The sequence below is a fragment of the Eublepharis macularius genome, chromosome 3 (assembly GCF_028583425.1).
Source record: "Eublepharis macularius isolate TG4126 chromosome 3, MPM_Emac_v1.0, whole genome shotgun sequence".
NCBI classification, from domain to species: Eukaryota; Metazoa; Chordata; class Lepidosauria; order Squamata; family Eublepharidae; genus Eublepharis; species Eublepharis macularius.
The window spans coordinates 160,158,213-160,414,295 of NC_072792.1; the positions used below are offsets into that span (position 1 = coordinate 160,158,213).

The following is a 256,083-nucleotide window of genomic DNA, read 5'->3' on the forward strand; positions in this document are numbered from 1 at the left end:
CACCTTAAAAAAGATATCATAGCACTGGAAAAAGTACAGAGAAGGGCAACTAAAATGATTAAAGGGTTGGAACACTTTCCCTATGAGGAAAGATTGAGGCGCTTGGGGCTCTTTAGCCTGGAGAAAAGACGACTGAGGGGAGACATGATAGAGGTTTACAAGATAATGCACGGGTTAGAGAAGGTAGAGAAAGATGTGTTTTTCTCCCTTTCTCACAATACAAGAACTCGTGGGCACTCTATGAAATTATTGAGCAGTCGGGTTAGAACAGATAGAAGAAAATACTACTTTACACAAAGGGTGATAAACACATGGAATTCGTTGCCACAGGAGGTGGTGGCAGCTACAAGCATTGCCAGCTTCAAGAGGGGACTGGACAAATATATGGAGCAGAGGTCCATCAGTGGCTATTAGCCACAGGAGATAGATGGTATTCTCTTTGTGGGGAGGTGGTGCTCTGTTGTCTTGGTGCTGGAAGGAAGGCAGTGGGAGGGCTTCTGGTGTCCTGGCCTCACTGACAGTCCTTTAGATGGCACTGGATTTCTAGCCACTGTGTGTGACAGAATGTTGGACTGGATGGGCCACTGGCCTGATCCAACATGGCTTTGCTTATGTTCTTATGTTCTTATGTTCTTATGTTAGGTTTTAAGACAAAGCTCAGAAGGGGGAAAAGTTCTCTCCTACTCTAACAGACCAAATACAATAATCAATCCTTGGTAAGACCAGGATTTTGCCAGTAAGTCTTATTGGGAAGAAGTGAGTGGTAAAACTTGGGCACATAAATTTTGGAATCCCTGTTCCAATATGGTGAAAAAGGTATATATCAGAGGGAAAATTCTTGCAATTTGACCAATAGCTTAGGTTTGTTCTTTGCTATATTGCAAGGGAATCAACTGAAAAATATGGTTGGGAGATAAACTACAGATTAGCCCACGTCTCTGGTCAGGATATAGATGTTGTTGTTCCCATTTATACTGTATCAATGATCAATCAGCACAGAATTCAAATTGAAGGACATGCGAAAATTTATTCTTCCCATGAAGATAACCATATTTAGCTCTTCCAGAAAGTATTACAATATGAAAAAACTTATCTGTGATTTTACTTATTTTAGCTTACTAGTAAGTTTGTATTAATGTTCCTTTAAACTGTAATAATAATGATGAGGCCACTATTCCCATGATACAAAATAGACAGTCATTGTACAAGGGTAGGATTTCATTAGATGACGCTACGATTTTCGTTTATGTTCTTTGGCAAGGAGCATTCCCTCAAGCCTTAGGAGCCTCTCTCCAGTTTAAGGGACTCTTCTTCCACTTCAGTTGGAGGAAGGCTCTTTAGTCAGGAAAAAGGAACACTTTCCTGAGTGGAATGCTTGGATACATGCCTTTAGCTCCTAAAACAAGTACTTCACACAGCATTTTAGAAAAAGCAAAAGAATATCCAGCAGTTCATAACAGGGGGATTTATTGTGCTTAAAAATACAAATAATTGTAGTCATAAACAATTGCTGAAGAAAAACTCTGTTTGCAAATATAAATGTTTACATTATACATTAATTTTATCATTTCCAAGTCCATTTCTTTTCTAGTACTGAAATGCAGTCTTTCTGGGCTGTATAACCTACATCAGTTTTAAGTACGGTATTTTTGGCCCTGAATTAGACATAAGGGATACCCTTACAGGCCTGGTCTATAAGGACACCATCCACATACCATTAATGAAGGCTCCAAGCTATTTCCACAGCAGACATGCATAGTAAAATTGCCTGGTGTCTCTCCTTAACAGCACCACTGTGTATTTGTAATATGGGAGCTCACATCAGTCTAGATGTCACCTCTGCATAGGGTACAATGTATGGCAGCCAGACAAGGTGACCATTATGCATTTCCCCACTCCAGATTTAAAAAGATACCGAAACCACAAAGAGCAGCACTATACTGCAGTACCGTTCCTAGGCTGTAAACTAAGTAGAGGATATGGAAATATATAAACCATTTCTATTATTTTTAACTGAAGCAAATGATAGCAGCATTCACTTTTTGAAATAAAGTGGTCGCCTTTCCTTTCTGGGTTCATAACACATGCCATGTATCCTTATTCAAGTGAAAGGCAAACCCCACCACTGTCTTGCTCTCAGGCTGACTGCAAGCAAGAGATTGCAATATGTTCAAAAATTGAGACACAGTTTTCAAGAGTTTTTTTTTTTTACATAATTTGAAATGGTGACCACCACTCCTCCCGCCCCTCTCAACTCATTTAAACCCACCATACACATTCAGACCCAGGCTTTCCACCCCGGAAAGAGGCGGCTGAGGTTTTTTGGATCCATGGCTTGCTGGATGAGAAGGTTCACCTGACCACCCACACTGAGCACTGTTCCCTCCTCCACTCCTTTCAGCTTCTCCTGAAGTCGCATCAGGACACGCTCTGCCACTTTATTAAAGGTCTGGGTATCGCTACTGAAAAAAAGAAAATGGAAAGTTATGAACCCTACAGACGAAAAGCAAACAAAAACACCACAAGGTTGACAGAGATTCCTTACCTAGCTTTTGTGTTACATTCTTGATTGGCAGGGTCGAGGCTGCCACTGACGTCTGTCTCATCTTCCGGCCTTTGCTGCAGATACAGAGCTTTTAAAGGGTTCATGGTCCAGTCAAAAAGGGGGTCATACAGAAGTACCTAGATGGGGTGAGACACAAAGTGGTTTATACATAAAGCTGGCAGTACCATTTTTAAGCTGTAAACTCTGGGTTTTCAAGGGGTGTATGAAATTCTTATACTGGAGACCAGGATTAGAACAAATCAAAGGGGAATTCTGGTGTGCTGACAATTCTAGTGAGAAATGTGCCACACAAAAACACACGCATTAATGCCAATGGCGATTCTAGCAGAAGCCAGTAATGATGTCATTTTGGCAATATTAAAGAATGCAAGGAATTAAAGCTCTCTTTTCAGTTTGCAGCTAGAGACATGAAGGAACATTTACCTCTACAATGGTTAGCAGAGCTTCTTGGGAATTTCTCATAACAGCCAGAGTTTTTTCACAGCACCTAGAAAATATTTTCAGATTTTCAATTTCTAAACTAGCTTGCACTTTTAACTGTAAGATTACTTTTCATTTTTTACAACTGTTTATTGGCTATACCTGACTCCTGTACTACATGGTAATTACATTGGTTAGCCTAAATTCTAGACAGTTTTTCAAAGAACTGAACGGCTAGAATTCTGCTGAGCATTTAATGCAGAAACATGAACTTGGACTCTGCACTTGCGTTAAGTGTATCTTACCTCCTGAAGACACCCTCAACCCCCGTGATGCCCATTCCATCCACTACATCTCTAGTTAACCTAAACGGTACAGTTTCTGGGGTGGGAAGGATTTTGCCTTGCTCAAAAGCAACACCTGAAAGAGAATGGAAGAGACACAAATTTTTTTAAAATAAAACTTCAACAAACACAAATGAAGCCAAATTTGAAAACTCAATTCTTTGCTTTTGCATGTACCTAGATCTATGTGTATCAGTTCTGCAGTTTCCTCGTCTAACAGAATATTCTGAACATGTCTGTCTCCAAGGCCAAGTATGTAGCCAACTGAAAAGGGAAAGTCTCAAAATGAAGCCACAAGCACATTAAGTATAGCATCCGTTTCATTTATATATGTCTCTTCATAAAACTATGAAACTTCTAAAGCAGAGCACACGTACAGGCAAATTTGCCTAAACCATGATCCAAAGGAGCCTTCTGTGAACACTCGAGATGGGCGTCTATTTTCCCTTCCCACCACAGTCCATCTTGCTGCATCGAATAACACTCTGAAAGGTCCCCTTATCTTCAGAATGGGTTTTCAAGGGGTGCAAGTGTGTTGGTCCATGGTCCACTTTGGATCCATGTTGAGTAATGCTATGAAATACATATTAATGTGCAGTTCTATACAGAAAACTAATCAGTCCCCAACTACTTCTCAAGTCCTATGTCATATTGACAATATATACTATATTAACTTAAAAACAAGATTTTTTTTTACTATTAAAGCGATTAACCAGCCAAACTAACAGATTACAACTTTTACTCCTAGTCAAAACCATTTGGGTAAAAATGCCATTCTTCGCAGGTCCCATTCAGTGCTTTGGATGAAGGCTGTATTTTTAATTTTATGGCGAACAATACAACTGCACTAGATCTGAAAATGTATAACTGCAAAACTATGACAAAAAAACAACAACACTTTTTTACTGTACCTATTGAGGATGTAGCCACACTGCGTGTGTATGCCAAACGTTTCTCAAACCATACTGCTGGATCGAGAAATTTTTCCATGCAAAAGTAGCGAAACACAGGCTGAAAATTCTGGCATACGTCCATGAAGGTAGCATATTTCTCCTCAGAACCTTTTTTCTGGGCCTCCTATGAAGTGAAATATGGATAATTTAGAGAGAGTAATTGCTTCCTCACTTAGCCTTTATGCTGGTGGAACAAATGTATGAAGATGCTCTTGGCCACTTTTGAGGATGCCTTAATTAGGTAGGAAGACAGAGTATGGACCCCTTCTCAGCATCATGTGTTTAAGTACGGCACCTTTTCTTAAGGGAATCTTCCCTTGTGCTAGTCTACGTAGCCCCATGTGTGAAATTACAAAAAGCGTTACGAAGTCTCCCTTTGGTTTTAGTTACACTTGGCGTCGCTCTACTGGTCTGCAACATGACCAATAAGAACTTGCAATGCCTGCTAAGAGAAAATGGTTCAGGATCTCCATGAATCCTGATCCACAATGAGGTCATTCTAGCATACCATCGAGCTGTTCATGCAGCTTGGTAGAGAAAGCACAGAATTCATTACCCATCTGGGCCCTGCCCCTGACTGCATGAACCGGTTAGTTGACATGGGTTCTGTTTTGCCAGTGGAGCAGTCAGCAATTCTCTCATTCACTAAATGGAATGAGATACTCATTTGAGGTTTAGATCGGGTGCTTCCTTTCTGCTGGAGCAAGAAGCCTCCTGCTGACAGTAGAGACAGTGCAGACAGGAGGGGCAATTTTGACCACTTCCTCCTCCTCAGGGCAGCCGCCCATTCTGCATGGCTTTCGCATCACATGGTTTCCCCAACCAGCAACGTCACCTTCCAGAGCTGACAGGCAGCTGCTGGGGGAAGGAGAAGACAGGAAAGATACTGTTTTCTTCTGGGCTGACTCACCAACATTATCCTTTGACAATAGAGACTACTGTAATCCTTTGGCCTGTATCTTTTATGAGCACTGTTGTCAGTATTGATGAGAAATTCACCCAGAGGAATTGTTCCTGTGCACCACTCTAGGACGCCACTTCTCTGAGAGAGGGGAACCACCTAGGAGATAACCAGACACATATTAATTGGCATTTTGAGCCAGGTTTAAAAGCTTATAGTTTGTGATACAGCCTGTATAACATGGCCCCAGGACATTAAGAAACGGAAGGAAGGGGAAATCACTTAAAAGGAGGGAGATGCAAGAGCACATTCTGGACATTCTTGCATTAATAACAAATAAAGCTTTCAATAAAGCTTGCAAGGAGCTATCATTGTGTCTGTTCAGGACCACTCTTTGGCAACAGCAGTGGGCCCTTGCCTTGTATCTGCGGATAGTCAACTTTCTTTTTCTGGTCTCAGTATTTTGCTGGAGCAGAGCATTGCACATCTGGAAAACCTGTTGCATGACAGCATCCTGTCTCAGGTCATCACGGCCCTTTAACAGACACAGGAAAAGCAAGAACTTAGGAACATTCCAGGCACAGCAAGCTAAACACTAATACAAAAGAATGCATGCAGCAGCAGCCTGACCCTATGCTCATTTACTCAGAAGCCCCACTGAATTACACCCAAATAATTATTCTTAGGATTACAACCTTAAGCAGCAGGAAATATTTTCATACAACACTGAAGCCAAAACAAAGCAACAACATTATATGAAGTGTGATGAATGACACGTTCTTTATGCCTTGCTCAAAAGCTTGAAAGTATCATTCTATTCTTGTTTCAAGCGCTGAATTAAATTTTGCCCTGGTTTTGTACAGAACATATTCCTACTAACTTTGAAATGCTTGAAGTTGACTTTTCATCTCCCTTCATATCAACTGCTTATCATTTTTCGTATATTTTCCTTCACAACACTCGATACCCATTCTAGTTCAAGGAAGATTCAAGTTCACCTCACTGTATATCTCAGAATGCTAAGGGGTGTGCGGCAGGTGCACTTTTTTTGAATTCACCTCCATGTCAAGATCTGCTACGTGGAAGATGTACAAATTCAGAAGGCTTCAAGACTGTGTGTGATCAAACGCATGTTCTGGTGTGGCATGGTTGAATAAGATGACTTGAATGGTCTGTAAGTCATATTTCAGGGTTATGCTATCCAACTGCATACCACACTTTGGCAATTAGGAGTGCTTAAACTATGGATGGTGATCAGACAGACATCTGAACCTGACTTACCAAACTGCATAAGAATAAAAAACTCATTACTCTACATTTAATAGATAGTTTTCTCAGTGAGTGAAAAGACATCTCTCTAGGAACTGCAGCACACAGAACTCACCTTGACAAGCTGCCTCCTCTCTCTCCCATCTGATCCAACACAATCTATTATTTTTGGTAAATTGAGACCTCCTGCTAAGCGAAACTCAGGTTTGAATGATCTTATTGTAATCAAATTTTCATACTTTCCGCTTGGATCCACCTAAAATTGTAAATATGCTGCTATGTCATGTTTATCTACTAAGTTTGTGTCTTTCAAATAGTACATTTACAAGGCAGTATACAGCATAAAAAGATACAAATTATAAGCCATTAAAACTAACAATAAAACGCAACAAACTATTGCCATGACAGTTGCCTCTTGAAATAGGCAATATGCACAGCAGAACCTGTTAAAATTCCCCTGGCCACCATTCCAGAGACGTTAATGCCACTAATACAACAGTGTAAGAACTACCAGTAACAAAAGTGAAGTTTTATTTACCTTCGTTTCCAAGGTAGGTACAACAACATCTTCCAGATTCTTCAGTTTAGTAATAGGCTGATCAGATGGGATACTTATGGCTCCTGCATTAATAACAAATGCATATATTAAACAGTCATTTACCACATTAACGTATGTTGAAAGGTGAGGCCCTGGGCCCTCTTCTATGAAGAAGCAACTTATAACACCTCCCTCTTGACATTACTGAAATTATTCCAAATACCTCAATACCACCTCCAAGTCTTTTAAAAACAAATCTGTGCACAAATGTTTATTCCGGCATAGTAGCAATTATTTATACACAGTTTGGACCAGTTAACTGGGTAACAAACCAATTAAGAGACAAGTAAAGTACCTTGCGTGATAAAGAAAAATATTTAACACAAAATCAATGATAAATATACATGAGAATTGTTCTCTTCACATTGCTATCAGTACTGATTCTACCCAATAATCAGTGTCGCCCCCCGCCACACACACTCTTTCCCAGTCACTCACTTCTCTGAGATTTCCAGGGATTTGCATCCAAGTTTGCTAAAATTATATAAGCATCACAAAGGGCGTCGACATTTCTCACCATATCAGCTCTTTGGCTTTTTATCATGTTAATTATATTGCTAGCAGCCTCCATTCGATCCTACAGAACCAAAAAATGAAATACTACTTAAAACACAGTTTGTACCTCTGATTGATTTTGGATTAAAATTGGGAGGGTAACTAGGGAACTCCAGGGGAACGGGGAGGGAGGATAAATAGGAAACGGGACAATTTGATGCTGTGCAGTGTTCAACAGTGTTCAACATGAAACCTGTTCTCAGCCAAAAGAGTTTAATTAAATTACAAAAATACAACAGAATTCAAGTACCATGTCCAATGGGGAAATTTCTTTTGGTGCATTTTTAGTTAGTCTGCTTCGTCTTACTGCTTCCGGTCTTGTCAAAAATTCATCCTTGTTGGCATTTGCTAAAGCCAGGATTATAAATAAAGTGTGGTGTGGATGATCTAGAGAAATCCTTGCTATAAGCTATTAAGAAATATAAAAACATTGGAAACATTGTATAAATAAAATGCTACCTGTGATCTCAGCATTAAAGAAAGCACCAAAGGTTTAATAATTATGTTGAACATAATTTAATTCTGTATCAGTCTTGTTTTATATATCACAATTAGTACTTTATAACATAAATACAACTTAAAAATACAACTTAATAAAATACAAGTTTAAAAGGAATAAAATGAGCTTTTCATGTTTTAGACCTGAAAAATGACAGAAGAGCTTGAAAAACTCAGGTGCATAAATAATTACTTAGCTCAAGTGTATGAATAATTACATTATTATTTAAATTATTTCTGTACTGCATCATATCTATAAGGCACTTGAGGTGAACAAAAATAAAATACTTTAAAGATCTATCAATAAAAACAATAAAATCAGCAGATGTAACCACACTAAAACAATAAAAGCATCAACAGTAAAAGCTTTTTAAAATTCAGTAAAGCAAAGAAAATCACAAAATGAAAAATATACATATTAAGAACAGATAAAAATAAAAAACAACAATCAAAGAAGAAAATAATATCCAGTTATTAAAATAATATAAAATAATATCCAGCCAACTGTCTGGGTAAATAATCATCTGATGCCTAAAACTAGGTAGGTAGTACTGGAGAAAGAGTTCTACAAATGAGAGCTATTGCTGAGAAGGCCTTGTAACTTGTGGCCACCCATCTTGAGGACTTATAATAGGGTCAGCTGAAATAAATCTCAACGAATGGCCCAAAGGTGCACTCTTTAGTTGTGTTCACTCATACTCAGTTTGAGTTTTCTTCCTGTTACACTCCAGCTCTCTATGAACCTATTTAAGTTGCCTGCAGCAACTCTATAAACCATAGCTCCAGAGGAGTTAGGCGTGTTAGTCCGTAGTCGCAAAACAGTAAAAAGTCCAGTAGCACCTTTAAAACTAACCAACTTTATTGTAGCATAAGCTTTTGAGAACCACAATTCTCTTCATCAGATGCAAATAAACCATGGAGCTGAAAGAGTTATTTGCTGGGAGAGAACAATTAAGAGCAACTGGGTCCACTGCCCAAGTCATGATTAGATTTCTGAGGTGGACCAGAGCTTTTGCAGAAATGCCAGTCACGTCAACTAGAAACTCTTCGTTACAGCACAAGACTGACTGCCAAGTTTGCATAAGATTACAGCTTGAAATTGCAATTGTATATACAGTTAAGACAGGTGTACATTCAACTGAATTCCATGGGACTTATTTCCAAGAAATCATGCACACTACCAGGATAGGATTTGGTTTTACTGTTATAGCAGCTAGTACTTCATGGGTTAGATCCAGAGTAAAATTCCTATTTGTGCTAGAGCACTTGTGCAAGTGGAAACACAAGAAAAAAACGGCAAAAGAGCCCCCAAAGTACAATATGGGAGAGGGGGAAGATTCTTGGCCTTTCTTGAGCACATTAAATAAAGCTTAGTAGTAAGATGACTACTTAGTAATCTTAATAGTAAGAGTTCTTCTTCCATTTGCGCAAAGCTGGATCCAACCCAGTGTCTGGATTTCTAACACGGGTTTTATAAAGTAGCCCTGTTTCTGGGAAAACTTTAAATCGTTCCCAACTGCAAATTATACCTATGTTACAGAATGAAGCACTAAAATATAACATAACACCTAAAGATCCTCAATGTCTAATCAAGCAAGTGTACAACACAAGTAAGTTTGTCTGTTTTGAAAATATATATATATATATATGCAGGTCACAGGAAAGAAAGGTTTCACAGCTGATGATCAATTACATTATTCAAAATATGATGAAATCCTAATCCTCCCATCATTTTGGTTCCCATTCTAGCAGCCAGTTGGTACATCAAAGGCAAAAACTTGTAGGATGGTATTTTCTCTGCCTCTTTCTGTAGTACATGTAATATAGACAGGAAACAAAAGCAACAAGAGAAAAAGTTTATATTTAAAAAACACAACACATGTTGTTTAAACAAGTATCACTGCATTTCAAAACCTGTTTTTCTAAACATTATGAATGTCAGAGATGTAAATGGCTACTATTTTGCTACAGAAATACCATACCACACAGTTCTTAAACAATTATCAGATGACTACTTGAACACATTAAAAAGACCAATAAAGATGAGCTCACATAGGCATAACTGTATCATGTTTACAAGTTTAAGCAGAAGACAAAGAAGACAAACTCACATAATGTGGCAGAAGGTGAGCTTTTTATTCTGACAGCGTTTTACAGGTAGGGGAGAGAGAGTGCATGTGTGCAGGGGGCAGCGGGGGGCGGGCGGGTTGGGAATTGAATATAAACATAATCAGGACATTCAGATTTCTGCAATCCATACCCTATTGCACTGTTTATTGGATGTCCCACCCTGCTGCTTGAATTTGACTTACACTCTGTAATCGGCCTTGAGGGTCAGTGAGAAAGGCAGACTGTAAATAACATATATAACTTAAATAAATGAAAATATATTTGTTACATCATGTTAAATAATGACTTAAAATAAATGATTCGGGTTTAATTGTTTTAATGATGTTATTGTTATTGTTTTTGTTGATGTTTTAAAATGCGGTTTTAATATGTATATTTTAACTTGTTAGCTGCCTTAGCGGCCTTTGTGAGGGCAGAAAGGCGGGATATAAATCTGGTTAAATAAATAAATAATAATTAAATGAAGAGATCAACTACTGGTAAAAAAGTGAAGAAAGCAACACACAAGCTGCATATTCCACAAGCCTAAGCAATCAGAAACTCAGTGCAACAGACTTCAAGGGGAGGGAGTTCAAACGTCAAAGGTGTGTTTCAGACTAAGCCTCCCCCAATATGGAGGCCTCCTCCATTCCTGTACCACTCCACTGCTGCACCCCGGCTTCTCCCTCTTCTCTCCCTGTTGTGCCTGTGGAAGATCACAGGCACAATGGTAACCACACTGAGGCACCCCCATGTGCCCACAGCCCTGAATTTCCTTTTCCCTCATGTTATGCAGCTCAGCCAGGAAAGGGGGAAAATCTCCATAAAGGGCTGTGAGGAGTGAACTTAGGTCTTCCTCATGCTGAAGTTGGTCGTTTCCCTGCAACCACTCTGCAGACTACCTTTTAGCACGACTGAAATAGGCCAGACTGAAACAGGCCCTGGGAACACCCACAAATCATGCTCTGAATGACGGCCATTCTCTATTAACATGGGGATGTCCTGTTTTCCACGCAGGGAACTATCTCCTCATGAAAGCAGCCTAACTTCTCCATGAGTACAGGCTATGTAAAGGGTGAAAACGAGGTAACTGCTCTATAACTGAAATAACCCCCCCCCCCCCACACACACACACACCTTTCTTCCACAAATTTCAGGAAGACTCCCATGCAGTCACTGGCCAGACCCAAACCTGTTGCTGTATCTGCTCACCAATTATGCCCTAGGATCATAGAGAATGCACCCTGCACCATTCATATACATCTACAGAAGTAAGAAAGCTACAAAGGAGATAACCTTAATCATAGCATTGATGTCAGAAACGCCAGAGTTCTCAAGCCAGAGAGAACAAAGCCGGAAGATCCACATGTCATACTCTTCTCCGCTCAGTAAACAGCTGATGTAGTTCTCAACAGCTTTGCACAGGAAACGTCTGCGATCTTCTCTCAGTGCATGAATTGCACGTTCATCAAGTTCAAGCTCCCGTTCAACTTTGACTGTGTATCTTATCAACAAAGATTTAGAAATAAAATAATCACATTCATGACATGTATTCAACCATCCAAAGACTTCATGAAATGTGACATCCCCATTTCCCAGCCCACTGAGCCCCCTGAAATTTTGTTCTTGGGGATCTGCAGGTCCACAGAATCACCACAAGAGTCAAAGTGAGGGTTTATAGTGGGAAGCGTTAACAAGAAGAAATTGCTGCCCCCCTCTCCTGAAGGTTTGCGCCATTAAATCAGATGAACGCTCATTAACTTGCTTTCCATTAATGGGCAACATGCCACATTCATTTTTGGCAACAACATCTCAGTTAAGAGACCTACCTGTTTTTCTCAATCTTATGCTCTTTTAGGAGGCCAACTTCCTCCTTGGCTGCCAATAACAAAGCTTGCTTGTTTTCAAACTCAGAGGACTTCATATAGTTTTCAATTCTTTGGTACTGAGTATCTGAAAAACGAGCTAGAGACAGAAAAGCTTTCATTTTCCCACTCTTTAGCTCATCACTGTGGTCATCTTTTTGGCTTCCTGCAACTTCTACTGCCTAGAAAGAATAAGAACAACAATAACCCATGTTGGCTATTTACTGATCAACCAACAAAGAGTATAGATGCAGATAAAATATATTAAAAATTATACAAGAAAAATATAATTTTCTAGATTATTTTCGAAAGTTGTCCTATTCAAAGTTCATTACCTTTTCCAAGTAATTCTGCATAATGACTGTAGGATTTTCCAAACAAGTCTCTGCTAACCAGCTTCCACATAATCTCAAACATTCTGTGTAAATTAATTTCAGGTTTGGATCTTTTTCAACCTTTGAAGAACAATAATATTCAGATATGTTAGCTAACAATTGTCCATAAGATGAAATGATCCTACCCAACATGCTGCGATACACCCTTCTGTTTAAATCTCCCCTTAGGTTAAAGTTTTCTGTAAGGTTTTTGGTCCTTTTAAGTATTACTCACTTGTGTTTCTTCAAATCTAAAACAGGGATTTCAACAACAGAGATACTACGAAGCCAACAGAATGTAGCACATTACCGTGAACCAATCAGCGTCCAATTCCTTGATCATCTTCTTTAGAATACTCAGTGCTAAGCTCTCCTCCTTTTTATCCCAGAACACCTGGGCTTCCTCCAACTGCCACTCAGATACCCCACGTCTCGCTGGGCTGTACTGTTTAATTTGAAACATTGCTCTTTCTGGAAGCTGAAAAAATAACAATTGTTCACTTTTTCCTCCTTTTTTTTGAGATGTGGTCCATTGACTTACATTTCTGAAATCTTTAGTTAGCCAAATCCAATTATACCATGTTACTGTTAAACCCCATGCACCTGAATACACATCTAGAAAAATGACTTCCAGAAATGTGTCCTTTCAACAACTCAGAAGATCCAGCATGTAAGTTGTACTGTTGGCATGCGATTAAAATTCAACCCTTTACACATATTGCTGCCTTGAGCCAAGAGGAACAGTAGGGCATAAATATATCAAGCCCTATCCTAGGCCCCAGTAGTACCACTTTTATGAAGCACAGGATTGTATCAGCAGCTGAAGTCAGTCTTCTGTGGCTGAAATCCAAGTGCTAAGATCTGGATATAGAAGAGATCTAGATCCTATAGTGAACAAAATCTGCAAATAGATAATGGTGGACATGGGTATAACATACAACTCTGTGATGCATTTCAAGTGATTTAAAGCCCTTCACAAATATTATGGCAGTAATGCCCATATCTGCCCAGGATTATCATCCCATATTATGGCTGTAGGGTGAGGTAAGAGATAGCACCTTCCCTAAGCTAACTGTTAGAGTAAGGTAAGATTTGAACTGTGAACGTTTAGGCCAGCAACTATATCTACTCTGCTATACCAGCAACAAGGCAAGCAGGATAGAAACCTACCAGCTTTCTGTTGGCCAAATGCATTGTTCTCTAACCTTCCCTTTCCCCCCCAAAAAGCTACAATAGAAAAAGCCACAGAGATAATGAGTAGGGTGGGAGACCAGTGAGAATGGGAACTGGACCTCTTCTCATTTTTGCTCCATGAGAAACCTATAAGGATCCAAACTATACTCCAGAACACTTATCAAGATGAGTGATCCCCAATATACTTCCATCTGCCTTGCCTGCCCCACAATCAGAAAAGTAAATAAATGACCTCCCCTGCACCTCCACTCCCACATACACCTTTAAGCCAAAAGGTTTCTAAGACTAGTGATAATGAATTAATTCAGAAGAAAAAACTATAGACGTGCCAATGTAGCAAGTGACATTTGGGCCTCTAGCTCTATGCTGTGACAACACACAAAGGGCAAATGACAGGATCACTTGATGATTCTGCCAAAACCAAAACAACATATGGAAATGCAACAGCAGGTAGTATTTGTCAAAAACAAATGAAGTTCACAAGATTTTTCAGAACACCACCATGCCTCATTTCAACATAAGGTGTCATTGCTTATGTTTCTTTTGGGAAATCAAGAAGATAAGTACAGAGCTGATGCTCTGTAATTCTGAATTAGCACTGTTAAAGAATAGTCCAGTGATCATGCAAGCACACTTGCCAAAAACACAATGGCTTGACTTTCAGATCTTGTTGTTGTATTCTGGGCTAACAGTTGTGCCTATAACGTACAGAAAAGTTTTTAACAACAGTAGAGAAGGAGCAGAGCTATATTCTCATCCTGGCGAAGTGCCCAGAGGTGTAATTACAAAACAAAACATCAAGGTGTCAGATCAGATCCCACCAATCATTTCTGCTGATAGAAGGGAGCCGATTCCCACCTCCCACAGCAGACAGAGGTCCATCTCCTGCCCTACTACTCCTAGTGGCCCCCTGTCCCCCAACAGCTCCTCCGGCAGAAACTCTTCCATCCGCAAAGATTTTCAACAGCATCCAAGCCAGTATTTGAAAATTAATTAAGAAAAACTCGTGAGCAGGAACTCTAAAAACATGTCTAAGTGAGACTTTTCAAATTCAGTACCTGGGTGTTTTTGGCCACTCGGGCCAATCTCGACAGTTCCACAAGATGGCTGGTGAGGGTGTCTTTGATGCACTCCCTTTTAGCGTTCTCATTTTCCTTCTCCAGCAGGACCTTCAGAATCACAGTGCGCAGCGCCATGATCGGCTCCTGGAAACTGAAATCACTGTCTTGGAGGAGCTTGGACTGGCTCTGCCACTTCAGATACATACAATTCAGTTGCTTCTTAGTCAGAGATCTGAAAGCACAGACGATATGAAAGAAAGAGATGAGCTTCTTCACTGAGTAGTAGTAAGGTTTTAAAACGAAGGCCCAAGGATAATTTTGAGGCTTGGAACTGGATTCAAATGAGACTTTAGGAATCAAAATCTGTGCAGAATGGGAGAATGATCATGACAGGCACTGTGAGTTCATTCAGGTCTCTAAAAACGTGCCCCAAACTATCTCTATTGTGACCATAATTTAAAAAACAATCTAATCAGCAATGACAGGTCTGACATGTTTCAAGAAACAGTATTTTGCTCACTTCTCTAATATGGAGGTAAATGGAGAAACTGAACTATAACTTCAGCTTAGCCAACAGTAGAATTTGTACTAGGAACCCAGAACTGTTTCTTCATCATTTTATTCTATGAAATCAAGTTCAACAAAATGAAGTTTCAATTAGTCTCATATAAGACTGGAACTGGCAGCCCCAAACTAAAGTGGCTGAATTGGCCCCACTAACTTCCATGCTGGTATAGCTTCAGAAAATATTATGCCAGCACTGCAGCATAATTATGCTGTCATATCAAGTGTACAGGTTAATAACTGAAATACTTTGCCACTGTACGCTAATTTTTATGCTAATAAAGTCCACACTGAAATGTCACAAAAGCATCTCTGTGTTTTCATCTGGCAAAAACATGACCTTTTTGCCACGCTCACCTGCTCCCTCAGCCCCTCCCCTTCCCAGGCAAACTGAAGTTTGTTTCCTCCCCACAAACTCCAATTTGCTCAGTTTGTGCTCAAGGGACGGAGTACGAGGGCATGGTTAACAAACCGTTGGTGCCTATAATGAACACAGGTTTGTCATACGGCCTGAACGTGGGCAAGATGTCAGCTAAACAACAGATATAAAACAGACATTTAAAACATTTCAGTATTGTAAGACGTTTATATGTTTTATTTAGCTTTTTGATTTAGACTGTATTTTATTTAAATGTATAATGAAGGAATGCAAAATCCGATTAACAGCAATGAATGGGCATCTTGATTTGTATCTCTGAATACAACATAACACAACGAAATGAAACATTAAAAGAAACAATATAATACCCAGAGAAAAGTTGTCCTATGTGTTCCAACTCTCCTATGGTTTGCAGTCTGCAAAGTGTTGGCAGCAAAGAATACACAGACTCAAGACTACCTTTAGACAGTTCTTCAACTTCCTTGACTCTATGAATATAAGAAACAGATTCCAGGAACTGTCATTTACTATCAAAACAATTTTAAATAGTACCAGGGAACAAAGAATATTGTATTAAGGCACATTTAATATACACACACATTTTCTGCAAGATGGGTTCCAAGAGGGGAAGGTGCTGTGGTTCTGTGATAAACACACATGCTTTGCATGGAAAAGGTCCCAGATTCAATCACTAGTATCTCCCATTAAAACATCTCAGGTATCCATCAGGAAAAGATCTTTTCTGTCTGGGAGCCTGTTGCCATTCAGAGCACACAACACGGAGCTAGATGAATCAGTGGTCCAACTCACTATCTCAGCATCTGTTCAAAATTTCTCATATGAAAAAGAAATTGAACTGAAACACAAACCTCTAATTTATATGATGCTTAACTTAAGATAATTATAATTCTAAACACGGATTCTTATTATGCTACATGTGAAAGGTCAAATACATTCTCCATAGTAAAATCTGATCTATAAAGTTTAATTTGGCCCTCCCAGACCATGGATTTTAGTTATCCATTCAAGGTTAGGGCTTATCATTGATTATTCAGATGGGAAACTCATTAGAAACCATGCAGTCATCTCACAAAAGTGAAGAAGTGGCTGGTTTGCATTCATTTCTCATTAATATGAATGGCAACATTCAAGAAAACAAAATGTAAGAGTAAAAGCCTAGAATGGATTAGCATCTCATTTTGCTTCCAGCAGCAGCAACCTTTATTGGCATTACATCCATGTTAACAAAAACATTCAACACAACCAGAACTCAGTCTACAAATACACAACTTGCCTCATAGATGCAAGATACAAAAATTTAGCTACAGTTTCGATAACTTTTTGGTTCTGAGTAGCCAATAGGAAGATAACTTTACATTTATCAGATTTTCCAATTTGCTCTCTCACCAGCGGATCAATGAGTGTGGGACGTATATCACAGTAATAAGTACAATACAAAAAAACATGTTCCAGGGTTTCTATGTCTCGCTGAGCACAAGTGCATAACCTGTTAGCATATGGTGCTTTACGGAATCTCCCATAAAGTATCGCAGAAGGTAGCACATTAAACCAAGCTAACGAATTAAGCTCTGCGATAATGTGGGGCCATTAAACAAGTGAGATGTTCTTCCCTATACCCATGGGGTAAAACCCCCAAACCTAGGGGTAAACATCTGCCTTTTGCAAAACTTCTGAGATTCTGAATCTCGGTCAAGGATTCTTTGTCTGATCAGTGCATAAACTGATTTTTCTGTGAGGGAAAACAAATCTTCAATATTAATCCCTATTGAGTTAATTTTTTTTCTATGTCATTAAGCCACATGGATGATGGAGACTCCATCAGCATGTGAAAGATGAGGCTATCCTCATTTCATTTTGAAATAACATATGCAGCAGAATGATAAAAAGAGGCACTTTCAAAGTTTGCTATTTACCTGGCACGCTTTAGTCTTTCATGAAAAGTAGAGAATTCCTTGTCCCTTAAACATTGTAGAGCATCATACAGTGATTCATGGTAGCCTCTTTCTCCCATCTCATCTCTTAAAAACAACCAAAAGAAATACAGCTGTATACAAACGTGTAACTGACTGTAAAGAAGCAGCCTAACTGGCATACTGGCTGCCATTAGGTCTCCTTCACTTGTTTGTAAGGAGCCAAAAACACTTAACATACTCCAAAATGAATATACCTTTAGTACAACTTTTAGTTTTGGTATGAAATAATTGTAGCTAAAATAAAATTCTAAAATACTACAGCTAAAAATGATATTTATATGTATACTAGCTTGATACCTGTGCTTCACTACAGTATTTAACTACTTTAAATTCAGTTATAATATAGGTATGTAACATTTTTTGGCTTGTGGGTTTTTGTTTTCAGTTGGCAACCCTAGTGAACTTTTAGGGGAAGACTGGGAAGTGCATTTTACCTCAGGACACATTCAATGACTGCCAATAACAGCTGCATACTGTATAGAATGTGTGTGTGGTGGGGGGGTGAGGACGAATCAGGCTGCATATACAAATGATCTTGAAAGGCTGGCCCAATCAGGGAAGAGCGGCCGAGCTGGCAGTGGGTGGCGGCGCAAGCAGGCAGCAACCTACCAGCCACACAGGGAAGCTGTATCCATTTTGGGAAAACACATTTTACCCCTTTTTACCCCTTAGGGGAATGTCTTAAAATCCCTTCTTAGTGGGTGTTCTTGAAAGGAATGTTCTCCCCAAATTTCATGTTTCTAGGTCCAGGTATTTGGGCTGGGCATTGACAAGTCAGTCAGGACACTTCTCTTTATATATATATGGTTGTTGTGGATTTTCCAGGCTTTATATATATAGACTACTTACTTGACAGAAGAGATCTGGTCCCACTGCATATTCCTCCAAGCTGCCTGATAACGAAGCTCTTGTAATTCCAGTGAGCATTCAGGGTTCTCCTGTTCTAGTCCTTTTAAGTAAATGGAGAGGGTGTCACACAGCCCAAAATTCTGCAAAGCCTACAATCAGTGAGATAAAAGGTTAACATCTGATTAATTAGATTTGATTTTGAAGCTATTCCCAACATTACCAATTAAACTATATTACATCTTACTGAGACTTGTAGGACATCTGAAGTAAGATTTTTGGGTTCAGAAGAGTTTAAGGCCAAGACCTCTGCTGCACAGACAGAGACATTGTTCAGGATGGCATTTATATAATGGGAAGATGATTTTAATGTCTGTGAAAATTTTAGGCAGTTCTCATTCCAAAGTTTATTGTATGCACTGTACTGTTTTATTTGCATTGCTCTCTAATTTTGTCATCTAGTTTTACTGAATTGTTTTTTCTATGTATTATATTGTATTTTTAAAAAACTTTTTAATCTGAGAAAAGCAGACTAAAAATGAAGCAAATAAATAAAATCAAGCAAGTTCCTTCATACTGCCCAGCCCTAAACACTAGTGTGTTGTCTATTAGACAATGCTGAGAATGAACTTATAATACAATACTAAAAGAACCAATAATATATAACATAGCCAGCAGAAGACAACATAAACCCAGCAGCATAGAATTCAGAAGACCTAGCCGAACAAAACTCCTGGATTCTCCTTCTTAAGAGACAGAGAGAGAGAGTAGCATGGACTTGGCTGGCTTCCCTTAGGAAAGAATTCCATAAGATGGCAGCCACCGCTGAGAAGGTACTATTTCTCGAGGATGGAAACCTTGCACCTTCAAAGTGACCGTACTGAAACCTCCAAATTTAAACTTAGGGGTTTTCGGGGTGGGATTAGGTGGAGGAGGGTTCCCTCAAGCCAAGACCCAGAAATGTGGCCACAGAAGAAATATGGTGTTACGAAAACTCTATCAATGCCAACAAAAATCGGAACGTGATTTAGATTTAGAGCCCTCCATCACTTTAGTGACTTATTAATATCTATACTGCACTCCTTTTGTTCTGACAATTACCTCTATTATTCCTGCTTGTCGAGTTGAGGATGGAAGGCTTGTTTCCAGATCATACGTTACAAGAGCTTTCCCCCATACTGCTTCATGCTCATAAGTTCTTATCCTGTTACATGTAAAGAACAGTAGAAATATTTATAACACTCTGTCTTTGTATGTACATTTGTATGAATGGATTAAAATACATGAAGTTACATATTTTCTAACAAAATGGATACCTAGCTAATGGCTGCAACATTCTTCCTCCACCACAGCCATAGAGACTATCAGGCTCTCCTATGCTTCGGTATATATCCATGAGAAGGTCCTAAATCCAACAGGGAGAAAAAAGTTTTGTCAGTCATCAATTCTAGTATGCTAAAGATGTGCAAGTATACTGCAACCATACTGAATACATTCTATGACAGACACCACAACATGCAACTATGCTCTGCATATTAATGAAATTATTGCTAACATGCAAAGGTACACAATCTAAGCAAACAACAATGCAAGATGTCAAGCTACTTTTGAAACAGATGGAGTTTTAACAGGGACTGCTGGTCAAAGAGACCAGCAGTCCCTGTTATAGTAAGTTTCATGGAGTGTGCCTGAGTACCTCTTTGGGTTCTGGCCAGATGCTGTGGTCACAGTGGGCAAACAAAATAACTTGCAGGCTGAGTCATGCATGAGAAACGGGCTAGCCAAAGCCTTCCTTTAGCTCCTGGAGCCACCAAATGAATTCAAATCATCATCTTTGCTATGAAGTATAATGAGCTCCTAGAGCATGCTTTCTAGTACTTCGAAATCAGGCAAAGCCTGTTATGTTTGGTACAGTTTTGAGAGATCAGTGGGGCCACACTACTGTAAATTGGCCTAGTGGCCATCATTTACCTGTTAGAAGTTTTAGAAGCAAAACTATTGTGAGGAACTCTACTACAAATACCGCGTCCCAAAGCCTTACTATACCTGCAAGCTTATTCCTGTCTCTTCTTTACTCTTCTCACTCAGACCTGTAATTGTTAAATTCTGACTTTCTTCCTCAAATGTTAGATGTTTAGCTGCTTTAGAAGTAGACCTACAAGAAAGGATTTTTTTAAAAAAATAAGCAGATGGCAGTGTTAAAAATTATGAGCAGATGGCAGGGGACCGTCCATGACTCAATCCCTGTCATCTCCAGTTAAAAGGACCAGACGGTAGATGACATGAAAGACCTCCACTTGAGATCCTGGAGAGCTGCTGTGAGTCTCAGCAGACAATACTGACCTTGATGGATGTATGTCTAAGCTATGGACAAGTACTAATAATCTCCAATTACTTGGGGGGCTGCCACTCATTTTCCTAATGCCAACTGAATTAACTGCATCAGTGTTGAATACACACAAGGAGCTGCCTTACACTGAGGCAGACCATTGGTCTGACAAGATTTACTGTATACTCTGATGGCAGCCGCTCTCCTAGGTCTCAGACAGAGGTCTTTTCCATCGCCTGCTACCTGATCCTTTTAAGAGTAAATGCTGGGGATTGATTCTGGGACTTTCTACATGCAAAGCAGATACTCTACCACTGTGTCAATATCCACACACTAGTCTAAATATTTTAGAGGTGTTGAGGATCTCTTCTTAATGTTCTTGTATTTATTTTACCCAACAAATAAAGCAATACTACTACATTTTTTCCACCAATATAAGGCAGAATGCAGAGTCCCTTATGTCAACAAAACATACTGTTGCAGGTTTGGTGGGGGGGTCTGATTTAAACAAATTCCTCCATCAAGCTGCAGCCCCCATCCTTCAGAAGCAGATGGGAGGAAACATGGGAACTGCACCAGAAAAGAAGAGGTAGGAAAGTCTTGTTCTGTGAGTATTGTTCTTCTTACTCTTGGAATCCAACCCATAACTTCACTGAAGTCAGTGCCTTTTACTGAAAATAATGGGGGTAAAACTGCCATTTGCTTGATAAAAGTTAATTTTAAAAAAGGTATCCTATTTTTAGCTTTAGGAATGTATCAGTGAATTACACACACTACTTTTTTCCCAGGCAGGGAACACGATCCGAAGTCAAACTCATCTCACATGCACAAATATTAACCGATTTATCAGAGGAATGGGAATAGGTTGCATTTAAAAATGGTACCTTTTTTGTTGTTTGTCTAAATTTATCTTGTCTGCATAGATTTCAACATACATCAAAGCTGTGAAGTGAGCAGCACAAGACTGGGCTGTCATGGCAACCTGAAGGTAGTTTAACTCCAGCCAGAAACTGTCTTCAAAGACAGTACTAGAAGGACTCCTAGAAGCAGAAAAGAGTACACATATTAGCTTCGCCTTACAAGACTGCTTTTAACAGTAAGTGGTTCATATTATAACTGAACTCCCTTTTCCAGTCATTATTTAGTCAGATGTTTAACAGTTATTGCTTTTAATGATTTTTTTGAAGAAAACATCAAGTTGGCAGACCAAGAGAAACAGTCTAATGTAAATTGAAGCGAGAAAAAACGTTGCTGCTTTGGAATGATTCCATGTTATTAGAAAGATTCAAGTTTCTTGAATTTTCTACAGCACTGTTCCAGGCTAAATACAGAGCAACTTTCATTACACATTTTGAATTGTTTTAAGTTGTTCCTCCCGCCACCATAGCAGTTCTTGTACAAATGTATTAAATTGACCTCATTGTATGATACAGACGCAATAAAATAATGTTAAGTACTACCACAAAAATTAAACCCACCTCTTCTGCCGCCTTAAGTAATCAACCACAGCAAGCATTGCCCATCGAGATATTTTATCCAAGCTTCCACAAACAAGGGTTTCTGAATCTGTTTCAAAAAGTCAACAATTAGACTAATTACTTATGTGTAATAGCAATTCATAAGTTTCATGTATGTGGGTTAGGTTTTCATAGTTTAAGTGCTTTGGTTTCAATTCATCTTCATAAAAATCACCTCATCCCATAGGTCTGGAGAACTGACAGTGTTCAATCAGAATAAGTCTCTAAATTTCCATACCTGGAAAGAACTGGGTTTGGTTTTTGATCCTCATCTCAACTGGCAATCCCAATTCAAATTTGCAAGAAATAAAATCAAACCTGTGTTGGCAATTGAATGCTTCATCAATAAGGGAGGCAAATATATCCCAGGGGGTCTGCATGTGTTCAATACGAAAATCATTCCACAGATCCTTTATGGGGCTTCAATATGAATGAGAACCTAGATCACCCACTTTGCCATTTTTGAGATGTGTTACAGCAACCCTAAAATGTATAGCTGGGATAGCCTTAAGATTAGAATTGGGTCAGGGTTCTATCAAAACCAAAGCATGGTTGTAGGCATTTAAACATAGGCTAAAGGTCCTTTTCTCCACTACGAAGGAAGGTCTGCTCCACTAGCTAAATCAAGACCAATTCTACTCTCACTGGATGCAAGAAATAGACAAGAAACTATCTAGCCTTGGCCTACCAAGGGATGATATACTGAGACTTGAGAAAAGTGAATCTTTACTAATTATCAAGAAACGCATTAAAGATCTTGATTACTCTAGCTCAGTTGTACAAGCTCGGAGAGTATGCTCCACCCAGTTCTTTGGCATCCTTCCACCTCCAACCATCCCAGTCTACACTAAACACCTAACAGTTCCTCATTACTGTAGAGCATTTATGCTCACACATCTGAACACAGACCCCTCAGCAGTCCTATTTGGGAAATACTGTAATTTACCTTACTCGGATAGACACTGCCAATGTGTTTTTAAAAAGGCCGACTCCCTATCCCATATGATATCGGAATGCCTTCATTATAAATTTTATCGCGAATTATGGATCGCCCCTATTTTAACTAATTTTCCACTGTATCAAAAGATAATAATAGTCCCCTATCTGTTGTTAGACAGAGACCCAATGACTACATGTTGCTGTGGCCAAGTATCTCTCCACCATATTTTACTTAAATAAAGACTCCTTATCTGCTGCTCAAGATCATTGGATCAAAGGAGCTTGAAAGAAAAAGAAAAGGAAGTTTCAATTCATCATAAAAATCACAACACATCATGGGTACACGTACTTTAGAACTGCATAGATTTCCCCACAGCCATTAAAAAATAGATTTATGACCAGCAGGAATTTGAACCCAGTTAAAAATTCTCTCTATTGGACTGTGTGGCTTCATGATTCAGTAAAGCTAACTATGAAGAATACATGGATATAATTTCAATTAATATGTTCTCTTTCGACAAAGTTAACATATAAATATCTATAACAATACATGCATACATATATATATATAAATATGTATATTTGGAAATACAATTTATCAGAATTAATATTTGAAAAAAATTACTTGAAAGAAAAATGCATCAGTGACTTTGCTCACACCTAGAAGTCCTCACAGAACACCTATGTATTGCAATCTCTCTTTTTCTATTTCAAAGCTAACTTGCCATGCAGCCTGTGCTGGAATCTCCTTAATTCTCATTCTCAACTAAAACTAAAGTATGTCTAACTGTGCTTGCTCATTTCCACTACTTGTGAACTTTGCCTCTCCATTCTTCCTCCAAAGTCAAAGTTTTAAGTTGCAAAGCCAGAAGGGCAGGAAATTTGCAACGCTCCACATACACTGACAGTAGCGTATGAACAATTTTAATCATTTTATAGAAAAAAATCAACAACAGTTCTGAAATCTGCTAAAACTCATGTTGCTGCTTTGATGTTCAGTGCATTAATTATTTCACACAATTCATATATTCTGGAAAAAGACAATATATGTGACGTTACCTGGATCTGAGTTTGCAGGTGTTGATGACCGGCTGGGAGTCATAGCATGTTTGCAGCAGGTTGTAAAAAACATCTGGATATGTGTGGACAGTAGAGTTCGTCCAGACTCATTTGAATCATGAAGTAGGATATCATGAATCAAGTAGGGAAGGACAGTCTGACAAAAATCTGTTTGAACCTAGAATATATGCAAAATAAACTGCTGAAAACTTATGGGATCACTTTTGCTCATATAATAAACTCTGATATAAATGTCCTACAAACATCTTCTACTTGCAAAGTTCACATACCTACAACTGATCTGTGGATTGATGAAAAATCAAGGTAGTAACATAATTTGAAATAAACATGTAAATTGCAAAGAATGCCTTCTGAACGCAAAATAAATAATAAATAGAAGACAGGGTGTAGAACGTATAGTAGTAGTAGAAGAGAGGTGCAGCAGTTTTAGCTTACCTCACACAAGGGCTTCAGAAATCGAAGGACTTCATTTTTCACCCCTCCACTATCCAATACTGCACAGGTCAAGGTCTTAATCCAATCATCATGGATTCTACTCTGAGGAATCCAAAGGGTGGTGTTATCCAGATCTTCTAAAGGATTCTCTCTTTCATTCTCAGAAACTTCCAATAACTAAACATAATTTTTTAAAGAAAGGAAAAATAGGAGTCATTAAATCCCCTTGATCAGTCATTTATATCCCTTTTTCCACAGCCATTAACAACCCAAACCTCTCCTTGCCCCATTCATAACGGTGGGGGAGAAGTAAAATAGTATTTGTTAAATGGCTTTGAAAATAATTTCAGATTTTGTTCAAATTATTTAGTGTCAACTGAGTAAGCAAACAGGAACAAAGTGCTTAAAACATTTTTTTTTAAAAAAATTAGCTGATCTAGCTGATTCACAGATGGAAGAAAAGAAAGGACAACTTGGTACAACAAAATCTGTAATATCATACTAGCCGACAAAATACTTTTCCAAATAAAAGGAACAGAAAACCCTAATTATCTCTGAGTCGATACAGTACATTTCATGAGAAATGGGTTATTGTCTTGTCATATTTCCAGTTCAATATTATATCTGATAAACAAAAGAAGAAACTAACAGTAAAATCCTAAGAAGAGTTATTCTAATCTGGAGTAACTCTTTTTAGGATTTTACTATTAATCTTGTATTTACAATTTAAGGAATATTTCAAACAACATAAATGATTCAATCTAATTTTAGTCCATCATTGTAATAATGTCTAGATATTAGTTGTTAGCCTAGTATTCAGTACCTATACCAATATTTACAAGTGTTGTTTACTGTATATCTGTGTTAGCTGCGTTGAATTAATATTTAATGTTATTTATCATTCAAATAAATTATTTTTTAACATGTGCTGCCTAAAAACATCGAATTTCTTCTTCATCAGGATGAGTGCACTGTGGCAAATTGTAAACCTTCACCTATGTCCCATATGTGCAGCAGTGAATATTACAGGTTTACAGATTTGAGAATGATAGCTTGATCCCACCTGGCCCTATCTGTGGGCATCACAGTGCTAAAGGTTTGTTTATTTCCTCAATATGACCGCACCCAAACATTCCCAATCACTATTTTCCCATTTCAATCTAGGATGTCTGGTGAAGACCTGCTAAGAGTGAATGTGTGTGCGCGCAGGGGGGAACAGGACAAAGGCTTGGTATCTTGCTATCACCTGATGGAAATCAGCAGGGGCATCTGTAATTTTGGGCAGGCCTTCTTGTACAGATTGCACAGGAAAAGGACTGCTAATATTGTTCAACATCTTGGACCCAAGCTACAAATCGTGCATGCTCTCAGCCTCAGACTGGGTCCCTCCCTACCAGGTTCTTCCTAGGCTCAAGAATCAGCACCTACTACAGAGCAGTGGGGCTGGCTACAATCTTTCATCAGGTGAGTCTTCCTCTATGGGCAAGAGTAGCAGACAGTATTCTCCAATATATCAAAGATTTCCATTTCTTTAAAGTGATGGGGAAGGGTTAAGAGACACTGAGAGGACCTCAGGCGTGGCACTGTCAGCAGATCCTGATTTCTTGGTAGAGTCAGGACCAGAAATGGGTAGCATTCCTCTTACCAAAGGGTTTTCTGTTGAAAATTCTGGGCATGAACAGGAGGAGCTGGCTGATCAGAGGTTTCCTCCTTCACTGAGAGAGAAGTGCAGGGATTCTGCACCTACCTTTATACAACATAAAACACAATACCTTTTTCTTAGATGTTCTGAAAGGATGTAAGTAGATAAGCATGGTATCTGCTTTGTTTTTATACATCTCCCAAAATGTATGACCAGTTTTGGTGGCTAAAATGTTTCTCAAACAAGCTGCAGCAGCTGACCGAACTTCAATGCTGAAAGAATGGCAACTGTTTTAGAATTCAGGTAACATGATTGTGTACACTTATTTTAAACCAATGTGTAATTGTTATATCCAACATTTAACAATATACCTACCAAGGATCTATTAAAGCATTATTTATTAGAGATAGCATTATAAAGACACACTGAAGTTCTTTGTCTTCAAAAAGATCCACTGCACTGTAATAGGATGTGCTTTTACTGTGTTCCAAAGCCGTGGTAGAAAAATTTATGGGACCAATTTCTCCCAAACAACTTCCAACGGCTTCTGCAAATGCAAATATTATTATTAAAAAACCATGAGATGACTAAATATACAAGCTATATATGTAAGGCAGTATTATTTGAAAATAACAGCAGCTAAGAAAAAAACTCATAGTATTCTATTTTTTGACAATGCTGCATTTTTTGTAAGGTTTTTCAATCACCTGTTAACAAATTAGTGTGGCAAATATCTCTAATTGAGTTCACCTATCCTTCCTACTCTGCAGATTTTCAACACTCTAAGATTCATTCATTACATTTGTAACCCGCTCTCCCCGCATGCAGGCTCAGAGCAGGTAACAGAAATCAAAAACACATGAAAAAACGTTAAATATATTAATTACATTAAACAAAAACCCAGAAGATGCCTTCTGTTCACAACTGCAAACAACTGACATGAGTTGCTCCTGGTACCTAGAGTTCTTTTTACAGGAAGAACTCCAGTGAAATCCTTGAATATTGAAGAACACACATGAATACAAAATCCAGGTAGGAGAAAACAGATTACACCGCCACTTACACAGCTCCTAAAGTTGCCTAATTCCTATGGTTCAGTAGGTGCTTTATTTTAAGCTAGCAACGTACCTGCCAAAAGGTGTGAGATAGTTCTTTCCTTTCACTGCCCCCTCCCTTCATTCAAAGATGGATCTTGTATGACAGCAAGCTGTAAGAACTGGCTCTGATCATCATTCCAATTGCTGCCAGAGCAGCAGCTGGCTGAATGGTGGCAGGGCAGGGATGAAGGACAAGACCCCTCACCCCCATTCCATTTCCAGTCCCACACCGTGTTTGCACCCTTGTAGGCTTAGGAGCAATCAGGACAGCAGCTTGGATGAAAGGCAGGAGCGTGGAGAGGAGGACAAGAGTCTTCTGCTCTCATAAAGAAATAATGATCTTTTACAGATGAGTTACATTTCTAAACTGTTGCTGTTAAAGGAGCTATACTCATTCAGAATGGCTCCTTAGTAATTGATTAATTAAAACATTTTATCCTACCTTTCCTCAAGATGGCTTACAATAACAGATTTAGTAGCCGCAAATGAGTAAAGAGTCCAGCAGCACCTTTAAGACTAACCAACTTTATTGTAGCAGAAGCTTTCGAGAGCCACAGTTCTCTTCATCAGATGCGGCTGTGGCTCTCAAAAGTTTATGCTACAATAAAGTTGGTTAGTCCTAAAGGTGCTACTGGACTCTTTACAATAATAGATTTTAAACATTTTCAGTTAAAATAATCCCCAAATCTCTCCCTCCTTCCAAAATAGGATCAGTTGATACTTACCCAAAACAGTATCAGTTGAGTTTACAGCAGTTTTTGAGAGCTGTAACAAACATGCCATCAGCTTTACGATTATGCAGTCCTTTGGATTTTCTATCATTTGAAAAAGAAAGCATTAGGATATTGCAAATCCTACTCAGTGGGGACTTATTCCCAGAAAAGCGTTTACATGATTGCACTGTATGCGTCTCTTAAGCCAAATACTTGAAAAATGTAAAACACTCATCCAATTTATCATTACATTTATCTCTAAGCATTTCAATGACTAAATCATTGGTGTACTCATAGGAGGTCTCCCATCCAGGCACTGACCAGCTTTGTTTCAACATGGCTGCGGCACTATGTGATCTCCCTGCTATAGATTTAGTTCAAAATTTCTTTTTAGAAACACCATTTCTAACAGCAGTCCTGATACTAAGACTACAATGTAAGTATGCACAGGGAGTCTCCAACTCTTACCCTGAAATGTTTTCATAAGGTCCTTCATCTGATCTTTATGGTTTTCAAGTTGTTTGCGTAAATCATTTAAGCCTTCAAGTCTCGTTACTGGTAAGGCATCCGAGATATTTAAGGATAGGAAATGATTAATTTCCTGCAAATATCAGGTAATATTTACATGAAGGATCCAATGTATATAGTTGTAAAATAAAATGTAATTAGTTACAAAGAGATATGCGTTTTCATTACATAGTAAATGTACTGCATTGTTATCTTCTGTTCTGCTCATGACAGGCAGGTTCCATTTGCAAAAGAGGGAGGACAATTTTCACTGACTCTCCCCCACTGCAGCCCCCCTGCAATTTTCACTGACCCCCCCACAATGTTCCCTAGAGCCCACTGGCCTATGGGAACACAAGCAAACATGGAGGCATAAACAACTGCAGGGAGAAGCAGAAATATCACTTATACGGCACACGAAAGAGCAAGAGCCCAGCAGCACCTATAAGACTAACAAAATTTGTGGTTGGGTATGAGCTTTCGTGAGTCGCAGCTCACATGTTCAGACACGTGGCACAGTGCTGCTTGCATGGGACAGGACCCAAGTGCACAAGTAAATGAAACACAAATCTAACGCATATTTAACTACAGTGTAATTATAATCATTTGTCGCCATAACCTACAAGCTTTAACAAAAACATATATACAATAAACAGTAAAAAAAAAGCCCTTCTTGCTAAATGTAGTAAAAAAATATTTCTAAGCCATCTGCACTTTGGACTTTATGATTAAAACCATGTTATGATTTCACAAATGAAAACAGTCACACTACCTCCAAAAGTGAAAACTTCCCTCTGCTGTACTTTATTTTTTGCTGAGTGGTCCGTAATTCTTTAAAAGCGGGATGATCAGGAAAGGGATCTAGATGTTTGATTGCCTGGTACAGGTTTTCATTGTCCTTATTACCTACCACAAGATACTTCAACAAGCCCAAAACCTACATAAAATGAAAAACAGGAGGAAGTGAGTCATGGAAGTTTCCCATCCAGAACATGCTCTTTTGTCGGTTTTCTCCAATTACTGACCAGCAGCACCTCATCCTCATCAGCTTCAATTTATTGCTCCCATTTCAGTCCACTACTACCTCCAGCCACTCATAGAGGATTGTCATCTAACCCAACAGATTCAGTTGTGGTTGCATGTTATGTACAGTCACGTCGCTTGTGACTTATGGCAATCCTATGAATGAACCAAGGCAAAAAGACGAAGGTCTTTTTCTTCTACCCTATGAATGAAAAACCTCCAAAACAACCTATCAATTAACTGCCTTGCTCAGATTTTACAAACTGCTGGCTGTGAATTCTGTCATCTCATTTTGAGTCTTCCCCTTTTTCTGCTGCCTTTCACCTTTCCTAAATGTCAGGCTATGGATGACAGGATATGGTAGACAGGTCCCCGTACCATTACAACAAGAAGTCCAAGCTCTTGGTTAAATGGTTTTATTCAGAAATCCAATCTTTTCCATATATATTTCCATAGAGTTACTCAGAGGCAAAAAAGCATCTCAGCCGTATATGCTTCCTTGATAGGAAATAAAGCTGGACAGCATCGGCATAGAGATTAGACTTCATTCCACATCTCCGGATAACATCTTCTAGCAGCTTCAAGTGGATGTTAACAGTACAGGATATGAGACAGACCCAGCAGGCCTCCACAGCAAAGATATTGCAAGGCTGAGCAAAAGGCCCTGGACTCCTGGAAATTAACAGGGATGCTCTGCTACTGTCACACTCTGACTAAAGACTGGGCAACCAATGCTATTTCAATCCCAAACCAGCCCGGTACAAAGATGAAAATGTATGTTGCTATCCATCTCATCTAAAAGTACACCTTTGTGAGCGGCGAGGGAAAGGAATGAGGACAAAATTTGCAAACCCAAGGCAGGATCCTGATTTCATTGTGCATAAAAACAAAGGAATGAAATAACACCTAAACATCCCCACTATGTATCTAACTTTAATTGTAAAAAAAAAAATCATTTTCAAAAATGTATCCTGAGATTTAAAAGCATGCAGATTGTCCTACAAAGTCCAAAGACAAATGTGCTGCATGAATTCAAATCCCAGACAAGCTTTTTCAGACTGTATTTTCTAGTGCCAATTTTAGTGACAAAGATATGATTTTCTCAAAAAGATCCCTTGGCTGGCACCCAAAAAGCGATTCTTCCACATACCACAGTCTTCTAAGGCATATAGTCATCACAGAATACAGCAATTTGGCTGAAGGATACAGCAAAAGTAGGCGACAGAACTTTAAAATATAACGGTTGCAAATTACATTCAGTTGGTAAGTGTGTAATCCTTATTACAGTCTTCAGTCTAAATGCAAATGCTAACAGCTCTTAGCTAGATTTAATGACAGTCACACAGTAGTCATAATTAAAAAGAAAAAAAAACACTCCATATTTAACTCAATGTTTTCAAAATGCAGATGTGTGCAAATCAGGTTTCCTACCAAGTAAGCAAAAATATTTTTTTTAAAAAATACACCATTGGTAACTAACTAGCTAGGTGAAGTAACAGACAAAAAATGCTAAATAACACAGAGGAGAGGGTACTACAAGCAGGATACAGGGTACTCCAGAGGGAAGTATTAGCTATAAAAGCTGAACTACACTATGACAAAGACTACGTTTTATGGAATATTGCTATCTAGGTCATATTGCACAATATATTATGTTGCAAGCAACTTTACATTTCTATTAAACCCTCTCTCACTCTTCCTCCAGCCTTCCCTACACCACTGCTCCTCACCTTGGCCTCATGCCAAACAGGTGTGTCCTTTTGATGCCCCAAGCTTCCATTCTTCATCAGAGAGCTGAAGCCCTCCCCAACATCGACGGGAATGGCGCCTGTCAAGAAGTAGCCCGTAGGAGTCTCAAGGCGAGTGCAGCTGCTGGGACCGCCTGGGCCTCCCCTCTCTCACAGCTGTCTGTGAGGGCCAAGAGGCAGGGAATAGGCATGGCAACTTAGATGCCGTCACTCAGCTGCTGGGAGGAGCCCCAGCCCAGCACAAGGCCCTCCCATGGCCCCTCCCTTGTATGAGCAGAGGGCTGAATTCCCAGCAGGGATGGGGGAGAAGCCTCAAGTGGAGGACCAATGGGGAAGTGGGGGCAGGAACTGGGGGCAGTGGTCTAGGGTACATATAGCACAGCAGCCCATGGCCGAGGAAGAAACAGTTGGGGTTCCAACTCTTCTGTGGAAGCACTCAAGAGAGAACAGGAGGAGCCCAAACAACCTGAGAGAGGAGGAAGGGTGAGACCGACATCCCTTCCCTTTCCAAAGCTGAGGCTTACACAGGCATGCTGCCTTGTGCTCCTGACTGCTTCCCCCCCCACACACTTTTTTTTTTTTGGCAGAGCCAACAAGAAGGGGCCAAAGGAGCTAGCTGTCAGCCTCCCCACAATGTGTTTAAAACTGAAGGGAACATTGCAACACCCACTCTGGTGTGACCCACTTCTTCAACAGATACTGGTAAGTTCAGATATCATGTCTGATTCTGAGCCAGGACAACTCTGTGCTGGTTGTTCCTGAGGGACACGTTTGACGATGATTGAAGTATTAGTTTAATTCCAGCAATTTATGGTTGTTCTAACCTTTTCATGGCTCTCGACACAGTACTTAACAGGATTGCTTGCATGGGTAATCGCAGCAGATTCAAAGAATCGTGCAATTCGTTCTATGCACCCTAACAAATTCCACGCTTCTATAAATACGAGCATCCCCTAATACTAAACCACTATCTGAAACAGAGGGGGCATTTCACAAGCATTTTGTGATATTGAATGAGCAGTCTGATATTAAAAAAAGAAGCTAAAAATACCATTAGGCATACCCAAGCAGCTACTTGGATTCTCTCCAAAATGGAGGGAAATCTTTACTAATATACAAAGTAAATGCTTATTAACAACCTACCTCTTCTTGGGCTTCAGGCTGTTCTCCAACTATAGGTGTTAGCGTACCCACGATAACATGTAGGTGACTCCCTAGAGCATCCCCACAATATGTGACTGCTGTGTGGCAAACACGACTGAGAAGGTCACAACATAGCAAGAAGCTCCGGAGGGACACCCCTTTCAGAAGCAAAGGCCTTTTTAAAAGGCATATATAAAAATAACAGAAAAATATTGTTATACATATAAATGGAGTGTGTGCATCAAGAACATTTTGAAACCAGAATATATTGGGAATAGCAACAAACTATACAAATAATTGTACAGCCCCACAAATAAAATGAAAGTAATGGAACATAGTCATTAGAGGGTTCAGAGGTAGAATTTAATGGTCCAGATTCAATTCCAACAATTCCATTTAAATGATACTGGACAGCAAGGTTGGAAAAGACCTCTGCTGGAGACCTTGGAAAATGAATGCTAGTCAGAGAACATAGTTCTAGGCTAAATTTAAAGCATGCCGTATATGCTATATACATCACTTAACTGCACTGTGCTTTGCAAATCTGTAAATAACAATTTTATTTACCTGTTGCCAATGTGGTGTATTATTGTATAAATCACATCCCGAAGAACAAAAGCCCATGCGCCTCCTAAGCTATCTTTTATTTCTTTCAGTAATAAATTCACAAAAAAATGATATATCATAAGATTTCTATGTTTTTGGTAAACATTACTTGTTCCAGCTGACTGCTTACATATGGCAAGTAAGATTCTTTGGAATGATTCCTATAAAAAAAATAGAAAAACACACTAAGAGCAATCTCATACATAATTGGATTTTAAAGTGCAGCATACGTTAAGAAAGTATAATACCAAAACAAAGAAAGAGAGATACGCACTCAATAAGACTGTTTGCCTTAGGCTGTGACTTAAGGAAGAAATGACAGCCACATGCCAAGTTCCCTTCCCTTTTACCCTAATGTCGAGTACGGCTTATCAGTACACCAGTGTAGTAGATTCTCCCCCTGCTCTACACAATTACTGGCTGCTGATTAAAGGTGACGGAGAAATGCTTACTAGTTGACATCAGAACACAGATATGCTGTAGTAGACAGTATCAAGGGAAAAGGAAGAACTAGATACATGGCTTCCATTTTTAGCACAGTAGTCTATATAGCATAACGGGTATCTCCAGACTCAATGTTATACATTTCTGTAATTTTTTTTCTAAACTCAATTGCATGTTCTGGTATTATTCCTGAAATGCTATCAGACATGTCTCATCAATAAAAAATCTGTCATTATTAAATAAAAATGACAAATTAAATTGTATACCTCTCCAATATCAAGCTACTTTTTTCTGGCCTTTACACAGATTACTACATACTACTAATGTTATCAATACAAAGTTTCTTCTTGTAAAACAATGCTAAGGCTAAACTCAGCAGCATCTACTGTCATATCACATATCTCAAAACTGAGCATCAGTTACTTACAGGGTTTTTGGAAAGAACTGCAACAAGACTTTTTGACTTTGTTTTATGGCAACTACTAATGTAGTCCAGTGTTGCTTTGATGACATATGATGGGAAATGAGGAGGATTAGGAATGGGATCTAGATCTCTGGGGAAAAAATGAAAAGCTTGCTTGAGCCTTCCAGAACCTTCTGGAATCCACAAATATAAATACGAACTCTTTAAGTGCCACTAAATAGAATCAGACTGGACTGACAGATTGGTTCTCATGACAGGAAATAGATTCACATTAGAATAGATATTTAAGCAACAGTTGCACATTTTAATCCATACAAATTTATATACATGTTTTAATACTGCTAATCTGAGTTGGATTTCAAATACAAGTAGGGGTCATGTCTTGGCTCAGTATTGGATTCAATAGATAAAAAATACCAAAGGCCAAACTTCTCCATACCATTCCCAGTTCTTAAACGATTCCATAAACATTTAAGTAACAATCACAGCCACTTACACTTAAACAAAATCATATAAAATATGTATAACACACTACACACTAACAAAGAAAAGTAAGCTGTACCCTGTAAATCTGGTTAAAGCAGAATCTTCCCCTGCTTTGATACTGAGGGGTTCATGTAAAGTCATCAACACCTCAACCACAATCTCTGGTAAATTACTGTGAGTTAAATTGTCCATCAGCTATAAAAGAGAGAGAGAGAGAGAGAGAGAGAGAGAGAGAGAGAGAGAGAGAGAGAGAGAGAGAGACTGAGTTTTACCATAATAAAAGGCTGATTACTTTATTTATATGACCCAGTAAGTTCTCCTTCATACATTGCTCAGCTCAGAAACTGAGAATTTGCTTCCCTGTCAATTCTACTTTTACTTGATCCTCAGTAGGCCAGACCATTATCCTCTCCGTCCTGGATGCAGACTCTTTGAAGAAATAATTGGCCAGGACCTAGCCGAGAAGTCATCTCCCTTCTTCGGCGTGCGTGTGTGTGTTTGGTTCTTCTAGATTAGACTCCTGATAGTCTGGATGATGGGGGAGGGGAAACAAGGCTGCCATTCCAATATTTTTTAACCTCTACTTTGATTCTCAAGCGAGAATCACTTTACTTTGCTGGTGCAACTGAAGAATGGAAAATTAGAAATTTTACTCAATGGGGGCTACCAATTCAAGTACCTGCAGGCCATGAGGACCAGCATCCACTGAACTCCTCCTTTATCCCCACGACAAAAGCAGGCCACTCCCCCACACATTTGAATTCTGATAAGGCAACACTGTGAGTGAGAACAATGTGGCAAAATAAGTTTTATGTGTGTAAGTGTAAGGTGGCTGCATATTGGAACCAAAAACTCTAATGTTAAATATATGCTGATGGGGTCTGAACTGGCTGAAACTGAGATTGAAAGAGATCTTGGGGTTGCAGTGGAAAGCGTGATGAAAATGTCAACCCAGTGTAGCACTGGGGAAAAAGGTAAATTCCATTCTAGGAATTATTTAGAAAGGGAATGAAAATATCTTAATACTCCTGTACAGATCTATGGTGTGGCCTTATTTGGAATTTTGCAGTTCTGGTCTCCAAATTTCCAAAAGGAAATTGCAGAGCTGGAAAAAGTACAGAGGATGGCATCATGATACAAGACGAATCAGGGATTGGTGCTCCTTTTCTATGAGGAAAGGCAGGAGAGCCTGGGAATTTTCAGTCTTGAAAAAAATACATCTAAGGGAAGACATGATAGAAGTTTATACAATTATGCATGAGGTGAAGGAAAGTGGATAGAGGGAGCTTTTTCTCCCTCATCCGTAATACTCAGCAACCCAATGACGTTGCTGAGAAAAAAGTTCAAGACAGACAGTGATGGCCATGAGCATAGATGATTTTAAAAGGGGGTTAGACAGATTCATGGATGAGCGGTCTGTCAAAGGCTACTAGCCATAGTGACTGAAGACAGGCTCTATCTACAGAGGCAGCAGCCACCTAGGCTAACATATCTATGTATTTTTATGCAGTATGGGTGTCCCTTCTTGACGCCAACCAGAATTTAGAATGCAGGCTCAACATTTCTATCCAAACTAACTCTTGACCAATCACTGCAAAAGTCTGGATTAAAGGTGTTTAGCCCACCAAAAGAGGAACTAGTAAGTAATCCCTCAAGGCACTTCGACAGCTTTGAGGATTTAATTGCCACAATCCAGCGGATAAGCCTGTGTTGTTCTAAAAACATATCTATCCTTTCTCATCTTCCCTTGTGACTGAAAATACACTGTGAGAGTCTTTTCCCCAAGACACATGGCCTGTTATTGTTACCTCCAATTAGTATTGGGTGACTTGCAATAACACAGCATGAAAATCCCTAGAGCATTCCAAAGACACAAAACAATCAGTACACAGCAAAAGATGTGTGACAAACTAGGAAGTACATTTACAGACAGACTCACAGCATAATTGTAAGAGGATATTATAGGGTGACGCGACCTCTAACATTTCTGCGCATTGTACAGAAAAAATAGGTTTTCCTAAGTACCTGTTTTCCTAAGCAATTCCCATCCTTCAGCATGTCATACACTTTGTGAGCTCTCTCTCTCTTGTGTGCCATTTCACTGTCTTCTTGGTTTTGACAGGCAAAATAAGGAAGAATATTGAGAAGGATTTTTGGAAAGCAATGCGCCAGAAGCTGATGCCAGTCTCTCTCAATCTTGTTAGCAATGGATTTTATTTCTTCAAATTGATCTCTAATCACCAATTGTGGAATCAAAACTTTGTAACAGGACCTACAAATTAAAAAACTCCATAAGGTTTGGAAAAAACTTTACATGCTGCTTTACGAAATAAAAACAGAGACTTTATCATTCAGTAATATCATATGTTAGATTTTCCATATTTTCAGTCTACATGGAAAAAACATGCATGTAATTATAATGTAGAAATGTACCTGTAGAACTCTTCCAAACTAGAGTAATTCAACAGAACATATGGAAAAACAGAAAGGCTATAGCCACAGTTCAGCCACTCCAGAACAAGATAGTCCAAGTGGGTATTCATGAAGTCTTCTACACTTTGATAGCCAAAAGTGCCAGAAATCCTTTCTAATACCTGCATTTTGAAAAAAGGCAATACTAGATAACCTTACTCTGAACAGTGGAATCATAGCCGTACAGTATTTAGGGGAAAAGGGTTCTAATTGGTGTTCATGCCAAGGATTCTCCCATTCATTTTACCAAACAAGAATTTCATGGAAACCGTGTATGTAGCAACTGTGTTTTCAGAACTATTTATTCTAACTATGATATAACACATCACAATGGAGTTTTACATGAGTCAGATATTTTGATGAATTAAATGCCTTTTCCCATCAAGAGTAAATTCTTTGAAAATTGCAAAAAACTTGTTTAGCACTGCATTGTCAATTACATTCTTTAGTGACAGTCTCCCAAAGCACTTACTTTTCTTACAAGCAGAGGATCTAATCCATTCTCTTTCACACACTGGAACATGGCAAACAATGCCTGCTTTTCACACACAGGACTGCAGCATAAAATCGTGGCTATTAGCATGAGCAGCACTGATTTTCGGTTATAGTCTTCATCAGGAAGGTTTTCTGGGCTCCCACTGTTATGTCCCTTTATTCACAAAGAAAACAGAATGAAAAGGAACTCCTTTACCTATACCCAATCAAAATGTGTCTTAACAGTTTACATTTCATTAAAATGGTGTATTGATTCAGAGTTGCAACAAGCTGGCAAAGAAGATTAGATCATCATCATAATTTAAAACTTTCCCTATAATAATTTAAAAGTTTTCCTGTTAGAGGATCTCCAAAGGATCAAAAGCACTAAAAGAATCCTACTGCATAAGTCTGACACAGCATAAGGCAGCCTCATATACTTATTATTTGTATTAACCAATTAGTAGACAGATCAAGAGCGAAGGCTTTAAAAAGGAACACAGTTCAATTAAGTTCCAAAGACATCTTTGCAAGACTTTAAAAAAAAAAAGATGCAACATGAATTGGGCTTCTACAGGCTTGGAATAACTACAGTCTTTAGAACAGGAGACGCTATCAAAATGCAAAAATACTTTATTCCTACTTCTTTAAATCTGGAAAAGAACAAGAGTCCAGTAGCACCTGTAAGACTTAACAAAATTAGTGGTAGGGTTTGAGCTTTCGTGAGCCACTGCTCTGAAGAAGTGAGCAGTGGCTCATGAAAGCTCATGCCCCACCACTAATTCTGTTAATCTTACAGGTGCTACTGAAATCTTGCTCTTTTCCACTGCTACAGACAGACTAACACGGCTACCCATCTTGATCTTCTTTAAATCTATATGCATGTTTAATAACAAATTATATTACCAGTTTCTTTGTTCCTTCTTGAACACTGATGTACAATTGTTCAAAAGCCTTTTGTTGGAGCTTCAAAGGAAGAGCTTCCAGTAAGCCAGTCGAATCTCTCAGTTTCACATCTTGAAACAAACTTATAATAACCCAAACAGGCAGTAAATTGGTTAGAATACTGTGCAGGTTCACTTTGTTTTATCAAGGAAACAGTTTTGTAATTTTTCAGTCTGAGTGCTTCTCTGATGTTCCTGCCCCCTCCCCTAAGATATTTTTATGACTGAGCAACCCTTGCCTCTGTCCAAGATGATAAAGATGGAGTCATAAACACAAATGGGTGAAAATCAAGTACTTCCCAATAAAGATCAACTTGCAGAACAAGACAGAGAAAGCAAATATACACATTTGTCTCATTATACCATGCAGGAGGGTTTAATTGTTTCTAGATCCATCTTCATCCCTGCCCTCCTTAGGTTCTCCCTGAATTTTAAACTTGGGACTCCATCCTATGCATAGCAGATGTTAGAGATGGCAAATTTTCCCCACCTTCCTCCTTTCCCCAGCAGATGATCTGTGAACACTGAAAAGGCAATGCAGAGGGGTCTGGACCCACATAGACAAAACACCACAAACATGTGCAGCTGTAGTGATGGCAAGAAGGAAGAAGCAGGCACAATTGCTCTTCTATTAGCACAAGAGGCACAGCTGACATGAAAGACAGATGTGGACAACTCCCTGTCCCTTACTACAGCTGCCCCTACTGCTTGAGGTTTTTTCTACAAGCATCTCCCAACGCCCAAAATCACCTTTCCGGGGCTTGCAGAGAGCTGCTGGGGGAAGGGGAAGGCAAGAAAGAGCAGTCTCTGCCTATGCATTCTGCTAGCTGTATGCAAGATTGAACCCTGGGGATTTTACTAGTGGAACTGGACTCTCCTGCTCACTTAGCAAGGAAGTACAAGAGATGATAGCATTTTTGTACAGAAACTCCTTCATTATGAATCTTCATGTGTTTTCTTCTACTTGTACCTCTTTCAGTTGTAGGGGAAAATGCCAGGCAATTTGTAATGACCAATTAATTATCTTCAGATGATATTCAGATCACTAAAATAAACCTGTAAGATATACCTGGTTATTGACTTAGCTGCAACCATACAAACTTGAAAACTGCTATCAGCAAGGAACTGGGGGAAAGCATCACGCACAGGAAGACTTTCTTCGCCTTTTACATCTAGCAAGGCCCACTTTGAGTGAGGATCAGCCTGAAAAAAAAGGCAGTTTTCTAAGTTCCATAAAAATGTGAGAAACATTTTTTGATCAATGTTGCTGAAACTTGACTTACCTGAAGTATGGCTTTCATGCATTTCACTAATGCTATTCTTAACGGAACTGTGCATTTCCCTTTATCTGACAATTGCCTGGAACAGACAGTATTTAAGTACTAAATTAGGAAAGTGAGGAAAAAACTTCTATTACTAGTTCCAGTTTTATGCTATGTGATTTTTTTGGCATGTTACAAAAGAACTTTTTTGCATCTTTAGGTCATGCAAAGATTCAAGGACAGTGCATTAATAACTGGTATAATAAACATAACAGACTTTCATTTAATTTTCTGGGAATCATTTTTTTAGCAGCAGCTGAATCCTCCCTCAAATTTCCATATGCACAAAGGGGTGTTTGTGAATTCTGCCAATTCTCCCCCCTCTAGCAGTAGACCCGTGACCCTCCCCTGCAGCTATTCCGAGGGATCTCCCATCCCTCAGGGTCAACTTAGGGTAGAGGGGGGCATTTGGGCTGTAATAGGAGGCGCCAGGCAGAGAAGTCACACTTTCACAGATAGAAATCCCTCCATCCAAAGAAATTTTAGGCAGGATCTGGTCACTAAGTGAGGAGTTTTCACCTGGAAGAAAGATCCGGGCACCATCAGAGCAAGGTTCCATCCAACAAAGGAAGACTCCTCACTATGCAGAAGGCAATGGCTGGATCCATGTCAATGAGCTGTCAACACCCCAGTAATGTCTTATTTTATATCCCATCTTTCTCCCCAGTGGGGACCCAAAGGGGCTCACATCGTTCTCCTCTCCTCCATTTTATCCTCACAACAACTTCGTACGGTAGGTTAGGCTAAGAGTATGTGACTGACCCAAGATCACTCCACAAGCTTCCACAGCAGAGTGGGGATTCCGACCTGGGCCTCCCAGATCCTAGTCCGACACTGTAACCACTATGCCATGCTGGCTCTCTACGCCACACTGACTCTCTGTGGTATGAAGTGCCACAAATGAGCTACAAAGTTAATAGTAATGAATAGGAGAATACTGAACCTCAATAGTCTAGTGCTAAAGCACAATTACTCTGTCCTACTGACTGGAGAAATGCAGGGCTAGGTCAGTAGGCAGCTGTTCATATAATCCTAAATCTATATAACCAAAGGAGGAAGGGATATTTTATTTCTCCTTCCCTGTGCTGTGTGGAGTGTTAGGCCTGAGAGGGATTAGGGTTAGAGAATGAGCATCTTGAAACACAGATTTCCCAACCCTAATTTCACCCATCATTCTAAGATATGATAAACTGTGACAGGCTGTGAGCATAAAGCAATTTATTCCCTTTCTCCCTTCTCAAAACACCACCCTGACCTACATTTCAAACCCTGAAATATTAAAACATTTCAGACATTAAAAAGCATTTAAAACAACCACACAAGGTTTAAAACAATAAAATAAAACATAAAATAAACATTTTAAAAAAGCATTAAAATGTGTAAAAATGGAGAAGGGCTAATAAAAATTAGTGGGGAAATGCCTAGTAAAACAAAAAAAGTCTTTACCTGCTGGAAGAATACAGTGATAGAGGGAAACAGATTAATCTCCATGGGAAGGGAGATCCAAAGTTTTGGCACCATCACTAAAAAGGCCCTTCCCCAGGTTGCCAGTCTTCTAATCTCAAACTGCCAGGGCACTCAAATAAGTGCCTCTGAAGATGAATGAAGTGGTTGGGTAGGTTCATATGTAAGTAAGTTCTTCAGCTATGCTGGCCCCAAGCAGTATAGGACTTTAAAGGTCAATACCAGCACTTTGAATCGGACCCAGAAGCTAATTGGGAGCCAGTGTAGACAGAACAAAACTGGAGTGATATGGTCCCTATGACCCACTGCAGTCAACATTCTGGCTGCAGCATTATGTACCAACTGTGGTTCTGTGCAAACAATAACTTCTGGACAGTCTTCAGGGACAGCTCCATGTAGAGCACATTACAGTAATCTAATCTAGAGGTTAAGAGGGCATGCACTACAGTGGCAAGATCTTTCCTGCCCAGGAATGGCTGAACATGGCGAAAGGTGTCCCTGGCCGCCGCCACCACCTGTTTAACCAATGGGAGGCTCAGGACGAGCAGCACCCCCAAGCTATAAACTTGTTATTTTCGGGGGAGTACGACCCCATCCAGAACAGGAGATATCCCATTTTTTAGGTCTAATCTTCCCCCAACCAACATCTCCATTTTGTTGGGATTAAGTTTCAGTTTGTTAGCCCTCATCTGTCTCAAAACGTCCTCTGGGCACCTGTTCACGGTTTCCACAGCTTCCATGGAATCTGCTGGAAACACAGGAGGGAGCAGGGAGTCATCCGCATATTAGTAGCATCTCAGCCCAAATCTCCACATGGCCTCTCCCGGAGGGTTTATGTAGATTTAAAAAAGCATGGAGGACAAGATGAAGACTTCCAAGACCCTACAGACCAGAGGCCAAACGGCTGAGCAGCCCCTCAGCTTCAGACTCTGAGATCCACCTCTGATGTAGAAATTAAACCGTCACAGAACAGTACCTCCCAATCTCAGCTCTAAAAGGTGGTCCAGAAGGATACCATGATCTATGTTATCAAAAGCCACCAAGAGGCCTAGGAGAATTAACAGGGTCACACTCCCTTGTCCATCTCCCAGTGCAGGTCATCCGCCAGGCCGACCAAGGCTGTTTCAGTCCTATTACTAGGCCTGAAAGCAGGCTGGAAGGGATCCAAACAATCAGCTTCATTCAGAAAACCCTGAAGTTGCCCAGCCACCATCGTTCAATCGCCTTGCTCAATAATGGAACATGTGAGACTGGATGGTCATTATTCAAATCTGCTGAACCCGGAGTAGGTTTCTTTGAAGAACGGATGCAACAACTGCCTGCTTCAAAGCAGGGGTGACCAAACTCTCTCTCTCTCTCTCTCTCTCTCTCTCCCCCTGGGAGGCTTTTACTATGTCCAGTCCACCAGCACCTCCCTGGCAGATTTAAGCAGCCAGAAGGAACAAGGGTTGTTAAAGCGGGTGGTGGGTTTCAAGCGTCCAAGAATCCTATTCACATCCTCAGATTGAATAAGCAAAAAGGTATCCCACACATGTGGAGAAATAAGCATCCTCGGACCATCTGATCCTGTCACTGCTAATGCAGAGTACAAGTCAGAATGGATATGAGAGATTTTACCTGCAAAGTGTTGAGCAAAACTAGCAGAGAGGGCTGCAGAGCAGTCCACCTCCTGCCACTGCACAGAACCCAATAGGCCCCTGACAACACGAGTTCTGCAACCCGGGAAAGCCAATCTTTCTGGGATTGGAAGGGATTGCTGTGGAGGGGTGGGGGAGAACATGGTAAAGATTCATACACATTAGCACCTTCTACTCATTGTTGAATCCAGCCCTTAGTGTAGAATAGTAATGACTCCAATTGTCATATTTATAGACATTAAATGCACTGCAACTGGAAATTGGTTTAACATACCAAAATGCTCCAACAACAGTTAAAAATTGTCCTTGAGCTTCACTTAGGTCATCAGTATTTTTTCTGGAAGTATCCAAAGCAGCCACCACAGGAAGGAGATTACTGAGAATTGCTGAACAAACTTCTTGATCTCGACGGTAAAAGGAACACACATCCCTGAAAGAGAAGGGAAGAGAGTATGATTAAATGTATTTGGAAAATATTAATTACTGTTGTTTTATTAAATAAAATTATTTTCTTACGAAAGGGGCTTGAGAAGTAAGATAACATGATCTTCTGGCAATGGATTTTCTTCATTAGGGAGTTCCTTCAACAAGAGTAAGTACTAGTATAAAGAATAATTTAAAAAAATTAATGTGTTTGTTCATTTAGGCATAGAGCTACTCTTATATCATCTACCTTTAAAAATAAAAGGGGGTTGTACACTAGGTTATAAATGTTAGATTTGCAATTATTTTAATGTTAGTGCAGGATGGGGTCCCAACTTTTTCGAGACTATGATGTAGGCACCTTTGGAATTCTGACACAGGATACTGGGTACAATTACAAAATGGCTGCCACAAGAGGCAGAGCCACACACAGCAGAAGCCCAAATGCAGGGGAGAAAAGGAGTAATTTAAAAAATATACTGGGAAACAGAAGAAAGATAAATTAGAACGAACGCTGTGGTGGCAGCTGTTGCCAAAACATTGTTATTTTAATCTGCCCAGCCAATTGGATCTCCAGTGGTCAATCAAGCATCCCCACCTAGTCCCCACCCACTTTCTAAAAACACTTGGTGAGTGCCTTGGGCACCAAATTGGGGGCCCTGGCACAGGATATTAAAAACTATTTGCCAATCAGACATCTGCCAACTATTCCCAATGTACTGAAGACAATTCTTGTTCAGTGATTAGTAATTTTCAATGAAATCCTAAGCAGAGTTACCCCAGGATAAGCCCACTAATTTCAATGGGCTTAGACTGGAGTAACTCTGCTTAGGATTTCACTATTAGTTATTTAGCACAAAGCTGTAGGAACATTTACAAAATGCCTACATCATTTTAAACGTTCATGTTCATCCAGGAAACGGTCTTGCTTAAAACGGTGAACTCAAGATAAAAGTCACTTCATGTGATGTGCTGCAACAATACAGATAAGCTAAACAGAACCCTTTCCCATTACCATACTCACCATCTGCAGGTGCAGTGGTTTAACAAGATCAAATGCACTTCCATCAATTAACATTAAGAGTTTCCTCTGAATTTCAGAAGGTCTAAAGCAAACAGTTTGTACTGGGGCTGCTGTAACAGCTATACACAAGAATTTGACAATATCAAGCAGCAGCAAATCCTGCTTAGTGAGATGTTCTTCTGACAATGGGCTTATAGCACCTGCAAAGGAAGTTTTACCATGGTCAAGAAAAAGAGAGACCCACATCTTCAAGCATGCAGGGGACATGCAGGGGAGTTACAATTTCAGCTGTTATACACGTCATCAGATTGTTCAAGATCTGCGCCTCCTCCATACTGCAGCTGCCACGTATAGAGAAGAGTAACTCTGGAGTGACAATACTGGCCCCAAAGAAACTCGTGCCTAATGCCAGCCATGCTAAAAATTGTGTGCCTTTGGCGGTGAGAAAAACACCTCAATTTCTGTTTTTTAAACAATTTACATTATTATGTTTTCTGCCAGCAATTTAATCTTTTGAAGAATTATTCATTAGCCTGTGCCAAAACTATTCACATGACGATGATCCAAAAATTCAAATTTAAACCAAGGTATCACAGCACTTTTAATCTTGCTGGGTTTCAGGAGGAATCCAATTCAAGGACTCAAATAGTTGGTTGTGATATATAAGACTAAAGTGTTTAGTGCTAGTAGTGAGTATTTGAAGTACCACTTTTCCCCATAAAAAATCTGAACTGTTTACTATCTGTTTCAGATAGTATCCCTTTCTGTGGGTACCTCCACTCTCAAGAATTAGTCCCTAATGACCGGAGAAAGGGCCTTTTCAGTGTTGGCACCCTCCTCAGGCAGATTCATAGGCCACTAAGGATCACCATTTGGGTATGAGGTCAAGACTTCCTCATTCTCCAAGGCCTTAAGAATTAAGTTGTGTTTCTGTAATTTTATTTTACTGATGGCTGTTTTATCATTTCCTTACATTAATGTTGAAAGATGACAAATATATACTTAAAATAGACTCAGAAGTGATTTTATAAAATAATATAAATGTATGTATGGGTCAGATCAAAATACCTGTCAAAATCTGCAATTCCCCAGCCTCATTTACGTCAGCAGCATCAGCAGAACGGTCATCAAATAAGTCCAAGACTGACTTTTCTCCATCCATTCTGCTCCCTTCAGCATCATCTTCCATTAAATCCACGTCTCCAGCTTCACTTGGCTTCCCAGTAAAAACCATCTAACAGAAATATGATTTTCGAATTCTTTCATTCTTCTTTTCTTACAACGGAATCATAGCGTCTTATAAGAAGCTAAAGACCCTTGCAACTCACACTCCTGATTCCAATGGCAAAAAACCAGCAGCAATCTATATACAAACCAGGAAAGCATCATCCCTGGTTGCTGAAAGTGTGCATCTGATGTTGGCAGGATACCACAGAACTAGGACCCCTGCTGGGGAAGGCCTTCTCTCTTGCCTTATAATTCAAGCAAGTCATGTAGCTAAAAAAAGTCCCAATGGGTAATCCCCAGGTGACCTCAACTCTCTTCTTATATTCTGCAAGTGACAATTCATAGCTTTTGAAGTCCACACCAGTATGTGTCTTTATTAATCCCAGAAGCCAACATTATAGTATAATGATATTTTCTTATCTTTCATTGTATGAATGAGAATGGAAACTATTATAGATTACGTTCTATAATATTTTACAGTGCAAACATAAAAACACTTCCGGAAGTAAGGCCCGCTGAATAGACCTGAGCAGGATTCTAAAGCAGACCTGCTTAAGATTGGTCTCAGAATCTCCTGGTAAATGTGCAAACAAACCAGGATTAGCAACAAGACCATCTTGAGCTGTTCATAAAGATTTAAACAAATGCAGTAATCGGTACTTAAGCAACATGACGACACTTATATGGTATTAATTTTGCTGCATTGCAGATGTGGTTAGATCATGCCATGGTCATAGTTTAGAACAGATTTGCAATTTGTGATTCCACTCCTATTCTGCTCCAATGTAACAATCCTGAAGAACACTGACTTGGCAAATACAACTGGTGCTAGATTTAGGTCCAAAAGCACTTTAAAAAGACCATTGTTCATTAAGGTGCTACTGGACCCATGGTCAACTGCTGTTGCTGTGTGTACACACAGTTCCAGAGACTGGGTGTTAACATCCCAATCTGTGCACAGCATTCACCCTTCTGCTTTAAGAGCTCCTGGCCCCTTGGAAACTCATCTTGATGCTATGAGAACAACCCTAAGCAGGTCTACTCAGAAATAAGTCCCATTTTATTCAGTAGGAGTTACTCATAGGAAAATGGTCTTGGGACGGAAGCCTGTGATACCCGATCAGATAACTGAGTGAAGGCTATCAGCAGCTATTCCACTTCATATTTGGAGAAGTGAGAGATGGGTGTGTGGGTACAGGCAGAACATAGTAGTAACAGGAGAAAAAAGAGCAAAGTAGGATGCGGGTGACCACTTTTTGAGATATGGCATGTCATAGTGGTTTTTAAAAACAAATTACAGCCTGCGCATAGAAAATCAGTTTGACTGAATTTTTCATTCTTAACTAACACCGGGAAGACTAAACCCAGCTTAAGTCTTTAAAGTACAATATATTTATCTCATGTGGACAATAAACAAGCACAATCTTTGATGAGAAAGAAATCAATACCTACAGTGATTACTTACCAGATGTTTGCAAATATCTGCAAGATCATTCATCATCTTTGATGTTAACAAATTCAAGAAAAAAGCAGACAGGATCTTTCTTGGGCTGTTCTGTAAAAAGTCCCCAAAGATACTCTGATTAACAAAGCAGTCCCAAAGAACCTGTCTCTCTTACTTTGTGAAGTAGGGCAGCAAATACCAAAGGACAGAGTCTGAAGTCATATTGCAAAAGGCCTCTCTGTTTAATAGATCAGCAGAAATACTGCTACTGAATTGATAATGCTTATGTTCACTCCATGACTCTGCATTCGTAAACAGTTCATTGTTAATTCACTTTCTTCTACGCAGGACACAAAACTACCAAGTAAAAGTAGAAATTGATACAGATTGCAAATATTATCAAATTTAAAACGTCTATTCCAATCATTTGTGCCGTGGTTAGAGTCTGAGTAGGACCTAAGACATCCAGGTTCAAATCCCCAACCTGCCATGGAAGCTTGATGGGTGACCTTGGGTCATCTCTCTTTCTCTCTCTCAGCCTAACCCACCTTACAGAGTTGTTGTGAGGATAAAATGGAGGACATGAGATCTATGCAAGCCATTTTGGGTCCCCATTGGGGAAGAAGGTGAGCTGTGAATGAAGGAAATAAAATAAATATACTAGAAGGAACTGCTGCCTTAAAAGCTGAGGCTAATTTTTTTTTAATCTGTTAGGCTTAATTCAGCACATAGCTAGGCTGCTTCAATCCTATTAATTTCAATGGAATTTCACAAACTGAAGCTCAAAATGTCACCCTCATATTTTTACATATCATTAGCTGTGAAGAAACCATTTGCAAGAAATTACAGAAATGCGCAACATTCATTCTGGCCTCTGCGCTGTTCCTCAAAGTATGGATATTCATGGCCACATATATGATTACAGACAAATTGTGTTTTCAGATGGGACCTTAACAGGCCTCACTACAACAGTTTCAATTTCACTAAGTTGTGGACTGGTCTAGAAATCCATCAAATGTCTTACCTGGGTACAGTTACATAAGCAACTAGTACATTGTACGATTAAACTCTTCAGAGAGAGAATCCTAGAGTCTTCATTTAGCTTGCTTTTGGACTGAGAAATGCTCTCTCCTACATAATGCATAAGAGACTACTCAACGAGAAAGAAAACAAAGTATTAAGAAACTGTCTTTCACTCACATATTTAAACTTTACATAGATTCAATTTTACCCAAGCAAAGCAAACCACATTTAAATTTAGTTAAGATGATTAACCAAGTTAAATTAAAAACAAAAGTTGTGAAATACTATTTATTTAGGTATCACCAAAACAATGAGTAAGTCTTCAAGTTCTCCAGAACTCTTCATCAGGCTGGATGTTCAGTATTGAGAAAGGAGAGGGGTTACTTTCAAGGTGTTTCAAGGGCATGACGGAAAGCAGCCTGTAGAGACTTAGCAAGGGGCCCAGGAGGTACTGAGGAATTAATTGAATGAGACGATATTGGGTACAAAACAAGCCTTCACACTGAAAAAAGACTGGGTTTTGTACTCTATATCCAGCCCAGTGAAGCACATGCATGCTTGAAAGTTTTCTGATATTTTGGCTTAATGAGAATAAACAGGTATTACGCAACTTTTGCTTTCAGAATTTTTTTCTGCAGACGGACACAGCTAACTCTAGCCTTGTCTAATTTGAGATTTAATGGAAACAAGAATGGATAAACCACAAGGACCGTGAATATATCAATGTTTATGTCTCTTTGTATCCAATAAGCGAAGTTTTCTCACAAATAACAAAACCATTTTTCAGTACGTCAGAGATGAAATATGCCGTTACCGGGGTGCTTAAAACAACCAGCAACTCCCGGTGGGAGGTGGCAACGGGTTTGCCGGCTATAAATAATCTCCCATTTCGCTGCAACACGCTTCTTCAAAAGCCTCAAATGTATCTGAAAATAATATACAATGCAATACATATGTAAATCTTGCTTTCCTAAATACAATACCTAAATCTTGCTTTCAAAAAACAATTTTTGTAATTAACACACAAAACAATCATTTTTCTAAGTCATAGAAGATGCCCAGCCATTTTGTTTGCAAACAACATACATGGCAATCATTATCCTAATTAATGATGCCCCAAAACAAACCAACAACTCACCAATACAGACGTATTTTTCTGGAATTCTTGTAATTTCTATTTCTAACTTCAGCAGTATCTCTAGAAGTATTTCTCTGTCGGTGAGGGAGCCGCTGCGTTAATTACCCATTTAAAGTAACAAGCCTGTTTGGTCCATTCCCCCGCATCGTCAAATTTAAGGGGACAGGTTCTTAAATTCAAATAAGGAAGAGGCTGATGTGAAAAAACTTCGCTTATTGGATACAAAGAGACATAAAAACTGATATATTCACGGTCCTTGTGGTTTATCCATTCTTGTTTCCATTGTTTGACTCAGACCGTTCCCCTCCCTTTGCTTTGAATTTGAGATTTACCCAACCAAGGGATATTTCAGATGGAGGAAGAGACAGACTTAGATCCTACCTAAAATTTCTACGGACTTTCCTGACTCCTCCCACATGCTAGCCCCCAGAATGCCACTACTGGGAGATGGGGGATTCCTAGGAATAGCCTGGGAGGAGTCAAAGAGGGGAGAATACGGGGTTTGGGGGGGCAAATTTCACACTTTCATCTGCACACAATGATATTTTGGATCGGATCTAATCCAACAATTTCAAATGGAACATTGCTTATGGGGTTACTTGGCCCCCAACCCCCAGGTATCTACCTAATCAGACTGCCATCAACTCTGTATCTAGGTGGACTCTCTTGTGAGCCCCTTGCTGTGATTTCAATGCTTTTTTGGCAGAAGAATTCTAACTCCTTCTCCCTGGCTCACTTCATAAGGTAAAGGGCCATGTATATACTTGTGAAAATTTATAGAGTTAAGAGGGACATTAATTGACTGGTATAAGAAGAAAAGTGAAGCCACTAAAATGAGAGACTGTAATAGCCTGAGATTGCCTGAGGGTCAACTGTGGGAGAGAACCACCACCACTGCAAGATTTCCCTATCACGTATCATATGCCCTACAGCTGCCTCTTCCATGGTACACAGTTTGTAGCACCAATGTTTAGTCATCATGGATTTAGCACATTTTTCAGCCAAATAACCCAAAATCCTACCTTGGCTTTATAAAAAAGCTCTGACTTGCATGCTTCCTCTTCTGTCTGTGTGCCAGCATAGCAATAACAGCCCAGAACACCAGTCAAGACACTAGCACAACGCACTAGGATTTCTGCAGGCATAGCCTTAGTTAAATAAACAACACAAACACATCATAAGCTTTGTATTACATTATAATTCATAGTTACATACTGTTAGGATCCAAGCTGAATACAATTTTTTTCAGTATCCAAACTAAAGCAGGGATGGGGAAATTATTCCATACAGAAACTGTATTAGTACTACACAATGAGCCTGAGGGCCAGAGTTCCCATTTTTAAAAATAATCCACTAAACTTCAAGACCATTTCATGAATTTTAGATACAGCTAGTAGATACGGTGTGCACATTTGGCAAAACCTTATACCCTGAAAAATTAATTTGGTCTTAAGTTTCTACAACCTCACTCTAGCCGGGAAGATAGCTTCTTATCTTGACATGGCTGACCTGGCCACTTGGATCCATGCTATGGTAACATCAAGGTCTGACTACTGTAATGCTCTATACACTGGCCTCCCATCTAAGTTAACAAGGAGGCTCCAATTAGTACAAAATGCTGCAGCTCGACTGTTATCAGGAGCGAGCAGAAGCATGAACATCACTCCTATCCTAGTCGCTGCACTGACTACCCTTCCGTTACCATGCTCAGTTCAAGGTATTAGTTATTACATACAAAGTTCTTCATGGCTTTGGTCCAGCATACCTACGGGACCGCCTCCTTCCCTATGTTCCTCCACAACAGCTTCACTCAACTTCACTTCACTCAGCTTCACTTCAACAGCACTTTATTTCTTTAACTGCTTTAGGTTACACAGTAGGAGGGCACAACAGGGCATGATAGCAGTGTACTACACAAAATAATACAACCCACTTCACTGTTTTTGACAGCAATTGTGTTTGGGTGATTCTCTGATGTGAAGTGAGTTGTGTTATTTTTGTGTAGTACACTGCTTTCATGCCCTGTTGTGCCTTCCTACTGTGTAACCTAAAGCAGTTAAAGAAATAAAGTGCTTTTGACAGCAATTTTTTTGGGGTGATTCTTTAATGTGAAGTGAGTTGTGTTATTTTTGTGTAAGATACTGCTGCCATGCCCATGCTTTGTGATTCTCTGATGTTAAGTGAGTTGTGTTATTTTTCTGTGTGGGGGACTGCTGGTGTAATGTGTCATAATGCTTTGCCTACTTGTACTTTGGAAGGGAGAAAAAAAATTTAAAACTTTATTTTGTGTTGTTCTTGTTTTATTCTTTGTTGTGCAGTTGGTTCCCATCATAGGGAACAATGGGGCTGGCTGGCCAGCCATCTCTGTAGGTGGTGGGGGAATTTGAGAGAGGGTGTCTGTGGTTCAGGTGCTCTTTCACAGGGACCAGCTGGCACTCAGAAGTGTGCCCACCATTGTGGCACCCCTGGGCTGTGCAGAATTGCCCAGGGAAAGAGAGTTTAGAAGTTCCCAGCATAGGGAACAAAGGGAGAGGGCTGGCCTTTGCCAGCCTGTTCCTGGGGTTATGGGTGTGGGGCTGCTGGGGGTGGATTTGGGTCTGTGAGGGGCTAATGTGGGGATTTGGGTCTGTGTGTGGCAGCTGGGGGGCAACTGGGTTTGTGTGGGGCTGTAGGGGGTGGACTTTGGGGGCTGAGAGCACCTACTTGGGGAGGCCATGAAATGCCCCCCCAAGTGGGAGCTGGCTGAGCCTTGGTGGGGGGTGGGAGTAGAGGTGGGAGAAGGGCCCCTGAGGGTTGGGGGGCATTCTGCATGCAAAATGCCACCCCTGGCAAGACAAGCCTCCCCCAGCTGTAAGTAGTAGAGAAAAGAGCACCTACTTGGGGAGGCCATGAAATGCCCCCCCAAGTGGGAGCAGGCTGAGCCTTGGTGGGGGGTGGGAGGAAAGGTGGGAGAAGGGCCCCTGAGGGTTGGGGGGCATTTTGCATGCAAAATGCCACCCCTGGCAAGACAAGCCTGCCTCTTCATTTTTTCCCCATAGGAAATAATGAAGAAGATTAGCAGCAGCAAGCTAAAAATATGTTCACGTTTCCCTTTTTTAGGCGAGGATAGGGGGACCTGGTTTGGGGGGCCATAACATGGCCCCCCAAAGTCCAATCGGTCTGAAACTTGGGGGTTGTTAGAGAGGAGTTAGTGGAAGGTCCCCACCAATTTTGGCTTGATTCGGTGGGAAAATGCCTCCCCCAGGCGTCCGGGAAGACGGAGGCATTTTCCCATTGAAAAACCCGAAACAACCTGAAACTTTTCGGAAATCGCTGTTTCGGATTACCCAAAATGTTTCGGGTTTTCTGAAACGTTTTGGGAGAACCCGAAACAACCCGAAACAGGTTGTTTCGGGTTTTTTTCAGGTATCATATACCCGAATTGCACACCTCTACTAATGAGTTAAGGACCATAGACTTCATCACTATATTGCCTTACATATTATCTGCTGCTTTAAATACTCCTATGTACCACCAGTGCTCCATGTTGTCTAATGTTAGTCCTTGAATTGATTATGTTCTGCTTCAGTATTTTTTCTACTCTGTATTGGATTCTTGCTAATACTATGTCTTTCAAACCTGTATCTATTTATCCTATGGCATTGTTTATGGAAATGTCCTTGATACTGTATTGAAATGTACTTGTTACTGACTGTACTAATCTCATAATCTCATAATCCACCTTGAGTCTCAGTGAGAAAGGTGGACTATAAATGACATAAGTAAGCAAGTAAGTAAGTTGCTACTGGGCTTGAATATTGTTCTACTATTGCATTCTAACACAGCGACTCACCTGAAACTTCAAGTCAACCTGTAAATAAAAGTGAACAGCAACACAGACTTCAATACTGTAACTTACATCAAGGGAAATGCTATTAAGAAGCTGTTCTGACATCAGTAAAAGATCATGCTCCAAGGCGTCTCTCAGTTTCTGACTGACAATCAATCTGGAACGAGGCAGTTTGTTTGCGGATGTATTATCTGCCGCATTTATGAAAAGATCAATTTCATCAAAAGTTGTTTGTATGAAATATGCTTCTGTTTCTGAAAGACTGTCTTCTTTATTTTGTGAATGTTGCACACTTTAAAAAAGAGAAAGATTAATTGTGATATATTTTAACTGTTATATTTACAATACTTGTTGCCAAAGACAGAACAAATTTTATTTAGACACCCGCACACACATTCTCAAATTACTATGTATTTACGTAAGTGGGAAACCCAGCCTGAATTCCTTGCTTCTCTAACAAAGAATAAAATCATTAAGGCATGACCACATATGAAGCTGCCTTATACCAAATCAGATCTTGGTCCATCAAGGTCAATACTGTCTGCTCAGGCAGGAAGCAGCTCTCCAGGGACTCTCAGGGTGAGGTCTTTCATATCATCTGCTACTTGATATTTTTGGCTGGAGATGCTGGGGATTGAACCTGGCACCTTCTGCATGCAAAGCAGAGGCTTTTCCACTGAGCCACACACACCCTCTCATACTTACAATATGTTATCTACCTGTGCTCAGCTAAGATCCCATATTCAAAAGAGATCCAGATAAACAGTTAGAGGAAAATAATATTCCTCTTAAATAATTTGTTCGTCTTCATGCAGAAATTATAGCTGGAATCCAAAGAGCTACTTTTAAGCTTGCTGAATGGCCATGCCTGTTGGGCTTTCAAAGGTTCTGTTGTTGGTGGTGAATAGCACACATCTAAGCCATAAAAGTAAATTGCTTCATGAAAGAATCTGGGGAGGGGGGGCTGATAAAAGTTTTTGCACTGTGCAGTGAGTCACAGCGCAGTCCTAAACAAAGTTATACCCTTCTAAATACACCGATATCCATGGACTTAGAAGGGTGTAATTCTGTTTAGGATCACATTGTTGTTATCGCAGTTGGTGCTATTTCCCAGATTTTGTTGTGCCATTATTTCATAATGGAGAAAGTTTTAGTTTCCAGCGGGCTTGCTATGGTCATCTTAGATAAGTAGTATCCTGGAAGCAAAGAATGTTGACTTGTATGTATTAGGTTAAAAGTTATCTTTAGTTCCTTTCATTTCAAAAATCGTTTGTCATGAAGCATGAGAAGCGTTTGAGCAAAAAAACTCAAATCAAAAGCCTCCTGGGACACAACATTCATTGAGTGGTTCTTTGGATGCTGGTCTTTTGGATTGCATAAAACTTTTCTGAAGCAGCAGGTCTCCCAAATCAGATGGTCCCCAAATTTCCAGAATCATTTTTTTTAAGTTTTAAAAGTATTTCCTCTGAGTTCCAGAAACACACGTGCTGATTTTTAAAACATACCATTTTGAAGATTTTTGGAAAAATTCTAATGCAGATCTAGAATTCTTCATCGTCAGGCTTACAAGGATTTTTTGCAACACCAAATTGGGAAAATCACTGTAAAGAATTTTGGAAAAGTAAGCTGAAGCAGAGATTCTTCAATGTCTTTTAATCTCTATCTAGAAATTGCAGTTATAAATATATTTAAAGTCCTGAGCAATTTTTAAAGGCTGCAAATACATGTTCAATCTTGCTACCTCACTATGAAGCTAATATTCCCAGTGAGTAACAGCACGTTATCTATGCATAAAACCAAGCAATTAAAATAAAGCCTAACAATGTAAGATGAATTTTTACTTTTTACAGATGAAAAATTCTGTACATGTTGTTTTATTTCTCAAGTTATTTACCTGCACAGAATAGGAGGCAGTTCCATAGTGTCTTCCATATCTTCCTCCAGATGGCAGAATAGAAGCCACTTCACTATTGTTTCTTTTAACGTATAACTTGCATTTCCTTCCCAATAATTTTGTGCCATCCCAATGTTCAAAGTTTCTGGCACTCCCAAAGTTGTCATTGCTAATGCCAAGCACTGAGCTGCAGAACTACAAAAGATCATTCCCATAAGATTATCATTTGAATACAAGAGGTCATGTGCGAAATAATACTTTTGAGAGACCAATCCTAAACAGTCCTACTCAGAATCTTACTTAGCTCTATTTGATGGGTCTTACTCCCAGGACAGCGTTCTTAGAATTACACAGTCAATCTTTTAACCATGATTCAGAGATCAGGATGTCAAAGGATCTGGAATTAATTTCATTCTGCCCTTTCCCCATGTTTAAGGATAGCATCTGTTCTGATATTTAATAATGGCTTTACTAACCAGGACTGCCATTCTAATGAATGTTTGAAATGGGTTTTCAAAACTTGGTTATCATTAACCATTGTTAAAATCCATGCAGATGTACCGTTTAAACATGTTTAAATCCAATGGAGGCAGGGCTGGGGTATTTCTACCTAACAGGGGAGGAATTACAAGAAGTCATACAAGATCCTACAGCCTTCTCTTAAACATAAGTAAGATGATCAGTGTTACTAATGTGGTATTTTTACATGAAAGATATCACAAATTATATCCCTAATCCTACACTTTAAATTTGCAAAATAATTGTTCTTTAAGAAACTGTCTGATCATGCTGTGAATGAAAAGTGCCTGTAAAAGCGGGGGAGGGGGGGGGAAGGCATTACATTACAGGCGATCAACTTGTAAATGCCTTAAAAAAATCTTTTAAAAAAATCTTTAAAATATTAATAGCCTTTTGACCTCAAATGCAGTATAGCTGAATTTAGATAGCAAAATTATGGAACTCCCAGAACTTGAACAATTCATGAACACATGACGCTATCTTATACTGAATCACACCTTTGGTCCACCAAGTTCAGTATTGTCAACTCAGACTGGCAGTGGCTCTCTAGTGTCTCATGTCTTTCATATCACCTCCCACCTAAGCCTTTTAACTGGAGATGCCAGGGATTGAATCTGGGACCTTCTGCATGCCAAGCAGATGCTGTACCCCTGAGCCACAGCCCCTTCCCAAGACTGCAACAAACAAATATGCTCGTATTAATTACAGAAAATAATGATGACAACACTGCGTATGTGCAAAAAACCACAACACTTCAAAATGGTATTAACTAGACAATGAAGACTGGTGTATTTAAAAAAATCCCACTTTACCTAGAAGGCTTGCATGCAGCTCCTGAAAATATCTTCCAAATTTCTCTGTCAATTGTTACTAAGTGTTCTTGAATTATGACTCCAAGTAACCCAAAACTTTCCATTTCAGTTTGCTGAAAATTAAGACTACGAACAACAAGGGACCAAATTTTTGACCACGTTCGCTGCAGCTCTAACGTCTGTACGGTTTTCAGGTCTATTTTTTTGCTCTGACACAAAGCAACTTCTTTAAGACAGCTTAACACATAAGGTGAGCGTTTCCCCCGACGTTGCTGAGGTAGTAACTGATACAGCAGGTTGAGCAAGGAAGGCAGCTCATGAGAAGGAAGACTCATAGGGTACTTCGATACTAGCTGGATGGTAATCTGCAACCTTGAATATATTAAAAAAAATAGTAAAACTTGGATAAAATTAGTACTTTCTTATGTCTCTCTGGAAACCAAGATCAAAATAATCCCAACCATGGTATTCCCCATTACTATGTATGGATGTGAAAGTTGGACAGTGAAGAAAGCTGATAGGAAGAAAATTGATTCATTTGAAACGTGGTACTGGAGGAGAGTTTTGAGGATATCAGGGATGGCCAAAAAGTCAAGTAGGTACTAGGAACAAATCAAGCCTGAATTCTCCCTAGAAGTTAAAATAACAAAACTGAGGCAATCGTACTTTGGTCACATCATGAGAAGACAGGATGCTCTGGAAAAGTCAATAATGCTAAGAAAAGTGGAAAGCAGTAGGAAAAGAAGAAGGCCCAAAATGAGATGGCTTGACTCAATAAAAGAAGCCACATTCTCCAGTTTGCAAGATCTGAGCAAGTCTGTTAATGATAGGATGTTTGGGAGGTCTTTCATTCATAGGGTCCCCATAGGTCGGAGGCGACTTAACGGCACATAACACACAACCCAGTACTTTCTAGTGGAAAACTAGAATAAACAAATCCTTACCAAGGTATAACATCAAAATCATTCTGTGATCTTTGCAGATTGTCACGAATCACTTCCCAACCCAGTTCAATTCTCCTGCGTTTGGCAGCTCCTTCTCCCTCACCACTCTCTCTCTGGGTGGCAGCATATGACTGAGTTATCTCCAAGACTTTGGTATCTTCTGTAAAGACCTGAAACAAACATACACCAAGAAAGATAGTAAGTATACTTAACATACTTTTATGTTGAAATATGAATGTACTGAAGTATTAAGGTCCAATCAATGTAATGGAGGCTCAGGAAACTTCTGCTGATGCCAGAGCAAACTTGGGTCATTAGCAAAATTTCACCTGAAGTAGTAATCGTCTTTAGAATTTAAGTATACAGAAAACAACAAAGAAACCAAAGTTTTAGATAATAATTGCAGAAAAAGATTAATCGGTTATATTTCTCCACTGCACAGACACAGTTTTTGTACACTGAAGGATCTCCATATCTAAAATAATAAAAGGATGTGTCTACCCATCCATAGCATTTGAATATTGGCCACTGCCTTCAAGATGACTGTGGGAGTTGCAGTGCCAAACACTGCAATCTGGCCCAGAGTATCACATCCTGGCCCACATTAGCATGACAAACCCTTATTCCTGTTGCTATTTGCAATGGAAGCTAAGGTTTACTCGCAAGAAGCCAAGGAAGTGCAGGCAGCACAGACAGGAAGGGTCAAAAATACACCCTCTGTAACAAAACAAAGGGGTTTTAACAACTTCTCTATCAAAATCTGTTTGGTTTAATGGTTAGTGTGAGTGACTAGGATAAAGGAGACCCACGTTCAAACTGTCAACTCTGCCCCAGAAGCTTGCTGGATGACCTTGCACCAGTCACACCCTCTCAGCCTAACGTGTCTCACATGGTTGTTGTTGTGAGGATAAAATGGAGGACAGGAGAACAACAAGAGCTACTCTGGGTTCATACTGGGGAGAAAGACATCACAGACGGGGCGGGTGAAAAATATCTCTTCCTTCCTTAAAAAGTGGGTTTAAGAACCCAGAGCAAGTGTGGTGTAGTGGTTAGAATGTTGGACTAGGATCAAAGAGATCCCCAACTTTGTCTCTGCAGGCTGCTGGCTGACCTTGTGCCAGTCACACACTGTCAGCCTGATCTACCTCACAGGGTCGTTGTGAGGATAAAACAGAGCAGAAGAGAATAATGTGAGCTGCTTTGGGTCCCCACTGGGAGATAAAGGCAGTGTATGACATTCATTATCAACCTTGTTTTGGCCACAGTTCGCAAAAAAGGATGATCACCCTTGCTATTGCTTCATCCAGTATTGCGGCAGCTCCTTTGGCAAGAGGCAGAACTGCTCATTCAGTATTCAAACGACTGTTAAATATCTCAAGTGCAGGGGCTGGCCAACAGGCACATCTCTAATAGGATATAAAAAGCCCTGTTCCCCCACTCCTGCATGCAGGTTGTCAATGCACAGGTAAGTATCAAGACAAGAGATCCGAGTGCACATAACATACCAACAACTACCCCTACCCCTGCTGCTTCTTCCAGGAACATGAATTCTGAGCTCCTTTTTTTGACTGAGTAGATAGACTCGGTAGAAACACTGGAAATGAGCACACACTTCTCATTTCTAGAATAACCTTGATGCGGTGCTTGAGCATGTATCGCCTACGGGGATCACTCCACCATGTCCACAAAGAAAAGATCTTGCCCAATACATTCACATTCAAATGAAAGAATATATTAAAGAGGTAACAAGCTTACCTGATGACAAATATCAGCCATTAAGTCAACTAGGTTTTCCTTTAAAGCAATATTGCGAGAGCCTGAAGAATACTTTCCTCTGCTGCCTATGAGATTTATCTCATTAACTAACAGATCATACAGGTTGTACAAAAGGCTTTGCCACTTTGCCGAGACATATACTCCTGTTTGCACAAAAACAGAACAGTTTAGTTTTCATGAAACATGACATACCACCTACACAACAAATGGCTGATTCAGGATTTCAGAGGTTTTCCAGCAATTATCAATGTGGGTATATCCTATATCTAAGTCTGAACTTGTTAAATCTGCACACTGGGGTCAAGTATCGAGTATGGGAGTGTTTGTACAGACCTGAGTCAGCCCCCAGGTTTGCACAAAATTTTTAAAAACTTTAAATTGTGGGCAGAAAAACAGATCTTGCAGTGTTACATTGTGAAGTCTCAACTGCCATTTTAAGGGAACAATAGTGAGGTGAAGCCATTACCTGAGCCTGGTAGGTGGCACTGGAATTGCAAGGGGGGGGGGAGGTAGGAGAAGGAGCTGCCACACACCTGCCAGCTGGGAAAAACTGGCGTTTCCCCTGCCCTCACCTACCACTATATGAGCTACTGAGGCACAGCCAGGGCTGCAGGCAGGCAGGAAGGGGAGGAACAGGTAGTTGGCACCAGCGCTGCAGGGGGAGGAACCACCGTTGCAACCACTGCATGTTCCAGGCAGGAGGATGTGGCAGCACTGCAGGTGAATAAGCTGACCAGCAAGAGGGCTGCCTGGAGGGCGAGTTGGGGGAAGAATGGGAACCCCACCCACACACACTCAAGTCTTGTTTTGCATTAGTACATGAAGCAAACAAGGGGTTAAAAACTCTGACAAGAGAGATGAAAAATTATGCTATAGTGACCGTACAAAAAGAGACCTAGGAAGTCCTGAAAACTTCCAGCACCTTCAACGTAAGCAACCTAGAAGTCAAATCACCGAGGAACCAGATATCTGTATAGAGACCCGCCTCTCACATACAGGCATGAAAGTACTGTATACCTTTTTCCTGAGTTTTAGCTCCATTTGGATGATGAACACGGACTTGCAACTGAACTAGCTGAATGATTTGCTCTTTCAAGGAATCATTTGGTTTGTGTTGGGCCCATATATAAAGCCCTGTTGGAAGAATTTCCTCTCCCAGCTTACAAACTCGCATTCGGTAGTTTACTGCAAATATACCCAAGAATATGTTCATTGCTTCAAAAATGTGTTCCAGACCTGCAGGGTTTCTTTCTTGCCTGCAACATAAAAATGACATTTTGTATCAGATTCTTAACTAGCAAGTTTAATTAAAGCTCTGTGATCAACTAGGACAAGATGTTGGGAGCCAAATAATTTGGAAATTATCACTAAAAGAATACAGGCTCCAAAACACTGTGCAGCGTTACCTGTTACTATACTGGAGAACACTTTATTGAAAGGGTTTAGAAGAAAGGAAGGTCAAAGTTAGTGACAAGTAATCACTGTGGGTATTTTTATGACTAGCCATGCAGTTGATTTTTAATGACATAAAAATGGAAGTAGCCAGTATGCTGAGACTGAGAAACTGACTGAAAGTGTAATAATTTTTGCAAGTATTGTAGAAAGAATTATGCATAAACGGATAACTTTGCCTAGTGGGTGAAGGCTGGCTTAAGGGGGAATCTTTTGTAAACACTTGGTATTTTTTATCAGGAATGCCAGTATAACTAGACAAAACCAAGAGAACATGGAACACACGTTTTAGCAAAAAAAACCCCATCCAACTGCTATTTTGTTGTTGTTATTGTTATTATCCAGAGGCCTAGTAGGACCCCGCAGATGGAAATGCAGGTAGTCCCCGGCAAACACCAGGAGGGCTGCGAGTGCCGATACGGCAGAACTGCAATGCCAACTGTAGTGTCATGTCACTTCCAGTTTAAAAAAAAAAAGGGGGGGGGAGTAACATAAGTACCTCTAGGAATTTTGGAAATCACCTGTCCGCACTAGTAGAATGGGACCCTGCCCGCAAAGCATTCCTTTAACAGTAGCACTTTGCTCATATACAATGAGCCTTTCATTGACAAAAGAACTTCCTGTGTCAAGGGGAAGCACTGCCATTAGTAGGATACAACCCCCGGAAAACACAGGAAGCAAGGAGTCTGAATGTTTGTCAACAATGCAGGGCTATGCCCAGCAAAAACGGACATCAACTCTCTAGTAAATGAGCTACAGAACTGACGGTATAACTGAGAAAAAAACAACAACTGACGACTGTAATGATAGGTGGTAATTCAAATGTTCAGTATGAGAATAAATCAGCCACAAACAACTTTTAATCAAAAGTTACTTATTTTTTATTCTAAAGCTGCTTCCACATACTTTCGAGCAATTCAAACATTTTAACATTACAGAGCAATATTCAGAAAATATTTAAATTATATCGGCTCTTCTAAATAAACACAAAGAGAATTAACAGGGAGATCTGAGAAAAGGCTGGCCGTGTATCTTATGCTCAAATTCAAGAGATAAAGCAAGAGGACACTTACCTCGCAAACTGCATAGCTCTTGAAAAGAAGTTAAAAAGATCAGAATTTAACCCATCAGTTTGGAAGCACAATCCTCTGCTCAGGGTGTAAATTATCCTAGCCACCAAAACTTTGTTAATGTCTCTGGAAGGCTTGAGAAACAATTTGCAGTACAGGTTCTGAAGATCTAGTACAGTAAACCAAATTCAAATTATTTGATGGTGTTTTACCTACTCAGACAACATGATTAAACAGTTCACATTTTTTCTTCTTATTCCTATAAGCTTTTAAAAATTAGCCCCTGTCTGCAAAGTGATAAGCTATCACCGCCTTAGCAATACGAAACTGGATGTCACACATTTAAAGCTGTATCTCTACCTAGCACCCCCCACTATTCTGTCAAGTTTCACTATTTACTGAGCAAACAAGGAAGCAACCAAGCCACGCATACTACCGAAATAAATCTGTTTCTTAGTTGTTTTTGTCAAGCCTACTGTGTAGTTCTTTCAAGCATATAATCTCGTCATACTGGACGAATTAAATGCCAGGTGGCACCTTGAATCCAGGCATTGCCCTCATTGAGAAGATTGAGTAGTCCCAACAGCTTCATTTACAAAAATAAAATAATAGAGGGGGGAAAGGAGTTTGTAGGGTGTGAAGTGTCTTAAATGTCACACTGTGGCTGTCATCACAGCCTCCTCTTCAGAGACCAGCTCAGGTTTCTAGAAATCTATTCTTGCCCTATTCTGATCTATTCTGGATCAGCAGAGAACAAATCTTTGCCTTCTTCCATAGTTCAGCCCTTTGAAAAACGCACCCCCAACCATCTTCCTTGCCCTCCTTTGAACTCATTTTCACTTATCAAGTTACTATCAAATAAATCAAGCAAGGGTGTCAGAAAAGTTGAACAGCTACGATGGCCTATAATAAAAGATCAAGAACAGATCTTGTATTACTGATAAATGAGTGGAACAATACATTATCTCTCCAAGAAAAATAAGTTAGGCATTTATAAACTTACTTTTAGCCTGAACCTATGTTCCTTTATTCTAAAATTTACTCTTGGGCTTAACTCCAAAAAATACATGTACATAGCCTGGCAGCCTTAATGAGAGAGGAAAACACCTACTAACCTGACCACTGTTGCGAAGATATCTCACACCAGTATTTCCTCACTGCAAGAATATCTTTTAGCAATATGCTACTACAATCAGTTCCATAAACAGGACAACTTGATGGATCATTCATTGTGCTCATGACATAAATCAGAAGCTCTTGACATTTTAACCTGGGTGCTCCTGTGCACAAGAAGAATATAAATGTGAGAAATGTGAATGCTAGAATGCATACCATTGTTAGAAAATGGACACTTAAGAAAACAGCAAAACGGTAGAGTTTATGAACTGGATCTCAACATTTCTAATTATGGTTGTTGTGGGTTTTCCGGGCTGTATTGCCGTGGTCTTGGCATTGTAGTTCCTGACGTTTCGCCAGCAGCTGTGGCTGGCATCTTCAGAGGTGTAGCACCAAAAGATGGAGATCTCTCAGTGTCACACTGTCTCAGCCCGGAAAACCCACAACAACCATCGTTCTCCGGCCGTGAAAGCCTTCGACAATTTCTAATTATGTTTATATGAACACCACTAACTTTTGTTGGCACATCTGATGAAATATTTGACCAAACTGCTGAGTTCCTGCATCTTTTTCTGTCTTGCTGCTTGTGTGGAGGCAGAGACATTGGGCTTCGCTAACCTGGCACTCTCTGTTTCTTTCTGAATGAATTTCTGCAGAAACCTTCAAAGACAAAATTTAAATGGGCTCAATAAACACATCAAGTTAATAAAATAATAAAAAGTCACCTTTTAGATCACCAAAGTTTGGCACAAGCACACACAGAACACTGCTACCCTCCTGTTCCTCCATAGGCACATAAAAATAAAAAGAGTCATGCCTTTGCCACTTAGCAGTGCTAAGTAAAAAGTGGCAATTTTTATTTATTTACATTATTTACTGTCCCTAGGAAAGCAGCAGAATGGGCCAAGAAAGCAGCGCACTACACTTTTCAAGCTGGCAATGCACAGGAGACCCCTAGGGGTGCTGTGATCATTATGGTCACTCAGCGAAGAGAAGCAACAGCCAGAGGGGAGAGACAGGAGCAATGGGCAGCAAAATGAAGCAGGTCTCTCCATATGCCTGTTTGCAAGGCTGCAATAATGAGACATTTTTACTTCCTTCTGAAATGCTTCCTTTCTGGTAGCCCAACCCCAAAAGAGCTAGTAGCTTAGAAACTCAGTTGTGAAGCAGGAAGGTCCAGGCCCACATTTCTTCTCTGTCATGAACACACTGTAACTATTACAATGAACTTAGGCAAGGTGCAAGCTCACACCTTCTGCCTGCTAGCTACAATATGGAGGGGACATGCCCCACACAGTTTTTGTTTGGATTACCAATGGATGGCAAACCCTTTGAATATTCCAAAACATAACATAAATGCTAAATATTATTCTAGCTATACCAGAATCACATTTTGAAGCTTTTCTTACAGCTAAAATTTAGGACAGGGGGATCAATTTGTATCTATGCACAGGTTCACAGTAGTGGCTAGAGTGTCAGACTAGGGTCTGAGAGAACCAGGTTTGAATCCTCACACTGCCATGAAAGCTTGCTGAGTGACCTTGGGCCAGACTTACCTCACAGGGTTGTTCTGAGGATAAAACGGAAGAGAGGAGAATGATGTAAGCCAGTTTGGATCCCAATTGAGGAGAAAGGTGGGGGGTATAAATGAAACAAACAAACAAACAAAGAAGGAATGAGGAGACTCTCTCTCTTTTAAACAGACTATATCAGTGATGGGGGAGGGAAAGAGGCATGGTATAGCCCAATCTCATCAGATCTCGGAAGTTAAGCAGGACCAGTACTTGGATGGAAGACCACCTAGGAAGACTCTGCAGAGGAAGGCAATGGCAAACCACCTCTGCTTCTCACTTGTCTTGAAAGCCCCAGCAGGGGTCACGCACGTGAGTTGTGACTTGGCGGCACTTTTTAAACACACACACAGACCACACACACGTGAGGGAAGCTAACTCCTCACCTGCTTTACCTCACAAAGCAGTACTGCTTTTAGTACTCATCTTTCAACTCACTTCCAGAATCAGAACTGGTCTGGAAGGGCTAAAAGGAAAAAAGTGGGTAATGTTTTCCTCATCCATACACATTGTGGCATGTGTGCAAATGCACACACTCATCCATGACCTGTGAACAAATACATATAGATCTCCTAACACATCTAGCCTGCTCCTCAATAACCCTTCAGCCAAATGGCAATTTTAAAAGATAGTTTATTATGGCTGTCAATCACCTACCAGGATAAAGAGCACAAGCCCAAACTTAGACAAATATTTTACCTGAATGTAGCATCCCAGTTCATCTGTTTTGCATCTCTGGAATCAGAATTACTATCTAGCTGCCGAATGGTTTCAGGATCACGGATGAGACGCTTGAACTTTTCAATTTCTTTCTAAAAACAGAAGAAGAAAAAACAAAACAAAAAAAACAGAAGAAGGGGAAGAAAGGGATTAATATATATACATCATTATTGTACTGCTGTGCACTAGAAAGGGGGTAGAGTAATTTACCTTTCGCTCGGTGGCTTTGTCATTGTCAAGCTGACGGCAGCAAAGTAGCAGTTCATGGATTGCAAGGCTCATGGCTCAGTTGTGGGCGCATAAGCAATTTGGACCTAAGCATGGAAATACACACACATTATATACTGTAACGTAAGAACTGTCTGGCTGGATCAGACCAAGGTCAATCTAATCCAGCATTCTGTCTTCAACAGGGGTCAGGCACAAGACAGTCTGACTCTGTTGTTTGCCCCCAGTATGTGGCATTCAGAGGAACACTGGTTTGTATAGTATCCATACACAGAAGGTACACTAAGTTTTCTTGTGTTCTCAGTTTGCACAGCCCTTTCTACACCCCCCCCCCAAAGATGCATTTTGAGGAATGTCATGTGGGTTGGGGGATGGGAATGAGGTATGAAAGGGGATGCAACTGCCCCCTCCTCAGCAGATCTGTGGAAGAGAGGAGGAGCAATTTCATCCCCTTGCCTTGTGGCAGACGTAATATAAACAAGGGAGCTCATAGTGGGTGCCTCAGTTATGATGACACAGCTTCTTTCGATGTTTAGGTATTTATACAGTCATAAGCAGCGATACTTCGTTTGTGTTGAATGTTTCATTTTTTTATATTAGCAGTTTTGAATGGCTTGGCAAAAAGACAATAAATCCTGCTGGGCCCTGGTCTCATTAGACAGAGCGTTTCACTAGGCTGGGGCCAGGACTGAGATGGCCCTGGCCCAAAATGAAGGCTCCACCCAAAATGAATGTTTGAGAGTCACCGCTCCCTTCTTCAGATATATGGAATAGAATTCAATCCAGAGAGGTGGTTGGGATTGCGTCAGTTGCTTCAAACAAGAATTAACAGGGAGTGGTCTGGCACCTTACATGCTAACACATTTTGCTATTGTAACGTAAGGGGTTTGCAGATTTAAAACCCGCAGATTTAGAGGAGGGAAGATCCTCACTAGGCAGATCTCTCACACATGCAAGTGCATAAGAATATGAAAGAAAATAAAGCCATAATAAATGAAGTCATAATAATGATTATAACATTAATAACAAAACTACAATAATATACCAGAATCAAAGTGCCATCTCATCCTGTAGTCGGACGGCATTACGGCAAAATTCAAACGTGACCAAGAGATGTACACAGAGATGTGCACAATCACCAGAGCAGTCAAGACAGGCGGGAGGAGAGGAGAGGAGCCCGTTAGGCTGAGGAGCGACTGGCTCGCGCAAGGGGCGTTCAGTGGACCTGAATGAAGGGCGCCTACAAGCCTGAGCCTCCCTCCCTCACTGAAGCGTGCGCAGCCAACACAACCGACCCACCCATCCGTGTTGCCTCACCGTTTTTCATAACTGGCGCAAAGAGAAAGAGAAAGAGCGAAACGAGGCGGGATTTCCATAGAGAAAGAGGAGGGAGGCATAAAAGGACACTTCCGGTCTGAAGCCACACCGGCTTCCTCCACGATCCGCTCACAACACCGGCGGCTTTCACCATAGAGAGACTGAGGTATAGAGGCAATGCCATTGCGCGCCCTTTGCCGACCAACAGCCGCTTTCGTTTTTACCGGAAGTCACGCTATCAGCCGCTCTACGCCTTTTGCCGCCTCGGTCTCTATGGGAGGCGAGAGGTCTCCGCCTGCCTCACCGGAAGCGGAAAAAAGTTTGTTGTGACTTCTGAGCCCGGAGGTTGGAGGGCGGGGCGAGGGTAGCTTCTGTGGGGAAGTTTAGGCGCCTTTCTGGAGACGAGAGGCTGGAGGAGGCGGGAGCGAGTCGCCTCCCTGGGGGTCATCGCCGTCGCCCCGCTGGGGGGAAAGCCCCCTGCCCACTATGTTGCTGCCCTCCGACGTGGCTCGCCTGGTACTCGGTAAGTAAGCGAGGAAGGGGAAGCCTCTCCTTGAGGAGGACTGCGGAGAAAATGGCCCCCTGGCTCCTTCCCGCTTGGTGCACGTCACGTACGTGGCTGTTTTCGGAACCCCCAGGCAGGGCATGGATGGGGCTGTTGCGGGGCGGCCAGAATCTGTGGCGGGTTTTGTTCTTTTTCTTCGTATCTAACGAAGGGCGGTCTGACGCGAAAGCGCATTCCCTGGAAATCTGGCTGGTCTGTAAGATGCCACTGGACTCAGATCCTGCAGATTAACACGGCTGCCCCACCTGAAACCATGTTCTTTTTCTTCTTGGAGAAAAGACACTAGACAGTGAAGATTTTTTTCTAGGGATCGACAGCTTAACTTAGGCTGCATCCTGATTTTTCTGCAGCTTTACTGACTTTTCTGTAACACGCGCACATCGTTGTCCTTCGATATAGGTATCAGTAGTACCCATGAGTTGGAAGTATGATGTGATGTAGTGCCTTATCTGACAATAGTAAGTGCTAGACGTTGAGCAGAACTCGTTATCGTGCATGCCACAGTGAAAATGTTGCTAGAAGATTACACCAGCTATGGGAGAGGGTGTGTGGCTAGTGGCTAATCTGGAAAGTCCCCTGCCATGTATTTAACAAGATTGAGTCCAGTTGCACATTACAGACCAACTAGATTTCCAGGACATGAGCTTTTGAGAGTCAAAGCTTTCAAAAGCTCATTCTCTAGGAACTGAGTTGGTCTCTAAGGAGCAACTGAACTTGAATCTTGCTCTTCTAGGGCAGATCAACATGGCAACCCACCTGAAACTATCTTCATGAATTTAATAGGTGGCTTTAAACAATCCTCTCATGCTACATTATCTGTAATAATGTTGGCTTTCACTTTTTGTACATTATTATCAGTAATATGAGTCAATACCTGAGAATTGCTGCTAACACTAAAAGTGTACATAAATGCTACATAGTATTAAACTTACACAAAATTATCCAGGCAAGTGAAAAGTTCTGTGATTCAAAACCATGCATGCTCCTTTGCCAGCAGGTTAAGTTCTTTAATTGGTGTTGTTTAGATTGATGCACCAGCTGTGGCCTTTCTTCAACATGTAAGATTTGGCCGCTGTTATCCGTTCTCTGATCACATCCTGATGGCATTATTGAAATTGAACTGTACATGAAGCTGCCCTTGAAAACTGTTATAAAGCTTCATTTGTTCAAAATGCTGCAGCTAGTTTACTTTATGGGGCTGGCTATAGAGAATGCATTATGCCGGTCCTGGGTGGAAAGACCCCACATTGGGCCAAATTCAAGATGCTGCTCCCACAGTGCCCTAAGTAGTCTGAGGCCAGGATACCTAAATGATCACCATTCCCCATGTCTGCCTCCTGCCTAACAGTTAAGAACAGTAAGACAGGTCCGTCTCCACATGCCGCCAGATATGAAAGTAAACCTGCTCATGCTGGTTTTAGGCACCTGGCTAAAATACTCCTTTTCACCCAGGCTTTTAACTGATGTGGTTTTACAAAGAGAGATGCCTCTCATTGCATTTATGTTTGTCCCTGACCTGGATAGGCCAGGCAAGCCTGACGTCAGATCTCAGAAGATAAACAGGGTTGGCCTTGGTTAGTAATTGGATGGGAGACCTCCAATAAAGAGTTGCAGAGACTAGCAATGGCAAACTATCTCTGTTAGTCTTTCGCCATGAAAACCCACCAGAGGTTGCCATATGTCAGCTATGACTTGACAGCACTGTCCATCACCATTTATATTTATAAAAGTCCTTGTGAGCCCGTAAGTGTTGGGTATGTGAAATGCACATTTTGAAAATAAAGTTCAGTGTACTAAAAGATACCTCTTTACCTTTTTTTCTTTCGATGGCAGTGGTATCAGTGCATATGGCTTACAGCGGCCTATCGAAGAAATCTTCAGACCTTCCCTGTTGCTGTTCAGTCACCTTACTATCAAACATTTATGGAGCATTTTTATTTTCCAAAGGGATTTTAAAAAAATGTTGAGTGATCTTTGTGAGGAAGGTGATTCAATTGAGACAAAGAGGTAGCTTGCCCATGGTTTTTCAGAAACAACAGAAACCAAGTTTAATTTGACTTTTCATTGTTTTGGTAGACGGAATCATTTTTTTAATGTTTAGACCTGCCCTGTAAGTAAATATTTTATATATGTTTGTATTTTAAATGTTTTTAATGCCTGAATCCACTGTCTGAATTGAATGGAAAGGTGGAATAGGAGTGTTATAAATAAATGAAAGCCAGATTAAGCAGCTGAGAGTTCCTCCACTTCATGTAGGTTTTCTGCACAATGTTACGTTAATGAAAACTGGATATCACAGCTAATGTCCTTGTCCAGTTCCCTCACTAAAAGAATAACAATTCTGGCTTGCTTTACACAACTGAACAGAACAATCTTGTCTTCATAAAAACCGAATGTCAAAAAAGAAATCTTTTGAAAGTCCAGTGTCTAAAGAGAAAAGAGAATGATCCCTGCAAACAAGGAAATGAAACTAGCTACTAATAACCAAGTCTGGCAATAATCTCCACAATTATACGCCAATTAAAGATAAAACAGCAAGATTATATGCTGAATTGGTAGCAGTGGCTAGTTTTGCTTTTTTGCTTGCCAGCAGTTTACAGATTCATCCCCAGGAAACTGCAGGATGAGCGTAACAGAAAAAGAAGTCACAGTTCTTGCCATAGAGTTTTGTCCTCTAAAAGCAGATATATTTGAAGCATCTGGTCTCAAGCCATTAGTCTACACACCATTGTATACATTGTATATACTACACACCATTGTATACAGTATACATTGTATACTGGTTTTCCCAGTATGAATCTAGCTTTGGCCTGAATGAAATGACATGATGTTGTACAGAACTGAAAACAATTCTGAAGCAAAACATAAGCAATTTGACATGACATATTAAACAATATAGGAGCATACTTACAGCAACAGAATATACACAGTATTAGAATCTACAGTATCTGTTCCAATTCCAAAGTATCTCTCTGAGTCGTTTCCTTACCTACCTGCGCAAAAAAAGCCATCCTGAATAATTCAGTTTTGCATAATTTGTGGAAAGCCAGGAAGTAGAAGCCAATTGTGTAATAGAGTCCAAGATTATATACTGGCTATAAATCACCCTGTTTAAACCTACGTGCATTGGATTCTGCGTGCATGTGGTCTATTGAAGTTCCCCCTCTCCTTTGAAGTGCAGAGACGTATGGTCTCACTTCTCCAGCCTGTATTGGGAGAACATTAGGAAAAGGTCTGATTTGGTCCTTTGTTGTAGACACAGTGCATTTCCGTTACAGAAGAAGAGACTCATTCTAATTAATTTCTTACAGTAGATGGTTCTGTCATTTGCTAACTTAAAATTCTCAGTTTTTAGAATAAGGTTCTTAGCGTTACTCCAAAAGCGTGGTGTAGTGGTTAGAGTGTTGGTGTTGGATCTGGGAGACCCAAGTTTGAATCGGCATTCTACCATTGGAACTTGCTGAAGTGACCTCTCAAGTGTAACTTACTTCACAGGGTGGTTGTGAGAATAAAATGGAGTAGAAGGTATCCACTGAGGAGAAATGAAGTAAATAGATACATATCTTACAATAGTCTCTAAGAGAATGTTCGGTAGAACCTCATTTTAGCACATGAGTTTTCGTAGCATTTTCTTAAATATTAAAAACTCATAACATTTCATGGGATCACATTTTTGAAAACATATGGCACATTTCAAACATCTCACAAAACCATGGTTTATTTTAACTGTGCTTACTCTGAAATCAGGATTCAACTCACATATGACCACTCAAATCCTGGTTTGCCTCAACAAATTCTGATTTCGTCTCTTTTTGCCTAGGAGGGCATCTCTGGGGAACAAGACAGGATTACACCAGGATTCCTGCCCTCACTGATCATGCAAAAACTAACCACAGTTAGTTAAGACTAATCAACATCAAATTCTAGCTTCAAGTCCTGATCTGATAGTGAAGTCACTCGCATTCGTGCTGTCACACTAGCTATAGATAATGTAATTAAACAGTGGTTTTATGCAGGGTATGAACTACATCCTTAAATGATCTGTTTGTAGTATCAGTCCTTTTGCTTTTTTCTTAGTCATAGTAGCACATGATACAGCAAAAACTTGGATTTGTCTGTTACAGGGTATTTACAACAGGAAAAACTTTTAACCACCTGCCGGACGTTTATAGTGGAAAGTTCAGACTTAAAAGAATATGCAGAACACTGTACAGGGGAAGGCTTTGTTCCAGCTTGTTTGTTGGTGAGTGCATATTTATGAAAATGGAGACTGTCCTGTTTTTATAACCCTTGCATGCTACAACTACTTAACCACTATGCTACAGTAAAATTTTCCAAGTGTAAACCTGAGGTTGTTTCAAGAACTGTATTCTCCACCTCGTGGAAATGGCTTGTTTGAAGGGTTTTGGTAAATGATGTGTCTGTGGTCTCTATGTTTTTGTTGAGCTAAACTTTTGTGGTATATTACCACTGGAAGTTCTTTAGCTTTAACACTGTTCTCTTTTCTGCAGTCCCTGTTTGGAAAAAACTTAACCACCATACTGAATGAGTACATAACAATGAAAACAAAAGGTATGTGGGGAGGGGAGTAAAGGAAAAGATTTGCTGACTGGTGCCCTCTTCTTTACAATGATTTTTTCACACAGTTCTTCTCCCAGTCTTTGACCATAATGCCGTCAGAGTTATAGTCAAGTGAAACAAAGTAATTGCATCCAGGTGACTCTGGTAAAGTTGACTTCAGGGAAGATATAAATGGGTTTAACTGTGTGTAGATTGTTTGTCATTTTTCTGTCTGCAGTAGTGTAGATTAATACTATGGTTTTGTTTCCATGAGTGGTGCCATTGTTTGAGCCCTGGTATGCTCCCTGTTTTCTGAAAATCAAAATGTGGTTAAGAAAAGATTGTGTATTTAGCATGCATAACTTCTTGCAGTGTGAATTGTCCAATATAGGGAGATGCAGGTAGTAGTAATAGTAATTTGCTCTTCTAAAGATATGGTAGCAGAGAACACAGCACCATAATGATGTTTATTAACAGAACTGAACTTAAAACAGCGGGAAACCAAATTTGAGGGGTCATGTACATGTGCATGAATCACCTATGTTGCAGAACTGACCATGTTTACTGGGAAGTAAGATACCCTGAAGTTAATGAAATTTCCAAATAAATGTTTTATTTTTAGTGAATGCGTTCCTCAAATGTTAATTCTTCTCTCCAATTATGCATGCTAAAATGAGCAGGGCTTTAGGTTCATTTTAGTATATATAACAACAAACATTATTCCATTTATGCCTGAGCATAAGTGCCCCCTCCACTACTATATGAAGGGGGCTGATTTTCACCAGTTCTTCTTTCCCACATGGAGCAGTTTTTTGGAGACTACAGTGATAAAGGGGAGATGGCAAAGTTGTCTTAATTCTGTGAGCTCTGCTCTGCTTGTATTCAGTCCCCATAGTCTCTCAATTGCAGTCCTCATATAGCTTGCTTCCCTTCCTTCATCTGATGCAAACTTGTGTTTCATTTCTTTTTTAAAAAAGAAACTTCAAATGATGTTCCTGCAATGATGTCATCCTTATGGAAGAAGTTGGACTATACACTGTCTCAGATCAGGTAACTTATTTTGAATGCAAATACTAGCCCATATTTCACAGGGAGTCTGCCTGCACTTTCTGATTATGAGAATTAAAAGTCTCCTCCCTGTATGCTAGGATGTGGTGGTGGTGATTAATTGATGTCATCCCAGTCATAACCTTCAATTATTAGTTCTTGAAGTGATGCTGAAGCTTTTGCCTTTTTTGTCAAATCAAGACAGCCAGAGAGAATGGAAGAGAGGTTTTTGACCTATGTGCATGATTAAGGTGTTTGTGAATGTAGACAGCTAATTGTGTCCTCAAAAATCCCAGAGCTAACATTCAGGCAGTACAATTTTAATTTCATTTATTTCTGCGAAAAACCCCAAATTGAACATATACAAATATATAGTATATAGAAATAGGACCCACTCACACACCACCACCTTTCTCCTCTCTCCTCATCCCATTGCCTCCTCTTCCAGTCTCTTTCCTTCTGTCATCCTATCTCTTACCCCGCCCCCCCACCTGACCCCAACCACCACCTAGCCCCCTCGCACAACACCCTCTTTCCTTGGTCTGCTTCTTCCTCTCCATCCAGAGGGAAAGGTGGTGGTGGCCGGAGGAGATGGACTGTAACCCACAACTATGTTTGAGTTTGGAGGGAGCCTTCAGCTGTAAAATTCTCTCCCACTGCCACCACTGGTGCCCATCAATGTTGTGAGCACTGGACTGGCCATGGTCTCCCTGCCAGCCAAAACATCGCTGGTGCTCACCAACCACCACCTCCCACCCCCCAGCTGTGCTCATTGATTTGGGGGGTTGCAAATCACCAGACTGGCCGTAGGTTTCCTTCCGAACATCACTGGCACTGTGTGCCTACTTTCCCTCCATGCAGTCCAACCCTTCGCAATGACCTTGGGGTTTAGGTTTGTAAGAACATCCCCTTTCTCCATACACAGCTTTGTTCTGCCTATTCTCACTTGTCTTTCAGCATTTTTGGCATGTTCAGACTAAAATATAACAAGGGGGGGGCCCAGTGAGAATCATGATAATGGATTGCAAAGTGCCGCATTGGGCTTGCTGCCCCCTCACCGGCAGAAGCCAGGAGATTTTCCACCATGGTTCCCACATTGAAGTGGCATGGATGGGTGGCAGAGTCACTGAGGTGGAAGGCTGGCTGGTTGGCTGCCTGCCTGCATCACTTCAGTGCATGAATTGCTGCTTTGCAATGTCAGTAACTGTCCCAAGTGGCTGCCCAGCTCCAACATTTCAGGGGCGGGGGCAGCTCCCAGGTTTGCTGCCAGTCCCACCCAGCCCCAGCTTCTTCTTCTTTGACGGGGGGGGGGGGGCCTGCAGCGGCTGCAACAAATCCCCACCCAGCCTCATCTTCACCCACTTGGTGGTGGTGCTGGCAATGACTACCTGCTTGGCCTCAGCCCCTCAGGTCAGAGGTAGGTATATTTTCTGCAAATGTTCAGAAAATGCTTTTGGTTTTTCATGGGTTTAAACCCCACCCCCATGTAATTTTCCTAGTTTTCCAGAATTTTTTGCAAACCTAGGGGTTACCCTAAGTTTGTAGAAATATCTTTTTTGTAGCCAAGTGGCCTGGATCGGCAGATTTAAGTATACATATACTGGGGCCACTTGGCTATTAGATCTATGATGATGGTATATATCGTAAGTCATTTTATTTTGAAAATGACTTCAAATTTCCAGAGTTCTGTCTCAATAATATAGCATATTGGAATTCATGGCCCTTATTGAAGGGATTTGAAATTCGTGACAAAAAATTAACACTGTTTTGAATTTGTTTCTATATTTGTTTCATTTCTTACACAAACAAAACTATGGCTGTTGTCTGTCTCTGTCTAATACATATGAAGCTGAAAGTATGTTCAGCATTTATGATGTAGTGTATTCTAATGTAGTTTGATCATTTTTTCAGGAGCATGCAGAATTCTAGTGGATTTTCTGCTCACCAAAGAAGTACGTATCAGAAAATTATGATAAACAGATCATCTGTATTATAAATTTACTCTTTGTGAGCCTTTGCCTGACCTGAATGACAGTTATTTGGAAGTAAGCCCCTGAGATTTCAGGGAGATTTAAAGTATGCACACGTAGGATTTCAATCTTTTCATGACATGAGATTTGTCCCCAAAACATTTCCAATGCAAATTATTTATATTTTATTTATTTACATTATTTATAGTCTCTTTCTCCCTGAGTTTCAAGGCAGATTACGTATTACTGCTTAATACTAATGGACATAGCTCAACAGAAATGGGGCTGAATGCTGTAGCAGGGTGTGTATTGGGGGAGACTCTCCTTGTGCATGCACACATACCTTTTAGAACATTCCTGTTTAGTTAGAATTTATGGTGGGCTTGTCTCTGTCCCCTTACCAAACAGACTGGCAAGCTTAACTTTTTGCAGTTCTTGTTCAGAAACAGTTTTGTTTCCACTCCGCTGTAGTAACCATACAGCTTAACTATCTATTGAGATGGCTCATTTAAATGCCGTAAATGAACAATTTATTTTTAAACCTTCTTCTTGTAGGTCGCACAAGAAGCGCAATTGCAGATATGAAGAAGCAGAAGTGTCTCCAGCCGTCAGCATCTTCTCATTTAGGATCATCGTGTCTATCACTTCAGCCAGGACAGCTGAATCCTGCTCCAGTGACAGCCACGCAAGTTATTCTTAAGCCATTTATAACTCCCATTCAGGCTCAGACACGGTCAAGCTCTGCATCCGCCCACCAGCCACAAGCGCTGGGAAGCCACGATAACAGTGAGTGAAATTTGATTCAGATCTATTTCTTGAAATGAGCTTGGCTTTCGGGCATAGATTTCCGGGGGCTCCTTCAGAATCTGTTTTCTTTAAAGAGGGTTTGAATCCTCTTAAGTCACTTAAAACCATGTAGTCAGTTGCTTGCTTTATAAGAGAGAAAGTGAACTTCTGAGTTTTTCTCCTCCAGGATACAGGCAGTTCTTGTCATTGTCTGCTCCTGAACACTAATGTTGGTATCTTCTTTTAAAGCAGGAGATCCTCTCTGTTTAGCTTCTGCTGCAGTTCAAGAACAGAAGCTTCATTCAGGTGTGATGTCTCCAGGAAAACGAAAAAGGTAGATGCTCATCTTCAGCGTAGATTGCAGTTTTATGCATCCCTTGTGTATTCAAAGTTAAGCATCTCTGTGCAACATCAGCTGAATAATAAAGTCCACAAATTGATCACATGGAGCGGGCGTATGATCCTCTGCTTTACCATCCTCTTGTATGCGAACCTGTGCAGAGTCATTTCCCCTCAGTTTTACCCTCCACATTTCAATTTGCGACTCTAAAATGTATATCGTTGCACAGAATCATGCAGTAATCATAACAGTAAATTTTGCATGGTTCTGGATCTTGGTAAGACCTTGATGTTCCAATTGAAAACAGAAAAATGATGTGTTGGGGGGTTTAGCATGAATCTCTAAGGTTTTGTCTCTATACTGTTCATGCCACTGTTGTCAGTTTCTTCCTTATATCTTACAAAATTCTCAAATATTTCAGTGATTCCCAAAAGAAAAAAAATGTATCTTCTCGACCACAGTCATCTACTAGTAGTTCAGAGGATTCTCCCACAGTGGAAGAAGAAAGCTCCCCCATGGAAGAAGAAAGCGAGCCACTTGAAGAACTTATAGATGGCAACTTTCCTGTAAGCAGAATGGAAAATTGTTACTTTTAAAAGGAAGCAGGGACAGGGGCTTCACTAACAAATCCTTTTCTGGGTAGTTTCTAAAGACCTCTGATCAGATTATCAAATTCAGTCCTTTAGAATTTAGATTTAAGGACAGATATTATTAGAGTAGCTGTGAGCTAATTGCTTCAGATATATGGCAAATGTTTGACTAGATAGCATGGCTACAGGATTTTGCAACACCAATGCACCATACGGTTTCAATGTTATGGAGTAGTTGTGAAATGGTTTGAAATTTGGACCTGTCTTTGTACTTCTTAGGCTAGTTTAATTATAGAAAAGAGCAAGGGTCCAGTAGCACCAATAAGACTAACCAAATTTGTGGTAGTGTATGAGCTTTTGTGAGTTACAGTTCATTTCTTCATATACAACTGGTTTAATTATGTGAGCGTGTCCTTCGAGTCAGCTGTAGTGGGTATCATACAGGTAGGAAGCACCTGTGCATTAATTAGCCATATCATACATGTTTCCAAGTCCCCCCCCCCCCCACTTTTTGGTAGTTCCAGTTTGGAGGTTAGAAAACAAATGAGTCAGTAGCACTGATTTGAAAAATTGATTTTTACTAACTGTACAAAAAATGACTTGTGCTTCTCCAAATTTGTCTTGTAGCAAATGGTTATTGAAAATGCCAGGGAGAAAATTCTGAGCAACAAATGTCTTCAGGAGAAGTTAGCTGAAAATATTAACAAATTCTTGGGCAGGTAACATCTCACTTGAAACTTGCTATTCCAAATCATTATTTCTGAAGTATGTACTAAATCTGTTTGTGTGTCTGTATGTTTTCAGTGATGGCACTGTTTCTCAGATTCCAAAGCAACCAGACAGTGGCCCTACAATACAAGAGTCTTCAATTGATGAATTCCTTGGTCTCCAGGTAAGGTCCTTTGAGGTTTACTATGTATTGCATAAAATGTATATAATGATGCTAATTTGCTCCACATGGGTAAGAGAGCAAGAAGTCCCAGTACTACTGAACCAGCATATATATTTCACAATGGGTTTGCATAATGTGTGGCCCACTAAGCAAAACAATGCCCACGAAAGTCTTGTTGAATTTCCTGTGTGTTCTACCTGCCTGGGACTGCATGAAGAGGAGGGCTTATCAAACTTCTGATAGTATGCAAGCCATGTTTAGCTTCGTAGGTTGTAAGTTGTGCTGACCTGCTTTGAAGTGATCCACCTTTGGTCGGGGGTGGGGGTTTATACGTTGGCGACAGTTAACCAGGAATTTCACTGACGCAAGCCTCATGGAAAGGAATGAGAGTGGCACAAGCGTACAAATAAAGGTCTGTAAAACACCCTCTAAGTCAGTAGGCCTTAATCCAAAGTTGTTCTTAGTCTGGGCCCCAAAGAGGCTTGCGACTCTTTCAGGTGGGCTGTGCAATCAGAAGGAAGTGGAACAGGGTGAGCTGGGAGGCTGTGGGAGACCTGATGGGAAATCCTGGATTTACTTCTGCATAAAGGGGGGGGGGGGAAACAGCATGTTGCTCAGAAATGCCATATATTCACATTTACAGAAAGGAAAAAATTAATATGTTCATGAACATGATTCCTGCGTTTTATGTTGGAGAGGGCGAAAGTAGCAGTAAGTTGTTTTTCAAGTGGATCCCACTTCAGAAAGTTTGAAAAATACCTCCAGTGGTTCTTAACAAGCTGTACACGAGAGCTTTTGAGGGGTGTGTGCACTTTTTTCCTGTCTTCTGTGGCAGTGACTCTTTCTTACATACTGGCTTCTGTGCAGTGGCATGGCAATTGATGTGCTTTGCTCGTAAACGTGTGGGCAGCAGTGAAGATTTATAGTATTGGTTATGTGTAGCATTATTTAACTTCTAATGGTGAGATCGGATACGTTTTTAGAATTCCTTCTGATTTTCAGCAGAAGGCATATTTTTTACCTTCCAGGAGTGCATTTGTAACACTGTGTTGAGACATCCCGACCTTCAGGATGTTCATGAACCTAGCTTCTTGTTGCTCCCATTTATTCCTCCTTCCTTGTGTCCACCATTCCCCATGGAGAACCCTAACTAGCTCCAGTAATGCCTGACAAGGAAGTGGGGGGGGGGAATAGGGGCCAGGCATACACACAAGCTTGGCAGTAATCTAGTTTTTTTAACATTCCAACTTCATGTTCAGTTGTGGAATTTGAATGCAGTCTAGATAAAAGCATTAGTTTGAGAGGAAATTGATTTTATATCTAAACTGATGACTTCGTTATTTTTAAACAGCAGGGGGAAATTCACATGACTGAGGAAGCCATCCAGGAAATTCTGGAACAAACAGAGTCGGATCCAGCATTTCAAGGACTCTTTGATATGTTTGATTTTGGTATGATTTCACACACCCTTTCTCTGTATATCGAAATAATGAGTACTATGAATTTTAATGGTGGGTAGCTTTGAAGATGAAGAAGCTACCTGGCAAAAGTTGCCAGGTAATTCCGTTTATTTCCGGAAGAGACTGTGGCTCAGTTAAGACGCTGTGTGAAACCATGGTTGAATTAAACTAACTTCACTAACAGGATCTGAAGTTAGTTTATTAACTGCAGTCTTTGCTAGGTTTTGTGTGATGTCATTGCAGGGTTTTATCCTGTCTGTTTCTCTGGTGACATTCTCTCCCCAAAAAAGAGAGAGAGAAATTAAAAGGAGTATTTGTTGAGATGACCAGGATTTAATTGATTGTCTGTATTGAAGTAAGCCATGGTTTTGTGCCGTATCCGAACAGAGTGCTTTTCTCTTATATTTAAATCAGTGGAATTTAACTGTGGTTGGACCATTTCCTCTTTGAGTTTTTCGAGAGGGTAGAGGATGTTTCAGCGCTGTGGGCTTGTTGAAAAGATTTTCCCTCCTATTTAATTACCAGTCATCAGTTCTCTACAAACTTTATAGATCAAGTCTTGCCCTATTCCAATGTGTCCGTAGATTTATATCTGGCAACTGTGAAATGTTTGAGCTGATTTATAGCAGAAACCTTTCGTGCACCCAGAAAGGGCAGCCCAACATCAGGGGAACATGATTCATATTTAACTTAGAATTTGGGGGATGCTGGATAGAAAGAATGGATTGTCAGTGATTTCTGCTGTTACAGGCAAAAATGACTTTAAGAATGAAAACAGAAAAAAATGATTTTTAAAAGAAAATATTCCCAGTAAAATTTAATGAATAACTTTTCTGCCTTTGTTTTGGTTTAACATCTAAACCTCCAATCATGCTTAATATTACCCCTCACCTTCTTTTTTAAATAGGTAAATCCAAGGGTAACAGAAATGGTTCTCACGGCATTCTTGCTCAAGATGGAGGGGAAGAGAATACTATGCTGGTGGATGAAGAAAATCTGGAAGTACTCGAAACCTATATTAGAACAAAAGAAATGAGTAAGAACTTGCTTCTGAAATGCTTTCTGGTATCTGGGTAGGCTCCTGTGCTCTGCTCCACTAATACTAAAGCCATTCTCAGGCAGCTAAGGCACGCTCTGTTATCCAGGGAACAGATTCATTGGATCCAATCTTCCGAATATTTGCATACTTTTTTGTGGTGTTGAGGCTTAGAAAGTTATGCCCTTTCTGTGCAGTTTATAAAATATAAGTGAATTGTCACAGAGAAGGGCTGCAATCCTAGATACACATGTTAGGAAGGTAGTTTTACTGAAATCAATGGATCTTGCTTTTGAGTAAGTGTGTGTGTGTAAGATTGGGCTACAACTCATAACTGATACTAGGGTTTTTGCAAAGCCTGTATCTTCTAAATAGAAACATTTTAAAATATTGCTTGCCAGTTGCTGTTTGACCTCTAATCAAGGTAACTCATTCCCCCTTCCCATAAAACCCAAGCTTAGTATGACGGCTGTGGCCAGCTGTTGGCTTTGTATCATAAATGTCATGTTGGTTGCGAGTCAGCAGTACACAGTTAACTTTCAAGTGCATAGGTAATTCCTGAATATCAGCTGTGGGCATTTTTATAGATAACAGATAGAAGTGAAAGGAAATCATTACACTTCTGTTTCAGAATTGATTTACCTGGAAGCAGAAAACTGAAGTGATCTTAGTTAATTTGTATATGCGGCTCTGTTTTTGCGTTATGCTAACTATTTCTAAGTCTTTTTGGATTTCCTTTTTTAAAAAATACAAAATCTTTTAAAATAAATGTTGTAGATGTTGTTCGCTACTCTGGGTGGGGCACTAATCTGTCTAGAAGAGCGGTACGTAAGCACAGTTGTTGTTAAGCCCGATACTGCTGTAAAGCCACGGGGTCCCCTTGGTGAACCAGGGAAAGAAATCAGTGTGATGCCTTTTATTAGGGCCAGCAAAATTGTCACAAAAAACTGTGCGAGCTTTTGAGCTCACCTAAACTCTTCATCATGCTGGATATTGCGAAATTTTAAAAAGACAGAAAAGTTGAAAGCAGGTGTCTTCAGGCCACGGTGTTAAAGTCTGGTCATGCATGCTTCCTCTGAGGGGTGCAAGCAGGCAGTTAGCTTGAACTCAGTATTGAACTTATTGAAACTCTGTTGCAGGTGATGGTTCCCAAGAGAGATTGGCCTACACAGGAGATCATTCCAAAGAAGCAACTGGCAGTGATGTAATCTTGGAAGAACATCTGAAGATGCAAAGTATAATAGCTGGAGAATTTCAAGGGATCTCTGAAGTGAGGACTGAAACTGCTTCGGGTGACACAGGAATGGATAACCAGCAACTCCCACATAAACCTACATTTGAATCTGAGCCAGACCAGGTTTCTGCCCCTGAGTTCAGTGTACACAACACAGGTTCTTACGAGAAGCAAGAGACAACAGCAGGTAGAACAGGTATAGAAACCGATGCAGGCACAGACCTGTTGCATCAGGAAGTCCAAAACTTACCAGAGTTGCAGTATGAACCGTTGGATGCTCAACAGAAGTCCCTATCAGATGGAGCTGAGTGTTGTTCATTGCCCGATAATCTATTGTCTGAAAAGACAAATGCAGAATTGCTCTCACCTCTACATTCTGGTCACAGTGAGATGCCGGCAGTAACGAATGTAGCAGACTCTCACTGTTTGGAAGATTCAGATAAAATGGTGGAGCAGATAGCTCAAGGAGTACCTTTGTTTTCTGCTCCCTGCCAACAAAAGCCTAACAGTCCTACTCTTTCTAACTTTCAAGATCAGAATAAATTGACATTAGATTCTGTCACAGTACCTGTAGTCAGTGCAGTGGATCCAGCTGCCACAGCGCTCCAGCTTGAAGTGGTAGATACTTCCCGCAGTTTACATTCTGATGATCAACTTGTGCTTGAAGAGTCCTGTTCAAAACACCAAGACCAGAAATCCGAGGATTCTGAGGAGATACGGGTAGATACGCAGGATCCATCATCTTCTACAAAAACAGGTGCCGATAGCTTATTTCTGCCTTCTAACAATGAGAGGCATACAGAAACACCTGTGGGAAGCAATACCACCATCTCCACTGCGTGCCAGTCTCCTCCTCCAGAGCCAGCGGGGGAATCAAGTCCAGAGACCAAAGCGGCAGGCAGCGTTTCATCTAGCACTCAAGCTACTGACGAAGATCCCTCCAATATTGTCTCCTTAAAAATCATAATCAGCGATGACACCTTCATTTCATCAGATGCTGAGCTGAACAATGCTGTTTCCAGCATCACTGGAGAGAATTTGCCTACTATCATATTGTCTTCTCCGGCAAAGTCACCAGCCAGGATAACAGGACCAGCCAGATGCTTCATAGCTCCAGAAGAGACTGAAAGACTGGGGGATTCTGCTTTAGTAGAACAGAATCTTCTCCTCCTCAGATCTCAGGATTCTGTTGTGAGTACACTCAATGTGCAGAATGAAGAGTGTGCTGTACTTTCCATTGCTGGGACATCCAGTGTTGCCAAAGATGGAGGATTTATACAGCTGATGCCAGGCGCAAGTACATCTTTTGGCAACTCCAACAGTGTCTATATCGCCACCTGTGTGACTGAGCCAGCAGCTTTGAGTACAAATGTTACTCCATCAAATTTAGTTATGTTGCCAGGCAATTCCACGTCCCTCACATCGCCAGTCCCGACAACTCAGCAGTTACGGACGCCTCCCAGGACAAACAACTTGTTTGCCTTGAACCCACCAATGTCTCCAAACTTCTCACAGGGTAATTATTGGTTATAACTAAGAATTTTACTGGTCCAAGCTAATAATTGTTTGCTTTAGTCTTAAAGTAATCTAGTGTTTAATTATTACTGTGCTTGAAGATGTGGGTGACAGCCAAGTGGAAAAGGTAGCAGCTGATTTGGACTGATTAGACCTGAGCTCCACCAATTCTAGAGGTGTGTGAGGGAGGGGATAATAATATAGAGGACTCAGTGATGGACTGCATTACTGTTGTCCACTTGTTCTTAACTATAGTTCTCTGAACTTTAATTTCATCCCATTGTTGTAATTCTGTGTTTTATGTTGTCATTCTAAATGTGTGGTTGGCAACTGACTAGGTTTGTGGGCTAAACTAAGTTCAGATACAATGGGCAAGCACAGGTGCTCCGTATAGATGTGGAAATCCACCCAGTTAACACTGGAGGCTGGAACTTCTCTTTCTGAATGTCCTCATTGCAGTCTTGGGCTGAGGCACACGTTCTAGCGTGGATTGTTCTGAGAGTAGGATGGTTGCGGTGCTGTGCCACCTGCTACTTCTAAATAATTGGAAGAAATGGGGAATTGGGCTACTGGTTACCACACAGCCTTTATCCCTTTCCTTCAGATAGACTGTATACTGGTAGGACTTCTCCTTGAGGCGCTAGATTGCAGCAATAGATGGTCAGTCACGTAGGTGGAAGAAGAGAGAAGAAAGCAAAGGAGCTTTACCTGGAAATGCACTAAGCAGTGAGGCCTCCTGCACATAAGGAACTCCTTCACAAACAAGGGCTTCTGTAGTCTTTTGGCAGCTCTGCATGCAGCTGTTTCATATACAGAACTTGATTTTTTTAAGCTGCCACCAGTCACTGCCAGAAAGTAGTGTCTGAATCCAGGGAAGTACCAGATTACACACTGCTTCCTGTGCATTTTGGAAAGGCTATGCCAGTGCACGTGGAAGAGCTTTTTCATATCTGAGCCAGCCCCTAGAGAACTGTTCATACACTGTATGGTCAGGGTGTTGCCTGTTTCTGTTGTGCCTGTCAGCTTGGTAGCTAAGTGTGTGGCTAGCTGCAGATCCATTTGTGACATCTGTATCTTGCTCTTTCTCTAAAGAGCTTAAAGTGGCTTACACGTGTTTCTTGGGTCATCTTCCATCTGGGCAGCCTGCAAGAGCAGACCTGTACAGTTTCAGCAGGAGGCTGTAATGTGCATTCATTCCATTCTTCAGTCTGCCTTAATTAGTGCAATGAAAGACTTTCTATGAGACCTCTTTGAAAAAAAACTAAAAGCTATTACTGACTTGTGAGTGCATTAATTTTTAGGATCTGCCATTATAATCGCATCTCCAGTGCAGCCTGTGTTGCAAGGAATGGTGGGAATGATTCCGGTATCTATAATGGGACAAAGTGGAAATGCATTCTCAGATCCTTCTCGTCAGGTAAAATGGTTCCGTCTGCATAGCATTATTAAGACTTTCCAGCACTAAATGGCAGTAAGTTTTCACTCTGCTGCTTTCATTTTTCCAAGGTTCTGCACATGCCTGTACAGACTTCTTTATGCAGTGGAGGAGTTCCAAAATTACCTCTCCCACCCAAATCTCAGAAGTTTCCAAGAAGCAAGTCAAATGCCGGTAAACTAGCAAGATGCTGAGCAAGGTTCTGTAGTTCTACCGCACTCATGGTAGAACTGTGCTTAACTGACCTTCTTCCCCAAGGCATTCTTTAACTCTGGAAGTTGAGGCTAGTATATTGTTAGGAGACCACAAATAAAACGCTTTAACTTGTACTGTGCAGTTGGGTGCAATCACAAAAGAGATTCAGTATGTTCTTTTTCAAATAATGTTTTCAAGTTCTCTCTCTCTTTTTTAAAGGAAAGCTAAAAATGGATAAGAGTGGATCAGATCCCGTAAATCGTCCTGGTTCTCGGATGCAAAGGTCAGCAGTTGGTTTTCCTTTTCAACTGGGAGTCATTTTATGCAATAGCTCCCAGCATTCCCAGACAGGCAGTCCCCAAGCATACGAACAAAGCAATCACAGATGTGACTGGCAGTTATTTCTATCATTTACAATGATATTTTTTTAGCTACTATGATGGTGAGAATTGCTGGTGATCATGTGATCACTTGGTTGAATGATACAGTACGTTTCTCCATGTGCATGTCAGATCGGAGTTAGTTCCCGTAAAGGGCGTTCATGATTTCTTTTTCCACACCACAGTCATTGTCTTCATTGTTCCTGGTAGCCTTTTTAAGATTTTGGCTACAGCACGTAGTGAGTAGAAGCTTTCTTGCATTTGTAACGTCTTTCAGAGTGATAAATAAAAGTATTTAAAGCACAGATTTGCAAAAGCTTCTCCCTCTTAGGCATAAGCCTAAGTCATAAACATAGGCTGAATTGCTGTTTATGCTTTACTGAAATGGCAAGAAGATGAAAACAGAACTGTTTGTTAGGAATCTTGACAAAGATTGGGATATACTTCCTAAATTACTGTGTTTGATAATAGTTTATTAATGTACCCAACAGCCTTTCAACACTCCTAACCAATTTCAAACATTTATCTTAAGATCTGAGATCCAGAACGTCCAGATTTATTTTTAGTTAGTTGCACTGAGGGAAGCCAAGGGGTTCCCATTCAGAGCCCAGTGATGGGGCATGTTAATCCTTTTTTCCTCTGTTTTTCCAATTTAATTTCTTTATCACCATCTCAAAGCTCTTATTTGCACAACTGGAGAAAATTACAGTGTGTGGCAAATAGCAGCTTCAGGAAGGGGCAGAATTTAAATGTGAAAAACTGTAAAAGCAGAAAGGGTTAGTTCTCCTGTTCTTCTGGTGGCTTTGAATGCTAAACAGAAAAAGGGTTCAGAGATCCTGAAGATGAAAATATCATGTCTTGCTTGGCCCTCAATAATAACTTGAAAAAGCAGTGCCAAAAATAACTAAGGGTGGATTGTGCTATTGCATGATCTGCCAAATGTCCCAAACTATGTTTTCTTTCAGAGTTGGAAACCTGGAGAAGAATGCCTGTGCCAACTTGAGAAAGAAGCTAGAGGCTGTTGCTGTTGACACCACAAGCTCCAATCCCAAGCAAAACGAAAGCCACAGAAGAGTGCTTTGCTTTGATAACACTCTGCCTGGTGCAGGAGGAAGCGCTCCAGTTTCACAGAAAGAAAGGAGTGAAAACTCTTTACTGTCTGGGAATTCTCCCAGTGGAATGCCTTCTTCACCTGCTAAAGCTCAGTCCAGCAAAAGAGAGCGAGAGAGGACTCTGCCTAGGATTTTATGTAAACCAGACATTGCTAACCGGAACACTGCTGTGAAGGAAGCCCAGTCTGAGAGGAAAGCTTCAGGTCCAGGACTGGCATCAGATGTGTTAAGAAAGCAGACTGCAAATAAAGAGAATGAAATAGAAAGAGGTGTTGACAAAAAAAGCCAAAATCATGAAGCAGCTTCCCTGTCAAATGGCCAACAAAGTATTAACCTTCATATTGAGAAGAACGGCTCACCAGCACAAGAACTGACTAAAAAACAGGGGCTCCAACTGAATGCAAATAGCAAAAAATCTGGAGTTTTGACTTCAAAGGAGCCTAAGGACCAAACAAAATCTCCTAGCCAAGGCCACTGTTTGACCAGTCCATTAACCAAACAGGCTGTGGAACTGCTACATGATATTCAGAGGCATAGCCCTGCTAGTAAACTACCTGAAAATGGTGATTTGCCAGTACCCCGTACCCCTTCTGGAACTGGGGATAGACACTCAGATGACACGTTTGATATAATAAGGACACCAACCTGTAAACGGTACACTGAAGATAGTACAACGCCCAGGATCATGGTCCCTCCAGCTACTCCTGACTTGCCAGCCTGTAGCCCAGCTAGTGAAACAGGCAGTGAGAACAGTGTTAGCATGGCTGCCCACACTTTGATGATACTTTCACGAGCAGCTATTGCAAGGACAAATACGCCTCTTAAAGACAATACCCAACAGTTTAGGTCTTTAAGAAGCACGGCAAGAAAAAGGAAACAGGAAGACGCGGTTGAGTGTGAGAAAAATTCCCGGGCTGCCAGCAAAAAGGACCTTCAGAACTTCACAGTGCCAATAAAAAAGAAGAAAGTAAAGGTAAGCAGACTACACTGATTTTAAAGATAGAGTAAAAGCTTTATCAGGCGCTTGAACTTCCATAACCAGCATTGCCCTCCACTCCTTCGTCAGGTGGCTTCTAGGCTGCTGGCCTGCTTGTTTACCTGCTGTGTTGGACAGCTGTGGAGAACTGTAAGGGTCCAGCCAGGCATGTCATTCCCAAGTGGGTGTGCGATTGGTTGCTGTGGTTTTCTCATGGTAGCAAATGGGGCAGAATTATGACTATCCACTCGTTTAACCAGCAACACCCATTTCCCATGAATGCCAGATAAACAAGTTTTTAGTGTAACAGCATGATGCTTTGTGTACCAATGCATCGATGACATAGAAGCCACCATCCATTCTAGCTCCTAGTTGGACAGCTCCATAACCAAAAAGATGTCTTCCCATTATGTTCCCAAATGTATTTCCTAGAAGTCATGATAGAACTTGGGGAAACATTCCTGTTCATTTTACCGGTTGTTGCCAGTATATGAAAATAGAATTTTTCTTTTATAGTGGATGCTTTTTCATGAGTCGTCATTGAGAGTCAATCTGGTATATTTACCAACTGTCCGTCCTGTCTATTGTGTTGAATGTTAGAATGTCAATAATAATTTGACAGATAATTCCAAATACTGGATCCTATAGATGTTGGCCTGCACTGTAGTCCCCGTGCAAGAGGTTATGCTAAATTACTCCTCGTTGCCTGCTTGTGCTAAGTGAAAGCATTTGTATCTCTGCCATCTTTTATTTACCTGGGCCAGACATTAGGGATTGCTGTTGTGTGTTTGGGCTTATTGGCTTTTTTGAATTTCCCCCCCATAGGAAACAATGGAGACAAGTAGCATGGCTGGGGGCATCTTGTTCACAGGCCCACAGAATTGAACCCTGTGGTCCAATTTGGTTGAAATTGCAGGGGGGGGGCAGTCTTCAGTGGACAGGCAGCATCTGGTCCCCTGCAGTTTTGGTGTCATTTGGTTGAAAAACAGCCACTCCATTCCTACCCCGAAAGTCCCCTATAGGAAATAGAAGAACCCAAATAATTCCAGAACATCCCCCCTCTAAAAAAAACAAATTGGTATTGGGGGACCCAAATACTGGTAATTACTGCCTTTCCCAAAATCCAAAGAAAAAAATACATTTTTAAAGTGCATATCCCTGCTAGACACAACATGAGGTATTAAATGTAAAAACTAAATGAAATCATGCGAACCATCTGTATGTTCCATTGTTTCATGTGCGCACTATTTCATTAACACTCACGCTGCTGTTGTTGCACTAAGTACATTTCCTTTCCACTCCTCCTTCACGGGATCCAACCCATGATGTTGTACCTTTTGGGGAAGAATGTTGGGTGGGGTCAAGTTCATTGGATCCAACCTATTGTGTGTTGCTTAGTTTATTGCCTATCAATTGCTTTTAGAGGCACACACTTTTTTCTGCAGTTCCTCTCTGTAGCTCAGGATAGCACATATAGCTCTCCCACCCATCCTGTTTTATCCCCACAACAGCCCTGAGAGCAAGTCACTGGCTGAAGTTCCCCTAGTGTGCAGGGTGGCAATTCAAACCTGTCTTCCACATCCTGGTCCAACATTCTGACCACTACTCCATACTGGTTGTCAGTGCTTGTAGGCTTCCTAGGAGATTACCTCAAATATTCGACTGCTTTAGTCAGTTACAGTATTGGTTTTTACATAGTAATTATAGTAGTTTCATGATCAGTATGCTGTGTGTAGATAATATTTAAACATCCAAATACTGTTTTTTTTCTTTCAGCAGAAGAAGCTACCAGTTTCTTTTCCCGAGGGAATGGATGTGGATAAGTTTTTGTTATCGTTGCATTACGATGAATAATGAACACTCTTGATTTTAGATTATGTTGTTCCCTGGTGAGTTTAAGGAGAACAAATTGTATGCTGCACACTTGGTGCACTGAAGTTTTCATTGTATAAAAAAATCACATTGGTTCTGAAGAAAGTTGTATTTATCAATAGAATTTCAAGTTGGTGAATGATCGTTGGAGAGAGCACTTAATATAGAGCCCATCTTCTATGTTTGTACAGGTGTACTTGGATGTTGTAAATTTTGTACAGATATTGAAGTTTAAAAGCAAAATATTTTATTAATAGCAGCAGACATTGGGTGTGTTCAGCTAAATCTGAACAGATAATAAAAGACTGGTTGCATCGCGAGAAGCATTCCTGCTCCTAAACATGCTTAGAAGTTGGTGCCACTGAGTTCAGAGGAACTTGCTTCTAAGATAGTTATACTTGAGATCACGGCCTGTGACAGAATCTGCAACTAAGTTTCAGACTGTGATTTAGTTGGGGAAAGTCTATCTAAACTACAAAAATGAAAATTCAAGTAATTTTGTATTGGGAATTTATTTTTCCTGTTCTACATATCTTTCCCTCTAGTTGCAACTGTTACAATAAAAGCTTTTCAATGTTTTGATAAAACCTTTGAATCCTTAATCTGCCATTTGTTTTTCTTCTACTTCAATCTTGTGTAAAATGCAACTTTTTGTCTTCCTTAAAGTTGGTGATGACACACTTAATTACATCCATTATAGGTATTTTATACTGAGATTTTAAGTCGATTCACATGTCAGGCTTCATACTGCCATTCGTGCCTCTTCCTCCACTCTCTCTAGAATGACCCATCTCTCTGCACCAAGTGCTGCTCTTAAGGAATAAAATCTTCGCTGTTGGCCTAATTCTACCATGCCGCTCAGCCCTAGTGGAATGATGTTTGGTTTTTTAAAAAGGGCTCCAGTTAGCCAACCCCTTTAATTTTCTGGATTTAGCTGTCTGTATTCTCTAGTTCAGCTAGTAACTCTGCTTAGATGTCAAACTGTGGTTTATTTTTTCGGGGTGTGTGCAACAAACTTAGTTTAAGGGACTAGATTAAACAGGTAACAGACCATTGTTTGTAAGTACCAGTTAGGAAAAAACTAAGCAGCCTGAAACACCCTTGCATTGCTAAGTTGTTAGCACCCCACTTGCTGTTAGTGACATGTAAGAATGGAGATGGGGGAGGCTACAAGAAGACTCAGTCTCCACCCCTAGCTGCATCTCTAAATTATTTAGAGAAACTGGAGGTTCAATGAGGCGCAGCAAGACGAGAGACATTAAAATACCCTGTTCTTCGGAAAGGCAAAAAGGGATCACGGAAGCTAGATATATAGCCCACTGGGACTCAAGTGTCTGATGGCAAATTACCTCTGGGGAACATGCAAGTCCAGCCTGGGGCTAGGAGCAGTGAAGCATAACCTGACTGTCCAAAGTGTGGATTACCTGAAATGCCTGGTTCTGAAAGAACAAAAAGGAGTTGTAGTTTACTTGTTACTAAGGAATGCCACTGCCATTTTAGAGCTGAATACGGGCCATTTAACAACAATGTGCAGTGGCACCAGGTGCTCTTGTTATCTCTTCCCCCCAGAACCAGGGGAGCACCTGGTTCTGCCATGCAGGCGGCCAGATCAGGATTTTTAAACGGGCTTCATTCAGCTGTACAATGGTGGCAGCATCCCTGGAGACACTATAGTATCTAGTTGTGCCCTAACTTGGTACTGTTGAATTGCAACTATGCGTACATGTACAAGTAGCTGAAGATCCAACAAACTCACTCTGGTTGCTATGCTACAAACAGGAGACCACATCACCATTTTCCCTGACCTGAAAAACACAGCAGGAAGCTTTGTCTACTCTTTAAAATATAACAAGAATGAATTATGTGCAGGTTATGTCATTTGTGCTAAATTGTTTTAATACATCTAGTAGTAAACCATGATTGTATACCATCTTTATTATCTTGATTAGTTTAACATGTTTTGTAATTCTATGGTATAAAACCACATTTGCTTTGAGGCATGCTATAGTACAAAACATTATGAAATTTTTAAAACAATGATAAACTAAGTTTTAAGAGCTGGGTGGCAGTTCCATAAATATCTGTAACAGCTAATTAAGTTGAAGCCTTTTAAAGAGCTTACAACTTTTGAATCAGTATTGCAGATGCGCCACCGCCTCCGTTGCAAATACCGGCAAGGCCGTACTCTCCTTGCTTCAATGCATGAGTCATGTGAATGACAATTCTTGCTCCAGACATCCTAAGATGGAAAAAAGCACATCAAGTCAGTTTGAAATGTATTGGCTCTCCTTACTCTTTCCTACCTGTATCCCCCAGTCCAGACACCATGTATCTTCTCCCCCTCTAGAAGATGCAGAGGGGTTAGCCGTGTTAGTCTGTGGTAGCAAAATCAAAAGGAGTCCAGTAGCACCTTTAAGACTAACCAATTTTATTGTTGATTCTCGAAAGCTTATGCTACAATAAAATTGGTTAGTCTTAAAGGTGCTACTGGATTCCTCTAGAAGATGTTTCAGAAGAAAAATCTTGGTAGGATTAGGATGTAGCTCTGCTTCTTTCCAAGAGCTGCTCTTTCTTCTGTCCTCTGTGAAGTTTTTAAGGTCTAGCACGTAGAAGCTGTTCAAGCCAAAACTAACTTCTCACCTACAAAGAGCCAAAGACCCTGTCATCTAATTGAATTTCCCTGGCTTAAATTCTTTTCTCGGCCACAGTTACTGACTCTGAAGGCAAGCAACCTCTAGGATAAAGAAGTTAGAAAGGTGAGTACATACAATAGGACTGGTTTTTACATACCCAATTGGATGTCCTAAAGAGACTGCTCCTCCATGAATGTTCACCTTCTGCGGATCAATGCCCAGCATCTTAATATTGGCCAGGACAACAACACTGAATGCTTCATTAATTTCCCACATTGCAATATCTTCTTTTTTAAGTCCCGTCTGACTAAGTATCTGAAAAGGAAATACTGAAGTTTGAAACACTTGTTCAGCAGACATTTCAAGTGCTATTAAAGGATCAATTTTAGTTGTGAGTTGTTACAGGTAAAATGACACAAATCAAATTGGACTTTAAACCATTATAGAAGCATCCCAATATTTTAGCCAGGCACCTCTGTCTAGCTTCAGTTACATCCCAATCAATTATTTCAGTTTCCCTTTTCAAAAAATGTTAAATTATTACTGAATGCGGACACATATTTTAATAATTAAAACTAAGGCAAATAAGTAACTGGCCTGACTCACTGTTTGTGCCGCATTCCAAGAAACCACCAAAACAACCACAGTAATCAGAGTGCAAGGAAATATTTCTGTAGACAATGCATTTCTGTAGCTATATACCAAGACTATATGTCAACTTTCCTCCATTATTATGAGGGTGTCATCCTAAAAGTCTAACAACTAAGCCTCAAACACTTAACGAGATATTTTAGTATGGCACCCTACCAACTGCATGGGGTAGGTAAAGCATAGTTTGTTATGCCCCTCAGAGTGCCCCTGCTATTGTAACGATGAAATGGAAGTGAAGAAGACACCTAGTCTGTCACCACACCTACCATGCAGCTGAGGATACCAACTGAGCCAATCACACTGCACTTAACCATCACATAACCCCTGGTCAGGATACCTATATAAAGGTGTGTAGAATAAGCCTCACGTATACACACCTAGCCTGAGGCCAGGCTCGTAAGTTCTCACAGGCCCAGTTCTGGCTTGCCACCCAGGGGGATGGAATGAACAGGCTCCTTAATTGCGCCTGCAGCCGGTTATTGCAGAGTAAGATGTCCTTGGGTAAAAGGGAATTGCAGCTCCAGTTGCCCACCCTGCTTTCTCAGGCCTAGCAAAGCTGATATCGAAGTGTACCCTGATTGGCTGACAGTCCTAGAAAAGAGGGCTCCTCACTGCGCTTAGTAACACACATGCTCTCACTTGGACACCTGTTTTGACCATTCTATTCCTACCTTTATTCCATCAGCATGTGAGAGACTTTGCTCCATGTCAGACCGCCTGGCATGGACTGGACTTTGTGAGTATGAGCAAATGCAAGTTAGCAAGCCTTCATGTCTACAGAGATAGTTTCAGCTAGAAATCGGTACACTTATTTTATTGCCTTTTGCTTGCGCCTTCTAGAGAGGTTCCTGCCCTGCATACACTCTCCTGAGTTAATAAACAACACCTCTATTTAAGCTTGTGTCTGGAGTCTCTGACCACTTGTGTGCAAGCTCTCCCAGAACGAACCTGGAGACTGGGAAAGTCTCAAACAAATCAGAGGACCTCAATCCTCCAGAGGGCTGCTAGGGGTTCTGAGTGGCTGTGTTCAGCGCTTAGAAACGGCAGCTGGGGGTTGAACTTCTAGACAACAGGATGTGCAGCACGGAGATCTCTTGCTTTATGTCATGCAGGCCACACATGCTGCACAGGCTGGCAGGAATGTACAAGCAGCCAAACATGAGCACAACTGCTGCAGACTATTGCCAGTGCTACCCCCCTTGGTGTCACCCCACAGGCAAGTGGGAAAGACAGGGAGCAGAATTAGATTCCTAGTTTACTACCCGCCATTCTAACCATTGCTACTGCTGGACAAACACTCAAAACACATTTAGCCTTCAAGGATCAGAGTCCCATGAAGCAGCCCAAATTGTAGACACAGATTGAACCCAATTCTCTACAAAGGATTGGTATTAGCCCAATGACTACCACAGAGTCCCACAATAGCTCCTTGGAGTTGGGTCTTCTTTGCCCTTTAGGATACCAACTAGCAAAACTGGGGCTGCACTAATGCCAAAGTCCAGAGCTTAGGACAGAACTGAGAGAGATTTAACTTAATTATCAATCAACTGGCATTAGTTGGGATTTCTCCAGCTCTCATGGGATTAGCAGGCTTAATGTAGATTTCAAGCAATAAAGGAACTGGAGCGACTGCCACTAATGCTCTCAAAACTTTCAACATATACAATACCACAGAGAGCCAATACTATTAAATAGTATCACTCAGGGGTTTTTTTCTGGGAAAAGATGTGATGGAACTCAGTGGATTGCCCTGGGAGAAAATGGTCACATGGCTGGTGGCCCCGCCCCCTGATCTCCAGACAGAGGGGAGTTTAGATTATCCTACACGCCGCTTGGCGGGCAATCTAAACTCCCCTCTGTCTGGCGATCAGGGGGCGGGGCCACCAGCCATGTGACCATTTTCAAGAGATTCCGGAACTCTGTTCCACCATGTTCCAGCTGAAAAAAAGCTCTGGTATCACTTAAAGATTATAGTCACTTATGCCCGAAAATTTAAGTTTTATTGAAAGAGACGCCTTTTCTATTCTAGTAAGACTGGTTTCTGTACTCTGTAATTACCTAAAGTTAATGAAATGCAAAAGAAGAAGTATAAAACTAGTGCTCACTAACACGAAACTATTCAGAGGAATTGGAGCTTGCTACAAAGAACTTGTGTGTTTTGTATCAAATAATCTTATAAAAATTCAGACTTTATACAATACATATACTGTACCATGGACTTTCTACTCTGTATTATCTGTTGTTTTAGTATGATCCTACTGAGTAGTTCTATGTTGTTTAACATGTCAGTCTTAGAATTGCTAATGCTCTGTTTTAGCATTTCTTCAATTCTGTGTATTGAATTTCTGCTGGTTTTAAATCTTTGCAGATTTTCATTTATATACCCTATTACATAGTTTATTGAAAAGTCCATAAAAATGACTGTACTAACTCACACTGTGTAATCTGCCTTGAGTCTCATTGCGAGAGCAGAGTCACAACAGAGGAAAGCAAACCCCTTGTCCCCAATAGTGCTTCTGCAGGTCAATGAACTCCCAGAACGATGTGGGGGCAAAATGGGGATCCAGCAAAAGTTGCCCTCCTCTGCAAACAGAAATGGCATTCTGCTGGCAGAACTGTTGGTTTTTTTTTAATACCTTTTATTTTATTAATAAGACTAAAAGCCCAATAAAAAGGCAGAGGAAAAAATTAAAGAAAAAAGAACCGCTGTTATGTTGATAAAACGACAACTTACAATCCTCCCTAAAGTATTCAAAGTATGGGCTGAAAGTGGGTTTTTTTATTACTATGATTAGAGAGGTGACAAATATTCACAGTGCAGCTTCAAGTCAGACTTCCTTTTAATGTGGAGGCAATACATGAGTGACTACTTTTGTTCCTACCTTGGGAACAGCATGTGCTGGGGCAATGGGGAAGTCAATAGGATCCACAGCGGCATCTGCAAAAGCTGCAAGATCACAGATGCTAGTCAGAAAGGCAATGTTTGGTTACTGTATTTGAGCTAGACATACAGTCCTCTCATGTAAAATAAGATGCTTTAGAGATTTGTTTCTACAATGACCCACAACACATTCATGGTATTTCTGGTGGAGTGAGGCAGGCCATTCTTTAGAAAGATGGTAATTGCTGCAGTTCAGAGAAATTGCTAGACAAGAAAAAGTAAATATTTTACAGCCAGAGCCATCAAATGATACCCCAGAATTACTGAAAATCACTAAGTCAAAGATTCCTACCTGCTATCCTAGCCAGTGGTTTAACATTTAGTCTCTTGGCTGCTTCTGACGTCATCAAAACCAAAGCAGCTGCTCCATCATTGAGAGTACTGGCATTGGCAGCTGTTACGGTTCCTGAAAGATTTAATTATCCTTTAGGAGGGGAAAGCATGAATTACTCCTATTCTGTAGTATTAATTTGTCATCATCAGTATTCAAAACACTTTCCAGCACAATACAAGTTAAATCTGCACCAACTTCACTAATGCTCTCCTAAAGTACCATAAAAAATGGGGGAGGTGTATGGACACAAGCAATTTGGGGAAAGTATCACCATGCAAAAAAATTCAGTAATTATTTATTCAAAACTTACCATTTTCTTTCTGAAAAACCGCCTTCAGCTTTGGAACTTTACTAAAATCAACACGTTTGTACTCTTCATCTTCTTTAAACTCTGTGTCTGGTTTCCCTAAAATCAGACTTTGTTCAGTAAAAAGTTTTCAGCTTATAACTCAAGGCTGAATTAAACCTTACAGATACTGAGTTCCTCCAGAGATTACTACACATTTCAGACGGCACACCCCCTTCTTCACAAACAGCACTGGAGCATGCAAAATGGAGCAGCACAGATACTTTACATCATACAGCTCTTTACGCTCTGCTCCTTATCCCACTGCCTTAGTCTTCCTCCTGTACCATTCACCCCTCCACCACTCTTCTGTGAAAAATGGGAACTACAGCTAGTCTTAACAGCAGGCAATAAAATTTGAAAAAGGAAGGAGTGGGGAGAAAGCTCATTCTCCATCTCCTTCCTCTAAAAATAGTTGCTGACCAGAACTGTGCTCCTGTTCTTCTACTACAATCTCTATTTAGGTTTACAGGTTTATTAATTTACTCAAGTATTTAACATTGCAACAGATAAGGCCAAGCGGAGGGAAGCAGGGGGGTGGGATGAACAGAGGCTGAAAGCTACGCTGTTACACAGGCCCAAAGGAGCTCAAAATTATACACAGGATAAACTAGTTGTTTATTTTGCTTATGTTCTATCTTTGCAAATTTGCATTTCTATACCCTATGGCATTGTTTATTGAAATGTCCTTCATATGGACTGAACTAATCTCACACTGTGTAATCCGCTTTGAGTTTCAGTGAGAAAGGCGGACTATAAATAATAAATAAACAAAGAGCATGGAAATACCGTCTCCCATGCAGCATAATTAGCTAGTTGAGTAAACATCATAGGAAAAGAATGGCCAAGATCCAAAGAACCACAAAGCTATCAACATGGGTTCAAAGGGGCCTTTACCCCCCGCCCCAAAAGTCTCCTCTCCCTCTCGACAGCATTTCGGTTTTATAGGAAATAATTTTTTAAAAAAACAAATACAAGACAATGCCTTGTAATTAAGCAGCACAGTTTCAGATTGGTTCTGCACAGAAAATAAAACTACAAATCTTCATTCATATTCATGACACACTGGTCAGAATGCAAATGCTATTTCTATTCAAATTTTAACTTTTCAGCTCTTTGTATGTATTTCATTTGTCACATCATAGATCAAGGTAATGATGGGCGGGGAACTGTATTTTAATCAAAATACCTTTCTGAGAAATAGCAACCGGTACAATTTCCTTTGCAAGAACACCAGAGTCCCAAGCTTCCTTGCTTTTTGTGTAAGATTTGATAGCATAGGCATCTTGATCTTCCCGTGATATAGTAAACTTTTTAGCAGTATTCTCTGCACAATTACCCTATCGAGGAGGAGGGAGAAAAGACAATTAAAGTCCTTTTAATAATAGAACAGGTTTTTAAACAGATACACTTTAATAATACAAACCCCCTATATTTCTTCTACTACTGTTCGCTTAATTTAACAATTATTTTAGCTCAAGCACTCAAAGGGCTTCTACTACTTTTGACACTACGTGTAATCTAATACAAATAAAAAGATTCATACAGAAAGCCTCTCAATTTGAACTGTTTAGTCATATAGAGAATCTTCAAAATCCTACACTGAAAATCAGCTTCTATAGCTCAAAGTCCTTTGCCTTGCAGATGAGCTTCAGAAAATGTTGTCAACTTTGGCTAAAATCCCAAGGTAAACGTTGAATCAATACAAACATATTTTGACCATCTTTTCTAAAGCTGTTTTATTTTCTGCTAGTTTATGAAGTTTAAACAGTCAATCATAAAGGCAGACTACTGTTTTTTAGCCACTGTTTGGATGTGAGTCACCTCAAGCCTTTTAATGGAGACAGCAACTAACAAATATTTTAAGCAAATGTGCCCCCAGCAGCTGCCAGCTGTACCAAGCTATATACTTGTTTGCAAAAAATCTAATTGAGAGTTACTGGTAGTGAAGATCATAGCGTCCTAAACATGCGAAATGACTGCAGAATCACACCTTGTCGATTATCAGTTGAAGATAAAATTAATCTTTTCTAGATTTATTGGATGTTATCTTCAGTGCTGGAGGTGGGGGCGAAGAACAGTGACACCTGCTATAAACATCAGGGAAGAATAATCTGAACAGCCTCTGCATCATTCCCCTGGCCCTTTATACGTGTAATGCCAACTCCAGTTCCATCTATCCTATGGAACTAGATACAACTGAGATTTTTGCCATCCCTCCCGCTACTGCATACCCCACATTCACCCTCATGCTGTTCCTAATTATTCCTTGTCCCCCAGAACAGTATTTCAAGGAGCTCACGGGACTGCAGTGCATGGGAAGGAGATAAGAAAGTTCCATTTCACTGACAGAAATGCCTGCCATTAGTGGAAAACAATGTTTGGATCCAATCCAGTGTATCATGACACAGGACACATTTCCCCTTCCATTCCGTATTGTTAACCAGTCGGGGAGGGGATGGCGTGAGGATAAAACATGATGTCATCAAAACATGGAGTGAACTGAGCTAGATATTACTGGGACTGACTCATCAACCCAGGGCTGCCATTTTCATTTATAACCTCCTGTTCTTTTTAAGAAATAGTTTCATACAACCTACTGTGCCAAACTTCAAGTCAGAAAAACAACATACCTCTCTGAAGAGGTATTGTACCTTCCCTAAGTTCACAGAAAATCAATCCTTGTAAGCACCTGTGATATACTCAGAATCTTAAAAAAAAAGTTTTTAAAGATATCAATAATATTTACCATATGGATTTTATTGTAAACATCGGTCAAACCATCTTTCACGATCAAGTCTTCCAGCTTTACGCCTCCATAAGGTGTTGTTCCTCTGCTCATTGTATAGGGCACATTAGACATGCTCTCCATCCCACCAGCCACCATCACGTCCTGTTCAGAAAGATTTTACAACATCTCATGAAGTTTTTACCTTTCTAAAATGAGAGCAAAAATATAGGGAAACAAAATACAACATTTACAACATTTACATAATACTTTGATTCTGTCCTTTGAGGCAAAAAGTTACAATACACATCTCATGACCCCCTTTCTGTCATATAGTTAGATGTTGCCTGTAACCCTCTTCTTCTTACACCCTCAGGGTAGGCTGGAATATAATTCCTGGTGGCAGCAAACTAATTAAATTAAATTCCCCCCTGAATAATGTGCCCAAGCGTCAGGCTCCTTCGTGGGACTATGTGATCCTGAGGATAGGAATGGGATATAGGAATAACATATACTCTGGGATGGAAAAAACAACAACGTATTTTTACAAGAAGTGTATTTGTTTCACAGTATTAATTAAGCTTGATGGTTTCAAATATAGTTACATAGGCCCAGTCACACAGATGTATATAACTTTCTCAGGCACACACGCAGTTTACCTGCTTGGGACAAAATGAATGTTCTCTCACAGACACACACAGTTCAGGCTTCCACACAGGTTGCCTGTCTAAACCAGAATCAATGTTCTCTCTCCGAAATACATAGACTCTCTCAGGCTGCACACAGCTGGCCTGTCTAAACCAGAATGCATCTTTTTCTCTCTGCTCAATAACTAAAAATTGCAGTTCATTCCACCCCTAGAGAACTCCTACTGTTCAATCAGATTTCACTCCAGTCACACTTCTTAATGTCACCCACACTCTCAGTCATCAACCAATCATCTCACTCACTCACCCTCACTCTTCATCTGTATCACACCAAGCATTTAAAGAAACACACTTAAAATCATTACAATACATCTTAAAGTTGTATATCTGTTTATTATAAAAAGCTACCTATTAAAGATTCTTTTAATAGCCAAGAGATTCCTATAAGTCTTATGGCCAATTTTCAACATCATTCCAAGGAATAAGTTTATATATAAAATATCAAATTATGACGTCATGCTAGCTATCACTGAACAGTACTTATGCATAGATTCAAGCAGTGTCAATGAGTAAAATATCCCCTGCGCATGTCCCATTTTAATGAACAGAAGCCACGTCAATATAGACATATACAAAAATTCTATGTACCTGTAACTGTCATTCTTATAGGTAAATACAACATTAGTCTTCTTTCAGAGGCCATATTCATAAGTCTTTTGAACACTACATGATTATCCTACCTGATTTCCACACATCAGGTTCTGGGCTGCCATCATAACAGATTTCATTCCAGAAGCGCAAACTTTGTTGACAGTTGTACAAGGAGTAGAAACTGGTAAACCTGGGCCAAATTAAGACGTCAACTACTATGGAAACTAATAACAGCAATGATCAAATAAATGTAAATACTGAACTGAGCTCTTTAATAAACTAAAAATTTGTGCCACAAAATCTCAATAGACTTCTAAGATTCCTGTTATAGACCATTTGCCTTTTTCCTATTCTTATACCGATTAGTGTCAGCACTGAGACCTTTCCTGAACTCTCAGGTAGTCCCTTCTGCAGGCAGCAATATACCGTCTGGATTTTTTGTTTCACCACATAAGAAATCTGCTTGCAGCAAGTAGTTCTGGAAACATATCTGCTAGAAAGACAACCTATAGAGCTACGAGATGCTACACAGTGAAATAAGGAGTGATGAAATTAAGGAGAAACCAAAGTCTGATTATGACATCAGAAGAAAATGGAAAGCTTACTTGAAAACCCAGAGCTTGAAATTTAAATTCACAATTAAATTGTGAAGTACCTGTGATTACATTTACCTTTTTTAGCATTTAAACAGCTAATCTTGTTTAAGACCATTTCTGTACTACAGAAAGGTGTCTTTGCCCTCATTAACACATGGGCATGTTTAATAAGGCAAAGGAAACACTATTTCTAAATTGCACCTATTTATGTCTTAAACGAGTGATCCCCGACAGCATGCCCATGGGTGCCACAGTGCATGCCAATAAGTTTGTTGACACCATTTTGTTTCTTTGACATAGTATTTCTTCCCCAAAGCTAAATGCCAGTCCAGCCGTCCCCCACCTTACTGAAGCAAAAGATGCTTCAGAAAAAAAGGATATGTCACCTTTGGGATTGCAGAGATCACTTATTCAGGTACAGCTGCCTCCACTGTATGTTAGGTAGGCAAACTCCCAACATTTTGTGATGCTCCTGTGGCAGCCATTTTGTGGTGGTGCCCATTCTCTTTTCTCAAAATCCACAAAATGCCCACAGCCTCAACAAGACTGGGGACTATTGTCTTAAGCAGTCATAACCAATTAAAAAAATAGTTTTAATACCTGCACCAAGTGTTGCTTGTCTTGCAGGAGCCTGTCCTTGGCCAGCCTGGATAACATTACCCATGTATACTTCCTTCACTTCTTCTTTAGGGATGCCTATGACAGACAGGGCAATTTTAACCATTAAGTGGTAACAAGTTCATAACAATGTATTCTGAGAGAAGGTACAAAAGTGTAAAGGAGATGCTACACTCTTTTTAAAATTTTAGTTCAGAGCTTCTTTACTAAAGGAAACAAGAATTGAAACAAAGCAGTGAAAATCCAACAATTTGTACTATGCAGATTGTAGGTCATCATGGTTTTGTCCCTCTCCAACAGGTAGATGTGCCAAGAATTTTTCATGAATTACATCATGCATCTTGGAAAATAAAGACAGCTGTGACAAATGGGGATCTGAAAATAGTTCAAAGTAAATACACTGTTCCATTTCAAAGAGAGTTCTATGTCTTCTTTCTACCTAATAGATCCAGAGGAGTTAGCCATGTTAGTCTGTAGTAACAAAGTAGTAAAAAGTCCAGTAGCACAAGCTTTTGAGAACCACAGTTCTCTTCGTCAGATGCACAGAGGGTAAGAAGAAACTGGCCAGATATATATATTCCTTGATGGAATGTCCTGGTAGATTGAAGTGTTCTCCCACTGGTTTCTGGATGTTGCCATTTTTAATGTCAGATTTGTGTCCATTTATTCTTTTGCACAGAGGTTGGCTGGTTTGTCCAATGTTTGTCCATCAAGGACTTAAAGGTCACCATCGTTCAACAGAAACCTTTCAAAAACAAAATCCAACGGGAAGCTGCTGAATTGGAATTCATATGTAAATTTGACTTAGTCAGACTTGGATTGAATAGAGAATGGTAATCTCATTATCAGAAGTAACTGATTTCATTAACTGAAGCAAACTGATCTCATTATCAGAAGTAAACTGATTTGCACCTACTCCACCCTCCCCTCACCACCTATATATATCTGACCAGTTTCTTCTTACCCTCCATGCATCTGACAAAAAGAACTGTGGTTCTCGAAAGCTTATGCTACAGTACAGTTGGTTAGTCTTAAAGGCGCTCCTGGACTCTTTACTATTTTTCTACCTAATGACATTTCAGGTGGCTTACAATATGACATACTTTATAGAGAATCCCTAGAGACCTACACAGTAGATGTAGATCCATATACCTTCATTACTGCCATACTAATGTACCAAAATATTCTACATCTAACAGCCCAACAGTTAACTTGCCCTGCTGGATAGTAAAATAGTAGTGCTCATGACAAATACTTTCCAGTCCTGCTAAGACTGACACAACCAGACTATTATATGTCTCTGTAGTTTCTATTTCATATTTAATTTAGGGTTATTATTAGGAAAGGCATTGGATGTTTTCTAACAACCCTGCTTCAGCTTCTAAACATCATCTAGATAACTGGACTAATATCTTTACTTACCTGCTCTTTCAATTGCGCCTTTAATTGCGACAGAACCAAGCGCAGTGGCTGGTAGTGAAAAAAGAGATCCTTGAAAAGAGCCAATGGGTGTCCGGGCAGCGCTTACAATGACTACATCCTAACAAGCAAAAGTACTGCAATTGGTTCGGTGGTTAACAAAAGTATTAATTTAATTTGCGTATCTGTTACACTTTTATAAAAAAAATAGAGACTCTCCTACTACTAAGTCAGCACATATTCAAGGAATGCTGTGTTAACATAATGCAGTAATGACCTCAGAACTGGTACAAATCTCTTCAATTAGATATGACATGCCACTATAGTTCCAGATCAAGTCAAATATGATAGTGACAATTCAATGAATGGAGCTTCCTGAAGCTTGTTTCTTTAAAATGCAAACATAAAGGTAGGGTTGGATTTAAGCCTTCTCCTGCTGCACTGTTCTTCTGATGTGAAATGACACCAAGGAGCTTTAAAGGGGAACACAGATACTCATTCCCACTACAGCTTCTGGCATTCCCTTTTAAGCTAGCTCAAAGAGAAGCCATGGGGTGGTCGTATGGGAATGTTTGTGTGGTATTTATCCTATATTTGGCAGCATGAACTTTTGCAGGAAAAAAATGACTTCAGATGCATATGGTAAACTAACAGCTCTGGATTTCAACCTATTTGTATTTATACACTTCCCATCACTCTTTTTAACTATGTATATCTGAACAAGTTCAAGCATGCTGCTACATAAGACCACAGTCTAACAAGGAAGGTATAATGAGGCATCACAGCAAATATTTGATGTCACACCATTTTGCATACTTACATTTAAACCACGTTGTGATGAATAGCTCCGGCTTGCATACATCATTGCCTAAAAACAGAAGTTGTTTTTCATTGTGCTATATTTACAACATATCCACTTTAACTGCAAAATGCTTAGATTTTCCCACTTTAAATATTTTAACATACTAGTTGTATACTAAATGTATTGAGGTGTAACATAGGGAAGTTTCTTTTTGCAACTGTGTCTACTAAATGAATTCAGAAGCGAAGCAGTATAAAGAGGTATCACTTGGAATAATTTGTGAATAGTTCTGGCCAGTATGACCACAAAAATTCTGATGCTTAAAAATATTTGTCAGTTAATGATGTGGTATTTTACATTTTACATTATAAAAATGTCAGCATTGCTGAGCAGTTTTGCTTATTTAACCTTCTGATCCTATGAACTTTGGCCCACTTATTGGTTTAGGTTAACAAACACTAGAACAGGACAATCTCTGTTTTAAGTCTGTTTGGTTAGCATTGCCACAGTGCCACACCATTCAGATAATCTAGCAAGGTTCCCCAAGTAAACACACCAGAATTTTCCTACAATTTTCCTTTTTACGAGCTCCCATATTCAAACTACTGAACAGTTATGCCATTTAAGAAAAGGCTGCTGCTCCTCTATATAACACATACTTTATGAGTAATTCCTGAGAGACAAATAGGAACAGCATCCTAGGCAGCCTATTTTGGGCACCAAATTAAAGAACAGATTTGACCTACAAAAGCATAATCCACCAGAAGTTCTTGTCTGCAGTCACTATCAGTTGAAGCCTTACTGAGAAGGACATCCTCCAGATCTCATCCCTGCTTGTTGTTTAGTGATGGGGTAAAGAGAGGGCAGCATTTGAATTTTCTATGAGAAGGAACAAACTCTGTTGTGCTAATCTCAGCCAAGAGGCCTCATGTACCTGTAAGAACTCCACTAGGGGCACAAAAAATTATTCCTATTTTTATTTATTTAGAGAATTCTTATGCTGCCTCTCCAAGCCCAAGGCAGCTTACAAAATAAAAATTAATACATAACATTAAAAGCTCTTAATTGAAACTCAGCTCTACACATACAACAGAATGTGAGCCATCGTTACTAAATGCCACATGATAAAATCCATTACTGAAAATAAGTTACTACACCAAAAATAAGCAAAGTTTAAGCCATACACTCTACCTGGTTTCTACCTTTACAAGGACCTCAAAGAATCTTCTAGGCATTCCATTGCAGAAGGATTTCTCTATTAAGGCTAGGTCTATACACGCAGTAAAGTGATGCAGGAGACCAAGAAATTTCAAAGGGGTAGCAGCAAGCGAAGTCTCGCTGCACCTCAAAAATGAACTGCTTTTCGAAGCATATGCTTGATGATCTGGAGCCCATACCTGACAAAATCAGCACTTGCCCACCTAAAAATTGTTCTGCCAAAAGTCTGGAAAGATAGCCAAGTGTATTGCAAAAAAAGCAAACAGGGGTCTTATGGTATCTAAAAGACTAACAATGTTGGTTGGTCTTTAAGGTGCTACTGGACTTGAACCTGGTTCCTCTATGCAGACCAACATGGCTACTCTCCTGAAACTAATTGCATTGTATTCCTAGCATTGTATTCCTCCTAGTTTTCCTAGTCTTTCAAAGACTAGAGCCTTCTTCCTCACTATGCGGTCTTTTTATGTTATCCAATCAAATAATTAGCACAACTAGTGAAGGACCTCCATATATTTCCCAGTTAGACATGAATTTAGGTAACTACATTTCACCCTATACTATCCACTACAAATGAACGACAGTTTGTTTTTATATCACTCTTCTGGACAGCTTAGTGCCCGCTCTGAGCAATGAACAAAGTCAGTGTTATTGTTCCCCCAATGCAGATGGGGAGCTGGGGCTGAGAGTAGGGACTTAGCCAAGGCCACCTGGTAAGTTCATGGATGTAGTGAGATTTGAACCAGTGAAGACACAACACCAGCTCATAGTCCCTTGACCCCAGGGGAAGGGTCCATGGCTGAGTGGCAGAGCACTTGCTTTGCAAGCAGAGGATCCCACCTTCAATCCCCAGCATCTCCAGTTAAAAGAACCAGGTGGTGTCAAAGACCTGAGACTGAAGAACTGCTGCCACTGGAATAAATAATATTGACCTTGACAGACCAACGGCCTGACACAGTATAAGGCAACTTCACATGGGACCTTGCTGTTTTACCCAAAAAAATAACTACACAATGAAGAATTTCTGGTTGGGTTGCAAATCTGCTGGTTCAAATCTCACTATTGCCATGATCTTTGTAGGTGGCCTGAGGTAAGCCATTCCTCTCAGCCCCAGCTCCCCAGCTGTATTGCGGGGGTAACAATATGACGACTTTGTGGAGCACTAATCTGTCTAGAAGGGCAGAGTAGTTATATAAGCGCAGAGTAGTTATTATTTGGCCTTTAAAGGTGATTTCTGTTTTTAATATCTTGTGGTTATGGAACTCTGGGCTGATACAGGTGGGAGCCCTTTCTTTTAAAAAAAAACACGCTGATGGGGGAGGCGGGACAAATGAAAGCAAAAAACAGTCCCCACTTTAACGGAATGAATATACTGAAACTTGTTCCTCGACAGCTGACTGTGCGCGCTCCCCCACCCCCGACACACCCCTCCCTGCAGTCTGAAGAGGCGCGGTTCCCCTCTACCGCCTCAGGCCCGCCTCTGCCACCTCATCTACCGCGTCCACAGACCAGGTCGGGACGGGGCTCGGCCCCTTGTCCCCCGCAGGTCGAGTCCCCGTTTCACGAAAGGGGAGAAGGGCAAGAGCAGGCCGAAGGACAGCGACAGCCCCGAAGCCGCCGCCGCCACCGAGGCAGGAACGAGAGCCTTTCCCTCACCCGCAGAGTCTTCGGCACCTGCCGTCCTCCCATCATCTTGGCTTTCCCGGCGGCCTAAGCGCTCCCCGCTGAGCAACAAAATCGCCTCAGAAGCCACCGACTAACTAAGCGCCTCCGTCACCTTCAGCCGCACGAGCCTCCCAATTGACTCCGCCCCTTCATTCGACCAATAGGAGCCCAGGAGCGACGCACGCGCTGCTCCACCCGCTCCCCTACAGGAATGGAGGAACAGGGAGGCGTAGCAGTCAGAGTCATTCTATTGGGTCGCAGAAGAGAAGGGGGCGTGGTCACTAGAGAACCACCTGATTGGAGCGCAGGAAAGGGGCCGGCGCGGAAGGGTGGGATTGTGTGAGGCTGGAGAGGTGGAAGGGGTGCGTTTGGAGATGGTAATGTCGTCGCACGCAAACATCCAGTGTGAGAAAGGAATACTCATTCAGTTCTCATTACCACAGATAAGCAAAGTCAGAAATAGGAGGGCTGTACTGTAAGGAGGTGGTCTCAAAGAGAATCATCAGTAGAGGGACAGGGACTGTGGACTTCGCTTCTGCATACTGTCTGTTGCTGTGGGCGTGATCCTGCTGGGTGATTTCTGTGTTGTTGAAATGTCAGTCTTAGGATTGCTTACGCTCTGTTTCAGAGTTTCTTCAACTCTGTATTGGATCTCTGTTGGCTTTTAATCTTTGCAAATTTTCATCTATGTACCCTACTACAGGTGTATGGAAATGGCTTTGAAATTGACTGCGCTGACCCACATTGTGTAATCCACCTTGAATCTCAAATGAATCACAATCTCCTTATGTGCAAGGAGCATATGGTAGGCCTAACTGCTCGCATTTATACATAAATAGATAAAAATTTTAAAAGCACTTTCTTGATTTTAAAAGTGGGTGTGTATCAAAAGAATTTAGGAAGTCCAGGCCTGGAGTGATTTACGCACAAGCATCTCACAGAATTGACAGCTCAGTGACAAACATACTTTTCAGACCTGTCCTATGCATCCTGTCCTAGAAATCCCATTGAGTTCAATTAGATTTTTTCCAAAGTAAGCACACAACTCACAGGAAATAAGCTTTTTTGTATCTTACGTTTTGACCTTCTCTGGCATGAATTCTTTCTTCCACATATTCCCAGTTACGTTTGATAATTACTACTTAAGACCTATAGGTCAGGAGGAAAGAAAGAAAGAACAGGAAAAAAAAGCAGATCAGAAGTGGTTTAAACATTTTTGTTGAGTAATCTAGAGAAGGACCCAGAAGGGTACCTTGATCATGGAACAGGATTTTAATCCATTGGAATGGTTATTTTAGGTATCAACTTTTATTGACTCTTTTTGATTTTGCTACCACAGACTAACACGGCTAACTCCTCTGCAACTTTTATCGCATTGCTTTATATCTTGTAATCCACTTTGTGTTTATTTTGCCTTAGATTGGTTGTTCTAACTCTGTAAACCTTGTCCAATTGCACTGTTCATTGTTTGTCTTATGCTGTCTGATTACACTGCTTTATAATCCAGTAATCCACCTAGAGTCTGAGTGAGACAGGCAGACCATAAAGTTAATTAATTAAAACCTTGTTGTGGCTTCATTGTCTTTGTTTTTCTAGAAGTTAGATTCTCTGAGAGGAAGGCACATCTCTTTTTTTTTTTTGAAATTTTTTTTATTGGGTTAGGATCAATTATTTTCACATTACAATCAATTCTCCCATTTCCCAATTTCTAACCCCCTCCCTTTCCCCCCCCTTTTTGTTGACTTCCAACAGTTTTCCAACCCTTTGTCCCTTTTCCCTTACTCTATCTAACAAATATATATTCTCCCTTTATTCTAAGCAATAATTCTTTAACTATTTTTGATACTCTGTACCCTAACTTTGAGTCCCTTTTTCCATGTTGGATAAACAATTTATCCCCTTTTTCATAATTTCAAATATTTCTATAGATCATAAACCATATAAACCATACATTCATATAAGTCAACCAATTTAACTTATGCTCTATGTGTTACTCATTCTACATATCTTCTTCTTTCTGCTTTAGTTATATTTAATTACATTACTGTTTTTGTTCCCCTTCAATTATAAATCTATATAACTATCATCATATAATATCAATCAATTTGACTCATATATATCTTCAGATAAACTTATTCAGTTTGGTACATTATACAAATTTTACCAAAAATAATATTAATTAGTCAGACCTTATGATTAATCCTTATAGTTAGTTATTTTCTATCAATATTCTATATATTATTCTACATATAATCTAATGGCACAACTGCTTAGAAATTTTCATTTACCTCTTCGCCCCCCCGGTAAAGTCACCCCCCTCTGCGTTTTATTGTATTTCAATAGTTCTCAAACTGCCACAGTTCTCCTCCCACCTCCCATTTCTTCACCAAATATTGTTTCAGCTTCTCCCAGTCTGTGTTGAACTGTCCTGGGTCAAGGTTTCTCAATTTTCTTGTCATTTTGTCCGTTTCCGCCATATACAGCAATTTGTAAATCCAGTCTTCAATAGTTGGCACTTCTTGTACTTTCCATTTTTGCGCATACAAAAGTCTAGCTGCTGCTGTCATGTAAAATAACAATGTCCTGTGTTGAGCTGGAATGCCCTCCATTCCCAAGTTCAGTAGCAGGAGTTCTGGGTTCTTATTAATTTGAAATTGTAAAATCTCACTTATTACTTTTATTATTTCCCCCCAGTACTGCCTAGCTACCTCACACGTCCACCACATATGATACAGGGAACCCTCATGTTTTTTACATTTCCAGCATTTGTTAGAGGTGTTCAAATTCCCTAGCGCAATCTTCTTTGGTGTCATGTACCAACGATAAATCATTTTGTAAATGTTCTCTTTGATATTAGTACACGTCGTAGTCTTCATTATAGTCTTCCACAAGTATTCCCATGCCTCCATTGTTATTTCTTTATTGAAATTTATGGCCCACTTCACCATTTGTACTTTAACTGTTTCATCTTCAGTATACCATTTCAACAGTACTTGGTATACCTTAGAAATTTCCTTCTTGTCATCTTTTAAAAGTGTCTGCTCTAGTTCCGAATTCTCTGTTCTTATGCCTCCCTTTGCAGAGTCCGAATTGTAGAGATCTCTGATCTGTCTGTACTGAAACCAGTCATAATTTGGTGATAACTCGTCCTGTGTCTTTATTTTAAGTTTAGAAGATTCTATTCGGGTTATCTCCTTGTAAGTTAAACACTGTTGCTCAGTATCGACAGCTCTCGGATCTATTACCTCATATGGAACCACCCACAGGGGGGTTCCTTCTTGTAAATAGTCTCTGTACTTCTTCCAGGTTGCATATAGGCTTCTCCGTATATAATGATGTAAGAACATCGAATTCGCTTTTACTTTGTCATACCATAGATATGCATGCCATCCAAATATTTTTTTATATCCCTCTAGGGCCAATAATTTCTTATTCTTCAGCGTCATCCAATCTTTCAACCACACTAGGCAGATTGCGTCGTAGTAAAGTCTTAGATTGGGCAGTTGCATTCCGCCTCTTTCTTTTGCATCTTGTAGAACTTTCATTTTCACTCGAGGCTTCTTGCCTGCCCAGACAAAATCTGATATTTTCCTCTGCCATTTTTCGAACTGCTTAGAGTCCCGAATAATTGGTATTGTCTGTAGCAAAAACATTACTCTTGGTAACACATTCATCTTAACTGCTGCAATCCTTCCCAACCATGACAAATTCAATCTATTCCATTTAATCAGATCTCGCTCTATCTGAGTCCATAATTTTTCATAGTTATTTTTGAATAGATCTATGTTCTTAGCCGTCAGTTCAATTCCCAAATATTTCACCTTACTTGTTACTTCACAATCTGTTATTTCCATTAGCAATTGTTGTTTTTGCTTAGTCATATTTTTACATAATATCTTTGACTTCTTTTTATTAATATAAAAACCTGCCAAATCTCCAAACTCCTTGATCTTGTCTATCACTTTTGGCATATTCTCCATTGGGTCCTCTACAATTAACATTATATCGTCCGCAAATGCTCTGACCTTATAAGAAAAGTCCTTTATTTTTATTCCCCGAATTTCTTCGTCTTGTCGTATTTGTATCATCAGGATCTCCAATACCAAAATGAATAACAGCGGAGACAACGGGCAACCTTGTCTTGTTCCTTTACTTATAGTCAGTTTCTTAGTCGTCTCGTCATTCACTACAATTGCTGCATTCTGGTCTCTGTAAATTTCCTTAATTGCTCTTATGAATCTTTCTCCCATTTGTAGCTTTTCCATAGTGGCAAACATAAAGTCCCAGTTTAAATTGTCAAACGCTTTTTCAGCATCAACAAAGAAGAAACCAACCTCTTTATCACAACGCTTATCATAATATTCAATAGCATTGATCACTGTCCTTAAATTGTCTCTAATTTGTCTATCTGGCAAAAAGCCTGCTTGTTCCTCCTCAATAACTTCCGAAAGCCATCCCTTCACTCTCTCCGCCAGTATCTTCGCAAAAATTTTATAGTCATTATTAAGTAGCGATATAGGTCGGTAGTTTTTCACATTAGTCAGATCTTGACCCTCTTTGGGGATCAATGATATGTTAGCTTCGTTCCAAGTATCTGGAGTCCATTGAGCCTTTAAAACTCCATTGATCACCTCTTTTAGGAATGGTGCCAGTTCATTGGCCATTACCTTATAGAATTTAGCTGTAAGTCCGTCTGGCCCTGGCGCCTTTCCTAAATTTGTTGACTGTATTGCCTTTCTTATTTCCTCATCCGTTACTTCATTATTCAATCTATCTCTCCAAGCTTCCGAAATTACTGGGAGTTTCATTTTATCCAAGTATGTCGCTATTAATTCTTTGTTCACCTCTTTCTTGTTGTACAATTTAGCATAAAATTTGTAGAAGGCTCTACTAATGGCTGTCTGTTCCAAATATGTTTTATTATCTTCACATATTTTATTTATAGTTTTCTTTTCCTTTCTTTTTTTCAGTTGCCATGCCAGGTATTTCCCAGGTTTATTTGCACCTTCAAACGCTTTTTGATTCAGTCTTTTAAGATTCCACTCCAATTCTTTGTTATTCATTGCTGTCAGCTGTTCTTGAAGTATTTTAATGTCCTGATAAATTTTCTTTTTCCCTGGTCTCTTCTTTAACTGTGTTTCTTTGACTTTTATTTTTTCCACAATCTCCTGTCTCTTCTTTCTTTTTTCTGGCTCTACCATTTAAGTCCATTAGTATGCCCCTAATTACCGCCTTGTAGGTATCCCAAACCTTGTTGGTTGGTACTTCTTTATTCATGTTATATTGTATGAAGAATTTTGTCTCTCTTCTTAACATTTCCAAGTTCTCTCCCTCTTGTAACAAATCCTCATTTATTCTCCATCCTTTCCTTTTTCTCCTTCTCCCCAATTTCCACATGATTGGATTATGATCTGAGCCTACCATCGGCATTATTTCCACCTCCTTAGTCCATAACGCTAAGTCTTTTGAGGCCCAGATCATGTCGATTCTCGATAGTGTAGAATGCCTTGCAGAAAAGAACGTAAATTGTCTACTTTTAGGGTTTTGTCTTCTCCATACATCTTCTAAAGTCTCCTGTTGTATCAATTCAAAAAAGAGCTTTGGTAACAGTCCTCTTTTCTTTTGTGCCGTTGATGATTTTTTGTCTAGTTCCAAATTTGTCACTCCATTGAAGTCTCCAGCAAGAATTATCTGGTCATATGAAAGTTCATCTAGTTGCCTCCTCAAATCCTCAAAGAAGCTTTCTTTTGCTCCGTTAGGTGCATAAACTCCGACTACCAGCACTCTCTTTAGATTCCATATACATTCCACTGCTATAAATCTGGCTTCCACATCTTTCATTACAAATTTTGGCTGCAGCTCCTCTTTTATATACAACACCACTCCTCTTTTTTTCTTATTAGAGGCTGCTGCAAAATCATTACCCAATTTTTTCAGTTTCAAATATTTTACATCTTGTTTTCTAATATGGGTCTCTTGCAAACATACAATATCACATTTTTGTTTTAATAGCCAGTGGAAAATGCTTTTTCTCTTGTTTGGTGAATTTAGTCCATTTACATTCCAAGATAAAACTTTACATTCCATATTCATAGTCTTGTTGCTGGTAAGTCTTTTTCATTGTCCCTTAAGAATCGCTCCATCTCTCGCTCAGATCTGATACGCTTTTTAGCCTCTCCAAATTCAAAGGACACACCTTCTGCTAATTCCCATCTATACCTAATTTTCATGTCCTTCAGAATCTGAATTAGTGCTTTGTATTTTTTCCGATCTAGTAACACCGATCTGGGTAGGTCCTTCATGATGATAATCGTCTTGCCATCAATCTCCAATGGATCTTGAAACTGTTTAGTCACAATCTTCTCTTTCATATTTCGAGTCGTGAACTGCACAATCACGTCTCTTGGTAATTTCCTCTGGGTCGCGATTCTTGAATTTACACGATATACCACATCAAGGATAGCCACAACTTCCTCCTCCTCCTTTCCCAGGTATTCAGCTAACTCCTCAGTCATCTGTTCTTGCGCTGTCTTTCCTTCCACTTCCGGCAAGCCGCGAAATCTCAGCTGCTTCTCCATGTGTTTACTTTCCGCAACCGCCATTCTTCCCCTCATCAGTCTCATCTCTGTTTGTTGCGTGTCAGCTAAGTTCTCCACCGCACCTTCCACTACTTTGACTCTCTGCTGTGTCCCTTGCAATTCGTTTTGTATTATTTCCATACCTTTCTTCACTTCTGACAGCTCAGTTTTCACTGTCTGTTTAACCTCTTTAATCAGCTCCAGTTTCGTGTCCTTAAGTTCTTTAATCACTTCTAAAAGTTTTTTGTCCAAGTTTTCTATTGCCGATTGCCACTCTTTTTTCAACATCGTGGGGCTTGCTTTAGCTCGCTCCCACGAGTCCGCTCTCTTCCTTAACTCCGTGGCGTAAAATTTAATATCTTTTTAAATTCAAATGTCCCGGTCTTCTTGCAAAAAAAAAAAGGCTTTTAAAAAGTCCAAAATGTCGGGCGTCTTTTCTCTATGGTTTTTCTATGATTTTTGTAATCCAAAATGGCTTACTTCCTCTTCCGCTGAAGCCGCGACCCTTCCCCTTTCAAAGATGGCGATTCCCTTCTTCCTGCCCTTCGGCAAGGGCCGCTTCTCTCCAGCAACTCTATTGTTATTACGTACTTCCTGTTTCCCGACTTCCCACAGTAGCTCTCGCGATGGTAGATTTTTCTCACAGCTCCGTAACCGCAAGTATTCAAAACAATAGTCCAATTTCTTTAATAACTCCTTAAACTTAGTCTCTTTTCTTATGCAACTCTTGCCGAGTCTTCCCCTCCTTTTTACTAGCCTGTTGCAGTTTGAAAATCTACTTTAATTCTTCTTTACTTTTTACAATCTGTCCCGTATCAGAAGATAGTGATCTTTACCTTCTCATTCACTTTCCTTGGGTTGTAATCACTGTTTCAATCTTAATTTCTCCTCTCCACTTCTTTCCCCTTTTGAAGCTTGGGTACGTAGGTCTTATGCCAACCGCATTGGCCCCGAATCTGCCGCAGAGATCTTAGCCGACCTGTCGCAGGGTGGGACCTCAAGGGTCGGGAGGGGGCCCATTGCGCAGAGCCCCCCCTCACCCGAGATCAACGCGCCCTGAGGTCTTGAGCGTTCTTTGCCTGCTCTCCGCCTGAGAGCAGTCGGCCGTGGGCTAAATTTCCCCCGCCGGCCGCTTAAAACGGCAGTCCGGTCAGCTCCGCGAATGGAGCTGCTTCAGACCTCCATGAATCCCAAACCGGAAGTCTCAGAGGAAGGCACATCTCAACTGCAAGCCACAGGTATGCATGCACTTGAACTGTAAGACACAATTGTAGCGCTCAACCAACTGAGCTACAGTCGGAAAGGAGAGTCATCAGACAGTATGTAATCTGCCTTGAGTCTCAGGGAGAAAGGCAGACTATAACGTAAGTGAAATAAATTGCCCCTCTGTTCTTGCACAAAAGCAGCAGAACAACTGCTACCAACTCCCTTCCCACTGCACATTCCACTCCATTTCCAATGCTCCCCACCCCAAACAGGAGTAGCTTTTGAAGGGCTGCAAAAAGAAGAGGAATGCAGGAACAAACCCTTCTGCCACCCCTTCATGGAAGCCTGGATCCAGCTCACCTTGTTTTACTTTGTACCTTCAGCAATTGCCTATCCAAATAAATGCAGCTTGTTGTGTTTATATTGCAGCTACTCACTCACACATATCATAACCACATTCATTTTAACATGAAATATTCTATTAAATATTGTTATGGTCATAATGTTCAGTTATAATGATCAGTTTATTAACCTACCCTGTTCTGGAAGCTGTTACAGAATAAAATAATGAAATATCCAGCAGGCCAGGAAGAGACTTTAAGAACAAGGAATAGGGTGTACATAGGGAAGGGGGAGAATTGGATTCAGGTGGTGATCCTGGGTATGAGAATAGGGGTGGTACAAATATATAAGTATTTCCATATTTGCATCTGTTCAAATGCTGTATGCTTTTTTCATTTTAACTATCTGGAATGCAAGAAATATTTGTCAAGTTTAATTTTCAAACCAAATGTCATTTCAGTTAAGTTCCCCAAACAGCTAAGTCCCACTGAAGCTTACTGAAGAAGAAACCCAGAAAAGTAGACAATATATGTGGTATGGACTGACGGCTCCTATATAGTAAGCAACATCACATATAAAGGTATATTTTGACTGCCGTCAGAGCACTGGATTTTAAAATACAAAAGAACTAGCCTTCTAGACCTGACCTGAAGTTTTTTATTTTTAAGCGATTCAGCTGTCAGCTATTTATCCACATTTTTTGTAGAATTGCTAGTTCTATTGCTTAAAAGATAAGACAATGAAGCCTTATGAATGTGCTATATGTTGTAAAAGATTTGGCAATAAAACCAAAGTTCTTTGTACAAGATTAGCTTACAACAGGCTTTGAGCTATGTAAATGTTATTTTAGCAAAGTTTCAAGAACACAGTGATTGCAAGAGGATGTGTGATATAGCCATATGACGATTGTTTATGAATCTCTATATAAAATGCTCAGCTGTAGAAAAGTGCATGTGACTACCTCATGTGTGTACACAGATGCACTCCTGTAAATACTCCCTAGGTCTTGATTTAGTTTCCTTTTGAACAGCTTGGCTTACGTGCCTCCCTTGACTTTCAAAAGAGATTAATCATGAGCAGAGTTTTGAACTGTTTTGGAATATCAGGGCCAATAAGGCAGCTAACAAATTTAACACATACAAAACACCATCTTAAAAGCCATGAAAACCAACACATAAATGCAACATTAAAGCCAGAATTTAAAATAGAAAAGATAAAAATATTGGAGAAGGATGAGGGATCACTGAGGGAATGCTAAGCGAAACAAATACATTTTCACCCACTGGCAGAAGGTGGCAACAGTAGGAAACTGGTGAATCTCCCTAAGGACAGAGTTCCAGAGTTTTGGTGCCTCTGCTGAGAAGGTCCTCTCCTGAATTGCCATCTGCCAAATGACAGACTGCTGGGGCACCTGAAGCAGGGACTCTGAAGATGGGGCTGATTCTCTTCAGCAGCAATAGCTGCTACTTAGGTCTGTCAAATTACCCATGGAGTCATACTCTCTCCTCCCTCATTGCCCCTCCCACTGAACTCCACCTCATGCATCTCTGAAAGCAGACAGCAAGGCACCAGAATAATGGTAATTTACAGAATTATCACTGCTTCTTGAGATTCGATTCATTCTTCAAAAGAGCACATTTGATGCAGCTTAACTACATCCTATTATGTCACTGCTACTTAAAACTTTTCTGTACTCTCAGATTTCATACTTCATTTGCATGTTAATATGAAATACTACAAACTATTAACTGCCCCCTGGACTAGGCATGCAATACAATACAAAAAAATGCTCAGGATTGTGATGAATTACCAGCAAGTTTGAGAGGCAAGGTAGCACAGCGAGTGGCTGTTCTGCAATTCCACGAATTTCTAGAGGAAGTGGGCTTTCTGGTCCTGTTCTGCTTTTGGGATACAGGCTACATTAAGTTAGAATTGGAGAAAGACGTTGATAGGGAAATGGAAAATAACTGGCTTTTGCCATCATGGATCATCATTACTGGAACATCTGAAAAAGTAGGTGGGAATTCAGGGGTTTGGCACAGATGTTCCTTTTCCAGTTCTACTTCAGCTTACATTATGAATTTTTGGTACCTGACAGACTGGGCTTTTTTCCAGCAGGAACGCGGTGGAACGGAACCTCTTGAAAATGGTCACATGGTTGGTGGCCCCGCCCTGATCTCCAGACAGAGGGGAGTTGAGATTGCCCTCCGCGCCACCAAGTGGCACGGAGGGCAATCTAAACTCCCCTGTCTGGAGATCAGGGGGCGGGGCCACCAGCCATGTGACCATTTTCTCCGAGGGCAACCCACTGAGTTCCACCACCTCTTTTCCCAGAAAAAAAGCCCTGCTGACAGGATTCTATTATATTTTGTATTTTATATCACTTATGCTTATAAGCCAAACAAACACCATGTAGCTGATAATGATACAAATGCATATGTGAATGTGCCCCCCATTGTGTTGCTCATCTAGGTCCTATTACATTTACAATGTGATTTTTCAAGCAGACACGAACATGTAACTCTCATGCTGGCTTGTGTTATAGCAGTGCTTACAAGAACCAGAATCTTTCATTAAAAAAAAGTTACACTCTAGGATTCTTACTGTAATGAACTGTGTTTAGCAGATGCATTGAATATTTGTTTAGGAAAGGCTCTAGAAAGGACACAATTATATTTTGATTTTTTAATAATATTTTATATTACATTTTGCAAGAAAATAAATTATACAACTTAAAAAATAAAATTCAAAAATTAAGCAGTACATCAAAATAGTTTAGCCAGACTGCCATACAAGAAAAAACTGCTACCAGTCAAATTGTACAGCATTTATCTCAGTTTGTAGTGGCACACATTCAAAAAAATGTAAATAACCATATGTAGATAGATATTACAACCTAGGAAACTCAAGTTTGCACTGCACTCCAGGCTACATACAGTCTATTAACAGGAAAGCTCTTGTGTATTTATTTTCACAAATAGGACCTCAAATTTACAAAGATAGCATCCCAGCCAGTTCCATGAAAATAGAAAATAGTTTTGCGCTTAAGATACCAAATCTTTCCATGAAATTATCAAATATTTTATTCGGCTGTATTTGTTAAAATTTTTATCTTTTATAACAGATATCACAATGCAAACAAATCCCAAATGATTGACTTCTTAGGCCATATGACATCATTTTAAAAAGGGGAGAGGGGAGAGCTACCACTAAAATGTTATCTAACTACACTCTACTCCAACATGGACAACAGATTTAAACAAATGAGTAGACAGAAAACAAGAGACACCAGTGGGATAAAGGGAAAACGTGGAAGACTTCAAAATTATTAAGTCTGAACTTCATTTGTTGGGTCAAAGCATTTTTAGAACTATGCTTAAAATCAATGAAACCTACATTATTTTTCACATCTAGAGTTTATTTAATACCAACCACAATAGCAATGCTTTGCGGTAACATACTTTTTAATGTTTGTTCAGAAGCAGCACCCTCCTTATGCTAAGTCTTTGGAGAAAAATATCCAAAGCTAAAAGTCATCTTTAAAAGTGCCATGTTTCCATATTGCAGTGAAGGATAATGTCATTTTTTAGGTTTGAACGTTTTCATCTTCCTGCAAAAACACGCCCCACCCCCCAAAAAACCCACAAACCCTCTACTGTTCTACCCCTGATAACTGTAGCCTTAAGGGCATCTTGGTGAAAAATTGTCCTGAAAAAGAATGCTAAATGTGATTCTGCAGCTGTAAAAAAATTGCTGGTGTGATTTTCAGATTGTGTTTTGCGTGACATCTTTTTCCAACAGACACAAAAAGAAAAAATGGTACCATGTTATAGGCACGCATCCATTATAATTCCCCATTGCGTTACACACATTTAGTTAACTTATATGTATTTCATACACTAAAATATGGACACATCAAGCACTCTGTGCGATTGCACAAAACAGAATTCCTTTTTGAAAATACTCATTGGCAAGACCCATAGTTTTGTGTGTGCACCTAAAGTGATTCTGCTCATGCGTTGGCGGGGGGGTCAAGTGCAGCCTCTTGCGCTGCATAGGATACTGCTCTGCAGATCTAACCCCCAACCTTCTGGAGTAGCTTTTGGGGGCAAGGGCAGAGAAAAAAGCTCTACAGTGCACAAATGGAAGTCTATGTGCTCCACTTAGACCCCAGTCACTAATTCCAATTTTCTAAAATATTTGCACTTCCAGGAACTGAAACGGGAATGATTTTAAAGGTCAGGTTATCAGCATTTCCAAAAAAGGGAAATCAAATGAAAATCAAATGAGATCAAATGAAAATGAGGACTTTAGCTGGTTTTATAGTTAATGTGTCAAGCTCACTCCTATAAAGCAGAATCAAAAGGGACCCTTACAATACAAAAGCACCCAATCGAAATGTATAGGAGAAACGTCTCTCCACTTCTCTATTTCCCCCCACCCCATTGCTGCTGAGTGAGCTTCCAAATGCAGAGTTCTAAAAATCTTGAAGCATATACAAAACACACCCCCAGGGAACCAAATCAGCTTTCTTTCTTCAATGTGTTGAACTAAGACTGACAGGTACATAAAATCACTTTCTCATCCCCCAAATTTTTGAGGCTGCAGTTTAACAGCTCTTTGTTAACTATGAAGTGAACATACGGGATTTGAGATCAGTACCCTACTGCACTCGCTTTCCTTTACAGATTTGTTGTTCAGTGGCATCTAAAAGAATGAATTCACAGTTGTACTGCTCCCCCCCCCCCAATTTTGTACTTTGGGTTTACTTAAGGGCAGAGATTCAGATATCTTTCTATTTGAACATCATGGAATACAACAGCCCTTATAAAATTAACTCTCCCATACACCTGCATTATGGCCTCTCTCTCTCTTTACCCAAGCAGCAGCAACCACAATAGTCAATATTATTATACATAACCACTAATCACTAGAGATCAAAACAAGCTGACCAGGGTGGGAGTGAGCATCTGTGCCTATAAAATTTCCAAAGCAGTTTTGCAAAGCTACCTTCTAATGTGCAAACGTAACAGAAGGGTACAATAAAAGGCTGAGTTGCATGTTCTCCATTTGATTTTGTTGATCTTTTTAAACGTACCAAGACGGCAGTCAAAATGATGGACATTTCAAAGGGGTTGAAGATACTGAGCAATTATTTAGGACTGGGTGAAAGAGACATTCACATTTTGCTTTAATTCATATTGCAGCAATTTCCTTGCTTTTAGTAGAGCGGCCTTTCCCCCTAAGCCTTAATGTATATTTCCCAATTGCTTTACTTTTTAAAGTTGTAGTCAAATTTTTGTAATGGAGTGGAAAAAAGGAATCCAACAAATGAGGTTTCCTAGACATTCCACTGAAATAAATGGAAGCTGGCAGCAGCAGTGTTTGATAGAGCAGTCACATGACTTTTAAATTTGTTATACTGTCAGCATAAACATAAGAAGCAGAAAAGTGGTGGAATAAAATAGATATCTCTCTCTATATAAGCATACAAAGCAGACCTACCTACCAGGCTAAAGAATTGTCTTGTTCCACACCATCATTTTTCAGAGTAGAATTGTATTTTAAAAAGTAACATTAAGATTTTTCCAAATAAATAATCAAGGAAGAAATATAGAGGGATTGTCAAAATGTTAATTACTATTTGATGGGAACTGGTGCATTGGCTATTTTTAATGCATTCAGATTTGTACAAGCATATTAACACAGTGAATACAAATATTAAATGTACAAAGGAATACACTTAATATTTCATTTTGTTTCATTATAAACAGACTGAACCAAACAGTTTTAAAAGATGAAATAATATGTAAGAGAAAGTCAACAGTTCTTTTAAAAAGGGGGGGTGGGATTGAAACCAATCTGTCCATAGAAACCAATCAGTGTTTACCCACAGTTCTATAAAGGAAACTGACAAAATGGATAGATCCTGTTTAACGCCATGTGGTCTCAATATCCAAATCCAGGTATTCTACTGAAGCCCTTGGTTGAAGCAGGGGCCTTTAGCTGTGATTTGCATATGTTGTTCAAATCTTATACATAAAAAGGGATCAAAGAAGAACAGTATATTTAAGTTGGTGATTCAAAACAAACTGAAGTGCTACATCTAGTTCTATTTTTTTTAAAAATGTGAAAACTAATAGCAGTTCCTCAGTGCATGAATATCTGAAGGTCGTTTCTTTGTGCAAGTATTGTTCATCTAAACTCCCCCCACCCGCCCCAATCTGTTCCTCTTCCAAGTGGATGTAAATCAAATTTATTTTTTTAAAAACTCACAACAGGCTCTCCATGAATGTAAAATTCCCCACAAAAAAACCCCCCAAAACAGCATGCTGTTAAAAATGTGTGCAATGTGAAGGGAATGCCATCATGCTAGCTGAAAAAAAGATTGGCAAAACAAAAGTCCTCTGGTAAGGCAAGGCAGGGATTTCAATACGTAATGCAAGTCAAACTAGTCCTTCTCCGGCTCAGTCCCTTTTCTGGTAGTTTTCTGTTCAAGCCACCTTCAACACACATTTTCCTTGGCATCTTCCAGTGAATCTCCATACTATGCCATGTATATAAAAGTGTTGATATCTGATTCATCTCTTCTGATATATTTGTGTTCTATAAGCCATTCAATTTGCTCTTTTATCATTTTCTTCTGCGGCAAGAACATGTTTTTTAATATCTCTACCAGTTCAGTTTGAAGCTGAGCATTAGTAATTTTCTTCCTCATTTTCATTATTTGGATGATAGCCTCCTATAAGCAATGACAAAGGAAGAAAAGGTGCTTTTTGATATATGTTGTGCAAGTCTAGCAAAGCTACATTAAGTTAACTGGATGGCAAAGAAAACATCTAGTTCTGGTCAGTTTCACAAGCCTGAGTTTGTATTTTGGATCAGAGTTGGATCCCAAGATGCTGTTACATCCACAGAATGGCACCTCTATTGGTAGAGGAGGGGAGGGCACTTCCTCAGATTAATCCTTCCTACTGCAGGCCCCCCGTTTGTCCCCCACGCTGTTCTCATTTAACCTATCAGGTTTAGAATTTCAGAGTGAGCTGCAGCGGGCGAAGGGGGGGGGGACTGGGAAGTAACACACCACTCTGTTGGTGGTACTCTGGATCTAACCCTGAGCATGGAGATAATATCTCTCAAGGATACCAAAGGTTGGGGCAGCCCCCCTTTAGCGGGTAATACCCACATGGTCTGCTTTAACAATACCATTAGCAACCATACCCTGGTGACAGGAAGGCCAGGGGTTTTCTGACAAGTTGCTAAACGCATTGCTCCAAATAAACCACATGTGAGAGGAAGCCCTCGGGCATGCTATTACCAGCATGGAAGAAACTGAGGGAGAAACTGCAACCATCCTTGTTAATGAAAAGGATTCTCATGTATTCTTTTACCACAGCATGTTACATTTTAAAAGGATAATTTTTGTTTAATGTAAACATTCAGCCTAAGCTTATACAATATAAATATATGTAGGATGAATACACGGAATGAGAATACATTTATAAACCTGCCTCCTCCCCCTGAATGGGACCCCTTAGCATCATAGCACTGGTTCAGACATTCACTCTGGCTGCAACCCCCCCATGAGTTGTGGAGCATGCATGGAGATAAGAGGAAGTACATTTATTGTATGAATGACAACACATGTGAATCAGGAATTTCAGATCAAAAGGGAGAGAACTAGAGATGCCCTCTCTTTGGGAGGCCATAGGCAGCACATAAAGTCAAGTGAATCACACACACATTTGCCATTTGCACAGTGGTAGGGCAGGCACAGGTTTCTAGAGTTTGCAACCCACTTCATATGTAATACTGCAGGGGTGAACGTAATGAACTGGCTTTTGGTCTACAGGATTAATTGGTATTAGTGTCACATTTACGAATATCTATTTGCTTTTCCATCTCCCTCATTTTACCTGCCCAAAAGCTATGACAAGTCAGCTGGATGAAGGCCATTTCATCTCCAAAGTGACTAGCGATGCCCGTTTTGTAGGCACTGAATAAAGCTTGATAGATTACCTGCAAGCTTGCAACCCTCCATAGCTTAGTTTCCCTGCAATCTCACCCACTTTAGCATCTCACTGCAGTTCTGATTTACTATGCTAACTCATCACATCATGCTGCTTTATCTTGGAGTCAGGCTACAGGCCAACCCTTATCCCAGTCCTCTTTACTCCAACAGGCAATGGCTCTCAAAGGTCTGAGCCACCTGATCTCTAAGCCCTGGTTGTGTGGGATTTTTTTAAGTGGAGATAATTAAGATCAAACCTGGGACCTTTAGCACATGTTCTAGCACTGAACTACAACTTTCCCTTGTTGTACAAGTTCTACTGAGTTGTACAAGTTCTACTGAATAACAATCAGGGCTGTGAATATAGTATTCTTTTTAAAAAATGTCTGCAGCCAAATGATCAAAATTCTATTACTTGCATAAATTATGCAAGTAGAGCAAGTTCTTGTTTTGCAGTTTCTGCTACTTTGCATAATTTACTCTGGTTTTGCTAGTCAAAAGAGGCCTAAGAACAGTGAATCTTTGCTTTGAAGCATCAATAAATCTTATGCAGCTACTTTCCCAGCTTCTACAATTCAAAAAGATGTATGCTACCAACACACAAACACCCCAATGGCACTTTCAGCTATGAGGGCAGGAAACTTGGGGTTTTGTTAAAATAAAAGCAAAGTTTATTTGGGCTCTGAAGTCTGTGGCCAATATTGCTATCTGAGAGTGTGTGTGTTTTCATGCCCTTGCAGAAATTACCCTAGTCACGATAACTTTTATAACAGTTATACCATACTAAGCCCAATGACTTCAATGGACTTAGAAGGGTGTACCTCTGTTTAGAACGGAACTGTGAGCCCCTTGCTGCTCTGTTATGTACTGAAATATGCCTTGGTGAAGTTGCCCATCTAAGCTCTGCACCACTACAGAGCAAAACTGATTTCCAACAGTTTGCACTGTCAAGATCTTTTGATCACAAAGACAGATAATTAAATATGCCTTTTCACATCCTACACTGTTGGTTGTTCTATCTTTAACTAGATATATACCGGGGGGGGGGGGTCCAGCTGTTAACCACTGAGGAGCTCCAAACTTTCTAAGAACACACTAATAGATCACAGCTATCACATACTAACCTTTTAAGAATAAATCATGAATTGAAGCAGCAGTTAGAAAAGTGGAAAGTCACTGTGGTGGTAACATACCTGGGTTCGTAATATTCTTAGCTGAACTATCCCCTCATTTTCCTCTTCTCGCATTCTCTCTGTAGTTAGTTGCAGTCTACCAATTAGGTTTATCTTACCTCTTTTTTGAACTTTAGCATTTTTTCTGAAAGAATCAAATATGAGATAAAGCAAAAGAAGACAAAAATGCTGCAACTTAGGATACACAGGTCACAAAGCACCCCCTTATCCCATTGAGTTTTTACTAACAGCAACTTTCCAAGATCTCAGACAACACTACCCTCTAGTCTTGACACCAAAGAAAATATTTACTCCCAACCTCGGGTGAAGGCTACTGTCAGATACAAAATGCATGGGCAGTGCATTTTAAATTTTGCTGTGATGAGATGAAATTTAGAGATAAATTTCAAGAATAGCTGGGACATAAAATACTAAAACCTGTTTTCCATGAAATGTTCAGGAAAAATGTCAACAGTACTTACTATTACACTGCTTATTAGATGTATCCAGAGCTTTTTTTCAGGGGGAACGCGGGGGAACGGAGTTTCGGAACCTCTTGAAAATGGTCACATGGCTGGTGGCCCTGCCCCCTGATCTCCAGACAGAGGGGAGTTTAGATTGCCCTCCGTGCACGGAGGGCAAAACTCCCCTCTGTCTGGAGATCAGGGGGTGGGGCCACCAGCTATGTGACCATTTTCTCCAAGGGCAACCCACTGAGTTCCACCACCTCTTTTCCCAGAAAAAAAGCCCTGGATGTATCGTCCTGCTGACTGCATTGACTTCCATTGCGCAACCTGCCTTGACTCTCAGTAACAAAGGCAGACTATAAATAACGTAAATAAATAAAATAAGCAAGTCTTACATTAAGCTGAACTCCTGGTTCACTGAGAAGAGAGTTCCTTCTGTGAAGTCTTTGGGTGAATTGACTTGAGGTTCATATAATAAAACCTGACGTTTCAACTTTGGAAATGCTACAAGAGACTATTGAAAACGGGGGGAAAGAGCAAAAATTTATTTAATTTTTTTTAATCTGAAAATATATATTCCAAGTATTTTGAAAAACTTAAGAAATGATGTTAAGTTAGATGCCATTAAGCTTTTTTTTAAAAAATCCAGCAATTTTAAGATGATGATGAAATAACGTGAAGGGCTTTGGAAGAGGAATTTGTTAATAAAAGGAAGTTTATTTTTCATTCTCTCATTCACTGAGTCACTTAGTTTAACTATTAATATGGAAGCAAAAAACGCTGTATGGTAAACGTGCACATCAGAGGAGTAAAAAACAGTAGCTTTTAGCTTGAAGAAACTAAATCAGTAGTTCAGGATCAGAGGCAAGGAAATAGTGGACAATAATCCCACAAACAAATGAGTGAGTGAGTGAGTGAGATTATTTACAATTTGTCATCATTCTTAACTGCTAGCACATGAACCATATATATCACTGCCTTTTATAACATGGTATAAATTTTGTAAATGAATAACAACTATTAGACATTGTGTCACTTCTTTCCCCAACAACAGAGAATACGCCGTTTGGACCAAAGCCTTCTGAAAAGTCATTAAACTGTTTCATCTCACCACAAAAAGGCAAAATAAAATATGATCAAAGTAGGGAAATTGTTCAAAGTTCTGTAATGCTTCACACCTGAGGTATTCTCTTGTAATTGCCCTGATAACTTGATTCCTGCCCACTCTTTTCTGTCATATCTCAAAATATTATCATTAAAATGGCAGCAAACGTTTTTTTATTTAGATATTTATATTCTACTTTTCTCTCCAACAGGGACCCAAAGCAGATCATTGTTCTCCACTCCAACATTTTATCCCTACAACAGCCCTGTGAGGTTGGTCACAATGACAGAGAGAGAGAGAGGCCAAAAGTCACCCAGTGAGTTTCCATGGCAGAGTAAGGAATTAAACCACAGTCTCCCAAATCCTAATCCAACACCCTGACCACTATAACACTCTGAAAGCCTTCATCCAACACTTTACACAACAGCTCCCAGGATCCCATAACCAATAAAGTGGTTTTAAGAAGTGGGGTCATACCCATAAAGTTCTCCTAAGCTCAGCATCAGGGAGTTCTGTTGCCAGTTTAAGATTTTCAAAACTGATCTTCTCTCGGGGTCTTTGGTTCCATGCAAAAAGCACAGCCAGCTGAAATGTTGTCACCTCCAAGTCATACTGGCCAACTTCATTCTTAAAGGTTATCTGTTGAAGGGACCAAGCAAGATACATTAGCTGTACCAACGTACAAACATTTCCAGTTCACCAAGAACAAGTATAAGTTTTAAATCAACATGAAAGAGAAGTGGCTGCTGCCAGCACAAAAACATACAATTCCGTTGGACATCAGATGATGCCAGTGAAGCTTCCTGCCACTGTGGTTCTTCTTATAGAACTCTTCGACCTCAGGGATAAGATCTTCGAGTTCCGTGGGCAGTGACACAAACACCTTTTCAGAACTTCTGGACCAAGCCCCAGCATTCAAAATTTTTATATTCACAGAATCAGCTGTAAGAAGAAAAACAAACAATACTGAAGTGCTTAGAGTTGGAATGCAATAAGCAGGAAACTACTGACTTCATGCAGTAGTTACGGAAACAATTTTGCTCAATGTAAAAATGAAGAAAAAGTACCTGGTAATGCCAATTTATTATTTTTATGCATTTCTTTGAAGGCCTGGTTCAAATCTTCAGATACTTTAATATCTTGAAACATTCTTGCCAGTTTATTTACATAATCGGCCGGCATTCCTACTTCCTGCATAAAGAGACGGCATATTAATCCTATGCTTACTAGGATCCTAAAAGTAAGAGCCTTTATTACATAGAAGACTATCTTTTTCAAATAGGCAGTAAACACAAGGTATAAATTGTAGTTAAATGCAACATGGTAACTTTAATATACTTTTATTACACAGCTATGTAGACCTAACAGACATGGGGGGAAATTCCTGAGCCTATGTGAGTAGTGCTACTTGTTCATCTCTCTAGTTAATACATAGTTTCCAAAATGGGTAAGAAGCATATGCTTTAGCAGCCATTCAATCTCACAATCTTCACACCTAATCCAACGAATCTGATCATTTTGGTGTCATCCGCTCTATAACTACATAAACAGGTGACAGCCAATTTTCTGAAGCTAGGAACTTGATTTTCCCTGAGAAAGCTACTTGAATCTCCATGCTACTATATGGCTACTATATAATTCCATCTCCCTTTCAGCAGTTTAAGAACATAAGAAAAGCCCTTCTAGATCAGACGAATGGCTCCTCTAGCCCAGCCAGCAGTTTCCAAAAGTGGCAAGCCAGAAGTTCCGGAAGGCCTGCAGAGCAGGGCCACAGAGGACAAAGTGTGATGCCCCCCAGTAACTGACAGAGGCAGACAGAGACTGATAGACCCATCTCCATGAATTAATCGCATTCCCTTTTAAAATAATCTCCAACTGCAAATTCCACGTTGTGTGATGCAGTATTCAATACGTTCTCTTACTATAGCCACCTATTCCACATCATGAACATTTTAAAACCTCTATCATACCCTCCCTATTAGCTAGAAAAGAGTTTGGTACACCACCCTCATAAGTGACCTTCCCTTCACAAAGAGGCCATCCTGGAAGTCCTCTTGGGACACTGCCCGAAGGACCCCATACACCAGCATATGTGGCTTGAAGGCAACCCCTCATTTTCCAAAGGGAGGGGTGCCTGGTAACAATGCCGAATTGGAGGGGGGGCAGGATTAGATAGAGAGGATACATTTTAGAAAAGATTTTCTACAAGTCTTATTTGCAGAGTTTTCAAATAATTCTAAAAGTACACAGTGGATCATTTACGATTAAAAGAAAAATTGCATATATTACTACATTAATTCAAGAATATTTTTTTTAAACAGGAAAGAGAAAAGTCAACAGGATCTCATAATACTTACCCTCAGCCATTCCACCATATTCTCTTCTATTTCACTATCTGCTGATATATCCAATATAAGACGCCTTGTTAAATGAGCTTTGTGGTATCTCATGAAAACATCTTTGTTCTGTACATATTTAAGTACTAACAGCTGTTTAAAAAAGCATTAAACAAATTTCACTACCCAAAATTAGCATATATTGTCACTGCAGACAACCAAATCTATCTTGTTGTCATCAAGTGCACCCTCTCAACACACTATGAGTCTCTTGTTTACACATCACTGAGGAACAACAATGGATGGCTCTGCTTTGAATTCAAACTTCCCGCTCTTCTCTTTTTGATGGCACTCTTTTTTATACAGCAAAGCACACATGTGTGTAAATGTTAGTATAGAATATGTACAACTTTTACTCTGGTTTTTAACAAAGTGGCACGTAGCAGGATCAATTCAAATATACAGCGATTAAATTTTACAATATCTGTTTAAAGATATTTCTCATCCTTCCCTCCCATGTGATCTCTAATGTGGCTTACAACAACATTTAAAAAGTTTCAGATGGGTAGCCATATTGGTCTGTAGTAGAAGAGCATGATTTGTCAAGTCATAATAATACAAACAAAAATCAAATCAAATACAGCAATCAGAAAGCAAACCTTCCACTAAGCCCTAAAGTCATGAAAGTAGCATTTAAAAAAGAGGTAAATTAAAAAAAATCTAGCAGCAACATTAACCAATGCAATAAGCTATACTGTCTAAGACCCGCCTTCCAAGAAGGAATAAAGCCACTATATCATGGTATACCTCAAACTTAACCTCGCCAGTCACTCCAAAAACCATGTTTGATGGTATCTCATGACACAAGCTAAGGTGACCAAGGCAGTCTCTGTTGCAAAGCAAGGCCAAAACCCAAAATGGAATGAATTGAATTAATAACCTAGGAATGTTATCAGTTGCCACCACATACACAAACATCTTGCTCATGAATGGACCACTGGAGGCCAGAGAAAAGTTATCCAAATTGGTTGTACTAAAGTTCTAAGACTCAAACATGACTTCCACTTCTTTTCCTAAGCCCTGCACATATGGGGTAGTATATGTATACTCCATAGCAATGGGAATGGGCTAGATCCTGATAACAGTAGTCGCCATCAAGCAGTCAGTTGCATGCCAGAAAGTCATGTTTAAAAACCATGACATGTGTAACAATGAGCTAGCCTGCTGGCAATCAATTCAAATACAATCCATCTCCCTTGTCAGCAACTAAATTAAATTAACTAATTTGAGCTTTGAACTCCACAACTACTCATGTAGAGCTCTAATATGCTTGAAGGCAAGATGTTGATAAGCTGTTGATGGGGGGTGGGGGTGGGAATCACAACCATAAAATTTATTTCTCTCAAATGAAAACCCAGAAAAACCATGAGAGCATACCACTTCTTTAAGTTTTGCTTCAATTTCTTCAGAGGTTAGTTTTTTGCTTAGCGGTGTTTTCCTTAACAACATGTCACAATAATTAGCAAGTAGCTCCGGGCACTTGGACTCTGGCTGTGTTTTCAACCCAACCCTAATAGAACACAAGGAGTAATGGTTACAAGATCACGCAAAGCAATCTTCCATATTAAGATTCGTGCATTATACAAATTCAGGTTATTGCTAAAAAATAAAGAACACATTTAATTTTCTTGAAAAGTGATAACAACGGTGCTAACATTTTCATAGATTCCATTTGCTGCTTCTCCTCTGAAGGATCATTTTGAGTGGGTTCCTCTCTTGTTGTGAAGTTGCAGATAATAGCAACCCTGTAGGGTTTTCAAGGCAAGAGACATTCAGAGGTGGACTGCTAATGCCTGCCTCTGCGTAGCAGCCCTGGACTTCCCTGGTAATCTCTCATGACAAACTGAATCTAAACAAGAATGAAATGGTAATGAAAACAGGCCCTGAATTGTGACCAAGAGGTGAGAGTACATTACTGTGCCTACTTTTTGGCAGGGATGGCAGCAAAGTGAACTCTGTCACCATTACAAGCAGTGGAGCTTTTCTAGGTTGTGAAGGAGCTCATGCCCCAGGCTTCTGAAAATAGACCCAGAAAACACACTGGCTCCTTGACAACTGAGCAATCAATCTGTCCTGGAGGAGGTTCAGTCCCCCTAAAGAACAGGTTCATAGCTGAAGCCTGCATTTCCCCTGGGAGCCACATTGCCTTTTATCAGCCTCAGGTTGTATGCTACTTATGGCTGTTCCTCAAAAAGCATAATCTGGACATAGCAACCCATGCTCTGATTATATCCAGGTTAGATGACTGTAAGGAGCTCTACATGGGGCTGCCTTTGAAAACTTGAACTCACCCAAAACGCAGAAGCCAGGCTATTGTTAGGGGTGGGATACAGAGATTGTATCCCCCAAAAGATCTGCACTAGCTACCGATTTGTTGCTGGCACAATTCAAATTGCTGGTTCTTATCTTTAAAGCCCTGATTTTCTTGGTGCTTGAGTACTTGAAGGACCACTTCCTCCCATGTTGTCCAGCCTGCCAGTTAAGATCTGTCTAACAAGCCCTGCTCTTTGTGCCTCTGCCATCAGAGGCAAAGTAGGTGGCAAGCAGAGACAGAGGTTTTTCAGCAGGGGTACCTTGTTTATGGGTTGCTCTTCCCGGTGAGGCTCACCTGATGCCTATGCTGCTTTTCTAAGGTATCAGACCAAAATGTTTCTGTTCATTCAGCTTATAATTAACACTATTTTAGTGCGGAAGCTGACATCTTCAGTTGTCAATGGTCTGTTTTTATGGTCTATGATTTCATGTTGGGCTGGGTTTTTTAATGCATATCTTTCAATGTTTTGTTATTATTTTGTAAGCCACCTGGGGCAGGTTCCTGAAGAAAAGGCACAAACATTTTCTACATAAATAAATGGTTAAAAGCAAACAAACTGAACCAAGACAATGGAGGTGATGCTGGTTGGAAAGACTGATTCGGTTAAAAGCCATGGGGTTATACTGAATCCAGCACTGCTGCTAGAGAAGCAGGTTAATGCCGTTGCAAAGGAGGCTTTCTCCCAACTCAGACTAACCTGGAAGACGGCCTCCTACTTTGACACCTCCGATCTGGCCATCTAGATTCATGCCATGGTTGCAGTGAGACTAGACTATTGTAATGCACTTTACATAGGTCTCCCCACACAGTCAACTCAGAGACTCCAGCTGGTGCAGAACGCTGCAGATCATTTACTTTTAGAAGCTGGATGAAGCATGCCTATTACTCCCATTCTGCAGTCACTCCATTGGCTATCCACAGTTACCGGGTTCAGTTCAAGGTTTTGACTATCATGTATCATATAATTATGAAAATCTGTGTTCCAAGTTTAAGCAACAGCAGCATGTGCGGAAACAGCCTTTCCCTGGAGACTCCACAAAATCCCACCATCTTTCAAAAAGGAAAACTCCTTATTTTATCCATTTTTTGACAGCTAGGTATTAAATCAACATATCAATGATGTTTTAGTATTTATTGTATTGTATCCGCTGAGAAAAAGAGAAAATACATGCAGGTGTTTAGGAAGGAAAAAAAAGAACTATTCATTCAAACTGTACTGAATTTGCCTAAACAATTTCAAAACGAATGTCACTAGATACAAAGTAGGATCAAAGTTACGTACCCCTTTTGTTTCAATGGTAATTCAAGTTTAAATATTGTAGCATCATTTACAACAGCTTTATATGCCTAACAAAAACAAAATGAAACCAGTCACAACTCCATTAATGCAGGAACAAACAGTAACTTCACATTTCTCACCATTCTCAGTAGCCTGGTTTAAATGTCAAGTGGGACCACGAATGGCAATCTGGATTGTATGCCCCCCTCCCCCACCTCCATGGCTTCCCCTCCTTCCTTTATCTGTTTAACAACTATTATTTACTTCAGTGTATGAATCAATGTAACCATGATGTCTGCTAACTCTGATTTAAGATCAGACCATGTTTAGCCTGGTTCACAAAACAGGATGAACAATAATTAGTGGTAATGAGGAAGAGGATGGGGAAGAAGCTCATAAGCCCACAAAAGTAGTCCTGAGAGTCAAGTCACTGAACTAACAGCAAGATTCTCAGTTTATTTAAATAGCTTCACAGCTGACTTTCAACAGCTAGTAATATTATCTCACATGTATTAGTCTATCATAATTTGTAGTGATATTCCTTAATCTATTTAACAGGACAGAGGTCTCCAACTTGACACCCATGGGTGCCACGGCACCTCCCAACAACTTCCTAGCATCTGCCAAAAGTTTTTAGAAAGTGGGCAAGGCCAGGTGGAGCACTTTGAGTTTGTTGTTTATGGTATAATGTTGACAGTGGCTTTACATGTGCAAATAGCAGAGTGATAGTCCAAAAACTCAGAGTGACTTACTTGATTCTGACTAAACAAAATTGGGCAGCACAGCTAAAAGGCTTAATGAACCTAACTGGAACTTGTATTGAAGTAATCAGATCTTCCCAGTTTTAACCATTTTTTTTTAAAATGGAAGTTGAAGTTGATAATAACATCACTTTATCAAATTCTGTTCTTTTCAAAAATGGCTTCTGTTCCTATCAAAAGAGTCTCTCCCTTATTGTACACAATGGCAAGGAGCTCTCACCAGCTCTTCAGCACCAGTTGTTACAAACACTAATGCAAGTTAAAACTGCCTGGGCTCATGTAAAGGGATAACCAAGTGAAGAAGAATTGTTTCCTTTCCTTTTTGCATAATAGTGTTAGATACCTGTAAAATAGATACTGACAGATGAGGGTTTCTTAGCTAGCTCAATTATGTATACTTATTTTGTGTGTATGCAAATTTTTTTTTTAAGTTAACTTTACAAAACATCCCATTAAACAGAACTTCTGCCTGAAATGTTGAAGAGATACTATTAGAGCTATGCACTGCCTGGTATTTTGTGCCTAGTCCCATCTTCTTGCGTCAGAATTCCAAAGGTGCCTACGGGTTCAAAAAGATTGGAAGCCCCTGCAATAGGATCTTCAGTAAATTCTTTGACTTAAAAGTTTCAAAATAAGATAATGGAACTATTCATACTTGAGCATACATTGAAATACCTTGCTGAACCAGGCAAATAAAACTTGATAGCCAGTTGAATATTTATTTATAATGGGGCTGCATCCTGTGGATCCATTCCACTATCAAAGGTGCTTTCCTCAGTGCAAGGAGTGGAACAGATCCATAGGACCCAAACCTTATATTATGCATATAAGAGCTCCTTATATCATGTATGTTCTAAAACACAAGCAACCGTTTCTAGATTTAACTGTTCATATAAAGAACGGAAGCAACAAGTCAATTGAATTTGTAACAGCATACCTTATCTCTGGCAGTAAGAAATCTTGGATCATCTTGAAAAGCTTCTTTTACCAGCTTGCTAAATCGATTAAATAATGTGAGCAATTGTTCTACATACTTTTCAGAATCCTAAAAATAAAACAAGCAAAGCAGCAAAAAATAAACAGCCAAGTCTGTGAAGGGGAAAAATAGCATGGGTGATCATTATTCAGTGTCAATGATAAACTGGACTGCTTATGCCTTAAGTTTTAAAGTCAAACCTACTCTTCCAAAGTGTGGTACTTAGCTCAAAACTGGTAAGTCGCTACATTTGATTTGAAGCATGTTATCAATTCTAAGTAAAAACTTTATTACTTATTACACAGAGTTGTTTGAATTATGTATCCCACCCTTCCACACCCACCCCAAAAGTGCTCTTCTCCACTTTATTTTGATAAGGCAGGACTGGAAGGACAACACTGCTCCATTCAGGCAGGAGGAGAGGGGAGTGCTTCACGTGGACAGGCCTACATACATCACAGGTTCTCCATAAATCCTATTTTTCACAGGAATCAGCTTCAGAAACATTTATTTGCATTGTTTACTTTCTCCCCCCTTCAGCAAAATTCTCTCCACGCCCGCAGACCTAACTGTGATTCATCACTGCATCCGCACTAGCAATAACTATGACTTAAAGTCAATCAGAGTTCTATGTATTGTCGAAGGCTTTCATGGCCGGAGAACGATGGTTGTTGTGGGTTTTCCGGGCTGTATTGCCGTGGTCTTGGCATTGTAGTTCCTGACGTTTCGCCAGCAGCTGTGGCTGGCATCTTCAGAGGTGTAGCATCAAAAGACAGAGATCTCTCAGTGTCACAGTGTGGAAAAGAAGTTGGCAGGTAATTTATATCTACTCAGGAAGGTAGTCTTTATATCTACTCAGGAAGATACTCTATACCGGACAATAGCCCTGAAGAGAAGATTAGCATATCAAGCACCAATCCATATGCAAAAGAACCTCCTCAGGATACAGTGAAGCCTCCCTCCATTAGCATTCCACACCCTTGGAAACTCTTACAGGATGACTCAGCCCAACCCCACCTTCCTGGGTAGATATAAATTACCTGCCAACTTCTTTTCCACACTGTGACACTGAGAGATCTCTGTCTTTTGGTGCTACACCTCTGAAGATGCCAGTCACAGCTGCTGGCGAAACGTCAGGAACTACAATGCCAAGACCACGGCTATACAGACCGGAAAATCCACAACAACCAATCAGAGTTCTGCTTCACCAAGGTTTACAAACAGCTTCAAACCTTAATTTTAAAAAAGGAATGTCCTGGTTAACAACAGATCAAACTGGAGACCTTGGCTGCTGTCATCTTTTTGATCCCTCCCACGTTACCAACAGTATCAGGTATTCCCACTGAAACGTCTTCTGCAGGAGATCTGTAGATGACAGAGTTCCCTTCCTGCCATTTTTTACTTTCATGGCCCACTATGTGTTAGTTTTGAGTGATAACTAGTACAAGGAGCCTTCAGAGCCAGCATAGCGGCAGATCCTTCTAGCTTCCCAAGACCCAGGAAGCTGGCTTGGTGCTAGTCTCCTTAAATAACAGAAAGTCCTATTGTAATTGTCAGTTAGGAGAGCTAATTGTTTACATCATATCACTCAGTTAAAGCCTGCTGGTCTTGACTGAATTAGATTTCTAAATTTAAGGAACTGGTAATATTTTCCGACTATACTTAGTAATAGCTTAGTTTGTAAAAATTGTATTCATGTATTAATTTCAGCAATTTAAAATTTACGCTTGGAACCATTTGATAATTTTGGACATTTCTCTCTAAGAGAGAGTGGGGTAAAGGACAAGAAACACCCACTTACAGTAGTAATCGTTTCAGCAGCTGCTACCATATCTGCTAATCCAGCACTAACAATATGCTCTTCCAGATCTTTTAACATAGGCTCTATTCCATTAGGAACTTTATCCATCAACGAAAACATTAAATGCAATTCTGAAGATACAAAAAGTTGAAGAAACAATGAGTCAATCCAAATACTGCAAACCGTTTGGAAGGATTATATGAACAGTTGGGATTACTCCACAGTAACACTCTATATACAACTCACATGCACACTGCAAACTACCGAGGAAGATATTATGAACACTGATTTTATACAGCAGAACTGTGCAGAAGTTAAAGCTTAAAACCATGGCTTGAAAAGTTAAAAGTTGTTTGCAGCCATGTCAATCCCAAAATCAAATCCATACACAATTAGGAGTGTGCAGGGCCAGGTCGCTTTGGTAAACCCGAAGCGGGGGAAAAATCCGGAAATACCTTAATTCCGAATGCTTCAGAAAGCTTTGATTAGGGATGCTGGCCCTGATTCGGATAGCCCTAATCTTTATGGATCGGGTCCGATTTGGGTAATTTACCCGAATCGGAAACCCGAAGCGCACACCCCTAAACACAATCCTCATAGTTACTTAGAACCAAACACTGGTACATGTCGTTTGGCTGATCCTAATAAAAAGAATTATGTGGACTATGTTCTTTTTTAAATTAGGAGTCACCTTTGGGGATGCATGCTCCCTCTACTTTCATCCCTGAACCAATTTCCATCTTCCTACCCATTCTACAATTAACCATGGTCTTACATTACACCTGCATCAACACAATCACTCAAACCCAGATACCAGGTTAAGACCATGGTTTACATTAACCATGGTTTCATATGTGCTCAAACACAAACTACATCAGAGAGGGAAAGGAGAGCAAAAATTGCTTAGGTAAAGTATAATGCAGTATCTAGCTACCTCTATTGATCTATTCATTAGATTATTTTAGAAGCCAAGTATTGGTAAAACAAAGGGAAAGAAGCTGGGATGTATGTACAAATTCTGTCTAGCTTTTGCTGGAGTTCTCCACAATATCCCACATTCAGAGATCAATGTTTCTATAGTAGCAAGTTTCCCTTGAGAGATGACAGTCATACTTGCATGAGGTTTGATATCTTGCTATATTCGGCACTGGATCAGTTCCAAGCAAGTGCTGTCAGAACAAGCAGTCAGGCAAAGTTTTAAGGTCAGATGCCTTCTGAACTCTCAGGCTCAAAAGTACAACTTTCTGCTTTGAAAGCTGGAAGTATCTTATTGGGGAGTAACAGTCAACTTCTTACTGGGGAGTAACAGTCAGCCTTCGACAATATAACAGTCAACTGTTCAAATCATTAATAGTTTTTCATGTCTCATGTGAAATAATTTGGTAACCTTTCCATGCAGTGAGGTGGAACACTGACAAAGAATGTTTTGGTTCTCCCAGTTTGTCCCTTCCAAGTCCCATACATAGATCATAAGTAAACAACCCTCCTCTTCAATAGAAACATTTTCCAACAAAATGCACAAGTTCATTTTATTCTCAGGCAGACAATAACTACATGAATCTAAAATCAAGGTTGATTAAATTAAGAAAAAAGCAGGCAGCAATAGAATAAAGTGCAGCAGCAGTGTATGTGAGACGAGGGGAGACGTACTTTTCCAAACGTAATTAGATTAACATTACTTCAAGACCATTAAAGCTATCTAGTCAAACTGTTCCACTAATGAATTCAAATTTCTTTGTAAAGCCAATGAAATCACTGAGCTGTCGCTTACAACATACAGTCTTTCTAACATGTCTCAAATGTCTTTTATTCTTCAGCAGTCTAATGGGACCAAACTATTTTTAAGTTTCACTTACTTTCTGTTTCATTTCGTTTGATCATGCCTTGGCATTCAGCTAAAATGGTCTCTTTAAAAGACGTCACCAGAGCGTTCACACAGCACTCCATAAGCTGAAAAGTAGTAAGAACCATTAAGATACTTCAGATGGTGCTGTTTTATAAATGCACAAGCTAATTAAACAGAAAAGACTCTTTCACTCACAGTATCTCAGCTTTTCATTGCTCAGACTTTAGATCGACTTTAACTGCATTTAGCCCTAACGTACATAACTGGATAGAACACAAGGACACAATGACACTGCATTCCTGACTGTAGGAAAAGCACTTTGATTTAGTAAAGTTTTAACATGTGAATTCTTGCCAGTATTAAGGATGGGACATGACTCTGCTACGTAAACATGTAAAGCCTGTACTTACTGCTTCTACGGAGTTACATTCACGTCTGGTTTCTAAATATCGTAGTGCTCTTTTTTCTTCTTCCTTTAATTTAGCATCTGCCTGTGCAGAAGCAGAATGAACCATCACTGAAAAGTATTAACATCAACCAAACAGCTGTCTTCATATTAACACCATTTCACTTACATATTTCATATAGTTCTGTACACCGTTTTGTTGCAAATATGAAGGGGCTTGAGTTCTGTAAAACCTTTCCGTTGAATCAAGATAAGCTTTTTCAAAGTTATCCCGATAAATCTGGAGCTTATCTTCAGGATTAGAACACAGATTAACTATAGAGAGAAATGCAACGTTAGATTTCATTTTGGAATTTGTGATGAAGAAATGCATCTTGCTTCACTTGCTTAAAGCAATTAATATAGAAGTTACAGACACACATGCCTAGAAACATGGTCGAGCCTTCCATATACATTTTAATGTTGAGTGAACAGGGTATGAGTTACCAGTCCTGAGAAGTTTGACTAACAAGTAATTTATGAATTAACAGAAATGTACTGTGGGTGGGAGTAAGTTCAGACTTTTTTCAAAATCAACTACTGTAGTATGAGTAATGCCTCAGGAGTCTTTTCAGCAACGATGTGCAGAGGGATTCCCCCTCTGAATTTGTCTCAGGACATCTGCTTGATACTGACACTGGACCCAAAGGCTATTGTCTTTCAGTGAGGGAGGGCAACTCAGCCAGCAGAAGAGAGGGTATTTTTACCAGTTACCCCCTTCTGCTGCATCCCCCTTTGCCCCGTGTGTTGTACCCAAGAAGCCCCTTGAGCAGCATTTTATAGGATTCACTGGGCTGCATTGGGAGAGGGAAGAAAGGAATGTTCTGTTCCATTTGCAGAACTTGGCTTATAGTACTTTGAATCCAACTCACAAGTTTTAAAAATCAACATTGATAATGTCTGATGCGATCTCTATTTAACCAGCTATTTAAAGGACTTGTTGCAAGTGTAACAAAGGCTCATCGTTTACAAACAGTTGAAACTACAGAGGCAGATTTAAGATTACAGAATTTGTCACTGGTTGCAGGGAGGAGAGAGGGATTGCTTACTGGACTTGTCACTGTAATTGCCAAAACCGCGATTTCCTGTAGAAATCTATTACCTTCAAGTATTTTTAAAAACTGCACCAGCTGTTAAATAAAAAAAAGGGTAACTGAGGTTTTTTTGGACTTCCTTTGGGGCTTTTTTTTTTTGGACAAAACACCTTCTAATTGGAGGCCAGCTATGGAGGTTCATATATTAAAAAGGAGGTAGCATTTATGCCCCACATACCATAGGATTCTCTAACACCGATGACAAGTTGAGAGTCAAATGCTTCCCCCAGCCGTTCTGCATGAACCAGCTTCATGGCACTGTCCTGAAGCCGAGTCTTTATATTTGAAAATATGGACTCGTTCCACGTATCTAACATGAGCTACAAATACAATAAGGGGAAAAGATAAGAAACTACAAAGGTTTTCTGAAGACAAAGTATAGAGATCAAGTTCTCGGATTTGACTGGTCTAGCAAATACAAGTTTTTGGAATAAGATTTCACTCCTTTCTTAGAGTGACATGGACGACTCATGCAACACAAATGTTGTGTTGCAATTACCACTCTTTTCCAGGAACTGATTTTTTTAAAAATCAGATTTGGCCTATAACGAAGGTATATTTTCACCCTAATTGGCAGGTGTGGTAAGAAAATAGAAAATAAGAGAACTGTGCACTCAGTATAAACCTAGCTTACCTTTAACTCATAAAAGCAGGCTCACTCCAGCTGCCTGTCTCCTCTATGCATTTTAGCCCTGTACCCAGATAAATATGCCCTGTGTGCTCAGCTAGTGTCACTTGGGGTGCAGCAGAATTTAATTCCTCTGTTGCAGCAGATATTAATCAGCATTAGACATGGGCACGAACCCAAAAAAACCCTGAACCATGGGGTTCGCGGTTCATGGGTTTTCACAAACCATGAACTCCCACGAACTGGTGCAAGTTCATGAACCAGTTTGTGGGGTTTAAATGCCCCTTTCTGGCTGCTTAGCAGCAGGGAAAGGGGCATTTAATTGTTTAAAGGGCCCTTTCTTGCCACTTGCAAGGGGCAGGTCCCTTTAAACTATCAGCTGGCAGGGGGGGAATCCCCCCCAGCCGCCTGCCAGCTGATAGTCTAAAGGGTCCTGCCGCTTCCAAGCGGCAGGGCCCTTTAAATGGCCCAAACCCCAGCCCCCAGCCCCACACTTACCTTGCTGCTGGGGTGGTGGAGACCACGGCCCAGCTTCCCTGCGGGCCCACGGCCTCCTCCTGCGAGGGGTGGGAAGGCCATTTTTGGCCTCTTCTGCTGCTGAGCGGCCTGCAGAGCAGTGGAGGAGGCAGAAAAAGGCCACCACAGTGGCCATTTGCGGGGCAGGAAGGCCATTTCAGCCTCCTTCACCGCCCTGTGGGCCTGCAGCTCCCATTTGAGGGGCTGGAAGGCCATTTTCAGCCTTCTCCACCGCTCTGCGGGCCCGCACAGCAGCGGAAGAGGCCAAAAATGGCCTTCATGCCCTTTGTAGGAGGCTGCGGGCCCGCAGGGCGGCTCCAGGGCTGGGGGTGTGTGAGCTGGGGGGGGTGGGAGCTGGGGCTGAAGTTTAGGCCATTTAAAGGGCCCTGCTGCTTGCAAGCAGCAGGGCCCTTTACACTATCAGCTGGCAGGCAATGAGGGGGGGATTCCCCCCACAGCCTGCCAGATGATAGTTTAAAGGGCCCTGCCGCTTGCAAGGGGCAGGAAAAGTTTAAATGGCCATTTCCCCGGGGAAATGGCCATTTAAACTGCCCCTTTAATACGAACCAAACAAACCAGTAGACCAGTTCGTGGAAGTTCATGGAAATGAGCTTCCACGAACCACTGGTTTGTGAACCACGAACTGGCCTGGTTCATGTGGTTTTTTGGTTCGTATTTAGGTTCATACTCATGTCTAATCAGCATTACTCTGGGTAGCATTCTCCTTAGTATATCATTAGGATGGGGCCATAGTCCCATGTAATATCACGTGCTTTGCATGTAATCTGACACCTCCCGCTAAAGACCTCAGGCATCAGGTGGTGGGGAAGGATCCTGGACTGCCACTTTCAGTCAAAGTAAACAAAGTAAACCATGCTAGATAGACCAATGATTGGACTTGATATAAAGCACTTTCATAGGTTCATTAGTACTGTAACAAACTATATCTCATGACAGGAGCTTTCTGAGGGGCAACATACCACCTACCTTTCGAACAATACTGTCTTCTACATTGGACTTCTTATTGCTGCCCTGTTTGCCCATAAGAGTAATCTCTAGCTGACAAAATGGCTTGGGCAAGATATCACATTGTGTAAAGAATTTACGCCACTCTACAATATAGGCTTTCAGTAGCGCAGTATCATCTTGGTGGCTCAGCACTCTCTGAAAAGAAGAGGCAGATCCAAACAAAGACATTTATAAAACATTCCCGTTTCAAATTAACTTTCCTATTTTAGACATAATGCCTCTTACCCATTCAGCTTTGGAATTTTAATTTTTAAAAAAATAACCTTAAACTATGCCGTACATAATAAAACATGCAACATCTCTTATTACCAGCACAGCTGTGTGAGAAAGCTCCAAAAATAAAATTGCCTAATATTTGTCCTGGAATTATAAAGTAGGCAGATTCTTCTGCCTACTTTATAAACATTTTTTAAAAAATGAAATTATGACTAAACCCTGAAAGTCAGCAAGCCACTGAAGCAAACGATTCAAAAGTATTCCACATTGAATGGTCAGGAGAAGGACAAAGAGCGATGCAGAGCATGGAAGTCCCGCCTCTGGAGATCTTATTCAGCAATCTCTTCAGCTTCAGATACGTCCCCAGGCATCATCCATACACTTTCAAGCATACCTTCACAGCCACAGAGTCAAAAAGTGCTTTTTAAAGAAGAAACAAAGCTAGGACTGTCAAGAAGCCATAATATCACATTCTGCCTGAAGAAGGGAGCTCTGACTCTTGAAAGCTTACTCTCTGAAAATTCTGTTGGTCTCTAAGGTGCCACTGGAGTCAAAATTTCGAGTATGCTGTATTTTTTTCTTAATTGTCACAATATCAGTGTAGATTCCCACAAACCACTTCCTGTTACTAGAAGTGTTTATCTTGGCCTACAAACATTTTACAGCACTGCTTCCTTTCCACACAACAGGGAAAAACAAATTTTGCTATAGATTCGTCTTTGGCATGCCTACAAATCATTATGCACTTGCCTCTCATCTTATGAATAAAAGCACAGAGCTGAAACAGTGACTTCAGGCAAAGTTTAGCATCAAAGCAATCTTTATAGATACTTGTTGGAAAGGGGAGGAAGAGAACAAACCCCTCTTTTCTGTGGTGGCTTAATCATTTCTGGAAAGAATGATTTGCAGCAGAACTATCATTCTGACCTCTCACTTCAGCATGTGATAGATATAAGCACTCCAGAATCAGAGCTGACAATTTAGTATGCACTTGTAGAAGTGTAACTAGATATGGGTTTATATGCAGGTAAGATTATTGCCTCTATTTCAGACTCTAAAGAGCAAGCAGGCCCCTAGATCTTTAGAAGTATTCTCTGTCCCTTTGGTGGGCTGCATGTGCAAGCATCAGGGCACGTGCAGCTGCCTGAATGGGGAAATAACACATCCCTGGCACGGTTTCGGATCAGGAAAAAAAACATGGGGGCAGAACCCCTCCCTCCCTCCATGCCACCATCCCAAGGACCCTGGAGCACTTCTAGAGGGAGTTCCCCACAGGGGCGGGCATATGGTTACTAGTCCCCATGTACATGTCTCCATGCCTACGTCAGCTCTAAATGTACAAGGGACTGGGCTGCATACATGTGCTGTATGGAAACCTGTAGGAAGCTGTGTTTTGCTGCTTGGCTAAGCAAATCTTTGTGATAAGAATTATGTTTCTGAATAATTTAAATTCTCTTTAAAAGCGTGCCTGAAAACTGTAACACCAGGGAACACCTTTGGCCATTGTTTTGCTGCCAGCTGCATTTCATCACTGTATTAATACTTTATTTTTAAGCTGGAGCTTTTAATTATAGTTGAATATCTGACAAGCTCACTCATTTATGGCTTGGATCCTGCCTAGACTTTCCGTGGGTGAGGGGCGTGTGATTTCTGCTGATTCCCAGTCTACAATCGACACAGCCCTTGAACAGGATAGCCTCTATCAAGGAACATTTTTGAGGGAGACGATCCGCAGCATCTGTTCCAGTTCTCAGTTTTACGCAGCCTAACTAACACGCCACACTGGACGACATGAATTCATGCAATAACCCATAAACAGAAGCAATTTACACTGTAACACTATACAGCAAGAAAAGCATTCATTTTCTTCCAGATGAACACTTACTGCTTGTGCTTGTTTAATAAAATCAAGGATGTCTTCTTTTAAAGCCTGGTGTATTTTTGCGGGGCCTTTATCATCCCATAAACAAACTGCATGCACATCCCTAGAAAATATATACATTCAGTCAGTATAAGATAAAAACTCTGATCTTTTAGCCAGTAAGAGTCAGAAATAAATGGGCTCTTAGAACAATCTGCCTGACAAGATCAAGTATACTCAAAATATCATATGAAATTCCAACAGTGCGATCCCCAATTGTGGGGGCAAGGGGGAGCATACACACTTTCTTTCCAGTAAGTCATTTCATACTGACATCAACAAAGTACCTTATTAACTCCTGAAGAAGTCAAACCATTTGAAGAAAATTAAAATAACCCAATGGTATGCTGCATTGCATTTTTCATTTGCAGCATACACTAGCTTATGCACAGGACAACAGATACCAGCTTATGATATGGGAGTACTGGTAGATGGAAGAGACAAAAGACAAACAACTTGGACAAGTCAATTTCATATACACACACTGGAAAGAATGTAACTGAATACTAGATCACATACTTTTATCAAGATCCTAGCATCGAAGCCTAGTATGACCAGGCAAAGAAAGTTCTTGTAAAGGATCTAAGAAACTTGATCTTAAGATATTAATGAGCTGCTACCTATCAGCACAGAACAAATGTCTCCTCATAATGGCTGGTTTGCCCACCAGCCTACTACAAACCTAATGGAGCCTCACAAATGGCCTGCTTGCAACACATAAGAACAAATTTTCAAGAATAGTTATGGATGCAATAGCTCTCTGACTATATGTTATTTATCAAGAATTCTTTGCAAATCTAGAACATGAAACAACATGGACTACAGAGATCAAATTCTTAACTTCAGCTTTATGTTTCTGTCTATTTCCAACCTGGAACCTACCTGACTTCAAAATTGTGACAGGGCAAACTTTACCAGCAAGGCTGGCTCATGCGGTTTGTTTTGCCTTTGCAAAAGCAGATTAAAAACCCTAAAGTGACTGATGCTAACCTCCCCCACCCATCCCAAGATTATCATACCCTTCTCATTCCACTTTATAGAGCAGAATATTGGACAACCTGAAGCCACCAGCACTTCAAGCAGGCATCGACAGAGAAACATCATCTGAGGGCAATACCATAAACTTTTCTAAGAGCAAAGCAGCTTTCTGATTGGAAAGTCTGGTGTTTCATACACTCAGCTCTCCTCCACTTCTCCTCCTCCCTTCCACCCCAGCTCTTATACAATCTTAGCCTCTCCCCTCAAAGTATCAAAAAGAATACCCTCTTGAAACCATATGTTTTGCAACATGTACTCTTAAAAGCCGTGTTCTAGTTTTGAGTAGGAAAAAAACAGAGCTATAATTGTTTACTTAGCAGTTTCAATTTTTAAAGTTAATATTAGTAACTGAATAGAATTCACGATTCTGTCAGCTGAAAAGCAACAGCCAGGGCTGTACAAAAATATCATCATCTAACCATTTTACTAAAGTTACTTATGAGACAAGACTTTATCAATTCCTGGCAGTTTTTTAAAGTACTCATTAATTCCAAATAAATCACTGACGTTGCATTAATCTTTTAATTTTCAAAGATGGTTGCTAGCAATAAAAAAAGATGTTTCTAATAGGATTGTTCCTAGAACAATGCTTATGCTACTACAAAACAACCATCACTGTATTTCTGTTCCGGTAATTAAGAACTGCAAGTTATAAGAATTACTTACGAAAACAGATCAAACCACTGCTGCTTTGTGACAGATTCCTGGCGTAAAAGCTTCAGAACAATAGGGCGCATGAAATCCCATTTGTCTTCAAACTGAAGTGCACCTTTATTCTTCCAAGAAAGAAAGAAACAGGCATAATTTTAATGCCAGTCAAATATAAACCAGGCATTTATTCAGAAACAAGCACATTGAACACTGTTCAGTGTTTTACTTCTGTGTGTGCATAGACTTACCATCTTAGTCAAGCATATCAGTTGGACACTCCTGCCTTTTAATAACTTTCTGTGATATACCTTGTGAAGTCCACAATCATAGAGCTTTATTTACAGTATTTGGGAGAATATATATTAGCATGTACCATAGCACATGTGCAGTGCTTACCTAGCTTCTGATGTCCAAAACGATGAACCAACAACCTTTTAAAAAGCCCTAATAATAGAGTTAGGTACTCTATTCCCTGGTGAAAGTTGCTCAATTTATAGCAGTTGCTGGAAATTAATATTGTTAACTGATGGTCCAGACCTCGGATTTAACAAGGAATAAAACTATGACATTACCAAGCCAAAAACCAGGCAAAAGTTTTTTAAAAATGACAACTGAGATGTTTCATTATTATGTCTAGGTTGGATCCAGCCTGCTTTATTGTTCAATCTTGTCCAGTTCTCTTCCTTATTAGATCCCCTGTTCCACATGGCCTTTGTCAATGCAGATTCCAAAGGCAGCCTCTCTGTTGGTCTTCTCTTTTTCACCAGTAGAAAATCTGTCTGGATCCAATTCTGCATCCATGTTGTATTTCTGAACACAGTTATAACTTCAGGACCAAACACTGCAATCTCCAGCACTTTTTTTGGTACATATTGTTCTCAGAAAACAATTATTACGTACAAACCTCTCCAGATATGTCCAACAATGAACCAAAATTATGTGTACTCCACAATTAACATGGGCCACTAAGTTCCTTCTCAAATGACAGCTGACAAAAGATGTTCAGGAAACATTTAAAAACAACTGGAGGCAGTTTTGGGTTGCCCATGGTCAGAGACATTTGGTCTCAAAACAGCTGTTTTGCTGCTAAAAGACACGTAGAAGTGGAAGAAGCATTATACTATTCTTGTCTTTTTAAGATGTGTCTGCACAGGCACATATTCTTATTACTTATTCTTATACTCCTGTTTTGAACAACTTAGCAAAAGTTGAAGCTGAAACACAAGAATCCATTCTATCTTAGATAGGACAAAAGTATTGCCCACATCAACTCTGTATTGAGACAAAGCTTGATACAACAGGAGCGATATATGCAGACTGAAGTAGGTTCTGGACATAGTGCAAACTGAAAGAAGCAGATGCATGTCAAAGAACACTACATACAAATCCAAGCTGCACATCTGTACCAACCCAAGCATTCCATTAGTCAAAGTTGACCGATAATGGGATATGCTGCTATAACAGTGTAAGCCTTAATGAAAAAAACTAAATGCTGAACTACCATGAACCCTGGACAAACTAAGGAGTGCCTTGGAATACCAGCCCCACCACATGTATCACTACCAAGCATAGGCTTTGTAGATACAGAAATGGCTGTAAAGATTCTAACCTCCACTACTTCGCCTTCTACCAAGGGTTCTCTTGATGACATAAGGAACTAGCCACCCATCATGGCCCCATTTCACAAAGCACTAATTCAAAGAGACAGTGAGGAAAAATTCTGGCCTGTCTCTTAGCCAAAATCTGCCTTGTTGCAACTAATATGATGTGTTTCATGATCTCAGAGTACAACCGTCCATTTCTTCCTCTCCCACTACATCTTCCTCACAGCTGGCCAAGATCAAAAGCCCCAAGGACAACTTGCAGCTTTTCCAGGCAAAGTGACAAGAGTTGCACATGGCTGACAACTGGAATGAACAGAATCACTGCATAAACGGAAGAAGAAAATACAAAGCAGCTGTCAGACGCTCCAATCACCCCAAAATTGCTCATCCTGGCAACAGATATTGGTTCAAAGAGATTCCCAGCAGACTCACAACCACAAACAATATATAATGAGTTTTCTACCTTTTTATGAACTTCATTTTCCCCAACCATTTATTTCCCTCCCTACATTGCTTGATAATTCTGCCATTATCCATGTCTACACAGTAAATTCTTCATAGAGATACTACTTAGATATAGTCAACACAAATGCCACCCTCTACACTTCACTATAGCTCTAATAACCCCTATTCAAATGGAGAGGCTTTAAGAAATAGTTTACTGAATGAGACAGAATGCTTAATTTCTGATACCAGCTATACCCCTCATCCTCTCCAGGCCACTGTGCAAAATTATCTTCTTGTGCCCTTACTACATTTTAACACTGTCATTTTAGCTGCTAACTTTTAGATTGGGGCCATATCTCTTACTACATTTAAGCACAGATAAAGCAGGGATATGTCTTGACCATCGACTGAACATCTACTGAATTTCAAACAATTAAAGAGAAACATTGCCAGGAGGCAACTTCAAGAGAAGGCCTTGGGCTCTATGCCCTGTTGTTGAGCCTCCATAGCAACTGACTGGCCACTGTGTGAGACAAGATGCTGGACTAGATGGACAACTAGTCTGAACCAACAGGGCTCTTCTTATGTTCAGCTGGAACACACATTTCAAATCATCATGAAATCTGATCTGATGCACTACAACACATTAACATCTCCTTTACTGCTATAATTCTAATGCAGTTGCACAACAGCTAGAAGAAAAATGCTGGAAGTGTTAGTCATAAAATGAACTCTACATTACAGTGTTTTCCTTAGTTCTGTGTTACTTGCTGGTAAACTCTGGAATGCCTTCTCTGAAAGAATAGGAAAAGAAGGACATGGACCACAGAAATGAATTTATAATTACCAAGTAAAACTAAAACACAAAAAATTGAGAAGCAGCTTGAAAACAGCTGGCATTCAACTACTAGAGTGACAAGAACTATATAGCAGTAACAGCAAAACCAAGCCAATCAATTACAAGCTTTTAAATCCATTTGGTTTAGAAATTCAGCTCCTCCCGGAACTGAGGGAGTCTGACAAGTAGGTACTGGTGGTACTTAGGAGATGCACAGAAGGAAGAGTGAGCAGGACAGTATCAGGGGGCTGTGGAGAAATAGGGGTTTTATATATATATAAATAGGGGTTTGATAGACCAACCGACAGATAAATAGGGGCTTTTTATATATATAAAAATGAGGGCTGCTACAGAAGCAGCTGCAAAGTGAGGCCTCTGGGAAGAGGAAAAAGTAGTAACATGATCCTACCCATGTTAACTCAGAAGGACGTTTCCACTTATGTAGCTTATTTATAGCCCGCCTTTCTCACTGACACTTAAGGTGGATTACAGAGTATACATAGAAAGTAACTGTACAGCAGAAGAGAACTGAACAATGCAATAAAACTAGCTGTACAAAATCGAACAATGCGAGCAACAATTTGATCATACAACGTAAAATGCAAATGAACAATGCAGGCTATGGTTCTTAAGGCAACTGAAGATTTTTTTGGTGCATTCCATTTAGGCTTGTGGCCCTTTGCTGTCTGTAAAACTTCATTAATACACTACTAAATAGTTTCATATCTTACCCTCTTCCAAAGGTGCTTGGTAACATTTATAGGCAAGAAAATACACTACCTAAAATTATCCAACACATAATCTTCTATCTCTAAATAATACAAGCATTAAGTAACCTTGAGCGCTTTGCTATTACAGAGCACACAAGATGTTAAAATCATATACAAAATCAGGCAAACAGTTTCTGGTTAGTCCCGAGAACCTTCTTTCTCAATGGGCAGCCTTTGAGCTGCATCACATCTACGGCTGTGCCTCTTACATTTCTCCCACTGTCTCTCACAGGGAAATCTTAGATGCCACCATTCTTTACTCTCTTGTGCGCATGCATGGGAAATTCTATTTAGAAGGCCATGACTGGGACACTAGCAGACCTGGAAGCAACAGTTGTTCCGATTATCAGCCAAACCCCAATCTCTGAACTACTTGCTATAATCAATTGCCTTTCCTGAATGGCAGTGCTCTTCGTCAGGGATGGCCAATATCTATTCTCAGGGATTGCTCTGGCCTTTAACATTATCCGAGAGCCAGATATATGCACGCCTCCCACAGATGATTGGGCATTTATAGAGCTGGTATCACACTGTACCATTGAGATCACCGAGAACCAAACAAACTTTCTGAAACATCCCCTTATGAAGTGTATGAGCAAGACCTTTTCCTTCCCTTAATGTGAACAAAGTAGCAATAGAATCTACATGGACTATACAGTACCTTGTTGTTTTTTCTCATTACAAGTGAAACTGCAAGCAGAACATTTGGAATGAAGTTTGATAAGGTCACTGGGGGCCAGATAAAGATACTCCAGAAGGTGGGCCAGTTGCATAGGCCATACCGATTAGATCATGCTTACAAAGCAATACTATGCAGAATTATTCTCGTCTTAAGTCCACCTATGTTAATGGACTTGGACTGGAATAACTGCATCTCAGTATGCTTCTCTGGTAGGTGTTTCTTCTCAAAACCAATCTCACAATTCAATCCATAATGTTTCAGTCTGTTCGATTCTAGCCCAACAAGTGCTTTTAAGGTCAGAAATGTTTTCAAGTTATTATTTCAGAAAGAATACAATTTAGCACATTTGCTACAAGCACTAGAATTGACATCGCAAAGTAAAACTTCACTAATTAAGCTTACAATTTTAAAAGCCTTTCCCAAATTTTTTTAAAAAATTACTTATTCACTCAATACTGTCAAAGAGACCCCAAAATAATTCATAGAAATACATTTTTTTTAGAGTTCTATAAAACATGCTGCCAAGGGAGGAAAACACAATTATTACACACTCCCAAAAAGAACAGAACAGCAGCAAAGACAGCAGGGAGAAAATATAATTTTCTCAATTTCACTCTAAATGCAGTTCCCCCATCAATAAAATCGATGTCAAAAACTATACCAACACTAAAAAGAACAATCTACAAAAAATTATGTGTGGAATGAAACATCTGCAGAGAAACTAACCTCATTAACTTTGTTTTATTTCATCTATATCCTTTTTCTCACAAAGGGGACCCAAAGCAGCTTACATCATTCCCCTCTCTTCCATTTCCGCTCACAACAACACTGCAAGGTAAGTTAGGTTGGGAGTGTGTGACAGAGCAGGAAATCAAGCCTGGGTTGCCCAGATCCTAGTCTGCCATTCTAGCTACTACATCACAGTAGCTCTACATACACCACACGACGTTAAAACCAAGGAATACACAGAGCTGCAGAAGACTCAAAAGAAAAGGTTTGTCATTTTCTCCCCGCTACTCTAGTTCAGTCTGACCCCAATTTTTGGGCAAGGATAATGCAATGGGGAAAAAGAGAAAACTGAAGCTAAATAAGAACTGCAAGAGAAATCCCATTTTAAGTTATATGGAACACTAAATTATCTGAATTCTATATGGGTTTTAAATAATTAACCTAATGTAATGGCACTCATTTATTGAAAAAACTTTTTTAAAAAAAAAAACTACTATGAAGGCTCCAATCAATTCAACTGTATTGCACAAAGAAAAACTGTAGGTCAGCACAGCGAAAGCATACTTTATTATTAAAGAAGTATTGTATAGAAAATGTTTGCTTTGTATCCGCTTATCATTTGACAGCGATATGATCAGGACCAAAGAAGTCAGTTAACAAGCAACTTAACACAAATTATAAATTTTCAGTGGCTAGTTTTGATTCCTTTTCTGGGTAAGGAAGACCCACAGCAAAGAATATGGCAAAATACCTCTCTATATCTTCTTATGATGCATTGATACGAACAATTTCAGGGCATATCAATTTCCAAAAATGGTTCAGCTCATGAGATGACGTCCTTACACTGACTGTCTTGTTGCATTAAACAGCTTTGTATGAGTTGTTCTGGTATCTCCCTCTGTTCTACAATCCCAGCCCAATTGCATTATTTTGTCTTACTAGAAATCTTTGTTGTTAGATTCAAATGTTAACGTATTTTCTAATCTGCTTACTGATTACCCAGTATTACTTTGTTCTTTTTTATCTGCCTACTGACTGACTGACTGACTGAAAAGTTTTTTTAAATCGTACTTGTAATCTTCCACTGAGATAGATGGACTATAACTGAAAATAATAGTAATAATCATATTGCTACCCTCCACTAACCTTTCTTCACTGTTTCCCTTTGGCTACTTCATTCCATTTTCAAGTCATTTTCTCAGTTCCCTGGATCTTGATCTTACATTGTCACCAAAATTTGCCTCTGGGAAATGTGAGGAAAACAATATTTCTGATTCTCATTTTCCTTAAAAATTTGTCATCTGAATGCTCTAATTCCTGTACTATACCACTACATCCTACATCAGGGTTCTGTAACAGGAAACTGCATTTGTGTGGCCACTAAAAGATGGAGGAAAAGACTTCAAATAATCTACTCTAGGGTTTTTTTAAAAAGTTTTTGTTTCATAGGATTTTTATCTGTGTTGAGTAGTTGGTAGACTAAGAAGAAAGTGAAATGAAGCTACATTTTTAGGGGCGGTAGCTCAGAATATTTTCCACTACTGTGAAATAGCTCTTCCTAAAGAAAAGGTTGGCAACACCTGTACTACAGTAACTCCACACCTTGCTTCTGAGTTAGTTACTAAAAGCCGTAATAGTACCTGACACGTGAACTGTGAGAGCACATTAAGGAGAGAATTATTTTCTCTACCTTTTCAGTGTGTGTGTGTGTGCCAGAAACAAGGGGAACTCTCTTCTGTGTAATACTTCTGGTTACAGAAGTGACAGTAAAAGCTCATGTGAAGGTGCCAGCTGGCAAGCATGTGTGGCCCTACTACAAGGCAAGGAGAAGCAGCCATTTCCAGTGGCAGATTCTAGAAGCATTAAGAGAAACTTAATTTGACATGCGGAGCACAACCCATTGGGAACCTCTCCTGCACAAATCCCAGTGAAACAAACAGGAGCTGCACATGATCACAAGAGTGGTTTATTTGAAGGGCATAAACAAACCTGAAGTTCAATTTCAATTAGTGCTGGAAGGCTGGTGGTGGTTTTGATTACCTGCCTCAAAGCTCAATCTTATGCATGCTTACTTAGAAGTCAAACGCACACACATCAAAAGTACTCATGCCAAAGTAGTGTGAGTAGGAGTCAGGCTTTGGCTAAGTGATAATATATATAAATCCCCAGATTCAGTTCCTGTCAATTCCAGTTAAAGGCTTTCAAGGCTATTACAGACTTGAGGCCTTGGAAAGCTGCTGCCCCATAAATAGTATTGGACTCAAAAATACCAATGATCTGACTTCATAACAAAGTACCTTCACAAACATATGAAGACATATCCCAGATACCTTGTGTCAGAGCTCTGAGTCCCTCACCTCCAACCCTCTTTCAATCTCTTGCATTGAGAGAATTCTTCTTACTACCCCTCCACAGGTTGCACACAGAGCCTCTTTCAGAGCATCAAAGCAGCTGCCTCTACCATCCAAAGGGTACCGCATTCTCATTGACCAACAGCAATTATTCACAACCAGCCTGTCTCATCCCCACAGGAAAATCCAGTTGCGAATGACAGATTGCTACAGCAGAACAAGATCACAACGTTCATCGACAGTGTGGGATTTAAGAGGTTCCAGCCCTTCTCTAGAAAGCCCTGAAAGAGGAGGAAAAGAGTATACAGTTCCCCAAAACCATGAGCCCCGAGGCACCCCTCATGATCTCCCCAGTCACAGTTCCTTCCTCTTTATGGCATTCACTTCTGGGAAGGAGAACAAAGCTGCAAACAGGAAGAAGGGAGGAAAAGCAGAATAATAATAATAATTTTTTGCCCTCAGCATAGCTCTGAGGCAGCCGTCTTTCACGGGCTTTCTCTCCCTCCTTGTCCCCACGTTTCCTCCTCTGTCTTCAGCTCAAACCTGACCCACATCAGTCTCTCCATTGCACACACATTCGCCCTCCCACCCGTTAACCTTTCAATCTCCACCTACTGCCAGGGCTCCTAGGGTTGCCAACTCTGGGATGGGAAATTCCTGGAGACTTGGGGGGTGGAACCTGGGGAAGGTGATGCTTAGGGAGAGGACTTGATAAGAATGTGACAGTACAAAGTCCCCCTCTGAAGCTGCCATTGTCTTCAGGGGAACTGAACTCTGCAGTCTGGAGAGCAGTCGTAATTCCAGGAAAACTCCAGCCCCCACCTGGCGGTTGGCAACCCGAGCTCCTCCGTCCCACAGCCGTCCCCCGCTTCCCAAGGTTCCCTCAGCCGGCCAAGCCCGGCCTCCCCCCTGCGTCTCTTTCCCTCACCTTTAACAAATTCGACGTCGCCATGTTCCCCCCCTGGGCACAGCCACGCACGGCGGGGCCTTGTGGCAGGCCGGGGGCGATGGCGGCGGCAGCGGCGGCTCCCGGTCTCCGGAGGTGGTCTCGCTTTACATGGTCCCCGCCGCCCCGCACGGAGCGGACGGGCCGGTGGCGACGAAGCGCAGGCCGCCCGGGCCCGCTCTGGCGCTTCCCGTCCTTCCTGCCGCCGCTCTCAGCGCCTCATGGCAGAGCCTGGGCGGGCGGTGGGGCAGGCGGAGAGTCCAGCCACTAGCGGCAGTGGCGGCGGCGGCGGCCCGGCTCCGCGCGGGGGGCTGGGCGAACCCACATGATGCGGCCCTGAGGAGCCGGATGCGCTGCCGGAGGGAGAGAGCGGCGCGGAGGGGCCCACAGCGACCCCTGCCGAGCGGAGGCCGCCCCCCGCCTTCCCCTTCAGCCGGGAAACCCGCGGAAGTTTCCCTCAGGAGCGAGCCTCCCTGCCTCTCCAGAGAAATGAGGGCTAAACACGTGTTTTATCCCTGAGCTTTGAGGTTTTATGGAGAGCGGTCTTTAGGGAAGGGTCTCTGTAAACATATCCTTCAGTAAACGACAATTCTCAGGATTCTTTTGAGAATTTTATTTATTTATGTTGCCTTATTTATAGTTGTTGAGTCAGTGCAGGCCGTTTCAAAGACATTTCAGTACATAACGTAACAGGACAAATTTGCAAAGATTTAAAGCCAGCAGGAATCCAGTACAGAATTGAAGAAATGCTGAAACAGAGGATAAGCAATTCTAGGACAGACATATTAAACAACTAACCAGTAGGATTGTACTTACTGCAACAGCAATAAACACCTATTTATTCATTTATGTTATTTATAGTCTGCCTTTCTCACTGAGACCAAGGCTGATTACACAGTGTGAGTCTGTGTAGTCAATTTCAAAGACATTTCAGTAAACAATGTAATAGAGTATATAAATACTCTATTATAACCAGCAGAAATTCAATACAGAGTTGAAGAAATGCTGAAACAGATCATAAGCAATTCTAAGAATGATTTATTAAACAACACAGAAACTACCCAGTACAATCATACTTACAGCAACAGACAGTACATAGTAATAAAGTCTATAATCCCTTTCCCTTTACTGATGCATCTCTTTGAGACCACTTCCTTACAGTACAGCTGTGTTATCCGAATTAAAAAAACCCTCTGGAATATTTCAGTTTTGCATAGTTTTGTGGAAAGCTAGGATAGTGGGAGTTTTCCTGACCATGAAGCTATGACAGTTTTAAAAAGGTATAAAACCCATATGAAGCATTAGTGAGTTCCCTAAAGAATTTCTCCACAGAATACTCTCAACCTGATTTTGAAGAAAATAGACTTTTGTTCCGTTCAGTTTGATTTGGATCAGCACATTGCAAACAGGCATTGGTTCCAAATGAGCTGCTGGAAGTAGGGTGACCAAAGCAGAGGACAAAAGGCTCAAGAAAAAGAACCAAGGGGGGGGGGGAGTTTGTACAATATTTGCATGTGCTAATTTACATACATAGATGCAAATTTACTCATAATATATACAAAAATACAGCTCACCATAGCACCGGCTCTGTGAACCTTTTTCTCCCTTACGATTTTTCTCTTTAATTTAATTTAAGCCAAGAGGAAAGGTAAGGCACAAATCCTACTGTATAAAAGCCAAGCCATATTGTGAGCAAAAGCACAGCCATTTTTTCTTACTAGCTTGAAATACAAAGCTGCTTTTGCCTGGCCTTGAGTGTAACTGTACAGAGAAAAGCTTGGCCAGCAAGACCAGAAGCAGTAAACAACTACTGGTTGAAACTAGCTAGATTACATGGGAAAGTTTCACTTAGAGCTGAGAAAAGATAGGCCTTTCGTCTCCGCAAAGGGTATAAAAAGATGCTCCCCACAATTTTAGGGTGAGCTCAGAGTATTTTTACTGGCTTGATACTCTGTACCCCTTTATTCCTGGAATAAACTCTTTTCCTCTTCAAAGTTCTCCAAGTCTTGGTGTAATCGATGGGCAAAGCATCAGGTCATGAACCTTGCTATTTTTGCAACAAATTCTGGCGAGCCAGGCAGGAGACTGCACTAAACTTTTCCCAAGGGAGTGAACTCTCTCTCTCTACCCTACAAATATGAGACTCATATGACTTAAGAACACGGCACTGCTCTGCTGAAGGACGGGAGATCATCCATTTACAATGTCTTATTTATTTAACTGGCACTGCAATGTTCCCTCTTCCAGGGAAGATCCTGAGAAACTGCACTGGCTATTCTTATCCATTTGTGCCAGTCACTTGCCTACATGGACATATATGCAAACTAAACTACAAAAGACAGAGTGGGTAGAAAATTGCTTACAGAATGTTTACCATCTGCGGCAGACCAGGCAACTTGTCCCTTACCTGTCAACCTGTGACTTAACTACAGTGATCCAAGCAACGGTTATCTCTAGACTAGATTACTGTAACTCAGTTTGGAGCCAGTTTGGTGTAGTGGTTAAGAGCACGGGACTCTAATCTGGAGAGCCGGGTTTGATTCCCCACTCTTCCACTTGAAGCCAGCTGGGTGACCTTGGGCGAGTCACAGTTCTCTGGAGCTCTCTCAGCCCCACCCACCTCACAGGGTGATTGTTGTGGGATAATAATAACACTTTGTAAACCGCTCTGAGTGGGCATTAAGTTGTCCTGAAGGGCGGTATATAAATCGAATGTTATTATTAACTCGCTCTACGCGGGGCTGCCCTTGAGCCTGACCTGGAGATTACAGCTGGTACAAAATGCAGCAGCAGCGTGTGTTATTACGAGAATGCCAAATAAGGCGCATATAACACCGTTCTTATGTGAGCTGCATTGGTTGCCAGTGGAGTACCGGATCAGATTCAAGGTTCTGGCGTTGACCTATAAGGCCCTGTGCGGACTGGGACCAGCGTATCTACAGGACTGTCTCTCCCCATATATTCCCTGGATCAGGGGACAAACAGCTGTTGGTGGTCCCTGGCCCCAAGGAGACCCGCTTAGCCTCGACTAGAGCCAGGGCCTTTTTAGTCCTGGCTCCCATATGGTGGAATGCTCTGTCTGCTGAAATCAGGGCCTGGCAGGACCTACTATCCTTTTGCCGGGCCTGCAAGACAAGAGTTGTTCCACCAGGCTGAGGCTGGACCTCCGCCGGCCTGAAAAAAGGGGTGTATAAAATCTTAACTCTCCCTGTGAAGGCTGTCCACCATCCTGTTTTAAATGTGTGTTGATACACTGTTGTTTTAATGTTTTAATGTAGATGAATTTTGTATTGTATTTTAATATGTTGTTATCTGCCCTGAGTCCGCTCACGGGGAGGGCGGAATAGAAATTTGAAATAAATAAAATAAATCAAATAATAGAAATGTGACAGAGAAAGTGAAAAGGAGAGACGTTGGGTCTGCAATTGTCCAAACAGGGAAGGGGGAAGCTACAATAAAGTTGGTTAGTCTTAAAAGTGCTACTGGACTCTTTACTATTTTGTAAATGTATACCCATTTCATTCCCCTATCTCAGTCATCAAGGTAAGGGGTGACATTTCAGTGTATTTTGCTCCCCTCCCCCCGAAAAAAGGTTGGTGGGTTGTGTGAGACTTTGAACTTGAAACTCAGAATTATGTTGTAAACATGCACACCACACCAACTTCTCAGTGTTCAAAGGAGATATCGACCACTCTGCATTCATTGAAGGAAAAGTAGGGTTAAATCTAGTACAGACATCTTGTTACAGAATACCAAACATGTGGATTTAAACCAAAGATTCACTTTGCTCAGACAATTAATCATTTCCTCCCTCCTTCCCCTTGTAGGAGGATGGACAAGTTGTCCCTGCACATGGAAATGTATGCATACGAGGGAGGATTACTGGGAAAGCTGGACAGGATGAAGCAGGCAAGGCAAAATGACTCACATCCTCAAGCATAAGCACTTGAGGAGCTGCTGTACGCAAGATCTTTGGCACAATTGCTGCATGGCAGCTCTGCAATGTTTTGTGTGAATCTTGAGTATATCTTTTCTGTCCTAACTCCAAGAGGGGTTGTAACTAGACATACGCAGAGTCTATGGTTTCCCCCCTGAACTGTGGCTCATCAGATCCACATAGTCCCTAATGCAAGCTCCTAAGGATGGGCTGCCAAGGACTGATGTGCTACTCTTAACTGTTAACTTGGTTTCTGCTTCTAAGAGCCAAGCCACAAGTGACGCCTGACACAGGTTGGACACTTGTCAGCTTCCCTCAAGTTTTGATGGGAAATGTAGGCATCCTGGTCTTACAGCTTGGCTCTCCATTACAGCTGCAAGACCAGGGTGCCTACATTTCCCATCAAAACTTGAGGGAAGCTGACAAGTGCCCAACCTGTGTCAGGTGTCACTTGTAGCTTGGCTCTAAGAGTCAGAGAGTTGCCCTGTGGAGTGGATCCCTCTGGCCTGGTGAGTTTTTCTTGCTGGCTGCTGTCCTTAAGCCCCCCCCCCTTTTTTTTTTACTGTGGTTGAATTTGGAGGAAAAAGTCAGTGCTTCCTAAGAGCAAACATCTAACATGACTGGGCCTTGGAATGGTGTTTAATTAATTCCATCTAATGGCCATTCTTTCTTGTCCACTGCAGTTGCCACATAGGGTTTTTTTTGCCAATGTTTAATGCTGTTAGGGAGCAGGGGAGGGGGTTACTTGCTTCCTTCTGTGCTCTTGTGTTTAGACTTGAGCCTTTTGCTCAAGGGGGTCTTTGTTTCTTTTTCAAAAGGCAAGATCCAGCCAGGCTCTGTCAGAGAATTAGCGTTCCTCCTCAACCAAAGTTAGAAAGCTTGCCTCATAAGACTTCAGTGATAATGCACATTTATTTGAGAATAAATCTCATTGACTTCAAACAGAATTATTTCCAAGCATGATTATTTCCATATGCATGATCAGGTGGCACACACAAATATGAGATTATTTTGGGAACCAAATTCTGACTGTGCAGTGTACAACCAGAACTGTGTGTGTGTTCTGCTAGTTCCCGTTGCCTAGTAGAATGCACACACAGTTCTGCTTACACATTTTCTAAAAATGTAATATCATATATGCTTTTGGTACCAAATCAGAAATGAAATGTTAGTTTTTAAAAGTTAACAGTGGCCAGGGTTTCTGGACTCGGTGGAACTGTGTCCGCAAATTATTTAATCTATGCCACAATAAATACTAGATCAGTGATACTTAACAATGGCCATACAGTCCCCCTGGAAGTCATCAACAAATCTTGGAGGGCATCCTTCATAATTGGAGGGCAAATGGGGGGGGGGGGCATTTGGGATTTACGAAGCCTTTTCTCCACCCTTAACAATGGCTTCCAATGGCCAGTATGTGACATTAACAGCCTCCTTTTGTTTTGCTATTTTGGGACTGCGTGCATGACAATATCTACATGAAGTGTTTCCAGAATTGGAACCACCAGGGGACAAAGTAGTCTACCTTTATATGCAAAGGAATTAGGGGAGACAGGGTATGTTTGCAGAGATGCCACCCCCCCCCCCATAAGACTATGGAGTTCTAAGGAGGAAATCAGTGCAAGACACCATTACTGTGAAGAAGCAGAGGACACTTCAGCCAAGTCCCCCTGCCACTCGCAAGCACAGTGAGGCAGAAGACTCCACAGCAGTACTGCAGTGCACTGAATCTCCCCCCGATCCCCCCCCCCGGCCACCTTCTCATGCAAAATATTAATCTGGCAAACTTATTTAGATGGCTTTATATGAATTAAAACTGGTATTATGCTTGCTCTGTCATGAAGAGGGAACTCTATTTGATTTCAAAGGTTCAAAGTTCATTTTGTTTGATTGCCATAGTCTGTTCCGATTTACAAAGGGTAATCATTTGCTCTTCCTGAGTGACACCAAGGAGGAAGCCTTGTGGACATGTTATTTTTGCACTTCAAAACACAAGTTTCCATGCTCAGTATTAGAATCTCAAAGGAACACAGATTGATGTACATGGTATAAGTAACTTCTTTCAGGTTTCTTCTTTCAGGAAAAACAAGATACTTTCTTAAAAATAGGGTACTTTTCTGTCTTTTCAACACCCCAGTGTTATTATTAAGGATGTCAAAATGAAGCACACCAAACAACCCAAACATGGTTGTGCAGGCATCGAGACTTCTGTTTCCATCATTATTGCGTGTGTGTAAAGTGCCATCAAGTCACAACTGACTTATGGCACCCCCCGCTGAAGCTTTCAGGGCAAGCGAGAAGCAGAGCTGGTTTGCCATTGCTTTCCTCTGCAGTCTCTTCTTTGCTGGTCTACCATCCAAGTACTGACCCTGCTTAGCTTCTGAGATCTGACGAGACGGGGCTATACCATGCCGCCTTCCCTTCCCATCATTATTGGGGGGGGGGGTTGTAAAAAATCAAACATCCCCCAAACCTTCCCAACTTTCCTGCTACATACTATTTAGGGCCTCAGATTAATCATGATCTGTAAGGGGATAAGTAAGGGGATTCAATAAGGTGGCCAACCTCCAGTTTGTAGCTGGAGATCTCCCAGAATTATAATTGATCTCCAGGCCACAGAGATCAGTCCCCCAGAGAAAATGGCTGTTTTGGAGGGTGAACTCTATGACATTACACCCTGCTAAGGTCCCTCTTCTCCTCAAGCCCCGTCCTCTCCAGGCTCCATCTATAAAATCTCCAGAAATTTCTTGACCTGCAGCTGGCTTCCCTAAGATCCAAGGTGTCCATATTAATTAACCACATTTACACGGAGCATCATCTAAAAAGGTATATAGGTAATTCCAAAGAAACTATTGTTGGAAGTTTTCCATTGTAAGTTAGTCCCTCTGGAAGCTTTCCCATTAGAAATTTTTCCTTAAAGAGAGTCAAATTCTTTGTTTCTTCCTTCTAGACCTTCTAGACCTTTTGGTTCTTTCTCTGAAAATCTTTGTTTTCCTCCTGTTTCTTACACCCTTTCCAACCTGTTGGCTAGCTCTTTACCTTTCCCTTCTTCAAGCTGTTTGCTCTCCCCACCCCACCCCACAAGCTTTTCAGTATCCTTTACCTTCTTAGTTTGAACATCCGTTTCCTAGAAACTTCCCTCCCAGCTTCAGCATTCTCTATTCATTCTCTGCTGTAAACTTTTATCATTAATCGCTTTTAAGCTGTTCTGTATGCATGAAACTGTGTGTGCGTGCGTGCGTGCGCATATGTAGAGTCCAGTAGCACATTCATGACTAACCAACTTTATTGTAGCATAAGCTTTCGAGGACCACAGTTCTCTTCGTCAGATGCATCTGACAAAGAGAACTATGGTTCTTGAAAGCTTATGCTACAATAAAGTTGGTTGAAGGTGCTACTGGACTCTATCATATCTGGTGCTATTCTCCTATCCAGCATCTTCTCTGCTGCTGTACATCATTCCTGCTGGGATTTCTCCGCTAAAGCATAATGGTTACACATATCTTTATCATCTCCTTAAGACAGGGTTTTTTGCACCCACACTTATCCATCTAGACACAAATCACATCTCAATCAATAATTACCTAGGCTTAATCATTTGATGCATTGTGGAAACCCTCCCGTTGGATTTCATGGCATGTGTTCAAATTAACCTCCCAAGTTTTGCTTAGATTTTATTATATTTTTCATACTTTTTGCATTAGTAATCATGCTTTTGATGTTGCATGTATTGCTGACCAAGCCTCACGTTAGATCATAGAGGCTGACAGAGGTGACTTTTGACTTTCTTTGTTGTTCAGTGCTAGTGATAGTTTGTGATTATTGCTTTCATTATCACTACTGCGTACGTCTATTTTGAGCTAGTAAGTATTTTCTTGTTCAAACCTCAGAGTTGTCAATGTGGGTTTTTTGATGTGGGTCAGATTATGTCAATTTCCCATTATATTAACTGTTAACAGAAGAGAGTTATGAGTAGACATGGGCACGAACTGCATTATGAACCAAAAAAACCCACGAACCACCTGGTCATCTGTTCGCGATCCAGTGGTTCGTGAGAGTCCATGGTCAATGAACCAGCGTTCGTTGGAAGCCCAGTTCGTTGCATTCGCCCACGGTTCGTGAAGCCAGATAGTCAGGCACCATCAATCAATTCCCTTGGAAACGGAGCTGGGGGATTGCCTGAACTCTGTCTGCACTCCTTCTGTCGCCCTGGAAACCCGAATTGAAGCCCAGCTTACTTTGATTGGCAGGTCTTCCTTCCAACCATGGAGCTGCAAATTGGTTACATTTGGTTACATGGGAGAAGACACCTGAAGGGAGGGGGAAGGGGGATGTTCTGTAGCCATGGGCACTCCAATCTCATCCCTGCAAACCCTGATAGGCAGTTCTGACGGCCAACCCCTTGTACACTGGGCCAATGTCAACTGGTGGCTCTAATTGTATTGAGTGGGAGTTTCCTGCGGGCCTCGGATTGGAGAGGGTATAACTCCAAGATCCCTATTGCAATCTTGACCAAACTTGGGTGCTGGTTGGAGGAGAGCCTGCTAAACACTCCCTGTGAATATGGGCTCTCTAAGTGCAACAGGGGCCATTCCAACGCCCACGAACCGGTTCGGTAACAGGAAATGTTCGTTATGGTTCATTTGTTCGGGTTCGGTGGTGGCACCGAACCACGAACCGCAGGTTCATTAATTTTTTTTGGTTCATGCCCATGTCTAGTTATGAGATCATTCTTTCTGTTCGAAGTGGTTTTTCCTCCAATAACCAGGGGTAGTTTCTATCCAATGGACCTTTGCATACATAGAAACAAATATCCTCCTTAGTCTCCACAGTGTTGTTGTTTTGTTGTTGCATTTGGATGCCCTCAGAAGACACCTCTAGAGGCCAAGGGACAAACTAGGGTATGCATTCTGGTAACAGTTAAAGCTGTTTTACCCCTTCCTGAAGGCAAGATCTCATATTCTAGATTTATCCCCAAGGCCTTTAGAAAAGTGGTTCCAGCATACAGGAATCAACAAGCTGGCTGATGCCCATCAGGCACAACAATCATGCTGAATGTATACCTACATGTGCCACAGGTTTTAACGTATTGACGTATTTGACTTCATGACCTGGGATCCGCATAGAGACCATCTCTTTAGATAAATGTCCACACACCACTCACGGTCAGCAGTGTTACCTTCATTTGGGGAGTTATGTATGTCACAGTGACACCATTTGTTATAATTTCCCTCATTATGTGGAATGCTCTATCAGAGAAGCTGTGAAAGAGCTGCTTCTCTGGTACAATTTAGAAAATTGTGCAAGGCCATTTTGTTCCCCGCAATCTTTTGGAATTTGAAACTGGCCGATGTCCATGCCTTGCTAGAAGCTTTTGATCTCCCATGGTAGATTATTGCTCATTGAGATTCCAAGGTAATGGTAAAAATAGTCTAATTTATTGTCCTGGTTTGGAGGATATGTATTAGATTACAGTATGTTCATTGTTTTTATGTCTTGTGTTTTATGTATTATTTATTATTTTTTATGATTGTATTGATTGGATGTGTTTCAACTCTGTTGGCCACTGTATCCATAATGTTGTCTTGTTTGGAGTATTGTAATTTTATACCCTAATTTATATTTTACATTGTAATTTATATCCTAATTTTTTTTACTTCTAGTTTGGGGGCATTTGATGATGTTGTGTACTCAGTGACTGGCAGTGGATTAAAGGTCATGGATCACTGTGCCAGTTTGCCAACTCCAACAAGGATTTCCATTGATAACAATGAATTTTGTGATCCCATATCTTACCAGTTACCTTTCTGGAATTTCCATGGGTGAAAGGCTTAGTTACTTTGGCATGACCCCAGAGTATCTACGGGACTGTCTCTCCCCATATATTCCCTGGATCAGGGGACAAACAGCTGTTGGTGGTCCCTGGCCCCAAGGAGGCCTGCCTAGCCTCGACTAGAGCCAGGGCCTTTTCGGTCCTGGCTCCCACCTGGTGGAACACTCTGTCTGCTGAAATCAGGGCTCGGCAGGACCTACTATCCTTTTGCCAGGCCTGTAAGAAAGAGTTGTTCTGCCAGGCATATGGCTGAGGCTGGGCTTCTGCTGGCCTGGAAAAAAGGGTGTATAAATCTTAAACCTCCCTGGGAAGGCTGTCCGCCATCCTGTTTTAAATGTGTTGTTTTTAATGTACATGATTTTTTAATTGTATTTTTAATATGTTGTTATCCGCCCTGTGCCCACTCGTGGGGAGGGCAGAATACAAATCTGAAATAAATAAATAAATAAAATAAGCAGAAACAGACACTTTCATAAAAACTTAACAGGAAATAAAACTGTTCCATAAAGCAGATAAACAGCACTCATTTGGTTGTCTGTGGCAAGTAAACATCACCTCCAAGTGATGATGCAGGGATACTTTTGTACACTGGAAGGGAATACACTCTCTTTCAAGTTGTCTACGCACTGCATATTAGCAATGTGGATATGTGCGGGCAGTTGGGCTACAAAAAATGGAGGATGATAAATTGTTATGACACACTGGAGTGTACGAGGGCTCCTTGTGGCCTAGAGAATTCAGTGTTCCCAGTGGAGTACCATAGTGGTTTGGAGTAACATTCATCCACATGTACTTATTTTTGAGATGTCAGAAATGGAAGGTCTGTTGAATCAAAGCAGGGAGTTCATCAGAATACAAGGCATACTCCAGAGTTTTATTTTAACCGCTTTTGACAATGCAAAGTCTTAAAAAATAATATTATTACAAAAGCATGAGAAACAAATCCTTGTTGTTTAGCAGTAAGTTTGTTTGCTATCATTACCCTTCTTTTTCACATTGGGAAAACACACTTTCACCATGAAAAACAAAGCTCTCGGTTACATGAGAATATAAAGATGAGGGGAAAACGTAACACTTACATTGTCTGGTGACCTGGCTGGGCTTCTGTGATCTCGAACAGGGTGGGCGATCTGATGTTGGCACAGGGAACAGGGTTGGTATGGGGAGCCATCGCAAAACTGCCTAGGGTTGTTGTGGAGGTGGGTTTTTAAAAAATTAATTTGCACCTCATTTTCATGAACACAGTGGATGCCAAACTACACTCGATAAACATGCTGCGCTTCTCTCAATGACATTCACAGTTATATTCTAAACAATTAGCAACTAAGCTTCAAGAGACCTGAGTCAGCCCTTAAAAAAAAGAGTATTTTTAAAAAATCACCATAGTTGAGAAACATAATAAAATCAAACTACTTTTTACCTGTTTTGAGCCCTTTAGGATCTTTGCTATCCCATATTTCATTACCAAATATTTATTTTGATGTGGTTCTCAGGATTGTAACAGGAGCCTGTTGGCTACAGTGGGAAGGAAGCTCTAGATAGCCCAGTAGCCATCTGCGACCGCCCCGCGATTGGATACGTCATACAAACACGAACACACAAAGCTGCCTTATACGGAGACACATTTGGTTTATCAAGGTCAGCACTGTCGCTGTGGCTGGCAGCAGCTCTTCGGGGCTTCAGGAAGAGGATGTTCTCATCGCCCGTTACCTGATTCTTTTAAATGGCAACTTCATGGATTGAACCAGCAACGTCTGCATGCAAAGCAGATGCTCTACCTGTGAGCCACAGCCCCTCCCCATAAATAATCTGTTATATACACTGGCCTCGCACCACCCAAAACATCCAGATATGGTACAGCTCTTTGGCATGCAAGCATTTTAGCAGGTGCACTGGTCTCCGAGTGAGGCAGCCTCCTCCGAGGAATGTACGACATTTGGAATGAAACCGCTTTTCACCCCTTCCCATCCATCTTGCATCGTGATCTCGCCTTTCTTCACAAGTTCGTATATATCTGTCGTCAGAACTGTAAAAGACTCTTCCACATTTGTGGCATCTTTGGCTGAGGTTTCTATGTACTTCATGCCGCAGGCGGAAGCCAATTCTTCGGCTTCCTCTCTGGGAACCTGTCGTTGGGTCTCCAAGTCACATTTATGTCCAACCAAGACAAAGACCAGCTGGAAAGGGTCTGCATGCATTTTAGCTTCATCCAACCAGTCGGACATGTGGTCGAAAGAAGACCGATTGGTGATGTCAAACACTAGTAAACCTCCTACCGAATTTCGGTAATAGGAGCGTGTGATTGATCTGTAAAAAATTAAAGGGGAAAGTGAAATTTAACAGAGATCTTATATTTACACTGAAAATCAGCAGGGCCAGGTGGAATAAGCCACAGTCTGGTAATAAAACAAAACCCTTTTCTTTAAAAAGAAAAGAAAAAAGGAAGACCTGGTCTATTTCACTGGTGGCCAGGTTCTTTTAGCCAAGCATGCCATAAGGCATGGGCCAAAGCCGGAGAGACCTTCCTCCTTGTGTGAATTAAAATGTATGGACAGTCTCACTGTGCCTGGCTGGGGTTTTGCCTCTAGTCTGCTGAGAGGAATGAAGGCAGGTGAACAGCCAGCGAAAGGCAGGCAGGATTGCTGGCCTGGCTCTTTGCCCCTGCTCCAATGTGGACTCCCACAAGCACCTGCGGCTTAGGCTACTGATGCCACCAAAACAACTTACTTATTTAAAACACTTCCATGCTGCCTTTCCACCCAAATAGGGTACCCAAGGTAGCAAACGTCAAAACATTTCAACGTTAAAACATCGAGATATTAAAAACACCACTTATATTACAAGCGTATGTAAAGTATTTAAACAATTCAAGAACAACACGTAACAATGCGACCAGGGAGTGGGGCCAAGAACAGTAGTGGGGGACCACGACAGGTCGACCTCCCATCTGTCGTCCATGGGGAACAGATTCAGGATGGACAAAAGGAAATACTTCTTTACTCAATGAATAATTGTATTGTGGGAGTCAGTCCCAGTGGATGCAGTGACAACGAGAAGCACAGATGGCTTTAAAGGGGATTTGACAGATTCTTGGAGGAAAGGTCCCTCAATGGCTACCCGCCATGGTGACTAAACAAAATCTCTGCATTCACAGGCAGTAAATCTCTGAAGCCAGTGCTACGAGGTAGCATCAGGGGAGGCCTTGGCCTTCATGCCTTGTTTGTTGGACTTCCAGGCCAACTGGCTGGCTGCTGGGTGAAACAGGACACTGGAATAGATGGACCGTTGCTCTGATTCGCAGGGCCCTTCTTACATTACACTCACCCATGCACTAGAAAGTTCCGTTAGGCTCCCAGCTCCCAGACAAGAACGTGTGAATATAATGGGGAACAACACTTCACGTTTGTAGAAACTGCTGTATATTAGATCCTTACTGTATCTAGTTCATGTTTCATCATGTACCTAGAAAGGATCTCGGTCAACGTTTTTAAAACCCCAGCCCACACGTGACCTGTAATATACATTAGGAGTGTAAACTCAAATAGCTATTTACTTATTCAAATATGCACACGATAGGGAGAGAGAAAAAAAGATTATGATTGTTGTATGTATCATATTATATTTATAAAGCAAACAGTATTTCAGTTGTTGTACACAAAACAGAATTTTGGCTCTCCCTGCCCTCAGAACTATATTAGACCAGGAGTGATCCGAATAAAGAGCACAATCCACTAGTGGATGGCTGGCCAGATTCCAAAGGATATTGTACTACCTGCGGTTTTTGAAAGGAATGTTTGCCTAGGTAGATCCAGCAAGATGTTCTTACATACTTAAATAAAAGTGCCTATATGGATCACTTTTTCTGAAGATTCACTCTCGCAGTGCAATCCTATGCAGAATTATACCCTTCCAAGTCGATAGATGTCAGTGAACTTAGAAGGGTATAACTCTGTTCAGGATTGCACTGCCAAAAATGCATTAATGGAATGTGCAGATTCTTCTTAAAAAAAACCACTGTCCACATTGGAGTGACGCCAGCTCACTGCTGCATTAGATAGAAAGATGGGATGAAAGAAGATTCCTGGGACTGACTAATGTGTAGCAAAAATGGGGTTAAGGAGAATCAGGTGACAGAGACAGTGGGTGATTGAAATGATAAACTAGGAACTGAGACACCCAGGTTCAAACCCCTACTCTGCCACAGAAACTCACTAGGTGACCTTGTGCTGGTCACACTATTTTAGCCTAACATTCCTCACAAGCAGGGCTCATTTCGAGGGGGAACACACAGGAACGCAGTTCTGGCAGTTCCCCAAAGAGGTCACATCAGGTGACCCTGCCCACCTGACTCTTGGCCATTTGGGGCCCGTTTCAGCCAGATCGGGCCTCTGCTGGGTGGTGGATCACTCTCCCGCTCATCAGCAGCCCGATCCTGACCATTTTGGGCCCCTTTTCAGCCATTTTCAGCCCCCTTTTGCTATTTCAGACCTGAATGGCCAGGATTGGGTCCAAAACAGCCAGAATAGGTGATGTCAGGGGGTGTAGCATATGCAAATCAGTTATACTAATGACACACTTCCGGTGATGGCAAGAGGCATGGCATATGCTAATGAGTTATGCTAATGAGTTCCTCCAGCTCTTTTTCTACGAAATGACCCCTGCACACGGGGTTGCTGTTGTTACGATAAAATGGAGGAAGGGAAAGAACCATGTATGCTGCCCTGAGATCCTTGAAAGAGGAGTGGCATAAACATTTCTGGACCACACCCTAAGAGGCTTCTAGACTTCAGAGCATGCAGCCCCTCTTCCAAGAAGAAATGAACACTAATATTTTTAACACAGGAAGTGTAACAAGAAAGCAAGCAAAAATATTGGCTCTTAGAAATGCCTCCTTAATTCTAGAAAATCTGAACATCAGCCAGTGTACAGCCATTGCTGTTGTTTGTATCTGAAGAGTTGTGGGATCATTACACTACAGATTTAAAGTTATTTATTTTATTTTACATTTTTCTGCCCAATTGGGGCCCTAAAGGTAGGAAACAATTTAAAAGACATTAAAATCAACTTTTAAAAACAGAATGGATGGATGGATGGATGGATGGATGGATGGATGGAGCCAACAATTAAAAATAAACAAGAAAGATCAGTAAGAGTAAGTCAGACGAAATAAAAAGGTATCCACCTGCTAGCAGAAGATAATGATCAAGACTAGGGTTGCCAACTCCAGGCTGGGATATTCCTAGAGATTTTGGGGGGTAGAGCTTGGGGACGGTGGGGTTTGGGAAGGGGAGGGACCTCATCGGGGGATAATGCCATAAAACTCACCTTCCAAAGCAGATCTTTTCTCCAGGGGAACTGATCTCTGCAATCTGGAGATCAATTGTAATTCTGGGAGATCACTAGGCTCCACCTGGAGGTTGGCAACCCTAATCAAGAAGAATAGACACATCTCCCTGGGGGGGGGGGAATTCCATCATTTTGCTGCTGTGGGTGAGACCTTTCCTTGGGTCTCCACTTGTTTAGATGACTTGGGAACCTGAAGTGGGGGCCCTTGAGGAGGATCATAATTGTCAATCATAATGGTTACAGCAGAGGTAGGCAACCTATCTCTGGCCTGAGTGACCCAAACACATAAGATGTACCTGTGAAGATATCGATGTGGTTGCCATCAAAAGGGAGGGGAGGCAAAGTTTGTCCTCAGGCAGAGACAAACAGGGAGCAAGCTGAGCCACACCAGTACTGACGGGACCTTAGGGATGGAGAACCATCCCTGTGCAGTGAGCAAAATGGTCCGGCATGCTGCTGTTCACCCTGTCTAGCATGGGTTCCCTCCCCCTTGAGATAAAAGCATTCAAGGTATTCAGCAATCTACTTTCATTTTCACACAACACCCATGATCCTTGTTGACATTTTTCTTATTTTACAGATGAGGAATAAAAGATTGATACCAGCTCACACTCTGATCATCTGAAAACAGCTGTCCTTGCTATGGGGAGAGGATCGCTTGTTTTCTGCAGGAGAAGAAACATAGCCCAGCTGTGCCAGGGCAGCCAGTGAGACCAGCTTGGTAGAAAGACTGGGAAGAGGGAGGGGCAGAAAATGGCACAGTGCCAGGACCAGATCTTGCAGCTGGTCTTTGTTCTAGATTAGGTGGAAGGAGCTTGTCCAAAGGCAGGAATGTTAAAGCGATGCAGCATCGCTGAGCACAGAAGAACCCTATGGTTTTACAGCACGTGATTCGCAGCTTGCAGAGTTCAACTGCTGACACCTCCAATTACGAAGAATTCAGAGTGGGGAAAGACTCCTGCCTGATGCCCAGAAAGGTTGCCATCAGCAAAGTAAAGCAAAGTACAAAGCTAAATAATTTGGGTAGGCAGGCTGTGTCTACAGGACAGAACACAGACTGCTCTTCTAAAAACGGGCCAACCAGAGCCAAAGCCCACGACCAAACTAAATTATGGAACATAAACTCTTTACAGATTCTGCTTCTGCTAGCCATGGGGAGGAAAAAGAGGCCAGGCAGAGGCTGAAATCTCACCACCACCCTGCAGTAGGAACCATCTTAGTCTCCCTAAGGGTTCTTAGGAAAGAGGATTTCCCCATGTACTGGTACCAATTTTCAAGCTTAGGGCTGCAATCCAGAAAGCCACTATGTTGGTGAATTTAACTTTCTAGGTGCTACAGGAGGGAGGGGCCAGTTCTGGAATGGAATTTGATTGGAGGGAGAGAGGCTCAGTTGGTGGAGGGGGGTTGGAAGTTGACAGTTGGTAGCTGAGGAGAGGGATGGATGGCTCTGAGGGGAGTATCATGCCTGCCTTATACAACATCCAGCTAGGGCAGGAGTACAGAGAAGGAGGGAGAGATATTAGGGGTTTGGGTTTTTTTCCCTTATGTTATATATTGTCTTCCATTCGCTGCATACTTGTCTGGGTGGAGTTATGATCTTAAATAAATTTTGTTGATTAATGAAGGAATGAAAACCCTCTGTTCCACATAGATCCCCAACCACTTGGGTCCAGTAGGAGGGGAGAGAGGTTAAGGAATACAAAGGGACATAACCAGAGGGAGGTTAGGAGGCTGTTCCGGAAACCCATACAGGGACAGTGGTGGCAGCAACTACCAGGAGACAGGAAAGTGAGACAGCCCCTTCAGGTGCCTGGCTAGGCGAAAAGGTGGGGGGGGGGGTAGGCAGAGCGGGGTCTACCAGTAGGAGGAAAGGCCCCGATTTGCCACAGCCACATTAGACACCCAGCAGATTTTCTGCCTCCTCCTTCCATCTTGGAACAGAGGTTTCCCCTGCTGTAGCACAGTCTGTTTCTGAAACTCTTCCAAAATTCAGAATTATTTCCCCATGCAGGACTGTGGTGCTTAGGGTTGCCATCCTCCAGGTAGGGCCGGGAGTTTCCTAGAATTATAAATGATCCCCAGACTACAGAAACTGCAGTTTTGGATGGTTTACTCTATGGAATTATGACTTTGCTGAGCTCCCTCCTCTCCATAAATGCCATCCTCCTCAGGCTCCACCCCTGAATCTTCAGGAATTTCCCACGCAGGTGTTGACAACCCAGATGTGGCAGAAGAGCAAGCCTAAGCAACCATGAGTGTGCACGTGCTTGGTTCTCCTGAATGGGGCTCATGTTCAGCAACAAAAACAAATAGCCTTTTTAGAAAAGAAAAAAGAACATCAGTATGTCAAGATGCACCATTAAGTATCAAATTCACTACATACATGGAACTACACTGCTAACACTGAAATGCATACCGTTTTTAGACAATTTATACATTTGTACAGATCACATAACACAGACTTCCTGAGGCTGAGGAGGCAGCTGCACATGTGAATGTTCCCCCATGTAAAATCTCCCTGCCCATGGAATGCTAGCTCATCAGGTAGAAGGTTTTAGTTTAGAATTTTCCCTTATACACTAGTTTTGTACATGGGAACATTCAAATATGCAATCTACCTCTTACAGGTTTAGATGGTACTGTCCTAGGAACGGTGTGTCACATGATTTATTTTCAGCTCAGCAGTGAGGAGTACAGAGTATGCAAAATTAATGTGTTGAGTAAGTATATAATTTGCCTGGACAAGTATAAAATGCTATGTGCAGTATTGTTCCATAATTTGTCATAGGCCAAGTGTCAAAATGAATTAGCAAAGCGAAAGTACCTTGGAGTCCTAGTTCCTCGAGCATGTCTCTCTGTTCAGCAGCTAAACAGCAAACACCAACACGCTCACATCTGGTTATGATATACTGCCCTGCAGCAGTGTCACTGTGAATTATTATTGCTATTATTATAATCTGAGTTGGAATAATAAATGAATCTTTATCTATGGTCTGTTGACTTATTCACAGTCTTCTTAAATGAATGATATAATCAGACAAACTGGTTCCATCCCAGAAAACTCTATCCAAGTTAGTGGAGTTGAAAAAACTAAGAAGAAAAATGCCAACTGCATGTTATGAGGTTACTGAGTCAAGGAAAGGTTTGGCTATTGCTGAGATCATGGGAAGGATGAATAAACCATGGAAGAAAGTGAAGGGGTGCACTTGGAAACATCTTTGGTATGGGCAAACTGCCCTTCTAGACCCCAGTTTCTGAGAGTCAAGAAGTCTCTTCTCAGCTGTTTTCCCAACTCATTTACTTTACTTTAGCCTATAGGAGTCCTCAATCTTGTCAAGCCAATGGGCTTGTTTGGAATTTTGAGAACAGGGAGATGGCGCCACCACAAAATGGCTGCCATGGACAGCAATAACAAAATGGATGCCATGGGGTGATGGAACCAACCACAAAATTTTGGGAGGCAGCAGTTATAGAGTGGGTGCTTCCTGCTGACACAAAGGTGTATGATACCTCCTAGGTTCTTCTGAAGAATCTCCTGCTCCAATGGAAGAAAGTCAGAACTTGCTCTTTGATTCGGGAAAGAGATGCTTTGTCTATGAAGCAAACCACAAGCTGTAGGTTGCGGGTAAAAATGATCTGAGAATAGGACAGGGTTGAACTTCCTCTGGAAAACCATGAGCAAGTGCCACATTGGGGATCAATGCCAGAGAACATGATCCCTAAGAATTAAGCCAATGCTTTTCTCTATAGTTTCACCTCTTCATCTGCATATCCACACTCTAGAATTTGGTTCTTGATGTGACCAAATGAGATGGAACCCTAGGAACTAGGCATTATGATCCTTTAAAAAATCCAATTAGAATATTTATACCCCCCACATTTCTATTTAGAAATAAATACTTGTGGAAACTTACAATACTAACTGAGGGCCAAGCTACACATGACGAATGACACTTGAACGGCAAGTGTATTTCTCCCTGTTCACTTGCCCTCCACTCAATCCACTTGCCGTTCAAGTGTCATTCGTCATGTGTAGCTTGGCCCTGAGCCGTCCTAAGCTTGGATACATCATTTCAAGTCCATTGAAGTCAACTGACTTAGAACAGTGTAACTTTGCTTAGGACCACACTGTAAAACCAATACAAGGCAGATAAAAACAGAGATCTGCCAAAACTTACAAGCACTGGGGACAAAATTTAATTTTTAAAATGCCTTTCAGAATAAAAAGAAAAAATACATCTGACACCAGAAAGCCTCTTAAAAAAGGAACTCCGCTGAGGGGAAAAAGTTCCAAACAGCGTGGTGATGGTATTTAGAAAGCCCTCACTGACTAGATTTCTTCAATGGAGGCTTCCTTGGCTGATTTCGGAACATGAGCCAAAAGTTACATGTGCTGGCAGTCCACAAGGTACCATGGACCCAAACTATTTAGGACCTTCAAGGTTAATACCATCATGTTTATTGGGCTCAGAAGAACATGAGTGCCAGTGAAATTGGCACAAGATGAAAGTAACATTCTCACTAAGGCCAACCCCAACAGGCACCATGACTATCACATTCTGAACCAGCGGGAAGCATCCAAACTGCCTCCAAAGGTTGTCCTACACAGATGACATTACTGTAGCCCAACCTAAACGTTCTCCTGCATGTGTAACTACAAAGAGCCCTGTGGCGCAGAGCGGTAAGCGGAAGTACTGCAGCCCAAGCTCTGCTCACGACCTGAGTTCGATCCTGGCGGAAGCCGGGTTCAGGTAGCCAGCTCAAGGTTGACTCAGCCTTCCATCCTTCCGAGGTCGGTAAAATGAGTACCCAGTTTCCTGGGGGTAAAGTGTAGATGACTGAGGAAGGCAACAGTAAACCACCCTGTAAAAAGTCTGCCAAGAAAACGTCATGATGCGACGTCCTCCCATGGGTCAGTAATGACTCGGTGCTTGCACAGGGCTACCTTTACCTTTTTTTTTTTTTAATATGTAACTACGGCCAAGTCAGCCTTTTCCAGAAAAGTCCACAGCAGGTAAACCAACCCAAGTTGGGAAAATGCAGTCCGAGCTATCTCTACAACGCAACTTAATCCTAACCAGAGTTACAGCCTTCTAAGCCCATTGCAGTCAGTGGGCTTAGAAGGGTATACGTTTGCTTAGAATAGCACTGCTGGGCCTACAGGGGCAACAAGACCTCAAAGAGAATCTCCAAACTGTAAAGCTGCTCCTCTGAGGCAGTACAAACCCATCTTATTGCCATGTTAGCTTTACCCTCAAACCTGATGTTTTGTTTAGTGCCCGTCCATAGAATAACAGAAATAAGGTTACCCATGAAGTTCTGCATATGTGTGGGACATTCCAGGATTGCATTAAAACATCCGCTTGTAAATTAAGAGAGAACAGGAAGACCCAAAAAACAGTTGCTGAATGCTGAGCGCATTCTAAGAGCCATGAAATGCTCAGGGCAGTTAAGAGTTAGTTAAAGAAGAACAAGGGAGAACCGAAAGAGGAAGGAAACTGATCTGCTCAAGCCCCTAACTGTTTAAAGTATCCTGGAGGGGAGGGATAACGGTTGGGGGATTCATGCCATAAAGTGCACATCCCCTGACATTAACTCCTTCCACCTGCTAAATGTTTTTAAGGGATCTGATTGTGGTATATTGGTACTATTGCTTTAAGGAGAACTCCCGGAAGCTCTCCAAAAAGGACAGGCCCAGGTTTTGTGACCATAGCTGGCGAAGGGGGTAGAGCTGTAGAGGCCTGGGTCTGACCTGTTCATTTACTTGCTCCTGTGCGTTCCAACAAAAGTAGTTCTTGCAATTGCTGCCTCTACTACTGATCCTTTCCCTCCCCACAGACACGACACTGATTACTGTGAGATGGGATTTGTTTATTTAGTTCATTTATACCCTGCTTTTATGCCCAGTGGGGATCCAAACCCTGACCTTCTCTCCTCCATTTTATCGTCACAACAACCCTGTGAGGGAGATCAGGCAGAGAGTTTGTGGCTGGCCCAAGGACATCCAACAAGTCTCCATAGTAAAGTGGGGATTAGAACCTGAACCCTCTAAATCCTAGCCTGATGTTCTAACCATGGCACAAATGAGTCCCACTGATGGGGGAGGTTCTAATGAAGATTGCTCAAAGAACTTTTCCTTTGATCGTAATTAATTGCTGGAAGGCTCTAAAGAAAGAAGCATCGTGAGTACAAAGGAGCGTGAGTTGCAAAGAGCATAGATGGCTGCCAAGAAAAGACCCGGTGCCTCATTAAGCTGTGAACGAGGTGGCGCTTATAAGGCGAAAAGAGTGTCAGGAGAAGCATGGACAAGTCCTGTTCTCCTAATCTTGCATGATAAGGGAAAGGTAAAAATAACACTCAGGTTGTGCTCTCGGTTGCCTGCTCAGCAGCGAGTGCTTTTGGGCAACTGCACTTAGGGCTGGCTGGTCCCCTTACCCTCCTGGCAGGAGTAGGGGGAGACCTGGCTCTTACCTCTTTCTCTTCTTCATGCTGTGTGCATGCAGCCCTGTGGCTGTGCAATGGCATTTCCGGTGATGTCACAGCAGGCTGATCCAGGCCCCAAATTGGGCTGATTCGGCCCATTTGGGGCCCAAATGGCAAAGTGTGGGAGTTCTCTCAGGGCGGCGTGATGACATCAGTGACATCATTGCACCACACCGGGCGTGCACCCAGGAAGTCTGTTCCCGTTCTTTCCTCCCCCACCAGCCAGATAAGTGGAGGCAGGAAGCAGAGGGTGGAAGCGGGAGACCCCCTGTCCCACCGGAGGAATGGGATCTCTAATTCTACTAGACTTTTGAGTTTCAAAGTTGTTGTTTTTTTTCCTGGCTGGGCTCTAAAGCAGGAAAAGGCAGAAAAGCAGGAGAGGGAAGAACCGGTTTCAATTGTGGAGGGAGCACAGCTGGAGGGGCAATTGGGCACCTGTGTCCTGCCTGCCCTCCTCTATGAGAAAGGAAATCCCATCTCCACCCTATTATATACCTACTCAGCATGAGCCGTATTTTACACCACAGGATATAGTGCCTGTAATAACATTCTCTGTAGTTAGAGAATTTACAAATTTGAGACAGTCCCTTATATTTAACAAGACATTGGCACTTCTAAGGCTTGCCCTCAGATCACATGACTCTTTTTTTATTCCAGAGAAAGCCCTAGAGACTGCTATCCACGGTGACTAAGTTGCTTTTCTTATTTAACTTGCTTTACGCCGTTCTTTGGTCTGGTAGACTTTATCTGTGCATCCAGAACTATTACAGCATCATTCACTCAAGGGAAACCCTTTCAAAAATAAGAAGTCACTGTTTTGTCTGAATTATGAGTACGCATAAAATATATGAAGATTTTGTTGTGCACGTACACTAATTGAGGCTATCCTGTGGGCTTGGCTTGTGGGGGAAACCAGAGCCTGTAAAAAAAGAAAGGTAACAGCTCTGTGCACAAGTTACAGTGAATGTATGCACAATCCATATAAGCATACACTTGATTTTTCTTTGTATGTGTGTTCAATAGTTCTCATGTTACATTCAACCCATGTTCAGCTGAAACTGCAAGTTTATCCAAGTACTACCCCGTTTCATTTGTAAACTTAACACACGCTGGCACTTTCTTAAGAATAGATGCACATATATGCAACATAGCAGCATGGTTTACTGTAACATATGAATAGGGCCTATGTGGTATACATCTAGGTTAGATTATGTGGTTATATCTAGATTAGATTACTGCAATGCACGCTACATGGGGCCGCCCTTGAAAAGCATTTCAACGTTTCAATCGGTGCAGAATACTGCAGCCAGAATGTTGACTGGTGTGGGCTGCAGGGAACATGTCACTCCAGTCCTGGCTCATCTACAGAGGCTCCCAATCTGTTTCCAGGCACAATTCAAGGTACTGGTGCTGACATTTAAAGACTTATGTGGTTTGGGACCAGCATATTTGAAGAACCACCTACATCCCTTATGAACCTACTTGACCAATGCCATCCTCTTCGGAGGCTCTGCTTCAGGTGCCCCCACCTTTGAAGATTAGGTGGGTGGCAACTCGGAAGCGGGCCTTCTCAGCAGTGGCACCGAAAGTCTGAACTCTCTCCCCAGGGAGATCTGCCTGTCCCCTTCTGTTGCAAGTGAAGGCTTTTTTGCTTTTGCTTTTGCTTTTAATGATGCATTTATGTATTTTAAGGTGAGATTTTAATTTGTATGTTTTAAATTTGTTAGCCATCTTGGTGGCCATGAGAGCAGAAACACAAGGTAAACATCTTCATCATCATCATCAATAAGAAGAAGAAGAAGAAGAGATGTAATATTTTTTAACAATTGAAACTATCTCCTCAAAGGTCCTTTCTTGTTTGGAAATGGATCTGTCCAAGAACCTATCAAGATATGGAAAAGGTAACCCTCCCATCCCACCAAGGGAAGGGACAGGAGCGTGTCTGTGTGTGAACAGCACTTTAGATTCTGGAAGGGGCACAGAGAGAAGCAGGGTGTGTACATGTGTGCGCACGCATGGGCAGGGGGAGTGATCTCTCCCTCCCTCTGAGAATCTGTGAGATTGGCTAAGACGGATGTCTCTTTGTTTCCACTGTGCTCTGCTTGTACATTTCTACATAAAGAAAACACTACAAAAGTGCCATATGTCTCCAGAAATCTTTCCTCCAAAGAAAATTAAAAAAGGTAAATGTGGGATCTCAGACTTCTCTCAGTTTGAGGAAGCAGGGAGTACGAAACACTACGTTACGTGTTTACTCACAGAGAGGAAGCCATTGTTCACAGTGGAGATCTGTTTTCATGGAAACAGGGAAGCCAGATTGGCAAAACTGCAATGAAGGTTAAAGAGAGGGGAAAGAAAGAACGCCACCTGCTTGCCTCCGCCCTAGAAAAGCAAGAGGGGAAAAGGAGTTGTTCCTTCTTAGTGGAGGAAAGAATGGCTTTGATTCTCACCTGGACTCTTTATATAGATTCTCAGCTGTTTGGGGGAAGGGAGGTAATGCACTTTTTCTCTACACCTGCTCAGAGCCACTTTTCTTTTTTTATTTCTTTACATGATTCAGAGCTGTACTCTGGCACCAAGTCTCCTAGCCAGCTTTGGCAGGAAAGGAGCCCTGGGAAAGGAAGCGTATGCTCCAAACGTAGTGCTGGACGTTCGAATGCCACAACACTGCCAATGGCAGGGGACTGAATCAGCACATCCAAAGGGAAAGTTAAAAAGTTAGCTGCGGCTTCATTGTCAAGGGTTAATGCAGACATCATGAGCTGCGACCGTGTGCAGGAAAATGGGGCAGGCTGCAATAGGTGAGAGGGGAGGGAACTGCACTCTGCATATGCTCAGGAGTATTTTCTTACACATATGCTCAGCACTGGTGTGGGGGAACAGGCTTGAGGGCCCAAAAAAATTCCCTTGGAAAAGAGGAGAAAGAAAAACTAGAAGATTACTGGGTGATGAGGGAAGGGCACTTTACACATGCTCAGAAGCATTCTTATTATACCTATGGTCAGCAGGGGAATGGGGAGGCAGAAGGATAGTTTTCGGTGGGTAGGCGTGTTGGTCTTCAGTAGAACAGCAGGATTTGAGGCCAGTCCAGAAGAAGGGAGCTTTGGCTCTCTAAAGCTCATACCCTGGAAATTTTGTTGGTCTCTAGGGTGCCACTGGACTCAAATCCGGCTGGCTGGACCTGCAGGGTCTGGGAAAAGCGAAAAAAGAAAACTGAAAGACTGCTAGGTGGCATAGGATGGGAAAGGCACTCTACACATGCTCAGAGGCGCCATGCTCTTCCACGGCGTAGACTGGTCTCAGTTTGGGTGTCGGAAGGGGGGGCAGATTCCAGGGCTGAACTTTGGCGCCCTCCCCCAAACCAGCCCCCTCGAGAAAAGGCGTACCTGAACCTCTCCTGCCCGGCCGTGTCCCAGAGCTGCAGCTTGATCCTCTTGCCGGGCTCGATCTCCACCAGGCGGGAGAAGAAATCCACCCCGACGGTGGGGTCGGAATTCCTGGGCCCCGGGAAGCGGCCCTCGGTGAAGCGGTGCAGCAGGCAGGACTTGCCCACCGTGGAGTCGCCCAGCACGATCAGGCGGAACTGGTAGATCCAGATGGCCGCCTCCATGGCGCTCTCCTCGCCGGCGTGCAGGGCGCCCGCCTCGGCCTTGGGGAGGCGCCTCCTCGGGCGGTGCCTGCACCGAGCTCCCACGGCCCCGATCCCCGGCATGGGCGCTGCGCCGCCACGCGAGCTCGGAGAGAGGGAGGGAGGCCCCGCGGCTCCGGGCAGGAGGAGGAGAAGGGCGGGACCCCGCGGCCGGGCGCGGAGAAAGGCCGGTGCTTGCCGCTCCGATCTGCTGCCCTGCGGGCTCGGAGTCGCCGGGGCTGGCGCGCCGGGAGATCCTTTTGTTCCTTTGGCTTCTGGGCAGGCGGGTGGGATGTTTTCCCGGGGCGGAGGACGAGGGCGGGTCTCTTTGCAGTCCGGCTGCTGCGGCTGGAGGGGGAGAACGGAGGGGCGTCTCCCTGCCCAAACGGGGCGGGAGCGCCTTGGCGGTGGCTGCCTCGTGCGCTCGCCTCTCTCTGGCTTCTCTGCCGGGGCGGCTGCCTTGGGGTTTCCCTCTGCTCCTCTGCTCGGATTTGGACAGTGAGTGGGAGAGCCTCCTTCCTTGGTGGCTTCAGAAAGGCGCTCTGTACACGTTCAGGGGCACGCTGTTATGGTGCGGATGAGCTAGGGCTGGTATGGGAATAGGGTTGCCAGCTCCAGGACGGGAGATTCCTGGATATTTGGGGGAGTGGAGAGTGGAGAAGGCGAGGCTTGGGGAGGGGAGGGGCCTCCCACCCTCCGAAGCAGCCATTTTCTCACAATAAAATGTGGCAATTAGCAGTGCAATCCTAAATAGAGCTCCAGCCTTCTACGCCCATTGACTTCCACTGTGAAGCTGGCTTTAAGCAAAGCCATGTTGGATCAGGCCAGTGGCCCATCCAGTCCAACATTTTGTCACACACAGTGGCTAGAAATCCAGTGCCATCTAAAGGACTGTCAGTGAGGCCAGGACACCAGAAGCCCTCCCACTGCCTTCCTTCCAGCACCAAGACAACAGAGCACCACCTCCCCACAAAGAGAATACCATCTATCTCCTGTGGCTAATAGCCACTGATGGACCTCTGCTCCATACATTTGTCCAGTCCCCTCTTGAAGCTGGCAATGCTTGTAGCTGCCACCACCTCCTGTGGCAACGAATTCCATGTGTTTATCACCCTTTGTGTAAAGCAGTATTTTCTTCTATCTGTTCTAACCCGACTGCTCAACCCGACTGCTTTAAAAAGGGATTCAATACATATATGGAGGATCACCCCTCCCCGGGTCACCATGGAGCATACCTTAAGCCAGTTGCCCTCTCTCATTCTAACCCACCTCACAGGGTTGTTGTGAGGATAAAATGGGAGGGACTATGCAGTCTGCCCTGAGTTCCTTTAAGGAAAAGCAGGATTTAAAATATAGTATTTCAGTGACTGTTAGCGGAAACCTCCATGTTCAACGGTAGTATACCTTTTAATACAAATTTCTGGGTGCAACGAGAGTGGGAGGCTTTGGCCTCTGTGCTACGCTCATAGGACTTGGTCCCTGTGTGGAACAAGACTAGCTGGAGCACTGGTCTGATTCAGCTGGGCTCTTCTTATGTTCTTGTGTGTGCATATCCCAAACATAGATATCAATGTTGGGCTTTTTGAAGGGTGGGGAGAAGAGCTGTCTTGTTGCGACAAGAGATTGTAGAACAAACTGGCAGTTTCTTCAGTGAATCAGGAGTTGGCAGTGGCCACATTCAGTGTGCTCTTTTGGGCTGGCATGGTGGGACTGGTTTCCTTAGTAGCACTGAAAGATTTTTGGCAGGAAAAGGCAAGGGCCCTTTTTTTATGACAAACAGGGCAACCCAAAGCAGAGTTACTCCAGTCTAAGCCCATTGGGTTCAGTGGGTTTAGGCTGGGGTGACTCTGTTTAGGATTGCACTGAAAATGTTGTTTTTAAATGGGAAGGCAACTGAAAAGGCAACTGATATATCAAGGCAGAGAGAAGGGGAGCTGTCCGTTCAGCACTCCTGTGGAGCAAAGCACGGCAGCTGATGCAGCGATAAAAATACAGCTTGACTGTGAAATAGAAAACAGAGTTTCACCTTTCGAAGTCCTTTGACTTCAGTGGATTTAGGATGGTTTCACTGTTTAGGATTTCCCTGTTAGTCTTGGGGGGCTTGTTTATTACACTTGTGCAACAAAGTGTAGGATGCATATCTGTTAAATATAGCACTGAATAAGTTGCATTGAACAACACTGCTGGAAAATGGATGTAGCATATGGGATTAAAATTGCATTACGAAATGGCAAGGCATCACTCATTTTGTGCTTGCACTGAGTTAGGCATTCTTCAGTTATGCCATACAAAGCATAACTAGTAAAGAAAGCAATCCACATTTTGAGTCTCCTGTTCACTGAAACAAAGAGAGGTTTCATCAGGCTGTCTTGTCCAAAGGAACTACTGCATGGTGTAGTGATTGGCGTGTAGGACCAGAATCTTGGAGACCCAGGTTTGAATCCTCACTCTGCTGTGGAATCTCTTGGTGACCACAGGCCAGTCATATACTCTCATCCTAACCTACCTCCTGGGGCTGTTGTGAGGATAAAATGGAGGGGAGAGTGTGGCAAGGTGCTTTGAGTCCCCAGGAAAAAATGAGGCATAAATATTTGTATAAATAAAATAATAAATATAGGGAGAGAATCAGGGCCATGCAAGATGACAGTGTGATTCATGTTCCCTAAGGGAGGGATAATGGGGAAATCAGAACTGACGGATAGGGCTTGATTTTAAGATGAGATGTGTCAGGCTGAACCTGGACTCACAATTCCCCACATGAAGCAACTGAAGAAGGGAGCTCTGAAAGCTCCCTTCTTTTAAAATTTTTTTTTATTTAGTTTAATTAACTAATTAACAATATAACATTATAACAACACAGAACAAACCAACAAGCATACATAAAAAGTGCATCTCATAAATATTGGAACTTTAACATGTTATAAATATCAATGAAGAGTTATATAACCTTTAATACTAGAAAAACTTAACGTTAGTTTAGGGTAACCAAAGAAGTGATAGATGTATTGTCGAAGGCTTTCACGGCCGGAGAACAATGGTTGTTGTGGGTTTTCCGGGCTGTATTGCCGTAGTCTTGGCATTGTAGTTCCTGAAGTTTCGCCAGCAGCTGTGGCTGGCATCTTCAGAGGTGTAGCACCAAAAGACAGAGATCTCTCAGTGTCAATCTGTGACACTGAGAGATCTCTGTCTTTTGGTGCTACACCTCTGAAGATGCCAGCCACAGCTGCTGGCGAAACGTCAGGAACTACAATACCAAGACCACGGCAATACAGCCCGGAAAACCCACAACAACCAAAGTGATAGATGTTTAGGAGGATGTATATCCTTGACAATTAAAAATTCAAAAAATGGAAACTATTTAGTTACAAAGTTTCTTTCAGACAGAGTTGTGATTGATTAATAATTTCTGAGACCTTTTCTTGGATATAAAAATCCCATAACTTAATTAACCAACTTTCAATAGAGGGGATTTTAGGTGATTTCCAGCTGGATGCCAAAAAGCTCCCTTCTTCAGATACTTTGAAGCTCCCCTGAAAATCCTTTTGGTCTCTGAGCCACTAGACTCAAATCCTGCTATTCTACTGCAGACTGGCACGGCTACCTACCTGAAACAATCCCTTACATGGAAGCCGCTGTGCTCAGCTGTGGGAGGGGCTGGATATGTGTGAGTCAGAAGCTCTCTGTGCATACTGGAAGACATGGTTTTTTCTAGCCATTTCATACTAGAGGGGTGCCTCCACTTGTTCCGCTGGGCAACCTGGTCACTCGTTGTCCTCGAGATCTTTAATAGTAATTTGAATCCTGAATGAGCAGTTCTGCCTCCTTCCAAAAAAGAGTTGCAACAATACCAGATAATCATCCTCTTACAATAACTTATATTGTTCTCCTCCATTTTATCCTCATCACAACTCTGTCAGGGGCATTAGGCTGAGGAGAAGTGACTGGCCCAAGGTCACCCAGCCAGCTTCCATGGAAGAATGGGGATTTGAACCCGAATCTCTCAGATCTTAGTCAGACACTCTGACCACTACACCACAGTGGCTCCGATAGCTCAGGGAGGTTCTTAAACCCCCTTTCTTTTGTAAAGGAGGGATATTTTTCACCCTCCCTCTTCATGCTGCCTTTCTCCCTGATGCGGACACAAAGCAGCTGACATTGTTCTTCTGTCCTCCAGTTTATCTTCACAACAATAACCCTGTAAGGCACATTAGGCTGCAAGGGTGTGACTGATCCAAGGTCATCCAGCAAATCTCCATGGTACAGTGGAGAGTTGAACCTGGTCTCCTAGATCCTTTGCATACACTCTAACTATTACACCACACAGCTCACCCTCTGTGTCACACCCCCCCCCCAAACTGGAAGCAATGCAGGAGGAGATTGTGCTGACGCCAGCTAGCATTGCTGAGGAGGTGTTCAGGCCAAGCAGCCCCTGAAGCTTGGGCAGAATAGCTGGGATCTGGCTCTGCTCCTGGCTACCAGGAGCCCCCAGAGCAGTGGCCCACCTGGAAATTTCCCGGTTAGTGAAATGGCCAGCCCTCCCTGGCGGCAGAGATTTGTCAAGATAACATGGGCCAGGATGTTCTGATTCCCTTCATGATTGACACTTCAATTCCCACAATCATCCTGAAGGTGGTGACCAATTTTCAAATGCCTCTCTTTATTTTCTAAGGAGTTACGCTTGTCACAAACAGACAACCTTCACTTCCAAGACAAATAGCAAGGGGAGACAGGGAGCTTGTCACAATAACCTGGGCAGTGATATTCCGATTCCTTAATCTTTGGCACTGTAGTTCTCATAGAATCATAGAGTTGGAAGAGGCCATACAGACCATCTAGTCCAACCCCCTGCCCAGTGCAGGATCAGCCTAAAGCATCTCTGACAAGTATTCATCCAGCCTCTTCTTGAAAACCATCAGTGAAGGGGAGCTCACCACCTCCCTAGGCAGCTGATTCCACTTTTGAACTACTCTGACCATTTTTTCCTAATATCCAGCTGGTACCTTTGTGCATGTTAGAGATCTTTGTGCATGATAGAGATCTCAGGTCCCCTGGTGGGGGCATGGCATCCCTCACTCCCACCCTCTTCCCTCCCATTCACCTGGCTGGCCGGGGGGGTGGGGAAGGCAGGGGAACAGGCCTCCTGGGCATGCTCCTGGGATGGTGCAACCATGTCACACCTGGGAATGATGTCATCTCACTGCCCCGCGAGAGCTCATGTGCTTTGCAGTGGGCCGATTTGTGCCCCAAACATGCTGAATTGGGCCCATTCAGAGCCCAAATTGGCCTGCTGGCAAGTACGGGAGTGCTCCTAGACTCTGTACAATGATGTGACTTCCCAGAAGTGATGTCATTGTGCCTCCCTAGGAAAGCGCCTACACTTTGCATGCATGCAAAGTCAAAGAACAAGGTGAGTGCTGTGTCTCCTCCTCCGGGTAGGGGGACCTGTCAACCCTATCCCATGAGCATTCTGAAGCTGAGAGCCAGTTATGAGACTCCCAGCTTTATTTTCTGCTTAAATATGCCGATCACAAACAGACAACCTTCGCTTCCATTGCAAATAGCACGGGGGTGGGGGAGGTTTTTCTGGGTATAACAAGGCCAGGATATTCCAGTTCCCTTGGGTATTGCAAGTCACATGGTCGTCCTGAAGCCAATGGCCAATTTTACAATAAGTTTCAACTGAGTTCTAGCTTCATTTCCAAATGAGTTATGCCAGCCACAAGCATAGAACCTCAGCTTTGATTGCAAATAGCATGGGGGAGGGGCTTCTGTACATAATCTGGGCCAGCATCTCTCAGATCTCTTCATAGCTGTTATGCTGCACCCATTTCTGTTTTTATCCCTGTCTGCCCTGCAAGATAGGAAAGGCAAAGATATGTAAATATTCTAGGAATTTTGAAGCCTTGCTGGGGTGGGGCGGGGAATGGAAGATTGGGTGGGTGGGTAATCAGGATATAGGCAATACTGACTTTCTTATCCAGACTAAACTTGGGAGAATATGACCATCCGTGGCCACCAGACATAGTGATTAAAGGGGACCTCTTGGTCCAGAAGAAGTAAACCTTGGAAAACTGGTGTGAGGAGGCACCCCCGGGGACAGCCTTGGCCTCTATGCCTTGTTTCTCGGTCCTCCAAGGCAATTGGTTGGCTGCGGTGTGAAACAGAATGCCAGGTCAGATGGACCCCCAGTCTGATACAGCAGGGATTTTCTTAGTTCTTAGGTTCTAAACTTATTTTACTATCTTAAGAACCTAATGATTCATTATTCATAACTTTTTTTACTAGGCAAAATTGTACTAGTTGGCACCTTTATGAATTTTAATAGTATAAATGCTTCAGTTGCGCTCAGTCAGAAGTGCAAAGAGAATTAATACTAAAGTGAGACTTGCGAACTGTGTGTCCTGTGCTACCTATGCACATATATCTTAATTTGAACCACAGGAAATATAGGAAAAAAATAAAAGTTGAAAGTAGAAACTATCAATTTTGTAGTAAACAAAAGAAGATTTATTATTTGGAGCTGGAAATAGTCTCCATAACATCATAATGTAAAAGGGCTATCAGCCCTTTTACACTATGGTGGTATGGATATTGGATTAATAACACTGAAAGCATTGATTTTCAACAACAGTATATTATCAGCATACCCATAGTATGTCATAATAATTGTGGACAAAAATAGTCACATTTAAACAACCCTTGAAAATATATATGACTACAGCATATGCAGGAATTATCTAATGCTGTTATACGTGTCTACAGCACATGCAGCATTATCTAATGCTGTAGATAAGTAGTGTAGGCCTCACAGAGTGGCCAGGCCCCCCTGGCCTCCCAGTGGGAAAAGTGGGACCCAGCTCCTATCTTGTAATTTTCCCTGTGCGTGTGCATTCTCCCAGCATGTGTGATGACAGAACTTCTGGGAAGTGATGTCATCGCACGGGTCACAGGCCACACTGGGAGCACTCCTGCGGTCCCCAGGGGCTGAATTGGGCTGCCGTGGAGCTCAACAGCGCTCCCACGCTTTGCAGTGGCCAGATTTGGCCCAAATTCATGCTGATTCCTGCCAAATTGGGCAGCTGTGGTGCATGGGAGCATGCTGTGCCACTAGGGGGCACACCCCGGGAAGTGCATTCTCCTCCTGCGGAAAGGTTAGCGGGTGTGGGAGGTGGAGGGTGGGGGCAGGGGATCCTCCACCCCAGGCAGGGGAGTAGCATCCCTAGGCCTAGGATACGCTTTTAACACTTAAATGGCAGCAAAGGACACACTGATCTACAAGCACGTGACAGGAAGTCACGGACATCAGAGTCACATGAGAGGAAGAGGCCAGAGTTATGACCTCACTGGCTGAGAGAGCGATTGACACAGCAAGCGAACATGGAGTATCAAAGGACTGTCCATGCACACGCCCTTGCAGCAAAAAAGGAAGTTCTGTATGGGATTATAACCCAGTTAGGGGGTGGAGGGGTCTGCGACCCACTTAAGGGTACCAATCCCTAAGTTGAAGACCAGTGCTGTAGATTGTCTTACATAGATATCTTAATGTGACCCTATTCTTTAAAAGCATTTTGGGCAGGTAATACCCTGTCTTAAAAAGGATTTCATCCATTCAAAAACATTTGTAGAGTCTTTCCCCAGGGTTTCTCTAAATTTCCAATTTTTTCCATTGGACAAACTGGAGAAAAGTCCTTAAAAAGAACCTTGCCCCCAATATTTTTCTGAGCACCCCCTCCCTGGGATTGCCCTCTCTAACAAAAGACTTCCATGGGTTCAGTTTACAATGAGTATCTTGCAGGGGCCAGGTGTGCTGAACGCCTACAACTGGCATGGCAAGAAGCAGGTCGATACACCTGCCTTTGAACCTATCACTTTCAAATTTGCATACTACCAAATCTCAACGGGGATGGCTTTCTGAGACAGTGAAGGGAGTGTGACGCAAGGGACAATTTCATTTTTAAAAAAGCTGCCACCAACTGTTAAAAGGAAAAGCTATTGTTTTTATTCCCTGCTAAAGTGGCTACTCAAACCAAAGGGGCATTGAAAAGCAAACAGATTTTGCTCCCAGGGCTGACAAGACAGCCTCTCTGAAACACCAGGGGGTTGGACTCTTAGAAATGGGGGGGGGCCATGTGTCTCTCCTCCCTCTGGGCCATAGTTCTGGTCTGGATCAGGCCCCCCCAGATTTTTTAAAAGAGGGAGTTTCATCCCTAAAATGGCAGAGGCATCCCTGTGGTAAATTTGGGGATGCTGTCACATCTAGATGGGCTCTCAGAAGATCATGGATCTCCCAACCTTTAAGAATAAAAACCAGACATGTTGGGGAGGGGGAACTGAACCGAGACCAACAGACTCACCAAAATGAGTTGAAGTCAGTAGAAACCCATTTGCTATTAACCATAATGGGAGAAATAGAAAAAATATTAGATAAAATATTAGAAATATAGACAAAATACATGAAATCGTTCTTCTTTATTGTAGCTAACAGCAGCTTGGAGAGATGGGGCAGTTTCCATTAGGGAAACAACATGGGGCAAAGGATTGAAAACATGCATTTTGACCCTGAGCTAAAACATTGGATAAAAATTTGCTCTCTATTAAAATTGGTCCTCCCCCAATTGACCTTTCGTGTCTGTGCAAATGCCCATTGGAGCGGTCAGGAGAGTGTCTGAACATAAGAGATGCCCTTTCGAATCAGACTAGAGTCTCACTGAGGCTGCAGTCCTAAGAACGCCTTCCTGGGAACAAGTCCCAGTGACTTAAGTCTGAGTTGACATACTTTGGCTTGCTCCTCCCATCCAACATCCTCTTTTGCAGGATGGCTGACCAGTTCACCAGAAGGCCAATAAACAGTTTGTGCCTCTCTGGAGAAGCCCCCCCTCATCTATTGAAAACCACAGTGCCAGATCTTCAGCAGCTGTGGATGCTCCAGCAAGAATTCCAGCAAGCGAAAGGAACAGATTCTACAACATGTTGGAACTGCAAACATTTCTTGGCTTCCCCACAATATTTATGCTTGAGTGTGGCAGATTTTTCTTTCTTAAATACAGAATTGTAGGGTTTTTTTCCTCCGTCATATTATTAATTGCCTCATTACGTTGGTGCCAAATGTCCTTTCTTCATGTCTGTTTTCAAAATAATGTTTTCATGCTGTCTGAAAGATGACAGGGAGGCATTCTTTAAGTGAATCTAAGCAGGATGGATCTTCGCCAAGACAGAGGTAACTTCTGCAAGGTTTGGTCTCCTTTTGCATTGAAGAAGGCCATGCAGTCCTCCGCAGAGTTAGACACTTCTCAGTCCACTGAAGTCAATTAGTTTAGAAGTGTGGAACTCTGTTTAGGATGCACAGTCCTTTATCTTGCAACACATGGAAACTGGTCAGCTGGTCTAGTCATGAAAGCAGCTAGAGAGGAAACCCAAATGAGTCATCTGCAGAAATATTTTATTAAAATTCATGATGGTGACATTATCTTAATACTTACCATCTGTATAGAACTTTTAAGCATTCATAGCATTTCACACCCGACAACCTGGCAAGGTAGGTCAGTATTTTTATCCGTATAGTGCAAGTTTTTGTGTGGATCTGGACTGGGAGGGAATCCCCTAGCGAATTAAGGCTGGAGCCTTTCTGATCCATAGCCTTTGTGCTACACCAGTTTCTAGGAGAAAGACACTTTCTCCCACATAAGAGAAGAATGAGGCAACAAAAATGTAGGTGGTTGTTGTCTGTGAATTATACAAACCAAACCAAACCAAATGGTTGATCTGAGCGTTTTAATCACCAGTTTGAAAACTCCTTCTAATTGCAATGGAATCCAAACATGCAGTGCAATATGATTTAAGGGTAGCATATTTTTATGTTATTATTTTGCTAGAATTAATCTGACCAAAGCCTGTAAATGTTTATTAAATTAAAATTACAGGCACACAAGAGAAACCACAGATTTTCAAATGGTTTTGCTATTAACAAGCAGCCTCTAGTGGTAGCAATAAATATTTGCATGCTATCACCAATTTCTCTAGAAGCTGCTTGCAATGCAATCGTGCTTGCAATGCAATCCTATGTAGAGTTACTCAAGTCTATTTTTATTTCAACCGTTACAGATATTAATAATATGCTTTACAAAAGGTATTATATACATACTCAGCATATGGAATCCAGCATGTTATAGCGGTTAGAGCAACAGACTAGGATCTCAGGGATCCAGGTTTGATTCCCCCGTCTGTCATGGAAGCTTGCTGAATGAACTGGGGCTAGTGAGTGACACTCTCTTGTTGTTAAGCGAGTGAAGAATGATATAAGCAGCTTTGGATCCCCATTGGAGAGAAAGGTGGGGTATAAATAAATGAAGTAAATGAATAAATAAACATTATGATATTAACTTTCCAAATTATAATATATAAATGTGTATGTCCCATGACTACCCTAACCAATGAAAATGTAGGAAACCGACAAATAAAATAACCTCATGGTAGGCTCTAATAAACCATCTGAAAAACTTCAAAATATTATGAGACCATAAAAAAATTATTGCGGACCACTACCAATAGTTTATTAGAATATAGCATCCTTGGAACATACTAGATTAAAGTTGTTCTTTGAATTACATTGCATCTCTTCTTTTCCATGAATGCTTCTGAAAGAAATCAATAAGGAAGCGGGCGCTGGCAAATCTTATTCTTATGAAATAAATACTCCCCTGCCCATCAATTAGCTAAGAGAACTAGCAACGGGTGGCTTTCAAATAAGAAGCTTCAATAAAATGATTCCGCTGCAGTTGCAGTCCAAGGAGCCCCGATCTCATTGAGCCTGTGAGCACTTCTGGAATTTTAAGAAGGAGGAGTGGATGCCATGGGGTGCTTGGACCAATCACACAATGTTGATGGGCTGCAAGGCAAGCATCCTTCTACGTTGGAGGCAGCTGTTTCTGAATAGGTACTGCCTTCTGGTCCTTCTGAAGCACCTCCTATTAAGTATTGTGATTTCAGCTCATAGGCCTAAAGATTTCAGCTCATAGTAACAGCTTTATTGAGAACGGAAGCAGGCAGACAGACAGGCTCGACAGGAGCCAACTATATACACACAAGCAGGGCTTTTTTTCAGCAGGAACGCAGTGGAACGGAGTTCCGGCACCTCTTGAAAATGGTCACATGGCCAGTGGCCCCGCCCCGTGATCTCCAGACAGAGGGGAGTTTAGATTACCCTCTGCGCCGCTCCAGCAGCACAGAGGGCAATCTAAACTTTCCTCTGTCTGGAGATCAGGGGGCGGGGCCACCGGCCATGTGACCATTTTCGCGGAGGGTGATTTAAACTTTAAAAAACTTCCCCCTTGTTCCAGCTGACCCAAAGTGATGTCATTGTGCGGTCCTGAGTTCCACCACCTCCTTTCCCAGAAAAAAAGCCCTGCACACAAGCCATGCCCCCTTTTTAACCAACAATCTATAGACGCACATAAATAGGATCCTTAGCTTGCATTAACTATATACCAAGTAACATTTATAGTACTGTGATTGGACTTTATCATACAGCACGGATTGGCTGCTGCCAGCAGGAAAAAGCCAAAGGTAATGAAGACTCCAGGAGCCTGTCGTGTCTGCATACCATTCATCCATGCCATTCATATGTTTTCTGTTCCCTGTATTGATTTGATTATACTGTGTAACTATATGCTCTCTTATTATGATCATGTACTGTAACAATTATATTCATGTTATCTCGGGCTTGCCTAAAAACAAAAGTACTAATGCTGGGCCTGTTATCTTGGAAGCCTGCTTGCTGACCTTGTACTGAACTGTTACTCTTCGGCAAGAGACAGAGAGAGTTGAATTCTTGTAATCCTCTGGCTTGCTCTGGCCAAACAAAGCTATTGTGTTTCTCATGAGAACTGAGATTCTCACGCCTTGTTGCTAACTGCCCTGGGGGAGGGGGAATCCTGCTACTTTTATCAAAGTGCACATGATTGTATTCTCATTCCTGCCAATCCTACTCATCTTTGGAAGTAACTGTGAACTTAATGGATCTCTATAATAAACCCTTTTCATCCAAGACCCTGGAGTGGTTGTTGTGAGGGGTTTGGGGATCTATCTGTCATGGACTGTCTTCCCTAGAACTGACGGAGCCTTAGCTCAGACAGAAGCTAAGCCAATACACAACACCTCCTGCTTCAATGAGGCAGAGGAAAGCCAGGAGTATTTGCATTGGGGAAGAGATGCTTTGGGGGAGAAGCAAACAGGCGCTGGGAAATCCATCAGTGTGGGCACCACACTGAGGATAGCTGCTGATTCACAAACCAGCAATAATCAAGAGCAAGAGGCCAGTAGCACCTATTTTTCTATTGCTACAGATAGACTAACACAGCTACCCATCTTGAGATACCAGCAATAATCAACGAAATTGTGAAATGGTAGAAGCCCTCTCCTTCCCACTGCCCGAACATAACTATGCTGTAGGGCTGCCAGGTTCCCTTACCATTCCCGACAGGAGGCCAGGTACCCGGCACTCACCTTCTCTGTGTCCCTCCTGTGCCTTCATGAAGATGTCACTTCCAGCGATATCTTTTCCGGGTAACATCATCACCCAGGTGCAGGAATGCTCGTGCACGTCACAGCAGGCTGATTTGGGCCTCAGATGGCCCATTTGGGGCTCAAATCAGCCTGCTGTGAAGTGCACGAGCACTCTAGGCGTGGCGTGATGACATCATTCTAAACTAAAAGGCCTCCACCACCACATCCCATGATTATTCCATTGTAATAGCGATGGTAGTCCAACCGTGCAATTGTTTTGGTTGTTCTAGTCTAAATCCTTTTCAGAGCTGTGTGTATTCGCACACAATAGTACTCTATATACATACGCACCACAGAGTCATAGAAAGATCATTTTTCTAGCATATATTGAACAGGAGGATGTAGTCTGAGTGTCGTTTTCACATTATTCACACACATCTGAAAGGCCTCTGTCAATGCTAGAAAAAGACAAGAAATTCCCCAAGGAAATTCAAGATCAGGCTGTGTGGGTGCACTTACCTGCTCTCCAGCTTGATTGCCCTAGGCTAGGGTTCGAATCCACCAATGCAAATCCTTCTAATGGGAAAGCTTAATTGTGTGCAGTGAATCAGCTACTCAGCTTGGTGCAGATCAGATCAGTGCAAGAACACATGGGCATGGTAGCGAATGTGCCCATGCAGGTTTGCCATTGGATTAATGAGGCATCCCAGCTGGCTTGCCATAAAATTAGGTTCTTGTTCTCTGGGGCTGCTGCCATTTACTAGTCCCGCAGCAGAGTGGAAGCTTCAATATGCAGCTTACCACTATTACTGTCGCCTCTCTGCAACTGCTTTGTTGTCTGTGGAATGTGAAGATGCAAAAACTCATTCTTAGAGTGCCGAACGGAGCAAGGTGGGGCAAATGGAGGGATTTTCAATTCTGTTATAAAAGTTATGCTAAAGGATTTTCATTGAAGGTAATTTCTCCCCCTCTCTCTGTTCTACACAGGGTCTGTTCTAAAAGCTTTGTTTTCTTCTGCTCTTGGTGTCTGCTTCTAGAAGGGATACGTGGCAGCAGTTCTGGCATTAAGAGGCTGCTGAAGAGGGTGGCACAAGTATAGCAGGGATTCTGTAGTTTGCTTTGGACTTGACAGGAGGTCTTATGGAATGATGTCGATGGAGCGGCCTCACTTATGAGATTATAATGTCTTCTTGCAAATGTTGTCATTAAATAGGATTAAGGGGTGGGTTAGGGTTATGCCCTTCACACATGCACCCCTCCCAATCCATGTTTTAGGATCTTGTTAGTCTGTGTATACACAAGCATATTTGGAGGCAATATTGTGGGAAATGAAGAAAAGGCAATTCCAGTTCATGCATCTGACAAAGAGAACTGTGGTTCAAAAAAGCTTATGCTACAGTAAAGTTGGTTAGTCTTAAAGGTGCTACTGGACTCTTTTCTGTTTTGCTACTACAGACTAACATGGCTAACTCCTCTGGATCTATGACCAATTCAATAGAATTACTTTAATTGACTTTATAGGGCAGGTAAAAGGTAGAGCTGGAAATGTATTAGAGATGAATTCAGGCAATAAATGCATTCATTGAAAGAATAGCAAACCTGATAAAAATACCCACTTAAGACCAGTCCAAATGAACACATTGGAGTTATGTGAAAATTATTTATTAAATGTACCCAGAGTTTCTGAGATATGCATGGCTTGTTGCTGTTTCATGAGGACACCTCACTCCCTCTCCCTCTCCTCCTCCTTTCTTGTACAGAAAGTAAGAGAAGATTCCTGGTCTGAAAAATATCTAAGTTCCAAAAGTAAAAATGTGCACCTCACTCACCTGTTTTTTGCTATCTTGTCTAAGATGATGCAGCCATGTTTTTTTCAGCTTTTTTGTCTGAGTTCAGGGACAGGAGCAAATTGAATACTCCCTACCCCATGCTAGATAGTCCAAAGACACCTCTAAGCCAGCAAATCTTGGTTTTCAAAGGTTATTTACTGAGGTTTATTTCAGGTGGGTGGCTGTACTGGTCTGTAGAAAAAGCGCAAGATTTTAGTCCAGTAGCTCCTTTAAGGTTTAACTGAGGTTTGTGATACATGCTTTCCCCATGATGTCATAGATAGTAAAGTCTTTCTGCTTCTTAGGTTTGCCCTAGAGGGGACCTCAATTCTTGGGGTGCCTTAGAACCGGCTACTTCAGGCCCTCCCGACCTGCACTCAGAGCCTGCTTTCTGCTTTTTCTCCTGCCTTTCTTCCCAGCTAGGCTTCTTCTCCTTTGCTGACTCCAACCTATCTTCTCCATTACTCAGTCTCCTTGAGTGATCTTCCACCACGTTCTCTTCTAGTCCGTCTTCCTTTCATATTCTCTTCCCTTCCGTCATCCAACCATACCACTGCATTCTTTCCCACAGTTGCCTTCTCTCTTCTTCCCTCTTCTCCCTCCCTTACATTTTTCATTGTTCTGCCACATTCTCCCCCATCAGTCAGTGTGAAATGTGGACCTCCCTCTCCGAAAACGTAACTTTGGTATTTTATTGCAGACCTAAAACTGGACAAGTCTGCTTTGTCATAAACCTAACAGCTTTTCTCACAACTAGCAGTCAGAAGCAACAGCATTTGGATATTACTGAATCATCAAACTTTCAATGACCGTCTGTTTGGAACAGGGTCTTATTTTCTTTTAAGTCACTGAAATTGCATTCCTCACAGCAACTGGATATCTATTCCACACACACACACAAAATCTGTCCTGCTTTATCAGCAGAGCTCATTTTGAGGAGGAATGCGCAGCAACGCAGTTCCAGCAGTTCCCCAAAGAGGTGACATGTCAGGTGGCTCCGCCCACTGGTGGTGGATCACTCTCCTGTTCAGCAGCAGCCCAATCCTGACCATTTGCAGCCCCTTTTGCCATTTTGGGCACAACTTTGGCCCTGAATGGCCAGGATTGAGTCCAAAGCAGTCAGATAGGTGATGTCAGGGGGTGTGGCATATGCAGATCAGTTATGCTAATGACACATTTCTGGCGATGCAAGGGGTGTGGCATATGCTAATGAGTTATGCTAATGAGTTCCTCCAGCTCTTTTTCTACAAAATGACCCCTGTTTATCAGACACAAATAGCCATCTGGTCCAGGCAGCATATCGTGCTGCATGTAACTGCATGTAGTTAGATTGACTGCATGTCAATCTAACTACTGCATGTAGTTAGATTGATTTCATGTGGGGCATAAAGACAAATGTCCCTCCCGTCATTTCCCCTCAGTATCTGATTCTTGGTGGTATAGTGCCCGCCAATATGGAGGTTCCATCTAAGTTCCATGGCTAATAACTTCACCTCTCTGTTTCTGGGTTACATTGTGGCTTTTCCCAGGTGCAGCCCTACCAGGGCTTCTTCTTTGATGATACTTCCCTAAACGGCATTCGCCTGCATTGCTCAGATGGCTCCATGATCACATCCACAGTGGGACCGTGAGTATTTTGGTATTCCTAGCTTTATCATATTCTCCCATCCCATAATGTATTTTTCGAGATTTCTCCCCTACTAGTACTTTCCCTCCCTAAGCATGGAACAAAGCAAAGAAGAACGAGGAAAGTTTTATCCCTGAAGGCCAATGTAGATGAGATAGAGATTCGTTACGAGGCATTCCGTTTCTAAAAACTTCTACCAGCAGCTAACACAGGATTCTGTTGCTGGTTATATTTTCTGTTAGCAGCTTCCAAGGGGAATTTAACCTGAGAAAATGTCAAGTTAGAAGCTCATGTTGCTTCACCCTAGTGCTTCACCCAATCTGGGTCCATTTTCAAATTCTGTTAAAGACATTTTCAGAAAGAGCTGATGATATCTCCAACAGCTTCTGTAGTATGACCCTGAATAATTACAGAAGTGAAATACTTTGCTGCAGATTAGGGTCCTACCTTCTTGCCCTGCATTTGTGCCCTGCTTTCAGAACCATTTATATCTGCTACTCCCTCCACAGCAAATTCCTGACTCCTGTGCTAGAAGGACCGGAATCATAAACAGGGGATTTATTTATTTGTTTATTAAAATATTTGTGCCCGACCTTTCCTCTTGGCACAAGGCAGATTACAAGCAATAATTAAAACATTACTGATGAAAACCAGATTAAATAAAACTCCAAAATCCCTCTGAAAAGATTGCAAATGACTGACGAAACTCTTAAAATGTCTAAAGGGAAACCAGAAGCAAAAGTGAAAGGTGACTGAAAAAGATTCAGAATTCTAAACACAGCTTTTCAGTGACTTGCACAAAAAGGCAGAAAATTAGTATAATAACCAGTGCGAAGAAACAGAAGAGAACAACAAAAAAGGAAGAAGAGATCTGTTCCAGAAGATATGAGAAATCACTACGAAATTTAAACTATGGCTATGGATGCTGAAAGATCAGCTAGGAAATATGTTATCTGAACAGAACAAAAGAAAGGAAGGCTGAAAACAATACACTGAAGAACTATAGAGGAGTTCAAAATATTTCAAAGAATATTTTGATGAAGAACCTGCAATTTTTGAAAGTGAAATGAAAACTGCATTCAAAGTAATTGGGAGAAACAAAGTATCAGGAATAGATGGGGTATCAATATTGCTATTTCAAATGACAGAAACGGAATCCATCAAAATCTTTACAAGGAAATGGCAACAAATATGGAGATGGGGAGTGGCTCACAAACTGGGAACATTCCACCTACACCCCAGTTCTGAAAAAAGAAGATGTCAAAGATCGCAGCAGCTACTAGACCATCTCATTCATTTCTCACACAGGCAAAGTGAGGCTCAAAATTTTGGAACAAAGACTACTGATAAAGGTTAAAGGAGAAAGTGCCAAAGCAGGATTATTGCTGAACATCAAGAAGACAATCTTACTGGGGGCGTTGCTTTGGCTCCAAGGGAGAAGGAAGCTTGGAAAGTTAGCTACATCCCTCCCCACCCTAAAGCCTCAAAATAAAACGTCGTAACAGAACTCAAAAGTGAATAAAGAAAGAAATATGAGCAAACAAAACCTTGAGAAGGAAAAAATGAAGGTAAACACTTCAAAAAAGCTTCAGGAATTCTTCCCAGCCTCGCAGCAAGCAACAGAGAAGAAAAGTGCAACATCCAAAATGGCTGCTGAAAACAGCAAGGGTAAGCATAAACTGCCCAGTTTATCTAGCTCAGCAGACCCAATACTAGCCAGAATGCTTGCTCAATTGGAGCAAAAAATTATGAATAAATTCTCAACTGTTCTTCAACCCTTTGAGGAACAACTTGCTGAAATAAAATCAGCTAAAGACAAAGTAGCACAAAAGGCTAATCGTGCCCTTATATTAAGCAATTCACAACAAGAAAATAAACAGCTACAAGAAAGACTATTGCAATTGGAAATCCTGACAAAACAATCTAACCTTAAATTCAGAAATTTTGATGAGAAGATACCTGATAATGCAGATCTACCCTCCTTTTTAGAATCATGGCTGCCACAGCATTTACAACTTGAAAAGGGAGCAACTCCTATAATCACCAAGGCTTTTCGCCTGGGCTCACAAAATAATCCAAAGTATAATAAACCAAGAGATATATTAGCCACAATCCCAGACTGGAAGACAAGGAGCAAAATACTAGAAATAGCAAGAAATAAAAGGGATCAATCCCCTACAAAGGGACAAATATTCAAGTACTTACAGACTTGCCATCCACAATACTAAAGAAAAGAACTCAGATCTACAACAGAAGCATTGAGAAAAGCCTAAATAAAATATAAATGGACTAATTATACAAATCTTCATGTCAAAATATAAGATACAATCTACCAAGTTTTAGATCAGGAAGCTGGAAAGACATTACTGCAAGATCTTGGCATTGAGACTTTTTCAATCAGAGATAGCACATCACAGAAAAGAAAAATGCTCAGTTCGTTATCACCCTTTAAGGAAAACAAGACCCAAGCAAGACACATTTAACAAGAAAGAAAAAAACAGACTGAAATATTAAAGTCCAAGTTGACAGCAAACTAAAATATGTATTGTCGAAGGCTTTCACGGCCGGAGAACGATGGTTGTTGTGGGTTTTCCGGGCTGTATTGCCGTGGTCTTGGCATTGTAGTTCCTGACGTTTCACCAGCAGCTGTGGCTGGCATCTTCAGAAGTGTAGCACCAAAAGACAGAGATCTCTCAGTGTCACAGTGTGAAAAAGATGTTGGCAATCTTCTCTGAGAAGATTAGCACATCAAGCACCAATCCATATGCAAAAGAACCTCCTCAGGATACAGTGAAGCCTCCCGCCATTAGCATTCCACACCCTGGGAAACTCTTACAGGATGACTCAGCTCAACCCCACCCCTCCTGAGTAGATATAAATTACCTGCCAACTTCTTTTCCACACTGTGACACTGAGAGATCTCTGTCTTTTGGTGCTACACCTCTGAAGATGCCAGCCACAGCTGCTGGCGAAACGTCAGGAACTACAATGCCAAGACCACGGCGATACAGCCCGGAAAACCCACAACAACCATCGTTCTCCGGCCGTGAAAGCCTTCGACAATACTATAGCATGAATTATCTTGATCTTGGTCTCCAGAAACACTTCCTTACATGTAAGGATCTTTACTAGTTCCTTCAAGGCTGCCCTTCCACGTCTCAGTCTCCTTCTGATTTCTTGGTTGCAGTCTCCATTTTGGCTGATGATTGAGCCAAAATTCAGCCCAGTTATAGCAAACTTCTACATGGAACATTTTGAAAAAACAGCTCTGGAATCAGCACCCCACAAACCTAGTGTATGGTTCCGGTTTGTGGATGATACATTTATCATTTGGAGCCATGGGGAGGAAGAATTGATGGGGTTTTTGAATCATCTCAACAACATCCACCTGAACATACAATTCACCATGGAGAAAGAAATCGAGGGAAAACTCCCATTCCTGGATACCTGGGTCATCCGCAAAGCAAACTTTCAGTTAGGTCACAAGGTCTACAGGAAACCAACTCACACTGATCGGTACCTACACAAAAACTCCAATCACCATCCCCGACAGAAAAGAGGCATAATGAAAACATTAGTGGATCGTGCAAGACGGATATGTGAGCCGCACTTGCTAAATGAGGAAATTAATCATCTAAACCACTCACTTCAGGCAAATGGCTACTCCAGAAATGAAATCCGAAGAGCAATCAAACCCAGGATGAAGCAAACAACCAAAGAAAAACAGTCTCCCACAGGAAAAGTGTTTTTGCCATATATCAAAGGAATTACTGATCAGATGGGAAAGCTTATGAAAAAGCATAACCTTCAAGCAGTATTCAGACCCACCCGAAAAATACAACAGATGCTACGATCAGCAAAAGACAGTAGAGACCCCCTAACCTCTGCAGGAGTATACCGTATACCCTGCAGCTGTGGACAAGTTTACATCGGGACCACAAAGCGTAGCATCCAGACAAGAATAAAAGAACATGAAAGACACTGCAGACTTGGACAACCTGAAAAATCAGCAGTGGCTGAACATAGCCTAACTCAAACAGGGCACAGTATCTTATTCCAGGACACCAAAATACTGGACAACACTTCCAGACTGCAGACTGCAGACTGCACAGGGAAGCCATTGAAATTCACAAGCATAAGCAAAACTTCAACAGGAAAGAAGAAACCTTAAGAATGAACCGACCATGGTTGCCAGTTCTGAAAAACACCAGGCTAACAAAACATTCTATCCTTGACAATAGCCCTGCAGAGAAGATTAGCACATCAAGTACCAATCCATGTGCAAAAGAACCTCCTCAGGATACAGTGAAGCCTCCCGCCATTAGCATTCCACACCCTGGGAAACTCTTACAGGATGACTCAGCTCAACCCCACCCCTCCTGAGTAGATACAAATGACCTACATCTTTTCCACACTGTGACACTGAGAGATCTCTGTCTTTTGGTGCTACACCTCTGAAGATGCCAGCCACAGCTGCTGGCGAAACGTCAGGAACTACAATGCCAAGACCACGGCAATACAGCCCGGAAAACCCACAACAACCATCATGCTATAGTATTTCTCATTACTATGTGTGAATGTGAAAGTTGGACAACGTCAGGCACAGCCATGCCCATGCCCAGGGGCGCCTTCTGGCCATGGTGCTGATGCCCCCAGGTCCCTCACGTGCCCTTTCCTGCTTCTTCTGAGCTGCCTTGTTGGCCTGTCCACCCCCCCCCCCATGCCATTGATGGGGAGCTCCCTGTCGTTCTGTCTCAGACTGGAGGAGACTGTGCCAGGGTGGGTGTGCCCCTAAAGCCTTGTCCCTCCTAGGAGGATACCCCTTTACTTTAGGAACTGTCCTCCCTGTCTAGGGGGGTTGGAGCTCCCTTATATACCTTCCTCCCATCACCAACCCTGCCTTGTTTCCATATTTTCCATATTCTACAGCAGGGAGCAGAGCAGAGGTTGTAACGGAAAATTATGGCTATTGGAAAAATTAATGTTTAGGACATGTGTAGAGGTAATGAGGGAGAAGGAAAGCAAGGAAGACCAAAAGGAATAGGAGCAGAAAGGATTTAACAGCACAAGATGAAAGTTCCTGTGGAGGCAGGAACTGTACTGGCTTAGTCCCCCAGGGGCCAGGGGCCAATCATGAACAGGGAGCAAAGAATAAACAGAGTCCAGTCCAAAGGTCAGAGTTCCAGAGAAGCCACAAGTCAGGTCCAGTCCAAGGGTCACAGTTACAGAGTTTCAGCAATAGCAAGGCCAGCAGAACAGCTGTAAAGTGTACTAGTTGCTTCCACAAACTGCTGCTCTTTCAGTGGCTGACAGTCTTAATGAGCTGTCAGCCACTTACAAGGCAGACATCCTGAACTAACTCATTCATCCTGGTCGTTTGACAGTTGCTGCTGGTTCATGAGCCTTGCAGTCCTTCTGCATCCTTGTAGCTCTAGCCGTCTTTGACAGCATCAGCACTGCAAGGGTGTTGGCGAAGAGGGTGGGGAGGAGTGGGCTTCTGCAGCCTTGTTATCTACTTCAGAGTTCCCTGAAGTCTGTTACAGCTGAAGGTTGTGCTGATTGATTGGCTGGCAATTGCTGTTAATCAGACTCAAGGTCAGCTGCAGCTGGGTCAGTGTGTGTGTGTGTGTGTGTGTATGGGTGAACTGCAGGCAGCTCTTCGCCTGATGACTCTTCACTGCGCACTGGGCAAGGCTGACTCACAGGAGCCACATAAAGAAACACCTGAATTCTGCAACTTGGAGTAACTTGAGCAGACAGTGCAGGCAAAAAGGATAAGAATTGACTTTGCAGAAATGGTGGGCTTTGGGATAGACACTTTAAGGAACTGATTAATAAAGCTTAGCAAGTGTAAGGCTGTCCCGTTTCCACCTAGCCAATGGTTTGAACAGCAACCAGATATGCAGGAATAAGCAGATGAAAGATTTTATAGCTAGGGGGAAAGGACATGTGCTGCAGACACATGCTGTGCTTCTATGGCCATATCCCAAACTTAGGTATACTTAACACCCTGCAAATAATTGTTATTGAAAGAATGTAGCCAAGCAAAGAAAGATAGCCCCAAACTGAATGTTGAAGTCCTCCCACCAACCATTATTTTCTTCTTCTGAAAGGGATGGTACCTGGTCTAAAGCAAAGACATGCAAAAAGTCTGGCCACCTGACTTCATTCTCGCTCCGAGTGCAAGCAACAGCACCATTTGAGAATACAGCCGCCAACAACATCAAGTTTAAGTGCACAGATGGAAGTGAACTGGAAGGAGATGGACACGCATGGGGCAAATATGGCCCATGGAGTCAGTCATGCAAAAAGGGTGGTATTTGTGGGATTCAGACAAAGGTGGACGTACGTATGTGGTATGAAAATCCGCCGTATCGACGCAGAAGTTTCTTAAGGGATCTCACTGGACTCAATGATGTAAAGTTTGTATGTTGCAATTGAATGGTGGCAACTGCTCAATTTTTAGGGCTCGTGTATGCCTGCCTTCCGTCTATTCATGTCATCTCAGTCTTCTGAGTCCTTGAATTCATTGTGCATTTTCTGTTCACTCAATTGTTTTTAACGCTTTTATGCATTAAATGAATTAAACTCCCATTTCAGTCAAAATTAAGCACTATAAAGTGTGTTTTATAATAGTTTTAATATAATATATGAAATTCAATCAAGGAGTGTTTATAGTGCAAGGATACAACTACAGAGGGATGGGAATCTCTAATGACCCTGACTCACTCCTTTGAGTTCTCACAAAGCCCAGACGACAACAACAACCAACAACAGCACTTATATACTGCTCTTCTAGACAGATTAGTGCCTCAGCCAGAGCGGTGAACAAGTCAGTGTTGTTATTATTATCCCCATAACACAGCTGCGGAGCTGGGGCTTACCCAAGGCCACCTACTCAGCTCATGGCAGTAGTGGGATTCAAACCAGTAGAGTGCTGATTTGCAGCTGAACCACTTAACCATTGTGCTACAGCAGCTCTTTCTCATTCCTGTTTTTTCCAGGTTGTATGAAAGAAGGCCATGGGGGCATACTCATTTAGCAAATTTACCTTCCTAAGATCTTAATAGGCATAGTCATCTAGAAATGAGACATCTCAGAGTCTAAGATTGGCACCTAGCCTATAGTGTAGCTTCCAACTTTCTCTTTTTTCTCTTTGATGTCCCTGTTAAATCACTGATCCAATCATTATTTCTGACTCTTGGGGCTGGGGGTGCCTTTTTTTAAAAAAATCACTTCCCTAAAATTTGCTAGAATCCTCATTCTTCAGAGCTCAGTTCCCTTAGCAGTCTGGGTGCTGCTGGGCACCTTCTTGCTAATGCACAAGTATGTAAGTGGATATGCATGAATGTTAAGTACCTGCCTAGCTCTCCCATTGAAATCAAGGGGTTTTCCATGAGCTAAACTTTGGATGAATTGTTGCCAGTCAGTTTCAATGACAGTAGGCTTCTATTAGGAATACATTGTTTTTTAATGTAACTGGGGTTTTTTATTATTGCAGGAATAAATTAAACTTTTATTTCTGCTGTGAATTTGGAACACATTTCGGTTTATTAATAGTTCTTTACTGTTTATAGCAATTAGTAAATCTTTCTATACATTGCACTATTACATAGATTGAATCAAATAGTATAGTCGTTCCAGTTAGTTCCATAAAGTCTTGTTCTAAACATACAGAGGTGTCAGTACGAAGAAATGATACAAATCAGTATTTTTATTTAAAACATTTATATACCATCTTTCAACCTAAATAACGTCCCCAAGGTAGCAAGCAAATGTTTAAAAATTTAAAACCCCAAGTTAAATAATTTAAACTATTTAAAATAGTATAAAAACAATTCAATAAAAACTCACACCCAAAAACACAACACCAAGACTAGGGAAGACAGCCAGTGGGGGGGAGGGGCAGTATGCCAAACAAAGCAAAGAAGTCTTTACTCGCTGGCAGAAGATACCAACAGAGCAGACAGACGAATCTCCCTGGGAAGAGAATTCTAAAGTTTTGGCACCACCACCAAGAAGGCCCTTTCTCAGGTTGCCTAGCCTGCCTAGCCTTAGATGACGGGGCACCCAAAACAGGGCCTCTGAAGATGACTGGAGTGAATGGGTAGGTTTATATGGGCGAAGGCAGTCCTTAAGTATGCTGGCCCCAATGTAGCAGGGTTCGGTGTTCCCAAGAATTGAGACTAGACAGAATTTTCAGGAAGGAATGATGTTTATTGCCGGCAGAGCTCAGTGTGACTAGTGCCACAAAGAACTGAGCTCCAGTATAAGGAAGCAACCTTTCTCATATAGCATAGCTTACAGTTACATCACAGAAGGTGGTTACCCACTAGCTAACGGTTACAATTGGCTGTGGCTGCAATCTTACAACATACTTACAACATACAGTTATACAGTTTACCATATTTTAGCCTCATCATCAAGATCATTGCCCCAGACATGACCTTTTCTTAGTGCAGCATAAATCTAGACAAATTCTCTTAAATCATCAGTTTTATCTTTCAGGCAGTCTATTCTGAGATACACAATGCAATATACTTCTTCTTTTCTCGAGCTACAGGTTTCCTGTTCCAACAGTATCTAGCTGACTTGACAGCTATATTTTACTCTGAAGAAGGATTTTATTTAATCTTTCTAAATGTTAGTTAATCAGAACAATATTATAACACTTATTAGTTAATAATCAATATAATATAAAACATTTTCCTTGAGGCCTGCTACACCAAGACATTTATGAAGTTATATAACATAAAAAGCAATTGAGCGAAAGACCTCTCCTGATTTTGAGGGGGAAAGTGATAGTTGGGATTTTGCTTTATACACAAAATGCACAACAGTGTACTTTAAAAATGTATGTTAATACAAATGGTCTCTAAAACTATTCCACTGAATTTTTTTATTATTATTTAAATATAGATTTCCCCCCACTTTTTAAATCATTCTAACTTACTTTGGCCGCAGTACATCTTGAATTATATGTATATTAAAAGTAATATATATTAATTTGAACTGTGGGATGTGCTCCTTCAGATGGTTTTTGATCCATTCTTTAATTGTTTCACAAGATGTCAGCGACCCTGGAGTGTGCAGGAAGAGAGGTTGAAAAAGCAAAGCGGGAAAGATTAAAAAATGGGGAGGGATTTTTCCTGGGGAGTGGGTGGGCATAATTCTGGGAGATTTTCCAAGTGTCAACTGCACCCTAAGTTTTTTTTTTGAAGACACACTGAATCAACACACAAAGGATTTAAGGTTTATTGCTAATTCCTGTAATAGCTGGATGGAGAAAAGAATTGAAAGTGCATTTTGGCCTTGTGCCCAGGCTCAATGTTACCTCCTCCAAACTGCTTTTCCTACCAGCAATATTTAAGATGGAATTGACTAATGCTAATGAAAAATCTCTCTATACTTTTTGATTAATCTAACATGTTGGATAAAAATTCAGTACCATGTCTCTCAGAGACAAACAAAACAGAGTTAGACAGTATGCATGGTATAATGCATTTTAATGCTGGGCGAGAGCGGTCTGCTTATTCTATTAATTCCATGCAGTGGTATCTCTTCATAAATAAACAAGAATACCACATTCATGTCTGTAAAAGAAATACTTTGACTGTTTCTCTTAGAACAAGGTTTCCTGAGTGGAGGTGTAACCTATTTTGTTCAAGGAGCAATGATCAAATATACATATTTTAATTTAAGAACTGGGAGAGTTCACGTCGATAACAGTGTGATCCCACCTTGTGACACTTGTACTTATGATAATAAGTATGAACCAACCTGAAAAGACATCTTATTAGGTATTAAGTATTGAGCTTTGCGCTCATAATGATTTCAGCCAGTAATGCGTTCAGCTCAGAACAACACATTTATTGAAGGCCAGAACAGACAGACAGACAACATTGTTGCACAAAACTGTGCTCTTCCCCTTTGCCCCTTCCAATCTTCTGAGCAAAAGAGAGATGAGACAGACAAGGGCTGTTGTAACAGAGTATATTTGCAAATATAGGGTACCAGCTTACAAAATGAGCTTAGAATGTACCCCAGAACAAAGGAGCACATGCTTCTTTTAAGGGCTCATGACATCATTTTGGAGAAACGAAACTCACATTCAAACAAAACATGTGATCTCTTTACATCTATGGATAGGCTATTCTCCATTTCTCACTCTCGCGACAGCTTTATTACTCTTTTTTGTCTTCACAGTAGTCCCTCGTTACTTTCACACACACACACACACACTCTTCCTCCAAAGAGGAGGGGGGAGGACTTACAATTCTCCCTTTGTCTCTGCCTCTGCATCATAAGAATGTTCAGTTATCTATTCCCAAGGACATACATTTCTTCTGTCATAAACAACTAGAGAAAAGGGGGGGGGGTGGCTAAAGAGCAGAGACCAGTTACTTTAAAACATAAAAATCCATTCTTTTCCTCTTGCTAGCTTAATTCATAATTACATTATTGATTCAAGGTCTCCACTAAAAATTTGCTAATCCCACAACATGAGCCAAATATATACACACAAACCTTGCCCCGATAATAACCAACAACCAATAGTAACATGCACCCTAGAATACCATCATTTGCATTAACGATATACAATGTAACATATTTACAGAGCTGTGATTGGACTTTATTGTACATAGTGGATTGGATGCAGCCAGCAGAAAAACAGCCAATAGGAATGAGGGCTTTAGGAGCCTAAGCTCAGAGAGAAACTCACTCAATGAACCACCAGACATTAGAGGCCTTGCTAAGCCCTAACTCAACCCAATACATAACATTAGGAGCAGTAAGTAAGCATACACAACAACAATCAACACATAACAATTCAGGCCGGTTGTATTCGAGCAGACCCAGGTCGCACTCTTTCTGATTTGTGTCTAGTGGTCCCTTGAAGATGCTGTGCTCTGCATTGGGATGTCTTCTGTTCTTTCCAGGAGTTTCTAAAATATTAATAGTGTTCATAGAAAGGAATTCTTCTGAGGTGAGAGTGCTCCTCCCTGCAGCTTCAGGCCCCTCCAGTCTCTCTGGGAAAATTGCTCCTTTTTTCCTTATAAGGAATACCCTAATTCTTTTACTCCCCTAAGTGGACCAAGAGTTACAGAGGCACCTGAATGAGTGTCATGGCCCAGTCTGAGGGCGGGGTCTCCTCAGGAGGAGAGGAACCTCGTGTAGCCAGCCAGGACTCCTCAGGAGAAGAGGAGTTCTGTGTAACCAGCCCTAGCTCTGACTCAGCAGAAGCCGGCAATCAGAAGCAACAGCTGCTGGCCGATCAGAGCTTACAGCCAGCAGCTGAGACACCATCACCCTCTGGCCCCAATACCACAGGGAAAGCTCAGCCAGGGACATCCCAGGCTACAGGTGCAGCACAGCCAGGGGCCTCCACCCTCCCCAGGTTCGCCCACGCCCAAAGAATGCTGCAGGCAGCACCAGAGACTGGAACTGCAGGAGAGATGGCGCAGTGCTCGCCTCTTGAGCCAATGCCAGCTGCTGGAGAGTGACGATGAGTAGCGTCAGGATGGAGCCCCAGCAGCTGGCTGAAAACCACGCCTGGCTATAAGAGCCAGTCTGGCGGAACTGCCAGGTGTGGAAGCAACATGTTGATTACTTGCAATCACTGCCTGGGTACCTTATGTCTTGCTCTTGCCTTGATACCCTCGTGCTCTGCCCTACGGACTGGACTTGGCTTGGCTTTTGGATCTTGGACACACTCCTGGCGTTTACCTTGGGCTCTGACTATGGACTGGACCTGGCTTGTGACTCCTGAACACTCCTTGGCTTCGTGTTAGTACCTGGGCTACCAGCTTGGGCGGGCCCAGCCCATGACAACGAGTTTGATTTCTTGAGTGTGAAAGAAAGACCTGCCTTCAGAGGAAACATAGAAATACAGAGCTGTTAGGGACCCCAAGAGTCATCTAGTCCAACCCCCTGAACAATGCAGGAAATTCACAGCTACCCCCTCACTCCCCAGCAACCACTGCCCTATGTCCAGAGGAAGGCAAAAAACCTCCAGGACTGTTGGCTAATCAGCATACCACTGATGATCCCATGACTGGCAGCTTCTGACACCTTCTGATAGGGCCACAAGGGTTGCCAGGTCCCTAAGCCCTCCTGCTGGGAGGGGTGGGGACCTGACACTTACCTTGTGTTGTCAGCGAGGTCTTCTCCGGCGCCTGCGCAATGACATCATCTCCGGAAGTCATGTCGTTGCGCTGGCCACGGGAGTGCTCCTGCACACTGTGTGAGGCTGATTCGGCCTGTTTGGGCCCAAACTGGCCCCAAACGAAGTGCAGGAATGCTCCCACGGCTGGCCCAATGGTGTCACTTCTGGGGGTGATGTCATTGCTCCCCTTGGGAGCGCATGCACACGGGGTGTGTTCCTAGGATGCCTGCCAGTGGCAGGCAACCTCCAGGAGCTTGCCACCTTCCACTGACCACTGGTGGGTTGGCGGGCATGGAGGCAAACCCCTGGGAGTCTGCCCGCCACCGGCAGGCCCCTGGGAACTCTTTACTGTCCCCACATGTCACACTGACACCATTTGTGTGCAGAATACCAGAAGATGGGAACGGTTAGTGCCTTTACTCCCAAGGAGGCCAGTGGCATGAGCAGCAGGCACTCTGGAGTTAATGTACTCCACCTGGGGATCTTCAGAGACATGAGTTCAAGCTCCCACCATCATCTGAGTTCATTTTTGGCTGCTTGCTCCAATTCAGTGAAACAGTTTTTGCACTCCATCTATGCCTGCCTTATGCCACCTGCACAGCTTATCAGGACAGTAGTGAGTGTGCGACTGAAGACTCCTCCCCTCCTCCCTGGAACTATGGCAGATAAATGGGGTTGCCAAATCTGTCATTCCCACAAGTCTCTTGTGTCTTTATAACTGGCAGAATGCAAGTTGGGCTGTCCCACTCACAGAGTGCTCATAAAAGGGGCCAGCCTGGCAGCTTGTGATGATACAAGAGCTGGTCTAGAACCACAGGTTTGGCAACCCCACAGAGCAGTGAGATGCACACTGATCAATTCAGGCTGTTGGTTGCACCACAGGCCCAGTGGGTGGCAGGTACGGCTGTGGGAACAAACATGTTCTTCCTGGCCCATTCTCTATTGGACAGCTGCCCATACAGAGACAAAAGATACACACATGCAGTAATAAGTAAAGCTCCAGATTGATGGAAAAGAACAGGTGGCTGTCAGATTTCTGCATGGGGTAATTGGGAGGGGCCTGCAGGTTCCCCTTCAATCTGGGGGGTCCCAATGTGGTCCCTCCTTTGCAGGGACATGCAGAACTGTGTCTGAACTGCTTGCTGTGGCTGCTACGTGGGGGTTCTGATCTTGTAGGGCAACGCGCATCATGGGCAAAGCTCCAAATGGAGTGGCTGGTAGTTACCTATATTGTGGTTCTCCTTCTGCCAAGTATGGGGTGGCACATACACAATATTGTGGTCTCCTCTTTGGTATCAGTGTCCTGGCCTGTAAGAGATCTATTTGTAAGGGTTCTGAGCAGAGCACTGCCAGCAAATGCAATGTTTGTTCTCTCCTCCAGGCTGTTTGAGCTAAATGCCCTTCTGTGCATCCATATTTATTTCATTTATTTAACAAAATTTATATCTTGCCTTTCTGCCCTCATATGGGCCGCCAAGGCAGCTATCAGGTTAAAACATACATAATAAAATCACATTGTAAAACCATTAAAAACAGCAACAAAAGCAGCAATACAGAATTAAAACAATGAAAAGCAGGATTAAAAAAGACAAAAACAATTTAAAAATTTAAGACTGTTAAAACATTGGGCACAAAAGAGGGATCACTGAGGGAATACCAAATTAAACAGAAAAGACTTCATCGGCTGTCAGAAGACAACAATAGAGGGAGGCAGAAAAATCTCTCTAGAGAGGAGTTCCAAAGTTTTGGTGCCATGACTGAGAAGGCCCTCTCCCAATTTGCCCACCTGCTTAATCTCAGAAAGCGGGGGCACACAAAGCAGGGCCTCTGAAAATGACCACAAGGGTTGGGTAGGTTCATAAAGGAGTAGCTCGTCCTTGAGTCCATATTGCAGTTCTCCTTCTAGTGTTCCCCACCTGCCAAATATGAGGTGGCACATGCTTGATACTGTGGTTTCGCCTTTGGAGTCTGTGTCCTGGCATTTAAGGGATCTACTTGTAAGGATTCTGAGGTGAGCAGTGACTGGCAAATACAACACTGTTTGTTCTCTCCCCTTTGGCTCTTTGTGCTAAATGCCCCTTCTCTGTTGTCTCATACCAAAGTGCATAGCTCTGTATTCTAAATGAGCTATAGAGATATAAACTTATGCCATGTATTCTGTGGTCAGAGTTAAGGGCATCCTGGATGGGATTTATATAGAGCTGGAGGTAGGGGGGGGTCTATGATTGGCTGCTATGGAGGTATGTGTCATGTGACTGGCTGCTGAGGATGTTATTGGCTGCAGGCTTAGTTGGCATCCTATACTGTACTGACACTTGAGGGTGGGCAGGGAAAGTGGGGGGGCACTTAGTTTTCCCCCCTTCCATAGTCCTCTCTGGGCTATGCCAGGGTTTTCACTGGCATAATTTAATACCAGAGTTGGTACTATATCTAGGGTTGGAGGGACATAGGAAGTCTATGAAGTCCATAGCATAGCCCGCTACCACCCAGTTCTATGCTGGTATAGCAGATATACTGGCACCGTCCCGGTATGATGCTGGAGGGCCTTATCACTGGCACATCCCTAAATACATCAGTGTATCTTCATGATATGTCCATGTACCTCGAAGATATGCAGAAATAGCGGTTATTTGTCAGCCTAAACTCTTTGAGCAGGGGAGTGGGATGGGACTATCAGTCATTATCAAAGAACTGGCTATCAGAGAGCCAGTTTGGTGTAGTGGTTAAGAGCACGGGACTCTAATCTAGAGAACCGGGTTTGATTCCTCACTCCTCCACTTGAAGCCAGCTGGGTGACCTTGGGTCAGCCACAGCTCTCTCAGAGCTCTCTCAGCCCCACCTACCTCACAGGGTGTTTTGTTGTGGGGATAATAATGATATAGTTTGTAAACTGCTCTGAGTGAGCGTTAAGTTGTCCTGAAGGGTGGTATATAAATCAAACGTTGTTGTTGCTATTTTGTGAACAGGCAAATTATTTCACCATTCTTCTATTCAGCAATATAGGAATCATCAAAGAGAAAACAAATAGACCTCTATCTATATTTCTGACTCTTTCTTCTGACAAAATTCATCTTAATTCTACTATCCTCTTATTTTTGTTTCTTTCACTTTATTGTTTATTGGGCTCTAAGCAAGGTAAAATCATTCTTTCCTGTTTCCTAACAGAGAAACTCTTTTTAAAGACCAGGTTTTAAAATGTTGTTTTAGTTACCTACCCTGTGGAATGGCCTGACTGAGGAGGTCAGGAGGACAGCCTCCACCCTCCTGGCTTTCTGAAAACAATGCAAAACCAAATTATTCAAAAGGACTTTTTACTCAGATAGGAGGGAAGTATTGTAGGGAGGGGATCTCAGATGATCCCCTAATGAGTTAGGAACTGTAGACCTCACCACTATATTGTATTGGATTCCTACTAATGTAAACTTGTATCTATTTACCCTATGGCATTGTTTATGGAAACGTTTCTGATATTGACTGTACTAATCTCACACTGTGTAATCCACCTTGAGTCTCAGTGAGAAAGGCGGAATATAAATGACATAAATAATTTAAAAAAAACAGCATAAGGCAATCTGTTATACAGATAAAATAACAGTGTACATCTCTAATTTTATGACCACTAGAGGGCACTTTTTATACTATACTATCTATTTTGCAGTTAACCATTGAGAAGCAACCCCCCCCAAACAAAACCCATACTGAAGTTTCCCCCCCAAAAGCAATATATATATATACACACATACACACACAAATTATTACTACACAAAACTTTACCTTGCACATGAATTTAAGGTGCTCCCCTCTTTTTCTTAACAGCACACCTGAAAAAAAAATAAACCAGTCTTCCTTTAATGGGTAAATAGGTCTTATAGGGGCTTGTCCTCAGTTTAAAAAAACCCATCTACATGGTCTATTTCCAGAGTTTGAACATTATTTTTTATTTATTTATTTACTTATTGGATTTATTATCCACTCTCCCCGCAACCGGGCTCAGATCGGATTACAACATAAATAAATTACAATAAAAACAGCCCAAATATGACAGTACATTTGGGCGGAGATCCCAAATGTGTGTGGAGAAGGTTGTATTGCGACACCTTTTATTTAGTTTGGTTTTGAGAGGTTAGGCAGCTTACACTGACAGAGGACTGATATTTTAAAATGCATTTTACTTTAGAGTTGTTCCATTTTATTTCACTTTAATGTTTACTGATGTTTTTCATTTTCTACCCATTGCCTTTGGGATGAGACAGTAAAGATAAGTTTCACTATATTTCAGGAATGCTGTAACAGACCGATCAGAAAGAGTTCCGAGTGTAGCAAAGAGTAGAGCTTTCTGTGAGTGATTGCTGTGAATGGAACTACCTTTATGGGTTTACTTCATGCAGCACATGATAAGAAGCAGTTCCTTGACAAAACAATGCTAATGTTCTTTAACGGCTGTGGATCCTTCTTCAAATGGGAGCTAATTGTCAGGAGATTGACTCATCAAAGTTTGGAGGAAGAGACATACATTCCGGAGCTGAAAAGAAGGGGTAGGTGTGTGTATGTTTGTGTGAAGCAAGAACAGACCGAAGCGCGGAAGACGCTCAAGCAGACAGACAAAACTAAGTTGAACTAAGAGATCTTTGGGTTTAGGCTCTTTGATGTGAAGGTAACAAATCTGCAACCTTGAGGAGATTCTCTTTGCCTCCAAGGATGCCAGACTTAATAGTGATACTTGCAACAGCGCTTCATACACACAGACCAATATTATCATCTGCACCAGGGGTTTTTGCAGCTGGAATGCGGTGGAACGGAGTTCTGGAGCCTCTTGAAAATGGTCACATGGCTGGTGACCCCGCCCCCTGATCTCCAGACAGAGGGGAGTTTAGATTGCCCTCCATGCCGCTGGAGCTGCGCGGAGGGCAATCTCAACTCCCCTCTGTCTGGAGATCAGGGGGCGGGGCTACTAGCCATGCGACCATTTTCTCCAAGGGCAACCCACTGAGTTCCACCACCTCTTTTCCCTGAAAAAAACCCCTGATCTGCACAGTTAGGATAAGGAGGGGGAGCTGAGAGAGACCTCGTTTTATTAGGATGAGGCTGAAGTTGCTTCTCTGTCCAAGGTTTCTTATTAGCAGACGAGAGTTCCTCATTCATGAATCCAACCACAAATACTGATGATACTTAAAAAGCTCTGTGCCTCAAAAGTAACCACAAATCATACATTGCCAGGCATAGGGGCCTCTGCCTTGAAAGTGACATACAATGGTTGACAGTCCACAGTCTAGTTTTAACACTGAGTGGTCACAACAGGGTGCCCCCAGAAGAAATGCTGCTTAAGAAACTGGGGGGGGGGGGACTGCACCCGCAAATAAGCACTGGGCCACTATGAATCCTATGCCCTGCAAGATGACACACACTGGCGCAAGGTCCAAAGATTGGTTGTAGCATCAACAGCTTCTGTCTGCACTCCCCACAGGAAACAATATTAATGTACTAGGACACACATGAAGCTGCTTTATACTGAATCAGATTATTGGTCCATCAAGGCCAGTATTGTGTCCTCCGACTGGAAATGACTCTCCAAGCGCTCAGGTAGAGGTCTTTCACATCACCTACTGCCTGGTTCTTGGAACCTTCTGCATGTAAAGCAGAGGCTGTTCCACTGAGCCAGGACCCCTTTCCTGCTTCGGATTGCACTGAAAGTGCTCCAAAGAAGGGTGCCCCCAGGACCAATGGAGATGAAGCAGCTGGGGGCAACTGGACCCCAAAGTAAGCTTTGGACCACACTGTATCATACACCCCCAGACTTGGGGGACTGTGCCTTGCAAGGTGGTGGGGCAGTTCAAAGTCTGGTTTGGGCATCAAGGACTTAGGTAAAGGTAGTCCCCTGTGCAGGCACTGGGTTAGATAAAGGTAGTCCCCTGTGCAGGCACTGAGTCATTACTGATCCATGGGGGGACGTCGCATCACGACGCTTTCTTGGCAGACTTCTTGTTATAGGGTGGTTTGCCATTGCCTTCCCCAGTCATCTACACTTGACCCCCAGGAAACCAGGTACTCATTTTACCAACCTTGGAAGGATGGAAGGCTGAGTCAACCTTGAGCCGGCTATCTGAACCCAGCTTTCACCAGGATCGAACTCAGGTCGTGAGCAGACCTTGGACTGCAGTACTGCAGCTTACCACTCTGCACCACGGGGCTCTTGTTTGGGTTGCCCCAATGAATTATATTGCTAGGATGCCCTGAATAAGTAAGTAGGGTAACCACATCTCCTCCACACCCCAAATCAAACACACCCTCCCCAGTCTCTGAGAAATGCAACCTGTACGGGAACATATTCTGGTTCTGGGTCCAAAGGGTGCTTTCTCATTCAGTGCATGCCCAGGAGCAGATTGAGGTACTTTGCATAACAGTCATAACACATGGAAAGTGACAAGGCTGTGGAAGGGCCTACAGGATCCATAAATGATGGAAAGACTTAAAGTCCTGGGATTAGGCAGCAGCCCTCTATTTAAAATGGGGCATGAGCTTCATTTCTAGAAAACTGGAATGCATGCCAGTTATTCTGGGAACCTCATCCAATCAGGAAGAAGCGGGGCGGTCTGCAGTCATGCAGTCTTATGTATATTCTGCCTTTCCCTCATTTTCATCTGTTCTTATTCCACATGTTCCAGAACTGACACTGAAGCAGATTCAGTATTTATCTATTTATATCCTGCTTTTCTCCCCAAGGGAGACCCAAAGTGGCTTACAACATTCTCCCCTCTTTCATAGCCTCCTCACAACAACCCTGTGAGGTAGGCAAGGCAGAGCGTGTCCTTGGCTCCAGGTCACCCAGGGAGCTTCCATGACAGAGTTGAGCTTCAAAATCAGGCCTCCCAGATTCTAGTTTGACACGCCAACCATTAGACCATGCTGATGTTGGGGCAGAGCCCTGGTGCAAAGGAAGCCCGAGACATGACCCAGGCCTTTGGTTCAAGGATCAAGAAGCACATAGCTTGGCTCAGGCCCTGTGCCAAACACAACCCATGGTGTAGGGCAGCGATAAGCATGGGACATGCTATGTGTTACGCATCTCAGCCTTAACTAGGGGTTGCTGCATCGCTAGACCATACCCCAATGGCTCAGAAGAAGCTGGTAAGGGATTTAGACAAATCCCTTACCAGTGTGTGGCAGCAGTGTGGCAGCAGTATGCAGCAGCAAGACCCAAAAGGCTGCTGGCACTGCTGATCTGCCAAGCCCCTTTCAGATCTTTGGGAGGGGGGAGTTTCTTGGTCATGTAGCATCCTGAGTAGGATGTACAACATCTCCTCTAGCATGAAATACCTACCAGTCACTTTTGCCAGAGTTGCAGCCTCACTGCAAGCAGACCTGCTGGATGTTCTCAGCAGGAATAATCTACACAGGAAAGCAAGCATGGATCTAGGAGGTCTCTGAAGCCCTGCCGGAGTGAAATGGGGTGGGGAGGCATTGCTGTGCATGTGAACAGCTAGCTAACCTGCACGGGGTGGTGAGAAACATGCATCTTTGCTCTAGCAATTTCATCAAGTGGTTCCCTTTGAGGTAATAAAGCTCAGTATGTCTTACAATATAAGTGGAGACCATCAGGTGCTCACTACGAACATAACTAAACACAGCTTCAGGTTCATGTTTTGTCCTGTCCCCCCTCTTATATCACCCTCCCAATGAGAGGCAGTGTGGTGTTGTTCCCAGTTACTAACATGTAACAAAAATCTTTTTATTGCTATCTTTGCAACTTGAGTTGGCACATGCAGATCAAGGGTGTCAATTTTGACCTGCCTAAAATTTGCCTCTTAGCTGTAAGAAGCACAAGAAACACCTGAAGAATGACAGGTTGTCTTCACTGCAATGGGAGAGGAAATGAGCGCGTGGCCCTTTCGAATGGAAGGCTCCCTTCAAAGTGTTGCCATCCTAGGCAGAATGCTACTAAATGCCACGGCATGGGTTTTTTTGCAGCACAGAGCTACCTGCATTATTAGGAAAGAGAATGTAAGGGGAACACTTGCAACAATTAAGAGAAATAAAACAACTGGGGGTAATAAAGTCATTTTGTATGTGTGTGTTACGTGCCGTCAAGTCACCTCTGACCTATGGCAACCCTATGAGTGAAAGTCCTTTTATAACAATGAAAAATGTTCCATTGTGTAGGAACTTTGAAAGCCAGCTTGTCTTGTGCATTAGAGGAAGCCTTTCTGCAGCAGCATGGACACGTTCCCATGCTGTTTATTTTTTATCCTGGATCTGAAAATAAAAAATTAACTGCACTTCATGCAAGAGGAAGGGAGGCATCCAGATTCAAGCACAGGGAAATGACTCAGTCCCCTTTGTACAACTGCCAAGTCTTGCTCCTTGGGAGGCACGAGGAATTCTACATGAATTCATCTCCCTTGGGTGCCACAATCATTTCCTCTCGGTGTTTGCACACATGAGATTTATGTTATGCGGCCCACTTTTTTGATGTGAATGAATGTGACTCAGTCAGTAAGTCACCACTGAAGGGGGAAAATTTGCTTCTGGGGATATTCTCACCTATGTGCCTAAGTGGCAAGATTTTATATGGAGCATTTTTATCCCGCCCCACCTCCAAGGAACTCAAAGGCGGGATTAAGATATTCCTGGCCAACACCATGCCCTCAAATGAATGTGCTAGTCAGAGGGAGACAGCTAAAGCTGAGCCCCCCTACATAGTCTTGCCTAAGAGCTTCACATTAACTCAAAAGGGGCCCACATGGAAGAAGCCCACTTGCCAACTTAGAGCAGCCCAGTAAATCTCTCTGAGTGAGTCCATCTGTCTGCCCAATGGGCTTGGCATCAGTGAGGCCTCGTTCCTTCACTGGGATGGCCCCTCCATTCAGAAACTGCCATCTGGAAGAAACCAGGTTTGAGCCTTTCCACCCGACACTCCATAGAATGACTTGTTTTTTGGAGGGTGCTTGATTGAAAAAGCATTTGTTGTTGTTGCTTATGTGCATTAGGCTGTATTTTTTTTAAAAAAAATAAGTTTGTTTAAGTATATTTCTGTTGTCACTTTTTAAAATCCAGTCCAATTCCTGGAGATTTGGAGGGGGGAGTCTGGAAAGGGTGGGGCTTAGAGAGGGGACAAGCCTCAGCAGGGTATAAATCCACCCCGTCCACCCTCCAGGGGAACTGATCTCTATGGCCTAGAGATGGGGTGCAATTCCAGCACGTCTCCAGTCCCCATCTGGTCGCTGGCAACGCTACAACTGATTCAGCCTATTAGCTAAGCAGATGCAAAAATGCACCTGCGAATGGAGGCAAAATTCACGCCCATTTTGAGCACCCCCTCCTCGCTGGGAAATTCCTGGAGATTTGGAGGGGACAGTTTGGGGATGGAGATCACTTAGAATCTCTGGTATACCAGAGAGTTTGCCTCCCGAAGCTGCCATTTCCTTCAAGGGAAGTGATCTGTGTAGTCTAGAGATCAGTTTTAATACCAGGCGATCTCCAGCCACCTCCTGGGGGCTGGCAACCCCACGAGCGTGGAGTTTGCCTCCATTTGCAGTTACCGCTGCGAAACTCACGGGCCGAATCAATCTTTCTTTCCACCACCCCTTAAAACACTTCCGGGGCCCTGCGGAGAAGAGCCATGCTGCGAGGCGGGCCGCGTTGCTTGCGCCCTGCGCCCGAGGAGCTCCGAGGCAGCAGCCAGCGGTAGCCGCGCTCCCTCCAGCGGGTCGCGGCGGGTTCCGTGCGCCTTGCCTGCCTGTCGATGGCTCGTTGCGCAAGCCGCGCCGCGCCATCCCCGGCCAAGAGCGCGGCTCCTCCTCCCGCGCCGCGATCTTTACTCCTCCTCCTCCTCCTCCGCGCTCCGGCAGCCTCTCCTCCCCCCAGAGCGGCTCTCATTGTTCGCGATGGAAGGCGCGTCCTCTGCCGCGCAGGAGCCGAGCCCCCCGGCAGCGGCGGCGCCCGCGCCCCGCCAGACCTGCCGCGCCCGCCTCTTGAGCCGCTTCAAGGAAAAACTCTGCACCTGGTGAGTGCGCGGGGCGGGCGGCGGAGGGAGGCAGGCGGAGAAGCTGCTGTCCTTTGCCCCGGGAGGAACTGATGCGCGCCCGCCCGCCCGCAGTAGGTACACGTGGATGGAAGGCGGCTTGGCTGGGAGGAAGCTCGTTGCAGACCCGCACGCGCGGGAGGGTCGTCCGGGGTTTAGGGGGATTTTTCTTTTATGCAGTGCGCGCCTGTGGACTGCGCCGAGAGGAGGCACCGCCACGTGCTTTTGGAGGCGAAGGCTTTTTCCCGAGAAGGCTTTTTCCGGGGAAGAAACCAGCCACCCCCGTGGGCTTGAAATCCGTTTCATTCCAGGCGAGTGGAGGGTGGAGTGTGTAGCCAGGGGAGCACGCGGTGGCGATGGAGCGGGGCCGGGGGAAAGCGCTCTGCACGTGCTCAAGGCTTTCTCTCCTTTAGCCGGGGAGCCGTGGTGGTCTGCTGTAGAAGAGCAAGATTCGGGTCCAGCGGCACCAACAAGATTTCCAGGCTGTGAGTTTTCGAGAGTCCGAGCTCCCTTCCTCAGATGCATCCGATCCATGTAGAAGTGGAAGTATGTAGGATACCCTGGAAATCTAGTTGGTCTTCGAGGTGCTACTGGACCCGAATTTTGCCCTTCTCTTTCAGCAGTATTTCACTGGGCAGAAGCTATCCGACAGAGAACCCAACATGAGTAAGGGAGAGCCATGTCCACACCCCCGTTGCACATTTACACAGCAAACTGTACAGGCTTTCCGCAGATATGCTGGTTTCATGTGCGGGAAGCAGGACGTTCTCTCCTGTCTGTATCACAGATGCCTTCACATCCCCCATCGATGCCATGCTGAGCTCCAACACAGAAAAGAAGGGCTTTTGTGTCTGTAAAGTCTTAATGGCTCAGGACTGAATGGGAGAAACAAAATTAGCGATGTGGGTGAATTGATTCCCCCTGCCTTCTGTTGGCACGCTGATTTGGAGCAGGAGCCACAAACACTTGAGGAAGGGGGATTGCTTTTAACCAAGAGGCTTGCTTTTCTTTTTTTGCTGCACTGCTGCTTAGGAATTGCAGAGAGGCCACCAAGAGCAAATGTTCACAAGGCAAAACTATCTCTTGTTGCTTAAGTTCTGACTTGGTATCCATAGCTCAAACACTGCATTGGACTGTAGCCGGAAGGGATGTGTGAGTGTCTTGTGAATGCATCTGTGTGTTTTTGTTCAGGGCAAATGTAGGGGGAGAATTAACCCTCCCTCCCAGTTCCCCAGTGCTGCTGTCCCACTCCCAACCCATATCAAGCTTCCCAAATTTGCTTTGTTCCAAACATGGAACTCTAATGTTACATATCGTTTGAAGCTCTGGTAAGTGGTCTAACTAAGAAGAACATGCCGAGTAACAACTGACTCATGGTGACCCCTTCCATGGAGTGTTCCAGGCATGAGATGAGCAGAGGTGGCTTGCCATTGCCTTCCTCTGCATAGCACCCCCCTTCTTCCTTGGCGGTTTCCTGTCCAAGTACTGACTGTGGCTGACCCCCTGTTAGCTCCCAAGCCCTGACAAGCTCATGCCAAACTGGGCTAATTGGATTGCTAAGCCACATGCATTTTGTGAGAAGAAGGGAGGCCTTGAACCAACAAGTACAAGAAGGTGTGTCTTGAAGCCTGGTGTTCTTCCCAAGTGGAAAGTTACTTAACATCCCCTTGGCAATAGAACAGTTGAAATTGACAGGTCAGCCTCATTGAGTCTGTAGCAAAAATTGCTATCAAATAGATTGCTTTGTTCAACAGTTAAACATCAAATGAGTCATAAAAATTTACTGTCTCCAGGTTCAACTGTCTCTCTCTTTTAAATGCCAAACAGAGCTGTACTGTAACGCTGGTTTGAAGCATGGCGTTTGAAATATTTTGGGAAGTCTAGTAACCCCCTTGACAGTCGATCATCTTTTACTTGTCAACTTCACCATGTACATTCTTCTGCTAGTGATGGTTGCGATACAGTGTAAGCCAGGAACGGTTACAACAACTTCTACAATGGTATGGTCTAACCCTGAAGTTTGGTGGGTGGGGGAAAGGGGCCCTAATTGAATCCTGTAAGGTTGTGGCTTAGGCTGTATGTGGGTCACAGTGGAAGGAGAATCACCCAAGTCTATTATTAGATTTACTCCTTGTCCACTGAACTTAACATAAGAACCCAAGAAGAGCCCTGTGGGATCAGACTAATGGTCTATCAAGTACGGGAAGCTATTTCACACAGTAGAAAACCAGTAGAAGGCCGTCAATAGGGTATAGAGGCCAGGGCCTCGCCTGGTGTTGCCTCCCAGCAAGGGTATTCTGTCTTAATATGTACTTTTAGCTTGATATATTGATGATCTCTTGGTTTGTTGTTGATCTCAAAGATACGGTAATTATTTTTTTTGGACCAGTTTATGTAGATAAGCTGAGAGTTACAATGAAAAATTTAGTAGAATGGATGCAAAAGAAGCAAAATAAATTGGGCCAGTACAGTCTAATCAGTTTTGAGTCTTTCATTATATCAGCAAAGCTACAGGCAGATATTTCTGTGCCCAGTGTAGAGATAAAAAATTGTTTATCTCTTTTTCCTGTGAAGGGAAGCAGCCTGAGAGATTATCTTCGCCTAGAATCTGAGACCCTTCCCCCCTTGTAACTTCTAAGGGAGAGAAGAGAGGGGGAAACAAGCCTGAAGTAATATTTAGGAGCTATTAAGTGACTGAATGAATCATAAGGTGGTGATAGCACATCCCTCCTTGTTAGAGACAAGTGACAGAGGAAATCTATAAAACAGCTTACTGAGATCTTAGAGTGGAAAATGTCAGCAGAGTTATTACATAGTGAAGTTTAATGCAGGGCGCAAGACTGATTGAGAAGTAGATTCTTCCTCTAAACCAATAGATGAGTTCCTTTCTAGAATTATTCTGCTTGGGAAAAAAAACCTGCCTTACAACTTGATCTGGAGGTTGGACAATATTTCGGCATACTGTCAAATCTTGCATCAAAGTGATGCAATTCGGTGTTGCTGTGGTTGCTGGAGTGGAAGAGGACATTGACAACACCAAATTGAATTGGTCCTAAACTCTGAGGCAGGCAAATCTGTCTCAAATGGTGCTTACAGGTTGCAGAAGCACAACATAGGTAGCTATTGATTAGTTCTTTCCTCTACGAATTCTGGTCTATTGGAGTTCTGTAAACAGAAATGGGTGAGAGGAGTAGAACTGGCACACAAGTTCGTATGGAGAGTGACAGCCCGGTGTGGGTGTGTGTGGGTGGAATTACACTTTGCCCAAATACCTCAGTCCAGTACTTACAACTGTTTTGCAGTGCTGGAAAAAAACTTCCACTGAAATACATTTTTTCCTGCTATCCCTAAATATGGGTGTTATTTTTACCAGAAGCAAAATGTTCCAGATCCTCTTAAACCAAGAATCTACACCAACATTATTAAACCTCCCTCTTTTTTCTCTTTCAGTCCTGGTGAACAGATAGATTGTTCTTATTATTTACAAAATCTTGAACATAACCCAATATGTAAGTGAATTAATGACAAATAACTTACATCCAAAATTGTTCTTAACCTCACTATGGCTAAAGTCCTAGGTACTTACTTGGAAGTAACTCTCAATGGAACTCAGGGGGACTTATTTCTGAAAATACATGCTTGGGATTGCCCTGTAGATCTTTTTAATTTGAAATGTAATTTCTATCTGAATTACTTCTGAGGTAAAATCACCTTTGAGTTTAGTTAACGTTCTGCCACAGCTGTGGGACCCTTTATTAAATAGTCTTCATTCTGGATGGCCAGTAACTTGGCTGTTAAACATTCACCTGCAATCACCTTGTTATCTTTAACTTAGCTAGTTAAGAAATACATGTAGCGTGTGAGAATTAGCTGTAGTTCAGAGTATTTGTGAAATACTTACGACTCCTTATAAAATAGGATTTTCTTTACCAGAGGTCTTTGTCTTCCAAAGAGTCGTGGCCTGGTTGGGAATGCTTTGCGTATATTTCCCCAATGTGGTGATAGAGTAACAACAAGCTAGACAGTGGTGACTGAGGGATAGTCATCCACTGCCTGGCCTTATTTGCACGTTGCTGTCAGGAGTTCAAAGTTGCTCCCAGTGGTGGAGAGCGTGCACTAGAACTGCAGATGTACGAATATAATCTGAACAATGCAAGCAGGACCAGTGGCTTTCTCATTTCCATTTAGTCATTAGTGAGTCAGTGAGAAAGGGAAGAATGAATGAAAGGGAAGAACCACATGGCTGCTCCTGCTAGGGGCGCCAAGACGAAGATTCTATGGGGGTCCCTTTCATACTACCTTTGGGCCCCTCTCACAATTGGAAACACACAAGATTTGAAAAAGTATGCTGCTACTGTGACGCCTTTCTTGGCTCTCTGGGACTCTGGAATCTTGTACCCCTATCTCCCCCCCCCAGCAGCTCTAAGTCCTATCTAAATGATATTTAGAAATATTTCATAGTTTGGGATAATATGCTGAAGAAACAACTCTCATGCCACTATAGGTATGTGCAGGGCTTTTTTTCAGCAGGAACGCGGTGGATCGGCGTTCCAGCACCTCTTGAAAATGGTCACATGGCCGGTGGCTCCACCCCCTGATCTCCAGACAGAGAGGAGTTTAGATTGCCTAAACTCCCCTCTGTCTGGAAATCGGCGCGGGGCCACCGGCCATGGACCATTTTCACCGAGGGCAATTTAAACTTTTTAAAAATCCCCCCTTGTTCCAGCTGACCCAAAGTGACATCATTGTGTGGTCCTGAGTTCTACCACTGAGTTCCACCACCTCTTTTCCCAGGCAAAAAGCCCTGGGTATGTGTGAATGGGGCCTCTGGTGTGAATGATGGCGACAGGCTTCATGATCCCAAACCTGAGGGCAGTGTTCAGCCCAGAGAAATACGGTTCACCATATGACTGCGACTTTCTGCTTATGGATGCTCCAGTATTTGCTTGGTATGGTGACCAGGTGCAAAGGAAGGTGGAGTTCTGTTTGACTAGAGGGGATAAATTGCAGCTTGTCAACACAGAAGCAAAACAAACGGCACCCCCTGAAGCACTTTCCACCTGTTATACAGCTGTGAAAGGTACAGGAGGCTTGTCCTCATTTGCACCTGAGACAGTATGGTCTAGGGGTTAAGAGTCTTGGGCTAGGATCTGGGAGAACCAGGTTTGAATCCCCCCCCTTCTGCCATGGAAAGTTGCTGGGTCACATTCTTTCAGCCTAACCTACCTCACAGGGTTCTTGTGAAGATAAGCTGGAGGAGAAGAGAATGATGAAAGCTGCTTTAGGTTCCCGGTGGGGAGTAAATAGAGTAAATAAATACATAAATCTGGTCAGCCTATGGACCAGTGAAAGCTGGTTTGGCTTTCTTCACTTTCTTGGCAAACGTTGATTCCTTAATCAATGGATCTTGAGTGAAAACATGCTTGCAGTTGCAGAATTGCACTGCAGCACTGTGTGTTAATGTTTGTGAGTGCTGCCTTAAACGGAATCGGACCATTGGCCCATCACTGTCAGTATTGCCTACTCAGACTGGAAGCCGCTCTCCAGGTCTTTCTCAGGCAGAAGCCCATCACTACCTTCTGCTAGGTTCTTTAAGTAGAGGTGCCCGGGATTGAACCTAGGACCTTCTGCATACCAAGCAGATACTCTGCCAATGAGCCACAGCTCCTTCCCACTGCACTGTGGCTTGGATCTTGACTGTTTCCCGTTGGCTGAAGGTACTTCTGCCAGCAAAATGAGATTGTGTGATTTTTGTTTCGTTTTGCCAATTCCCTCTCTCACTGCAGACCTCCCCGACCTATTTCCAGAAGTCTACTGGCTCCCAGGAATGTTTTTTCAAAGGCAACTGCAAGCGGCAGTGAAAGCAGGAGGCTGGAAAGTTTGCTTCTATAAGCATTAATCTGCTCACACGAAACAGGGGGAATCTAAAATAGTGCCTGCATGCTTCTGTCCTGTCCTTCGCTGCTTCGCTCTGTCTTAAGCAAGGCCCTTTGCATTCACTGCTCCTACAGCAAAGCTTTCTAGGCATTTTGCAGCACCAGTGCAGAATTTGTGATGTTGCCCTAGAGCTAAAAACTTTGCCCCCCTAATCCTGCACCTTTTTGCCTGGCACAGGAGCAGGCCGTGAAAGAATCTGATTGTGTGCTTTTTTTACTATGAAATAAGACCCACAAAATTCAATTGGACTTTCTCCCAGTGGCTGTTCATAGAATTTTAGCCTCAGGCTGTTTCTTACAATACTGCAATTGCAAAATTCCAGAATGTGCCCCAAACCAGCATGGTATAGCAGCAAGGGTATCAGTCTAGGATCTAGGGGACCCAAGTTCGAATCCCCACTTTGCCGTGGAATCTTGCTGGGTGACTGTGGACCAGTTGCTCTCTCTCTCAGCCTAACCTACTTCACAGGATTGTTGTTGTGAGGACAAAATGGAGGGGGGCAAGGTACACTGCCCTCAGTTCCTTGGAGGAAAGGTGAGATAAAATTGTACAAAATAAATAATATTCAGATGGGGCAAGGCCAACAACAGGTTCTTAGGTTAGAGATTGAGGCCTGATTCACACAGGCGGGAGGATGAGGTGACAGACATCTGAGGTGACAGGCCAAACTGCCCCACTGCAAGCTGCAATTGGAGTATCACAATTTTGGAATGGTCTCATATGTTTAAAAACTCCCTGCATCCAGTTCGGATCATGCATCTGACGAAGAGAACTTGATTCTCGAAAGCTTATGCTACAATAAAATTGGTTAGTCTTAAAGGTGCTACTGGACTCTTTTTGATTTTGCTACTACAGACTAACACGGCTAACTCCTCTGGATCCCTGCATATAGAAACCAGCTCAACAGTCGAAGAGATGGGAATTAAAACCTTTCTCTTGCCTGTCCTCATTTGCTGTCTACGTGGAGTTTTTATGGAAAAGGGACATACAAAGCTGGAATTCACTACCTCCAGTCTGAAGTGGCACAGTCCAATTCTGTGACCTTGGGCTCCACCACCTTATTACCATTCCTTCTCCTGCTTGAGTGAACCAGGCCTGAGATCTAACAGTTTTGTGGTGTGTGAAAATAAATCAAACGTGCCTTGCATAACTAAAAGTCTGTCTGAGGTCACATAGATTACCTCATCCAAGAAGCAAATGCAATTAATCTCTACTGCCATGGCAAAATGGGCCGGAGAGATGTGGTCAAGTGCTTGGAAGGGACGGGTAATTGCTCTTCTATTTACGGGCTAATAAATAATAGATAAGAACAGGAGTGATCAATAACTGTCCCAATGGCACAATTAGAGAAATTAGTGATGAGGGAGATGGTTGTTACACAACTGCAATTGCTGTTCCTTACGGAAAACAACTTCTGTCTGTCGATATAACACGATTCTTAAATCCTATGATGGGTCAGAAATTCAGGGTCCCCCCCCCCTTATAACCTTTTAGCACCAACCTCTAGAATAGCACACTTTCATCTTTTGCAACAATCACATTATTATTAATAATTCCTTCAGTGCTTCTATTACACAAAGTGTGATATTGATCTTTTTTCCCCCAAGTGAGAAATATTCATTGTGACACATTAGGGCCAAGCTACACATGACGAATGACACTTGAACGGCAAGTGTATTTCTCCCTGTTCACTTGCCCTCCACTCAATCCACTTGCCATTCAAGTGTCATTTGTCATGTGTAGCTTGGCCCTTAGGAAAAATGTGTCTGCAACGTCACAGTAAAGTCAGTGCCTCCTGTGTGTTCTTGTGAGAGAAACTGGAAAAGAATTGTGATGGGAATGTGCAGAGATGGCTATCTGTGGTGAGCAGCAGTGCCGTCCTAGCAAAGTTACATTCTTCTAAGTCCATTAACACTTCTTAGGATGGCACTGTAAGAATATAGTTATGCATGAAATTATTTATCTGCAACATTTATTTCCCACCCTTCTGCCCTCATCAGGGCCACCGAGGCGGCTAACAGATTAAAAACATAATAATAAAAACATTTCTTAAAACCATTAAAACCAAACAAAAACATATCATTAAAACAATTAACAGCAAGCTAAAATCTACATATTTACCACAAAACATAAGGCAGGTGGGATCACTGAGGGAGCACCCGAAGACAGCAACAGAAGGGGAGACTCTCTGGGGAGAGAGTTCCAGAATGTTGGTGCCACGACCGAGAAGGCCTCTTCTGGGTTGCCACCCACTTAATCTCAGCAGGCAGGGGCACCCAAAGCAGGACTTCAGAAGATGACTGGAGTGGTCAGGGAGGTTTGTAACTTATTCTGGTCCTTAACATATGCTGGTCCCAAGCCATGTCAGGATTTAAAGGTCAACATCAGCACCTTCAGTTGTGCCTGGAAAGAAATTGAGGGCCTAGATGGGCCAAGACTGGAGTGGTACAGTCCCTATGACTCATCCCAGTCAATATCCTAGCTGCAGCATTCTTCTCCAATTGAAGTTTTCAAGGGGTAGCCCCACATGCAGTAATCTAATCTAGGTGTAATCTGGGTATGCACTACAGTGGCCAGATCTTTTCTGCCCAGGAAAAACTTCAGCTGGCCACCAGCTGCTTATCAGCTACCAGCTGTTGAAGCTGATAAAAGACATCCCTGGCCACCATACACATGTGAACAAATATGTTTACGTGTGAAGCTACCTTATATTAAGTAAGACCATTAGTCCATCTAGCTGAGTATTGTTTACTCTGGCTGGCAGCTGCTTTCCATAGTCTCAGATGAGAAGGGTTTTTTTCCCCAGCACTTGCTACCCGGAACTGGAGATGCCAGGGAATTGAACCTGGGATCTTTTGCATGTCAAGCAGGTTCACCACTGCTTAGCTGTAGCCCCTCTCTGTAAAGAGGGGCACAAAGCGTCTTTGTGTACAATGGCACACACTACCCACGGCAACCTGTCCAGTTGTCCCTGTCTTTGAGCCCCTGTCTCCTATCTCTACTTCCATTTGCCCAGCTCTCCCCTTGGTTCTTTTTCTGGTCATGCTGGAGTACGATAAGAAGTCAGAACCTTGAAACTGACTTCTTAAACATGTGATGTTCTTGATTTTAATCGGTGAAGTATTCTCCTCTATTTCATATTACATCTGCTTACCATTTTCAGATTATATTGCTGTAGAGTCACAGAGATAGAAGGTTATTTTGATAACCATAGAGTAAAGATAAAGAGAGCTCATTGCTTTTAGTACAGGAAGGAGCTCAATCAGCCTCCATCGCTGCTTTCATAGTGTTATCACTATAGTAGGTGAATGTTGCAGCCTTCAACCAAACAAGGCAAGGACTTTGTTCTGCCACAGAAAACACCTTTTAAGCATTGTAGCTATGAGTGAATCTGATCTCACTAACAACAGTTTCCTTACAAGAGGCCTGGCACATCTTGTGAGCCTCCAAGCCAAAGGCAACCCATCAGCTGTGTGTTGTGACGCACATGGTTTTTCAGAAATAGTTTATGAAGACTCTGGTGGCCTGCTCTACTATTGCTTGCATTTGCTCTTCTATTAATCACATCTGGATTATAGTCTTTCTGTTGAAGTTGACCGTGCTTTGTGGGCTTAAAGAAAAGGTACCTCTTCAGTGTGGAGAAGCAGATTGAAAGCGCCTTTTCTGCCTTGAAAGCACATGTACATTTTTCTGTCCTGGGAAAAGGTCCTCTGCAGACTTCCACTGTGTTAGGGGTAAAGCCAGCTGTAATGGGTGCCTATTGGTAAGTTTTCATGGTTGGTGGAGGCTTATGTAGCTGTTTGCTAGAAGCTTCTGCCAGTGAATAAGGGAGCCCACTGCAGAAGCATGGAGTCTGTCAAGGAGCCACGGATGCCAATAATAATAATAAAGGAGCCATGGATGCTAAATGTATCCTTACTGGCTGGTGGTGAAAAAGGACCCCCTTTTTTCCGAAGTAACATATAAAGATGATCTGAGCTCCATTTTTGTTTTTCTTTTGCAGGCACGTTGTGAAAACGCTTGCCCTGGGTCAGATGCTCTCCTTGTTTATATGCGGGACAGCAGTTACAAGCCAATTCCTAGCCGAACGCTTTCAGGTGAACACTCCCATGCTACAGAGCTTCATCAACTATTGCTTGCTGTTTCTGGTATATACAACAACTCTGGCGTGTAGGAAAGGTATGGAGATTATGGAACGTAACCCAGTATTATGGAACTGAGATCTGTGTTTTCCTTTCACCTTTTCTAGCGAATGCAATAATTTTCAAACTGTATTTTGGGACTATACCCTTGCAAGGGTATCAGGGTAGACAGATCAGGAGGGATGTGACAGGCAAGACATCTTAACTAGCACTTTCGATTTTCTCCTGCAACATTCTGTTCTAGGGGAATTAACATTTTCTTGAGCACGCTCCTACTTCATGCAGAGCATGAGAGAAACCCAGTGGGCCTTACAAATCCCTGTGGAAACTGTGGACTAATCTACATGCTACACTGTTCCGTGGCCTGCCACAAGTCTTGTCAAGTGGACACATGCTGGGAGTTCCCGATTGAAACTGAGATTGTCAGGCACAAGGGGGCTGATTTGGATTAGGATTGCCAGCTGAGTGCTGGTGACTGCTTGCTGTTGCTGTGACAGCATGATTATTCTGATTCCAGGCGCGGCTCATGGAGGGTCTTCCTGGGTTTGGAATACATGGCCTGGAATCCCTGGAGCACAAGGGGTGAAGCCTTGTGAACTGGTTGATCCAGCAAGGTTCCTTTCTCAGTTCAAGGCTTAAATAGGCTGAGAGGGAAGTAGCCCCACCTGCTCTGAAGGCAGCACTCAGGACTCGATGGTCAGGGCTTGGCTGGGGCCAGAATCCTGCAAAGGACCCACTGACTCAAGAATTGGAGCACAAGACTGCAAGCCTATCATTGAATCTTCACCGGGCTGCTTCTAAGCAGGTCTGCCATCTTTGCTGCTCCTATCAGGTGATGGCTGAGTCTGGAGGGTTGGTGGTCCTGGACTGGGATTGGCTGCTCAATAGCTGTTCTAGAATGTCTGCTGGGTTTCCCAGTGGTGAGGTCTCACAACTGGGCTTGTAGTGCTTGGACTTGGGAGCTGGAGATTCAGGACTTCCCAGAGTGAGGTCATGCCTGCGTGCTCTTGGGACATGGCCCTGGGAGCCACAGGCTTGGGGTCTGAGGGAGACCCTGTGGTGTGGGGGGATTCCTGAGCTTCCAGAGCTGTTTCCGACATTAACCCTGACTCTTCCTGGAGCTCATATGAGGCATCCTCTGATAAGTCTAAGTCTGGTTTGGCTGGGGTCATGGTAGTGACGTCACTTCCAGTTCAGTCTCGAAACTGATGTCATTCTGTTGGACTGATGCTCTAGGAGTCCATTGAAACTTTATGGCAAAGCTATGAAGAGAGGAAACTATAAACATTTAAGTAGAATTCTGGAGCATCAGGCCAGCATAACATTACTCTGGAAGTGGTATCAGACTGTCAGAGATGGTGATTTCCTGCATATTGTCCCCCGCTCACCCTACTGAACTGCAGCAGGAGTCAGGGGCTGCCAACAGAATGGTTCCCACTATAGCAGGAGAGCTAGCAGCCCTAACTAGAGCTGTGGCACTAGGGGAACAGGTGCTTAAACCTGCCCTCTGTTTCATTTTCCCAATCTGGATCAGCTGTAGGGAATCATGGTCTGCCCTACTAGAGAAACTCACAAGTAGTCTGTCAGTCCACATATAGCTCATCAGTACACACAAGTTTCCCCAGCAGAGCAAATAGCAACTCCTTAGGGCCGTTTCAGGTTGCAAAAATGGTATGGGTGGGGAGTTAATCCCCCTTTCTCCATGTTTTGCAATCCCAGTCCAAATCAGCCCCCATGTGCCGTAGAATTGAAGTTTCAGCCTGAAACTCTCAGCCCATGTCTACTTGATAGGACCTGCGGACTGACCTGGAAAATGGATTGTGTAGTTAAGTCCATGGTGCGTGTCCACATGTGCGCCTGCACACAGTATCCTCTGCAACTGCTTGGCAGACATTGCAACGTGGAAAGCGTTTCCTGAAGGTTGTTTGGAAACTGCTAATTTAGACTGCTGGGAGTCGGACCGTTTTTCCTTGCCGTTGTAAAAGGATGACGGCTAGTGCTGCTTTCAATAGCGGTATCAGTGTGTTTCTCTATCTCCAGATGGCAACAGCCTCCTGCAGATTCTGAAGGGGAAATGGTGGAAGTACCTTCTGCTCGGGCTAGCTGACGTTGAAGCAAACTACACCATTGTAAAAGCCTACCAGTATACCACGCTAACAAGTGTTCAGGTAAAAAGAGCCAAGGGAACTTGTTGTGCTTTAATGACTAACACATTTATTGTGACATGGACATTTTGTAAGCAAGGGAGAAAGTGAGCAGTGCAGATGCTGGATATGTATCAATGGACTGCTAGGAGGGATGGAGTTAAAAACTTTTTGAGTCCTTATTTTTTGACAGTGCTAAGAAAGAAACAATATTCCCAAGTCACAGTGCAGGGTCTTCTCATATTAACAGCAGCAGAGCTGTAATGGAAGCGGAGTGTATTCTGTACACTGCGGTCAATTAGATTTGCATAATATGGCAGGAGTTAGATTGGATGCCACTCTTGAGTCCTGAAGCTTTGGAAATGTTACTGAATGTAGGGCACTGGGGCTGCTTCCATAAGAGGTAGGTGAGTGATTCACTGTTACGTACTCGTTTCCATTGAGAATGCAGCGGTAATGGAGAGCCCACACTGGCTGTTTGTCACCTTGTAGAAGAGAGCTGGGATCCCTATAACCTCACCAAAAACCTCAGGGAAACACTCAACAAATGCTGTCCCAGAAGTAGGAAAAAAAGCTTGGGAGGCACAGAAGTAGCTTCTGCTCCACTAAGAAGCCCCTTTGGGAGTGCGGCAGCACTGACCTCTTTCTGTCCCTGCCTGAGCAACAATGGCAGACACGTTGTTCCTTTGCAGGCACCTCTGGGGGAAACTTTCCTTCTTGTCCCTTTGCGTCTCTCAGCCCACACCTTCCTGTCCATGTATATTTGCGCCAATATGAAAGGGGAATGGGAGAAAGAATGACATTGTAGCTATCCCATTTATCACTACTAGCCTATATCCAACCTTTTTGAGCCTGTGGGCACCTTTGAAATTTTGATACAGGGTGATGAGCGCATCTACAAAATGGCTGCTGCAGGAGGCGGAGCCAGACAGACAATGGCATCTGCAGGAGGCGGAGCCAGACAGACAATGGCTGCTGCAGGAGGCGGAGCCAGACAGACAATGGCTGTTGCAAGAGGGAGAGGCACACGTAGAGGAAGCCCAAGTGTATGGGAGAAGAGGGGTAATTTTTTAAAAAATACACCGGAAAGAGGAGTCAAAGAGACTAAAACCAACTCTGTTCCTGCAGAGTTGTGGGAAGAAACTACAGGGGGAAATTATGTTAGGCAGCTGTGCTGATTCTACACTGACCCCACTATCATATACATCTCCCATTCGGTGCAGCCAGTGTGAATTTCAGCTCTGCCATCGGGGCTGTGAAAGGAACGTACTTGGACTGCCACTTCTGTCTACCATAAAGACCTGTGTAGAAGCAGGCAGAGCCTCAGACTAACGTCAAAAGACAGTTTTAAGGCAGTGCTGAGTGCAACCAGGCTGGGCTTTTCTGATGCTAAAAGCAGCTGAAATGTAGACCCTGCTGTTGTGTCACCTTGAGGAGTGTGAACAGCTAATACTACGTGGTCAGTGATGCTGGAGGGAGTGTAAATATTTCAGCATTCATCCATGAGCCTCTCCGATTGTGAAAAAAACTAGCTGTGATTGCAGGAATACATGCGCTGACAAAATGCAAAGGAGGAATGAAATTAAGGACTGTGATTTATAAAGAATAATCATTGGCTTGTAGTTCTTCTTGCATTTTGGAGATACTTTAGTTACTGTGGCTCATTTAAAGTACATAAAAAGAGGGATTATGGCAACAAAGTGAATTTTGTTGATTTTTTTTTTTTAATTGGCTGGACTATACTACACTAATAGGGATATTGATGTGAGCAAAATCTCAGTGGGAATGATGGTTGTTGTGGGTTTTCCGGGCTGTATTGCCGTGGTCTTGGCATTGTAGTTCCTGACATTTCGCCAGCAGCTGTGGCTGGCATCTTCAGAGGTGTAGCACCAAAAGACAGAGATCTCTCAGTGTCAGGAACTACAATGCCAAGACCACGGCAATACAGCCCGGAAAACCCACAACAACCATCGTTCTCCGGCCGTGAAAGCCTTCGACAATACTCAGGGGGAATGTTTTGCATGTCTAAAATTGAAGGCTGAAGTCTAGCAAGAGTTAGACACAACTAAATCTCTGTGTGTGTCTGTGGGAGAGAAACCCAGTGGAACGGGATTTATCTGCAATTCTGACCTCCCTTTGAGTCTTAACTAACTTTTGGCCGTCTGTACCCTTAGGCCCTTAAACTGGCTTTTCAATGACCTTGTAGCATATCTTGCACATTTGTTTAACTGGTTGGAGAAATCAGTATTTGTAAGAGTGGGATGTGTTTCTGTGCTTTTCCAGCTCCTTGACTGTTTTGGGATTCCGGTGCTGATGGCTTTATCGTGGTTCATCCTTCGTGCAAGATACAAACTGATCCATTTCATTGCCGTCGCTGTCTGCCTGCTGGGTGTAGGGACCATGGTCGGGGCAGATACATTAGCGGGGAGGCAAGAAGGCGAAGGTAAGGTCTGGGCAAAATGTGCAGAAATTATTCCTGTGGCATTGGCGAGGGACTGATCCAGTCCTCTCCCTTCCTTCTGGGTGTCAGAATCTTTGGTGTGCATCTAATATGAGAGCATGCCCTCCCAACAGACCTGTTTGGATAAGGTTAGGTTTCTTGTGTTGGCACTGAATTTAAGTACGTTGCTGTTGTATGCTGACTTGAGAAAGTCTGAACACCAAAGCATTAGAGAGCCAGATTTATAGCACAGGCTGGAAGGTAGAAAAGCATGTGGTATTGGGGACGGGCTGCAGCTCAGTGGGAGAACATCTGCTTGGAACGCAGAGGGTCTGTCATTTAATCCCCGGCATCTCTAGTTAAAAGGATTAGGTAGTAGGTGATGTGAAGGTCTCTACCGCAGACCCTGGAGAACTGCTGCCAGTCCAAGCAGACAGTCTTGGCCTTAGTGGACTGGTGCAGTGACTCAGTAGGCAGCTGTGTGTGTTCATGTAGCCAAGTTCCCCAGTACATGCTTTTATGCACATTCTGAAATTAACCATTCATGGCCCATTGGCTTCAGTAGACAGAAAGGTGTAACTCTGCTCCGGATGGCACAGTAAGATTTCCAGGACTCTTTAGTGGGATGTGCTAACCCTCGTTTGCCATCCCTTTTGGGTGAGACCATACCCCAGTAGGAGAGTGCTTTGCATTCAGAAGTTCCATGTGATTCAGCCCTTAAAATCTCCTGTTATGAAAATCTTGTATTATCAAATGGGGGGGCGGGAGGGGACACTGTTTCCAAGATGTAGAGAGACCCTGCTGGCAAGAATTGATAGTGTTGGGCTCACTGGCAGCTTCAGTTGCTTATTTATGAGGCTTGCAGGGCTATTTGCACTTTCCATTTGCAGCTGCTAGGTTGTAATATATAAAACAGTCTGGATTTAAGATCAGGGTTGGTGGAGGACTTGTCTTTCATTCTGTAATAAATGTGTCACGGTTCCTGCATCTGGGATTCTTTTATCTATGTGGTGTGGGATGACAATGAAAGCCAGGGTAGTTTAGCACTGTTGGACTGAGAGGCTTGGGTTCAAATCTCCACTCAACTTAGGAAGCTCATTGAGTAACCTTAAACTAGTCGCTGCCTCTCAGCCTACCCTACCACAGAGGATAACCATATATACTGCCTTGAGCTCCTTGGAGGAAGAAGAAAAAGATTATTTTTTTGCCCCTATTTTCCTCCAAGAAGCTTAGGGACACCATACCTGGAAGTTAGCCCCATTTTGTGGCCCAATGCTTATAAAGGAAGTACTGCTTGCTCGGCTGTGGTCAGAGGCAACATAGCAGCTTAATGTATTGTGGGGCTCAGAATCTCCTGTGGTGGTCCAAAGACCCCTTTCACACATCCAGTTCCACTCTGCCTCTCCCACCCTGATTCAAAAGTAATGCACAGCACTCTTTATCTGGATTGTGGTGAGTTTCCTTCCTCATCTCCTCCATAAGGTCTGTAGTTACTTGTTTGTTTTTCCCTGTCAGAGTTGCTGGTGTCTTTAACAGCTGTGTAGCAAACAGAAATTTGGCAAACCGTGGCTTGGATCCCCCAGAAGATTTCCGCATGTGTAAAGCCCCTTGCGCAAGCAAAAGTGTGAAGTAAACCTCACTCTGGTCCCTTGTGCTAAGTTAAACATAGCATATCCCAAGCCAGTTTTCTGCTTGTGGAAGAAGCCGTTTCCGGGCACTGCAGGAACGGAAACGGCACGTGCGACAGAAGATCGTGTGCAAGTGGAACTGTGCTGAGTCTGTTTATGTTTTTGCTTGTGCATTGTTGGATGGCAGTGTGACAATGGGAAATACTTTTCTTGCTGAGTGTCTCCTTGTGGAACACTGCTGAAGAAAAAGTCAGCAACAGCATTTTCAGTATTTAAATAATATCTAATGATGTTCTGCAGCTGGATGACTCTTCATCTTGCATCAATTCCCCGGGGGAACATGGTACGTCCCAAGGCCTTTTTATTTTTCTGATGCTAGCAGACTCTCTTAGCATCCATTTAGGAACTTTTAGAGATGGCAGAACATGGATCGCCTTTTACTTAGATCAATCTATTGATTTTCACAGGCAGCTAAATTAGGCTATTAATGGTAAAAGAGTGGGAGGGAGAGAAAAAGATACAAAAGAAAATACCGGAGGGTCTAAAATGCAATGTTTTTCATTGTAGAATTGCAGTTTTGCTGGATTTCTTACAGTGCCCAACAGAAATAAGAGTTTTTCTCATACCTTTTCATAGAATGTATTTAGATTTCAAGCAAATTCTAGATTAGTGTTTCCGAAATTTGTTGGCTACATTGTACTTTTGCTAAACTCAAACTCTGCATGTAACTCTCTTAAATTTTATTTGTTTCTTTGTTCCCCACCATTCTTTCCAGTGGGGACTCAAAGCAGCTTATAGTATAATTCTCCCGTCTTCCGATCTTGTGAGAGAAGTTAGGCTGAGAAGGAGTAACTGGCCCAAGGTCTACTCAGCAAGATTTCATGGGAAAGTGGAGATTTGAAAGTAGGACTCTCAGATCCTAGGCCAACACTCTAACCATTACACTACACTGGCTTTCAGTATGAGAATATCTATCACAATGCTATCCTGTGCTTCTTCAAAGGAGAGCTGGGTAACCTATTTGCCACCTCCCTATACTTTTATCCTTACAACAACCCTGTAAGGTTGGGTTGTGAGGCAATAACTGGGCCGAGGTTGCCCTGTGAACTTCATGGCTAAGTGGGGATTTGACCCTGGATCTTCCCATTGCTATTTTGACACTGCAACCTGTACACTGTGCGGTAGGAATCACATGTCCTCAGAACAGCCATATCTTTTGGCTCTGCATGAATCACTGTACTGGACTTGTCTTACAGGAAGGAGACTAATCCAGAGCAAAGACTCATGCAGAAGCACAGCAGGCAGCCTCCTCTGGAAGCAGGTTCTTTGTTCTCATAGGTCCTTTTAATTATTTAAATAACTTGTTTCTTGTGGCACGCTAGTGAAAATGATTTGGGATGACTGAGCTAGAGTTTGATTTCACACTTCACAAAACAGTAAAAAGTCCAGTAGCACCTTTAAGACTAACCAACTTTATTGAGGCATAAGCTTTCGAGAACCACAGCTCTCTTTGTCAGCATCTGACAAAGAGCTGTGGTTCTCGAAAGCTTATGCCTCAAGAAAGTTAGTTAGTCTTAAAAGTGCTACTGGACTTTTTACTGTTTTGCAACTACAGAGTAACACGGCTAACTCCTCTGGAACTATACTTCACAAAGGAATAGGTCTTGGGGATATAGAGAGTAGGAAGATGGTCTCTAGCAGGGCCTGCGCGCCCATTGAGGCCAGGTAGGCGGTGGCCTCGGGTGCGAGGGCACTGGAGAGGCGCCGGAGGGGGTGTCGGGGGGCGGAGGCGCGCGCAGCGGAGCTGGTGTGACTGGGCTGCAGCTGCCGCCGCCACCGCCGCCACACGCCCCAGCCGGGTGCAGAAGCTGGGTCATGTGGCGGCGGCGGCGGCGGCGGCGGCACGGGGCTGCCGTAGCAGCTGCAGCCAGCCGCGCGAGCTCTGCTGCGCGCTCTTCCGCCCCCACATATCCCAGCTGGGTGCAGAAGCTGTCAGGCTGCTGCTGGGGCGGCGTGTGGAGCACAGAGCAGCCTCCACGCGCCACCCCAGCAGAGGCTCGCAGCTTCTGTGCCCAGCTGGGGCATGTGGCAGCGGCGGCACGGGGCTGGCTGGCTGCCGCAGCAGCCAGCCGCGCCAGCTCTGCTGCGTGCTCCTCTGCCCCCACACACCCCAGCCGGGCGCAGAAGCCGTCAGGTTGCTGCTGGGGCAGCGTGCGGAGCACGGAGCAGCTTCCACATGCCGCCCCAGCTATCCTGCACTGTGTGATGACATCATTGCACGATGATGTCATCACCAGTCCATGGCGTGTGTGCACGAGTGGCCGCAGGCGCCAGAAACTCTGGCGCCGGCCCTGGCCTCTAGAGACCCTTTTGGTCCATCTCTGTCTGTATGATTCCCTCTCTCAAAGCCCACTGTCATTATGTGCCTATGCCAGTATTGTTGCTTAGCAGCAATGTATTTGGCACTAACAATGTACCTCCTTGTTTTGAGGCTAGTTATTATTGTTCTCAGCATCTGTTTCTGTTTCATCCTGTTCCCTGCTTCCTTGTTACCTTTGCTGACCTCCTTGGCTCAACATAGAATCATAGGGCTGGAAGGGACCTCTAGGGTCATTTAGTCCAACCCCCTGCACAATACAGGAAATTCACAACTCCCCCCCCCTACTGCCCCAGTGACCCCTGCTCCATGCCCAGAAGATGGCAAAACACCTCCAGAATCCCTAGCCAAACTGGCCTGTGGAAAATTGCTACCTGACCCTGGGCATGTAGGAAGGCGACAAGAACTAAGCACTGATGTAACCCTTCCTGCTCTCCCTCTCATGATCTGCCCAGGTTCACAGAATCAGCGTTGCTGTCAGATGGCCATCTAGCCTCTGCTTAAAAACCTCCAAAGAAGATTCCCAAGTTGTGGTAGCGTCTTCATTCCATTGGCAATGTTTGCAGGAACATACAGTTTCTCTGACCCCCTTCCAGTTTCCCCAGAGATCAAGCCTGGGGCTGTTTCTATTCCTTCGGTATTACATGAGAATGACCGGGCTGCTAGCTTTCCCTAGCTGGTTCCCTTCTTCTCGTGGTTCAAATATTTGAACATTTAAGTCTGACAGGGAGCCGTGCAACATTTTGGCCAAGTGCGGTGGCAGATCACCCGAGAAATCAGAAGAGGAACACCTGATGATGGATGGGCAGCTTCATCTGGCACTTTGTACTGCCAGACCATTATGTAAACACCCCCTTGTATACCTTTTGAGAACCCTCTTAGAGAACAGTGCTCAAATGGGACTCTTTCTTGGCTTGGGGCAGCAGTTGCTAGCAGGGATTTGAGCATGATGGGACCTTCAGACAACTTTGGGTAGCTGGCCACCTTTTTTTAGTTGCTTGTTCTCTTTAGCACCTTTCTCCTTGGAAGACAGCCTTGGCCCATCGGTGGTATGTTACTTGTGATGTGATGAATCTCTCCCTTGGCAGAGAAGAGGCTGGCAAATGCCACTTTCTCAACCAGCCCTATAGCTGTGCCTGTAACGTTAGCCTGGTGCACAGAAATCAGCGGGTGTTGATGGGTGGATGCAACCAGCGTACAGCAGGGGAAACGCAGGGAGCTAAAATGACTCATTCTAGACAACCATAAATGGTTTAGTGATATTCTGTGGTTCTTGTTGTTTCACTCCTGACTCAGGCCTGATTTAAATGTGACACTGGCAAGCCCAAGAGCTTCTCTGTGCAATTTTGCTTGGGCTCACTGCCTCATTTAAACTGGGCTGAAACCAATGCAATGCTTAATTAGTATGCCAGCTTCGTACCTGCCTAGCCTCTGGGATGCTTATTAAGTAAGCTTAGCAGCTTCGCATGGGTAACAGACCAGTTTAACTAAGGAATTGTGCGACTTTATGCATGCATAGGATGAGTTCCTTTGTCTTGCCAGAATGATCGTTAGTACTCATTCTGTTGCTATGATGACATCGGAGGTACCTCTCTCTACATGCATTGCTGCAGCATTTTGTCACTATTTCCCTGTTCCCTATTAAGACCCAATGTTTAGGAGACCCAAGTTCAAATCCCCATTCTGTCATGGAAGCTCGCTGGGGGCTAAACACACAGTGTGCCTTGCCTACTTCACAGGGTGGTTGTTGTGACGATAAAATGGAGGCGCAGGAGTGATTATGTAAGTCACTGAATCACAATAGGGACAAAAGCAAGATATATACATCTAAATTAATAAACATTCAGATGGTAGATGGGAATTTAAACAAGACCCTGTTATATCTAAATTGAATTATCCACACAGGATAAGACTTTATTTTTTTTTAAGTTGCCTCTATTTTACACATCTACATAACCACCTCCACAAAATGAGGGGCATGTGGAAAAAATCTCACCCAAAGTTCACTTTACACATTAAGATTAAAAATGAAAATTTCCAAACTTATATACAAGCACACCCACATAGCCTTTTTATCATATAACACACCAGCATCACAAATATATCAGGGTAGCATTTCTTCATAAAATTTTCATAAAAGTTTTTGCTGACTAGAGTAACTTGTATTCTGCTACTCTGTCAGTGAAATTTAAAGCCTTTCTCCAACCTCAGGCAACATCTTCAAACTTCAGTGACTCTTTTCTCCACTCTTTCTCTGCTTAAATTGGAAGAAGGTTCCTTAGGCTGGAGGAAGGCTTCATACTTTGCTGACCAGAGCAGCAGAATTCAGGCCACAAATTTTTTTTTTAATATTAGGGCAACCATACGGTAGAAAACACTGTCATGTAATAAGGTGATTTACAGTTAGAAATAATATACATGGGACAATAGGGAATGGGGACAGGAAGCAAAGAGGGGAAAAAACAAAAATAGATAACTTCTATGATAATATAATAACCTGGTGGAATGGGCCATTGCAGGATAGAATTCTAAAAGAGGAGCCGATTGGCAGTGGACCCAGCCAGTATCTACCATGAAAAAACCAGGTGGAAACTTTATCTATATTTAATTTTACCTTTTGAAAATCCTCGTTTTACTTTTCAATAGTTTAATTTTAATATTTTTTTGCACAGGAAGCAACGTGGTGATCGGAGATGTCTTAGTCCTTCTTGGCGCCTCGTTGTATGCCATTTCGAATGTGAGTGAGGAATACATTGTGAAAAATCTGAGCAGAGTGGAGTTTCTAGGAATGGTGGGCTTGTTTGGGACTATTATCAGCGCTCTGCAGCTGTAAGGATCAATTATATGTACTTTAATTCTAATTTAGAATACCATCCATACCACAGAATGATTTCTTCCCTTCCGCGAATTGGTGGTGTGCTGTTAATCCATTGAGATAGATCAAAATGGGTAGCTGTGTTAGCCGGTCTGAAGCAGTGTTAAAGAGCAAGAGTCTAGTGGCACCTATAAGACTAACAACATTTGTAGTAGGGTGTAAGCTTTTGTGAGTCACAGCATACATTTATGAGGCACAGCTCTGAAGAAGTGGAAACTCCTCCCATACCATCCAGCCTGCCAGCTAAGATGTTCTTCCCAAGCACTGCTCTCTGCATCTGACTGTCTGCTGCTGAAAACATTTGGTCAAGGCAAACTTTGGTTTGAGCCAGCAAGGTTTTCAGTTTTTACTAAGATGAGGCTCATTGATCAAGGCCCTAGAGTGGGACCAGTATTTTTTGTAGGTCTTGCCTTGACTACATGTTTCTCTCTTGCTTCTTGGGATCTGCGTACTCTGAGCAGCTCCTGAGGACACAACTAGATGCTATGGTGGTCCATGGTTCAACCTGGGGATGCTACCACCATTTTAGAGCCAAATGCGGGGCATTTAAAAATGCCATGAGGATCAAGCTCGCAGCAAAGAGGAACCAGACCCCTGTGCCCCCACCAACTTCTTTTCAAGTGTTGAAACAAGTGTAATGGCTAGTGCTCTGAGAGACAGAGACTGAACTAACCCCACAGTTTTTGTGCTTGGGCTCTCAGATGTTGCTCAGACTTATAGATGTCATTTCCTTTTTTGAGTTCCTTTTTTGAGTTTGCCATACAGCAGGTGAGGGAGGAGGTGAATATGTGGACCAATAAGAGATTGGGTGGGAGGAACCACGACTCCTTCACTCCTGCTGCATTGGGAAATTTACAGCACAATCCTATGCATGTCTACTCAGAACTAGATCCTACTATTTTAACAATGCTTACTCCCCGGTAAGTGAGCATAGGTGTGTATCCTTAAGATCCATGCCCAGTATCTGAGTTGAGAGTTGCGAGCCTGCGACGGTTAGCACCTGGTTGTCACTTCTTTTATGGTATATTGTGACTGCAGGGCTTGAGCTGCCACTTATTTTTATTTGGGGCATAGCTCTGATGTGATTGGGGGGTGGAGGAGAAGGAGGGAGAGGGGAGGGGAGGCCTCTGAGGTAAATCTTTAGACTGAATGTAGTCTTGTTACCTCTGCACTCTGGCCTCTCTTTCTGTTTAAATCCTAGCTGCCACAGTATCAATAAAAGAGGAGACACAAGCTTTTATTTAGTAGATGTTAGTATGTAGCTTTGTGTTCCCCAAAGGTCTTGTAGTTGTGACCCTAATAACATGGTACTTGATAGTGAGGTGATGAGAAACTCCTTTCCCACAGCTATTTTTGACTGGACAGACAGCACACAGTTGGAACAGAACAGCCACAAATTTATTTACAGGAAATCAGTTATAGAAAAAGGTATAGTGTGGAATGGATTATAGGCACAAATGTACAACTGTCTTGCCAATTTATGCTTTCGCCACTGGGAGGTTACTAGTTGAATCTGAGCCTAAGTTCATTCTTTCTCACACACAAAAGCTGAGGGGAGAAAATAATTCCTTGTCCTCCAGACAGGACTCCTCAGCAAATAATAAGTGCTGAAAGGTTTCTACTCAGGTTCCAGGATGCTCTGTTATCTTAGTGAACCTGGCCTCAGAACCATTACAAAACAGATTTTTGTGGGTGCTTGTTTACTTCATTAAAACAAGCTTTTATTTACTAGATGGTAGTATGTACCCTACCCTGAAACCCCTCAAAAGCTAAGCCTGACTCAGCTTATGCCTTTAGGCCACAAACCCCCTATCTGAGGGGAAGAAGTAGCAGTTCTCCTTATTTAAAGAGAGCTGGTTCACCCCCTCCCTAGCCAGTGTACTTCCAGGGCTCTGATTGGCTGACCATCTCTGGGGCTTTCTTCAGGGAAGATTCCCCAGGATTGGTTCAGAGCCCTGGAGAAAGGCTGGACTTTGGGGTTGATTGCCACAGAGCCCTATTTCCATTCTTCTTGTTGTGGGAAGCCCCTCCCGCAAGCCCTTTTATGGTGTAGTCATCCAGTGAGGAACACAGAGATGTCTGTAAGAACATATGCCTTAAGGGGGGATTAGACAGATTCATGGAGGATGGGTGTGTCAGTGGCCACCAGCCATGGCAATTAAAGGGAACCTCCACATTCAGAAGCAGTAAATCTGAATATCAATACCAGGAGGCAACTTCATGGGAAGGTCTTGGCTTCTGTGCCCTGTTGGTGTCCTCCATAGTAACTCGTTGGCCACTGTGTGCGACAAGATGCTAGTCGGACCACCAATCTGAACCAGCATGGTTCTTCTTATGCTCTTATGACCCAAACTGTAGTAATCTAGGTTGTACTTACATAGATAGAAAGATGCATTGTTTTAATGCGCTTTGGGTTAATCATATGCTATTATGAATGTTAATTATTATTATATGCTACATGTCTCAGAAGATTAATGTTGGTGTTTTTCTTTTTTCTCTTCCCCTTTCCTTCCCTCATCGCCCCCTCTCTGTAGAGGCATTGTGGAACATAAAGACATAGCTAATATTCAGTGGAACTGGAAAATAGGTATGTGGCCATCACATAGCTCATGCTAATAACTTTGCACTAAACTTTGGTGCAGTACTCTTGTATTATGTGTTAATTTAGTTTTATTACTGGACAGTTAAAAATAAAGGGAAGTGGAGGGTGTGGAGGCTGTCTTTGCAAAGTAGATCACCTGTTTACAGGGCGGGCGTCTGAATCCACATATACTTCCCCCTGCCCCCCAAATCTTGTGATCAGTGCTACCAAGCCTTATGTTGAATCCGATAACTGGTTTCCATTAAATTTTCTTTTGATGGACAAAAATTTCCACCTATGGAGAACTACTTTTGCCGATGAAGTCTTTCTATGTCAAAGAAATGCTCAGCTGGAAGAGAGGCATTGGTTGCCATTTGACGAAAAGGGATCATTCGATTCAGCTCTTTATATATGTTACGTAATTTTGCTTATTTGATTGAAATCAGTGCCATTAAAGAGTATCTGGTGTACTCTGTACGGCACCCAATTCATTTGAGTTTGTTTAGATGCCAGGTTTATATCTCACTTTTCAGCATATTAAACATGTTTTTAAAATAACATTGGGACCCCAGTTGAAAAGCTAAAAAGAAGAGAGATATTAAAATCCCAACTCCTTGCCCAGTTAACTTACTATGGCGCTCAAAAGCCAGTCCAGAGAGGAAGATCTGCCTGGTACATCTGAAAGATGTTCAAGTGGATGACGTTGGCATTAGTAAAAAGGGCTGAAGATCAGCTCCAGAAGTAGCGGGGAGGGAGTTTCTGTAGTGCCACATGTCCACAGGCCCCTGAAAATGTTTCTCTTCATTCCCCCTTTTCCTTATTACTAGTGTTCTATGTCTTTTAATGTTAAGACACTGTCTTCTCTCGCAGCCTTGCTCTTTCTGGCTTTTGCCCTCTGTATGTTTGGGCTGTACAGCTTCATGCCGATTGTGATCAGAGTTACCAGTGCTACATCCGTCAACTTGGGCATTCTGACAGCTGACCTCTACAGTCTTTTCTTTGGACTCTTCTTGTTTGGTTACAAGGTAAGAAGTCTCTGTTTGCAGCTAGGCTTCCTTTAAGAATGAACATAATAAGTTAACATCTTAAATAGAGTTTTCTATTGTCTGTGCTTAAGTAACAAAAATTCTGCAGTTTGGTGATCCAAAAATTGTGCTAAGAAAAGCATAATTCTACTTCTTGAATTAGTACAACTTATTTTGCTTCATTTATGCTGTGTTTGGTACTGTTTTGCACAATATAGTCTCGTTTTTTTTCTAGTTATGGAGAATGATGGTGTGATATTACTTCTGGGGAAAACCCAGAAGTGACATCAGTCCTCTCTAGGAATAACTGGAAACAATATGGTTTTACCACAGAATTCCTAAAAAGGTATGAGGTCACGTCCAGGTTTGCCCGCAAGTGACATCACACTGTCACTGATGGCTGCTCCGCGTGTACCCTCTCCTTGGGTCTTTTGCTACCACTTAATATGCTTCTTCTGTACTGTGGTGGAGCTGTGGGGTATGTGTGTGTGTATACAGCTGCAGTTTTAACTGCACTAAATAGGTTCAATACTAATGTATTTTTATGGACAAAGCCTGCCACCTGATTATCTTTGACAGAGGAAAAAAAATTAACTCTGCTGGCTAAGTAGTTAATCACTCATCATTAGACAAACAGCGTTTAAAATGTCTATTTCGTTTCCACTGCATGGAGGGAACTCTTTAATGGGATTGCAAAGCCTCCCTGGGAGTTGGGAAATCTTCTGGAACTTCAGGAAACTCATTAATAGCAGAACATTCAGACTTGCTTAGGCTAGCAGATGTCAGGCCACAGTACTGAGAGAGGATTGAGCATAGCAGCCCACACTGTGCAGGCTTTCCCCCCTCTCATCTGAGAGCCAGGCTATGCCTTTTACCTGTCAAGGATGTACCTGCCAAACAAAGCAGATGTACCTTGTGCCCCCCATTCCCCCCCCCCAGCCAAATTTGGTCTGCCATTCAGGGCTGTAGCCAGGATATGTACAGCCCCATTTGGATCACAGATTTGCCCCAACCTAAAACTTTTTCCATCCCACCCCCCCAGACTTTTCATTTGTGACAGGACTGTTTCTATTTTAGGGATTATAGGGTTTTTTGGGAATAGACATTTTAAAAAAAATCCTTCAACAGCTGCCTTTCCTCCAAGGGACTCAAGGCAGCATACATCATTTTCCCCTCCTTTGTTTTATTGTTACAACAACAATCCTGTGAGGTAGGTTAGGCAAAGAGGGGGAGAGGGAGACTGGCCCCAAATCACCTGACAAGATTTGTGGCAGAGTGGGGACATGAACCTGGGTCTACCAGATCCTAGTCTGATCACTACACCATGCTTCGTCTGTATAAGAGCTGTGAATATACATGGGCTGATTCCGCACACGTTAGATAATGCACTTTCAGTGCACTTTATCAATCGTTTGAGGTGGATTTTTTGTTCCGCACACAAATCTGTTCCAAATGATCTATAAAGAGGATTGGAAGTGCATTATCCAACGTGTGCAGAATCACTCATGGTTAGTTACTTTCATCATTGCATTATTTGATGTACAACACCATCCTTGCACGGGTCCTTATGTTTTCATGAAATACGGGGAATATTCTGTTGCAATGTATGTCTGTACACCACACACCCTGAAACCCCTGTGCATGAAGTGTAAAGCCTTTAAAATTTCCTCTTTAGTGAACTTTCAAATGCTTGTAATCCTGCTACAGGACCTTAGCACAATACATGATTTAAATGTCACTGTCCCCGGTGGGAAACCTGTTTCCCACACAGTGTTTGCGTCATTGACTTGCTGGAACAGCTTAAGGAGATGTAGAGGGAGCTCTTGCCTTAAGAAGCTTAGCTTCGTTACTCAAAAGCATCACTTTTCCCAGCAGAAGCCTGCATATCAGATCTGGTTTCAGATCCAAAAGACTTGATTTGTTTTTGTTCTCTGGCTCTGAAGCAAACAGATGGAAGCATTTCTCTGTGCTGCTGTCTGGATTTCCTCCTTTCAAGGGTCCTTTAGCAACAGACAGAGTAATAATAGTTTTTGATGTGGTATGTTTTGAATCGGATGCAAAATATGTAAGGTGCAAAGAGGAGACTGGAGCTCAGTGCACAGCACATGTTTTGCATTTATAAGATCCTGAGATCAATCTACAGCACCTTTACTTAACAAAGCTTTGTTAGTAGGACTGGAAAGGCAGTTGCCAGTCAAAACAGACAATGCTGGACCAATGCTCTGCCAGTTTATGTCCACTGTATGTGATCCTATGTAACTTTTTCTGCACCAACTTCTGTTAGTGAAAGAGTGCGAAAGCCTTTTTGTTTCTCAGAATTTCTTTCTTCATTTCTAAATGAGGGGAAAGGTTTGTGTGTTATATACAAGCTTATATTCTCTGAAATCCTCACAGTTTTTCCTGATAATCCTGACTTTGTGTGTCGTGTAGTGCAGTCCTTCACAGGCTTAGTCTAGTCTAAGCCCAAGTCTATTATCTTGTGTATGCCTTGCATGCAAAAGACGATTGCTTTGCTAACTTTCGAAGAGCAACAGAACAGCCTCTAGCTTACTCAGAAGAGCACATTCCAGCTTTATCTGTGCTCAAGGTGAACATCTTATGTGCACTGGTTGTAGCATTTTTACACTCAAAAGGGGGACCGCAGGACAAATTAGGTTACCTTTCCCCCTTGTCCATGCTTTCCTCCACAAACTTATTAATTTGATTCATTGTGCTTTTGATCACTGGCAGATCAACCAGCCAAGGGACCTTGTCAGCCGAGTGTGGGATTTCAAAGAGTGGATATATTTGGACAGGATTTCCTGTGGGAGGTGCAAAAACTGCCGTCTTTCATCCATTTCCAAGAATAGCTTCCACCTTGAGTTCTAGATAGGATCCAACACTGTCTAGGCTGATGTGGAGGAGGTGGACACACAGGCACATGCGCACGTGCACAAACACACATGTGCGCACAGAACACCTTCCTATGTAAGCAGGAAGGAAGGGAGAGGAAAGCCCTTGCATGCATTCATATAAGACTGTACAGCTTGTGACAAACCAAGGCAAGCGGGACTCATCAGGAGGGGCTGTGGCTTAGTGGCAGAACATCTGGTTTGTGTTGCAAAGATGCCAGGTTCAGTCCCTGGCATCTCCTGGGAAAAGGATTGTGAAGACCTGCAGCTGGAGAGCCACTGCCCATCAGAGTAGACAATACTAATTCCTTTTCAAAACTGGATCTTATGTTCAGTTTGGAAAACTGGAGGGAGGAGGGTTGGAAAAGCTATCCTGTCCCCACTCCCCAAATGTCTGGCAATTTTGTCACTAGTGAACATATAAAAACATACAAAGCTGGCTTATATAGTAGCTCATGCCAGGGTGTCTGTCTGCTTTGACTGGCAGCGACTTTCCAAGGTGCCAAGCAGGAACCCTGTTCCCTGAGAGCCGTGTAACAGGAGATGTTAAGAGTGGGACTTGGGACTTCTTGCATGTCTAGCAGACACTTTGTACTGCAGTATAGCTCCTCCCTGTGGATAAGTGGATGGGGAGCAAGGTTGACTAATTAGGGCAGCAGAGGTGATACATAGGGTTTGGCATCAGGGAAAGGACTGAAACCTACCATCTCTCTGCCCACTAAACTTCACACTCCTTAACTAGTTCAGAAATAAGTAACACAAACATTAATCATAAATAGGAATTCCATACGACTCACTGCAGCAAAATAAGTTAGTAAGAGTAGAACATGAGAGCCACTGGGTTATAGTGGTGAGAATGTTGAACCACAGTCCAGAAAGGAGCCAGTTTGTTGTAGTGGTTAAGAGTGACGGGACTGTAATCTGAAGAACTGGGTTTGATTCCCGACTCCTCCACGTGAAGCCAGCTGGGTAACCTTGGATCAGTCATAGCTCTCCGGAGCTCCCTCACCCCTACCCACCTGTGAGGATAATAACACACTTTGTAAACTGCTCTGAGTGGTGTCCTGAAAGCTGGTATATTAATTGAATGTTATTGTTGTTATTGTTATTATTATTAAGGGCTCTGTTCAAAGCCCCACTCTGCCATGGAAGCTCGATGGGTGACCTTGGGCCATCCATTTTCTCTCAGCCTACTCTGTGTCCCAGGCTTGTGGTAGGGATAAAATGGGGAAAGGTGAGCCCTGAGCTCCTTGGAGGAAGGGCATGTTATTTATTTATTTATTTAATTTAGATTTCTATTCTGCCCTCCCCAGGAAGGGATCAGGGCGGATTACAGCATATTAAAACACATTAAAGTTAATTTATACAGTTAAAACCATAATAGATTGATAAAAATATATAATATAATATACTCACATATAAAAATATATATTCAGATGGCGGCAATCAATAGCAGCAGACACAACTCGACATGATAAGGTGGTGGATAACCTTAGTAGGGAGGGGTTCAGATTTTATTCTTCTCCATTTTTCAGGCCAGTGGAGGCCAAGCCTGACCTCAACCATATGCCTGGCGGAACATCTCTGTCTTACAGGCCCGGCGAAATGATAACACATCCTGCCGGGCCCTGGTCTCAGTAGACAGAGAGTTCCACCAGGCTGGGGCCAGGACCGAGAATGCCCTTGTTCTGGTTCAAGCCAGGCGGGCCTGCTTGGGGCCAGGGACCACCAACAGATGTTTCTCTCCTGATTGGTTAAAATATGCTAGGGAGATTAAAAAAAAGGTAGAAAGGAAACAAAGTTTTTGAAAGAGGCCTAGCAGATGGGATAACTCCTCCTGCTGTCAGGCAGCATATTTTGTCTTTGTGTGTAATGCTTGGAAGAGGATGTGGCTCAGTGGTAGAGCATTTGCTCGACATGCTGAAAGTTGCAGGTTCAGTCCCTGGCATCTCCAGTTCAGGATCAGGTAGCAGATGATGTGAAAGATGTCAACCTGAGACCCTGAAGAGCCTCTGCCAGCCAGAGTAGACAATATTGACCTTGATAAAGCAAGAGTATTAAGGCATCTTCTTGTGCTCATGGTTTTAAGCACTATAAAACTAGGTAGTGGGATTTTTGGGATTTTTTTTTATGATGAGCTTCCCCTTTCTGCTGTGTTTGTGAAAATACTAGAGTGGTATAGAAACTTGAGGCCTGGCAGTGATACATGAGCACTTGTGCAGAATTCCCCCCCCCCCCCGCCCTCAAGATCCTGAGAGTTTCGTAGTTTATACTGTACCCTCTTGTGGGCACATCAGTTCAAAAGAGGCCTATACATTCCATAAATAAACATATCAAAGGGAATGAAGTTGTGGCATCACTGGAGAAAACCTCCCCGTCTCCACCAGACAATTTAAATGTTGCATTTATTGAAAAGGGATCCAGGCTGTAGTTTAGGACTGAACTTCACATTATGTTGATGCCTCAGGGTTTTTTTTTCTTTAAAAAGGCTTAAAAGCAACCACAGAGGGAGGGGTATTTTTGGACTGGAACTGTGGCATCATTTTAGCCATTTCCCCCATGACATTTCTGTGATAGGACCCCCCCACCCCCACCCCACATCCTTTCCCAAAGCAGCTATTAGTTTCACAGGGGGAAATAGGTAGGAGCCAAGGTAAATGGTTAACTGTCCCCACTCCGCATTGTCCCTCCAGTCCAGTTTGCATTGTTAAAACAAACTGGGAGATTACACGAGTTTATAACCCACAGATTTCAATAGGCTTAAGGTAGAGTAATCGTATAGGTTTGTACTGTTGATCATGGCCTTCCCACATAATGGCTGCAGTCCTAAGGATGCTTTCCTGGGAGAAAGCCCTACTGAATAATGCAGTACTTGCTTCTGAGCAGACTTGCTCACGATTGCTCCTGATGTGTAGCTTGGCCCATTGCAAAATATTATGGATGCAAAAGGGAAGATCGTGCGTTTGCATACGAAGGCAATGTTCTTAATCTCTGTTTTTGCATTGGTCAGTTTTCAGTGCTTTATCTCCTGTCCTTCGCGGTCATCATGGTGGGGTTCATCCTTTATTGCTCCACGCCGACCCGCACCGCAGAGACGGCCGAGACCAGTTTGCCACTGGCAGCCAGCACTGGATTTGACAACCTTGCCTTGAAAGTTGAGGAGAACCATCTGGATGTCGCAGCTGTCTCACCTGCACAGCATAGCAGAGAAGAAAGCGGAGCAGGGGAAGCACTGACTGCTGAACCACCAGCCTTGTGAAATCAAGAGAATGCTTGGGTTGCCGGAATGACTTGGAAATGTCAACAAGTGAGAAAATGGACATTAGACTGTACGAGGAGCCAGAGGGAGACCCGTTGTGGAATTTGCGCTCTTGCCAAAGGTTGGAATTCCACCTCAAGATAGTCAGGGTGAGATCCTTGAGTTGAATAATCTGCATTAAGTTACATTCCCAGGAAATCTGGACTTTTGAACTGTCAGAGGAATGAGTAATAGACATGGCAGGAGAGAGGGGGGAAAGTCCAATCATTCTTTTTAGTAAGAACACAACTAATTAAAAAAATTGCTTTCCAAAATAAATAAGTTCTTCTGTTTCCAACGTTTACATTTTCAAGGACTGCAGGATTTTTTTTTGGCAATAACATGGTTGACAAATGGATAGAGAGGAAAGTGGAGAGAGGATAAATATAGGCAAATAAGATACTGTGGATGCGATTAGAAGGTCAGTGGGAAGAGAGGCCGAGTACAGTAAAGCAAGAGAATGAGCATGCACTCCTGAATCCCCACCTCTGGACCACGGAAAGCCCTACACAATTGCCTCTGTTTTTGTACTTTCTTCTAAATACTGCCTTGATGAGGACTAGACATTATTTTTAACGTGAAATTGCTCACCATATTCTGCCACTGCAGAGTTAACATGCAGATTATACGTAACATGCAATAAATTGAAGTACATCTTAACACTGGGGAGGCCGGTATAATTACACCCAGTTAAGATGTTTCCATCAAGCATCTCTGAAGCAGTGATGCTATCAAAGCTGTTACTAAATTAAAGGATGTTCTGAGCTCTTGACTGATATTTCTGTCTTCCTTAAATTGTCTCCTCCTTTTAAGCCACAGATATAATATGTCGTACTACTTCTGGGGTACAGTGTGTATTTTTAAAAGTTTGTGTAGTGCAAAATCTCTGCACCTCAGCTCTTTGAAAATGAAAAGATAGCCTCAGCGTTGCTAATGCCACAGTACGTTGTTTACACACACACAAGAACAGAACAGTCCATTCTAGACTGGACCAGCGGCTAGTTGGATGCCAAAAGGAAGCCACAAGCAGTGCTTGCATTTCAATTATCCTGTAATCTGCCTTGAGTCTCAGTGAGAAAGATGGAGTATAAATAAAGTAATGATGATGATAATTCTTGAATTTATTGAGTTCTTTTTGTTCAAGATCTGCCTAATGACCTGCTATTACAAGGGAAGTCATCAGAATCCAGCTGTATGACCTCCAATGCCTGTTGTAGCCAAGGAGATAAATCAAGAGGGGTAGCCGTATTAGTCTGACTGTAGCAGTAGAAAATCCAGTAGTATCTATAAGACTAACCAAATTTGTGGTAGGGTATGAGCATTCATGAGTCACAGTTGAAGAAGTGAGCTGTGGCTCACGAAAGCTGATACCCTACCACACATTTGTTTAGTCTTACAGGTGCTACTGGAGTCTTGCTCTTTTCTACTGTTATAGCCAAGAATATAATTATGTTATTTAAATTACACTTGATTAATAAAATTCACAGGAGTAGTGGCTTCAAGCCACTATATTGTGCCCAGGATATGTTCTCAGTAATTTAGCAATCTTGCTGACTTGTTCAGAACAATCTGAAGTTTCCCAACAAAGGAGGGAGAAGAAGCAAGCAACCTCTCAAGGTGCCCCAGAGTCTGTGCTTCCAGTCTGGTGGTGGAAGAGGGCAACGAGGCATGAAGGGGGTTAGTGCCCACCAGCCCCTTGTGGAGGATGTGTGTGTCCCTTTCATGGTGTTTCTGTATTCTTACTCTATAGGAAACGCTGGTGAGTGTCAATCAGAACATTCGTGGCTTGTGGAGTCTGATCCTGTGCATACATACGGAGAAGGTAGTCCCGCTTTATTCAGTGAGGTTTAGTTGGAGCTATATGTGCTTGGGATTTACCTAGCCCATTTTCTTGTTCTGTGCAACCCGGAAAGCTCCCTCCCCTCAATCCTCCCGTTTTTCCTCTGTGCTGGCAGGATTCCCACTTTCATTTTCTTTTCTCATTGCAGGGTTTGCTCATCTACAGAGGAAAAGATATTTTTTCCTCCAGTGGGCTGGTGGGTGCAAAGCTCAGTAATTATCTCTAAAATACCAGCTGTGGAACCAATAACAATAATCCCTTCTTCTAATCCCCAGAAATAGTGTGTGAGAGAAGTGTTAAATGTTTGCTGTCTATCAACCAAAGAAAAGCAGGAAGCTTTGGGATGTTGTTTCCCTTCATATATATGTGCCTCACATAATCACAAACAAAACTATGAGGTACAGGGTATCTGAATCCATTTGGCAAGGGTGGCTCTTCATTCATTCTCCTGCTCTCAGCCCACTGCTTTCTACAGTCTTGCCAGTCTTCTGCAATTCAGGACTATCATTTTAAAAGGACATGAGTCTGCCTTCTCTACTCCCAGCTTAGATGTAAGTGAATTCAACTAAAGTTGATCTGCAGATGGCTCTGTGGCTTTCAGTTCTTCTCATGAATTCCCATACTTCTGGCAGTACAGAGAAATCCTGGTACAGTGGGGTAATCCTGGCACCAATGAATCTGTGCTCTGATCTGTAATGATAGCCCTTCTCTCTATTTCTAGTTGTTTGAAAACAGGCTGCTGTTGCTTTATACTGGGGGGCTGGGAAGAAGCATTTTAAATGTTAAGCAGCATAAAGCATTGTATGCCAGCCCCTTGTGGTCACTAGATGGCACTCGGACATCTTCTCTTAATACCACATTTCATCATCAGAGACAAATAACCTTGTTGCTGTTCATGATTCTATGTGGGAAAGGATTTAGGATTTCTCCCCCTCCCTCTCACGCACACTAAATATTTATTTACATTTATTGAACAGAGGACACAAGATACCTAAAAGAATTATTTTAGATGGGTAGCCATGTTGGTCTGCAGTAGGATTTAAGTCTAGTAGCACCTTGGAGACCCAACAAGATTTTCAAGGTATGAGCTTTCAAGAGTCAAAACTCCCTTCTGAAAGTCTTGTGGGTCTCGTAAGGTGCCATTGGACTCAAATCCTGCTAAAAGAATTGTTCATTTTGAGTTAAAAGGGTAATATGGCAAGGTGGCCTCTTCCTTGATGTGGGGACATTGCCATGAAAGTATTGGACCTCGTTTATCGGTTCATCTGTGGTGTGGTTTTCACTTCAGTATAGTCATGATAGCATAGTAAGATCTCAAACAGGGGACTTCATGTTTTATAGATGTGCCAGGAAAACTGGTCCATCACATCCAGGTCAAAAAATGGTCACTTCCGGGCCAGCAGAGGGTCACTTCTGGGTCAGCAGAAGGTCTGCAGGAAGTCCATCCCCTGTTGCCTAGGAAACTTATTGATCAGCACCAGGCTATCTAGTGATGAACCAAAAAAATGAACCAAACAAATCAGCCTAAAGTTAATGGTGGTTCATCAGAAATGGGATCTGATGAACCGCTGGTTCGCAAACCACGAACTGGCCTGGTTCGTCATGAATTTTGGTTTGTTTGAAGTGGTACTGTCCAGCATCACATGATTGTATTGGTAGTGTAGCTTAGCTCTTAGATAACCACATGAAGCCTATTTGTCCTTTTCAATTCAAGAGAAATTGGCCCGCTGTGAAGCGCATGAACGCTCCTGCGCCTGTGCGATAACATCACCTGGAACTGATGTCACTGGAAGTGATGTTATCATGCAGGCACAGGGGAACATGCATGCAAAGAGCGTGGTGGTGGTTGGTGGTAGGTACCAGGATCCCTCCCACCTACTGGGAGGATAAGGGGACCTGGCAATCCTATAATCCATACATTGTTGCAGAAAATGTATTAACCAAATGTATTAACCTTAAACTTTATACATGGAGTTTTCATGTAGCTGCCTTACGACAGTTCCTGACTTCCGCCCCTTTTTCTTTGCCCTTTGTTCTTAGAAGCTAAGCAACTGATAGACCCTGAGGGATTCTGTAACAAAACAGACTGATTGTGTATTTTAAACACATCCTAGTAATTTATGATTCGATTTATAAAGGAACTTTATTTTACCACATAATTGACAGTGCCTACGGTTCTGTTAAGTGCTGCTCACAGTTGAAGCCATTAGGAAGATTAGTGTTATCTTAAGTAAAAGAAGAATTATAGCTGCATTAGATTTAATTGAATTCCTGACCCCGTGCCATTCTTGTTAAAGTTTTGGTAAAGCCTTTGGGCTATTTCTAAAAATGGAAACTTTATTATTATTAGTACTACAATAATAATATCCCGCTTGATGATCAGTAATCTACAAGGGGGCTAAAAAACAAAAATATTACATCGTAAAAAAAAAATCACACACATGTGGAGAGCTGGTACAGTGCAACGGCTGATTGATCTGTGAGAGATTTGCCAGTCGACCAGAGAGATGATTTTTCATCAGTCATTTTCATGTTTTTGTACAGTATGTCCCTGTTTGCTATGTTACTTTTTTGGGTATTCAAATAGTACAGTACAGTGCAATCGGCAGTGTGTTATGCATGCACGTTTTCACACAGCCTAGTGAGAGCTGTAGTTTTAACCCATCCCCACAGACCTGTCATCAAAATGTGCCCCCTGCCAGTCAATCATATCAATAAATGGTGAGAAAATCAAATCAGTCAGCCAGTGTTTATAAAAACTCTGTATTTTAAAAAGTGTTACCTTATGGTATGTAAGTCTGTATTATTGAGGTTATTTCCTGTATGTGCATTTTAAAACCTTATGAACGAGTAGTTCCCTTACTGTATCTTTTAATTGTGTAACCCAACCGTCTGTAACCTTGGGGGAGAATTGGTTTCTCCTACAGTGCATATGCAAAAGCACCTAGAGGCAAGGAAATGGGACTCCATTACAGCTACTCCAACAGCTGTTTGATAGCAATTCAACCCAGATGGCAGCAAACCAAACCACAGCTGCTGAAGGAGCACAGTATTTTCTCCCATTGAACCTGTTTGCTGTGACATTTGCAGTATCTCTACTTGGAAGGTTAACGGTTCAGATTGATCAGATCTTCAAACTTGCAAGTGACCTCCAGGAAACCACACACTCAGCCTCACATCTGCACTGTGGGTGTGAAAATATTATTGACCTCTCTTACAGGGCTGTTGTAAGTGGAGCAAATATTTGTTATCATATTTATAGCTGAGATTTTCAAAATCAGGGATGGCCCAAGGGTAACAGATAAATGTTGAGTGACAGAATGATAGTTTGATTAGATCCAGAGGAGTTAGCCTTGTTAGTCTGTAGTAGCAAAATAGAAAAGCGTCCAGTAGCACCTTTAAGACTAACCAACTTTTCTGTAGCATAAGCTTTCGAGAACCACAGCTCTCTTTGTCAGATGCATCTGATGAAGAGAACTGTGGTTCTTGAAAGCTTATGCTACTGTAAAGTTGGTTAGTCTTAAAGGTGCTACTGGACTCTTCACTATTTTCCATCAACAAGAAAGCTTGTAGGTTGTCCTGCAACCTGACATTGAACATGTAAACCATCTTGGCTAAGTAGGATAAGCAGGGCTTGAGAAGCAGATGAACAATTTTTTTTCGTTTTTTCTGTTCTCATGTCTATCCAAAAATTTTTCTAACTGCATAAGACTAAGAGGAATGGAAGAGGGATCCAGCAGTGGAGGAACCATAGGGCCTTGTAGAGAACTTGATAGAACTTTGAAATTTTCTCCTCTACCTTTTCCCCTGTTCTTTTTAGGAATAAAATTTGGGATTAGTAAAGCCATGAGTTTAGCCTCAGCACAAGGCACTAAAAATTTAATGAGAGGTTCCTATTTGTGTTGTTTACATGCATTGATTTTAGTCCAATCAGCGGCCTTAGAACCAACTTTGAGGATGGATGCTATTATTTCTTGTCAGGCTGCAGTTAAGGGCTAATGTTGATCAAGAGGAACTGACTGGCTAGGCCATGTTGCTTCTTTCTTTCTTTCTTTCTTTCTTTCTTTCTTTCTTTCTTTCTTTCTTTCTTTCTTTCTTTCTTTCTTTCTTTCTTTCTTTCTTTCTTTCTTTCTTTCTTTCTTTCTTTCTTTCTTTCTTTCTTTCTTTCTTTCTTTCTTTCTTTCTTTCGGTCGGTCGGTCGGTCGGTCGGTCGGTCGGTCGGTCGGTCGGTCGGTCTTTCGGTCTCTCTCACACACTCTCTCAAATAGCATGTAACACATGTTCACAATCTTGCTAGTAACTTGTATCAATTGACTACTACTTCCAGTTTTGTCTCGCAATTTTAGAGCTGTCAGTGTGCAACCAGTAGATGGCAGGCAAAGATTAGTTTTCACATCCTTCTGATTCTTTATTCCTCAAGTGGGAAAACACTACCATTTATCTAAAATCTACAAGTCAAGTGTACCGAAGACAGCATCTTCTTAGGGGGGCAAAGTTACCTCTTTAGACTGACCTCCCTCCCATTCCTTTCTGCCACTCTTATGGCCTGAGAGAAATGTTATTTCTTTATTTCATGCGCTTTGAAATCCACTACTACAGCACCTGAGTCCTTACCTTTACTGAATCCGGAGTCACTGACTATTCCACCTAGTGGAATGGGTCACCTGCTCCCAGGGCTTTTTTTCAGAAGGAACGCGGTAGAACGGAGTTCAGGCACCTCTTAAAAATGGTCACATGGCCAGTGGCCCCGCCCCCTGATCTCCAGACAGAGGAGAGTTTAGATTGCCCTCTGTGCCAGCGCAGAGGGCAGCCTAAACTCCCCTTTGTCTGGAGATCAGGGGGTGGGGCCAGCGGTCATGTGACCATTTTTGCCGAGGGCAATTTAAACTTTAAAAAACTCCCCGCTTGTTCCAGCTGGCCCAAAGTGACATCATTGTGCGGTCTTGAGTTCCACCACCTCTTTTCCCAGAAAAAAAGCCCCGCCTGCTCCTATTCTAGGAGCCAGTATCTGAATACCTGAGTATCCTGTATTGTGTCATGCAGCTTATGATTGGTTACAGCCTAAAAGCACTTGTTGCTCACACACTAGACATACATCTTGCATTAAACAATAGCAGCATAAACACTCTGCTTCCTCTTATATAGTCAAGGCTGGTACGTAGCAGTACTGTGTTTTGCAACAATGAAATTCTTCTCCCACAGCACGGTGACATGTTAAAGCGCAAGTAAACTGCCAAATCAGAGTTCTATATGTGACTGAAGTGGGGGGAAAGCATCTATAGATGTAACTCTAATGGAATTTGAAGAAGGAAAAGAGTTCCAGGCTATTTTTAAAATGCTTTAACCTTACTTATGCTGTCATAACATTAGTTCTGCATGGTGTGACATTCATGACTAACACATCCATTCTTGTCAGCAACATTTTCTCAACCTCTCTCTCTCTCAGTCACAGGGACACATACTTTGTAGCAAAGCTCATGTTGTTCTCTTCTGATTGGCTAATGCTTGAACATAGTTCAGAGCACTTGACTTATTATGGTAATTCTGCATGACTAACCTACGAACAATCAGAAATAATTGCACTGTTCTATACATTATGTACAATTTGTCAGACTATGTCATTACAGACCTGATAGTCTGCTTCACTCCCTTCTGCAAGAAGACAAGGTCTTTTTGATTTCAGAAGGTTTATTGTGAAAAACAGCATTCATGTCCAGATGTACATATTCCAGGATAGAGATCCTGACCGACCAAAGTATTGTCAAGAATGACTCATGAAACGAAAGTGGTTACATTTCACCCTCCCCCCTGAGTTCGCACAGCAAAGCTTCTCAGAGGAACGTGGAGCTGGCCAAGGTCGAGCAGACAGATAAGAGAATTTCCTTTCCCATGGATTCGGCTCCTTGCAGGTGTTGGGGCCTAGAGGGAAAGAAGACTAAATACTACAAAGTTAAACATGGCATTACTCAGGTTAAACAGGCTCTGACACAATTAAACATTCAGGAATAGCATCAGCTTTTCATCTTGTCCTGTTTGATACTACTTGGAATACAATTTTTGAAGTACTAGAGTTACACTAGCTGGAGAATGATAGGATAAAAACTATACTACACTGAAATTGCATCACTGTAAGCAGCCGCCAGTGTATCCAGGAGTGCAGGTTTGCAACATTCATTTATTAGACATTTTAGTCTCATGAAATACACCAGTGTACTGGAGTGAAAACAGGAGGATTCATACATCATGATTTTTTGCTGCATGATATTGATAGCAATTTTGGGTACAGTATGATTCTTCTCCAGCACCATGTATCTCCAGATGTCATTACATTTTTTCTCTATACCAAGCTTCTGTATGCTGTGAATAATTAGGGGTGTGCACTGAGAAGATTTTGAGGGGAAATTTTTTACCATGCTTATTTCCAGGTAGGATATTACAGGTTTGGGAGTCAAATCCGAGGTTTTTTTTCCTTTTGGAACATTATTTTCGACGGGAAATCTATTCAAGGACCTGGGGCAGTTGTTTACAAAGATAATGGCACCAAATTTGCACAGAATACAGTCCTTCTTCTAAGCTAAAGACTTTCTAAGTTTCAAGCAGATTGAACAAAGGGGGTCAATTTTGCAAACCCCTCAGATTAGGTCCCTCTTCATGCAGCTGCACTTACCTCTACTGATTTCGAAAATGTCGGCAGCCTAGCAGGAGAGCTCCAGACTGGGCATAGCACAACCTCTCCCCCCATCTTCATTCATTTAATTTTCATACTCTTACAGAGACTGACTGACAATAAAAAACTTTCTGCTGAAAACTCTCTGTTTGCCATGCTTTTTTTTGCTGAGGTCTGTTTAACAAAGTAAGAAATGAGATTGACAGGGTGTTTTTTTCCCATTATTCCCTATGGGGGATTGTGATGGACTGCAAGTGCAGCAATCAGAAGGCTGGGAGGGAAAGAGTTAACTCTTGCTTGAAATGGAGAGCTTAAGTGACAGGCTGCTCCCTCCTCTCTGACTGGTCAGTTATAACTGGGCTAAAGGGCTGACAGTTGCCTTCTGACAGGATTGTTCAGAGAAAGAGAGTTTTGTGACTGAGTCTGAAAGGGAAGATCAAACAGGTTCCCCACTGAAGTGAGGGAAGAGGAATCTTTCGTCTTAACTATAACATCACTGTCCCGAAGAAGAATTCTATTTAAAAATTCTTAGTATAAATGTCAACATAAGCTGAAGCCCACTTGACACAGACACCATAGAACTGAGAATGTGTTTTGGCAAGAGTGATTGGGTAGTGGGTGGAAAAACGTTTTCAAGCCAAAAGAAGAAGGGTTAAATCTTCTTAGGAGAAGATGAATTCCTGCCCAGTTCCTAAAGGGTGTTTAGCTCTGAGGAGGATCCCAGGTCTGTTGTGAAGGGAAAACAGTTTTATACTGGAATTGTCATAGGAAACTTTGTGAAGAAGCATTCTTGCTGTAAATAAAGCATTAAGTAAAATACCTCTCATTGCTAAGAACCAAGAATATACAAAATTAAGCTTCAAGGAAACTGGACTCACTGGAGCCAGGCCTAAAAGCAACCTCCGGGTAACTTGCTACCACATGATTTCCATGATTCACCCATGCCCAGCTGTTCATGACTGTTCAACAGCAGCCACCCTATGAAAGTCAGTATTGTATAGTGGTTAGAGTTTCAAATTAGAATCTGGGAGAGCCAG

At 42.1% G+C, this 256,083-nt stretch overlaps 7 protein-coding genes across 9 annotated transcripts; 3 read left to right on the forward strand and 4 right to left on the reverse strand.

Annotated features, from left to right (window-relative positions):
* Window positions 1–667: 667 nt before the first annotated feature.
* Window positions 668–66,530, reverse strand: ATM (ATM serine/threonine kinase). The gene is made up of 63 exons (XM_054973215.1): window positions 66,464–66,530; window positions 65,129–65,232; window positions 64,898–65,010; window positions 63,142–63,287; window positions 62,627–62,791; window positions 61,515–61,680; window positions 60,007–60,245; window positions 58,969–59,132; window positions 57,214–57,383; window positions 56,270–56,641; window positions 54,939–55,133; window positions 54,550–54,645; window positions 53,114–53,336; window positions 50,238–50,363; window positions 48,079–48,204; window positions 47,076–47,165; window positions 45,452–45,617; window positions 44,384–44,583; window positions 43,453–43,535; window positions 43,211–43,366; window positions 39,797–39,872; window positions 39,583–39,716; window positions 38,476–38,596; window positions 37,568–37,744; window positions 37,057–37,217; window positions 36,649–36,895; window positions 34,700–34,818; window positions 34,141–34,267; window positions 33,231–33,430; window positions 32,664–32,838; window positions 29,522–29,686; window positions 28,711–28,843; window positions 28,255–28,344; window positions 26,808–26,979; window positions 26,563–26,704; window positions 24,791–24,967; window positions 24,335–24,512; window positions 22,298–22,385; window positions 21,704–21,859; window positions 20,537–20,645; window positions 19,807–19,895; window positions 19,592–19,694; window positions 18,494–18,642; window positions 17,585–17,689; window positions 16,019–16,138; window positions 14,705–14,939; window positions 12,763–12,930; window positions 12,414–12,533; window positions 12,043–12,260; window positions 11,510–11,717; window positions 9,798–9,911; window positions 7,857–8,015; window positions 7,490–7,628; window positions 6,992–7,074; window positions 6,569–6,709; window positions 5,603–5,719; window positions 5,194–5,343; window positions 4,242–4,407; window positions 3,508–3,594; window positions 3,292–3,406; window positions 2,990–3,053; window positions 2,546–2,682; window positions 668–2,462 (listed from the first exon to the last, which is right to left on the reverse strand). Exons 2-63 carry the CDS (start codon window positions 65,198–65,200, stop codon window positions 2,279–2,281), a joined length of 9,186 nt encoding a protein of 3,061 aa, XP_054829190.1. The 5' UTR covers window positions 65,201–65,232; window positions 66,464–66,530; the 3' UTR covers window positions 668–2,278.
* Window positions 66,531–66,827: 297 nt separating this feature from the next.
* LOC129325534 (protein NPAT) lies at window positions 66,828–89,732 on the forward strand. Of its 3 annotated transcripts, none has more exons than XM_054973249.1 (18): window positions 66,828–66,986; window positions 71,153–71,271; window positions 71,540–71,600; window positions 72,566–72,638; window positions 74,547–74,587; window positions 75,161–75,391; window positions 75,641–75,725; window positions 76,153–76,297; window positions 76,949–77,040; window positions 77,126–77,213; window positions 78,565–78,664; window positions 79,581–79,709; window positions 80,849–82,459; window positions 83,760–83,875; window positions 83,965–84,067; window positions 84,308–84,371; window positions 85,434–86,553; window positions 88,333–89,732. In XM_054973249.1, the coding sequence occupies exons 1-18, from the start codon at window positions 66,950–66,952 to the stop codon at window positions 88,408–88,410; spliced, it is 4,293 nt and encodes a 1,430-aa protein (XP_054829224.1). In that variant the 5' UTR covers window positions 66,828–66,949; the 3' UTR covers window positions 88,411–89,732. The 3 variants fall into 3 exon arrangements, with proteins under 3 accessions (XP_054829224.1, XP_054829226.1, XP_054829225.1); XM_054973251.1 differs by having other exon boundaries at window positions 88,336–89,732; XM_054973250.1 differs by having other exon boundaries at window positions 75,644–75,725.
* Window positions 89,733–90,343: 611 nt separating this feature from the next.
* ACAT1 (acetyl-CoA acetyltransferase 1) lies at window positions 90,344–105,806 on the reverse strand. The gene is made up of 12 exons (XM_054973252.1): window positions 105,666–105,806; window positions 102,813–102,860; window positions 101,996–102,113; window positions 100,556–100,651; window positions 99,449–99,549; window positions 98,083–98,226; window positions 96,523–96,673; window positions 95,298–95,393; window positions 94,946–95,059; window positions 94,595–94,659; window positions 91,219–91,376; window positions 90,344–90,667 (listed from the first exon to the last, which is right to left on the reverse strand). Exons 1-12 carry the CDS (start codon window positions 105,699–105,701, stop codon window positions 90,547–90,549), a joined length of 1,248 nt encoding a protein of 415 aa, XP_054829227.1. The 5' UTR covers window positions 105,702–105,806; the 3' UTR covers window positions 90,344–90,546.
* A 10,664-nt stretch (window positions 105,807–116,470) lies between these two features.
* CUL5 (cullin 5) lies at window positions 116,471–152,131 on the reverse strand. The gene is made up of 19 exons (XM_054973806.1): window positions 151,816–152,131; window positions 143,482–143,591; window positions 141,742–141,841; window positions 139,599–139,775; window positions 137,646–137,787; window positions 136,504–136,649; window positions 136,339–136,419; window positions 135,939–136,032; window positions 134,083–134,213; window positions 132,243–132,350; window positions 130,548–130,612; window positions 128,329–128,461; window positions 126,913–127,044; window positions 125,623–125,746; window positions 125,322–125,497; window positions 125,033–125,194; window positions 123,846–123,964; window positions 123,005–123,128; window positions 116,471–120,542 (listed from the first exon to the last, which is right to left on the reverse strand). The coding sequence occupies exons 1-19, from the start codon at window positions 151,837–151,839 to the stop codon at window positions 120,348–120,350; spliced, it is 2,343 nt and encodes a 780-aa protein (XP_054829781.1). The 5' UTR covers window positions 151,840–152,131; the 3' UTR covers window positions 116,471–120,347.
* Window positions 152,132–163,483: 11,352 nt separating this feature from the next.
* Window positions 163,484–177,144, reverse strand: RAB39A (RAB39A, member RAS oncogene family). The gene is made up of 2 exons (XM_054974112.1): window positions 176,819–177,144; window positions 163,484–163,910 (listed from the first exon to the last, which is right to left on the reverse strand). The coding sequence occupies exons 1-2, from the start codon at window positions 177,142–177,144 to the stop codon at window positions 163,484–163,486; spliced, it is 753 nt and encodes a 250-aa protein (XP_054830087.1).
* Window positions 177,145–190,414: 13,270 nt separating this feature from the next.
* LOC129326297 (vitelline membrane outer layer protein 1-like) lies at window positions 190,415–199,458 on the forward strand. Its single transcript, XM_054974449.1, has 3 exons — window positions 190,415–190,516; window positions 192,920–193,017; window positions 199,131–199,458. Exons 1-3 carry the CDS (start codon window positions 190,415–190,417, stop codon window positions 199,456–199,458), a joined length of 528 nt encoding a protein of 175 aa, XP_054830424.1.
* A 15,606-nt stretch (window positions 199,459–215,064) lies between these two features.
* SLC35F2 (solute carrier family 35 member F2) lies at window positions 215,065–247,635 on the forward strand. Its single transcript, XM_054974451.1, has 8 exons — window positions 215,065–215,183; window positions 225,142–225,317; window positions 227,321–227,448; window positions 229,708–229,867; window positions 236,542–236,698; window positions 239,279–239,331; window positions 240,196–240,350; window positions 246,252–247,635. The coding sequence occupies exons 1-8, from the start codon at window positions 215,065–215,067 to the stop codon at window positions 246,498–246,500; spliced, it is 1,197 nt and encodes a 398-aa protein (XP_054830426.1). The 3' UTR covers window positions 246,501–247,635.
* Window positions 247,636–256,083: the final 8,448 nt, after the last annotated feature.

Coding starts and splice junctions, on each gene's coding strand:
- ATM (XM_054973215.1), bottom strand. CDS start 65,200: ATGAGCCTTGCAATCCATGAACTGCTACTTTGCTGCCGTCAGCTTGAC. Junction 6,710..6,991: donor TACCTACCTTGGAAACGAAG/GTAAATAAAACT, acceptor TTACAATTTTAG/GTGGATCCAAGCGGAAAGTA. Junction 5,344..5,602: donor TGACTATCCGCAGATACAAG/GCAAGGGCCCAC, acceptor GTTATCTCCTAG/GTGGTTCCCCTCTCTCAGAG.
- LOC129325534 (XM_054973249.1), top strand. CDS start 66,950: ATGTTGCTGCCCTCCGACGTGGCTCGCCTGGTACTCG. Junction 72,639..74,546: donor TATACACTGTCTCAGATCAG/GTAACTTATTTT, acceptor TCATTTTTTCAG/GAGCATGCAGAATTCTAGTG. Junction 78,665..79,580: donor CTTTGATATGTTTGATTTTG/GTATGATTTCAC, acceptor TTTTTTAAATAG/GTAAATCCAAGGGTAACAGA.
- ACAT1 (XM_054973252.1), bottom strand. CDS start 105,701: ATGATGGGAGGACGGCAGGTGCCGAAGACTCTGCGG. Junction 96,674..98,082: donor TTTACAATAAAATCCATATG/GTAAATATTATT, acceptor CCTCCTCGATAG/GGTAATTGTGCAGAGAATAC. Junction 95,060..95,297: donor GGTTTTTCAGAAAGAAAATG/GTAAGTTTTGAA, acceptor TAAATCTTTCAG/GAACCGTAACAGCTGCCAAT.
- CUL5 (XM_054973806.1), bottom strand. CDS start 151,839: ATGGCGACGTCGAATTTGTTAAAG. Junction 128,462..130,547: donor TTACCATTGAAACAAAAGGG/GTACGTAACTTT, acceptor GTGTTCTATTAG/GGTTGGGTTGAAAACACAGC. Junction 125,498..125,622: donor TAATAAATTGGCATTACCAG/GTACTTTTTCTT, acceptor TTCTTCTTACAG/CTGATTCTGTGAATATAAAA.
- RAB39A (XM_054974112.1), bottom strand. CDS start 177,144: ATGCCGGGGATCGGGGCCGTGGGAGCTCGGTGCAGGCACCGCCCGAGG. Junction 163,911..176,818: donor GCCGGGCAGGAGAGGTTCAG/GTACGCCTTTTC, acceptor AATTTTTTACAG/ATCAATCACACGCTCCTATT.
- LOC129326297 (XM_054974449.1), top strand. CDS start 190,415: ATGCAAAAACTCATTCTTAGAGTGCCGAACGGAGCAAGGTGGGGCAAA. Junction 190,517..192,919: donor CTAAAGGATTTTCATTGAAG/GTAATTTCTCCC, acceptor GGCTTTTCCCAG/GTGCAGCCCTACCAGGGCTT. Junction 193,018..199,130: donor ATCACATCCACAGTGGGACC/GTGAGTATTTTG, acceptor TTCTTCTGAAAG/GGATGGTACCTGGTCTAAAG.
- SLC35F2 (XM_054974451.1), top strand. CDS start 215,065: ATGGAAGGCGCGTCCTCTGCCGCGCAGGAGCCGAGCCCCCCGGCAGCG. Junction 215,184..225,141: donor AAGGAAAAACTCTGCACCTG/GTGAGTGCGCGG, acceptor TTTCTTTTGCAG/GCACGTTGTGAAAACGCTTG. Junction 229,868..236,541: donor GGGGAGGCAAGAAGGCGAAG/GTAAGGTCTGGG, acceptor TTTTTTGCACAG/GAAGCAACGTGGTGATCGGA.